Source organism: Phalacrocorax aristotelis, chromosome 2, assembly GCF_949628215.1.
Source record: "Phalacrocorax aristotelis chromosome 2, bGulAri2.1, whole genome shotgun sequence".
Classification (NCBI taxonomy): domain Eukaryota; kingdom Metazoa; phylum Chordata; class Aves; order Suliformes; family Phalacrocoracidae; genus Phalacrocorax; species Phalacrocorax aristotelis.
Window position 1 is genome coordinate 131,475,407 of NC_134277.1, and position 267,491 is coordinate 131,742,897.

Below are 267,491 nucleotides of genomic sequence, written 5' to 3' on the forward strand. Positions count from 1 at the left end.
GGTTTGAATGGCTACTAGAGCCCCAGCTGCAGTGGGGATAGATGCCCTCCACCGACCAATTCCAATGGAGGGACAGTTATTAGCTTAACACACTATTAGATGGGATCCTGAGCATGGTTACAGAGGTACATATACAGTGATCCAGCAAAAGGTGTCATCAGGCATATAAATGCAAGCCCTTTCTTTGGAAACCCAAAAATAACTGAACAAATGGGATTAGGAAAACATAGGCAGCAGGAAAAAGACAAGGACCTGGCAGAGACTAGCACACCAAAACATTCAAGAGGGAAACTTTCCTTGCTTTGGACTGAGCCAAAGAAGAAATAGTAAACAGGGTTACAAATGTGTTGATCTGCTGCTTACAACACTGAAATTTAGAATAGCTCCCTTGCACTATGATGTTCCTTTACTGCTCTTTTTCCCCATCATACACTGGGAGAAGCAATGTGCTGTAGAGCACACAAAGCAAAGGCTGGTCCCAAGCAGCCTGTAGAGCTGACATGTGCTGCGGCTCCCTTCCAGGCCATGTGCTGAGGCTCCTTGCCTTGGAGAATATGCCACAACGGGAGAAGGAGGCAAAGTTGGCCATGGAAAGTAGAAGTTTTTGTTTCACTTCCCTCTGTATAGTAATTTTTTTAAGGTCCATTAACATGGACTTGGGCTTTATTCTTGGCACCAGTCTCTGCAGCACAAGGAAAATCATTTAGCTGATCTGTGGCTCTTCTGTTTTTTTTTCCATTTGGAAAGATAAGAATTGCTATCCCCATCTGTCCCTACAAATGTCCCTAAAGAGCTAAGGACAAAAAGTGTCAACTGATATCACATCGGGACGTTAAAATATTCTTATTAGAGGACTCCCAAACTTCTGTCTGTGCATCAGCCCTGCTCCCATTTTTACTGCCTTGAGAAGACCCTCTTTCTGTGGAGAAATCACTGAGTAACAGAAGGTCACCAAAAGAGCTCCAACACCTCTCTCTGTTGCAGGCTTCCACCTTGTCCTGGCTGCTGTGACAGAGCCTTGGAGAAGGTGGCAGTCATAAGCCAGCAAGAAAGAGACCAACCTGCACCAGAGCTGCCTTACACAGCTGGGAGCCAGAGGTGCTGCCAAGACCAGCCTAGCCCGGCCAGAAACTTCGGGATTGGGGTCATTGTGCTGCAAAGGAGCCATTGTAGTGAAATCAATAGGGACATTTTAAAATACGTTTACATGTCAATTCTGGTGTCAGAACAGAGCAGGTCAAAGAGGGTTGACCCCATAGCAGGTTAAACTCCTGAGGGTGGAGATAATCTCACAGCAGGAAGGGAGGAAAGTGCTGTGCCTGCCTGGGCCAAGATGCTTTCACACTCCCCACCGCCAGCTTTAGGCTACGGAGCCGGCCATTATCAGAGTCATTGTCATCATTATCTTTAAAATCTGCTGCCTTGCATTCAGGCATCTATCAGGAAAAGGCCCAAGACCCTATTAGTGCAGGCAATAAGCCCCAAGGAGGGGAGGAAAGTTGTTCATAGGTAAATTAACGTTCCTGCTGGCTACTTTCCTATCAGCTTTGTTAATTCTGAAGTGACATTTATTGATAAATCAGATTTTACCACCCTTTCCCATCAATCAGCTGGACAAGTCTCCTACCAGGGTTGTTTTTTTATTGCCACACACAATAATTTGCCAGGCATAAACACTTACCATCTCCTGGCCCAGGGGGAGCCAAGCATCAATCCTCTGTTCTCGTATGAAAACCGTGTGCCCAAAAGGCACTGCTGCCAACGTGTCCTGGCTGGGTCTGTGATAACTGCCTTTATGCTCCCAAACTGCAGTTCAGAAAGTCAGCATTTTCTTATTAAACATATTTAGTAATTTCGTAAACATACGTCACTCCCTCCCACAATGATGTTTCTACAGAACAACATGCCTAAATAATAGAAAAATCCTTTACCTGGAGGAGAAGCTTCCATTGGAAATGCATGTTAGAGATCTGAAAACAGTCATCAGAAAAGCCTGTGTATTTTACTGATACAAAAAACATGTTAGAAAAGCCAGGAGTGTTCATCCCTCAACTCATCAAGTCCCACTGAGAATCGAATTCCTCAAGCTTCAGAAATGTTTTGCTCTGCTCTAGATAGCCAGTCACAAAAGACAATATCTGACATGTTTGCATTTTTTATAAGTTAATTTAATATTTTACCAGCAACGGCATAAAATACAAAAAGAAGTAATAGACTTCCCCCCCACCCCCACCCCCAGCTATTCTTTTTGGGAAAAATAAATATTTGGTCGTGACAGAATCTTTAAAGATCTGGGTAGAAAAACAATTAATACTGCTATCCAAGTGAATGGAAATAGGTGGAAGCTTGGAATAGTCCTATAGCTGTTTAGGAAAAAAAAAAAGGAATCTCTAAAGTAGAAGTAGGTTTAAGTAAAATAATCCAAACTCATGAAATTGAGTGTGAAGAGCATGGTCTTTAAGGTGATGAATAGTACTAAAAGACCTCTTTACCCCTCTGGAGGTAGTTAACTGAACTGACTGACTCAAGCTTTGACACCTTTAAATGTCATATTTAGCAAGGGAATGATGGACTGAATTTGTATAATCTTTGCCCTTTTTCTCCAGCCATACATTAATCCACTAAACTGCGTAATTCCTTAATTTTCTTTTATTCCATACCCTGCAAGAGATGATGAAAAGGGAGCAGTGAAGAGCCTCACGTTGAAGTAAAGCAAGTTTAGCTCTGTCCCCTGGCAGGTGGGAAGGTGGGTGGGGGGCTGCTGAGTGGCAGCCTTGCAACAGAAGAGTTACAATAGCGGGTTAAAAGCTCTTTCTTACAGCCCCCCAGGGACTGGCATGTATACAGCAACGTATCGCGCCTCTGAATTCCGCTGAAGAGCTGGCTGAGGAAGGGACCTGCCGGAAAGCAAGGAGAGGTGGATAACTGCATGGTGTTGGACTGTACATGCAGAAGGGTTGAGGAGAGGCAGGGCTGTTGGCCTGATTTGTCTAATGGCTGTGCTGACCCCGCCATGGTGCCTGGGCTCTCATGGGGCCACCTGGCCATGGTGGGACTCGACCACGCTGCAGCTACAGCACCTCAGATTAAGCTCCGGCAGGTTAAACTTCTGATGAGTTTCTAACGACTGCAAAAACTCCCCTTTGGCCTTGGGTGTTATAACTATTTATGAGGTTGACCTTTAATTACTCTCTCATGTAGAAATCTTTGATAATATGTCTTTGAAAGCTTGACAAATACGGACCTACACAGCACAGATCAATACCAATATAGTAACACTACGAAGTAGAGCAGCTTCCACAAAAGCAGATGCTAAAATGTATTACCAGCAAAGCTGCTTCAAAGGACTTAGCCTTCAGCTGGGTACTGACAGCTCTTTCATATTACAGAAGGGTCTAGGGAATGTATAAAAAAATGCAAGGGATGCCAAATATCAATGCAACATAAAGACTGGAAGGGGTATGAACAACTATCCCACTGGGGCCCAAGGGAACCATGACTGTCATCAGCAGTAGGACAAGAAGAGTGGCTGCCATCTGCCATTGCTGTAAAGTCTTCTGCTCGTCCTATGGGGCTGGGAAATAAACTGATGTTTTTGAGTACCTAGTTTGAAAGTCAGGGCATTTCTTGAAAAGAAGCTCTAGCAAATTCATTATCTTTGCAACACGAATGCCATCCAAAGTAATAATGAAGCTGAGAATGGACAGTTATTAGTTTTGTATTCAGTTTACTTGAATATTCAGTATTGCTTGATTTTTCAAAGGACATTTTTAAGAGACATTATACATATGCATGGACGTACCAACATGTACACAAACGCACATATATATGTGTATACGTACACACAAATACAAATCAAAGAGTCAGTAATATTCTGTTAAGAATGATGAATACACTTCGAAAATACGTACACAGTATAGAGGAGAGGGTTATCAATACAACCATACAGTTATATAAAACAGAAGCAAATAGAAATCTTATAATCTAGAATACTTAATTTTTATTTTAAACCACCTAGTGTAACTCTATTATTATCACACAAGTTTAATACCTTTTGTCATAAGTATTATGGAAATAAGTGGGTTTTTTCCTATGACAATGATTAAAAGCACAATATGCATCATCTTTGGCTGCTACTCTACATATACAGAACTGCCATTTGTTCTAACCTGATGAAATTCTGCTGCAAGGAGGATGAGTGGCAAAGACATAGACTGAAGAAAGAGTAAGGATAAAATTTAAGACATTTTATAATAATTCTTGTTTCCTTATTGCTGCTAGAAAAAAAAGTGATCCATCTACCAGACAGGTATAGTTAAAGAAAAGTGTGACGGATCAAAAAGTTCCATGGATATTGGGGGAAGTTTTAAATGCTACCAGTCACTTTAGTTTTCCTTCTCTTCTGAATTTCTCCAAAACAGAATTATTGTCTTTTATTTAGAGGAACAACTCTTCTCCCTTAGCACTCCCATAGAACTTTTTTGTCATAACAGCATCCCAGCCAAAATAGCTCCCACAAGACAAAATCTGTCAAAGCCATAAAAGAAGACTGGTTTTGTCATGCCAGGCCCTACTGCTCATGTCTTACAGTTACAAAATTGACAGCAACTAAACTGTGTTAGAGAGATGGTCTAAACAGGTATGGACAGTTAATCGAACCAAAATCAATGTACTTTTTAAATTTTAATATTATACAATTAAAAACCCCAACATATAGAAACGTGCTATGTTAACATGGTGATAATGGTGTCATAAAGTGGTAGAAACACAAAAGGAGCTTAAAAGCCTTTCCCACATGGAGTTAAGCTCAGAGTGGTTTTCTCTGAGGCGGCCTCCCTCCCTGCCTGCAGATCTGGCACCTGAACTCTCTCCTTGATGGAAAGAATCCCAAAAAAATAAACTACCTGAAAGACTCCTTCTCCATCCCTCCTTTCTCAAACCTCCAAAATATTAGGCTGAATGCACCCTTGGGAAAGGGTCTGGAGGGACAAGTAAAGAACCCAGATGCTTGGGCAAGTAACCAAATATCTCTTCTCCAGGAATTTTTCCCTTTTGCTGACATGTTTTTTCATGCTGAATTTTGTTCCGTATGTAGTAGAGTAACAGTGCATGAGATCCCCCTAGTTATGAAACTAAGGGAAAAAGGCTTAGAAGAGGCATGTTAAAGAGAAGCCTACTGTGACAAAGTGGAAAGATAAATATAGTAATATCCCTACAAGGTTTTATACCACCCTTGACTGTAGGTCCATCAAATTAAAGAGAAAAACTCATTTTGACTAGCAAAGGTCTGATTGGACTTGTTATGCTGTGTGGAGCAAAGACACCCAGCAGAGGCCTGTCTCAGCTGCCCTGGCTGCAGACCCATAGAGCGAAACCTTCTCTTACTGCCAGCGCGGGGAAGGAAGCCTTAGAGAAGGTGGCTCTAGACACACCAGGAAAGCAAGTTCCAAGCATTACTGCCCTCTGGCACAGGACTGTCTCTCTTTCACCACTGCTCATGGCTTATGGAGGGGAAAGCCCCCAGCTCTACCAGTGTCCTTCAGTGCTGCCACCTCCAGAACTCACTGTTTCTGTCTTGCCTGTCCCCCGTAGCTGCAAGAGCAGGATGCTGCCAGCCTGCCTTCCACTGATGGGCACATCAGTGGGAAGCAGCCACACATCACGCTGCGGGGAGGGAGGTTCAAGAAAGTGAACGGATTCCCCTTTGGTCATTTCACTGGGGTTTTCACATCCCTGAAAAAAAAATTTTGAAAAAAATACACTTTTCATTAAAAGAGTCATTTGAGGCTGTTGTTGAAACTGATACTGCAGAAATATGTGTTTCTGTGTGCTGTCTTCCTGCTCTGTAATGGCTCTTGCATTAGGGACTGGGGGGGGGGGGCTGCTGTTGTCCATTTACTTTAGTAAAGATTGCTATTGAATGAAACCTTTAATGGGACGTTTATTCTCCCACTCAGCTAAGAGCTCCGAGCTTGTGGCAGAGTAGTCTTTCCCTCCACCTTGACAGCTATTAGGGAATCAATACAGGTAATCTCGCAGCTGGCCCGGCTGTGGGGCTGCCCTGGCCACTGCAGTGGGGTCGCTTGTGGGAAAGCGAGACTTCTCTGAGGAGCAGCCTGGCACCACGTCCCCACCGCCACCGTGCCAGGCCAGCATCCTCCAAACCACACAGAACCCTGCGGCCCTGGAGGGAACGCCACCGACTTTGCTTGGATTAAGGCAAAAGATGGACTCAACTCTTTCTCCCTTGGGAGGAGAGGGCACCACAACTTGATTTCACTTCAGGGATTATCTGTCAGTTCCATCTTTTAGCCAGTATAACCCAAGAATTCATTCCTTTCCCCTTCCTTGATAGACAGAGAATGTTTTCTCTGCTACTGCGTTTCTGTTAATGACCAAGGTGTCTCCTACTGGCTCCACCCAAGTCCTTGCAGTCAAAGAGGGGAGAAATTGCATTTTCTCACTGCTACTTTGCAGACTGATAATACCATAACTGGCAGGACTCTGTGGCGTTGTCACACTAAGGCATGCAACTGTGCTCTGTACACTACTAAATTGCTGGGCTAGCCAGAGGTTAGTCCTACGAATTTAAACCTGGTTTGCCACTGCTGCAATGCAGCTAAGCTGAGGTTTGCAGGGCAGTGCCTACAGCAAAAGCTGGTACAGAGTGATCAGCTGGGGATAGAGAGAGAGTAGAATTGCTTGGGTCCTGCTGTAGGACAGGCAGAGGTGCTCTGATACTGTCCTCTGGTGCTCCTGCATACCCCGAGCTGCCAACGCCCAACTCCAGGCATCTTGAAGGGATTTGCTTTTCAGAAAAGGTATTCACTGGTGGATACCAAGCTTTATTAAAGCAAACACCCTAAACCTACAGTTGCTGATCCCACCAAAAATCTGGATGGAAGTGTTTTACATGGGGTCAAAAAAGAAGGAAAGCAGAGCACAAAGCCTAAGGCTCTTGACACCCCTCATGCCCCCAAGGCCCTGCAGTATGTGCATTAAGGAGAGCCAGAAGGGAGAAGGTGCAAGGGGACATGCGTGTGTGAGGAGAGAAAGGGAAATGAAGGTGACAGTGACTGTGTCCATAGGGGTGAAACAAACGCCAGCGCTTGCTGCAGAGGCATGTAGGAGACTGGGGACCCTGAGAAACAGCTTTCTGAAGGAGGGCACAGCCAGTGAGGGCTACCCTGGTGAATGATCTCTCTTATTTAATGGACAGTTTGGCACAAATCAATAGTTGTGGCATTATATTCAATTGACTAAGCTACTTGCTGCTTCTTGCCTTTCCCTCCGTGGTTAACCACCTCCCTCTCCCCCAAGTCCCATGTCCCCTGCCCCCAGCGAAGAGCCAAGCGGGACAGGGGCTGGGGCGGCAGGGGGATGGGGACCAGGCCTTTGAAGAGCAGGGAGATGCAGGGAGATGCCGGAGGCAGCAGATGTCTGTGGCCAGGCCTTTTGTTCCCTGCACTCACCAGCCTGAGCTCTGGGACCACCTTTTTTGTTTTTGTCTTGCCATTGTCATTCACCAAGGAGGGGCTTTTCAGGAGTTAGCCTCACACGCACTCATCCCTCTCCCTACTACCTCAACAAAACAGCCAAGATTGGCCCTATCCTCTGGTTTCTATTTAGATCACTTTCCATTTAACATGTAAAAAACCCTGACTGGATTAATGCAAAGCCCTTAAAATCAGCTAGTGCCTTACAGGGCTGGTTGGTCCCCAGCAACTTGACTCTCTGCTCCCGTTGGCAGAAGCATTTTTAATCCCAGTTAGGGGAAAGGAGACCCAGGCTGCACACATTAGGTAGTTTCTGTAATCCTTTGCCTTGCGGAATGAATGCATTGAGAGTGAGCCCCCAGCCAGGGAAGCCACTCTACTGCCACTGCTTAAGCCAAACTGAGTGAAAAACATGGGTACCTATCGCATAGTGTATTACTATAGTCACTGTCACGGAAAATTTTGCTGCCATCCTGGATTTGATGATGGCAAGGCAATGGAAGAGGCGGATCTAGTACAGCCTGCAGAGCCACAGCCCAGTCCCTCAGACAGCTGCAGGCATACCCTGCTTTCTGCAGCCTCAGCTCAGAAATGGCCAGCAGCATTGAGTACCATGGTGTCTGCTCAGGAGCGTCCTGTCCTCGCAGCTGGGGCTTCCCAGCGAAAGGATTGAGCTTGGTTACGAATATTCTCCCTTTGATTGAACTTACAGTGCAGCCTCCTTCATGCAAGTGCTTTCTGTGCTGTGCACTCATCTGGGGAACCTGCCAGATGAAAAAACAGTGTGTACACTCCCTCCCTCTCCTCCCTTCTTATCTGTGTGTATAAATACCTGAAACCCCGCTGAGCTGGCCAGAGCTGCTCATTCACTGGGCTGCTGGCAGCACGGCCACAGAAGGTGCAAGTAAATGGGCAAATCCCCAGGGAGGGAAACATTGGCTCATTGGATGCAAACAGGGCACACATACACTACACAACATAGAGGGGCATTCCCTAATCCAAATCTAATCTTTCCTAAACCCTGTCTGGCAAGGAGAGCAGTATGTTTGCACTGAGAATCACTTCATTTTCTTTGCAGAAGGCTAAAATCTGCCAGGGGCTGGCAGGGTAGCTCAGCCTGCCCCCCTCCTGCTCCCTGCGGCTTTATTTCTCCCCACCCTGCTGTGAAGTGTGCTGCTGCCCAAAAGCCACCCCCACTGCCTCCCAGCCCCAGCACAGCTGGGACTCACTATTCAGAAGGGAGAAGATGATGTTATAGGTAGTTAAATGCTATAGGGTAGATAGTTAAATGGCTTTTTTAGTGCTCAGTCCGAATCCATCATCTTGCTTGCAAGTGGGACTGAACTCAATCCAGAACTGAATGGCCCAAGCTTCCACGAGCTATTGGGACACTTAAGGCTCAATCCATCAAGACACTGGGTGCCTTTGACTTCTAATGCAGTCAGCTGCTACCCAGCAGGACAAGGACTGTAATCCCCAGTAAGAGACAGTTTGACTCTGTGATGACTTACAAATAACACAGAAAACACTCTTCATCCATTTGCCAATACTGCAAATATACAACTCAAATGCATCGGGCAGAAAACAACCTACAGCCCATTAGTGCACATTGCAGCCTCCAATAATTTATTTTCATCCTTTCTGAATTTCATTATAATAGTCTTAATAAAATTACCATCAAAATTTACATATACTGATTTAATGTGCAGGACAACCAGTACCTTCAATCACAAGCACAAGCAAAACCCTTCACATGCTCAACTCATCAAATACTGCAGAAGGGCGCAAATGTTTTAGTAGAAGATATTCAGGCATTCTTCAAGCAAAAGAAAATGTACAGAGCTAAAAGCACTAGGGAAGATGCACCACTTAAATAACCCTCATTCACAAGAGACAAGATTACCTGCATGGGAAGGTAACCATGCATTTTATAGCCCTTCAAAGCCATCCCTAGTCATAACATTTATTTTGTTACTAAGTAGTTGATGATTTAACCAAATTGTAGGTTATTTATGGGACTGAACCAGCAAAGCCTTTATAACAGAATTCACATTTCTGTGGCCTGGAGAAAAACACCTCCATACAGACAGACAGCTGGAAGTAAGATTCAGTTCCCGTACCAGTACTTCAGCATGGTTAGTAGATATACATACTGTGATAATTTTCTGCTCAGGAGTGAATTTTACCTATTTAGAGCTCACCAGCTCAGCCCTCAATATGTACAAAATTCAGAGTGCTGTCTTGTAGGAATCTTTGATGTTAAAATAAGCAAAAAAAAGAACAAAATGTGATCTTCATCCTATGCTAAAACATACATGTACGTACAATACTAATGGCTTGCTTATTTCAGATACTGCCAAGTGCCGGGCCTCAATACTTTACTTACAAGTAAGTGGTTCTATAAATATTTTTAATATTTTTACCATGAAAAATATGAGGACAGAGCAACTTAAGGCACAATAAACCATATAAAATTAGTGCAAATCAACAGATATTTAAAGACACAGTATCTCCATGGTATAATTAAATGTGCAGGTAACATTTTTTCTAGTTCTAGGCTGTATTTAAAGAGGTTATAAAGGTTGGCACAAAATAAAAGCTTTTATCTCCAATACTTATGTGCAAAGTCCTTGTTAATCCTAGTTGATCTAGGATATTAAGAGAACCTTATCACCACAACATCACCAAATCATCTGTGTTTAACAACCAGCTCCAGCAAGGTCTTCCATTATCCCTCCTGGATGCAACACACAGCCCCACCAACACGGGGCCCCCCTCTCAGATGCCCAGCCCCCTCTCCATCGTGTTGGCCACTCAGTGGTAAGTGGCTTCTGCACCAGTTAACAGCACTCTGATACTCAGTGGTCCTTCGGCACAGGCTTTTTGCGAAGCCTCCATCAAGATGAGATTTCACATTGCCAGGGAATGCTGTTCGTTAATTATTTTGAAAATACTTTGCAAAAATCAGGGTCTAATCAGCTAGGATTTTACACATAAATTCCTTTATCTGCTGTAGTATGCTCTTAAGACAGTTTTGATATGGGCCAAAGTTTGCTGGTATGAAAGGCGAGGATGTCTGAGGTGTTATTCTGAGTCCCCCTCCAAGTCAAAGTGCAAAAGAAACAAAACCAGCTTTCAAAAAAACAAGGATTCCAGAGTACATCTTACCCACAGCTAAACAAGCAGCTCTTTCTATAGAAAAAAAAAAAACAACAGCATTTTTATGAGCCTTTTGCAGAAAAGAAAATCAACAGAAAACCTGCACAAATTGCTCCTGACTTGCTTGCACGGTCAGTGAGTAGTAGTGGGTGAAACCCTCCAGGCCTCCCATTGAGGCTTAGGCATTCCTGTAGGCTGGGGAGGGAATTTAATGTGCAGAGCTTTTGGGGATAAGTCCTGGCATTATCTATCCTACCCCTCAAATCTTAAATTTATGGTAGAAGGGTTTCCCCCTTCCTAAACAGAGGTATCACAGAGCTGATTTTAAAACCTTTATGCCTCAAGAACTAGTATATGGTGCATTTTTAAAAGCATTCAGGAGTGACACTACAGCAGCCAGCTACGCAGATCCAGCAGGAGGAAGCGGAAGAGCCCAGTCTTCACATCAGGACTCACTGTGAAGGCCCACCTGGCCAGGACTCCCAGTAGTGGCAGATTTCTAGACAGGAGATGGTTACAGGACTGAAGAGCCCAGTGGTGGGATCGTGCCTGTTCCTGGCCTGCGCTGAGCCCACAGTGCAATGCCTCTACAAGGCCACTTGGCTATTAGCAAACTACCTAAGAGCTCACTGGTGCTTGGGAATGCCTTCAGGTTTGGTCCTCTAAACTGTAAGAAGGCAGAGCTCACCTCCAATATCTCTGCTAGGTCTGCAGCTTTTACATCACACCCTGCCCACCTCTCCCCCTGGGCTTTCTGTGGTCCAGCATCCTCTGGAATCCTGAGTCAGTCTCGAAGATGGAATTTAAATACCCCATGCTGATCCACGAGTCGGTATGTCTGAGGCAGTTCACATTCAAATAAAGGGTCATTAAAAGACTTGCACAATAAGGGGAAGTAGACCCCATGCCTGGCCATGCACCCAAACAAAACAAGCAGGTTAAATGGGCTTTGGGAAATGCACTTGATAAAAACGTCCCTCACTCAAGCTTTGGTATGGACAGCACCAGGCAGTCCGTAGATGTGGTGCATTAGAGGCACAGAAACACTCCTCACAGTGATATTTGTGCACAAAAGGTTCACTGCTTCTGTTTCCCTTTTGTGAAAATTAGGGTGTGGGAGGAGAGGAAAGGAAAGGTGGGGTAGCCTGTGTTGGACTTCACCCCACTTTGGCATCAGCCTACCCAGGTGAGAAACTCCTGCCCCCTGCACTCAGAAATATGCCCAGGATGTACCCAAAGAGTCGCTGCGAGGGTAAGCGTCACCTCCTGCGGCGTACACACAACCACGCACAAACACATGCACATAGACCGATACACACACGAAGCTGGTCCGGGATGTGTCCGCAGGGCTCTTGATTAATGAGCAGTGTGAATCTTCATGTGGAAGTGGTAATCCTCCTGCTCTGGGAAGTGCTGGCCACACACCGTGCAAGTGCAGCCCTTCTCCTTGCTGTGCGTGCGGCGCACGTGGCTGTCGTGGGCTGCATGAGAGGCGAAGGCTTTGCCGCAGTGCTTGCACTTGAAGGGCTTCTCCCCCGAGTGCTGGCGGATGTGAGTGCGCAGGATGCTGGATGCCGTGAATGCCTGAAAGGGCAGGGATCAGAAAGGAGGGAGGAGTTGAAAATAATCTATTTTCATATATTATCCCCAGGCTCTTCGAACTCAGACCCCATCAGAAACACTGTCTCCTGAAAGTAAGTCCTCAAATAGCTCACATCCTCAGATAAGTGGAGAAAGAACAAAACCTTCCAGCTACCAGGAACCAGAAGCCAACAGCTATCACACTCAGCTCTACAGATACGGCTGAGTCCATGGAGTTAGATGAAGCTCAGAGAAAGATTTCTGACCAGGCACCAGTAAATACCTTCTACATGTCAAAGGATAAGAAGTCATTACTGTCCTAATTAGCTTTGCAGCTCCTTTATGCCTGGGAGAGACATAATGCAAGTTTGTTTTCAGAGTGATGCCGTTTTATGTTTACATACAGCTGTCAGAATTCATCCATGCGGTCAGTCCGGCACCCATCCTTTCCAGTTTCATTTTCCCCCATCATACTCTGCTCTTCCTTCAGGCAGACATTCCAGCCTGTTTCCCCCCCTCACGAGTAGCAAAATGTGCACAATCACACTTTGTCTCCGTTCTAAAGACTCCTCCTGCATTTGGAGGGAAAACCCTCTCACCGAGACTTGAGAAGGAATGTTGCAAAGTAGCCCATGTTTTCCCTGTTTCTTTATTTTTTTCCCCAAGAAAGACACTTTCACTATTTGCAGACAAACAAAAAACCACAAACAAACAACACATCAGAGAGCCCTATACAGAAGTCCCTGGAGATGTTTATCAAAACGGCCAAAATCGTGATCTTGCCCCAACGCTTTTCCTCTAATCTCACGATGTCACCGAGATAGCGAGCAAAGGGGCAGGGAAAGCAAAGCTGCCCCGGAGCACAGCCACCGTTAGAGGTAGGAGAGGCAAAGAGGAATTGTGGCTGTGTAGGAGGAGTGGATGAGGACGCTTTAAACGAGCCCCTGTTTTCCCAGCCACAGAAATGCTGTCCCAAGACAGCTGCATCCTGCAGCCTGAGGACTAATGGTTTGGTCCGATCCAATCTGCAACAGTCCTACCAGAATGGCTGGGGCTGGTCAAGGGTCCCACACGCCCTAGAAATCTGCTCACAGAGCAACCTGTAAAGCTCTGTCACCTCTCCCTGCGATCAGAAGATTAAAGGATGACATTTCATCCTAAACTCTGCCTACAAGTGTTCAGGTTTTCTGGGAAACTAAAAAACATAATAGCCGAAAGGAGCTTCTTCTAAGGTCCTTTACTACAGGACACTTCAGCTCCGTGTTGGTCCAGCCAGCCATAAACAACACTTGTCTCGCTCCAAAATCAGGAGCACCTTACTACATGCTGGCGGTGCTTCTGCATTGCACGGACACTCCATAGCACCTGGAGCCCTACCGATGTTCATCCAGCAGCCCTCATCTGCTGGGAGAGCAGTCACTGCTCTCACTGGGAGAGCTCACCCGAATCAACCTTGCTGTGAAGGGCAGTAACAGCTGAGCACATTTTTGATCAGTGCTGTATGGCTCTAGTCACGTTCTTTTTCAGATGAAACCTCCGTGCCCAGTTGCACATTGATTGCCCCGTTACTTCAAGGTAAGCGTGCACAAAATCATATCGTGCGCGTTCAGTTTATGGGCCAAATCTGTTCACCCGCACTCCAGAAGCAGTGTCAGTAATGTCAAAAACTACCTGCCTGGTGAAAAAGGGGAATATTGGATCTAGCTGCGTGCCTTGGATGGTATTTGAAATGCTCTCAAGCTTTCCTAGACCTTAACACTGCAGCAGCTCTCTGAGCTGGGATGAGACACAAATTCCACATCAGAGACCAGACACGGTTTCTTCAGTCTCAGCCAGCCCTGTCACTTCAACCCACAACTGTGCCCAGACTATCACTTATCTCGTGATCAACTTAAATAGAAGGCAATGTATTGAAAGAAAACAGAAAAGCAATTATTAAAAAATTGAAAAAGAAAGCAGAGCATGGAAAGAGCCCCCCCCACCAAGGTGTGGTGTGATGCTGAGCGCAGCAGAGGACAGACAGAGGGACGGGACTTCACCATACCTTGTTGCAGTAGACACATTTGTAGGGGCGCTCCCCAGAGTGAACCCTCATGTGTTTGTTCAGGCTGGAGGACTGGGAAAAGCTCTTCCCACACACTGAGCACTGGGGGGGGTGAAAAAGGGATAAAGTTAAAAGGAAGTACACAACAACGTAGCTAAAAATTAAAAATAGGTATGTGGATGATGTATGCATGTGATTTCCTACATATATTTATGTTTATACATTTATTTATCTGTGTATGCATATTTATTTATTTACAAACACAGTAGTAATTTAAGCAGTAGCATTTTGAAATAGTTAGAATTTTTATTTGGTTTTAAGAACAGATTTTTTTTTTAAAGGGGAAATAATGTAAAATTTCAAAAACATTTCATTAAAAAGCATCCTTCTTCAGAACATTGGCAGGAAATACTGACTTTCAGTGATCAAAACTTGAAAATTTCTGTAAAATAATCTTTTCATCAAAATGCAAATGAAGCTCTAGTTGCTACTTTGAATTTTTGCCCAACAAGTAAGATAAACACTAAAAAAAATATTTAAGAGGACCTTTTAAAATAGTAACCATTTTTCAGAACCGGTAAGTCAGTCACAGCACTCAGCCTACAGCTCGCTCTGTCAGAAGTGCCTCTCCTTAGGACCTGCTGGTCTTTGCAGCGTGGTGTGCGCTCTGCGGCCGGCTGCGACAGGACAAAACCCACATCAGAGGGACCTGAGGTCATCCGAGAGACTTGCACTGATTCAGTGAAATCTGTATGAGCCCCAAAATAATTTCCGCCTTACGATAATTTTAAAATTATCTTTCATAAGTTCAAAATAAGCTAAACTATGACCGATTTTGAAAGAAGGCAAATTTTTTTTTACTGACACATTTTCCATCTTTGCTTTTTGGGTTGATCTGTTCTCATATAAATGTAATATGTTCAGAACAAGTATATCTTCCTGCTGTTCTAAAGGGTTTTTTTGTATGCAATCCAAAATAAATGTGGAAAAAGGAAAGGAAAGGAAAGGGAAAAGGAAAGGGGAAAAGGAAAGGGGAAAAGGCAAGGCAGAGGGGAAGAAAGACATGGTATTTAGTACCTCAGAACAGAATTATATTTTTCATCTGTTACTAAATCAATGTGATATTCTGACATTGCAATATTGCTGATTTAATTATAAAAGTTTTCCTGAAAAATTCACATTATTCCAGGACAACCTCTAAAAGAGGTATTTGGAGAATTTTCAGGACTGATTTAAAAGTGTGCCCTTTCAAGCACTGGAACTTGCCCTCCCCAAGCCTTTCGGAAAAGTCTGATTTGCCTCCCTAAGTGCACTTGGAGGAAACTGGTGCTACAGAGAGGTGTTTAGTGGAGATGAGGCAAGAATCTCAGCAAGGATTTTCTTCCATCAGCTGAAAGTCTGCTCCACATTGAACGTACAACTTTCAACTGCTGTTGTGTCTCAACAGCCACAGATGTCTGTCGGGCCTCAGACTGAAAGAGGGGAGTGAGGGCCATGGGACATCATCTCTCCAGATCCTGGACATGTGGAGCACCCTCACACACAATTTAGCCCCACACTGTTTTTTTTTTTTTTTTTAAAAAAAAAAAGCAAAACCCACATGCAAACATCCAAAAAGCCCAGGAGATTTTTTTTTTCTTTTCAAAGTCTCACTGAGACTGTGGGGTTTATTTTCCCGATAGAAAACCATTAAATTTCTTCAACTAAACCCTACTGCACAAGACAAACTCTCCCTGTACAGGCAGAGCAGTCCCACCACGGAAATGCCAGGGAAACTGGAGGAGGCGGAACATCATCACTATCCTACCTCGGCAAAAAACCCTCCTTAATCAGTCCCCTAGAAGAGGCAGTACCTGCGGAGAGACCCGGGAGCAGGCTCACCTTGTGAGGTCTGTGCTTTTCGTGAACGTGGAGAATATGGATCCTCAGCCTGTCTCTTTTTTCAAAGGATCGGTTACAAAGGTGACAAGGAAATTTGCGGTCCCCCTGGTCCACGCAGCGAGTGTACTTGAGGTGCTTGTCCCGGTAGTACTTGTAGGCAAAAACCTTGCCGCAGCGCTCACACTTAAAGCTCTCCCCGGCTTCTGTACAGCAGAAGGGACAGTGCCACCTCCCCGTTACACCGCGGCAAAAGGGGCTCGCTTCAGACCTTCTTCTTGTCGGAGCCGCTCCCCAGCCGGGAATCTGACGGCTCCGGGGGGGCAATAACGGCAAACGGATTCTGGCAATATCACTCGTGAAATACACGTTGGATTTCTTAAGCCAACACACCGCTCCACTTGCCTTTCTAACGGAGGGGAGCGAACTACCGTGCACGGCTGGATAAAATGATCGGGTTTAGCTACTGACTTCAGCGAAGACTGGATTTAATCCTCGTATCCCCATAAAATGCCAGTGGGTATGTGGGGAAAAAAAAAAAAAACAACACAGAAAAAAAAAAAACACAGAAAGAAAAACAAAAAAACAGAAACAAAAAAACCCAACGGTGAGTCCCACCTAAAATAATTTCCAGATATTTCTTGTCAATTTTGTCCGTAAATTTTACCTCCCATCCCAAAAAGGAAAATAAATAAATTTACACGTCTTTTCTACCGTTTTCAAAACCCTGTCCAACAAAACCACGTTTATTTGGTTTTCTTTTCTATTTCAAACTGTTTTTCACGGCTGAATTTAGGAACAACAGCCGAAATTCTTCAAAATTTACACACCCTTTTCTGCCATTAATAAAAGTAACTTTGACTTAACGCCTTGAAACGAAATGAACTGTTTTCCAGCCTTCTGAACCAGGCACCTTAAGACAACAGCTACAAAAATTTCCATGCCAAATTTCCACGCCAGTTCGCTTCTCTCCCTCGGTGCTGCACCCCGCCGAGCCGCCCCTCACCCGCTCCAGCTTTCCCTGCGATGGCACAAACTCGTTTTCTCCGAACATAAGTTTCGCTTCTAAGAACATCATGCTTTTTGCACATTCTAAGCAGAACTACTCCCGGAGTAAGAGCATTTGGCATTTCTTCTGCAAGCAATATCGGCATTATCGGATCGGAAGGACTTCTGCCGGCCCCGTTTACTGAGAGTGTTAATTGCACGAAAAATAGCCTTAAGTCAAGAGTGGGCAATGGTGGGATAAAACAGGACCAAACCAGGAATGCCCCTCAAAAAGCTCCTCTCCTCCGAAAACAGGACACACCCCCACACCCCCACCCTCCAACAACGGCGCTGGGGAGCAGAGGCAAGCTCAGCCCGGCCCCGCCAGATGTTTTACAATCGCCATATGAACGCTTTTAACTCCCCGAGGAAACGCGAACGAGGAGCAACTGCCGGGGCAGAAAGGGGCGCCTCTTGCTCTGAGCTGGCAGCAGCCCTCGGTGCAACCCCCGGGCTCCCGGTGCCGAGGGGAAGCTGCTCTTTGGGGTGCTGGAGGATGCAAGGGAGGGAGGGGGAGCCGGCTCCCGGGAGGGCGGGCAGACCCCCGGGACATGGGCTGCGGGGCCACCCCCACCCCAAGGCACCCCCGCGGCAGGGCCGGTCACCCCACCACCGGCTCACCACAGGGACCGCGAAGCGTTCAGAGTAAAATACAACCGGGAAAAGGTGATGCCCGAGTTCCTTTAGCTCCCTTAATTCGAACCTAATCCCGGCCAGAGACAGGTCCATGGGAATAAGGGGCAGTGCCCCTCGAGGGGTCTCTGGCAGGCTCACCTTCGGGGTGCTGCGGGGGTCTCTTCCCCTCCGGCATGCCCTTCAGGCTGATGGGGATGCCCAGGAACTGCACGTAGCAATCGCCGTACCACACCAGCAGCTCTTGCTTCGGTAAGATTTCCTTGCAGCTCTCGTAGAAGATTTGCCCCTGGCACTGGATCGCCGTCAAATTCTGCTCCTCGGGGAACCTGGCACAGTTCACCAGGGACATCCAGTTGCCAGAGGTGCCCTTCCCGTCTATGAAGTGGCTCAGGCGCCCGCAGTCGAAGATCTGGAGAGCAGGGAGAACAGGATCAGGTTCGAGGGACCCTTCCCGCCACCGTCCCCCTCGCACCAGTCCCACCACCCACACTGGGCCGAGTCCCTCTTGCAGGCTACGGGAGAGGGGCGACCGAAAGCCTCGCCCCGGCTCCGTTTAGGGGGTGCAGGGGGTAGCCCGGCCGTGCCTCCACTACCTCCCACATCAGCGAGTTGTCGTCGTAAGTCTTGATCTCGCTGGTGTTGACCACTTTGCCTTGGAAAGGGCCGAAGCGGACTCCTTTGGGGATGGGGTCCGTGCAGAAGACTCCGAGCTGAGACACGTCCCCGTAGGCCACCCGCAGCACCGAGAGCCCTGCGGGGGACAGGGCGGGCTGAGGGCTGAGCCTGCTCCGCCGCGGCTGGGCGCAGGCACCGCCGGGCCCCTACCTTCGGGCAGCTGCAGCGAGTCCCTGTCGAGGAGCGGGCCGGCGGCGGAGTCCGCAGCACCTGCAGAAGAGGGACCCCTTCTTCACCCCGCTGCGGCAGGGCAGGGGGAGCGGGCCCTGCCCTCCCCGACATCGGCCGCAGCCCGAGTTACCCCCCCGACTCTTCCCCGGGGTGGGCTCGGAACCCAAGAAAACCCCGGGGAAGGGAAACCCGACGTGCCCGCGGCGATGCCCAGCGAGCCTGGCTGCCGCGGGACGGCCTGCAGCCCTTTGGGGACAGTCCCCGAACCCCAGCAGCACACCCGGCCGCAAGGAGCGACCCTCCGCCCGGTGTTCCCCCCCACGCCGCCGGCGGCAGCCCCTTACCGGAGACCCCCTTACCCGGGCTGGCGGGAAGGACCCGGAGCCCCGAGATGGCGTGGAGGCTCCCGGCCAGCTGGCTGCTTCGGAGCGCCCCGTACAGCACCGCGTTGAGCTCCTCCTCGGTGAAGTGGTACCTGTAGCTCTGCCCCGCCACCCCGCCGGCCCCCGGGCTGCGGGCAGCCCTACGCGGGGGGCTCGGGTAGGGCGGCGGAGGGGAGCCTGGCGCTCCTGCCCCGCGGGGAGAGGCCTCCCGGGCGGGGAAGGGGGCCGGAGGCTTGGCGTAGAGGGGCAGGGGGAGGCCGGGGAAGGGCTCGGCAGGCGGGGGGGGAGGCTGGCTCAGGAAAGCGGGGACCCTGCTGAAGCTGAAGGGAGGCAGAGGCGGGGAGGCGGGGACCAGCCCGCCCAGGGGTTTCAAGGGCTGGAAGAAATCGGGGGCCGCCTCGAAGTACTGGGCGGGAGGGAGGAAAGGGGAGTAGTAGACAGCGAGGCTGACGGGGCTCATCCCGAGGGCGTCTCCGCCGTCTGCGGGGACCGACTCGCCGGCGAGGGACAGCGCCATGCCGGGCCGGGGACGGGAGGGGAGGGGACGGAGCTGCCGGGAAGCCGAGGGGCAGCACCCGGGAGCCGCCGGCGCGGGGTCCCGCTGCGGGGCGGCGGCGGGATGAGGACGCGGGGGCCGCCGCACGCTGCCTTCCGCCGCCCGGCGCCGTCGGGGCGAGCGGGCCGGCCGCCGCCGCCCCCCCGCGGCTATATGGGCCCGGGGAGGGGATGGAGGGAGGGAGGGAGGGAGGGTGGGCGGGCGGGGGCGGCCCGTCCCGGGGGTCGCGCAGCCCGGGGGGCGGGCGGGGGGGGGCTGCCCCGACGGACGCCCCTACCCCGAGGCGGAGCCGCGGCTACTCCCGGAGCGGCCGGACCGCCCCTCTCCACTTTGAGGCCCGCGGTGTCCGAGGGGGTGGCCCGGGGTGGGGGGGAGCCCCCAGCCTCCCGGACCCACCTGCCCTGCCGCCGGCCATGCCCTCCGCCTCTCCGGGCCCCGACCGACGGGCCGGTGGGCTCTGCCTCTCCCCAGACCAGGAGGCAGGGGTGGGTGCGGGAGCAATGCTCCCCATGGATGAGCACCTACTGCAGTAGGTGAGCACCCTGCCAGCAGGCCTCCGTGCTCCCCAGCAGAACCCACAACCTCCGGAGCAGTGTCTTGGGGGTTGCAGGTGTGGGTTTTGGATATAGAAAGTTAAAAAACACATGCCAAAACCCCCGGCTGAAGAGGCGGCAGCATGCTCTCAGCCACTGTAGATTTCATGGGCATTGCTGAAGTGCTTTTGCTTCAGCTTTGTGCTGCCCGTTGGATGCCTTGCAGGACACTGGGCTCCTGCTGGGTTTTCCCAGGCTCCATGACCAGGCCTATGCCAGGACCTGCCCAGAATGGGCAGAAGCAGGGATTGGGGAAAGATGTCTGGCCCTTGCCCCTTGCAGAGGTGCTGGGTGACTCACTCCTGCAGGGTTTCACCCTGTTTTTTGTGGGTTTTCTCCTTCTAATCTCCCCTTCCTCCCAGGTGGCTACGTGCTGCAATTGCTACCAAAAGGGGACCTGAGTTGCAGGATCCTAGGGGGTGCACCTTCCCATTGCAGGATGTCATCCCTGCTTGTGTACAGAGATGGAGAAATCTTTCGTCCAGGGAGAAACCCCACGGCAGGCAGGGCGTGAGCAGGATGTGTTACTGAAGAGCCCCTCCTTGGGTAGCTCATTCCCTGACAGTGCCCAGCCTGGGTGACGCTGCACATCAGGCGCGGAGGGAAGGGACAGGGTGGGCTGTGCTGCACTGCAGAGAGCTTGGGGACTTGTGCCCACGAGTCCCTCTCAGGGCAAGGCAGCTTAGGGTTTCCTGAGGCACAGAGCAGCACGAGCCAAACCGCACACAGACGCAGCTGGAGTGAAGAACAAACATAGCCAGGTCTGATTCCCGGAGGTTTAGATGCCGTTTCAGTGGTTATGGTGTGCTATAATAACTGAGTAGCATAGCTCCATGTGATCTTTTGTAAAACATTGCCTTCATCCCAAAGAAGGAATGTATCAGGAATCACCTGAAGCAGCCTCAGACAGAAAGACCTGGCTCCAGACACAGTCGCTGACTGCACTTGACCAGAGGTGAAGCCATCCTTCCAGTCCTTAGTTCTTATCTGGTCTGAGTGGAGTGCTCTGAAATAGAGACTTTGAGAAAGAATAACTGGCTGCCTGGGGGAACGAGGGTGCATAGGACCTCGGGCACTGTAATTCCTCCCTACCAAAAACTTCCATTTGGACCTTCCCCTAATTTATTTCACTCAGGACACAAACAATAAGGCAGCAAACACAAGCTCACAGCACTACCGAGGGAGACCCGAGGGAGACCCAGAATTGATCTAGGCTTTCCCAACTCCCAAGACTCTTTCCGTAGTCTGCCCAGTACGGCTTTGTCCCCACACTTGAGTTTGAACGTTTATGTACTTTGCATTAAATGTATTGGGCTAATTCTCCTACCTACAACCTCATTCTTCACCCAAAACTCCGTTTGCAAGACAAAAGTGCTGAATACACCAGCCAATATGCACATGAGCCTTAGGGAGAGGGTAGGAATGCAGCCTTCTGAAACTTGCTTGAGATAGTCCCTTAGCTTAACTAGCCTGATTTTTCTGTTATCGGTCTTTTTTTTTTTTAAACTTTCTCTGTGTTGTTCCAAATCTCTGTTATTTGTAAGACAGAATTGATGCTGTATTGCTTTAGGAAACGGTTTCAGGCAGGCAGTTTAACCTGGTCTTATTGATGCAGCATCAGTAGCATAGAAGTAGTACCAGAATTAATCAGATTTATGGGAACAAGCCTTCGAGCTCCAATTGCACAAAGAAAGTTTGAGTTACCCTTAGAAATCAAGTGTTGCCAGGTAATCTGGAATCCTCTGGCTACCCTGTGTCCAGGTATCAGAGGAGAGGAAAAGGGAAAGGGGCTTGCAGAGGAGACATGCTGACATCGGAGATTTTTGAGAAACGAAGTCAAACAAACAAAACATGAGATTGTTAAATTCTCATCATTAGTTACATTGTAGACATGCCCAGAAATAAAAATATTCCTGTTTCTAGAAGCCTGATGACACGGAGCCCAGGAGAAGAAAAGGGCTCGAGGCACCTTTGCCACTGTATAGTAGGTCATCTTTAGAGGCTTTTACTCCCTAAGAGGTTAAAGGCATTTATTGCATTCAAAAGATCCCGACCTCGGGGAGGGATGTTGGGGGGGAGCAGGAGTGCAGCCCTGCATAGCCCCCTCCAGCAGGCAGGCCAGTCCCCTCCCTGCGGCCCCTGGCTCTCCGGGGCTGCGCCTGGAGCCGCCCCCGGGGGCTGCTGGACAGGAGGGTGGCCAGCACCCACCCGGCGGCTGGGATGCTCTGGCCCTTTCTTGGGAATGACTGGGAATTTGGCTGCCAAAAACGAGCCCAGGGGGTTGGTGCCCTGGGGAACAGCTCAGTGAATAAAAAGCCAGTTTTGAGGTTCTCATCCCGACATGTCTTTTCAGCCTTGCCAGGGAAATAATAGCTCACCTTTTCTGCCTGTGAAAAAAATTGACAAACAGAAATGCCAATTCACTTTGAGGGGAAATCTCCAGCTCACGCACACTTGGTTCAGCCAGGTGCCCCTTGGTGCGGAGCATCCCTGCTGCCAGCAGCCGGGGGGACATCATGAGAAGGGAAAATTCACTTTGAAATTACGGCTACAAAAAGAAAAGCCTTAAAACAAGCCCTGGGGACTCTCTCACTGCCCGGCAGTGCTCAGGTGCTGCACCAGGAGTGGTTCCCAGGGCTGCTGGCATTTAGCACCTAGCTCAGTGGCACCTTACAGATATCCCCCAGGCCAGAGCCACCCACCTAGAGCACAGGGCTCTCAGTAGCCTCCTGCCTCCCCCCCCATCAGAGCAGGGAGCCATGACCAGCAGCGTACATCTGCATGCGGCATTTGGCTTTTTGGCTACAGAAGTGACCCTCAGGTTTTACCTTTGGGACTTTGTTTCGATTTTATGGCTTGTTACAAAGTAATCCCTGCAGTCTATCAGCCTCCCTCCCCCGCTGAAAGATTTTAGAGGGTATTCCTTCTCCACGGTGGTGTGGGAATGCCTTTTAAAGACAAGCACCAAGGGACATCCCTGCAGGCTGCCTGCATAGCATTCAGTCGCCTAAGTTGCCTTACGCAGATGCCTGGATTGATCCAGATTTCTTGACCCAAAAGTTGCATCCCAACCCCTCCCATCCTCCTCTCAGTTTGGACACAAGCTCTTCATCATCACTCTTACTCCCACTCTACATCTTCCTTACTTTACTTAAAGCACTTACACCTGTTTGTTTATCACCTCTGAAGATCGAAGTGCTGCAGCAGACCCTGATGCCCAGCTTCCCACCTGCAGGCTCCCTGTGTCCCAGCACTTACACTGACAAGCAGCTGCAGCATGGGCATGGGAATCCCAGTCATGGAAATAACACAAATTACAATTTAGATCAGGTCAGAGCAGAAGTGGTTTATTGCTATGGCTATAGGAGAAGATGGAGAGCAGCAGAGTGACAGCACCTGCTGATGCGGACTATTGAAAAAAGGAAAATCACACATTAAAGTGCTTCAACTTTCCTTTTCCAGTATTAGCTGAATCTTTAAACATAGCAGTGTTTTAATAATGTCATAATTATTATTTATTATATAATAATAATAATAATAATTATCAATGCTCAGTGACTTCACTGAAGCAGTCCATTGCTCTCCAAATACCTTGAGAATAGAAAAATAACGGAAAAATACGCACACAAAAAAAAGTTGGAGCGAGCCAATCTAAAATTTGCAGCAAACCAGTCCTGTCATATATATAGCTGCAATGCTCCCCACCTTTGCACATGAGCAAGGGCAGGAATATCTGTTATTCTTCTTGTCTCTCAGTGCTGCTTTGCCCACAGTTTGCAGGCAGCTGAGTAAATTAGTGTGGCCAGGTTCACCATGGGTCCTTCCAGCCTCCTGAGTAGTTGTAGTGCACTTCCCTGCACTGTCTTCTCAGGCACATCTGCTAGGGAGAAATCCCTGGGTGCATCGCAAAAGCTGGAGCAACTCCACCTCCCCAGCAGCTCTATGGGGCTGGGAGCGTGTCTCAGATTCCCCAGCCTTTCCCACCTCCATCCTTCAATGCCTATCTCAGTCTGTGGTGGTGAAGTAGTTCATTTAGACTGTATTCAGTATGAACTGAAATATTTAAAGCGAAGTTCCTGCTGCCCTGGTGAGTGAGCCTGACCTCTGGCTCTCCAGGGGACAGGGGGTCTGAATGTTGTCTCAGCCCCTTCCCCTGCACAGAGCCCCCTTCACCACTGAGTGCTGCTGCCTTTAGGCCTAACTTCAGGGGAGAGTGGGGAGCACCATCTTGGATAGCATTGAAACTGTCACCTGGCCTGTCCCCTGTGCCCATCTGTTGTTCTTAAAGCCAGAATCTTTTAATGATCCCCCAGAAGGGCTCCAGCTCCTTGGGGGAGGAGAAAGTACAAAACCATACATCCCATTGGATCAGGGAGTCGTCCGGGCATCCACAGACCTCTTGTGCCACTGGCAGTCGTACGGGCTGACCCTGGATTGCCCTGCCCAGCCACCCCTTGTGCACAAGCAGGATGTATGTCTTTGTCTAATGACAGCAGCCACAGGAGATTCCCATTTCCACTGGGTACATTATTTGCAGAGTTAGATGATGTTTGTTCCCCCATAATTCACTGATTTCACCTGGACTGCTCAGTTTTAGTACTCAGCTTTATCAGGTTTAAATCTCTGTAAGTTGAGGCTACTCCTTTGCAACTGTGCATTTCCCTTTCTACCCAAATCTTCACAACTTTGAAAGTTCAAATTGTAGAGAACACAGCCTTAGCCTGACTCTCTCAATTTCCCTCCTGTTTTATACCTAACACCATTTATCTATTTCGTAGTTGGAAGTGATGTTACTTAGAGGAGATCTTGTACATAGTCTGGTAAACCTCTCTTTTCATCCCCCACACAACATATTTGGATCATTAGGCCTTCAGCTTCAGCCATTTACAACTGTTATTGTTCTTCTAATGTTCTATAAACATCTTTTTTCCAATCCACTTGTTTGAATTAACCCAAGGATTTACTAGCACTGGTGTTGTTTGGGTGCCCCCACAATGCTCTGGAAGTTTGCTTACAAACTTAACGCTATGGGTACATTAGCAAAAGATTGGTCTCCCATCGCATAGGGATTATATACATGTAATCTCAGGAATACTCACCACTCAACCACATCCTGCTGGCTACAACCCTGTTAAGGGGTGTTAGGAGCAGCCACCTCCTCCAGCATCCCCAGCCCAGGACCTTCCTGCCTGGCTGCTGGAGCCCAGCCCAGTGCCTGGGGACCTGGGGTCCCTGCTCAGGCTGGGGATGCGGCTGCTGCTTTCCCATTTGCAGGTTTGCCCAGCAGCAAACTGAGCACAAATCCCAGAGATACGTAGACACAGGACACACACAGAGAGGACGCTGACACGGCTGGTCTTTGGGAGAGGACAGCACAATGAGCTGCAGCTGCCTTTGGGGGCAGTGGAGCTTCCTCTGATTGTCTGGGTCCCATTTTCACTCTCTCAGAGGAAACCAGGTCAAGTCAGAGAGAGCCTGTGTTGCCTGGATCCTTGGCCAGGGAGTACAAAGCTGAGACCTATCCATGGCAAAGGCATAGGAGAAGAGGTTCGGGCATCCCCAAGAAGACTTAATCCCTTCAAAACAATCAACTGCATGTTTTTCACCCCCAAGCAACTATCCAGAACCAGAGACTGAAGGGGAGGAGACAAGACACGAGGGGTCCCTCCTGGTCACAACATGTAGCATGAGCCTCCCATGCTGGCTGAGGCTGGGGTCATTGGCCGTACCACAGGAGGCTCAGACTGGAACAAGACAGGGAAGGGTTAATCTGGTTGGTCACACCACCCGAGCCTTTAACTGCTGGGGCAATTTCTTTTGCAGCTGATCAATGTCCCAGGAGTCTGTCCCTACGTGGCGCAGACCTCAATGCCCAGCTCTCAAGCACCACCGTCCACATAGGTTCATTCATGGTGTAATTCCAACCTGGACGTTTCCTGACCTGCCTCTCCTAAGGACTTTATCAATTTGAGATATTTCTTCCCTCTTTTAGCCAGCTGAAGAGTGGGAAGTCTTAGTGGGACTCTGGACTGACCTGCATTAAAAGCTGGGATTCAGCAGCCGCCGCACACCACGGGAGCCTACAGACCACCCTCCGCCAAAGCCCCAACAGGGACTTTTGAGCAGCGCTGGGGGTTCAGCAGGGAGCAGCCTGCGGTGATCCCATGCAAAGCAGGACATGTGAATCCCAGTCACGGCACCAGACGCTGTCGCAGAAATAACCCGAACTGCAATTTAGATCAGGTCAGAGCAGAAGCGATTTATTGCTATGGCCGTAGATGAGGACAGGGAGCAGCGGAGCGACAGCCTCTGCTGGTGCAAACTCTGCCCCTGTATAGAGGGTACGTGATGTACATGCACCTAGAAACACTATGCCAGAGACAGGTAAGAGGACATGAGTCGTATGTACCCGTTGCATGCACAAGGCCACAGAACCACTCAAGGCTGCTCTGGGTTCTGCTTTTGTCAGCACAAGAACTAATTCATCATGGTTTCACTGTTATTATTTCAGGAGACTGTGAGAATTCAGTCAAGAGGGCCACTCAGGCGGTACTTAGCATCTCTACTTCCACACCTGGGAGCCCAAGAGGCCAAGGCAGAGGGCAGATACCCCTGGCTGCTCTCATCCATCTGCCATAGCCTGACCCCAAGCACAGTGCGACACACGACCCTTCTCCCATACTGGGTCCAACACATGGAGAACCAGGATAAGCTGCAAGCAACAAGCCGGGGAATAATTCGTAGCCTCTGGGCACCCCTCTTCCGTCCCTGAGACCGGTGTTTGGCAACAAAGCCCGATCCAGAAAGTAGAAGGCAGCGCTTCTCTTTCGTAAAGCCAGTTACATCAGAGGTCATCGGTGGCTCATCACATTTAGACTGATGGCAGCAGTTTTAGCTAAAATGGTTGTCAAGAATTTTCATTTCTCTTTAGTATTAATAAATCATAAGGGGATAATCATGCCTAAAGGTGAAGTTCTGATAGGAAACGTTTTCCCTCTTAATAGACACAGATGTTTTCTCTATTCGTTTCTGAGCTTACATTGGGAAGAAACATCCTCCTTCCTGGCTTTCCTTAATGTGGCAGTGTTTTCCTTGTATCCAAGGATCACCATCATTTCCTGAAGCCAAGAGAACAGCAGGAGAAGCCTTGTTTTGGTAGGAATGGTGAAAGGGTAAGAGTATTTGGAGGTCTTAAATAAATACTCTTTGGAGTACTTTAGCTTCTAAAATTTTTAATATAAATAGCTTTTCTCCCTCACTGATTTCCCTGAGGGAGCAGCAGATCATTCTGATGAACAAGCATTCTTCTAGCTGCTTTTATGTTTGCTTTCAATTGACCAAACACTTCCAACTGTTTTAACTGAACCATTTGGCACAGCGAGGAGAACCAGCCCTTAATTCGCTCAGTCCCACTCCGTGCCATTCGAGGTCTGCCTCTGCTGAAACTGTCGTGGAAGACGCCCATTTTGTCCTGACATGTGATATAAAAGAGCACTCCTAATGAACTGTTTTCGCATTAGCTATGTGATAAACTTTTTCAATTAATACAGCACTATAAAGATGAAAGGACTTGAGAGTAACTAGTTGGAATCTATAAAAGCCTTCAACACGGAAAGCCTGCTGTCTTTTTAGAACCTGCCGATTCATCTGCCCTCTAGTGCTTTAGTACTACACCTTAGCCCCTTTTATTTTATGAATAAATGAAGACACAACAGAAACACGTTGAAATCTCTAAAGCCATGTAAAACCCGAAGGCATTAAAATTTATTAAATGATGCAATAACAACAGAATTCTTTATTTACAATAGCATTATTTAACATCAAATAAGCAAATAGCATCAGCAAAGCAATATTAACTTGCATAAATGTATTTAAAATTTCTCTGAATATATCTACCTTTGCATAAACTGCTCACACTAGAAATACAAACATCAATGCAGGTGAACAACGTGATGTTCAGAGTCAACTCCGTTTTGAAAATAAATCACAACCTGAAACACTGTAAGCTTTCTCCTGAAGAACCATAGTTTATATATTGCTTAATTTTACCCTTGTATAATCTTTTCATATACACACATCTCAGATGCAACTTCATGATGAACTGTACAAATAAAAGCCACAAATGACATAAAGGGAAAAAAATTAAATGACAGTAAATGTTTGAAGAAATGTGTCCATCATCTCTATTGAACAACATAAAGATTAAGTGATGATGCACTTGTTCCAAAATTGTACACAATTCACTATACAAATATAATACATCAGACAGCTATGTAGGAATATACAAGACTTAAAAACAGATCTAAGGCATTATGCTAGATTTTAGCATTTTGAGGTTCTTGCACATAGCTTTTACCTGTAGTAAGAAACTTAAAAGATTTTGTTTTAGTCTACAAAGAAACACCAGGGAGAAAATTCTAATTAAAATCAAAGCCACTACAGTAAATTTTCTTTTGTGCAGAGAATGCTTTTGCTCTTAGGCAGCATACTACCATACAAATACTAGAAAACTTTTAAATTCACACCAACAATTAATGGCTTAAGTTGCATTTCAAAACTGATTGTGTATCTTTGGGTTCTGCAAGTGGAGCTGTGCCACCCATTTCATCTGTTAAGCCCATATGAATTTCGCTTTTAAACAAAGATTAAAAAATGTATTGTATAAACTGCAAAAACATTGCTTTTAATTAATACAGGCCCAAAGGGATACCGGTGTGGGACAATATTTTAAAGATCGAGTACAAATTAATTCATTGTAGCAAAACAGCTCACGTCACTTTTTAAACTTACCACATTACATGAACACTTAAACAGGTCGTACGACCATGTATATATGCTTATTTTTCACATTATGCGCCTTTCACATTTAGTAATGTAAGTAGAACACTGATTAATTGTTCTGTTAAACAAAATCCAAGTACTTTCTCCGACAAATTTACTGTATACAGGATGAAAAATACTGATAATGAAGGGAATCAGTTTGGCTTTTTTGTTTCTATAGCGATCAATATGATCAGAAGATTCCTTCACTCACTTTTCTCTTTCATTAGTTAGAAGACGACTAAAGTCACGATGAACCCAAACGGAGCCAAAGTGATAGGTACAATCTCCTTTCTTTCAAAATGGCAATGGATGAAGAAGTATCATAATCACTACAGACGATAAGGGTTTGCAGGTCTGTCGTGAAACGGGACAAATTTAAACTATTTTGTCCACTGTGAAAAAGAATAATCTATCTGCAGAGGTTACGGTTAAGATCCGAAAAAGAGTGGAATAGAAACAAAATTCTTTTAAAACCCATTTACGCTTTATGGTGCCCGAAGTTCATTCCTTCAAATTTACACATTTATCGTATAAATAATTTTGTCAGATATATAATGCAAGTTTCACACAAATGTCGTTGTAGTAGTGAGGCTGTGGAGGTCAGGGCTGACAGTTATTCTGGTTTCCCATCAGCAGGCGAGAGGATGGCTCAGCTGAATAAATACTCTGAGTTTGCTAATAGAACGGTGTCAGTTGAAAAATGTTGCTTCTCCAGAACGGTGGCACTGCCCTCCTTAGGGACAAACACAGCTGCACATTTCCTGGGTTTTCACCAAAGGCCTTCTACAGAAACAGCCTATTTTGAACCACCTTTATCGTATTTCCCTCAGCCTTAATACAGAATAGCCGCTATTTTACTTTAACTCCCACCTGAACACCAAAACAAATTAAATGGTAACAGAATAAACCTTTCACTCCCAAAAGGCATGGCTGATGAGATATTAGAAAATGCATTGCATTTTACATGACATCAAAAAATTTGCGTTAAGGTTAGAAAGTGTGTGGTTTGCGGGTCAGTGTAAAGAAAACAGAGGTCAAAAACATCAATTTCTTAATATTTCAAGTCCTCAGAAACTGATGTCCGTTTTAGTAAAAGATTATTCCAACCACAGTGGGCAAGAAAAAAAAAACACCACCCCCTAACAGTGGCTTGCTTATTAACAGTTAGTTTTCCTAAGACTTGTTACGAAAGGATATAAACATACAAAAATCAAGAATTGGTTCCTACAGTGGCTGCATACAATATAGGTTAGTTAAATGACATTATGAGCAGAATCACAAGGTTTAGAAAATGAGAAGTCTCAAGCCTACAAATTAGGTCTAATCAAGGCATTGTGATCCTTTACAAAACACTTTTCCAGGAGACACACACGGCTAAGAAGATATCTAATTTAATACTGAAGTACCTCATTTGGAATCAACTTCACAACATGTATATCTCACAAAAATTATACAAGTAAAACACTTAAGTTTTCAACTTAAATTATTGCTTGTTTACATATAAACTGGATTTTATGTACCTTACAAAATGTCCTCGTAGTCCACGCTGCTTTAAAATAATCAGAAACACACGACAGTGGTGAAGTCTGTAGTGATATCTGCTATAGGTATTACAGGAATTGTTATTTTCCCAGCTAAGGAGATGGGAACCAGAAATTATCATGCTCTAAAGCAGGTATCTTGAGCTCTTTGATATTATGCACCAATTCTGCCACTACCATAATCAGTACATGCATTACCATCGAACTTTGCTGTTCGGCATCCAGTAACTGGCCGTCCAGATTGCTGGAAACGCACCTAGGGAAGTAAAGGGTTAACCTGGTTTTTTTTTTTTTTATTCATTAGAAAGAGGAGGAAGATGACAGAGGTCAGGAAAGCCAGGTAAAAGAAAATCAGGATTTGCTTATTGTTAGAATTTAATTAAATAAGAATGTAACCAACTTGTATTTTTGGATTCATGACTTGCATTATAAACATTACCACAAAACCCAACCGAAACGCCCCTTATAAACAGCCCTCTCACAGGGTAATTTTCATCCATTTTACAACTTCAGCCCCATTCAAAATTGGTCTGTAGAGTTTTCTACATTGGTTCATCTTCTCTGACTTGTTCTCAGTGGAACGCGCTCATTGGAGGTCTCTGTATGTACCAGACGTTGCTTCTACACCCTCCTCCATGCCTCCTCTCAGCCCCAAAATGCAGGCCTTAAGTCTAAAACACCAGTTTTCAGACGGAACTGAGTCCTTTGCACCAGACTGAGTAAGCCAGGGAAAACAAAGCAAAAAAAACAAGGTCTAGAACTAAACAGAAACAGAACAAGAGCATGGTTGTTTTTCCTTAAATACATACATTTAAATACATTCAATCTGACATGGTTTATGAAAATTGCCTGTCAACATTTACTTCGCAGGAGAGATCTAAGTTGCACTAAGGTGAATGCAGTGAACAGACTGAGCAACTGTCTGTACGCTAGCTTCAGACTGTCAAAGAAGAGGCTGCTCTTCGGCAAGGACTGCCCGGCTCCCCTCGGGAAGGCAGGGCTGAGTCTTGTTGGCAGCAGGCAGCCGCCACCGGCGCTAGCAGCTCAGCTGGGTCACGACAAACAGACGCCAGTAAGGATTTAGGGCTGTACGCCCAGTCAGCTGAAGAAAGGAGCAACCAAACCACCCTCAGGGTCAGCAATATTTCTGCAAAAAAAAAAAAAAAAAAAAAAAAAAAGAGAAATTGGAGAAAACCAAATTAATTCTTCCTTCTGCGACAGTGAAGATGGAGAGGTGAATGAGAGCTGGATGCTGGAGTGCAGCATCCCCCGTTGATCACACATTGGTGTCTTATTTTAAACTTGAAAATTGATTTGACTTCATAAAGCTAGGCTTTTCTTTGTGTACAAAGATACAACTGACCTGTGATTTAATGCCAGTGATATCAGTGACGGTTTAATGTCACTGCATTCTTAGGTCCTTAATTCATTCCAGTTATCATGGACATTGTAACAACTCAGGATCATCTATCTGCCCCTCGTAGACTCCAGCTAAAGGCACAGCAATATGGTTTAAGAGAATTCTCATACTTGAAGTATGTGCAAAATCTCCCTGTGTTACTGCTGTATCATTCTCAAAGGAAACAAATGCCTTGGTGCACTTTCCTCTCCATGAATTGTAATAAAAAAGGGAATGAAGATGTAAAAAAAAGCATCAGCTACCGATTCCTAGAGATGTTCTTTACATCATACTTACTACCCTTGCAGTGTCTTTACACAAATAGACAAACTGGTTTCAGCTGAGTTGATTATCTTGTACTTTCTTATTTACAGAAAACCTCAGGATGTGGTTTTCATAGCTGTCTTAAGACCGTCCCTTGCAGGGACTGCAATCTGTGCCTCTCTGCCTGCCTCCCCCTGCAAACTCCTGCTCCCACGGGGCGCTGTGGTCAGTCAGGTCAGAGAGCCAATCCAGCCAAAAACCATTTTTCTCCTCCCCTGGGGTTTCTTTCCTCTGGTATCCTGTGGCTGTGGCAGCGGAGTGGCTCTTTGATCGTAGCCTCCTGTCATGCGCAAGGAAGGCCTCGCTTGCCCAGGGACGGTGCTGGCAGTAGGCAGCTTTCTTGCTGGTCCATGTGCACGCTGTTAGGCTGCTTCTGGAAGCTTCCTACACCATACTTTGGACTTTACCACACCTTCCTCTGCAATCACAGAAGGCCTAGAAATGTATCTCTATTGTCAAATAAAGTCAGTGTCAGGAACCATCCCATGATTCAGGAAAGCAAGGCCCTATGTTTTGTACACCTGCTATTCCCAGCCCAGCTGGTGCAAGCTGGAACTCTCTGGGGTGACCACCCATGAGCATGGTCCGGAGGCCAACACTGTGAGGCCTGCTCCTGCTCCTCCTCGCTTCATCACAGCACAGACACCACACTTGCATCCCTCAAATCTTGACTAATATGGACAAGCCAAACTTTGCTCTTCCCCCTGCCACGCTGCGAGTCAGTTCAGCAACCCCATTAGCGCTTTTTGATAAAGAGCAAAACAGAAGTGAAAATCCAAAGGTGTCCTTATTTTCAGAGTGGACATTTAGCAAACTGTGCCTCTGTCTCTATGGATATGCTAAATAAATGCTTCCACTACACCAATGGCTTCAAAAAAATTCATGCACTGCAAAAGTTTTTAAAAATAATTTAACCAAGATTTGAGTCACAGGGTGATAAAGTATATAAAGAAGGCAATAAGAAAAAAGGCACAAGTGTACCTTTAGAAAAATATCCCCCCACCCCTTTTTATTTAGATATAACCAAAGCAACAGGACTTCAAAGAATGACGTCTGATTATTACTTTCAGGCTGACAGCGAATACGGGAAAAATTGCTCAGAATAATGTCCATGGCCGATGTATGCAACTTCAGAGTAGAGAAGTAATCTGAAAACCCCAAAGATCATTGACTACAAGATTGCTGCTGTACTGTATAAAGTTAAACTGGGCACCCCTCAAAAACCCCAGCTACAAACAGTATTCTTCAGACATTTACTTCTAAATAGGAGCAGGTTAAAATTTTTCTTTTACCATGTGATATTAGTTAATAAAAATTTGTTCCAATAATGGCAAAATAATATATTAAACTGTTCCAGTTGCAACTATTTTCAGCTCTACAAATGAAGGGTACTTTGTGCCTTGAAAAAGACAGAAAAGTCTCTATCCTCTAATTACTTTAAAAAAGGCTTCTCTGTTAAACACTGGTATCATACTTTCAAGTCTTAAGCTGTAGAAGTTTTATCCGTAACATGTTAAAATAAAGTGAAACAGTATTAAGCAAAAAAATTAAAACAATAAATGTCATGACATCAAATGACATCAACAGCTGTACTGATTTGAGCAATAGCATGTTGTTACCTGGTTACTCAATTCTAAACAGAACCAATCCTTTCAAATGGTACAGTTGTTCAGATCAACTTTACGAAACATTGAAGTAACCTCAGATTTGTCAGATGAGTTTCTTAGTTTCTCATTTGTCAGATGAATTTTTCATTTTTGTACGTTAAAGCCACAACTGCCAAGGGATGAAGCACATGAATCCTCTCCTCAGCTTTCTAATTACACAGCTTGAGGTTTAAAAAAAAATTATGTAGGAGTAGTTTATAGCACAAACACATGAAAATAGTAGCTACTTAACCTCTGTTACAGTTCAAAGTTCAGTAAAAGGTATTTATAGTGCATATAAACCATCTAAATTTTCCTTGATAGTCAGAGCTACATTAGTAGAATAAAAGTAAAATCACAGAGTGCAGCCCGATGCACCCTTGCAAAATAATTCAAGAGGTTTTAAGAAGTTACTTTTCTCCACATGAGACAAAACTGCTCTCATGCATGGCCACTGTCCATCTCATTGTCACAGCACTAACTCCACTATTTTAATTTTAAACCCCACAGATTCCCTGTCCAAAGTCCTGCCACTCATTTCCTTCCACCTGCACCATCTTCCCTGACTTTTCTCCACCCTCTCTAGCACCCTTTCTGTCACACCCACTCTCTTTTCCCTCTTTCTTCAACCATTCTTTAAAATCTACCTCCTCCTTCCTCTTCTTTAGTCTGCTTCCCCCTCAACAGCCTTATTCCCTTTCTTTCCTCAGTGGTACCTTGTATTTTGTTCTCTGACAGTCTGGCTTCTCTCAGCACATGAAATCTAACTGGGCAGGGAATGCACTAAGTAGGAAAGCAATGCCTTGGTACCTGACCGCTTCCGCTAAAGCGGACCACACTGCATCTTTTTATTAACCATCAAAGTGACCATGAAATGGCTGCAGAAGAGACTCCCTGTGCACAGATCCTCCACTCTCGGAGAGGGGCACTTGTATTTTGATATGAGCCAGGAAGCTGTAAAAAGAATTGACCTCCAGGAAGTTTTAAACACACGTGTGTGGGACAAAAAAAAAAAAAGAAAAAAACCGAGGGAATACCATAAAATACACGTATGGTTACTTTTCCCTCAGTACTTTCACATTCTTCATTTTCATTAATTTGATACACTTCAGTAACATTTTTAAAATTTCCCCTGCTACTCAAATTTCTTTTCTCTAACAGTAGATAACTTCCAACTTTGCTATTGGATTCATCATAAGAGGAAAATATGTTTATTTAATTCCACCTTTCTGATTTCAACATTGCGTTCGAGGAGACGACAGGAAACGATAGTTCAAGGGACAGACCTTAAGCAGGTCGTAAACCGACCCCTGTACGAATAACGGGTTTGACCTGCCCATTTCGATTACAACGAGGAGCTCCCCGTCCCAACCTGGCGACAAGGAGAGCTTTGGCGGTGGGGGGTGGGGGGTGGGCGGTGCGGGAGGAGCGGGGGCAGCGGCAGCCGCTAGATGGCGCTTCTCCCGCGCCGCCCCGGGACCCCCGCATCCCCAGGGGCCGGGTCTGCCGGAGCAGTGCGGTGGGGGGGCCCCAGGACCCCCGCATCCCCAGGGGCCGGGTCTGCCGGAGCAGTGCGGTGGGGGGGCCCCAGGACCTCCGCATCCCCAGGGGCCGGGTCTGCCGGAGCAGTACGGTGGGGGGGCCCCAGGACCTCCGCGTCCCCAGGGGCCGGGTCTGCCGGAGCAGTACGGTGGGGGGGCCCCAGGACCTCCGCATCCCCAGGGGCCGGGTCTGCCGGAGCAGTGCGGTGGGGGGGCCCCAGGACCCCCGCATCCCCAGGGGCCGGGTCTGCCGGAGCAGTGCGGTGGGGGGGGGCCCCAGGACCCGGGTCTGCCATGGTAGCAGGGCGTGGGGGACCCCAGGACCCCCGCATCCCCAGAAGGCCAGGCCTGGGTAGGCGCAGGTCCCTCGGTGAGGCGGCTTTGCCAGCTGCTTGGGTGCGGATGGGTCTGCAGACATGGGAAATATTGCGCTCTAGTTTCAAGGAACATCAGGTCTCAAAATAACCGGGTTTGTTGTAACAAACGTATCTCAAATGAAGATTGTTTCCATAAAAAAAGCCCCCAACCCCTTCCACCGAGGAAGGGCACATAAAACCCACCTCATCTACTTGGCCACACGCCAAGAACTCCACAATGTTTCTCCTTTAGTTCTGTTACTGTCTGGAATACAAATTGGTTTTGACCTAAGCAAACGCTAATTACCCTGTCAGTTGGAAATTTGTGTGAAAATTAGTTCAGTTCTACCACTCTTCTCAGAAGAAGCACTGTACAGAAAGTAATAAATTAAATAATTCATGAGATTTTTGCCCTAAGTATAATGCAATGAGAAGCGGAAAAAACACTTAGGCAGGATGAAACATGAAAGGGGTTAAGCATGCAGTAGTGCAAATGTAAATCAACAGTACATCTTTCCCATCATCAGCAAATAGTCATGTAATTGCTCTGTAGAAAGCAAATACAACTGTACATAAGTCTGCTGAATGTGACTGTTTGTTAATTCAATAATGTAATGTATTCTGTTAATGTAAATGTATTCTGTAAATATACCCACACTTCAGTAAAGCTAGTGGGATCTAAACAAGGAACTTAATATAGATGTCACCAAAAGTGGAATAAAAAAAAATTAAATGCAAAAAATTTAACTAATAGTACCCTGGGTACTTTTAACTTTGTGAGTAAAAAGATACTGTATCCACTCTATACCACAATACATTCATAGTTTCGTTGCCTCTGTATGCCTATGCATGCTGTTCCTCACCCGTGTTGCATCTCCGTCCTGCTTTATCATATCCATTCCAGGCAGCTGGTTTGGAAAAAGATTGCCTCCCCTCATAGCAGGATCATTAACCTATTGGTAACAAGATATTAAGGAAAATTAATTAAAAACCTGTTGGGAAAAGGCCTGGGAATTAAAAAGAAGCATTACAAACCACTATGCTACTTCCATATACCAACATACACTCTTGAGATGATGTTACAATCAGGGAAGTGACTATATAGCTGAGCACCCTTCTTGTGCAGCATGTGTTTGACTCATATTATTCTGCTTCACAGTCAACAACAAAGATTTCATTCCTGATACTATGACCCTTGTGCATATTTTACAAAACAGGCTCCATAAATTAGGTCAGCATTATTTGAAGAGGACAAGCCTGCTATGAAAGTCCCGAAAGCAGAAACGCGTAACTGCTTTCCTAACCTCAATAACACACAGCTTTTCAGCTTGCAAACCACCACACAATTTTTTCAGAGCCTGATGAGATAACATGTGGCCTGAGTTATACCAACTATTGACTTAGTTTTAATGACATTTATTTTTCTGCTCCTAAGCAATGGGAGAAAGACAGTATTAAACAGGAAAACCCACAGCTGCATGCATTCCTAAATGGATGCTCTCAACAATTTTCTGAGCATAGCCACGGGTAAGTACTGAAGCTGTGTGTTTCTGCACAACCAAAGGGTCTGTCATGCTTAGTTATGTGGAAAGAGTGGTTTGCCAAATTTACAGCACTGCTTTCTTAATCAAAAGATTAATCTCACTGTGTAGGAACTGGTATAAAACACAAAACACAGCCCTTCAGCACAGTTCTGAAATATCAGAAAACCCAGCTTTCCTTATAAGTTTTACAGGGAAAGAAACCTCTTCCAAGGGAATCCTTGTTGATTCAGTTCTCCGTGTTACTTCCCTCAGACTAAATGGATGTGATAATAGTGAAGATATGCCCCTCCAGATTTTGCTGGAAGGAAAAAGATGTTTTCTGTGTCACCTGCCCTTTAGGAGACTCCTGTTGCCAAGGAGAAGAGATTCTGTCACTGCACTACCTCACTTCAGCTACAGCAGCCTGCTGCAGCAAGGGGGGAAGACTGTCTCGAATTCAGCACACCAAAGTCTTCTCTTTTGAGGTCCTCTAGAATGTTGTTTCTAGTCACCTATTTTGCAAAACATCGCAAAGCTAAATGCAATCACATGCAACCACCTAAAGGGGTAGTTTCAAACTCTGCCAGATACAAGACTGCAACAGGAAAGGTTAAAAATGTAAATATTTTTGCCACAGGAATTTCAACTCTGAAGAAACTGATTGTTTAGATCTGCAAGCCTTCTAGGGATGCTTTCTGCTTCTTAGTACGTATTTTGTTCAGAAAGACAGAAAGTAGTCAGCTTCGCAGCTTTATCTACCTGCATTTGACTGAGCAACAGAATCCATGTTTGAAAAGTGTTTTCTGCTATTTATCAATGTTCACCACAACGCACAGGCACAAATGCCTTTTCTGTTTCTTCTGTAGACAAAGGAAGAAAAAAATAAAAAGCAGAAATAAAAAATTGTATCCTGAATCAACAGCAGTTTTGGAACAAAAAGATGAGTGCATGACTTGCATTGTGGCAGGGTTAGGACAGGTATGGAAAAGGAAGATGGTTCCAGGCTGCACACCACAAAAGCAGCAAAGGCACCAGTGAAGTTCCTATCACAGAATCTCTTTGCCAGCTATGACGCAAGAATCCTGACTGGCACGGTAACAGATTAAAAAAAAAAAAATCTACTGTTTTGTTATATGAATACATTTGCTTCAGAGGTCCTTGAAACAAAACACCCCACCTTCACACGTTAACTTTTCTGACTGCAGTAACAATTCAGCCAGAGAAGTATGGAGAAGGACAAAGAAATGGAAAGGTTTTTATCGTTTTCTAAAGACAGGTCAAGTGGTGTTATCAGACACAAAATCTGACTGAAACAAGACAGAAAATGTTTTACAATTCCTTTGCAATTAAGCACATTAACAGAGTCTCCTGCTAATAAAGCAGAATTATATACAAGGTGTCTTAAGTTTCCTACCACTCCAGAGCTCCTTTCATCAGTATGCTGAACAAAATCAAAATACTGTTTCAGGGTAACTCTTTGTAGATGCCATGATAATTTTGGTTTGGGGAGCACTGCCCCTGTGCAGATTAATAGACATCTACCCTGAGTGGACATCTAGAGAGCAATTTATTTCATATACTGAGAAGTCTCTTCTCTTGCATAGGTTTCAAACTGCTTCTCTGACAACTTAGTAACATGGACCTGTGATGCAAAATAAGTAACCGGCAAAAACACAGCAACAGTCCATTGTGCAAACAAGAAGATGATGATGAGAAGGAGACAGTAAGTTGTGTGAATGGTGCGGACACTGGAAAGTTTTAGACTTTCTTGATGCCTGGGGAAGCTGTTTTGGACAGAAGGAACCTGCAGACCTGGCAGCTAGCATTTCAGCATTCCTGATATTGGCCTGCTAGAAGACACACTAGTAAGAGCAGCCTAGAGAGCTTTAACATAATCATAAGGGGAAGATGATAATGAGACAAGGTCTGATCCCTCAAGTACATAAAAGTCCCTAAGCATCCTAAAGAGCAAGCCCAGGGAAAACACAACATTTTGGGCAAAATCTTTATTTTCTACTTGCTGATGCTGGAAGCCTAGGTAATAAGCAAGAGAAGCTAGAGATACACCAATACGAGCAGATAAACACCAAGCTTTTTTTTTTTTTCCTAAACTCTGTATGTGTCTATATGACACAGTGTAGTGCCACAAAGAGGCGGGAGACAGAGGCAAACCAACCTGTTTGGTACCAAAGGTAATATACTTGCTTCTTGTCACGTAAATAAGCCTGGGCACAGCTTTTTTCTAACGAGTAATACATATTACTTCCAAAACCATCCAATAACATAAGAAGTATGAAGTTTTTTTTCGTAAAAGCTGAAACACATTCATAGCGTAATCACTGTTATTCACTGTTATAACAAGATAAGCATGTGAAGTTAAAATTATATATTATGGAACAAAATATGGCAATGACTAAGTAAGTAAAAGTGTAGGTGACAGGATTAAAAAAGGCAAAAGAATGAATGAAACTGCAACAGTCAGCAGAATTAAAGAAAATATAACCATTTTAAAAACCACCAGTTAAAAGAAGTTGTTTAGCACAGCCTAGGTCAATTACTAAATAAAGATGCCAAATTGTAAAATACTATGCCCTGAACATAGAAAAAAATAAACCAATTTTAGTATTAGTATAAACGTTTTTTCTTATTCCTGTCTGTCAGAAAAGAAAACGTGAAGCAGCACAGCAAACGTTCTTGAGGACTGAAGTACTGTCTTGTGGCCCAGAAATGGCCTCTCAGCTGCCAGTTGGCCACCTCTGACCTAGATGAAACATAAAACATTTGCTTGCAGAATCTGCAGATGACACAGTGCTGGGGTAGTAAATCAGGAGGAAAACAGGTTACTGTTACAGAATAAGCCACAGGACTTAAGGAAGGTAATACATTTGGGAACAGAGAACACAGGTTTCCTCTATGTAGAACGTGCTGAGGAGGATTTGGGGATCATCTTAAGGATTTTGGTATGTGCTCTCTAGTGCAACATTGCCACCAGCAGAGCCAAGGCAACCCCTGGGTTGAAAGAGAAATTACAAGCAGAACTCGACTCTACACAGCTTTGCTGCAGTCACTGTTAAATCTCTGTCTCCGGTTACTCTGTTCATACTTCTACTAGAAGGAGGTTACAACAGTGGAGTTTAAAGTAGATCCACAAAAGGGACTGATGGGCTGAAAAACAAACGTTGAGATGGATAAAGAACCTCAGCCTATTCAGCTTACTGGAAGTTAGGTAAATGCTATCTTGAAACAAGATCTTGTAGTCTAACAGGAAGGAAAAGCAGTGCGACAACTGTGCTAATGGAAACAGCAGTCTGCATGGAAATCTCTGAAACAAAACCAGACCTCCTTCTATAATTTATGCGTCTCCATTCAGGTTCCTGGGTAAAATTATGTAGCATGGGCATGCTGAGAAATCAGACTGTGCTGTCACCTTCAAATCCCCACTCTTTTCTTTTTTGTTTTAGTACATTAAATGCATGCAACAGTATGCACTTGGGAACTAATAATAATAATAAAGTCTGCTACAGTTGGGTGTGGCAACTGGGAATATCAGAGAAGGTGACAAATTTGGGAGTATCAAAATTACTTCAGGTCACCAGTATGCAGCAGCTGTAAAAGACAAATGTGATCTAGGGCTATATCTGTCAGAGTACTCGAAGAGAAATGGGGAAGACATAGTTTTATGCACATGGATGTAGTGCTTAGGAAACACTGATTCAAACTGGAACAGGTGCAGAGAAGCAAAGGGGAATTAAAGCCTACAAGAACCGACTGAAACACTGTGGCTTGTTTAACTTATAAGAAAAATCCCAAGAAACCCAAAACAAAACAATCCAACAACCTGAAAACAACAACAAAAAATCACGTTGATAGAATAGTTCTTTCTAAAATACAAGAAAAGAGAAGAGCTATTTAAGCTAAAGGACAATATTGGAAGAGTAAATAGTCTGTTACCAAATGTAGGCTAGAAAATTGTGTATTAGGAAAAATTTCTTCACAGAAAGGTTTTTCAAGCATTGGACCAGGCTGCCCAGGGAAGGGGTTGAGTCACCAACCCTGGAGGTATTTAAAAGATGTACAGATGTGGTGCCTGGGGACATGGTTTAGTGGTGGACTTGACAGTGATGGGTTAACAGTTGGACTTGATGATCTTAAAGGTCTCTTCCAAGCTAAATGATTCTGTGACTATGATCTCAGAGGAAAGATTTACAGTATTGTCCACCATAGCAGGAGACACTGCCTGAAGACAAGGGGTACTTCCCTGCCAATATTACTAAGACAAGTCCCTAATTTCAACTCTGTGTGTTGAACAAATGTGAGTTCAGCTCTGAAACAAACACAGGAACCTGTTAATTGAGAGGACTTGTCTGTCAAATACTTATTAATGTACTGTGTTAGTTTTATTGCAGGTCGACAAACAGAAATGTTGTTTTCCTTATTTCAGATACCCTAAGTAGCAGTCTCTCATAAAAATGAGTGTGCAAACCTCCTCTCAGCAGAAAAGAACAGGCTACTTACCTATTGATTCAGCCATCTATTTTATATGCACCCCATTACAGAAAGTGTGGATTTTGTTCTTGTGAAGGTGCCAGATCGATAGTTCTTGAAGTTGACTGCCTATTGTCTGGTACTACAAACACAGTGGCAGCAGAAGCATCTTCCACACACTGCCCATGCCAGCATCTTTCACTCTCATCTCTAGGAAGCAGCTGCCTGCCATTTAGTCCTAGCCTCCACTGCTGAGAAAATTAGCAAGGACACTGGTGATCTGCAACTGTGCTACGGAAACTTACCTACCGAGAACAGGAGCTAGATCAGCATGCACTTTCCATAGAAGTCCAGGACCAACTACATGTGCTAGCTACAGCAGTGCTAGGTCACAATGGGAAATTTAGATGCAAAAGGTGCTCTCTACCTCATCAGTCACCTTGGTTATCTGAGTGCAGAGCTAAAAACAAAGCCTTTTTAACATCATCATTTCTCAAGAAAACTAGTAAAAGAAATGTAATGGCTTACAGCAGTTACAGCCCAACGCAGCGGACCTGACAAACCACTGAAAGTCAAACAAAATCCTCTAGCTGTCATCTCAAGTCCTTGAATTCTCACCTGCTCAGGACCCATGGAGGACAACCCTGATGTAGGCACAGAGGTCGCTGAGGTCATGCTGATCTGCCCTGTCATCTGGTTCATGTTGTTCATACCACTTGTGTTGGTTGCCATGGACACACTGATGTTCATGTTATTATTGTACATGCTGGTGCTTGCTTGCTGCCCAAAATGTGGTGGGGACTGTTGTGAAAACATGCTACAGCAAGGAATGGAAAAAGCAATGTGTCAGACTTAGAATGCTGAAGCCACTAAGAAACTACTCTCTCTTTAATATACCTTAAGCTAGAATTCATACATACTGTTGTTTATGCCAACTTCAAAGGAAAGACTAGCTTTCAGCTACATTAATGTCTAAGGAATAGATTTTCAAAATTTAAGGTCTCATATCTGTGCACAAAAATGCATGCCTTTGCGTGTGAAACTATGGCAGAGTGCAAATCTGTTATGCCTGTGCAATAACAGCCAATTAGCTCTCTAAACGGGTTTTGTATTTATTTTAAATATGTTTGGGAAAGTAATTTTGGAGGGAAAGGAAATAAGGAATGAGTTGATACTGGATCTGGTCTAATACATATCCTTTTTGCTAAAGAGGCTATTTGCACATATGAATACCAAATTTGCACATACAATTATGGCAAGTGGGCTCACAAATATAGACATGCAATTGTGCAGCAATTCATTTACTAAACCGTAGCATCAGGTTTTGAAAATGTGGTACTATACGAAACAACATAAAGTCTAAGAGAATTACCATCTATGTTCCTTTAAGGCCATTTCAGAGCACCTTAAGGAGTAACTGTGCAAAATCTCACCCCTGATTTTATTCAAAGTCAAGTGCAAAGTGCTTTCTGGATGGTATCTTCCCTCCCGTTTTGTTGGAAGTTGTATGAGAGACTTTTTTATATTTCCTAAAATGCACTTCACTGTTTACATATCAGTCTTGTCTACTGTTTGAGCATAATCCAACAGTCAGTGGAGGAATTATTACTGACAATGCGTCTGTTTGGAGGATCTGCACTAGACTGATATACTGTGGAAGGGCTGCTGCGTGATGGATGGCACACAGTAACCACCTCCATCTTGATGGCTGACTTTTACTTCCCTGGGAAGCGCTACTCCCACAGCTGAGGAAATCTTTCAGGGTTAATGCTCAACCTTGCACTTGGGTACTCCATTAGGCTACTGCTGCGCACTGTGAGGCTTGGTAGAGTGCAATGGCATTCTGGGCACAGGACCAAACTCGGAAAATCCCACCACTCTCCTCCTTCCAATTCCATGTCTTTTCAGGCCACCTAACCCCATTTTTAAGTTGTTATCTGGATGGCTGAAATAGCACACTACAGATCATTGTGAATACTCAGTGGCTTGTGTAAACGCATTTGACGTGTCTCCACTGTAGAGCTGCAGTTTAGCAAGCCAACCATTAGTCTTATCAAGCTGCCCCTGCTGCTGTTTCAGCAGAAGCCATGACAGTGGTAGCTATGCCTCCTGCAGATGCTTCAGGAAGACAGTGAGGAACAGGCATGGACAAGGATGAGGATAAGAGAGAAATCAATCGCTTTAAGGGCAATGTGGATCGGCCTTGTCATGGAAACACTGTTTTCTGGGTTTATTAAATCTTTGTCAACCATCCAGAAAACGATTTGTTGCTGGGCTGGGATACTAAGAGCAGCCTGAGAACTTCTGGATGACGAAAGCACTGTGCTAGAGACAACTCTGTGCACCCCAGTGTCAAGTGATACAGGCTGTACACCAACCTGATAGCTCCTCCTGTCTTCCAGTGAAAAGCACAGGTCGTTGCCATCTGGAAGCTCACTGCTGTCTACTGATAGTGTTCAATGCCCAACCCACTCCATGTGGACTGACTGATTATTAGAGCTATAGCAACTGGGGCATGGGCCTCAACCAAAAAGGTGACTGCATGCATGAGGCATGCCACGATGCTCTCAGAGAATGACAGTTATACGCTGACCCCCAGTATGTGCAAGCACTAATGGACTGAACCTGGTTGCACTCCAGCGTTTAAAGTGGGAGGTGATATCCAGTCACCGCAGTTCCAGAGCAGTAGGGAATGCATAGGCTCCAGCTCAGCTGATCCAGCCGTGTGGAAAGCAGTGTGGGAGCACATGAGAATTGTATGCAGAAGAAATGCATCCACACAAACGTAAGGGGCTGGAACTCGCTGTGCAGCAGAGGTGCTTCTTAAGGACACACAGTGTTTTATCAGTTATCACAGACAAAGCAATGCATTGTGTGGATGCAGGTCTTTTAGCTATGCACTCACTTCGCCTCGTATGAAGATAGAATTTAAACCAACTCGTCAAGCTCAATTGAAAAGAAATCTCTTTTAGGATAGATAGTTAACAACAAACAAACAATTACATATAAACAACCCCATAAGTAAGTGTAGACCATAAATGACCCCATTATTCTGTGTGTTCATGTTGGTTTTGTTCTGGATTTACCTGTTTCCACCCATATTCCCTTGTGCCCACCCGTTCATCTCCGTAGAGGACTGATAGGCAGGATTAGCCTGAGACTGCTGAATCATGGGGCTTTGAGTATGAGCCAGTCTTGGGGACATCAGTGGACTCTGAGGAGTGGTGGCTCCTGTGAAGCCTGGATCGGGCTGCTGACTAATACCTGAAGGAGAAAATGAGAAATTTAGCCACTGTACATTCAGTTAAAACAAGCCAAGAGCTCATACCTGCAGACATGTCTTTACACAGTCCTACTCATGTCATGTGGAACCTATAACCTTGTGTCTTAACGTGGGATCTAGATTAAAAGCAAGACATCATCAGCTAATACTTACATATAACCATAAAAAATTATTGTATGTTGGCTACCTGTGTGTCCCAATCACACAAGCAGTTTCTCCTCATTATAGACCAAAAAAAAACCCCACTGGTAAGTGATTTTTTTCTCAGTAACTGCATTCAAAACAGCAAATAAAACATTTTGCTTCTGTCTATAAATCCATTTTGGTGAAAGTTATTCATGACCCATTTACTGCATGGCACCACCTTTTAATATTTAAGCTATAATTTTCAACTTTTCCTGAAGTTCCTAGAACTGTAGTATCTCTAGTTCTGTGTCCCTGCAAAAACAGGCAATGACATTTTGTGCAAGCTTTGACTTTGTAAAGGCAAAAAATATCTAAATGCAAAGAAAACCTGATTTAAGCTGTTAGATGCCAATTGTGTGCAGAAATTTTATTTTAAACCAAGTTGTCTTGGTCTTGTTTAACTTTGTGACAAACAGCATACTCAACAGAAACAAGCCACCCTTAACGCTGGCGTAAGGATCAGGTGGTATGAAATATATTCCCATATTCACTGTCTGCACAACTTAACTTCTTACCTGTGTAAAGGATAACAGACCAATAAGAGTAGGTAGCAAATTTAGAATTGGATGGACATAATTTGTTATATCAGCAGAACTTAGACATTACATATTGTTTAATATACTTGTAAAAGAACTTATACAATACTTATAAATGAAGAAGCTGTAGAACAATAACTGTATGGAAGTAACTGCCCCATGCGCACCCTGAACAAAGCAGTATACAGGTTTGTAAAACATACAAACAAAATGGTATCAGCTACCATATTACACACAAGTTTAAGGACAGGGAAGGGAATACCTAATCTGAAACAAATTTTTATTATTTAAACTCAATAGTTAGCTGCTAATTTTACATTATAATGCACACACAAAGAATTATCTTTTTGGGGGAAGAATCCACCTGATACTTAAGCAATATCTCATTACCAAAATGCAAAAAACCCCCACCAATATATAAAAATTATTTAAAAGGATTATGGTACAGCTTTGCATCTGATGAAGCTTCTGGTCACCTTATGCTGTTTGCCAGCATCAATTCCTATCTTTTTCATTTGCAATTTCTACTGTATATATTGGTTTGTTAAGTGTAGCCAAAATTCAGAGTCCATCAAGCCAATACACACACATATATGTGTTCCTGTGTTCATACGCATTTGTATGTGCTTATATGCATAGATACATGCAAGCACACACATCACATTTCTGCTCAGAGAATACATGGTACTAGAGCTAGAGAAGTGGAAGGTACCATGTTGCATTTGAGGACTCCCAAGGGGCCTGAAGCTCCACATTCCTCATCGTTCCCAGGGAGCGAGGCAAGGGGCTGGGGGAGGGGGGCTCGGACCCAGCACTGGGGAGGACGCAGAGGAGTAAGGACTGACAAAATGCACGGGGGGGATGGAACCAGTACCGTAGTTTGGAGGAAATGGAAACTGCTGTGCATTTGCCTGCGGGATCCGTGGATTGCTCATGGTTGCTGGTATGCCACCGGTGGCCACCATGCTGGGGGTCATGCTCAAGCCCTGCCCTCGCATCATCAGTGTCCGCTGCTGCACCTGCTGCTGCTGCTGCTGCTGCATCTGCCGCTGCCGCAGGTGCTGGCTCAGGATCTCCCGCTGCCTCTGCGCCAGCATCTGCGCGTTGATAGGGCCCTGCAGGGAAAACCACCACCACCTATCAACAACCCCTTCTATGGCAACCTGATCTGTGGAGGCATCTCCACTGGAGCAATCTGGAAGATTCCAGGTCTTTTTTTTCCCCGACCACACAACTAACAATAATATTAAATGGGAGAAAATAATCCTATTAATACTTCTGTTGGAAAGACTTCCAACAGTGCAAGAGTCAGTAGCTGAAATAATACCAGGGTTTAATGTTGCAGCAATTTGTAATTGCAAATAGAGTAGCTCATCAAAAAAAAGAAAAGCATTTTTAGGAAATGAGAAGCTTAGTTAAAAATGCAGTTATATTGTATCTCTAGTAAACAACAATCCACCCCATGTAAATATGGGAAAGACTGTCAGAAATAAACCAGTGAAATACGTCTTACCCCTACAGACTGCATTATTTGTAGTCAAGCTTTAGAATTTACTGTATGTATTTACCACATAGCATTACCGCTGTATTTAACTGGGGGAAGAAAGAAGAAAACAACATTTTTTTTTAAAAAAAGTACTATTCCTCTCACCTGTGTTGGCACTCCAGGTCTCAAAGACAGATTCATATTGGAGACACTGCTAATCTGATTTATCAGTGGCTGCCGATTCTAAAGGAAAAAAAAACCAAACCCAACACCAAAACCCAAAAGTTTTTAGAAGGAAAACAAGAATACATACAGATGTATATACATCTACTTCCTGATCAGCTGGTTTGAGGACCTAGTTTTACATATTCAAGCAGGGACTATTTTTTCTGCTCAAGTCCTAGCATCATTCACAGAATCCTGTTTCTTAAAGAGATGCTACACCATACAAATAACGACACAGGCATTAAGCTGTTTACCAAACATGCAGCCTTTACAGTTCCTGTCCTTCTTGAGTTTTGAGACTGGACTGTTGCGGTTTACTCTGAATCAGACCCTGTCCTGTTGTTTGAAGGCTGAAATGATCTTTCCTCCTCCACTAGAAAAGCATTAATATCTTATTTATGGTACTACAAACCTATATATTTAAAAATGAACAAGAACCAACAACCTCAAATGATCCTCAAAAGTAGACCAAAGCCAAGGAAAAAAAAAAAGGATGTAGGTAACAGGCAGCAATAAAAGCACTTAGACTGCTGGAAGAGTCAAGCTATAACAAACAGAAAAATACTTACAAAACAAAAAGCACCACTGCAGCCTTGCTCAAAGGATTAGTGAGACCTAGGCTTAAATACTAGGCACATTCTTGCACAGTGTTATAGAAAGAATAATGGAAAGATGCAAAATAAGATCAAAAAGTAGAACGCACAAAGTACTGTTTTGGCAAACTCATTACAGCTAGTGTTTTTAGTATAGAAGTGGAATTAGGCTATAAGAAAACAGGGTACATGCTTAAGACCTGGTCTATTTGGAGCAAGCTGACAGTCAGTAGGCGCCGCCTCGAAGAGGTGCCTGCACTAGTGTGAAAGCGGGCAGGGAAAGGGATGTACCTGCTGTGCCTGGAGCCTGTGCTGCAGCTGGAGCCGCAGCTGGTTTGGCTGGCTCTGCACGATGCCAGTGGGCCGGAGGCTGGGCCGGGGCTGCATCCGAAGGGCTGCGTACCCTGGGCGCTGCCCCATGGGGTGGAAGCTTGGGTCTTGCATGGGCGCGTAGCTGCCCTGCGCCATCTGAGCCTGTGCCGCATACTGCTGGGAGAACACTGGAGCCTTCTGCTCCATCAGGATGCTCGACTCCTGGCTGGGGAAGGTCTCTGGGTCGACAGCTTGGCTCTGCAGAAATACGTGAACAACAGAAACAGTTGGTGGGACACGTTTTTCACAGGATTATATGAGACTAAGGCAGCCACCCTGCAAAACCAACCTTCCAGGCTGCGAATGTTTTTAAACAGAAAATTACATAAATTTTCTTTAACTAAATATAAAACCTAAAAATAAATAGAATTGTATTTTTGAGTGTCAAAACATATTCATGGAAACGAATTCCTCTTCTCTTTTCTTTTTCTTTTTTTTAAACCAAGACCCAAAATCTTTGTCATGTTCTTAACATAGCCATTGTATCATTCTGCTAACGAATAAACACCTTAAACGACAACTGCTATATGAAAATCTTTATCTAAAGTGATGCCAGCATATTTTTGCTATTGAATTTGAGATAAATTCAAAGATGTTGCAAATGAATAAAGATAAGAAAGTAGATTTTTATCAGCATCTTTAAACAAAATAATGACTTCAAATAAAGATGCCTGAAACTATTACAGAAGCTAATGTGAACAGAGTATCTAATTCTTTCAGGATACTTTCACACGAACTGATTATCCATTAGCATAAAAAAGCTAACATAATTCTAAACTCCATTCTAGATACTCCCCTAATACTTGCTCTAGCTAGAATAATTTTATAGCTTATTCCACACTGACCTGGGAAATCAAGTTAATTTAAATTTCAGCACCCTCATGAAAGAAAGACTTTAAGCTCCTATAAAATGTTTGATGGATATTTAAAAAATACATTCTAAAATGCAACAGTTCTCTTATCTGCAAAATTCTTTACCCGTTTCCACTGGGATATTAATTAAATAGGAAGATATTTACTACTTAGTTTGAAATAAAACATTATTCATATTTTTTGGTGGTATTCCAAAAGGTATGTCATATTGCATGAAAGTTTCACACTGCAAAATTGAAGTTCACCAATAAATTATATCTCCAGCTTAACACCTCACAGAGTTCTGTGTTGTACCAAATAGGCTTGGAGATAGTTTTCTCATGTCCAAAGCAGGATTTCATTGGTCCTATTTCATATTATTTCATATGTAAAATACAGAGCTAGTTCAGAAGTTATGCTCAGGATGCTGATGAGTCTATTCTAGGCTTGTCTGAGAATATTAAGTCACTATTGAGACACACAGAGCTGGTTTTGGAAATACAATTTTGATGCCAGAGACATCAAGCACTAACTTCCGCCCCCCCCTTTTTTTTTTACCACTTTTTTTTTTTTTTGCATTATAAAAGACTGACAAGAACAAGAACCAAGGGGAAGCTAATAACTAACTGTGGAGAAAAAAATGATTGAAAAAGAATATAACAAATTAATGCTGCAAGGTTTAGGAAGCATGTTCATAATTTAAAAAAAAAAAATAATTACAGTTTTAAGTGCCTGGAATGAAATCAGCTACTTCAGGTAAAACTCATCCTTTAACATACATTAATCAACTAAGTGAAAAACTACAGGTGCAACAGGTTTGCTCATCCAAGTGCTTGTTGCCCCATCACATAAACATCTTGATCTTGCTCCTCTGCTCCTAGGCTTCATATTCTTTTTCTTGCCTGTTAATTTTTCGGTTTGGGTCAGGTTAGCTGCCTAAAGCGAAGTGGCTCAGCACAGGTCAGAAGAAAGAGAGCTAGGTGAGGGTGGCAGGGAAGAGGAAGGAAGACTAAACCTGGGGCCGAAGGAAGCTTTTGAGGTGACACGGAGCCATTAGACGGACTCCCACCATCCATCCTAGGTTGCAAGAAGTGTTTTATAATTCCCTTCTTCAACACACATTTGAACATATACTTTAAATGTGATACCTAAAACATGCAATGCAATGTCCAGTGTACCTGGCTAACTAGTTCTGGTATTCCTAGAGCCCTGTCGATTTCTTCTAAACCATCAAAATTCCTTAATGCCATGTAAAGCTGATCCAGGAGAGCACCCTCGTCACTTGGTGACTCTGATGAAGGATGATTACACAAGAGATCATCTGGTGAGCTGCCAAACGGTTGCCTGTGAAAACATGAACACAGCATTGGTAAACAGCTGCTGAAAAACTAGAAATAATATCAGAGGATTAGTACTCAAATTGAACTACCAAGTGGAGGCAGAAATTATTTTAATTGCTGCCAATTTTGTTTAGAAAACTGTTCTGGATGAAAGTTATGCTACCCAAAGAAATAACTAAATAGCATGATTAATGCCTGTCAAGACCCTACAAGCACAGTGTATCCGACAAGTAAGCAAGCACAAAGGTACTCCTGAGTTCTGATTTCATATACAGGGACGACAGAGGAACAGAGAAGGCAGTATAGAATATAGTCACTGAACTCAGAAGGTTAAATCATTTTTTTTAAAACTAATTTTAACTTTGAATTTTAGAAGTTAGATTAAGTATGCTTTCACAAGCAGCCAACTCATTTCCATAGACACTCTTCTTGACTGGTTTTTCTATCAGACTAAGCAAGCTGAAGAGGTCACAGAGGGGTCCTAGGATTGTCTGAGCTCACACAAACCAAACACCTGGAAGAGCTTTCCAGAAGCATGAGGGAGCAGGGAGTAAAGGACACTCCCCCTTTTGTTTGCAACAAAACACTGCACCAGCTCAACCCATCTTATGGAACTGCACACTTGGGTACCAGTCTATGCACTTGGTTATGTGCCTCAGAAGGATGTCAGCAAGAATTTGGATGCTGTCAGGAAGAGTGTGCTGGCTCTATAAATCCTGCTTACCTCACTCCTGAATTTGTATGCAAAGCACACTCACCGTTACAAAGGCAGAATAAAGGTTTATTCCAAGCCCAAAGGACAAAACTTACTGAGAAACAAACTAAATCTGAACTAGCACCTTATCTGCAGACAAATGACATCTTTTTGTCTTGCAGTTCACACACAAGCCCAATTTCATGCACAATACTACAAGACCACAATAGAAAATACAAAGAGCAAAGCATTCTGCAAGCAAGGGCAGCTACTATATGCACATCATGGCAGAATCTCATCTGAGATAATTACTCAGAGACGACAAAAGCTGTCACACATGGAGGGAGGAAACAGCACTGTATGTGAAGCCTTTTTACATGTCTGTTTGGAAAAACAAAGAAACATGTTTGTGTATTTAGTTTCCATAATGAGATATATGGTTGCCATGGAAGTCTAATCTCTATGTCAAAGCTAAGCAGAAGGAAAGAGCTGCATCGCCAGGCTAGACACCTAAAAACCCAAGGATGGCAAGCAGGAAAATTAACAAAAACATATTCTTTTGAATTAGATCCTGGACTGTAAAAAATGAAAATAAGGATACATATAACATACCTTTAAAACATCGCAAAGTATTAATCAATGTCATATATAGGGAAGTTTCTATATCTCTTACAGATGGAATTATAAATCAGTAAAAGGGAAGAGCAGAAAAGCAATCATTTGAACCAAACTGCTTGTAAACTTTGAAGTGACTTATAAGAAGGGATCTATGATATGGAAAAATAATCGATGGGGCTAACCAAAAAAGTTCCCTCAAATTGTAAATGGGCATGAATATACACATTACAAAAAAGTCTAAAACATTTGTCAAATTCTGTATGTTAAACAATGATTTTCCCCCCATTTCTTTTATATACCACAATGGTAATGGCAATGTTTAATTTTTCTCTAAAAGAATTATTTTTACTTACAATTTAACTTTTATAAAATTTAATATAATCATAATCAGATTATAAAAATAAAAATCCCAGGATTAATAAAATAAGAAATGGCAGCACCAAACAATTCATCATCTCTGGGGGTAAATGATCAAAATATGATTACTTTCAGATGTAACACAATGGGAATTTTTTTCACCTTCTTCAGCTACAAGGAAATTATGAAAAATGCAAAGTTAACAAAGCAGAAGAATTATCTACCTGGCTTGCTGACCAAACATGGCCTTGTATTTTATTTTACAGTGTCTTTTTTTAAGTGAATAATTAAGCTATGCAAACAGTACTTTTGGCATACGGACACCCTAACTGGGGGAGAATTAGCACCAGGAAACATCTTGAAAAGCAGGATAAAGTTAGAAAAGTAACAAAGAAAAAGCCTTAAATTTACAGATAATATTTTCGGACATTCTTTCATAATGAAAATTAAGAGAATATAGTCAGAAGGTTAATCTTTCTTCAAACACACTTTTTTTTCCAACTGCTTCCTCTTCATTTTCTTTTCAGCACTCCTCCCATTTACTACTGAAAAATATCCAAACTCATACAATTAAAAATATTTCAACATTTCTCCTTTATCTGTACATTTCATATCACTTATACAGTCCACATACATAGTTCCCCTAATTCAAGCGGCACACTTTTTGGAGAAGACATGCCTTTTTTTAAAGAAGTATAAATTGCTTTTCATAGTTATGGCATTATTTAAAAGCTTTAATAATGAACAAAGTTAATATATGACTTATGAGTTAATAACTTGTGATCAAACTGTGGGTCTGGATATCTGAGAAGGAGCTAATTTCAAGGAAGAGGCAGGCTCCGTTTCACTTCATCTTTCCTTCCTCACCTTTTAGAGAATTTAGGTCAATTAAAAAACCCCAAACAAAACAGAAATTAACGATGCCCTGCACTACTTAAAATGCTACCCTGCTGCAGGAAATGGCTCTGGCATTTTTCCACATGTAATGTTAAGTATAACTGTTAACAATAAAACCAGCAAAACCAGACAGAATCATGCCCATATTAATGCTTGAGAGGTGAAAACGGTGCAGCTACCCACGGCACTGGCAGTATGCACTGTGATACAGAACTTTCAACTCTTCCAACACATTTAACGTCAAGGAGAGCATTTTTAAGTGGTACTGGAACATGTATACATTGCACGGGTATAAAATACTACAAGCATTAAATTGATATACATTTGGCGAGTATTTTACATAGAGCTTTGTTTCCATGAGGCATATAAAATACAAGCCTCTAAAATCTCTCCATGTTTTGATGCGACAGTAAGACTCACCTGTTCTGACTACCAAAAGTTGCCTGCTCTATAGGCAAGATGCTCTCTGGCCATGGTGCAGTCTGATTCGGAGGCGCCTGCTGTTGGCTGTACTGAGGTCCTCCTATGTTCATCTCCAATTCAGATGGCCCTAATCGAGGGAAAATAACCACATAACTTTTGTGAAAAGAATCTACTTCCATGTTCTTTCCATTGCATATCTATGTTACAGTAAAAGCAAACAAAAACATTAAACCTTCAGTACTATTAAACTTAAAAATGTGATTTTTTTCATTAAAATTGCTTTTAAAATTTGAGAAAATAACATAGGAACTCGAAGGTGGTTTAAAACCACAAAACAGCAAATATGCCATTGCAGATGCAAAAAAAGATAGCATATAGAGGCAATATAATAATGTACTTGCTTTAAAAGTGCTCAAGAACAATGATAATGTTCCCAGCATTTCCTCTTAAAAAACCCCACAGTCTTTAATAAACATGAGCAACTTCATATCCTCTTTCTTTGGCCACACCACTGTGGAGCTACAGAGTAGCAGAAATTGTTCATATCAATATACGTGTTAAAAGTTAGCATTTTATATGCCTGCCTTCCCACTTCCACAGGCAACTTTCACTGTGGAACATGGTTCTCATCAAATCTATAATTGATGGTTTGTTGTGTTTTGGTGTCCGTCCCCCCCCCGCTTCATCTTTGACAATCCAGCATATGCCAAAAAGCACAAGTCCACGCGCACCCTGACTTACCCATATTCATGACCTGAGATGGAAGCATCTGCCTTGGGCCAGGCTGGTTGCTGGGTCTCAAGGGGATGCTGGCCGTGGGGTTGCGGATCATGCCTGCTTGCACCGGCCTGTTCATAGCACTAGCTGTGGGCGTGCAGGTCACCCTCACAGCAGGAGCCTGGCTTCCCCAGTCTCCAGATGTCATGGCAGGACGAGGGGCATTGCCACCGATCATTCCTGCACAAAAGCCAAACAGACTTAGGTGCCGGCACATGATTTAAAACAGCTTTAGCATGACAACTGCCTGATGAGCTACATTTTTAGCAACGAAAATGCAGTAGTTTCACTCACAAGTACATTGTACCACAACTGCCCATCCAGATGTGCAAAGCTACAGAATAATGCCTTATGCTACTTAGTCAAGGGACCACAGATTATTATACATTTTACATGAGGAAGATCCTTTTATCATTTCCGAAACGCTGTTCAGAGTAAGTGTTCCCACATGTAGTCTGCAACAGGTGCCGAGGGTGTGTGGATAGCCCTAGCTTCCTTCCTCAGGAAATGAATCACGTTTGCTGATGTGTGTGTCAGTGCTTTACTTTCCAAGTGCTAAGTGAGAATGAAGACTTGAGTAACAACATGTTATCGCTACACACACAAATTAGAAGGATTAAATTAAAATTCACATTCTGCAAACATCTTTTGGCAAGCCCTTTCATTCAGAACCTAGAGCCTTCCTAGCTTCAAGGCTTACCCAGATAATTTCACACCAATATACAGTGCAGGGAAATTACTCACAGGAACTTTCCGATAGATGCTAAAGTTCATTACCGTTATTTTAGGGGAAGTCCTCCTACATCTACTGTAAACAACTGATACAGTTTATTTACACTTGGAATATATAGAGTACTATACTCTGACAGTAACCAAAAAAAGCCCAACCAAACCCCAACACAAAAATCCCCCAATCCCAAGGAGGTGCATTCACAGTATTTATATGTTTTGATTTTATACAGTCAAGAGAGCAGATAAAACAATGATTTCAGATTGGACTACTGGTCTCTCCAGCTGCCTTTTGCAACATACTTAAATGAATACTAAAAGCCACACAAATAATTATTACTTAGTCAGTTCAATTATTTGGTTATGTATAACCAAGGAGAAAAACCCTGTGAAGAGAGGGTCATTGTTTCAGCTGCTGGACAAAATCTGCTTCAGTGTTATATCCTCAGGTTTGTTCTATTTGTGTACATAGTCTATCAGCTGAAATATGTGGTATGTTAGAGCAAATGGCAGGGACACAGATAATACTCTCTAACTTGTATACATAAGATGAATAACATCCTCTAATATGTATACAGAACATGAAAGAAATAGGACACTTGAAAGACTACAAGTTGACCTCTAAACTGCTTAAATAGGATATTTCAGTGTCTGGCAGCATGTCTTTTGTAATACTGATGCAGACTACATATAAAATTTTGACAGTGAATACAGCCAGCTGAAAACCCATTTAGTTACTCAAGAGTTCTTAGCGGTTGTTGCACACTTGGACAGTCTCAGACTATGTACTAGTTGAAATAAGTCAATCAGCTAAACTTTTCTTGTGAAACCCCTATGGTATCTTTGTACAATATTAGGGCAACATGAAATAAATGCACCCCATACCAGGCATAATCCATGACAAGAGGTAATACCACTGCAATATCTGATGGTCCCCAAATAGTTTATATTTCAGAAAATTATGAAAATACTAGCATTTCTTTCACTTAAAATGAGAACTAAGGCTAATAAATAAAGGATAACCGAGGGCAAAACCAAGGTCTGTAGAGACACACGTCATAAGGGCAACAGTACTGCCCACAGTTTTGTTTTGAAAGAACTACCTCTATAGAGAAGTGATTCATTTATTTGCTTTTTTGAGGCAGAAAGGTCGGATCTTTACCAATCTAAGCCTCAACTGAACCTGGAATGTTGATGTGAACAGACTCTAACTGCCAATACAATGTGTTCATCTAGAAGTTTTCAGGTAAGTGAAAAGCAGTGTTTAAAGCGCAGGACTAAAAATATGCAGAAACAGAAGTTCAAAATAAATATGCCAATATATAACAGCCCATGACTTTTTGGAAAGTATGTATAATAACCTGTATTTGTAATAATCCCAACAAGAAGTTACACATGCTATAGTCTTGTTGCTCAAGTATATTTAAGAAACATGGAAAGTCATCTTACCTGTGCTACTGTTGCCTAAAGTTCCTTGACTTCCTATCATCCCTTCATTCCTGCCCATCAGTCCCGGCTGAGGTATCACTGAATAGGGGCTACTCGTTCTTATGGGTGGGAAAGTTCCTGCACCTGTTGGGTTCTGCAGTGTGATGTCAAGTGGTAAATTCTGGTTTGGTAACAACCTGCCCAGTTGCCCTGCTCGTGGGTTATTAAAAGCTAGACAGGAGGAGCAAAGAAAAAGGCAAAGTTACAAGAATGGAAACTTTAGTTGTTTAAAAAAAAAAAAAAAAAAAAAAAAAGAAAAGAACCCAAACATACTTTAAGCTCTTGGGCTGAGCTATTTAATGCTGCATAATTTACCCACTCCATATCTGTCTGAGAAACATCCCTTCTTGGCACTTTCATGTAAATTTCAAAATGGAAATTTCTGACACTAAAACAGATATGACATACATTTTTAGAACTTGAAATGATGCAATTTAACTGACAGAAGAGCCACTACACCAAAATATAGTACTATGTGAGGTGCATACTACTGCGAATTAATCTTATACCTCCTTATACCTAAGATACTAAGACGTACTTAGAGTAGGACTGTAATTGCATGCAGATGTCATCCTGAGGCAGACTGTTAGGAATTATCTCAGTTTTGAAAGTTCTCCAGCATAAGCTGTGCCTCTGAAGAAGTTACTAAAATTAAGGACAGATTGAGTCTATCTCGGATCCTGTAGTCCCATTTCTACATCTCCCTCAAATTTTTCTTCTTACATTTTTTGTCATTAATAAAAATAAATACTTCCATATTCAGCAACAGCAAATAAGCAGTCCAGAATTAGAGCTATGTCACCATAATATTCTGCTAAACAAAACCATGCTTGATGGTTACTGTCACCTTTATATAACTATTCTCTTCTGTTCAGGTGTTTTGTGCTCTTAAAATCAGCTTCTGCAAAGAAAACTGCAGGCTGTTTCAGAAAAGTGAGCTTCAGACCTTGACCGGCAAGCATCTGGCTCAGCTGGTGTTCGGGCAATGTTCCGATGCATGAAAGCATCCCCTATGTGCACAACTAGTTCTCAAACATGAATCAGACACTGACCTTGTGCCTCTGATTCCATTTCCAATCATACCAATAAAATACATACATACCATTTTTGTGAAATTATTATTTGCAATATTTCCTGATAGCTTCGCCTAGGAGAGTCTCTGATATAACGGCACCCTTAAACCGACTGCTGCATTTTTATATTCACCGCGTTACAAACAAGTTGAAGAACTTTTCTATTTTAGATCAAAGTCATGACACTTTTGAATTTGAGAACTTAGACGAGGTTTATTAAGCTTGCTAAAAAGTACAGAGACATCTTATTATAAAGGTCTCTGACTTTTCTTCTTATTTTATAAAACCAGACTACATGAATGCATTGCCTTTATTTTTTTAATACATGTTCTCTGCCAGGTGAATTTGCTTATATGGATGTATAGGAAATGCATCACATCACATACACCTAATTTGTAACAGTGAGATCAAAATTTTGTCTTGACTGTCTGTTCAAACAAGCAAACAAAACTTACTTATGAGACAAAAATGAACTCCTCAAGCTTAGGGGCATCATAAAGTCTAAGGATTGAATAGAAACTGAACTTCAGTGACAGTTTCAGAACAGTTTGCCCCAGAAGTCTGAAAAATCACATAAATGACTAAGTAGTTATATGGGTAGCTTTGCCAGCACTCACTGATCCTACAAAAAGGAAAGCTGGAAATGCAGCACAAAGTAACAATAGAGCTGATGAGCTGTGGTGGTGCTCAGATCGCATATTCTGCTCTTGGTCAGGATGGGACTGAAGGAGGCTCCCTATCCCACACGCAACAAACTCTAGCAATTTGGCAAATCTAGCAGCTTCATCTCTTTTATTTTTTTTTTAAACAGATAAAAAGTTTTTAAGTATTTTCATGTAAAACCTGTAAAATGAAAGCTGTTCAGAAGAATTTTCTTCAGAAAAAAAATTAAAAAACCCCACACATCCTTTCCTTCAGACTTATGTGCTGCTCCCCCTAGTACCCCCATACTTACAAAAACGAGTACATTAAATACAAGCATTTTTCTCTGAGCAACACTGATAACAAATGCTAATTTAAGGATCTGTAGTGGTTTTAAAATGAATTTAAACATTAATATTTATTAATAGTAATAATAATTTAAACACGTCTAAGTAATAATTTGAGTTCATTTGAAAGTGGCACAGTGTTATTTTAATATCATCAGAACGGCTAAAAATATTATCTAAGCCCTATGTTTTATATAAAAAAAACAGCATACATTTAAGGAAGTAAATAGATGCTGCCATCGTAGCCAACAGAAAGGAAAAAAAGAAGCAGTGGCTTTTAATGATATTTTCTTCAATATTTGTAGCTGATAAGACTCCCATCTTGCTCACTTCCCATTATTCTGTGCTGGTAGACCAACATTTCAATGCTGATTTGTAAGTTAATTAATAAAGTTAAGGAACACTGTCAGCTGGAAGTGACTCAATTAAAAACCACAATTTCAAATTAAACTTGGGCATTGCTGTTAATCATACGTCTTTCTATTAATCTTGTGGTTTTAGAAGATGACTCTCCTTCACGCTTAGAAAAGCCTCTCTTGTCCCTTTTACAGAAAGAGCTACTGGATAGGAGCGATCTGCATCAGAACAAAACGCACATGCTCTCCATGCCAAAGCCCCTGCACAGCAGCATCACCTATAGCCACAGCAGGGGACGTTTCATTTATTTTGCAGGTACCCCTTAAAACTCCTCAGAGGGCACGGATTTCCAGGGTGCTGAGTGAATGAGACAATCTCCACACGACTTTCGAAATGGGACGACCGCAGATGGCGCTATGTCATCACACAAGACCAGAGTGGGACGAGGAGCTGGATTCCTCGCCGGCCGACCCAGGGGCACCACGGCCGCCGCTTTGGGGGTCCGTTCGCAAGCTCTGCCTACACGCGCGCAGAAAGGAGACTCACTGCTCTGCGAAATCCTCATTGCTGGTTTCTGGGTGGCCACAGCCGTGCTAGGGCTGCTGTCACTGGTGAGCTGCATGAGGTCATTGATGATGGCTTGCTTGTCGACAGAGCCCGCTGGCACGCCTGGGCGGCTATCTGGGAAAAGCTGCGGTAACTGGCTGTTCTGCAGGTCATCCAGAATCTCCTCCAAGTTATCCAATTCACTGCCTGGCTGCAATAAAAAAAAACACAAACCCACAGTACACATCGCTGCTCGCCTGCTGTCGGCGTCCTGCTCGCGCCGAGCCAGGCAGCCCTCAACTGTTACGCCCGTACCGGCTTTGGATGCTTCCTGCAAGAAGCCTGATGGGGAGGAAGCTCACAAAGCTCTCGAAAAGGGACTGTGCAGGCTTCCCAGGGCTTGGCTGCCTTGCATCTGGGGAGCCCGGTGTGGCACTGGCATCCCTTCAAAATCCCAGCATCAGGACATATGAACAGCCACACAGGATCTGTACCTCGGGCAAAGGGGAGATTCTCCCTGTGCACTCTGTGACTGGTGCAGACAGCAGGGATAATTTGGCAAGGGAAGAGATCCAACAGTGATGAAGATGGGGGTTTAGGTAGGTATAACAAATATTCCTTTCAGTACAGTCGTATTTCTAGTCTCCTTATGACTTGATTGAAAGCATACAATGGAAAAGTTGCTTCATGGCTAAAACAATTCCCCATATGCATTTTCTTTGTTACATTCAAAATCTTAACACTGAATAACTCTATGTAAGTTAACTGGCAACAAACACACATTTCAATGGAGTTCTATAAATTAAAACCTGTCAACTAGCTACTAGAATTAGGAATTTGTTTTGCTTGTAACGTCCCAATTCAGTGAAAATAACTTCTCTATAGTAAGAAAAAAAAAAGAGAAATTGAGTTACATTCAGTTCAGTAGGAACTTACCATGAAATAAAGATGGGAAAAAAATTAAGTTCATCTTATACTAACTTAAAAGAGACCCACACGTTTTTCTTAAAAAGGTTGATTTTCGCCAGTATTTTTTTTCTGGTTTGCCTACAAACTCTCAGAATGAAAATCTTTTTCTGACTGAAATTTGGAAATTATTACAAGTATATTCTCCACCCCTAAACCTTTAAATAGGGCAAAACTCTTTCGGGTAATAATTACCAACAGGCAGTCCAGTCTCAATTACCACCAAGTTGCACAGGAAACATTTCATAACAGTATTTATAACAAAAACCTGCTCAAAACCTGTGCCTAATTAGGAAATACGTAATGATGGAAGAGAGGCAGAGTGAGCAGCCAGCCGTGAAGGATGGGGAACCGAGAAATAACACCACAAACATGCACACAACTGAAATACAATTCTTCCTGTTCTTTTTTGTCCTACTCTCACATTGTGAACTTGTTACTTATTAGGAGCAAGCTTATGCTGCAGACCACAGGACAATGCAGAAATACCTGAGACGGCTTTAAACTACCTATGGAGGCTCTCTCAGCCTGGCTCGGAAGCACTGCATGTTAGTCCATACTAAACTCCTGCTGCCACAGCTAATCTCCTGGGAAGCCCTGCTACTCTATTCAAAGGCAGCTAAGATGCCTCGAGGTTACATCTCTACAAACCCTTTTCAAATGATTGGCTGCAGATAAACATGGTATTACTCTTTACTCCTTCCACATCACCTCCTAGTCTTACACATTGGAATATATGGCGCAAAAGAGGAAAGAGTTTACTCCGTTAAAAGGCAGCATGTGGGTGACCTGGAGGCTGGTGTTACTGGCAAAATGGGAGGAATTCACAGAATCAGAGGACTGGAAGAAATTTAAAGCCTCAAGGCAAAAATCAGTGTATGCCATTCCCTGCAGAAGTTCCTATAGCCTCTTGTTAAAGACATCCAGTGACAGAAAAATCCACAGCTTCCCTAGGGAATTGGTTCAGCACTTTGCCGTTCTTATTACTCAAGTTTTTTTCCTCGGTGTCAGTGCCAAAGCAAGATCTCCCCCACTGAAATTTAGACCCTTCCTTCCTGTCATAATTTCTATCTAGAGAACAAATTGCATTCCCCTTTCTTTTTCTAACCTTTTCTGTATTTGAAAACATGTGCCTTTTCGGGTTTTAAGCTGAAGTTAGTAAGCAATCTCAACTTGTTTAATTTCTTTCAGCAGAGAACCTGTTTTCTAGATCTCTCATTACTCTTGCTGCTCCTGTGGACTGCCTTCAGTTGATTCACACTTTTGCTGAAGTGCCCCGTCCAGAATTGGACTTAAGATGAAGCCTTACAACCACTGAGTAAAGCAGCAAATTTACTCTACACACAGTACACTCTGATGGCCTATTCCAGAAAAGCCTGTGATTTTTTTAATTACTTGACATTACTCTCACTCATCTTGTGCTCACTATGATCCCTAGACACAGCTCTGAAAAAGTGCCACCTGGCCAGTTGTCCTTTCCTTTTTTTTAATGAAATCTGTGACATTATTCTTGACTAATTATAATAAACAGCATTTGTCCATTCTGAACGTTCTCCTAAGATTTTTTCCTCCTTATCTCCTGGTTGCAGCTGAATTTGAAGCTGTCCTCCAGTGTATTTGCAGACATTCAAGTGTCACATGCAGCTTCACCAAGCATATGTGCTATTCTCTCAGTGGGTCATTTGGGTTAACTAAAACACTGAGCAGCTCTAGGTGCTGCACGACCTCCTGCAGCACCTCCATTTTCATAGTGAATCTTTAAATAACAACTTTGTGTGTAAGGATTTCCAAACAGCTTCCTACCTTCTCACAGCAGTTTTGTACTGACCATGCACCTCTAATCTGTTTACTAGAATGCCATTCATAAGAGTGCCAAAAAGCTTTACTCAGACCAAGACACATAGCATATGCTTCTTCTCTTAGGCCAAAAAGCCCACCACCCTCTTGCAGAAGGAAAACAGGTTGGTCCAACATTATCTGCTCTTGACGCATCCCCCTGCTGACTCGCTGCCTTCCAGGCGCTTAAAAGCAGTTGGGTGGACACAGCACACCAACAGAAAAGCGAGAGCCAGGAAGAATCAAATGTGATTATAGGAAGCCTAAATCATTGTGTGGACAGGTGATAAGCAGATTCAAAAAGGTGATCTGACAGGCAGTTCTGAGCGATGTTTATAGGAGGTGCATTTTGAGCACTGGGAGACTTGGTACAAGACTGCAAAAGCCAGTAGAGGACACTGATGTAGAGTATCATAAATTATAGAAAGATGATTCAGTACTCTTTGGGGGAATTAAGACATATGGCTCTTATTAAACATATTTGAGACAACAGTGAAGGGAAGTTTTCTATGTCGCAGGGTTTTCTTTTTGTTTGGTTTTGTGCGGGACATTGTGTCTTCTTTTATCCCCCCACCTTTTTTTTTTTTTTTTTTTTAAACATTCTGGCTACTGCCATTCTTTGTTTAAACATCAGATGTAAAAAAATAACCAAACCCTAAACAAAGCCAGAGAAGAACATATTGATCCAAATGTGTCAGAAAACTGCACTCCCCCAGATGCTTTTAATTCCTCTCAGGAAGTGGCAGAGAAAGGTCTAATACAACTGATGTATTATAGCAACACAAATACATGAACTTCCTTTTTTTTTGCTTAATATAATCAATATCTAATATTTTATCTTTATTTTTTGATGAGATGAGGGCTCTCAACTGCTGCAAAAGCTCCAAAATAGATTTAGAATTAACACCAAGTTATGATGTTAGCCTAAGTCTTTCCAGACTCAGCCGCAAATGGCACCATATGCGCAGAAACTAGCATTAAAATATTTACTTGGTTAGTTTAATGGGAATTTTCTTTGATTTATATTATATATTTATTTTGTTAATGGTCTAAATTGAACCTTATGTAAACAGAAGGCACACCCTAACCCCCCCGTAAAACAATTATTTGTCATGGATTAAAAAAATATGCCTGATGAAAGTCCTAAGCATCACAAGAAAGTTCTCGTGCACCTATTTTCACTATCTCCAAGCAATGCAATTGCAACAATCTCTGCAGAACTGGGACACTAAGTGCCAGAAAACATAAGACAAATTGTGCTTAGAAATATTTTTACATTTGAAGAAGTACCTACTTTCTAAGTACTTATCACCATCATGTAGAGAAAGGCGGATTAAAGTGCTAATTGATTATTGAAAAGCGGTTACACCTCAGCATGAAGTTTGGCTTACAAAAGTTTCTATGTCATAGTCTAGCTTCCATGGATTGCAAAGGACTGGGTAAGATCCTAAACTCTCTGGAGATCACTTTTCCACAACAGCCAATGCCCACGGCTTGCACTGAGACCTTGTATTCCAACCTTCATACAGGTATACATTTCTTTTACAACCACGTATGACAGAGGCACCTGGGTCTTTTTCCTTACAACAGGATATCTTTCAGTGGGGACACAACTTGAAATTATACTTGCCTTATATAAACCCCAAGTTAGCTCATGAGCTACATCTGTAGCATGGGCAAAATTTGACCATAAAATGTAAACAAAACCAAATCCCTTATTATAAAAAGAAGAAAAAAGTAAATCAGAAGTGGAATCAATATAGTCTTTTTCTCCCTGGTAACTGCATTAAACAAACAATTGGCTAGAAATCCCATTATATTATCAGGCTAATGCATTACTAACTCCTGGAAACAGAACTCTAGTCGAAAGACATTCAGAAAATGGAATCCCCATTCCAAGGTTTTGATAGAATTTCAAGAAGAAACCAATGTCCTTAATGAATTTAATGGATTCTGGACATCAAGAAATAGGTTTTTGGAAGCTGAGGGGCATGTGTAAAGAAAATATTTTAGCATTGGGAAGATACCAGTTTCCACATAAAGCAACAGGACAGTAGAGCTGACGCAGTATGTGAGGAACACGAGAACAGTTTCTGAGTTTTAGGATGAAAAGGTACATGCTTAAGATGATTTATGGAAGATAACTGGTGGAGACTGGCATTGCAAAGTCCCTGTCAGACAAATAGGCTGTCTATATTGTCTGCTGGCTAAAAAAGAGGAGAGTACACTTACGGAGATAAGGCTTTTACTCTGCACTATGCCAAGTGCTTTCTCAGAGAATAAGCCACTTCAAATTTCTACATCTTAGTTTCTTCATCTGTAATACAAATATAACCACCCACACTGAATTTTACAGATGGGTTTTGCAGCGCAAAACAATATGGCTAAACAAAATGTTTCTTTAGCAAGGCAATACCTGACCGTGTTCAGCGCATGATGCTTCTCGGTTGTCCCCCTACACTTTCATCCTCCTTCCCCCAAGCTGTTAGCCTGTCCTTGTCAGATTTGACCATCTGCTGACCACAACACGGGCTGCTCCCGACCAGCAGCGTGTGCTGCCTGCAGCCAGAGGCACAATGCAGGTTTATTTGGGAGATAGCACAAGCAGTGGGGCACAGGGAAGGAGGGTGTGGGATAAAGTCCCACCATGGCAGCTCCACAATAGCTGGTGGGCCAGAAGGGTAACGTAGGCTTACTGCTGAGGGATGCCCTATAAAACAAATCTGTAGCAAATCAGGACTCGTGTTTCTGCTGCCTTCCCTTTTTAACAGTGGAGAATGAGACAAGCAGTGGTGGTGCTTGATCGGAACAGTCCTACTACTGTTGGTGCTGTAGGAAAAGCTCCGCTGAGCCTCCCCAGCAGGTCTCTCTTTCATCCTCTCCCCCACAGCTGTCTTAACTGGAATAGCAATCAGTCTAATAGAGTTTGATAAACATCATCCCACCAAGGAAGGGGAAAAAGGTACAGCAGCACTGGAAATACTCTCTGCCATTTGAGAAAGGCTTCCTGTCAGTTGCCACTCTGTAGCAAGTATATGTTTAAACATACTACCTAGAAGACTGTTATTTTTAGTACAGTGGTGCACTTCAAAGCATTTCCTGCTCAGAAAGTCACACCAAAAGTAAAAGGAGAAAACGTAATGGCTCTGCTGCCTCCCAACACCCTGATCCTCCTTGCAGCGGCCATCCCACTACTGCTCCACTGCCATTTCCAGAGAACCGCACACTCCAGTGACTAATTACTTAAAAATACAACATACCTCAGGGAGGAGAAGTTTTAAATAAACCTGCAAAATAGGTAACCCAAGCACACGGCTAATTTTTACATACGGGAGGAAGAAGGGGGGGGGCGGAGAAGGACGCAGGAGGATGGAAGAATTTAGCACAAGAATCTGTGTTCTAGTCTTGTACTAAATAGTTCCAGCTTTGATCTAAATTTAGGCAATGAGCACTTCCTGTGGGAGACCGTCTTCCAAAGCTGAAGAGTTTTTGATGCTAAATATTTTCGGTGATTTTATAATTGGGGTAAAGTGGTTATTTGTTTAAAGGCTTGGCCTTCAGCTAGATAAACGCTTACATTATTTTATATTCCCCACCATTTCCTCGCCTACTCCACATTGGACTTCTCCTGTTTATTCAGCTCCATGTTTCACTGCATTTTAAGTAGGTTTTAGAACTCTATTTACAACCAATGGGAGCAACAAAAGCCCTTCTGTCATTATCCAGCAGCCTTCCATCACAGCCACAGGACTGGCTTCCCCTCACCTCAGTGCTGAGGAAGCCCCAGCACTTCAGCCTTTACCACTTTATCACGATTCCTGCACTGCTTTGTGGTTTTCTGAACAGCCCCAACTCCTGGACTTCCCTGTACCTAACACTTCCCTCTCTTGTGGGATACAACCTCTGTCTTCAAATTTTAAGAAATGGCCATGCATCCATAGTCCATACCCCAATCCCCTCAAATCCCTCCCCTGACCTCAGAAACATGAAGCTTAAAATAAAAAATGAATAGACTATTCACTTTACTAAGTTCATCATATCGGGGACCTGATTTTCAAATGCTTGAGGCTGGCAGTGCTTGCAGACCCTGAAGTCTCTTTCTTTAAAGTCAGTGTTACAGTTACATGTTTCCATTTAGGGTGAGACGCAACTTAACTATCATTAGCCATGAAAAAGTAAGGCAGCTAGTTTAAACTAGCCATCTAGGCTACCACTAGTCAATGGGAACATCACCAGAGCCCAGCTTACCTTCCCTATTTTAGACACACAATAGGAGAAAAGTCCTGGAGTAGTATTCTGTTTCCTTCTATCAATGATAAAAGGAGCTCGTAGGACTACCTTGGACTGGACAGCTAACTTCTAGAGGGGACAAAACCTGCTCTTTGCAAACAGGTTTACAAGCTAAGCTGTTTCTTGTCTACTCCACAGAGAAATTTTAAATCTTTTAAAAATTTAGTTCTTGGGGAGCAAACCATCTGAAGGCTGTGATTTTGATCTACTTTGACAAATATAAATTTTTTTGTGATTACCAAATTCTATATTCTTGTCCAGTCTCAAATACTGAGGACTTAAGGATCGCTGCCTTCAATCCAGTATTAACTTCAGCATGTAGGATCTGAACTAGGAATTGAAATCTATTAGATATTTTTACAATAGTTTATTCTTGCCAGTTTAGCTGTGAATTTCTTGATATCTGTGTTTTTCTAGCCTAACAAATCATACGTTCTCGTGGAGAATCTAAGCCCTCCTTCTACAGGCACTACAAAATAGTAGCTGTATTCAGAACTAAACTAACATCCAGGTTTGAGGATTAATCCCTGTAGAAATTAGCGTAATTTGGCTCAGTTTCCTCCAAAAGCATGGAAAGGACTGAAAAACCACAGTTGCTTCTACATAACAGCAATAGCTGTCAAATTCTGTTGAAACACAAGAAGTGAAGTAATCTTAGGAGATGCTTCGATAACTGAGATTTTAACAATGCTGCATCCACAGTGTAGTGCATGTTTGGCCTCTATGCTTTGTGGTTATAAGCACTGTTGAAAGAACTGTCTGCTGCCAAAAGGAAAAAAAACAGTCCAGTGCTGTGACTTAGGGCTAAGAAAATGTTGTCTATCCCTCCTCAGCCTCAAAATACAATATAGAAAATATAAAATTGATGTATTTATATACACACAATAATAAAAATATGATTCTCAAAAATAAAAAAGCTCAAATTGAGTCCACACATTAAAAATACACAATATGTTAAAAGTGAAGGATATGGCTGTGAATGACAGTTATGAACATTTGCAGAGCGTATGATCTGATCATGATTTACAAACTAAGGCTTCATGCACAGGGGACTGCCTAGGGATTAATGACCAGCTGGGAGAATTGATAGTGTAGGACAAAGCTAAGGATCATTAACTTCAGCTAGTTATAAACTCCTCAGAAAATGCCTTATACTAAAATTGATATTGTAATTACCCATTTTATAAATAAAATAAACAGTGATTTCAAGTAGCAAATTGTTTTTTGCTGCATCCCTTTTTCCTGCAAGCTCTGAAAACTGGAGCATTCTGGGTGACGTGAACCTGGTGCTTTTTGAAAGCGAATTCTGCATGAAGGCCAGTGAAATAACGCTTGTTAGCATAGGTCCTAACAACATACAGTTTATTAGTATGTTTGGCAGCAAGGCAACAAGCAATCATGCACAGAATGCAAAGAAAGTCTGAATGCAAAATTCAATGCAGATAACCTTGCACAGGGAGACATGATCTCTGCACTTAACAATTAATCATCCATGGGAACTTGGGGTTGAATATAAAAACATTTTAAGTAAAAAACAAAACAACAACAAAAAAAACCCCAAACCAAAAACAAACCCTAAACCAAACATAACAACAAAACCCTGCTAATTGGCACAGAAACAGGGGAAGTCTATTTGCCTTGATTTTAATTTGCAGATCAAGTATAGCACAAAGACCAGTAATGCAAAGTTGGTATCAGTCCTTTCAGACAACTCCTGTCCTTGAACGTGAAATTGCTTCACACAGGAAAAGTGTAGTTGCTATGCTGGGCTAGGTCAAGAGCCCATCTAGCCCGCATCAGTTCAACAAAAGCCTATCCCAAAAACTGTCAGTAAGTTCGCATTAACCAGTTACAAGTATTTTCTCTTCACCTGACTCCTGTCTAGGAAAGGTTCCCCAGCGTTCAGTTCCTGCATTAACCATCTCCTCCCAGGCAGGGCCTATTCTTTTAGACAGAGTGATGATCACAACTTAGTAACACCAACTGGAAAATCGAGTGGGGACTGGATTTCAAAAGACATGTAACAGCCTATTGAAGTGTGAAGAAATTACTCTTAGAGGAAGCCTGGAAAAAGTTAGGGTGGCAGGAATGCAGGCCTAGAACATCTCATTCACACATAATACAAAGATTTGCTTACCTGTTCATTAGGCTCAAAGCTTATCTCTTCTTTTTCTGTCCTCATAGCTATTAACTTTGTGCTACCGGAAGGGTCTGTCTTACTGTCCAACCGCTCCAGTTTTGGGGGTATGTCTGGTAAACCAACATCTTTAGTATCATCTTTATCTAGCAAGTAGCGAAGTAGTGCATTATTATTCTTCTTAGGACTCGCTGGCTCCTGTTTAACAGTCACCTCTGAACCAGGAGCTGTGCTACTGGACTCCTGGTTCAGTTCTTTGCCTGTGGCTTCGGCTGTGAGCTTGGCCAAATCTACAGGAGAACTACTGTCCTGCAATAGTCTGTGCAAAATTTTATGCTTCTCCTTGAGCGAGGTTCCGTGTGCTGAACCAGACCCAGGCAACCCTCCTGTGGAGTCCTTGCTAACGTCTCCCATGGTACTGGACAAAGGTGAAGGCTCCATCTGATCCGATTTGGTGGTCAGCAATTGTAAGAGCTTTGTCTGGCTTTTTCCGTCATGCAGTTTATTCTGTCCATCAGGTCTCTCACCACTGCCAACTGGTGGCATGTTGCTATCACTGTTATCTTTCTGTTCTCCTGAATGGCAGCTGTTTTCTGCTTGTCCAGTTGTACCTTCTGATTGCTCCCCGTATAGTCCAAAGCAGTCTTTAGAGTCCAGGCTTCCCATCTTGCTTAGCTGGGGAGGATTCATGTTCACAGGGGAGTTTTGTAAATTTCCCATTTTTAGGTCAGGTGAAGCCAACGACGATCCTAGAGAAACGCCGTGGCCCTCGCTAAGGGCCTGAAGTGCGTTCAGGGAACTGTTGGTGTAGTTATGGCTATTTCCTGTGCTGCTGCAGACTCCCACGGGTGAATGCAAGCTTCCTGCAGGGGAGAACTGACTGGGTGGGATGCGAGGACTTCCTGCCACTCCAGGGCTCACACGATGCCTTGGGGAAAGCATAGAGTTTGGCTGCCCTGGGTTCATGCCGGGGCTGCTTTGTGAGGGGCTATTCATTTTTAGTGCATAGTTACTACCCTGAGGAGTGGATGCTTGTATGCTTGACACATGGTTCATTCCCCCTGAACCACCAAACCTGCCTGCTGGCATGCCCATTTGTTCCTTTGGGCCATTTATGGCAAAATTTATATTGCTACTGATGGTCATATCCTGACCTGGGTTCCCACTGCACATGGCCTGATGGGCAGGGCTGCTGGAGCTAATCGGGTTCAATATCTTCCCCATTCCTTGTCCAGTCAAATCCTGATTCATTCCACAGACGTTCTGCTCTCTAAGTGGCATGGGGAAGAAAACCAACCCATTAGCTAAAATGACAGTGGCCAACTTGCAATTACATTATAGGAAAAGAAGCAACCCCCCAAACCTCACTTTAAAATAACACAACCTACAATTAAAAACAGATTGACAATTTGACAGTGATATGCAACTCCCAATATGGCTGCACATTAACAGTATGGTTTTTCAGTACCTCATTAACAAATCAGTGGAAGAGAGGAAAAACAAAATTATACTTCATTTAAACGACAGTCATTAGAAATGCAGATAGGTTACAGTTTCAGACTCTCTCCCTTTAATGTATATCTTTTCCCCGCAATTCTGCAATAGCTAACTTCTAGAACTGAGAGAAATCTCATCTGTAACATACAACCCAAACAAATACATGTTTTACATGACAGCTGTGGACAGCTGTTTGCTGGAGTTTTGAATTTCTGTGAGTTAGCCCCACCACAAGCCTGGAGTGGGCTATTTGCCCACCGAGTTCACAGTGAAAGGAAAGTTGAAAAAGTCACATTTCTACACTGCCAGAGTATTTCAGTACTGCTCCAAAAAATCATGTGAGCCAAGAAAACTACTGGATACTACTTCAGCATGGGAACAGTCTGTTAGCAATCCAGTCCTGCATGGGCATTTAGGAAAAGAGGAGCAAAAAGAAAAAAACCCCCCCACACAGGAGCTGAAACTCATATTTTAGAGATGCAGGCAGAGGAAACAGAAGAGACATACACAGAGAAAAAGCTCTTGTGAAAGCACCTGGAGATCACTTCTCTTTTGCTCAGTAGATTTTAATTAGTTTATGGGAAGATGCAATATACGTTTTACTTCTGGGCTAAAACTTAAAACAGAAAAATCAGCATTCCCAAATGCTAAAAGCTATAAAACAGACAGAGTCAAGTAGATTAGGAAGAAAAAAATCAGGTTCTGAGAAAAATCAAATCAGCTCTGGACTTTCAAAAACAAATACTAATGGAACATTCCTAGTATGTATTTTCAATGAGATGAAAACCATTCCTACTTGCACAGGGTAAGTGCAGATAAACTTCACATTTTGCTAAAGCATGAGAAGTGAAAAAACTTAAGCGCACTGAGCAGTGAAGCTTGTTACTCCGTATTTGTTACCTTAGGTATAAAGGCAAAGATGTACGACTATAAAAAGAGGTGGATTTTTAAAACCTTATCACAAATACAATAGTACCAGTGTTCTGCTAAAAAAAAAAAAAAAAAGGGCAAGAATATTTTCAAGTACCATTTTTAACCTAATGGTGTTTTTTAAATTTAATATTTAGCACTTCATGAAATACCAAGTATATTCAGCAGTCCAAAGAAAACAAATTCTGGACAGCTTTTGGCCAGGTCAGTTTCCAAAGCTACAATCTCTATAAAATGGTTTCAGTTTTAATTACATTTAGAGCTGTTTTCTTCCTCTCAAAAAAGTGATACTGTGGATACATGGAAACAGCATTGTAATTACAATCAGCAAATAAAACCGGAAACAAAATCTGACACAAGTACACCAGAATATGCAATAACTTAATTCAAATTTTATGCTGAAGTTCTGAGGTCAGTGATTACTTATCCTTGACTTTAACATATTATCAACTGGCCTTTTTTCTTAAAAACTAATGGTGGTGGCGTTTCTCAGGATTGGACATATCAAAGTCACTACTCCAAGCACCATGGAAGACAATGATTCAAGAGAGACAAGAAGTTAAAATATGCAGTTTGTCTAAAATGCAGTTCTAATGATCATAACATATCCTTTAAAGAAGACTCAGGCCCAACATATGACTGACTGTATGTGAACTACAAGGAATTTAATCCTTCAAAGTTTTCTAGGTTTAATTACATTTGGAAAGTTTTTTGTGTCTACTATGTAAAATACAGGAAATTAAAATACTGAAATTAAGAACATGAGATTATAGGAGATTTCGGATGTTTAATGGAGTATCTTGATGTGAAAATCCAGCATGTCATTTGTAAGTTCTGAAATAATCTTACAGCCTTTTCCTGCTGTAAGCATTGAATTCAAAAACTTATTTTGTTTGCATGCGATCAGTTCTGGGTCAACTGCACATCTATCAGCCTTAAAAACAACGTATTTGCTTTGGCAACTTTCTATTTTCCCTGTCTCTGCAGAGTGTGGATGCAATAAACCGGTGAGTATTACCTGTGAAGCATATGCAAGGAGATTACAAGCTGAGGTTCACTAGTTGTCTGAGAACGGATGAGTTTGCTCTTCGTTTGGGCAGAAACAATAGTGCCGTCAGACAAGGAAAACCGATAAACAGGACTAAACGCTAGTCCCTGCCTCAGCACTGCAAGCAAGCGAAATAACAGAATTAAGTTAATGAGAAACTATACTATAGGTAGCTTAGTTGCTCAAAATTGTTGTTCTAAACCCATCAGCACTGATAACACAGACACTGCATTAATTTCTAAAAAAACCCAACCAACCACCACCACCAAAAAACCAGAAGAAAAACTTTGAAAATAAATAGGTGGGATGCATATAAAATAAAGAATCTCACATACTGTAGGGTGATCAAAAGAAAACCTATAAGGAGAAACAGCAACAACAGGACAGATACTATGAAATGCAGAATATTTCAGGTGTGGACCAAGAAGTCCTCAATGTCCATTTCACTTTTCATCAAATATGTGTCTAACTCCTTTTGTTCGTCATACATATTTTCATCTGTATCATCTACATCACGATGATTAATACAAATGCCTTTCATTTCTAGATAATTTGTTTCCATTAGTCCGTATCTTTTCCTCCTTATTCCCTCCTTAAATTATCTTGTAACAGTTACTCTCACTACTTATTTAATTTAAAAAGTACACAAATTTCTTATGTAAGAAGAATGAGAAACAAGAACTGGAACAAGAAGTTATTACTTTTTAAAGAACAAATACAAAAATATACAGCTCAAACAAATTACAAATACAGTTAGCTAAACCAAAATCGGGGCTGTGCGATCCTTCCCCGGTGTTAGATATGACTGCATTTCAGGTTTTGGATTTCCTTCAATGCACATGTTCTGCAGCCCTTAAGTTTTCAGTGTAAATCTGAACTTCAACAAATTCAGTTCTCTAACTTCTGTAGACCCCTGTGACATTTCTTTAATTAAAAATGAAAATCATGTTATGGAAAAGCAAATCTCCAAGTATTTATTCTACTGTTCACTCTCTGTCATCAATGAAACAAGTCTGATCATTCGCATTTATTTCCTAGTCCAAAAGCTACTACATTAGGATTGCAGATATGGCAGGAAGGAAATACTTAACTTCAGAATTTTCATATAATTTTGTAGGGAGAAAAACAGGAATGAAGCACTACAAATACTTCTAATTTCTTTTTTTTTTTTTTCATATATACATATTTCCTGTGGTTTTTTTTTTTAATTAATAGTATAATCTGATCTCCATTTCATTGCTTGTCTTTTAATATTTCCTGTTGTAATGAAATGACATGGTTTTCCGAGTGTGGCTTTATTAAATAGTCTCCTCAACAGAGCTACCACATTTTCAGCCTTGCAGGACTGGTTATGATTGCTTTCTTTCCTTGTCCCCTGCACTGTTATATATTGTTCTGCAAGGTTTTAAAGTATTATTTAGTCAGTGAGAAAACAGGAAGTACAATTTAAACAACCAGAAGGGGTTTTTAGGGTAAAAATGTAAAGAAAAACAAAAACCTACAACTGTGAAACAATACAAAGCAAAATTTCACTGTTAGGTATGTCATTGTTTCAGTTTAACCTCTGGGCACCAGAAGGTCCAAAGCTCTTAACTTTAGCATATACCACATCAGGAAATTCCAGTACTCAATGCCAACAGGATACAAGTGAAATCTCTACTTAAATCATTTTCCAAACTAATTCTTTAAGCAAACAAGAATGTTTCCGTATTCCTCTTGAGGAAATGCTATTTTTCTGACTGTGGCCAATAAAAACTTACCATATATTTTGCACTTTATACTGAGAGTTAATTTGAAAGCTTTGTGGTGTTTATTATTTATCAAACTAATGCTGATTTTTTTTCTGCACTGAATTACATGTAGGAGACTTACTTTGCTTCTATTCTCAAACCATAATGACTTAAAAAATGCAAGGCATTCTGCAGTCAAGTGCAAAGATGCTACTGCCCAAGTCATGCCTTGTTTTTCTTCTCCATGCTACCGAGCAGGGGAAGGAAACATTTCAGCCATTATTCTTCTGCCGTGCTGGATCCTTTGCAGAAAACAATTCCAGAGGTTTTTCCTCCTCCTCTTATCACTCACCCTCTTCTCTTCCACAAGAAGTAAAGAGCCCCCTCACTTAGACTAATTCTACAGTTTATACGATGATCCTAAGCCTCTCCTGCAGAATGATACAGTGTAAACCCCAAAACATGTATATTTTTATCACTTCACAGATAGCTTAGAGAGGACCCACTCAAACCTCAGCTCTGGATGTAGGAGCTGCTAATTTGCTCAGGAATCATATGAAGGGGATTGAAACAACAAGTGGCTGGATGCCATAACAGAAATTCCTCAATCGCCTTTGGCACAGACAGGTCCTTACCTGAAACTGTTCTCCAAACCTCAGCTGTAACTTTTATTACATACTACCTTCTTCAGCTCTGTCTGAAATCACAGCATAAGGCTGTGAATATCACAGTATTTCTGTGCCTCCACATTCCCAACATGAAACCTGGAGGTTTCATGAAAGCAGAACATATTAAAGGATATTTAACTAACAACGCATGACTAAAGCTTTTTTTTGTGTGTGTGCGCGCACGTGTGTGTGTATTTGGCGGAATAATTTGAGATTCCAGTTACAATTTGGTTTCCAACACAGCGTGCCAGTTGTTTAATGACCATGGCAACTATTTGTTACAGGCCAGCTGTAAACCCTGCTCTACAAACACGAACCCAAAGAATGATGCTCCTGCACTGGAAATGTTCCAGTGCTTCCCCATTGGTTTTGAAAGGACTTTCCTGTGGACTGTAAAGGGTTATTTGCCTTTAGTAATTTGGATCTGTGTTACTAGAATTAGCAGTATTAGGGTTTTAGGAAAAGAAAATTCCCCATCTAGTCACTACCACGGAAACCTCACACGGAACCTTTCACAACGCAGTACTCTCCTACTTCTTACATACCGTAATCTTGACTGAGTAGATGTGCTTGTGGTGTATCCCATAGCACTTATCAGCTACATACAGTACAACAGTGTAGGTTTCCAGATAGCACAAGTGCTGCATCTTCGATAATTCACACCGAGCGTTTCCCACAGGAAACATGACAGCAAAAGTCCATTTTTGTAGAGAAAAGGAATAGAGGTCAATGAACTGCAATGCGTGAGCTGAGGTTCTGAAGAATAACGGGTAGTGAATGTTTTGGTGGGCAACACACAAGGGTCTGTCTTTCTAAAATAATTGTGACAATCTGAAGATTTAACGCACCTGCCAATATGGCACAGTTCTAACAAACAGGCTAAAACAAACTGGAAGAAAGGTGCAAAACCTCTCTAGAGCAAGCCGTGTGTGTCAGGCAAATCAGCTTGAAAAAAGGACTCTCAGTAGCCCTTAATTGTTCCATGTAAACATAACAAAGAGAACACAACCAAGAGGTACAAATGACAAACAGTTTAAATATAGGAAGTGCTAAAAATATGAAACCTAACCTTCCTGGTGATGCCTCTTGGCAAAAGATATTTCTCCCTCGTGCTGCGAATGGAACCTCTGAATGCATCTTCTCACCAAATCCTCCCAGCCAGGTTTCATAGCTGCTCGCATGGTACTTGTATCCAGTGAAGTTATTTTGCCTGATATTAGATTAAAACATTTGTTACAGCAATTTCCCCTTTGGTGGGGGGGGAAGTTTAAAAGTCCTACTTCACAATACCTTGTAGATCCTGGCGAGTAGTAAAGCTCTCTGATGAAGGAAGAAGTGGTCTTTCCTTCATTGGAGCCCTTCTTGCAACACAAATCAAGCAAGACTGCAAATCTTAAAGAGAAATGTTACTTCAGTAATTCGTACAGAAGAGGAAGATTTTGTTTCCACAAAGAATTAAGAAGTATTTTTAAAAAGTTCTTTATATCTTTTTGAACCAGAAGAATAGATTTTGTATCAATAAAATGATAGATAGAACTCAGTGGTTTTACATATTCATTATTTCCTACAATATTAAACAACACAGGGGAGGTACGTTTTTTTTTTTCATTTTTAGAAGAAAAATTGTCAAGGACTCCACCACAGTCCATAATTATTGGCATGTGTTTATGTATATACCTGTAGCAGCTCAACCACTCAGGAGATAACTCATAAAAAAGGATATACTGCACGCATGGAGAGCACATTTCTTCATTACTTGCCATTTCGTACCTTCTAAGCCACATTTCTTAAACACGCCCCAAATGCTCACCATCCCTGAGAGAGCAGCTTCATAATAAGCCATTTTTACTTATCTGAATACTTAAAATCTGAGAAAATTTACCTGCCGAAGTAGCAAATGGTGAACCACAACTGTTTCAAATTCTAAGAACTCAAAACCTTGAAACTTTCCTCTCAGTCAGCGACATTCTTCTTGCAATTGCAGTGATATAAAACTAGGATCTCTCTTTAATGGAATCAGAATTTCTCTTAGTTTCAATTATATTGGTTTAACAAATAGGTGCATACGAGTGCGTACACTCATAATCCAAGATGCAAGTACACTGCTCCAGTTAAATGAAAAAAATTTACAATTTTTCCCTTTTTCAGGATTCAGAAGCCACTTCATCAGCTTCACCTCACTTTATCAACCGCTGAAACTGCTGTCCCGCAATAGCATGGAAAGAGAAAATACTAACACAAACTGAAAACAGTAATTACCTTCACCGTCCTCCTTGAAGGAATTTGGTTGAGAAACAGCAAAGCACTGCATAGTTTCGTATTTCTGATGTGCTTCCTGGTTATCATGGCCTTCTTCAGAATCAGCAAGAGGTTTTACCAGCATCCGACAATTAAACGTATGGCTATTACGCCTAGGAGTGTCACCAGACCAAGATCCCCCATTCACTGGAGCAAAGCAAAGATCATATAGTGAGATAAATCCAGCAGCAGTCATTTCTGCTGCTTATCCACAGGAAATTAATCAAGGTGCTTTGCAAACTGGTTAGGAAAAAAGCTTGTTTAACAACAACAACCTATTTTTAATATTAAAGCCAAAGCCAGCACGTAACAAGGTAATTTATAAAATTCTCATATTTTAAGATCACGGCTAATTTGTTCAGCTATCATGTTTTCTTCAAATAACTCATAACAGCATAGTAGATAAGCAGGATAAAAGTCTAAATATTGGTGCATGTAAAAGTTATACAGCACAGTGAAAAGCCTGCTGGGTAGATCAAGTTAATTTATATGCCTGGAAGAAATAAGGCAGTATGTAGGATCTGTCCATTGAATTTAACAGTGATTAATACAAAAGAGACAGCAGCATTGTATAAAAATCTGGGTCCAGATTAGGAAGAGAAAAAAACCAATCCAATAGGTATTTATAAAAACAGGAAGCAATGCAACTGGGAATATATTGAAACACCTACTCTCAGCTACAACGGGAAAGACTGAAGGGAAGAGAGTGACCTGGATGCAGCAATGGATAAAACTAAAGCCCAACACAGTGCTTAGGACAAGTAAAAAAGGAAACAAAATCCCGAGATGCACAAATATAGGTACTGGACATCAGTCAGAGTGAATTAATGTAACACCACATAAGGAAATAGCAGGGTCATATTTAAAATACTGTTCACTTGCCCTCTTCAGTCATAAAATGCAATAAAGGCAGTAATTTATGGGGTTTAGCCATTAAAAGTGTTACATTTTTGATTCTTCAGGGGTTTACAAATAAAGTAATAAAATGTGAAAGTCAATTGCATAATAGTTTTAAAACTGCTGTGAGCAAACGAGGAGCCTAGTATTGACTTTCTCTTTCTTTTCACCTCCTCCAAAAAATAATGATATTAAAACTGCTATTAATATGAATGTAAAAATTGGCTGCAAATAACTAAAACATTTTTGAAAGATAAGGGCAAATATTGGTGAGACTAAAGACATTGAAATAAAAATTCCAGCATGAGGAGTTTTCTGATTTTTTTCTATATTGCCCCTTTCTTTGGCCATTCTTAGAATAGCCACCCTAGACAGGGAACTAACAGAGAGTTCACATAGCTAATGCTGTCTTTTAGTGATTCACTCTGGAGATTCATTAAAAATACCAGTTAACATGAGTTACTAAGAGTAATTTTAACAAAGGAGAACTGGAAAGAGTAGAAGATGCTTTTGAGAATAATATTAATCATTCATACAGCCTATATAGACATTAAAAATAAATAGAGTGTATATGATGAAACTGTAAATAGTGGAAGGACATTAACTTAAGCTACTGAAATGCTGATTTATGAAACCAAGGTTAAATAAGTAAAGGTATGATATGAGGAAAAGGTATATACCTAAAGATTTTGGCAGCAGGATTTTGACAAATTCGTTGTGGTCCCCTACATGTAGGATGCTATATATGCTTGTGTTCATCAGCTCTTCTTGGTTGTACCTTAAGTACTGCGTCACATTCTCAGAAACAAACACAACATTACCTTCTGGGTTCACTACAAAGAAGAACCCATCTAGGGCCTAAAGGGGGAAAAAAAAAAGCAGAGGGAAAGAGAAACACAATGCCAAACAACCAGATTAGCGACAAGATATCCAGAAAATAAATATTTCCTTCAGATGACATAGCTAAACCTTTCTGCATCCACCCCAGCTTTTATATTCTTGCCTGTAACAGCAAAGGAGGCATTTCAGATTGAGCATCTAATCTTACTTACAGCAAGCCAGAGTAAAAGCACAGAAAGGTGTGCCCCATACAAAATAATGGAACCTACACATGAAAACAAACCACCATCACCCCATCCCAAACAAACAAACACACATACATAAAATGGAAGAGGTTGTTGCTACCTATCTATCTGCCTATCAAGTTCAAAACTTGGACCAGAAGCTGGTTCTGCTAAATCTTGAGCCTGTTCACTCTATGCAGCACAGGGAGACTGAGCCCAGGAAAATGTCATAAGATGGGCTGACATAAGGCAAGTATAACACTGGCAGAAAGAATGAAAAGGCTCTGTGGACATCCCCAGCCATGCACCTTCATAGAAGTGAGGCCGCACGCAGCCAGGAGCATGAGGGATTAAAAGCAGAGAAGGGCAAAGGGAGCTGAGAGCAGGCAGTGAGCATCCAGGATGGTGCAGCTCTAGTCTCTACTCCCAGGACTGCTTTAATATTTTTTTTGTTTTGTTTTGTTTTCAATCTGACACCAGTTTAATTCAGTCCACACATGATCCAGGGAACAGGAACCAGACTTTCACCTCTTCAACTCAGCTCCATGGTATTCCAAAGGACTTAAAGTTTCTGTGAGGAAGTGACTAAATTAGTTATTTCTGCTGATTAGTTCCCCCCCTTATCTCTTGTGACAGTGACAACCTAGCTGAAGCATTCTTTCCAAGATATCTACTGCATGTTATCTGAAGTCTAAACCAAATACTACATCGCTTCTACCTGATGACAATAAAGTAAAAACTGAGTATCAGTAAGACCTTCTCATGCAAGCTTTCTTCTCCTTAAGACGCAAACATGACTGTGGATAGGTAGAAATATTTCAGAACGCATCCCTCTAACTTTATGTCATTATGAGCAGAAAAAAGGGGATACATTTAAACTTAAAGCACCAAAGCTTTTGGTCTGAGCATTCGGATAACAATTAACCCATACAGACTTCTGCAGCTTTGCCTGATTTATTCACCTCTTTAAGGATTAGTGGGAAATCACTATAAGACTTGTTAGTTATTACATCTCCAGGGACAGAAACAAGTCAGAAAAACAGGCAACGCATGATTCATTATGGGTTAATTAAAAGTGAGTGGATCCATACTAAACCTGAACTCACTCTCTGCAACACAGTCTAACAAGGAGTATCTGCCTTAGCAAGCGTATATAGGCATGTGGCATCTTTGATATGACCAAACTTGTACACTGTACAACTTGCACGTTGGTCTTAGCAGGCAGTTCTCAAGTACACAGGTTACAGATTCATATTAAAAATATTATATACTACTGAGCAGTTAGTAAATCCAGAGAGTAAAAAAGAGAAAGCTAAGGAGGGATCTTATTTCTGTCTTCAGCCACCTAGCAGAAGGCTAAGGAGTAGACAGAGCCAGGCTCTATTCAGAGATTCACAAGAGAAGGACAACACGTAACAGACATGGGTTGCAACACAGGACACTTCATGGAGATACAAAAAAAAAAAAAAATCACCATAAAGGTGCCTTGATATGGGAAGAGACTGCCCAAAGAGGCTGTGAAATCTTCCCCAGAGATATTAAAACCTCAGCTGGACTTGGACCCGAGCCACTTGCTTTAGTTGGACCTGCTCACAGTGTGAGGTGGGACTACACAAGCTCCAGAGGTCCTCCCCAACCTAAGTTAATGATTCTGCTAAAAAGGAGGGACCGTGAAAGTACAACACACAAGCAGAGTGGCTGAGCTAATGGTTGCCAAGTGCTTTGTTTGTTCTAATTTTTAAATTACAAAGTAATAAACCCCTCAAATAAATGTACGAGTACATACTTTTCCTGACTGCCTCTAAATGAAGATAAACTAGGTCTTTTTTTTTCTCCTGTTAATTGTCACAAATTCTAATCTCTGACTTTGTTTTTTATCATTGCTGCCTTTTTCTTTCTGATCATTCTTGGTTCCTCCTGTTAATTCACTTTCTTTGGAGAGCTTCCTCCTTTCCATGTGCTTTCATAACATTCATGACATTTTCCTGCTGACCAGTATTTAGTTTAGCTAACAATGATTTACAAGATTTAATTAATTGAGGCTCTAATACAATTTTCTATCAGCATCTCTGCTATGAATTAGTGTCTTAGACTGCGTTTCATCACTGCTTGAAGCCAATGTTAAGCATGACCTCTTTGGTTTAGTCATCTCCACATCAGGACAGGTCCCTGTACTGTCTGAGGATATGAAGAGGTGGACCAGAGAACTGAGTTGGCTGAAACCTAATGCAAGAAAAAAAAACCATAGGTGCCAGCCACATCAGTCCCCTGAACTGGCCCACCATGAGACCACATGGCATTTATAGCTGGCAGAAGGGTGTGGGTTTGGCTGAACCATTCTGCTTGGCAGCAGTCCACGCTTACATCAGTTCAAAGGGACTGCAAAACCAAAGCCAATGCAGATGTTTATCAGAGTCCTAAAGAGAAAACTTCCAAAGGCAGACGGCAAGCAAGAGATTATGAGAGTTACTGGCATCCCGCAATAATCTTCGGTTTTCCTTACTACTTTCCTGCTACAGCGACTTCTTTGGCAAGGAAGTGCCCTGTGCTGTTACCTCACAGCTGCTTCGTGGGTTGGCCACAGAAGTGGTCATCTGAGCCTAGAGTAACACAGGACCTTATCTGCCAGTCTCCCATTTCTTTCTATTCTATTAATAAAAAAAAGTCCTGTAGGTAAGCAGCGGCAGGGCTTTTGAGCAAGTTAATGCACCGAGCCACTTAAATCTTTTAGAAGCTTCCACTTCTGCAATAATTTCTTAATTCTGCCCCCAGATGCATGTGACCACATAAACAAGTTTTCTTCAGAGCTACTGGTACAATGGGGGAACAAATAATGGGCAACATGCTGGAAGAGAAAATAAGAGAACAGATATTATTTTAGATGATATACCGGAAAACACATTTGTGTTCTTTGAGCTGTTGTCAGCTCTCTTCACTATTTTTTCACCTTCTCTTCCCATCTACTTTCTGCTTTAACCAAGAAATATGTTAAAATATTCCTCAGAGGCAGCTGCATGATGAATTTTACTCACTCCCTTCAGCTGGAAACAATCACTATTTTGAGGATTCTTCAGTTTTGTTCTTTAATAAAAACAGACAATTACATTTCTAAACCAAATCAACTAATAAACTGTTCATCAGCATTGCCATTTTTTTTATTATTTGGCAATGGAAAGGGGTAGGTTTTTGAAGAGGTTGTATAAAGGGGTTCTGTAAAGATGAAATAACTTAATTGCATTTCCTTAAGGAGATAAAGACACAAAGAAAGTATCTATAGTCTTTTCACAGTAAACGTATACCAATTTTCAGTCCTTTTAAGTTTCTTCGTGCAAAAGGACCAGTTTATTCATTTAGTTCCACAATCTTTCATTGTTAATATGCAATGGTTTTACTGTGAAGGAAAACTAAATTAAATGGAATAATGGAACAGACGGCTGATTTTACATGTCATGTTTGCTGCAGTAGCCAATCATGTAAGGTAAGTCGGGGGGGCGGGGAAATTTTATCCTTATTTTCCTTACAATTAAATTAATAGGAAGTGAAAGATAAATTTTAGCATAGCAATGTAAGAGATGGATGTTTAACCTTGTTTGATAGCAAAACCAACATTCAATTCAGTGAGCATGTATAATAAATACTAAATGAAATCAATTAATTTGTTACCCCTGCTTTTCAAAGAAGAATGTTTTCACTCCAACCTGTCTAATCTTATGTTTAGTACTGTGATTTTGGAGCCTTTATTTTGTACATAGTACAGAAAAGTATGTTTTCATCTAACAAATAATGAAAAATAATGCAAATTCTTAAAACTTATAACGTGCATCTTGCTCCTGCAACATTCAGAAATGACAGAATAATTAGCTTCTGCCAAAGTTGGTTCCTTTAGCTTAATTCAGAGTTTGTGTTTTGTTTTATCTAAAGTAACATTTATTCATCCATACAGAGAAAGCCCACAGTCAGAACAGGAATAAACAGTTTGCAAGTAAGCTTAAGCAGATAAAGTAGCAGGGCCAAAGGACAGTAGCATATGATATTAGGATCCCAAATAACATACCTAGCCAACATTACTATTAATACATTTGGAAGTTAGGTTTTAACCATGCAGCCTTTTGGGATATCAAAATAACAGACAAAATCAGACAGAAATCTTAACTGAATAAATTGAAATACCCAGCTTGAAAAGCTCCCCTAGATAACTTTCATATTCTAGAGGGAAGAGTCATGCTGTAAGTGCTGAAATGATAAACCATTAACGCAGTATAGCAATGACACGCAATTTTAGAGGAAGCATTATTCACGTGTATACTACTGCATATGTAAGTCAACGTTTAGGTAGAACAGGTCTTTCAAAGCTCTCGTGGTTTAGAACAAATAAAACATACACATGCAGACACCCCAGACTTGCAACCAACTGAAGCCCTTCAAGCTGTCTGTGTTACAAAGCATCTGAATTATCTTTCTCTGCTTCTCCCCACACCAAGTTAAAGAGAGTTTCATCACTGAATCCAACAGAAATATGCTGCCTGCTCTTAAATGACATATTCCTAAGTAGCCAGGATGGTTTGTCTCTCTCGACCATTCTTTTACAGTGACCTCCAGCTGCACTTTTTCATTTCATTATACTGCTCTTCATCCTAGGGGGAGCAGAACTGGCTTAAATAAAGGAATTTTGTGCTCTTCACCTCAAGCATCATTGGTCCAAGTGCATCCTTGTCGATGACACTCTGACCCGTAGATGATACATCTGCTTTTTGCACTTCATCTTCATTAGCTGCTGCTGCTTTTTCTGCAATAAAGAAAACTATAGATTAAATGACAGAACTGTGCTCTTTAAGTGATACAGTAAGAGCCCAGAGAGTATTGAGGCCAGCTATGAAACGGTTACGGTGCAACAATACTGAAAATGAGATTAAATAGTCTCCCATAATGATTCAACAAAAGCGTAACTAGTGTATTTGCTTCTCAGTTTTGAAGTTTTGTGACACAAATGAAGTTGTTTCTCTGCTAGGTATTTTACTAAACTACAAAACAAAACACTGGGCAAAAGCAAGGGCTCCTCATGAAGGGGCAATGAGCAAAAGCCAAGATCAAGGTGTATTAAGAGACTGATCTAAAAGAGCATGCAAAGCTCACAGCTGCACAACTTTTCCACGATCACTATGTTTAGAAGGAAAAACGTAAGTCCACAATCTACTGTTTCAGTACTGAGAAACAGCAGCCTCATTTCTGTTCCCATGCCTCCACCCACATTTTTGCTATCACATAATTTTCATACTGCCTTCTTTACCAATATGTTATTACAACTACATACAATTTCAAGCGCTGTATTTGAAAATTGCAGGCAAGAAAATAATGATTTAAGGGTTTTGGAGCATAGTAACACATATTACAATATGTTACATACAGTATCACAGATCATACTCAACTTCAAATGTAAGGGATATTCATAAATACTTGAACTTTCGAATCAAGATGGCTTATAATTCATATCAAGTAATGGACTGCATTAATTTTTCTAATCCAAGAATTATATTGATGTGTAAGGGAGAAGTAATAAAAGTAATAAAAACACCACACAAAATACATATTTTACATTATAAGTGAATGAAACGAGTAATTTTTTGTTGCTAGTTCTATACTCAAAGCATTCTTTTATTATTTTCCAAGCAATTATGTAAAAGGTAGGGTTATACTGCAATCTAGAATATTAAAAATCATTAAAGATTTTTTCTTTTTAATATTATGCAATAGATTATTTTAATAAACATGAAAGCACATTGAAATTATGATAACAAGAATTTATGCCTTCTACCACAATAAACCAGAAGAAGATTCATTGTAGGAGTTACTGAAAGTACCATGTGCAGATGGAGCAAAGGGCCTTTGGAAAATCACCCTTAGTGAAAATTAAAGCATCAGTCATACAAATTAAAATGTATCCAAATGTACAGTATTTTACAGTATCTGTAGATCTGCAATACCATAGCCAAAGTTCTTCTGAACTCTTTCCTTGGCAGAGGTTATAAGGTCAGTGTGAATATACGCTACTTAGACATACAGTAAAGGAACTGCTTCTGAGAACCCCTGGGTGCTCTCCTATCAGCGATCACCTGCTGGCAATAAGGCTTTGGTCACTCGGGCTGTCTCATCCTAGATTTCTATGATTTCTTGCTTTCATGAAAAAAGAGTCACGAAAATCTTAGCTGTCTTCATAGGGTATGTTAATACACAATGTAACACCATTGTGAATAATGATGAAACAAAACTGTTCCTGGACCCTTGCAATTAATGGAATAATTTTAGAGCACTGATTAGCATAAATTGATAGAAATAAATACACTAGAAATAACTATTAATCCTTCCTCTGCCACTTAAACTCACGAGGATACAAAATTAGTATTTCTCGTTTGGACTGAGGACTGCAGTGGGATTTTCTTTGCTTTTTCTTTTCTTTTGTCTTCTTTTGGCCAAAAGCAGAGATTGGGTGTAACAAATTGAACAATCCTTCCCATACTACAATATAGCAGAGTTGGCACCATTTGATGATACAATACTGAAAACATGTTCTAAAAATTGTGAAAGAATTCTAAAAATAAGGTTGAGCTTTTAATAAAGTTGGTGATGGTATTTGTTTCCCATCTGTTCCTGGCAGCATGAAGTGATCCCTGGTTTCACACTGCAAAATACTATAATACTACACCAGCTTCCTGCTTTCATCCTCTCACTGCTTCAGCCACTGGACACTGGAGAGTGTTCACATTTGATTGGAGAACAAGGGATTATACTTCATGTGCTAGAAATGGAGGGGCTGCAGATACGGTACAGCAATGGTGTGCAAGCATATTCACTGCATGGTATTTCCTGGTTTCACCAATTCACAAAGACTACTTTTACTGATTATTTTTCATGTAATACAAAACATTTCCTGAACATTTTTTTCACTCTTACAACCCAGGAGTTTATATAAACCACCAACAAAATATCTATAAAAATAATTGTTCTCTTTTATGCACACAGGTGAGGTTTTATGGAGAAAAAGGAGAATGTTTGTAATTACTGCAATTGTAATCAACATGTAAGCTGCAACACCAGGCCAGACCAAGCACCTCTCAAGCCTTACATCCAGTCTCTGCATGGGGAAAGTCTGTGGAAAGGAAAGGCTGCTTTCCCCTCAGTGCATGAAAATGCTATTTAGACCTAAAAGTTGCTGACCTGCTGCTCCCAGTGATGATGACAACACGCTACACTACTCATGATGTTTGGTTAGGCATTCCAAAAAGCATTATACATCACAAGCGCTCCCGAATGGTGCACTTCATAATTAGATCTGTAACTTAACTGTGTAAGAAGTGGCCGGAGAGATTAGAAGAAGCTACATGTTCAGGCCAGAGGTCCCTATACATTTATTTAAGTGGCATTGTATAGGAAACCATGGCCTCAGACAGCCTCTGAGTAGGACCAGCAGTAACTTATGTTGATGTTATAAACTGCAGCTACCGTGCAGTAAATTATCCATTTTTGACCGATCAACAAAACCCTCATGAAGACTCTATCAGGACATACAGGAAAAGTAAGTGCAAACTCTGTCAGCAGTGTTGTCCTGAGAGACAGGCCTGGGGAACGTCTTGAAATGCAAATCTTTTCTTCCGTGATACACCACGTGGGCTAATTGAGAACAAAAATTTGTTGCAGGAAGGCTGGAAAAACCCAACAACTGATAGATGAATTTCTAGTGCCGACAACACTCATGCATTTATCACGACTTGGTATTTTTTGTTTTTCTTAACAGTTCCACCTTCTAGTGTTAAGTTGTGGTGCAAAAGTGTGAAGTTTACTTTTCCTTTTACTTCTCTCTTTTTTAGGTTCACTGGGAGCCCTACAAACAAATCAAATGCACAGAGAGTTTATTATTCTATACTAGATTAATGATTTTTGAACGCTAGGGGTTAGGAAAATAGCAGCAGAGGCCAAACCTTGCAAAGCCTCTCCAAAACCTTTTTTCCTGCCCCATGGGAATTGCTGGTACTACCCTGTGACTAACCACAGCTATATTTTTCCACTGCGGCCACTAACACCGAGAGCAGGAGCCAGTTCCCTGATCTTACACCTACCAGCAACGCTGCCTCCTAGAACAGCGATGCCCCTGTTCAAATATAAAATGCCAGGAAAGCATCACCAGGCATCCTACAGGCAGGGCAGATAAAGCAGAGCAGAGGTTTCATATGGAAAGAGAAATGCAGCCTTGTGCCGGTGGAGGAAGTGAGCAGGGAGGAAAGGGGCTTCCCATGGCTTCACCTCCACACAGGGAATTCGCCACTGGCAAGGGAGCGTTAAATTAGAAACCGGTCCCAGCGTTATGAATATGGCTACCAGGGATCAAGCACATTTTATCTAAATTACAGCAGAATAAACTTCACACACATGAAATAATCATTGGCTCCGCTCAATTAAGAGTTTAGCCTACAGAGAGAAAAAAATTTAAATAAAATAGAAGTACTCCTGAGAGAGATACTACAAAGAATAAATACATCCAATTAGGTAGCATTTTAGTGATGTGTGTAATTTAGACTTTAAACTGTGGGTATGTTTACAATTGTATACTCAGTAATATACTAAAATACATATTAGTATTTTCAATTGGGCATCTTCCTAGTGATCATAAACTGTATTTACTTCTCTACGTTAATATACAGAAGAAGGAAAAAAAAGCCCTCACAAATATTTTCTGACAAATTTATCAGTGGGAAAGCCTCAAGCTTTATTTGAAGCTCATTCAAGATTCTGAAAGCAAACCTTTGTGAAATCACATTAGTTTAACTGAAATTCCTAAGTCAGAGAAAGAGAAGCCAAAAGCAATAGTTCAAAGTCTCCTGCTATGTTTTAACTTAGGAAGCCTTCCTGGTTTTCCATCCTCCCAACTCAAGCTATGTCGGTTCTCTCTGGATTTCTGACAGCAAGCTCAGAAGTGCTACTGATGGGCATCGCCTTCTTTTGGTTGTGTTTCAACCCCCTCCTTCCTACAGGTGGGCAGGCAGGACCAGCTGAACCACCTGAAAAGCTCTCTTTGTGTGTATCCAAGCTCTACTCCAACTTCCTTGATCAAACTGGCTACAGAAATAGTTCCCCCTTGATGCTCTCTGCAAAACCAAAATGCATTTTCAAAGTAAGGAACAAAACTGTAGCTCTGTAGCAATTGCAAAAAGATGAAGCATAATCTGAAAGAGAAAGTTTGCACTGACACACATTTAGTTTATTTTTCACAGGGGAAACACTTAAGGTTCTTCATAGAACAAGGGGAGCAAAAAAGAAAAGGTTACCGGTGAAATGCTGGACTGGGCAGGACTTGTGATCTACAAACTGCTGAAGAAAAATGTCAAGAGGAAAAAAAACTGTAACAGTAGAATCAAATTTATTATCCAATACTGTTTAAAACAAGTTTTCTCAGGTGCCCCAAGTAATTCCTGTTGTTCTTAATTTTCTGGAATTACAATTGAAATGTCACACCCATCTCAAATAATATACCTTCATTTATATAATAATAGGTAAAAAATATAAGCAAAGAGATTTATTATAAGGAACACTAGAAAGCTCAACTGCACATTAGAAAAATCACATCAATCAAGAAAGATCCTTACAACAGTAACAGCAACAGCACCTGAAATTGGTTGTAAACACTATTTAATGTTTAAACATGCAAATTTTACACTACAACTGTCCTGAAAACAACTTATATTTTCCATTTTTTGTATGCATTAGCCAACTACATTGGCCTTGCCTCATTCATATTTGTGAGTAAATTTACCCTGTGTGGTCCTTCTGATCGCTCCTGAATTGCCGTTGAAAAATAAATTCCAAACAACCAACCAAGGAAACAGTAAAAGTATGTAACTGGCCAGAGATAAGGGTAGATATAGTATTAAAAACTAATGTTAACATTTGATAGTTAAAACATGAAAGTACAGCTATCAAACTGTTAAATTAGTTGACATTACAGTTTAAGTATTTGAAATATTAGATTTAATAACATCTGTGTATGACTACTGGTAAGTAATGATATTGACTGTGGTCATGGACAGGAGGTTTTTAACATCAATAAGGCTATACAAAAAGTACCTTCAAATGTATTGACTTGAATAAAAAATAGAAAAAAAACCACTAAAAAAAAGAGAAAGCTTGTATTTGGTAACATGAGTAGTTTTGGATCACTACACATGATGTAGCAAAGCAGTGAAGAATGTGTAAGTTATTTTGATGCTTGGTTAACCACAGGGAAAGCAGCTCTGCCTTGTAGCTGTGTAATTCCAAGCACTACAATCCATGGCTCACACGGAACTTGATATCCACATGCACGTTTCTTGCCCAGTTCCCATTGCCTCAACACAAATTGTTTTTACTCCCTGAAAGCAAGTAATTTTTTCAGAAGACCGGTGCCTAAGAAACAGCAACTATTTCAGCAATCAATTTCAAGACCAGCTTATCCCATCCCTGTGAATAAAGTTAGCTACTATTTTAGGGAAGTGATTATGTAGTGAGGTTGCTCTTTCATCATACAGCGTACATCTGTCCAGAGCAAAGAAGCTATTACACTCTTGAATACATCTTTTCCCTCAGAAACTATAGATCAAGTCTTACAGGAAAAACTATGCAACATCTCAGGAAGGTTTTAGGAGGTAAAACAAGGGAGAATTATGCATCTGCACTGAACTAAAATTAGAAAAGCTGCCATATGGCTCTCTGAAGCCAGCAGCACGTTCTTATTCATTAGGAAGCATTCTGCTAACATAAAAACACAAGGCCTTCCTGTGCTCTCCAAATGTGTTTATCTTTTCAGCATTAATGCACGATATATCATCAGGCTGCTGAAATCTCCTCCAGTGCATATTAAAAAAGCACAGCTGCACTTTTTCTCAGCACGTTTATTCACTGTGAGCAATCTAAGAGCACAGCTTTGCCCACCTCCCTGACACACAGCCCTCTTGTTAGCACTGCTTGGCTCCCCTTTGGTTGGAAAGGGCCACACGCCCACCCGCCTGCTGCTCGCCAGCCCAGCCACATCCCACACCTCCCCATGCCCCACTCCACTCATCACACCCACATGGTTTAGCTTCGTATTTACTACCGCTGGTGGAAGAGCACTTAAATGGTAAACGACCCCAGGGCTTAAGCTAAAAGCCCTCAGAAAGCTGCAAGCTCAATTACTTGCTGAGGAGTAACAGCGCTTACAACATCGGGATTGCTTCTTTGCAGTGTTTTCAACTTCTAATTGGTGCAGCTGCTCTGCCGTCCCACACATACCTGCCCCACCTTCCCACTGTAAAGCAGCACCGGTGAGACACCGGCTGTACAAAAAGCTTTGCATTCTCACAAAACCACCAAATATAGGTAAACTTTCATGGAGCTTTTCAAGCTTTGAGTGATGTGTCCTCTTCTAAAATTCAGTAACGGTAACCAGCGTATAGAATCTTCATGGACACTGAAAGTAAAATAAGCACTGAAAAGCCATGATGGATTTAGAAATAGCAACAAATGGAAGTAATAATACATAAAATTAGTTTAATTTCTCTTAGTAATTTTGACATTTCCCCATCATTCTTTTTTTGTACAACTCAGCATTTTTGTCACCCAATACAACTTCTGTAAGAAGTACTGCATAAGAAATAATTGTCCCAGCTCAGTTAAACTGGAACAAGGACAAAAATCATAAAACTCAACTCACCAAAAATATTATTTAACTGCTGGACAGAAAGAAGTCTAGTATCTCTGCATGTATTTTTTGCTAAGTACTTTAATATGCATTTTACTACTGTTTCCTTGGTTTCTTCTGTTCCCCATTCTCATTTTGCCTGTCTTTTCTGTTGTCAATCTACGATCCCTTTTAACTCTCATTATTACGAAACTCAATGGTCTACTTCTTGAAGTGAGGAAGAGAACAGGCGGCACTACTGGAAGTGCTCCCTCCTTCCTCCCCTCGCACCAGGAGTGGGTCGGCTCCAAGCGCCATGAGCTGGGGTATTAGACCACTGTGCCCCCAGCACATGGCTCCATTCAGAGCACTGAGGCTGAGTCTCACCCTCTGTAAATACATTTAAATAGCTTCTCTAAAGATTGCTAACTCTTGGATTTAACAGAGGCAACTAAAAGTGACATTATTTACAGAAATAGCATTATTTGCAGAAATATGTACCTACTATTCCCAGATTTATCTACTTAAAGCAGTGAGAGATTATTCACACCTGAGATGACCTCAGAAGGTCAGTAGTTTCTGGTAAGATAAGGACTGGGGACTGAAGTAAAACCCAGAATTACAATCCACTTGCTGCTGCTTAGCTGCTGAATTAAGTGTCCTATCTGGGACCCCAAATCCTCAACAGCTTGATCCATCCCCAGCATGCAATAAAAATACAAAACAGCACTGCAAGTAAAATAATTTCCCTGCTGAGACTATTTCTAGCATTTTTATTTAGCAGTAAAGACACAGAAGGACAACTGTCATCCTACCATTTCAGTGAAATCTAAACTAAGACTAAAAGCAACCCTGGATCCAGAAACTATTTCTCACCCCATGCCTCATTTTAAACTCTGAGGATATGTCAAACTACCACATCATGAGTGGAAAGTTATTTTTCATGAAGATCTCTTTAACACGGAATTAAGTTTCCATCACAACCTTTACCTGTTGACCCCCTGGACATGCTGCAACATTGACCTTTCCCACTACATTTTCAAAAAAAGTGGAAAGGAATATAAGTGGGTAGTTTTACTCCTGCAGAATTTTTAGACAGGTCTTAGCTTATTAAAATATTTAAGTGTGTTCAGCATACGCTTTTGTATAAAACGAAAGCGTGTATTTTAACTTGCAAACTGATAAATCAAATGGGTGTGTACACGTGTATATTCCTATGTTTGTAAGCTATATTCCTTCTCTTTTCTCCAAAAAGACCACTATCTTTCCAGTGTACACAGACTGGCTAGAGAAAGCAGAAATAAATTAATCAAAGGTGCTGCCTGCCCAGCATACTTCCCTACCAAAAGGCCAAAGTCCAGGATGGTACCGAGAAGTTATTTTCACTGGTTTAAAATGTTTGTTTGTTTAAATGCTGGGGTTTTGGGTTTGTTTTTTTGTGGTGGTTTTTGTGTGGGTGTGGGGTTTTGTGTGGGTGGTTTTTTTTTTTTGCATTTACACTCCCTAGGAACAAGTAGTAACTGGTATAATTTCTGATTGGTTATGGTGTAATTTAGAATATTTTATAAGTGCCTAAAATACAGTACTTGGACAACAAAGGAGTACACATGGTAGATCAAGTACATTGGCTATCAACACCTTACCCAAAAACACCCTCAGTTTAATCAGTCACTTCTTATTCTATTCTGGAATCAGATAAGCAGATTCAAATACATGTTTCTGTAGCTGTATACAAAAACACATATCCAGGAAACAGTTTTCCTTCTGTTGATATTTAGATGACTTCAAAACACTCACATAAACTACTGAAGTGTACATGATAACAAATGCCATGCATCCATCAGCATCGACTTAAAGTCTGTTACGTTAATACGATGAATTTCAAAAGAAAGAGTCAAGCTAACTGACCTCTGCACTGAAATATTAGATACAAATATTTGGCATCACTCAGTTTAACAAAGTAATTATTTTCTTTGGTATGTACTGAATCAGAACAGAAAATTTTACTGTATTTTTTGGCATTTATGATTTTATAAGTGTTAGATATTTACTTAATGAGTAACCTCATCTTGTTTTGATAATTCATCTCTAAAAACAGCATTAATAGGAATGTCTAAATGGTGGGAGCCTGATGGTCTTTAACATTTTGGCTGAGCTGATGTTTTCAAAGACAAGAAATGTGGCAGGATCTGATAATTTCGTTCAAAACAGGGATCCATCACTGTCTCAGAAATAATATATTGCTTTCACAAAAGTTAACAGCTCTCCAGTTGGTTCTCTGACATGTAAAAACACAGGCAAGATTTTGAAAATAAAGATACATGGGTTAACACTCTTTAGACTAGAATCTGCAGATGCAAATGCCAAGCTAATTAAACCTATAGGTTTCCAAAACTTAGGCCAAAATAACATACTGCAAAGGAGTATTAATCTAGCCAGACTCTGTTTCTTGAGGCCTCACTCCTATATACTCAACCGCCTGTTAAAAGGAAACAGATGACTCCCTTTCTTCGAATGCCACATTTCCATGATTACAAAAAATCTACTTTATTTTAGGATGCACAAAGATAAATCTTTGTGACACACCAGATCATTTACAACAACAGGCAAAGATCTTTTTGCTTTTATAAATTGCCATCGATGACTGCAGAAGTTTTCAAGAGACCTAATATGGCGTACCAAAAATAAGTATCATGGATCATGGGCTCCCCATGAGCCCATGAAAGAAAAAAGTTTCCATAATAAAGCATAGGCCAAAATGGAGTATAGATAACTGAAGACAGCTAAGGAAGAACAGAAACAAATTTAATTCAGTGTGTCCATACTAACATAGATAACATGGCTCCTACTGCTTCTAATACTCCAGATTATAGTAGATAAATCTTTCAAGAAAAAGCTCTAAATCATTAAGGACATGTAAAGTTTTCTTCCTATAATAGCCCAGTGTTCAGAAATAGAAGCTGAGGCCCCTCTTCTTGCTTGTCTAATCCACCATGACAGGCTTCAGCAAAACATTTAAATCAATTTAGAAACAGAAATGTTCCTATTATGTCAAGAAAAGCAGCAGGAAAAACAAAAGCTTCCTAAAAAATCTGTTTACTTCTGCATGTCAGGTACTTAAAAGAAATTTTTAATCCAAATTCTTTACTAAACTGTGTTTAAGATTCATTTCATATAATTCAACAGTGGCTACATTACTTCAGGTATGTTATGAATACAGCATGGCTGTTAGAAGGATGGTAATGACTATTAACATGTTTAAGATATTCCCTAAAATTAAAAAGATCTTGTCTCATTACCCTAGAAAAGTTTGGCTTATCTTGTTGATAAGATTTACATCCAGACAAAATCACTTTTAATTTCAATTACATTCATTTGTTTAAATTTGTTTAAAATGTCTGATAATAGAACTGAAATGTGCAACCGGGCTCCCTTCAATAGACTGAACCATACTTGCAACTTAATTAGGCGTTATCGTTTCTTGTTCTCTATTTTCAGAGTCATGAAGTAGGGATCAGCACCTAGTCTTAAATAAATCAGTATAATCCATAAATAGAAAAATAATTAAACACAAACAGTATTGCTTTCTCTGTTTTCTCAGTGAGCTTTATCAGTTCTCCACCGAGAAGAAACTTTGACCTGCCTTAAAAACTGTTCCCTTAACGACGGGCGGCTAGCAGCTCATTGGAAAGGGTGCTCCATGCCGTGGTGGGGGTGCTGACACAGCCAGCTCTGTAGCCTTGCTGCTCTTCCACAGGCCCAAGGTCCTGACACAGCGCAGCAGGCTGGGAGCGAGGTGTCCCCATTTGGCAATCGCCCCATTGAGTGTGCTGAACAAATGTGGCTTTAACCAGGAAATGTTGAAGATTAAGGTCTGACTCCAGTCATGTACCTCCTTGGCATGAAGGCTGGTAATGCAGGTCTGCAGTCAAGCCCATGTGTCAGTTCAGAAGTGACAATCCAGAACCTTTTCCCCAGTCTGCAACTGACTGACTGGCTTGCAAAAAGGAACATGACCGCCTGCTGCTCACCTCATCAACAGGTGGGACCTTCGGAATAATAGTTGTTGCTTCCACAGGATTATGGGTCTGCCTCAGCCTAAACATTTAAGGATACGGGGTTTTGAGCTAAATATCTAAATCCTAAGCCATCTGTAGATCTGGGCAAAAGTCCTTATTTAAAAAAACACAACAAAACCCCACTAAAACAAACAGAAAAAAAAACCAGAAGAAACCCAACCCCCACCCTTGGAAAGGGTTTAAGCTGTTGAGATGAAGGATATATATTCCTTGTCTGGGCTTCACAGAAAGAAAGAATGGCAACACCCACAACTATCACAGAGCTCAGGGAAAGGAAGAGTATCGCTACACATTAACTCACAATGACCCTGAGAAAGCCAATATCCTCCCTCAGTTATATTTAATAAAGGTTTTACAGACTGGCTTCTCTGTCTGTATCACTGATACAAAAACACACACACACACACACGCGCACACACAAAAGCTTACTGAGCATCTTTACATTTTAGGTTGCCAACTGCAAACATAATTATATTTTGAACATTAAGTACAACGGCCTGACAAGCTGTATTATAATGTCTAGTTAAAATCAGCATCTCTAGCAGTTAGAAAGATGGTGACTCTACTTCCAAGCTTAACGGTAATCACAAAAATCCTTGATATTGATCCGATCAGTGTAACACTCAACTATTTATTAGTAAGTTTTTTCACATTCCCTAAAACAATTTGATGATTTCTTACTACAGCACTAAGAAAAAATAGTTTCAGAGAGACAACAGTGAATGGAATAAAACTGTCACAGGTACTGTGATGCTCGTCACAAAACTATGGCTAAAGCTGCACTGAAGCAAGAGAGAACATAACTGGGGAAGAAGTGGAAAACAAAACATAGGACAATTACTGAAAAGGTGAGAAAAGAAAATGGGAAAGACTGAAATACAAAGCAAATCCATTCTACATAAAATACCACTTTTGACAGCCAGTGACAGGGAGTATTGTATTCAGAAAAGTCAAGGGGTATATTAAGAAATAACTAAAGATAGAAAAATACATGTTCAAATATTTCCTCCAAGCTAAGGAGGTAAAAGGTTTTGTAGAAAAGAAGGAAGACAGGAAGAATTTTGCGTTATTGGCACAAAATACCTTGATTTTTTTCCACCCAACATCAAAACAAACAAACCAAGAAAAATCTAAATGAGGGTCCCTCTGACTTTTCCGATCTATATTTAGAATTTACAACCTTGACATCTCTTCCTCCTCTTTTTTTCCATTTCCAAGTGAATCAATTGTTACATTTAAGCACGCTTCCTCTTCAATGTTGAGCATAGGTCCAGACCTAATTTGACACAGAATAACCTGACTCTGGAAGACATCTCCCTCAGAAGGATCATGGGAACTGCAGGTTGTTCTAATTCTTTCTAGGAAATTGTGCCTCAGAAAAACAAAGTAACAGTAAAAGGCCAGTGCTCTTCATGCTCACACATCACCACTCTGTCTAGCTGGATCTCTGTAACACATCCCAAAATGTTTCACTAAGTGACATCACGCCAAAAGCCTCCCCTGAATTACAATATATATTTTGAAGGACACTCAAATCTGTTCAGGAGGGCTGACAGAACCTACCAATTTCTTTATTAAGTTGCTTGAAATTTCAATTAACTTTCCACTAAGAACCCGCACCTTACATATGAGTTGGATTTGGCCAGAGATGCCAGGCGTTAGGCTGCATCCTGCCTTTGCCTGTTAAAGAGCCCTCTGTGGCAGGCACATCACATAGCTCCATTTTGCTTTGCGTCTCTAAGCAAAGCAAGGTTTGCAGGGACATGCCTTTCTGGTTCAAGATGAATAAAGCCTCAGCGAACAGAGGTACCATACTGCTGCTTCTTCCAAAGGGGCATGCAAATACTATTTCAGATAACATGGCAATATCTGGAGCATCTCCAGTTATGGAGTATCTATTTTAAAAGTTTTCTACTTTAGCAGAACTTAAATTTATGTACTTTTCTGTCTCTACCTCCTGTCATTTGCTTGGATCTTGTGCAAGCTAAAGAAAAGCTGTTTGCCTTCAGAGGGAAGAGGGAGAGTATGTGTGTATATGTGTAGTACACACACAAGAGTACCCACTGTCTTGTAAAATACATACAGACGTGCCAACGCACTTTAACGATGAAAGGAAACAGAAGGCATCAATGTCTTGGTTCTCTAACCACCTGTCTGAGGACATTCACTAGAAGCTCAACAGTGTATGTGACAGAGCAAGCAGCTGACCATTTGGCACGTCATCCTTCAAAATTCAGTCTGGTTTTTTTCCCCAGTTGCACACTGTGGGTTTTCATAAAAGACACTGAAAGCTGAAGTAGTAATTGTGTTTCATATCCTCAGTCATTTCACATTCAAGGACCCCTATTTCTAACTAACTGTGCAGTTGTCCATACGTAGAATCTTTTACAGAAATAACAAAATGCGTGACTTAGAAGAGATGCAATTATCTTGGTTCTAGTTTGAACACAGAGGAGCCTTTGATCAATACCTCTTTAATGTGCTGTGAATCCACAGGTTTTCAGGATTCAAACAAGGTATGAAAGGCACTGCACCCTATTGTGAGTAAATATTATATTACCACTTTTCAGGCTGCAGTCTTTAAAAAGAAAAGATAAAAGCTGTGTAACAAAAGCTAGGTTCCTTATAATAGATGATCTTATTTTGACTGAAGTATCATCACTACTCTTAGTAAATTAATTTGCTAGTCCATAAATTAAACTCCACAGAAATGGTCAAGGTAACATAAAGTCTCCTTCTTCATCTACTTGCTTTACACGTTGCTGAGATTAGTACATTGCATTCACTAATCTAAAATACACAGCAAGCCCTGGGTGTTCTACAGTCAGCACCTTTTACAGTGCATACCTTCCAGCAATAAGAGACTACTGACACAAACATTAAGAGTTGAATCAGCAGCCCCCAATTGCTCTTTAGCACCCAAACTCAGTATTTCTTATTGACCAGACACCTCTGAAGACAGAGCAGCTGGTGAGAAACATTACACTTGAGCTTAGTTCATACAGGCTGGATGTCAGCCTGTATTTCTGTATTTTTTTTTTCTCCAAATTTAAAATGCTAAATGCATTCGTGGTGTTTACAGTTCGTAAGAGATTACACGATAAACTGCAAAAGGAAAACGGTAAAGTTTTGAGGTTTCAAGCGCTCAGTGACAGTTTAAATGCAGCCTGCGAACAATACACTATCTGCAAGGAGGTAGCCTCCAAAATCCTAATTTCAGAAAAAGATGTCTCCATCTTATACAAGACATTTTTACTACACTCCCAGAAGTAAAATGTACATAGACCATTCTGTGATTGTTAAATATTAAAGTAACAAAACAAAAATTTTAATGAAAATATTTCTGCAAAGAACAAAGAGGGAACACTGGAGACATATCCCCCAAAGTATGTTAAATATAGGAGAAGCAGCTCAATCCTTTATAGCATTCTCCAACATTGGTATTATAGATCTCTCAGATCACCAGCATCTTTGCAGCTACAAAACATAAAACCAACCAACCATTCTCCACTAGTTTGAATTATTTTATCTCTTGGTCAAACAGAAGTTAGAAAAGATATAAAAAGATCAAAGAAAAGCAAAATACAAGTAGGATGCAAAACGAACAATCAAGCTTTCCTGTAACACCTGCCAGTAATTAATATTGCTACCTGAAAAAGACCACTATCTTAACAGTTAGGAGTGAACATTTAGTTTCTCTTCAACTTTGAGGCACAACTTGAAGTCAAAGCTTAGATTTCTGGTCTAAAATTTCAAGGAAATTATCTTTAGAACTGAAGTAATCCATCACTGATAATATTGAAGCCCAGGTACAAGAGACACATCTTGTTAAGAGACAGCCATCACCCCACACCCTGCAATGTCCAACAGTGCCAAGACAGCTGTGGGTGTTAGTCCATGGCTCAGTCGTTGCTGGCATCCTTGGACCCGTGTTGGAGGGGGACCCACTAAGGACCCATGGGGAAATTGATCCTCTCCTCCTGGTCAAATAAAAATTGCTGCTTGTGCTCACCACACAACTGCATAAATGCTACTGCTAGGGTAAGGGAGGGAATGGAAACTGCTGGCCAGGAGGAGGGCAGGGATGGTGGAACTGGGGGTTTCAACAGCTGCCCCATTTCCTACAGGTTAGCCTGCAGCCTGCACATCAACATCTTTAGGTCCACTCTATTATTGATCTTAGTCAAAATAAAGAAAAACAAAATTGACCTAAATCTTCTGATCAGATGACAAGTAAACAGTCTCATTAACTTTGGGGAACAAGGCTACATTTATTCTAAAACAGCAGATAGGACTTTAACCATGATTAGGAAGCAAAAACCACAACAATCCACTAAATCCTATTAAGTGCATAGATTTTACACGTTTCACAATTTTGATTACCAGTTTGATGATGATTTTTGTCTGTTTTCTTGAAGCAAGAGAATCACAGAATCACAGACTGGTTTGGGTTGGAAAGGAGCTTTAAAGATAATTTAGTCCACCCCCCCGCCACAGGCAGGGGCATATTTCAATAGATAGGTTGCTCAAAGCTCTGTCCAACCTGACCTTGAACAGTTCTCTGGGCAACCTGTTCCAGTGTCTCATCATAAAACAATTTCTTCCTTATGTCCAATCTAAGTCTGCCCTCTTTCAGTTGAAAACCACTGCCCCTTGTCCTGTTACTACAGGCCTCAGTAAAAAAGTCCCTGTCATTCTTCAAAGCCCCCTTTAAATATTGAAAGGCTGGAATAAGGTCTCCACAGAGCCTTCTCCTCTCCAGGCTGAGCAATCCCAACTCTCTCAAGAGTTTGAGCCCAGTGTGGACACAACTGTAGGTCATAAAGGCAGCTTCAGCTACTCTTCTCATAAGTCACATTAATTAAATTATAACACTGCTTCCACAGAATACTACTATAGTTAAAGTGCCACAACTTATGTGTAGATAAGGCCTAAGCCAACTAGTCTGCATGATACACAACTCCAGTAAAATAAGCAAACCTCGCGCAATTTCCTACTTGATGGGTCTGCTGGCTAATAACTACTTTTCATCAGAGCCAGAAAAGAAACTTACGTTCTGCATTACCTAAAACCAGTTTAAACTCTTCAGTGAATCAGTAGTATTCTGCAGGCATGCAAGTAGTAAAGTCAGCATAACTGGATATTTAGCCAAAAAGCTTTACAATGTACAGAGGATGATCAAAGCTGGTTTCAGTGTACCACTCTCAGCTGTAGGTAGAGAAGACAGCAAAGCAAATTCAGTAATAGGTGTACCTGCTCAAGCAGGGGGGTTGGACGAGATGATCTACAGAAGTCCCTTCCAACCTCTACCATTCTGTGATTTTTAATTTTTTTTTTAATATTCTGCATAAATTGTTCTACTTCACAGCACAAATTCCTCTGACAATTAATTCAGTCTCAAAATCCCACCAGGCTGAAAGTACAGCACATACAGATAATAACAACTACAGAGAACTCCTTCAAAACAAAAGGTTCAAAAATTCGCATTTTAAATCTTCTCCCATCTCAGCTACGATTAACATTAAAAAATATAATTACAGTAAAATTGACCAACTGAAATATTTGCAAAACAAAAAACAACAAACAAAAAACAAGTCTACATACGCTCTCTTGTCTTAATATTCTGATTTGGTAAGATATTTATGCACATAACTAAGCCTTTGAGTAGTTCCACTGACTTAACAGGGATTACTCATCTGCTTAAAGTTAGGCAGTTGCTTAAATACCTTGTGAAATATGAATCTAAATTCAGATCTGATAAATTCAAAGTAGTAGCAGACAAAGTAGCACCTAATTACAGTTTTAAGACCATGCTGTTTTCCTTTAGCGAGCGATTTTACTTGCATACAGGCGCTGGAGGCAGTAATAGACTGTCTGCTGGAATGACCCTGTGATTACAAAGTAGTACTGCTTACAGGGAAGCAAAAACCGTTTTGCTATCAAATGTGAAACCAGAAAACGAAGATATATATTATTGACAACAGGCCTTCTTTTTTAATTCATACAGGTTCCATAGCCCTTGCACGTCTCTCTTCACCAAGTACTACTTCTCCTAACATTGTTTAGCGTTCACATGGTGATTCATTCTGTCCAAGGTCTGTCTTGTAAGGCTATTGTGAAAACATGATCTGACAACCCAAAAGTGTACATTAACAGCTACACCAATAGTCACCACCCTGATATCCCTTCCCTGTATTACTGGAAAGCTGATCTACAGAACACAAAACCTCTTCAGAAACTGGTGACACATGAAAGCTGGACTCTGCAGGAGAACGGAACTGAGACGTAAAATTGGATTTGGGGATACTTTGGCACAGTAGGTTATATCCCACCATATGTGAATCTAAATAAGACAGGTTGATGCCATCCCAAAAAAAAGGCTGCAGAAAACAAAGGCATGCAGAGTAAAAGGAGAAAAATAAGAGACACAGACCTGGAGTTTAATAAAAGGTACTCAGGGGACCTGAGGAAAAAAAAAAATCCAAATGTCCGGACACATTCTTCAGCACTCCTACCAAAGGGGTCAGAGGAGACTGCTTAGCTAGGGAAACTGCTGAAGAAGCTGAAGGTGATCTTGACGATTCTCTGTACCTACTGCATTGCTGATATCCAGAGAAGAGGGTAAAAGCACAACTAGATAATGAAGAAAAGGAGGTTTCAAAGCCTGAACCAGGAGACGTTCAAGCAGTGAAATGTAACAAAGAGTCTCTGCTTTAAAATGAGAGCTATTTACCTGCTGAGACTGAGGTTAGCATGATGGATAAAACGAGCCTTAAAATAAGGGCAAATGTTTAATTTTTATGTCCTGCTTAATACCTAGAAGGAAAAAAAAACAGCTAAAGGGGGACAGAACATCCAAAAACAATAATGAGAAAGAAAAAAAATGCTAACATAATGAGAGAAGTCAGGCAGATGACAAGAGTCAAGGAAAAGGACTACTGTAGGTATGAAATCAAATGAGATTGATGTGACAGTTCAACTGACTGTAAACTAAGGAAGAAGAGAATCCAGGCTCCTTTTATTTGCTGTCAGGATTTTGTCTTCAGATATGAGAAAACATTTTCAGCAGTACTTACACAACTGAAATGAATCTGTCTTAAGTGCTGAAGATGTTTCTTAAAAATAAGTTAAGATCCTAAAATCAGTCAGACATTATTTTACTAAGTATATTTCTTAAGAACAATCAAATGGCTTAATAGCTTCCTGACTGTGTAGCATATAAAGGAACATTTATCTCCAGTGCTCTTTACACTTGCCCAAATCAAGTTTTTTTAATTAAGCACATGCAAATTGGAACTTACTGTGCTTGTACACATCTGCAACATATATGACTGTTACTCTTTCAGAGTAACTTAACATAGACTGCAAATAACGGGAGAGCTTACACTTTCATGACATATAACATAACCGTAAAGCTGCCATTTCATATAACTTTTATGCTATAAATAAAAAACCAAATGAATTTTTTCCCAAGTGCTTGAAACACAAGTCTCAAATCCCCAGTAGAAATACCCACTTATGATTTACAGGAAAACAATTTCTGTTTCATCTCCATGCTAAAACCACAGTTTTTCATCTCCTTCGGACATCCACAAATCTCTATCCAATCACCATAAGAGAATATGATAGAAGTCCTCAGTAGAAAAATTAAGCTTTTGTAAAGAAACTTGTCTTCTTTTTCCCAAGTACTAAAAACATTTCAAAACCCAGATTAAAACTACACACAATGCTTATATCTTCCCCAAATATCTTTAATTCTTCTAATTAATTCAGTTACACGCATAGGTTTATAACTTGCTTTCAAATTGTAATAAACCAAATCTCTAACATACCACAACTAAAAAATCTTTGAAGTATATACTGTGAGAAATGATATAAAGATAACAGATATAGTATTGCAAATATATATTTGCATATAAAATAGATCAGGATAACATTATACTAAATTATATAGTATTACTACAGGAAAAAAAAAATCTATTACTTATTTCAGCTACTAGCCCAGCAAGCTTGACATGGGAAATGAATATCAGTCTGTATTTCTCCCTTCCTTGTTTTCATTCCTAGAATCTAGAATAAAGTCTCCTTGTCTAATCTCAGTAGCAGCTATAAAACTTGTTGCTTTCAGTGGCTTTACAGGGTATTTATAACTGACTGCACTTTTATATGTAATTAGACCTTAATGTGCAATTCTATTTCTAGACGAAGAAGAAAATTTGTGAAGGACTTTTAGTATTTCTTTCAAAAACCCAACCTCTTTACTAAAATTTCTTAATAATAAAACTGTAAAATAAATTTTTGCTAATTTAATCTAATCTGTCTTTGAAAAAATGCAGAGCAGACCCGCTGCACAAAAACTGAGGCATCTTAATTTGTCCATGTTGTCATAGAATCACTCAGAAATTCCAGGACATTAGTTTTCTCCTACAGGTGTTCAGTGTAAAACTAAAAATCAGTAACACATCTTAACTGTAAGAAAATACAATTTTTAACCTGAGTTACATGGCACATTTTGCAAGTGTAGTATTATTTTAATGGCTTTGTTTTAGAAATAAATACTGTTAAGGTAATGAAAGTGTTTCACCATTGTGAAGCTCTTCTAGCACACCTTGGCAGTGGCAAAGCAATCAGAAAGATTTGGAACAACTTAAAAATTCATGTATTTAAATGAAAAATATATATAAGCACAGGATTCCCAATGTGAGGCGATAAACTACCTAAAAACCACGAGACAGCAATAGTCATAGCCTCATTAGCTCTCGAATCTGTTTGACTTGCTTAGGTCAGTTTTTTTCTGGCACTCAGCAGAAGTACTGTACTGTTTGTGCCGTTTGAGTGCTTGCTATAGGTGAGTGATATTTGTTAATGAAATGCCTGTTACAAAACAATGTTGTGTTTCAGAATATGCTGTAATTTGAAGTTTTTCTTAAAAGGAAAAGCCTTTTAAATATGCTATAACAGAGATGTAACTTTTGTGTAGAAATTCATATCAAACTTTTTAATTAGGTTAAAGGAATAATTTTGAATATTCTAATCTTTGTTACTACATCCTGAGATGCTATTAATGACCACCTAGAAGGTCTCAGTGTTTTGCAATGCCCCTTAGAGAGGCTTAAAGTCTAGTCTGTACGAGCTATGAGTTTTATGTAAAGAGCCAAACAGTTATCAGACAGTCTAATAGTTCTCAGCTGAAGAACCTTGTGCAACAAGTCATCATAAAGAGTCATTTAGTATCCTTATTGCTCAAGGGTTGCAAACTACTTCTACTTGTTGAAATAAAAAGTATTCAGAGCATTTTAGTCTGTCTTTAGAATTGTATTTTCAGTTGTTTTTGCAATAAAACTTTATGAGCTTAGGAAATGAAGTGCACATTCGGCTCTGGTACAATTCTGGCCCACAACGACTTAATTTACATGTAACCTGGTCTAATGAGTGTGAACATTTTATAACAATATGAAAACTGTTTTTATGGTATTAGTCCTGAACTACAAAACCCTGAATTTGCCGAAGTTGCCATTAGTTAGAGCCAGATTTTCAGATGAGATGTCCTAGAACTGCTGAGATAATTTCCAAGTGGACTAACAGATTTTTCTCTGTGCACCCACTCCCAGGAAAAAACAATTTTTTTCCTTATCCCTTCTCAGGTAAGGATAAGGAGAATGTGCCTCTTGGTGAGAGCAAAACAAAAAAACCTGAAACTGAACGTGAGAAAAGGAAGAAAAAAATAAGGAAAAAAATTAAATCTCAAAAGCCAGCAAGGTGCAAGTGATGATGGACACTGTGCCAGGTTAAGAGATATACTTCTAAAATGGGGCACAGCAACTTCACTAGCATATCCATTAAAAAAATTATGGCAACCTAGTAGCAATGAGAAGAGAACAAGCTGAGAAACAGGAACATTCACAAAGGTTAATCAATTAGAGCCACTTTGGAGGCAGCTGGCACATAATTTGACACTTCCCACTCTCCATTTAGCTTGGAATAGGCTGATGTCTGAAACTACAGCTCCACTTACCTACTTGCTTTAGAAAGAAATCTGTATCTAAATTATGCAACATGGAATCTCCACTTTTATAACTTCACACATACAGTACAGAAAAGGAAGCATTATTTTCCCACATAAATCACAGAATACCAAAAATGTGAAAAACGTTAGTGTTTGAAAACGAAAGGAATTGCTTTAAACACAGACTTATAAAGAGATTACAATCTTCTAAATAGAAGAAAAATCATATGCACCTACTTTACGAATGCGAATCTGCCCCAAAACACCTGTAGTGCTATTCATGCCTGTCAGATAACCCCTGTGCCACAAAACCCACTTTCAAAAATTTGAAATTTCTAGAAGATTTTTTTTTTCTTTAAATAGGAAATATATCAAAAGAAAAGAAATTCAAAACTAATCTTCTAGACAAAGAACAGGAAGAAAACTGTCACGCTCTCTGGTTTACATTTATAACAGGACCCTATCTAGAGATTAGAATAGTTTCAAATCTATTGTAGTTGAGGATATGATGTCATCATTTAAGGGACGTAGATAATTTAGTCCACAATATCTATTCATACCAACAAAAGAAAGGAAAAGGGGCACGCAGAATACTTTCACCCCCCAATCTCCTGAAGTCCTCCTATTTTACATGGCTTCATCATCCATGTAAGAGTATATAAGTAGTCTTTTTATTTTTCCCCCAAACCATCTGCTGGTTTAACTTTTGTAAAATCACAGCCAATTTCAGTTGCATGAGATGCACACGTTGGACTGACCGATTTTCTCTCTGCAATTTCTGAATTTTCCATGAAGCTTATTTTTAAAATACTGAATATGGTACTTAACACACTCCATTCACAGGTCATTACAGCATTTTTCATTACTGATTAATGAAAAACTTGGGAATTTGCTATGGAAAAGCTGAAGACACTATTCGGTTTGCCAAAAATAAAGTAATAATCAACACAGAAAATATTCAAAGTCAATTAATTAGTCTTCTTACCTTGTTCTTTTATCTGACGAATTTGCTTCACAGTTTCTTTCAAGATTGCACATTTGTCAGGTTTAAAGTTAAAGTTGTCTATATCATTAAAATTTGCAAAAATCAGCTCTGCAAGTTCTTCTATGTATTTATTCTCTTGCTCACGATTGCGTTTCTCAGTGCTTCTTTTAGGACTGAAAGAGGAGTTTATAAAATTGTCTATTTAATGTCAGTTTGCTTGCCTTCTGGCCAGCTCAAAGATTATTTCAAATGGTTTGAGAGTAGTTCAACAAAAGAGAGAACTGCCCCTGTCTTGCTGCAAATAATATAAATTACAAGTTTCTCAAGCATAAAGGTTTCCTCTGGAACAAGGAAAGGAGCACTACAAAAGACGTTACTTATTTTTTTCCCAACAATCATTTTTTTTGTTTCAAAAGATGTTTGGGACTTGAACTTCAAGAGTGTTAATTGGGGGCGTGGGATTTGAACATTTACAAGTATCCCTCCACATGACGTTGAGAATCCAAGGAGTATCATATAGTGACAGTGTATGAGAAAATAAAACAACTTAAAAAGTGAAACCAAACAATCCTTGTGAAATTACAACAGACAGTAGTAAGAAAAAATACTGAATGAGTGGTTATTCTTTAAAATTGATTTGTGTTGTTATTGCAAACGATAAAGAACTGAAAAATATTTTTAAAGCCCCTGATTATGACATACATGAGAGGTGGTAAAAATCTTAGATTGCCAGATGAGTGACTGAGGACTCCTTACAGTAATTAGCCAAAAAACATTTTTTTTTACACAGCTCCTATATTGTCACCAAAATTCTGTATTTTGGCACTATACTGGATTTAAACCAACCAACCAAATAATAATAAAAGACAATACCCCCCACCCCTCATCCCAAACCCACAACAACAGAGAATTACTGAATCAGAGTAGTTTGGTACTGACTTCTCTTTGTGAGGATGGTAAATTTGTAATTTTCTAACTGAAAAATATGTGCACATGTAACAGGTTTTGGTTTTTTTTTAAGTCTTTCATTTTCAATGTCTTCAATCATAAATGGTCTAACCTGGGTCCAAGCTGATCCGGATCCTTGCGCTTTCTTGACTCTGCCCTGGATGGGTCAGAGGTATTTTCTCCCATCCCACTCATCTTGAACACATATCAGCAACTAAAAGGAAAAAAGTGCAAGAAAGGGTTATGGTGGAAAAATCATGAGTTCTTTGTTCATATTTCTAAGTTTCTTGTCCCATGCTCAACTCAGTTTTCACTTGGCAGATCTATCATTTGAAATAGAGTTTGTTTGAAAGGTACCAACAAAAATACTGTGTTTATGACCACACAAAACGCTATAAAAAACTCCTTCAGAAGAAAATTTGTGGTGGGCAAGCAAAGCATCGTCATCTCTTTGATTTTTAACAGTTATGTAAGAACAGATAAGTACGTTTTGTGCCTGGGTTGCTGAATTTTCATGGCAATTTTGCAAGGTTGAATGAGGAAAGACAAAGGGAAAGCCATAGTGCCATACAACAAGAAAAACACAACAGAATTGAAATACATGAAATGAAACATGTATCCCAGCTACATGAAAAGGTAGCACATGTAGCTTCAGTTAAAAACAGATGATAATGCTTGCAACAAGTACACGTACAATATCAGAGAAACAGAACACCAGAGATCACTGAGGAACTGATAAATATTTTGTACCTATGATGTACATCATAAGGAAAATAACTTGTCAAGCTACCATGTGTTGAAACAACACAAGCTTATTATAATTGGTGCAATAAACAGCCCATGGAAATCCTGCCCCACTCCTGGCCATCTCTTGTCCTATGCACCGTAGGAGCACATGAAACTTGCCTGCCCCAGATTACATACCCCTCAATAAGTACAAATATTCTAGAAGCAGAAAACAGTATTACAAAGGGCATAGGGAGACGATGTAAATAATCAAAAAGCTCATGCAATATAGGGCAGTCCTAGCTCACCATCTGCCTAGTTGCTGCCACTTTTGTAAGGATGATGGCAGAGAGACTTTGCCAGACATTTCAGGGAGCTCCTGTATTGTTTGGGATTAGCAGAAGAATAAACACGAGGGCCATGAAGGAAGCAGGTATCTCCAGGTGGTGATTCATACCATGCTAAAATAAGAGCTCCACAAATAAAATGTGGAGCCAGTAATTCCACAATCACTTCACACCGGCATAAAATAGAAATCTTTATCTGATATTTAAATAAGGGGGTCCACCACATCCTCCAAGCCCTTAATTTCTGCCCCACCAGTTTCCTTCCCTCTGCTAGCCCAGTCAGCCATGCACTGAACTCCATGAGGGAACTGTTGTGGGTTGAAACTGAGGTCCCCTTTCTCATCTACTTTTTAGTTTTGACACTGGGTCAAGTCTAGCAGCCAGAGCTTCTGTTGGTAATGAGATGTTCACACTGGCAATCTTAGTTTTCCCGGTGAACCAGCTGAATGAAGACATGGGCAGAAACAGCCTGGAGACTGAGATCTAAGCAGTTCTGCAGGGATGCTGAGAAAGGCTACTTATTGAAACTTGAGCAAGCAAATGAAGTCTGAGCTGTCTCAGACTCAGAACTGAACATCATCTAACATTTTTCTGAATACAAAACCCCCAAAACCCCAGGAATAAAAATTTCTCTTTTTTTGTATTCAAAGATTTTTCTTTTTAACCAGTTTGAAGAGAAAGTGGAGTAATTTCCTTTTTTGACATACTGCTCAAGTTTCACGAAAAACACTAGATCATCCCTGAAATACGTAGCTCCCAGCTGGTCTTTGACACGCATGATTATCAGATCCTATTTGAAAAATACCTGGATTATCTTTTTATCAATTGTGTCTATACATGCATCTACATGTACATATTTACTGCCAATGCTTTCAGAGCAACCCACTTGAGCAAGAAGGCCCTGGTTCTGCAGTAGAACAGAGTTGAATTTTCAAAGGCAAGATGTACTGCCACAAATGCCATCATTCTGTACTTGCTGGGGAACTCCCAGTGACTCCAGTCAGGGCATTCACAGTGCCACACCAAAGCTGACACTGCTGAAGACCATGAAACATCTACTACAGCCTCCAGTGTAGACTGTGACACTGGCTGTTCCTTAAGAACTACATATCTTCACTGACTTCTAGCCCTGGCAGTCGTTCACATCCTAATTTATCTAAATACACAAGTAGAAATATGCATTTGTCTAACTGGTTAGGAGCTAAGCATTTTCTTGAAAATATGCAATGTCACAAGTATCCCAAGTAGAGCTCCAAGGAAGAAACAAGATACCGTTAAGAAAACTGTGACGATAATTAAAAAGAAGTTGTGAGAAGACAGCAGTTCCACATCTCTGTCAGTGGAGAGCTGGAACTGCCCTTGGGGCTCTGTTCCAATGACTAAATTTTTCACTGCCTGGGGTGAGAAAAAATCATCAGCGTGACGAAAGCTGTACATTCCTGAGATCCTCTGATATCCAAGTCAGACTCGGATGGTGACCTAAAGTTCAGAAGCAAAATTAGGCTGGGGAATCCCTTTGTTCCTTATGCTTCCCAAGTAATACTTGAGAAATGTGAATTGGTTAACTATTTTTCTTGAGAAAAACAAGCACAACAATTCATGAAAACCTGTCAAACACTCAACAGTCGTCATCTCCCCCCAAAATAGTAAGAATTAAAGTCAGAGGTAAGCATTTAGGGGGAACACCCCCCTCCACTCCCCCTTCCTCCCCAAGAAAGCAAATAGGAACAGTTATTGATGGTTTTCCTACCTACTCTGTCAGGCTTACTTCAAAGGGAAGTTTATTTTTGCAGGAACCTAAGTTTCACCAATAGCTCCACTAATGCATAGCTCGATTCTTCTTGCACTCACACTTATGCTATTCTGTAGGAATTTCACTAGATCTACAGTATCAGCCTTCAGAGGACACATTAAAACTAACCTTCCACAATAAACATCTAAACTTCATCCTTCTGTATTTAAGGGAACCAAAGTGGTATCATTATTATGAAACTAGTGCCTTCTTTGCTTCTTATTAAACATAGTAAATGGTTCTAAAGAAATTATTTATTTATTTCTTTTGTTTGTACTCACAGGGCATTAGGTCTTTTTCTCAGCAGCATTATCAGTTTGTTCCTTGAATGAGTTACCCACTTCTTTTTACTCATAATAAAGTTTTTCTGGAAATCTACCACCTACAACCATGTTTGCTTTCTGCTCTCCCCAACATCATTAAAAATCATGTTCTATACCTCAAAGATCTGTATCACTCTGCAGCTCCTGTGTTGTCGCTGCCTGTGCTCCAGAGCAGAATGCAAAATCCAGATTAGGTGCCTTGGAAAGTGGAGAGCTAGACAGACGATACTAAGGGAATCTAAAAAATCTCACAGGTCAAAATGAAAGTCACTCATCAGTATCTAGTACACAGTACTAAAATCAAAAGGATGCGCCCCCCGCCCCCCAGCCCTCTCTCCCAAGGGATTTCAGGGCTGACTGTGATAGGTAATGTTCTGCTATTCTTTTGGGATTCAGAAACTAAAATCCTCTCCCAGTTTAGGAGAAATGAGGACGAATTACCTTTTAGAAGCTGTGGATAGATAAACTGCTGCCCTGCTCTTCCGTAATACTACAATCTAACTAAACCAGTCAGAAACTGGGCAGTGGAGATTCAGTACGCGCTTCGCAGAGGTGTTTCAAGCCTGTATTTTTCAACACACAGGACAGCCTCCTAGGTGGTAGGCTATCCGCTTGCCAAAATTGGACATTTATGAGGCAAAGAGGGCAAGGTTAATTAACTCTTGCAGTACAGTAGGAATCTTGAGGTGTGTAGCCTATACCACTCAACTCACAGGTAAGTAGTTCAAACACTGCCTTAAAGACACAAGACTGAGGTTTGAATCCCTTTAGGCTGAGGAAGGTAGCAAACCTGTATCTCCCATTTGTCAGCATTGACTCTAACAAGTTAAGCAGAGTCTAAGAGGCAAGCATCCTCCCAGTTTCCTCATGTCTTTTAAAAAGAAAACAGCTATTTCAATTTTTTTCCATGAGATAATTCACATTTAAGACCTACGCATTCCATGAGATGAAGATCTCTGGAGAGCCTTAGGTACCCCTACAAATTTAGTGTGGCATAATCAAGGAACTACACAGACATTTTTCACAAGAAAGTACTTCTAGGCACATTTTGTACCAAAGAGCAGGCACTTAGGAAACTTTCAAGTGAGAAGGGGAAAACCTCATGAATTTAGAATGAATTGATAGATGAATTTTAGACATACTAACAAACATCTGTGGGTCAGGAGCAGCTAAACTGCATATAGTGCTTTTTAGGTTCTGCCCTAACTCCCTCCAAAGACATCCATTTATCCATCTCAAAATTTCTTGGTTATTCATTACTACTAATAGTTTTATAATACAGAAAAATTCATAACGTTAAAGAAATTAGTGTTTTTAACAAGATAATTTAGGAACTTTGAAAGTTGTTCTAAATATTGTTAGGCTCCTGAACCACACGGCTAGCTTCTCGGATCAGAAAATAAAACTCCCAAACTCGAAGTCTGAATATTTCCAGAAAACATGACAATTCAAAACTGAAGCCACTGCAAGTAGAAAGACAAGTCAGAGGCTCAAAGTTTTACTCCAATAAACCTCCTCTATAGGGAACTACCTTAGATTAGAAAGCAGCATTTATTCTGCTCCTCTGATCTTTTTATACACCTCTGCAGGAATTTCCAGAAAGAATAAAGATAAAGAAATTGAACAGTTCAGTTCATTTAGTGCTTTAGAAGAAATGGAAATGTAGTATCAGCTCTACCATATGTCTTCTGAAACAAAAAAAATCAAGAAAATGTTGGTAAGGCTTATTTAGTGTAGTATAGAATAGGAAAAGGATTAACCAAATTGGGAATTTGTAAAAACAAAACCAGCAGAAATCACTGCATTGAAGAGAGAAAGGAGGAGACATATGTTTGTTAATGAAAAAAATACCATCATGATACATCAGATGCTGAACTAAACCAATTTTTATTTGAAAGAAAATGCCTTACAAAGCTGAATCTCAATGCGTGTCTTGCAGAATGAACTATCATGCAAGACCAGGCACTCCCTTTTTTATTGTGCAAGTTGTCTGTGAGCTGTACTATACTCCAAAATACAAACATAACATCCCACGTTGGGATTAGTATTTTGCCTCCAGTGCTGGTAGCAGATTTTTCTTCTCAGTATGTATTAAGGGCTTTCCCATTTGTTCTACAAAAAACCCCTATAACAATAATTAAGAGCTGAACTTCTAATGCTGACTCAGATGCCCCTCAAGCTTCAATTCCACTGGGCATCAATGAGGAGCAACGGAGCAATGGAAACAAATACACTCACCGCAGAATTTTCATACAAGGAAGGAGATAATGAAAGAAGCAGAATTATTATTACTGAAAATAACAAAAGAACTAATTTTAGGCTCCAACAGATGACCTGTATAATCAGGACATCTCAGGAGAGTAAATACTTTCTTTGTACTTACATTTAACACCATAAGTGTATTTTCCTGCTCTCTCCATTTCACTACCACAGGCCTAAGCATCCAAAATACTTGTGGACAAAAATCACTGTCTCATTTTTCCAATTATTAAATGTAAATCACAAACACTGAAAAATTAAATTAATAAACTCTTGGACAGTATATGTTAGTAATTACAGTCATTGAGACCTAACCAGTTTCTACCAGATGGTGGGAGATTGAAAGTGATAGAACCTGAAAGAGGCTTCAATTTATTTTATTTTTTCTTGGTATCAGTAATAAAACAATGGTTTCTGCTCTCATCCTAACAGCACATCCTCCTTCACATCCTCCACCAGCAACTGCCCTAAGTTAGAGTACACAGGGAGACTTAACCTAATTATAAAGCAATAGTAAACATACTTTTACAAGACGGTCACCTTTCAAAGGGGAAAAAATAAACCAATGTAAACCCAAAAATAAAATACATGGGAGAAAAAAAAAGAAAAACAGAGGCTCCATGAAAGAGGAGATAGAAAAAAATCTAGCACAAATCAGTTGCATGAATTTATAACATCTCCTCCACTCCTCAAATGCCATGGAGGAACATGGCATGAAGAGTAAACCTTCCAGCACTGATCCTCAGCATCAGTGAATCCAGTTAATCATCCAGAGTCAATGCAGAAGAAGATGATGTGCATTTTATCTCTTATCAAGGCAGGCCATCTTCCAAACAAGGCCTGTTAAACTGTCAGATTTATTATAAGCCTAACAAATGCAGTTAAAGAATAAATGAGGATTACACCTTCAAAGCTGCTATTTCAATCTGAAAAGTAGCAAACAAAAGGTAAAGCACCATATAGCAGACAATCAGGTAGCAGTACTATAATACCACCCTTCCAGCATACCAATACATCAATTTAGTGTAGATACAACTGATAAATATGATGTGATTTATTAAAGCCACTGTTCCATTGAGTAACAAACAGCAAAAATACTGTTTACTGACCAAAAATATTACCAAGGTAGTGAAAAGTTGGGCAAAAATTTTGGCTTAACAGCCCAATTTAAAAATATAACCAGCTCATATTCCTGTGGTTAATTATAAACTCAAACACAGATCCATTATAATTCACACTTTTTTCCTGTGAAGTTCTCATGACTAGAAGCTTTAAGTCTCGGTTTCAAAATTACTGGTGTACTCCGTGTAGCATTAATTCTGGTAGAAGCCAGAGGAAAGCTGGAAGTCACATGCAACTTCTGATTCTTCATATTTTTTCCTACTTATGAACTCTTTTTTCACTGGCTCCATTTCTGAATCGGAAAATATTTAATATTGATACACAGTGCAATCTTCAATTCTTTTGACAAAGGCAACACTTGTTAGCGACTTCCCCAGGCCTCAAAAGGAAATCACTATCAGAGTCAGGATAAGATGCTAGATCAGAGACTGGAGTCACTAGAACCTAAGGCCAACCTTTTATTGGTGAGCCACCGGCAGTTCATAAGGAAGGTTGCTTTGACTCCCAGCACTTTTCATTGTGGCACCCATCAGAATCCCAATCAGCTAATTGAACCCACCCACCCCACACACTGCACTGTGCTCGGAAAAGCTCATCTGCCTCATGTGCAAACGTTCTCTTGCACGGGTATTTTGACAAATCCAGAGACACGGTTACGGGTTTGGAAATGAGTAAAAAATAGAGATGAAAATCAAAGGAAATAAAAGGAGCAGAAAAAAAACCCAACTGTATTGTCTGATTAAATTAAAGCAAGAAATCCACTACTATAAAGTTTGACAGAAAAGAAAGTTAAAGATACATCAAACCATCCTCCTGCATCCCTGGTATACATAAGCCACATGGTCTACAACCAACCACTATACCCACCCTTCAACACCAAACCCCTGGAATTCAGATATACCCCAAACAAAACAATGCCAGCCTGCCAAAATAAGCAAAGCATCCAATACCTTGGTTGGTGATGGTAACCTCACATTAAAAATCCAAATTAACTTATTCAAGGGTATGCTTTTTTCCTGAAGCAGCACTACCACTTTCACTATAGATGAAACCGCCTAAGGTCTTTGCCACCCTACAACAGTCACGCAGTACAAAGCGAAACAGAGTTTCTATGAGGAAGGTGGTAGCAGCAAGCTGAAAAACTCTAGTCACCTTTAAAGGACTTGCACTAAAATCTGACATGCACCTGTAGTCTTTTCTAGCTGAAAATAACACTTGTTACTTAGAAGACACAATTTCATTTGAAAGGGAGCCTATTGCAGGTAACATTAAAACAAGATTTATGGTAATATTTACTAACTTCTACTTTATTCTTGAACTCCACAAACTCAAACTAAGAAAAGGAACATAATTTACTACCAAATGCCATTGAGCCCGAGCATAAAAGAACAGAAAACTGGCTCCAACACCTACTACTCACATTTTTGCTCAGTCTACCAAAAGCTGTAACAGACTATAAACAAATGTTTAAGCCAAAGGCTCCTTCCTCAACAATATCTTTTCCCTTACTCCTGTGTAATGGCTTTAGAGTGGTGTATTAGACAGTAAGAAGAAGACATATTCCATTTGCAGCCTGAAAGCCAATAATGCTCATGAATTTTTTAGCTGAAAGACACTTCAAGATGCCACTGGGAAGACCATCTAGTAAACACATTAGGCTGTAAATGGGCGGCAGCAGCTCTTTAACACATGCTCTAACAATCAAATAAATGGCTAACATTAATGTTCAGTGTTACAGACTGGTATTTAATAGGACTTTCTCCTTCAAGATTTTGGTGGATTTTAAAGAAAGAGGTTTCTCTCAGTTACTCAAAACCATAGGTTTGAGAAAGCCCTGGTTCTGCTTGATACTTTGCAAAAACCCCTCCAGGCTGACCCTAGCACTATAAAATGGCTCCTACCTTCTGTATTCCCATAGGCTAAGGCTCTTAACAGAGCCACTCACTCAGCTGCTTATGGATTAGCCTACGTCAGCCACCTCTAATATGCCCAGGAATAGTAAGACTAGGCTTTAATAAGACAACAGAGAAAAAATATCAGAGGAAGAAAGCACCATTTTCTATATAACATACCAGAGGTTTGCTTCGTTTCTACTTTTAAAGAGGAAGAGGTCTGTTTTCATCAAAACATAGTCAAAGAGGAGGCAGTTGGTACTCTTGCAAAAAACTGTTCTAGACTGTCTATTGTAATTTCAGGTTTGGGATTCTACCTCTTTCGTTATGAAGAATTGTTTCTGATTCTTAATACTCATCGACAAAAGAAATGCAGCTTAATACCACTAAAGTTTCCCTTAAAACACCTGAATGAAAACCAGAATGCAATGCCAGAACATTATTTGTATATATGCCAGTCACTCTTGCATCCTTTAGTTTGTGGTGGTAGCCAAGTTACAAGAAGAGAAAGAGGAAAGAAAGAGAAAGAGGAAAGAAAGAGAAAGAGGAAAGAAAGAGAAAGAGGAAAGAAAGAGACCCAAAAGTAATTCTAAAACCATTTAACCTTCTAGGTTGCATTTGATAAGTATCAAACTATGGCTGCAAAAAATATTAAGCCTGCCATCATCTTCACTGGAAAAGGATTCCAAATTCCCACACAAGAAAAATTTCTAGATTAAGTAAACATCTTAGAGTTCACAATTAAGAACTATACTTATGAGACTGATTTAGAAGCATAGTATTTCAAATATACTGTGATTTAAAGTAAAACTTTGAACAGCATAGCTGAGAAATGAAGCAAATCTAACAACATAGAAAAGGATAATACTGTAGGAAACTTTGTATTTAAAGAGTTTTAATTTCCAGTTGCTAGTACTTCTGGAACAATGAGTTAAGCATATTTTAACTCCTACTGAACCCTCTTCTGCCAATCTCAGTTTCAAAAGTGTTATCTGTCCACCTAAATTCCCATGCCAACTTTCCCTGCCCAAAACCACCAAAGAGCAAGGGGAAAACCAGACCAGAGAGAAGGGAAAAGTAAAAGAACAGCTCACACAAGTGTAAGGTGCTGTGGAAAACTCAAATCCAGGAACATTTTCTAATCTCATAAATATAACTGATACAAACGTATACATTACAATGCCAGCAAGCTTATACAGATATTCAAGATGCCTATCTTAGCAGTGAGGAAAATACGACCGATCACAACAGACAAATGCATTTACGCATCTCTGTGGCTTAGGTATGTCTACGTTAGGATTTAACTCCACTTAAATGTCTGTCAAGTACAGTCTTTTTACTTTAGATAAAATATATTCCATTAATAAAAAGCTCAGGAAACTCGGTTCTGTAAGTGTAAAAAGTAAAAAAGCAGAGGGCAAGTCAGATAGCACAGCATTGTTTCCCCATCAGTTGCATACAATAATAGAGTTATCGAACTTATACACGGAGGTATCAAACCTATCATATTTGAATTTGAGTTCCATCAATTATCAATCTCAGTTTCAATGACTGCACACAGCTAGAAAGTCGTCGATCCTCCTGGGCACTAGGAATAACTTAGCATCTCTACACACGCAGGTGCTATGTGATGTGCAACCCAAGCTTGCACTAGAGCCTCAGCAAGAGATGCTTATGTTGCATGCCACCTTTCATAGCTGTAACCTGGGCATCAAAATAATGTTCCTTCAGTCCTGGCATAGAAACCGTTACTGAAAATGCATGACCTTACTGAAATTTTTGCTGCACTTCAGAAAGCCCAGCTTTACGTGTCTTCTCTCTGGTGCCTAATCAAAAATTGAACTCATGCTTCTGATTTTCACATAGCTGCAGCACTAAGAGGGTTTGTTTTTCACTTCTACCCAACCACCTATTACTAGGAAACATGTTGAAACTTCAGGCCATTCTTTCGAATGCCAAGCACTTAAAACACTGATTTGCAGAAGTGTACCTAAACATTATCTAAAGCATTTCTGTACCTTTTGACATTGTTATCATGGAGAATGAACAACCTATTCAACACATATCTACAAGATACACTTATATACTCAACACTTCCTTCTAAAATATTGAGATGGTCTCATAAGCACGCATTTAGTTTAACAGTGTATAATATTAAACCTTCAAGTTTATTTATTTAAATCAAGGATCAAGAATTCAAGCTGCTTTGTTCCAGAAAGTTGCAAGATAACAAAAGGCAAGAGTCAAACATACTTATATTCATGTTATATGAACGCTAGTACTCGGCTCTAGAAACGGCCACGGCCTTAGTAATGTTAACAGCTGGCTATGAGCAGAATTCAATGTCATGTTGATGTCCTCTCTCAGTCTGGGATGTGGTAGGTACCCACACAAGGTTCAGAACTCTGCACTGCTTCTTGAAGTTGTATACCCAAGTCATCCTCTTCAGTACGGTGCCTGGCTTACCCATCCTCTCTGCCTCTGAACTGCATTTAGAGCATCCCCGCTGGAAAACTCAGCATCATCCTCAGCCTATAAGGCAGCTTGCTTCAGCCCTGGTCCCAGAGGGTGGTAACGAGGGCATAGTCCCAGATGTTACGAGAGAGACCAGATGGGGTTTGGCCCCTATTCCTATCTCGTATTTGCATGAGCAGGTAAGTACCCCTCAGCAGGTGCTTCCTGCTGATACTGGTACCCATGGCAGTTTCATCCATTTATACTGGAGCAGCAGTGTAAGAGTTGGGAATAGAAAAAATTTTATTACTCTTTTCTTATTAAAGTTTGAAGAACAACCAAATTAATACATGCTTTTTGAGAGAATACAGCTATATGCATAAAAGATTATACTCATATCATCTGCCCATATGCAGAATTACAGTTTTGTACTTAATACAGATGTGTGTTAGATGTATGTTAAACCCTTGGCAAAAGCATTGAAAGTACTAACTACACACTTTGTTATTAACCACAAAAATCAAAACTAATAGAATAAATTACGTCAGAGCCACACACAAGTGTCATACAAACACTTCTGAAGTTCGATTAATGATAAAAATTAAATGCCCAGAGTAGCCCGTAAACCCTAACCAAATATGTTCTTAATATATCCATTAGTTTAAAAACTGATCTAAGAACGTTACTAAGAACAATAACAATTACTAATGACTTCAAATTTCATGTTGGTCTTTGTTCATACTCTTCTATTTGCTTTAGTAAAATTCTGCAACCAGCAATAACAAAAGAAGATGAAAGTTTAATTGTCATTTTAAAGCATTTAAAAGGAAAAGACAACTCAAAAATATTGTTGCTTTACGTAGTCAACTGTCAAGGAATAAAACCTTGTGGACACAAGCTTTGTACTCACAGGTGCGCGCACATGCACATATCTATGTACACATATGCACATATATATATATATATATCTTTTCACCCATGTATATATGAATACAGACTATGACCAAAGAAAACATACACAGGAGTAGCTGTATGAGTCAAATGAAGGAGACATTTGGTTAGTGGCTAGTCTGTCATGGAAGCTAATAGCAGGTGCCTCAGGGAAAAAGTACAAGGCAGCTGCAGAAGGATCCTTTCCCTGATATCTCCTCTCTCTGTCTCTGACAATCAGTGGTTCAAGCTTAGCTGTGGTGTTGCTGTCCCTCCTCCTCCCTCTGAACCTATCTTCAGTTGTGCCTAATTCCTTCTTAAATCCATATATACCTTTGGCCTCCAGAATGCTTACAGGGAACACCTCATAAGCCTTACTACAGCTCCCTTAACAGCAGAAATGACATTCTGGAAAAAACTGAAATAAATCTGAATTTTATCACTGACTTCACTGAAGCTTGGATTTTCCTCTGAGTCTACTAGAGGAAGATGTCAAACTGTTATTTCTCTCTTTTGCAGGACATAAATCACTCCACGGATCTGGCAGAACTATGCTTGTATCCTGCAGCCCAAGGAAAACAAGGTTACTCTACTATTAAAGCTGCATGTTCATTATCACCCTTTTTTTCCTTTTTGTAAAAATGAACAGAAATTAATTTGTGTTAATAATGAAACCATTTATGGTAAAAAAGAATCACAACTGCTAAGAAAGAATTAGCACTTAGAATTATTAATTTTGGAATATAACTAAATATAATTACTAAAGGGGAAAAACACCCGCTACATTCATAGAAGGAGTTGACCAGAAGCCTGCAATACACTGCCCCAAAGTAAAAAATAACACACATTTAAAACTAGTTGAACTGAACACCTGGAAAAACTTCAAGAAAAGCAACAAACCACCTTTTATTACCAGGCAGTTCTAACAAAAGTTTCTTCACAAGAATCTTGTGTTAGATGGTTGCTCAACCACAATAGCCTATGCTACCAGGAATGGAAAATCAGAGCACGGCAGTATCCTGATGAAGTTTCTTTGGGGACAGTGTGCATAACGAGAAAATGAAATGGGAAGGGCAAAGAGGAGATTCAGGGATAACACACACTGCAAATTATTAAGGTCACTCATCATAAACTTTTGGCAAGTTTCTTCATTTAGGACCTTCATTAAATTCCTGCTGTCTTCCTTATGCTCACTATCCTCCCACCCCAGCCACCCCTTCCCAATCCCCCAACTCCAGCTATCAGGGAAACTACCCACAGGGTCAGCCACAGACTCCCCACTATTGAGAGAAGTCTCCTTCTGAAAGACACAGGCTTTCAAATCTTACCCTTCACCTTCACAGACTAAAGCTTTACCTGATAATAATAATTTTCTATCCTGTTCATGCATCCTTCTAGGCCTGCCACAGATGAACATGTATGAGTAAGAAAAGCTAACGAGGAATGCAGGCAGTAAGATGACCCCATCAGGATTTCCTTGCAGGTACAGTGATTATCAACTTACAAACACTCTTTTTCACTCAGCTCAGACAGCTTGGCTTGTAGACCCAGTCCTCAGATTTAACTTTCTTGTTGCAATTATGGGGCTATTCTACAGTAGTGTGCTAACAAATATATTCAATTTATTAATGAAGAAGATTCTGAGAATCAAGGTTGTTTTCAGACCCTTCTTCCTTTTTTTCCCTGCTACTAGTCTACATAAATAAATAAAACGGTGCTGCAAAATCTAACCAGCCAGTTGAGTTCCTAATGGCATTTTTTAAATGTTATACTTAGAACTCTGAAGTGACACGTAATTTTCAGTGTAGTCCTCTACCTCAGACTTTCCATTAAGGGTTTTTCCTTATTACAAAGTATGTTTTGCAATGTAGTCATGCCTCCCCTCCTTCCTTGCACAAGCAATTTACCTTACAGAGATAACAACAACAAAAAAGAAAAGAGCAACACCGTTTGAACTTTACCTGTGTAACCTGTTGACTAAAGTAGCATACAGGATTTTGAAGTGTGGACAAAAACTACTCTGGTCAAAGCTAATGCTTGAAATTTTATATATGCTGCATACCATACTTCTGTAAGAAATTGCTTATGAAAGAAAAATACACCAGTTTGAGTTTAGTGCTAACAAGGAGCCATTTGAAAAACACAGTCTACACAAAAGGTTGATTTTGTTCAAATTTCCCTGCTTAATACATCCTAAAAGGCATCAGGCAAATCAAAATGACTGTAAAAGCAACAAAAATCTATTTTTCTACAAAACATAGGTGCCAACACTTTAGTAAACACTAGTCGGCCCCCACTATCTTGTTAGATCTTCCATAATGAAATAAAGGAAGAAAACACAAGAAGCAGAGAGGAAGTTTCATTGTTCTTGTGGCTTTGACATTTGGTGCCGCGAACGTGACGGGCTCTCAAGACTCTACTCAATGGCACCGCCTGCCCCGGGCCTCCGTATCAAAATGTAGGTATACTGCAATTAAAATAATCAAACCGAAACAAAAGAGAACAAGCAAATAAACAGCACTAACCTGTTTACATTTCTGGCTCTGCCCTCACAGTGTGAAATAAAGTGTCTTCAAACACATACTACATTAATTTGAAAAACAATAATACTTTCCTTCCCCCCTCCTATCTCAAAGTAGCATGAGTTTTTCAAAGTCCTAAATAAAATCAGCTAAGGCATTTCCTGTATGTATTTAGTTAATTATTAAACGGATTCTAAGCATGATAGTCACCACCACTACTTCAGTATGAATCCAGGAAAACACACTTTTAGCAAAATGCCAGTCCACTGCAGTAATGACCTGTTATGTGCATCTTTGCAAGCCTGCCCTTAACTTTGAAGACAAAATTTTAGAGAAGTGACAATCAGCACTCCCACGCAAATCCAAACACTTAATTTTATCCTTTTTTGTGGTTCAGCATTAGTATTACTGCTGTGAGGTAAAGAGCAATGCTGAGCTTACTGCTGTACACGACAGGAAAACAAAGCCAACAAGATTGCAAGAACTTTCTGAGCAGGGGAGACAACATACTATCTCCATTTACTACAAGTAACCACCTATAACCTTTTTCAGGCGATATTATCATTTAATTAATCTGCAACATTAAATGTTGCCCTCCCAAGGTTAAAAGAAAGGTAAATAGTGACAAGATATTTACTGACATCAGCATGCATAACCATGAGATAAATATGAAGTCTGAAGATTAACTGAATGTCATTCTGTTTACAGGATCACGTACTTGTACAGAAAACTATGAAGATTAGAGAATAGAGAAAACATATAACTACAAACATTTCTGTGTGTTTTGTCTACTTAAGCTCATGGTCAGAAAGAGAAAAAGCTTTATTGCAAAAACATCTCAGTCTGACTTACTCTGTACTTTTTCATGTGCATAGAAATTACTGAATAGTAATTACTGCAATGAAAAAGACACTCCCAGGCTCCACCTCCTCTTGACAGTGGGAAAATATAGATGGGTTTGTATATTATTCTGGATGCCAGAAAACTTGCTTACAAAAATATTTCCTGTGCACTAAGATATATTTAGCCTCATAAACCCATAAAACCGTCACAGGCAACCACAAGTACACCTGTAGCCATTAAAAAGGGCGGAAACTACAGAAACAGGAGAATCAAAATTTACATTATTTCTTTGTATTTGTTATTTAGAAATATGATCTTTAAACTCTCTTGCTCAAAAAGAAATTAGCTCTTCTTCCCACTCCCCCAAACTGACACACACCCCTTTTACCCCCCCGCCCTGCAACATCCAGATACCTACGAGGCACACACGGGAGCACACATACGTGCAAAAAGAGAGTGCTAACAATTAAGTCACAGCACTTCAGAAACACACCTTGTCGTCTTCCAGCCTTTGCAGTTGAAGGCAGATCTCACTAGTTTCTTCTCTGTGTCTTCAGATCAAGATGTAGATAAATTCCCCATCCATCACACTGGCTTTTTATTAAAAACAGGAGGGAAAAAAAAAAGGAAAAAAAAAAAAAAGGAGACCATTACCAGTAAATTTACAGCCTTAAAAATATCAGCTCTCCATTATCCCAAAACAGTGTTATGACTTGATGTAAACCAAAGCACATGCTGAGTGAGGACGTGCGCACACAGCAGCTTATCATCTCTGTCATCTGCTTCTAATGACAGCTGACAAACTGGCCACGCTAATCCTTCCCTAACTGCTGATCAGAGAGATCCCCCTTTGACAATCCAGCATGGTGGAGTACTCGAAAATTCCTCCTGCTTCTGTTCTGTTGCTGCTCTAAAAAGCAGTTTCCTTTTCATTGAGATAATAGCCTTTTCTGCAGTCACGTGGCACCCGGGCTACATTAGCAGAGCTTGATGATAATAGACAGAGTAACTCCCCTCCCTCCCTTCTGCTGATTTTAAGGGTACGACTCCAGGAGAAACCCAAACCTGGCACACTTGAAATCATTTTGCATCTTCCTTTATCAAAAAGCAAACTGTGTTGTCAGTGGAGAAGAGGAATACGTGTGCGCTCTCTCTACTTCTTGCACCAAAACTAATTAACGAATACATTTTTAGGCAGTGCCTTCGCTGAGGCACACACGCTGGTCATAAACATGTCATACGAGACTAAACTGAATATTAAGCACGCTTAATACTGAATAGCTAGCATGCTAGAATTACTCTTTTTTCCCCCTAGAGTACATTAATTTTTCGCCTGTAATTTTAGTTCTGCTGCAATAAATTCTTTTCTCTCAGCAACATCCTATGGTTCAACTCCTCCCAGCACCCAACTCTCCTGCAAATGCAAAAAAGCACAAATAACAAGTGATTCGCACTAGAACCTCCAGTGTAGGTGCTTCCCTTTTTTTCTTTTTTTTTTTTTTTTTAAAGTAACATCATTTATCTTGCTTTAACTCAAAACCCTGACAAACATCTTACGCATTTTTAAATACACTGCCCAGTGGGGAAACCTACCTAAGCTTCAGCTTCAGAGCTCCCATCCCTCCTGAGTGCCAAGCCCTGGACAGGTTTGCATCCCACCACTCAGAAGGTTTCTTGCTTGTAAAAGGTGAAGTATACACGCAAACATACTGCTCTGTCCTACCTTCACTTAACTAAAGTTCCTCTCTGCACTGGCACACCGTTTCACTGTTATCTTGGCACACAGCATAAAGACATCCAATTTCCTCAGCCTGGGTCCGTCCACCTCAGACAGGAGGGCACAGACCAGCATAGCCCTTCACCTGACATTTCAGTGTTGGGGTTTGCAAACTGTTTAAGCAAGCTGTAGATCAAGCATCTTAAAGTAATTTTCAAGCCTGCAAAACAACTTTTGCAGCTTTGTACCTACTCTTTTCCAACCTGATTAGGAAACAGAATTATGTCCTTTTCTCATTCTATTTCCATGTTTTCCCATTACACCAGATCATTCTCCTTAAAGATAACATTGATCATAAACTTACGGTTTCTCCAGAAACTGAAAAGGTTAGTGCTAGAGACTGTGGTTGTACTTATAGGAAAATAAGGTGGAAATTGTGAGGGAATAGTGGCTACCCTGTACACACCATCTTTGCCAACGTTGCTCTGTCACCTGTTCTGTTTACTCCTCTCCCTAAGGGCAGCCTTAATCTGGAAGTGGCCCTGCCCAAAGCTCTGGGGGATCCCTGCTCCAAGGCTACAATAAAAGCTGAGGCCCAGCCTTTCTGTGGCGGAGGAGCTGGAAATGGAATAGGAAAACAGAAAAAAATGGGAGCATACCAGTCAGATACCATAGCTAGAACTGTACTGCTGATATTGACAGGAATCAAAAGATGTGAAATTCAAAGACAACACAATATGGTGAGCACAATCACAATAATTACAGTGTTAGGGAAGGAATTACATGTAAATATAAATGAGGTAACAGAACAGGGTCGTTGTAGCAATAAAATATTAATTGAAGACTGAAAGGAGTGAAAGTATTCAGATGTTAAAAAGATCGCTTAGTGAAGAACAGAGTACACATTAAGTGAATGGAGAAGAGGGAACATACCACTACAGTGCACAGACTGATTCTAGACAAAATGGGAAAGAAGAAATGAGTGAAAAATATTCCTGTTAGAAAACACTGGTCTGAATATAAATAACAAAACATGCAACTGCAGAAGAGGAAAGGCTTTTTGGTTTTATCAGGCAATGAATACATGCTTCCAATGGAAACAACAGAATTGTTGCTTCCTTTTAAATAGTTTCACAGAAGTCGTATGCATAATTTGGGGATAAGCAGGTGACCTTTAAAACTAATACTGGCACTATAGATTTTTTCATATTAGGATAAGACAAACATCTTACACAGGAGAAGAGGTTCATCTAAGTTTTCTCTAAGAAATATGTATCATTAATATTTCATTTTGTTTGCCCAGCCACAGGTGGCTTTGCAGTAGACATAGGGAAGCCATAACTTCACTAAAACATTTGCTATTTATGTTTTAACATGATCAAATACTTGAAATTAATAAATGGAAAACTGCTTTCATTGAATCCATTTCACAGCTGTCTTGAGTTTGTGTTTTCTTTTTCTTCCTTTACTTTCTCTTAAGCAGAAAGAGTGCATTGGGCAGAGACAAGGACATACCACAACAGTCTGGCATTATTTGCCCTTCTAACATACCTGCACCTGAGGCAAGGACTGGTAAAGCAATCCCAAAACATCTTTGTAGCCCCAAACCATGATTTTTCAGTCCTTTCTCTCACCTTCTATACCATATCCAGGAGAATCCAATTCCACCTTCATAATCACTTCAGTCGTCTCAGTTTGGAGTACCCAAGGGGGTACTATAATTGCCAGCTATAGTGACAGCCTTTGTTTACCCTGCAGAATAGTAAGACACTTCAAGATGTGCTTGGAAGATTACAAAGTTGACTCATTAGGCTTCATTCAAGGCAAGAGGCCACTGACTTTTAGGAAAGCTGACAAGGCAGCATTAAGTACTTCTTGTGAGAAAGACTGGAAGGGCAAAGCCCCCCACCAGCACAGAGAACAAGCAGAAACTACTAGGACTGACTTCCAAAAAGCACAATAAGCATATTACTGCTCAGGTCAGGAAATAAGACAGTACCATGATTTTTCATGTCTTACATTTCAATATATGTAGAAGCAAGCATACAGCTTTCAAATATTGGGTCAATTTTTTAAATTCCTCTGTGTGAACACTAACAAATACATTAGGATTTCCAAGTCAAACCTGGAAAGCTGTTGACTTATATGTCAATCATATTAACATTTCACCAGTTCAGGAACTCCTAATGCACCACTACTTGAAAACTAAATAGATTTTTCTTTTTCCTTTTACCAGCTGAGGAAAAATAAATAGGATACTGGAAATAAATCTAGTTTTTCTGACCTTTGCATCTCCTTTTGATGGACACAAGAATCGTATCAAATGTACTTCCACTGGTATTTGGAGTACTTGGCATTCCTCACAGTCAGTCTTTGTATTAGCAGTACATACACCTACAGTGCTAAGTACCTTGTGACTTCTGTCCATACGAGGGCAATGATAAGACACTCCCTCTTCTCTCAATCTCTAAGATTTTACTGTTGACTTATCTTCGTAGTATGAAAATGTCTGTGCTTCCTGAACACAGCTTACCAAGGCTCTCATAACTTCCTAAATGTGCACCCAGCCACCCACTCAGAGCATGCTGCGTGCAAGTTTCTGCAATATCTAACTGCAGAATTCAATACTGCGGTGTGTGCTATATATAGCAATTAAGTTCTGTATGGGCGTGTCCATTGACAATCGTGCGGCTTTTTTTTTTTAAATACAGGTTTGATGACTCCTGCTTACTGAGATTTCTGAGTAATGGTTGGGAATTTTTTAAATGTTATTTTATTTTTTAAATTTTAGATCTCTTCTGCTTCACTCCGTTACCTTTAATTAAGAAAGCATATGAGAGGAGGAAAAGGGGTTCTTTCAGAGTGATCTCGAAATGGCCATCTCCTGGCTCAGCTCTTTCTCCTCTTGCAAACTAAAAACGGGTCAGAGCCTTTCCTCAGAGCCTCTGCTTTGGGATACTTGCTGGTGTACTCTGCAGGTTGTATGCAGTGAGGTGCTCTCTGGTGGAGATGGGCCTCAACCCACAAAGAGACAAGTTCAAGACAGCGGGTTGCTTCCATCCACGCGGACAACACACAAGAGGAACTCAGCACAGGAAGTTGAGCAAGCAGAGAAAACCAGAACCAGAATGGAAATACTACAGAACAGAAATAAAAATTGTATTAACACGATACGTTACATAAATGTAATAACATCTAGTGCTATCATCCGTTTTTAAGAGAATGCAGCTAAATTATGAAGAATTCAGGATTTTTTTAAAAAAAGAGAAATTACTTTTAGCTCTACAGAATGTGCCTTTCAGTGGATTTATTTTTAAATGAAGTTCAAACTCTTTATTTCAACTCATCCCAGAACAGAAGTACTTATATGGGAAAAGACTTCTGATAATAAAAGGTTTCTGAAACCTCCGGCCCAACAGCTGGCAAGATTCAATGGCTGAGATTTAAATTAGACTAAAGTTTAAACTAGACAAAACTCAGACTAGAAAATGTTTATTATTAATAGTGGAACAAAATCATAGTAATTCATCCAAGCATAAGGTAGGGTTTCTTTCATGTAGTCTTGGCTAGAAACAAATATATTTCTAAATGACATCATATGGCTCAATCGAGGTAGAGGGTTAAGGAAATTTGGTGAAATTTCATGCTCTCCGATAACCAGGCAGGGCAGCACAGCGTAACATTCCATCTGGCCATAACAGCAACGCTGTGTGAACTCTGCAAGATTTGATACATTGCCTGTGGTTTTCCTTGAAACAGAGAGTTTCTGTTGTGTTTAATGCAAGTGGGACCTCTACCTTTAATCCAGGATACAGCAAATTACTCTACCATACCTGGTGATGAATACATGGGTCTCTGAACCTAGACTCTCTCTGAAGAGAAAGTTAACATTACCCAGTAAGTCATAAAAGTCTCATGTCTCGTCAACATTCAGGAGTTGTCTTGTAACTGCTAGTGGCTTGCAAACATTGCCATGCATTTGAAAAGCCAGTTCCTGTGAGCAGCAAGGAGGAAATGCAGAGACTGTATCTTGCAGACCCTGAAATTCTGGGCTTTCACATCCCTCTGAGAGACCTCACTGAAGAAGGGAGACACTACCAATTACAACTAGCTTCACTGAGAAACTGAAACACAGGGACAGTTGCTCTTTATAAATTTGAGGATAAATTATAAGCTAATTTAATGCTGCATAATCCACCCTAGTCAAATCTTACAAACACATCAAACAGCACTAAGTCAGTGTAAATGCTGAACGGTAAGCAGTGATGAATAGTAAGCACTGAGGACTGAACTCTTGCCGTAACTGTTAGGAATTTAGTGCATAGTAAAGCAGGGTCATGCCCCAAATTTTGGTATTATTAAACATCCAGAATATCAGCAGATGATACGAGGTACAGAAGAGAAACTAAAGAAAGTTAGCTTTTCTAGTAAGAGTTTTAAAGTATTCTGGTGATAATTTCTATCAGTATCAGACAGAATCATGAAAAGAAAACCCTGTTTAACTGAGCCCAAGCACAAATATTGCTGAAAACTACAAGGGCTGTCAGAGATTACACTATTTGATAAGAAAACCAAGAGCCAGAGACTGCAGTCTACCAAAGAGAACAAAGAAATGAAAGGAAAACTAGTAGCAGGTGAAATTAATTTGATTTACAAGAAAATAATTAAATACTCTGCTATGACATGAAAATCAACTTTAGGACAACTGGTCTGTGTTCCTTTTTATAATGAGATTGATGGAACAAAATTGAGATTTAACTGATGTATTGCAAAAATTCAAGAACTTCAAATTTTACTTGGTGAGGGTGAAAGGTAAAAAACCCTCTTGTGCTAATACAACAATCACTGAATGTATGGTATTAAGGAATATTTAAAACAATGACAGTTATGTATTCAACAGAAACCAGACTTGTTCACTTCTCATCTGACAAAAGTGCAGGTTTGCTACTAGTGCCAGTAATAACACATGGCAGCATTACAACATAGAAGACAATACTTATTTCACCTACATAAAGTATCAGCAAAATTTAGGCATGCAGGTAATTATCTGCAGTAGAAACGAGATGTAACATTCTAACAGAGACCTAATTCTGAGCAGAAATGGTACACAATCTCAAATAACCCCCAGTGCAGTTAACACTGAATATTTCAGTCTGTGATAAGAGAGGAAACATGTCAGGACTTGGGTCTATCACTAATTCTTAAGAGAAAAGTTCAACACAGTGAATTTGAAAACAGAAATTTATTTTTCAACTTCAGTTTAAGTTTTCCCTAAAATGAACTGCAAAGTAGGTGCGTATGTACGGCTGAAGGGAAAGGCTCGGGAACACCATACAGCTCAATCATTTTAATCTGAAATATTTAGAACATGTAGCAAATCCTGTCCCATCCTGAGAACTCCTACTACACACACATATTGATGTTATATTGTCCATCAATATGAAAAGTTAAAGTCAGACACAATCTTTGAAAATAGATGGCAGGCACATTACAACTGCTAGCACTGCAAACAGCAGGGAGATCTTCCTTCAGTGTAAAATTAGTGGCCCCTACCATGTTGACACAGTTTAAATTTTCCATGAAAGCAATCTCAAAAGCATTACCTTACCCTAATCTAACAAAAACATCAACAATATGGATGGTGCATTTCATTTTCTTAAAGACTGCGCTTGAGCATGTTGCACTGAAGCACAACATGATACAAGGTCAGTGAAATGCTGAGAAGAGTCAAGTTTGGAAGAATACATGGCTATTTCATTGCTTTCCTTTTGGCAAAGAGACTCCCATCTTTATTTTTCAAACACACAGTTGTCAGGAATCTTTCATCTTGAAACTGCAGTACTTCACAGTTCACAGGACTATGTCTTAAAACCCTTAGCAAATCACCCTTAATATGAGATTTGTAAGTTATTTAGATTTTTACAAATTCCTGTCCCAGGTTCTTAAGAACCCACATTTTCTAAGCTTAAAGTTAGTAACGTAATAATAAATAAAATTGTATAAGCCATTTACCTTGAGTGAAGAGGGTATCCTTCTGAGAAGAGATCAGCCAAGTCCCTGAAATTAACTGTCCTTTCTCCCGCACAATTTCTTTTCCAAAACTACAGAGAAAATAGGCAGGGCATCAACACATCAAGACAAAAAGGCCTGACAGAGAACATTTTGCTGGCAGGTTTAACAGCAGTATGGCAAAAGAAGACAGCGATGATCTGTGAAATAATCTGTACGTAAAGTCATATATGGCTTTCAAAAGTCAGAAATTCAACCACAAGCCAACAGACAACCAAAGCAACCATGAGAGAACTGATGTGCTCTGTGCTTCCAAACTATGCCTTCACCTGAGAAGCAAGATGTCCTGGCGGGGCCACCTTCCACACCAAGTGTATGGCGACTGCCACCCTCTAAGGACAATCTGGCCTGCCTCACTTGCTAAGCAACATTTCAAGACCATCTTGCGGTTTTGTTCTATGACGTGCATTTGTATCAACTGATATACAGATGATGCTGTGGTGTTCGTTTTGACTGATACGGCCATGTAGGGTCCTGGACATTGGAAGGTTGATTTTTTTTCTGTACTGCATATGATGGGAGTTGTGGTTTTGGAATGCTGTTGTTTTGGAACATGTACACAGACACACTGATAGCCACTCAGACTTTGGAAATTGCTTCTAACATAGCTCAGCAGAGCCAAGGGTTCAGGGACAATCACTTGTTCTCCCAGACAACAGCCTAACAGGGGTGCATACAATGTAACTTAAGTGAACTAAGACCATTAATATTAAAGCGAGTTTTGCTCTCAAACTGGAGCAATTCTCTTGATAAGCGTGTTTGACACAATGTGTTTGCTGATATTACTGTTCAAAGAAAGTTAACGTATTATAGGGGGCGGCTGAAGGATTTTTTTCTTGAAAGGCCTCTGAAAAAAAACCTTTTTCATTTTTTTCCTCTTACATGAGAGTGGGTGCAGCATACAGTGATGACTGCCCCTTACAGATCCATAGGCAGAGATATCTAAAGTAAAACAAATTTTGAAAAACAGAAAGAAGCCAGTAAAAATGGCAAATCTATGTCCCTATTAGCCAAGAGAGATGCAATTTCTTAAATTACCTGCTGTCTGGAGACTTTGGGTTTAACACAATTTTGAATATGCTAGCTGTACATACTATATATAGGCATATGCTAGTTGGTACTGAGGAGGGGTATACATGAGAACACTTTTTGAGAGGAGCAACAGGGGAGATCCCCCGGTGGAAGTAAGGAATGACTGGGAATTAAGTAACAGGGTCAATTAAAATGCCTCAATTTTAGAAAACCTGGCAATATGAGATTACAGCTTCTGGCTGTAATGTCGTTCTTCTCTAATGAAGTACTATTGTGGTGGCAATATTTTAGGAGTTTAAATATATTGTAATACAAGGGGGAAAAACAGTAAAGGGAATATTGCGCTGGGTATACTCCTACATAACACTGACACTAGCATTTGTATTTGCAATGGAGATTAGTGAGAAGGATAAGAAGAAAGAAGAGGAAGTGATAAAATACCCATTCAGGTTTTAGGTACTTAGGAAGCTTCCATGACACAGGTTCCCTGCAATCTTTAATACATCATACTCATTTAATATCTATGTTATAAGTGAATTTATGTATATTAATTACCTTTATTAATATATAGCCTGCAGTACCTCAGCCACTCTCAAAGTCAGAGCAGTGGGCAGATAAGAAAAATCAGACTAGCAAAGTCCTTAGACTCTACAGCTGTGAAGAGGGCTAGATGAAACTATCAAATAAATACAAAGAACAAGCAAAATGATGCCTAAAGCATAATGGAAGAGAACCAAGATGGAAGACAACATGAAGGGAAATATTTCTGAGCAGATAGCTCCTTTTAACCAGATAATTTACTATGGCCTAAAAGTACAGTCTTCTAAACCATGTATTAAAACATGTAGAAATAATTTTTCTTTGAACAGTTTTCTCAAAAATCTCTTACTTGGGCATAGCACTGCTTCCCTTCTCCATCAAAATTTTCTTTCTAGTAACATCCCTCCAATCTTTCCAACTGGACGTGACTTCAGCTGCAAAACTGCACTTCATCCAATAGTGCAGCAGAGAACCAAAGTTATCCAGGAGTCTGTTATCCCCAGGGGAGTTTTAAAACCTGTGCAAGAACCCTCTTGCCTCTGTTGTCAGTATCAGAAAGTCTGGGCCTGTCCCAAGTAGTTAAAGACTCTTTTGAATTTAGCTGGATACAATTCTGACCTAATATTTGGACTTGGATTAAAGGCCACGCACTTTAAGTTTATGCTAATGTCATGGATCTCAATGCTAGATAATTTAGGAGTGCTCTGCTGAAGACCATTCCTTAAACTCTTTCAGAGGCCAAAACCAATATAGAGAAACCCAATTATTAAAGTAGCATATCTCAGCAGGAACTTGTATACCAGTTTTTCAAAATCTGCACACTAGCTGCCTACTGATTTCCAAGTACAGTTGAAGATGTTCACATTGAAGTATAAAGCCCTAACTGGCTTGCAACATGCCTATACTTGCTTACACAGAATCACAGAATGGTAGGGGTTGGAAGGGACCTCTGGAGATCATCTTGTCCAACCCCCCTGCTTGAGCAGGCACACCCAAGGCAGGGGGCACAGGAACGCATCCGGGCAGGTTTTGAATGTCTCCAGGGAAGGAGACTCCACAGCCTCCCTGGGCAGCCTGTTCCACTGCTCTGGCACCCTCACAGGAAAGAAGTTTTTTCTCATATTGAGGTGGAACTTCCTGTGTTCCAACTTTGCCCATTTCCCCTGGTCCTGTCATTGGGCACTAATGCAAAGAGCCTAGTCCCATCGTCCTGACACCCACCCTTCAGATATTTATAGGTATTGATGAAATCCCCCCTCAGTCTTCTCTCCTCCAGGCTTAGCAAACCCAAGCCTCTCAGCCTTTCCTTGTAAAGGAGATGCTCCAGCCTCCTGATCATCTTGGTAGCTCTCTGCTGGACTTGCTCAAGCAGTTCCACATCCTTCTTGAACTGGGGGGCCCAAAACTGGACACAGTACTCCAAATGTGGTTTCAGCAGGGCAGAGTAGAAGGGGAGGATAACCTCTCTCAACCTGCTGGCCACACTCCTTTTAATGCAGCCCAGGATACCGTTGGCCTTCTTGGCCACAAGGGCACATTGTTGGCTCATGGTCAGCTTGCTGTCCACCAGCACCGCCAGGTCCTTCTCAGCTTTCCATGTTTTGTATCTAGATCTACCTATATATATATGTGTGTGAGTGTGTGCACAGCTTATCTTGAACAACACATGCCTAAATACCTAAAATAATGTAGTAAGCAGAGAACACTTTTTTCCCCCTTCTATACTTTGATGACAAGTAGGGCCTACAAGAAGCCCTAGGAAACATACTAAAAGAAAAATCAGTTTCTTTCAAAGCATACTGCTGGCATTTCAAATATTATGAAATGGATAATGGGTATGAATATTAGTAATCACCTGGAAGTCAAGTGATCTGTTACCCTTTAGTAACCCTACCACAATTTTGATGCCATGAAATTATAATTCCATTACTTCAAAACCCAATCTTCCCCCACGTCTATCTTCCCAATCTTCTCATATTCATTATTTTTAAAATGTTTATCATTTTGAAAACTGCATTTGCACTTGTCAGAGGAAGCTGGGTGTTAAGCCTTGAAACCAATTCCTTGGAGATACCAAAGTTTCAATATTATCACATACTCATACACATAAAGATTATATTAGATTTCATATTATGAATACTTCTCTAAGTAAAACTCTGAAGGTATAACTTCTACTCTCAGGGGAAAAAGGAACAGACAGGATTTCTATAACCCTACAGTCTGCTTGCTGTGCATGTCATGTAGCAATAAATAATTCATATTTTGACCTTATGGGATACCTTTTACTCATGGATTTCAAAGATCTTTTGCAAAGGTGGATATGTTTTATTATCTGCAGTTTATAGATCTCAGGATGAACAGAGAAATAAAACGACCTATTCAAGCTCATTCAGTAAGCCAGGTGTGTATTTAAGTGGGTAATACCAGGCACGCTGCCTTTTTACTCAGGTTGCAACTTTGAGTGACGCTATGAAAACAGTCCGATACCACCTTGAACTTCAATGATACTCATGAGAAAGCACAATGGATGTTAGCTCTTTTACAGCTAATGAAGTCTAAACATATTCATGAAGGAAAAGGAGAAAAAATTACTAACTCTAGTAATGTGATACCAGGACAGTAGATAAATGCCCCAGAATCATCTTGTGCCAACATGCTGGAAAGGGCACTGGCTTCACAGGCAGGGTTGTCAGGATCTGCTGAACCGGGATCAACAAAGCTGTCTTCTTCCACATCAAGAACTTCTTGGGGACCATATCAGAAACCAGACTGAACTTGAAAAAAGTAATAGTTGCTGTTGTATACTAATGCATGACTTGTACAGACAGGTACTTCAGCAGATTATTTTCTGATATTGATTTTGACACCTTGTGAACAGTCCAATCAGAAAATAATTCATTTTAGAAAGACCGAATCTACTTACAGTAACATTACCAGAAGAAGGTGCCCTACTAGGACTTAAGTTATGTAGAACAGAACTGAAGCACATTTAAAATTCTAGGAAATCTAAGATACTCTCTTATATTTTCATGAGCTAAGAAGTGGCTGGGTTTTTTTTCCCCTGGTGTTAATATTTCATTTTAACTTCTGAAGAAGACTTTAAATATGAAATACACATGCAAAAAGCTTCATATAGAAAACTGTTTAATTGCAACCCCAAACTGATACATAAATATGATAATATTTATGAGAAAGTACCACCGTGGGAAGACAGTTTATTCGTTAGTTAACACCACAGTATTAATGCTTTGGATTAAATACTTAATCTTGTAGTTCTCTAAACTGTTTTACCTAACGTTAAGTCCAAGGCTCCATTCATGTCCTTAACTGTAAAGATTATGTGTAAATGCTTTCTTGGAGTAAGATCAGAATGTTCTTTACTTTTCAGGATGGAGTCCTTATGTTATCTCAGACTGCTGAGGACGTAGAAGCATATAACATGCATAAATTATCTGTTCAGCTGCCCTCTGAAGTGCAGCAGTAGTAGGGCCCAAGGTCCTTATGTGTTAGCCAAGAAAGATAACAAAGAAATAAGCCTTGGGTTGTTTCTTTGTTTTGCTTGTGTTTATTTCTTTTTGTTCTTCCCCAAAGACAGAACATACAATAATCTGACACAGAGGGAGCTTACTCTGTTCAAATAACATGATGTTTAAACCAACCAAAGATTTGTATTTTACAGGGGAAAAAAAATTATCACCCCTGTTATCGTCACTGACATATAACAATTGGTAGCAAAACACTATTTCACAAAAGGTCAACACTTCAAAGCTAGATTTAACTAACACCACCATTAGAATGTTTCCTTTACAGAAAACAAGCTTTTAAAAAGAAAAAAAAAAATCACAAACCACACACACACTCCTTATTCTACATGTGCTAAAATGAGGTAAACCCAAAACCTGGCTACTGACAAACCAAAGTATCATTGCTTGGGGCGGGGGGGGAGAAAACCTGCTTTTTGTCGATGCAATCAGAATCAAATGGAGTTAAAAGACATACAGCATGCATTAAGGTACGACAGATTTGCCAGAATTTTCCTGGGATTAATTAAAGGGGAGTAATTTTAAATCCCTCCCTTTCTCCCAAGCCCCTCCAAGCTGAATTTATTGTATTACAAAACAAATGCAAAGTAGGCAGGGAGGCATGTGCTATTTTTCCAATCAAGTCATCCACAGCAAAGCAATCTGGTTTAAAGAAAATAATTTTTTAAGAGTTCAAAATATAAAGTTATTCAGAAGACCAAATGAAATATGGTCCCCTGTGAAAATTAGAGTCCTTCAGACAGTAAAATGAAATGCGCATATCATAGAATCATTTAGGTTGGAAAAGACCTTTAAGATCATCAAATCCAACCATTAATCTAGTACTGCCAAGTCCACTACTAAACCATGTCCCCCAGCACCACATCTACACATCTTTTAAATAACCTACAGAGATGGTGAACCCACCACTTCCCTGGGCAGCCTGGTCCAATGCTTGACAATGCTTGTGGTGAAGAAATTTTTCCTAACACCCAATCTAAACCTCCCCTGGTGCAACTTAAGGCTGTTTCTTCTCATCCTGTCACTTGTTAACTGGGAGGAGAGACTGACTCCCACCTCACTACTACCTCCTTTCAGGTAGTTGTAGAAAGCAAGGAGGTCTCCCCTCAGCCCCCTTTTCTCCAGGCTAGACAACCCCCATTCCCCTCAGCTGTTCCTCATAAGACCTGTCCTCTAGACCCTTCACCACCTTTCTTGCCCTTCTCTGGACATGCTCCAGTACCTCTATGTCTTCCTTTTGGTGAGGGGCTCAAAACTGAACATGGTATTCGAGGTGTGACCTCACCAGTGCCAAGTACAGAGGGACAATCACTTCCCTACTCCTGCTGGCCACGCTATTTCTGATGCAAGCCAGGATGCTGTTGGACTTCTTGGCCACCCAGGCATGCTGTCGAACAACACCCCCAGGTCCTTTTCTGCCAGGCAGCTTTCCAGACACGCTTCCCCAAGCTTGTAGCATTACATGGGGTTGTTGTGACCAAAGTGCAGGACCCAGCACCTGGCCTTGTTAAACATCATACAATTGGCCTTGGCCCATCAATCCGGCCTGTCCAGATCCCTCTTTAGAGCCTTCCTACCCTCCAGCAGACCAACACTCCCACCCAACTTGGTGGTGTTTACAAACTTACTGAGGGTGCACTCGATCCCTTCATTCAGAGCACTGAGAAAGATATTAAACAAGACTGGCCCCAATACTGAGTCCTGGGGAACATCACTTGTGACAGCTGCCAACTGGATTTAGCTCCACTCACCACAACTCTTTGGGCCAGGCCATCCAGACAGTTTTTCACCCAGCAAAGAGTATACTTGTCTAAGCCATGAGAAGCCAGTTTCTCCAGAATCCTGTAGGAAATATTATGAAACACTTTACTAGAGACCAGGTAGACAACAACCACAGCCTTTCCCTCATCCACTAAGCAATCTACTTTGTCACAGAAGGAGATCAGGTTAGTCCAGCAAGACCAGCCTTTCATAAACCCATGCTGTCTGGACTTGATCCCCTGGTTGTCCTGTACATGCCGTGTGATGGCACTCAAGATGATCTGCTCCACAACCTTCCCTGGCACTGAGGTCACTCTGACAGGCTTGTATTTCCCCAGATCCTCCTTCTGGCCCTTTCTTGTAGACGGGCGTCACATTTGCTAACCTGCGGTCAACTGGGACCTCCCCGGTTAGCCAGGACTGCTGATAAAGGATTGAAAGTGGCTTGGTGAGGACTTCTGCCAGCTCCCTCAGTACTCTTGGGTGAAACCCATCTGGCCACATAGACTTGTGCATGTCTAGGTAGTGTAGCAGGTTGCTGACCGTTTCCCCTTGGATTATGAGGGCTCCATTCTGCTCCCCGTCCTTGTCTTCCAGCTCAGGGGACTGGGCACCCAGAGAACAACTGGTGTTACTATTAAAGACTGAGGCAAAAAAGGCATTAAGTATCTCAGACTTTTCCTCATCCTTTGTCACTGTTTCCCCTCACATCCAATAAAGGACAGAGATTCTCCTTAGCCCTCCTTGTGTTGCTGATGTATTTATAGAAACGTTTTTTGTTGTCTTTTATGGCAGTAGCCAGATTAAGTTCTAGCTGGGCTTTGGCCCTTCTAATTTTCTCCCTGCACAGACTCATCACATTCTTTTAGTCTTTGAGTTGCCTGCCCCTTCTTCTGAAGATAAGCTCTCCTTTTTCTCTTGAGTTCCAGCCAAAGCTCTCTGTTCAGCCAAGCAGTCTTCTTCCCCACCAGCTCATCTTTCAGCTCATCTTTCTTTTCTTCATGAAAAATGTCCAGCCTTCCTGGACTCCTTTGCCCTTCAGGACTGCCTCCCAAGGGACTCTGTCAACCAGGCTCCTAAACAGGCCAAAATCTGCCCTCTGAAAGTCCAAGGCAGCAGTTTTGCTGACCCCCCTCCTTCCTTCTCCAAGAATCAAAAACTCTATAATTTTGTGATCGCTATGCCCAAGATGGCCTCCAACTGTCACATCACCCACAAGTCCTCCTCTGTTCGCAAACAATAGGTCCAGTGGGGTGCCTTCCCTAGTTGGCTCACTCACCAGCTGTGTCATCAAAAAACTCCTGCGCAGGATTTACAAGAAGCCTTTGAAAGCCTTGATATTTATGCCCAACTGCAAAAATATTTTAATGTCATGAAGACATAAGTAAATCTTCTTGGTGGAGTTCAGTCTCCAATTCCCCTACAGCTGATGTGTAAACAGGAATATCAGCATCGAGGACCAGGATGAACACAAGCCCCATGTGAAAGGAGCCTGACAATTACGATTACCACACACAACACGTTTCACCACAGTACATCCCATACCTTCCCCGTATTTAAGCTTCTTACTTTTTTTCGCTACTACTTTCACCACCTGTGCTTAAGCAGAAATTATTATAAGCTTATTAGCTGTAAGTAGTGACGTCTACAAACATGGGAAGGGCTGGTGCTTGAAGCCAATCAGCCTTCACTAATCCGCACCTACCAGCGCTCCCTCTGTGCCTTGAGATTGACTGTCAGGAGGTCAAAACCATCCCCTGAGCCAACAAGGGGCACGAAAATCATGCTCCCATCTCCCTCTCTTCTGCTAAAGGTCAATATCAAACTATTAATTCCTACATCTATGGAAAATGCATATGTCAAGTTACTTCCCCCCCCCCCCTTCATTTTCAAGGTATTTGTTATGTCATGTATGTTGTGCAAAGTCAGTGATCTCCACAGCTTACACGGGGAGTTGTTTTAAGTGAAAATCTCTCTCAGAAGATCACACACCTCAGGAGTGGGGATCTTCTTGAGGTCTTAACTCATTTCCAAATGAGCAGAGCCAAATTCAACACTTCCTTGTAATAAATATTTCACCTTAATTTCTGTGCTTTATTAAAGAAAAAAAGAGAAGTCTAAATTTGCACCTTGACTACTATTCCAGTAACAAAATAAATGTATCAGGAAAAAACAGTTCTTTTAGCTAGATCTATATGGGCAAATTACTGCTTTTATTCTCCAGTTACACAGCCAGCACTTAGCTTGGTGAGTAGTATGCAAATAACTGTGTGTTACACTATATACTTTAACTACAATCTATGTATTAATTTATCTGTAATTATTATAGAATGGTTTAATGACAGGTTAAAAATAACTCGATATCCAGAATATTTCTGTGACAATAATTCACCTGTAGTAAGCTACATATTACTGGTATGGCAATGATGGTGCCGTTTTGCCACACTAATTTCAAATCTGAGTTAGACCAGATAAGTATGGACACAGGTGAGTAATGCTTTGATATGGGATGACATGGAAAGATTCCACCAGGTTTGGAAAGTTGTCTTCTGGGAGCAGAAAAAGCCTGTCATGCTTTACTTGTATCTGTATGTGAGATGCAGTCTAAGAAATGATAGCTTTTGTCAGTTACTCTTTCAGAACACATACAAAGGAAAACTGAATTAGATATTTAGATAACACTGAAAGGAAACTAAGCTTACACGTATTGCACACAGGCGTTTCACCTACTTACCAAAGAGTAGATAAGAACTTTTTGTGCAACTCATAATGGAAACCTTCATACTTAGCTCTGAGTGATACCAGAAGAGTCATTTTAACTATTTTATTTCCAGCAACAACTAGGAAATATGAGCGTCTCTGTTATACTGTGGCAAGAAATAATGATCAGAATTTAAAAGAAGAAAATGCAGGCACTATAAAGAATGTGTCACTGGCAGTATATACTAATACTATATATAGTATGTAGGTATGTAGTGTGTTATACATTTAATATATCCCTCAGTTTGGTTGGTGTGTTAACATGTTTTACATTTTATAAAAACATACAGCATATTTATTAAGTAGAAGTAACTGTTGGAGAAATTTCAGCTACTGCAATACAAAACTAGTTAGTCTATGATTTACAAAATATCTGTGAAAAGTACAAGTCCTTCAATTAGATTTCTATTTTAATCAGTGAAGCTATAGGAATAATCCCATTATATTTTATTAACGTTTCAATAATAACATTTCAGTAATAACATTTCAGTAATAACATTTCAATACCTTTTTCTACTTCAAAAAGAACATAAAAGAACAAACTAGATAAAATCGCTTCCCTTCTCAAGTATGAAACCCATCTCTAATTCATTTTCCTTTCTACTCCATATATTAAGAACATTTTTTCTCTACCAAATTGCTTTTGGTTTTTGCATCTCCCGAGTACAACAAATCCAGCATATCTCTGTGAAGTTGGTACTTATGAGCCAGAAAGCTGGCAACAATTGCCCCTGTTTTCAGGAGGAATAGCTGCCATGCAAACAGCCCTAATTCATACAAGTCATTAACACAACAGAGGCAACCACCTCATGTTGAAGAATTACGCTACTGCCTTTAGATCAAGATTACTCAATTATGTTTTAACAAGGTCAGTAACTCTGCCAACCCACTATCACTGGCAGAGACCAGCTGCAACCCCCACAGCCCAGCCTTGGCAAGGAGCACAGGGCAACGCCGTGGTTCATAAGCCTCCTCTGAAAAGCTGGGGCTTCAACAGGTCCAGGCAAATTTCAAATGCAGCTCAGACCTGGATATCTGAAGGCTGCTCATCAGTAAAAGCGAGGAATGCATGGGTGGTGTTTTTAATTGAGTTAAAGTTTGTTTTGGTGGTGGGTTTTTTTTGTGGTGTGAGGGGTGTTAGAAAACTCGAGAAGGAATTAGTCTATGACAGTGCATGCTGCTTGGCATTTGAGAAGAGTAGTTGTCATTTCACTGTATTTTAGTAACCAGAAAAGTTTCAAAATCTTGTGCGACTGGATCAGACTCACACAGTAGCAGTCACTGAGCCGTTTAAGTGCCTTAAAGCTTCCATCAGCAGCTATTTGCTGCAGGTACAGGCATGGCTAAAATGAATACAATTTGTCTCCAAAAAGAAATGGAATTAAACCCAGCAGTCTATGTACAGTGCAAGCTTCAGCATGATTTCAGAAGAAAAAAAACCCAACCAACCACTCTTTATCAGTATTTGAAAATTCTCCCTTCCTCCAAAAAGCATTTTTCAGTATCTTATTTAGCTTATTACCATATGCTTGCAATTTCTACTCTCCGTAGAAGTCATTCTGGAAAACCAAATGCAAATTTTTGTGAACCACAGATATAATAAAATAACCCCCTCCATGAAATGGTCTAAAAGCTTGGATTGCTTCTGCTCCACCTCCCCACATCTGGCACACGCATCAGATTACAGGCCAGAAGGCAAAGTGAAGAGACAGAAAGGGAGATAGTGGCTGGATCACAACTAGGAGGAAGCACACGTTCTACGATTCAGACTTCGTTGCCGGAATGCCGATACGTCAAAGCATGATAAATAAAACATGGGAGAACTCCACACACTTGCTCACACAGACACACAAATGTCCCCCCGCTTCAATCAGTTCCCTGAACGGCAGTGAATTACATGAAATATGCTTGGATGACTTCAGAACTATCACTCTGAGCCAAAAGTGCAACTGGGCTTCTGATTTTGTTAACCAACCAGTTCACAGGAAAATGGCTATCATTCATCTCTAATTCACAATACACTTTCACTTTTTCTGATTTGTGAAGTATTTCATAGGTACAAACAAAACCGAAAGCCACTGAATTGCCTGAATGCCACAATATTGTCAAATAAACACAGTTAATCAGTTTGTCTTTTTGCTGTTCAAGTTTTACAAACTTCAAACTCAACCAGGAAGATCTACACAAGTATGTGATGAGCTGGCTTGGGAGCGCTGCTTCCCAGACTTCTCTCTGAAGCCACATTCTCCTGTCCCTTCAACTTCACATCAGCAGCACAACGGCATAAAACTTTCACCGAGTCTTTCAAGCTTAGCAATAAATCCACTGCAGTCTGAATTATCAAAATTATTCAGACCGTTCAAATGATTTTTTTGTTCCAAATGGACTTGGCATGCTGGTCAGGAACTCGTTGAGTCAAACACAGGCAACAAAAGTGGAATTCTTCTTGCTAAGCTAATTGATGGTCCTACAAAAACGAAACACGCAACTGCATATTCAAAACTTTCAAAGACGCACTGTATTACAGTTACGGAGCGCCTTCCCCTCTGTGCCTGGTGTAATATGATCGTAATTGCTGTGAAAGGGCAAGAGACCAACTATATGTTAAATCCTGCCATCTGTAGGTGCTTTACACAGTTCCATTTGCTGCTGCTGGGTCAAAAGTTTACCCTATTTTCGCTTGTTCATAACCAATCACACAAGTCTCTGCTCTGTGTAATCTTTGACCCACTCTCAAAGCAATTTTTGTATTATACAGTCATATGACTACACTGAAAAAACCCACACGTTTTATTAAGAATACACTTCTGTTGGTTAGCTTAATTATTATTATTATTATTATTTCCATATTCAGTAAGCATACTGTACCAACCTTGTTCTTCCCAGTTAACTCTCTTGGAGCACAACCATAGTGCCACGAATTCTCCCCACAAAACACTCCAGAATTTCTGGCTAGTTGCAGTCCAGAACCACATGCAAAACAGGACTGGAAAGCATTCACAGTACCTGTCATTTTAAAAGTGGGGGGAAGCAACTGCTCAGTTTGCCCTAATAGGGAGAAAAGATGCTCTGTAGACATTTAAATTAATATTCACAGTGAAAACAAAAGTAATCGGTGAAAATTAGGATTGTCATAAGAATATCCCTATGTATCTACCTTAAAAATTAAATATGCAAAAATATATTGCATGGAAACATTTATGCTACTGATATTATTATTAAAATATCTAAGGAACAAGTAGTCCCATGAACAACAGAATTAATTAAGCCTCATCTCCCACAGATCTGCACCTCCTGGTTGGTTGACTTTGGTGTTTAGAAAGGTGAAAGCTTTGAATGAAGCTTTTCCCACAGTTATGACATTTGTTTAAAGTGTCTCTTTTCCCATCACTAGGATTCCCAGGCAACTAATAAGATTATTTCATGCTGTAACCTTTTCCTCTGTCAGGGCACCTTTAGGTGCTTCCACCTATGCTCAGCTACTTACTTTCACAAAACTCGTGGGATCTGAATTTTGAGACCTCCACTGTACCAAAAAATGTGATTGAAATCACCAGTAGGTTCAAAAGCTACCGAGGGGAGATGTGTGTGCATGTACACAAGTGCATCGTGTAACCTCATGAGCCTTGTTTCCATAGGAAATGAGGCTAAAAATAAAGCAGACTATTCAACCTTATTATAATTTCACAGAAAGCTAATTTAGGTGGGCCAAACTAAACAGCTGGCTATACTAACAGAGATCACCTAAATGTAGTATCACAATATTTAAATCCATCTTGTAGATTTCGCTAGACAGTTTTCAAAGGAAAATAGACACACAGGACACATTTATCTTCCAATAGGAGACACAGATGAAGAGATACTTTTCCATAGACATGTATTTTACTGTAATCTATGAATTGTGATAGATTGTGATCCTTTCATTTTTTTTAATCTAGCATTTATGCAAGCGTGTTCTGTCTCCAAGGATATAAACACAAGTCAGCACTCAAATGAATAGTTGCAGTGCTCCATTTCACGTTTGACTCTTAGATGCTAAACCCTTCATAAATGTAACAGAGGACAAAAGCAAGCCCGTGCCACTAAGATCAGTTAAGTAATATATACCAGAGAATAATCAAATAACAGCAATAAACTATTTCTAAGCAGGTCATAAATTATGTTCACATACGAAATTCAAATACTTGGGAAATCCCAATCATTTACTAAAAGACAGAGTAAAAACTACCGAAAATAAATAAATCAAAATATAGATTCTAAGGTCAACAGTCCATTATCTCACCTCTTGTACAACAAAGGCCATAGGATTTTACTTAACAGCTCCTAAAGCAAGCATCTGCCAGCGATGTTTATTGGATTTGTGTGTTGTTACCAGAAACCTACCCAGTTCAGACCTGACTATGTCTGGACATACATATATTGTGAAAAGCAGAAAAAACAAAATATGCACTTCTAAACTGGCACCTGTGCTTGGAGATACTTCCACGTCTCTGTTCCGCAAATACGGTTAGAAAAATAACATTCCAGTCTCAAAGGGCCATCGTTCATGTCTAAAAGCTTTAACAACTTCCAGACAAGGTAGAACTTTGATCTATATGCCTACTTAACACGCATCATTCTCCACGTGCCCATAAAGATGCTGAATTTTTTCTTATTTTTCTGTCCCTTATTAACAACAGTGACAGAAAATTAATTTGAAATCTTGCAGAAACAAACAGAATTTTGAAGTGTCACAACTTCATTGAACCCTGTAATTTTCTTTGCTGAAGGACAATATAAGAACTCTATCTGAAATGGAAACCATACTTGAAAGCACAAACAACAAACAAAAGTTGGGGGAAACCCTGAGACCACCTTTTAATTATTAAGGTAAGAACCGGAACCTTACAGTAAAAACATATCGAAATAATCTAAATGAGAATACTGCTAGGTAGGAGTCCCACCCTAATAAAAATAGACAGGAACTGAACCCAAGCTGTTACACACTCTTCAATGAGGCACATCTCCTTAGACTGCTATCCATCAAGTCATATACCACTTACATCAAACACTACTTCCATTCACTGATCAGTCTCAGTCAAGGCCTGATATTTAGAAAAGAGAAAAAGCTTCTGGTAATGTTGTATTTCTCCTAAACAAAAAAACCCAAAAGTAAAATAGAAATAAACATTTTAAAGCAACAAAACAGATTTCTCCAACTGGAAAACATGTTGACACATGTCACTTTAACTATAAAATAGCAAATTATAAAATTATTAATACTAACAATCATATACCAGACTATATGAAATCCAATACAACATAGATGTCTATTTTATATGTTATATACATAAATATAAAAAATAAAATGTGTGCACATATACACACAGCATTCAGACATCTGCTAACAGGAGTGGTGTCACTTATGATCCAGGCCAGGAACGAGCGAATAGCCCTTCAGCCAGGGAAAAGCAAGATGGATGATGTTTGGTGGAAACCCACTCCACTCAGCTTATCGGCAGCAGAATGGGCAAAGAACAGTGGAAAAAGCCTGGTATAAAAGAAGAAACAAAGAAAACAAGGCAACAGAACTGACTCTTAAGAACACAAACTTGAAGGCTGAAGGTACCCAGACGTGTCTGCATGTCTGAACACAGGGAAATTTTTCACCTTGGCAGAAAAGTTTGATCAACAGCAGAGCTCAAACAATTGCAAGAGGCAACAAGACCGAAGGAGTGAAGCTGAGAACTCAGGAAACCTCACTCAAGCCCCAGCGTGATCCTGTCGCATGGAAATGCTATAAAGGCATTTGCTATTTTGTCTGAGTTTGTCCATCTCTTCTCATTTTTCTACAGTGCAAAAATTTATTTTAGAAAGTTTGCAACTGAGCATGAATTTATACTATTCTTTATCTTACGGAAGCAATTTGGAGAGTTCAATGCTGATCTTAGCAATCTGGTCAGCTGCCTTGTGTGGGCCCCATTCCTGATAAGGAGAAACAAACTGTGCCCAACAAACAGGTCCTTCATGCCAGAGCCAGAAACCTTACAGGAGTCTGATGAGGCTCAGGGGAATTTACAAGTACCTGGATTTCATGTAGGTCCACAGAGCAATGACACAAGGGAACTGCAATGCAGGAGAATTGCATTCATTCAGTTTTACTTAAGAACAACAATTCTGCCATATATACTGGAGGCCAGGCTAATTGCAACGACCCTTTACAACAATGCACGTATTTCTCTATCTGACTGTATTTTAATTAAGTAATCCAGATTATTTGTATAAATGGACATACACAAAAGTAACTTAAAGGTTTTTTTCTGCCATCAGGTGAAAGAGGGAAATATAATAAGTAGTGATCTTAAAGCTAGCGTCCTCTTTGTACGTTTTTTCTATTATTTCATTTTCACCTGAACCATCTTCATTATTGCAAGAGTTTAATGGTTTCCTAAGTGATAAAATTCTTAAAACAGTGAATCTGAAAAAATGCAAAAGTTAAAAAAGATAAATCATATAAATATCTAAATCTTCATTTAGTATTTAACCTTATGATGATCAAAATACACAACCAAGTGTGGAGATAATTGTTAAAGGCATTTCTTTCGGATGAACCTGCATAGATTAAAAAGGTGTTCAGTGCTCTCATGTAGTGGGTATGTGTATTATCTCAGGATAATAAAAACTTTATAGACTATCAGTGCATGCCAATGAAGAGTACACATACTATTTTATTATATATATAAACACATATACACAGAGCTTTCCAGCTTCCCATGCTCTTTTCAGGTTTAATACTTACGGTCTCAAAATAACTTCTAAATTATCCTAAAAGGCAATATAAAACTATAGTATCAAAATCCACTCAAAAATTAGTATTTGACTTCTCAAATAACAACTAGAAGTTTGAATCGGAATTACTTCATATGCAAATAAGATGCTTTTTATATTACATGGTAGCCTGTAATTGATAAGGACATTTTTAAGGAACTATTTTAAAGGATGTGGTTTATATTAAAAGAGGTCACTTATTACAAGGGGTTTGCAATTATATTTTGATGGTTGGATGCAAATCCTCCCACCAGCTAACTCTCACAGTCCTCACTTCCTAGTCCTCAGGGTAGTCACCAACCTGACCAGCCTGCGCATGTCACAAGTAGCTATCCTAGAAATTTTGTCAAGATGTCATCATGGAAATAAGACCGCGAGAGAAGGCAGGCTTTTCTACCTGGCCCCTTCCACTCCACCTTCTTCCACTCCCCTGGAGGCAGCCCTCTAAAATGGACTGCGGCAAGCCTCCAACTGCACAGTTGCTGGGCAACATTTGCTGCTGCAAAGCTGCTCTCTATCTCCTTTGGTAAAAAGCAGAGCAGATGGAAATTTCCTGTAGGCTGGTCTTGGCCCACAGACCACTGTTTGGGCCATACTCCTCTACGAATAAGAGCAATCTATTCATTGCATCAAACTGACTGGCTCTACTGTCCTCTTTCACAACACAACTCCATCCAGTCCCTTAACTCAGTGACAAAACACAGTGCAATGTGAGCACATTTCATCGCCTGTGCTTGGGCCAGGAACTAAGCCATGAAGGAAAATATGGCCATGTCACGCTAAGCAAAGAAACACATGAGTAACTCTGGCAAGCATCTAAGATAAGGTTCTTCTGAATGACTGCTGTTAATGTTATATTGATGTTGTAACATTATTACCTACACACACACACACAGAGTAAGCAGAAGCAGCAGCAAAAGCTGTGCGAACATCATCGTCAGAGTGGCAGCTGTATGTTCTCTTAAAACATTGGAAGACAAGAATAGGAAGGAATCCTTTACACAATTAAAAATGTTATAAACCTTGCTGTGTCCTGAAAGTTTTCATATGTTATTTAGAATGTAAGAAACACCTCAATGTATCTAACAACCATAGTTTTTCACAGGACACAAATGAGTTCTTACCTTCATTGGTCTTCCCTTGACTCCCCTGCTAAATCACAGCTAAAAACACTAGGGAGTTCAAAGCAGAACTCTGTCCTGATTTCTTTTCCCTTCGCTGTCAGATACATCTTGGTTTTCACATGGAGGCTGTTAAGACTGCTTTTGCTTTGAAAACATCACTCTGAGTCAAGGTTCTGGTCATCGATGTAGCTCTTCTCATTGTTCCAGAGACAACAAAATGGGCTAGCCAGCTTTTCCTGAAGAAGGGAAAACCTTGGGTAGCACAGGATGAAACAATCCTTTTAATGACTACTAGCTTTCTTGCATAAAGTCAAAAGATGGTCACTATGAATGTATGATACTTCATAAGGTCTTGAGTAAGTAGTCTCCGCTATTTATCTGACAGTTGAAGAGGAAAGTTAGGAAAGGGAAGGGAAATGTTTTCTATTATGTGTAGGACAGCATAACGTTTGTCGAGCTCTGCCTAGAGGTTTCTTACGGGGCTTTGCAAAAAAAAAAGCTACCTCTCACATGAAGAAGAGCCTCTCTCCAAGAATCTGTCACACACAAAAAAAGAAAAAAAGGTCCACTGTTGATTCCTGTATGCAGTAAGAGCTGCAACTTCAGTAACCAAGCAGAGTTTCCCTGGAGAAACTCTCCTTGGAGAGCTCCCTTTCCCTGGAAAGGCACCTCACTGGCTCTCCCCAGCAAGCAGAGTACGTGGGGAATAGTCAGTAGGTATTTGCTGCTCAAGTGCCTGATATCAGCAGAGACAGAGAAGTGATGACAGGCCTTTTCTGGATGAAAAGTTAGGGCTCTCCTCAAAGGCCCCAAGCAGCCTAAAACATATTTGAACCAACGCAAGAGGGTACGGAAGCAGAGAAGAAACTCTTTCTTATCCTTTTGTACTCATGCTTGTCTGCCATACCGAGTGCATGAGCAGAGTCAAAGGCAGGATGGATGAATTAACTCAGAAAAAAGCTGTCCAAAAAAGCTGAGCAATCAGTCTTCAAAAAATTAATGATAAAAGACTTTGAATAAAGCCAATTTGTAATGGAATGTAAGAAGGGAAGTCCCTAAAGAGAAAAACTGTCTACCAGCTCTGCAGCAGGTTTTGCTGCCCCATGCAGTTTACCATGGCAAGAAGCCAACTTGGCAAGGCTTGCTCTTCTCCAAGGAGCCTGGCAGCACGCCAGCCACACTCACAGGTCTCATTTCTGCTGCCAAACTTGAGGGGCAATCGAAGATCCTGTTTTGTGAATCTGCAGACCTGGTTATGACCAAGAATATTTGTGTTTTAAAATGTTCTTAAGCAAGTCGAGTTCCCTCTCTTTATACAGCGACTGAACAGGCGAAACAGAATACTTAACCCAGCTAGAGAAAATGAGCCACAGATTGTTAATTATATGGCTATTTGCACTTTGCCTGGAAGAGGAAGTAAGCTGGTTATAACTACTTTGGGCTTTACTCCTGCAACTGCATTGAAACCACATTTATGACAGCTGAAACTATGCAATTTTATATAAATGTGGGTACTTCCTGTTTTTGAAGCAAGTCCTCGGCTGCTCACCCTTACCTCATGGTAATGTTGCTGGAACCAGAATGTATTAGAAGTGCTCAGTTTTGAGGATTGACCTTAAGATCTTATTTTACTAGCTATTTTTAAACATGTAGATAAAATGCATATATTGGACTACTGCTGTCAAGCATCTCTATTTCTAGGACCTAAACGTACCCTTTAGGCATTAGGAAACACATATGTTTTCCACGTGTGAGACTGAAACACCCAGCTGTCACCCAGGGCGTGCTCAGTCCCCAACAACATGGTCACGGTCACTCTTGGACAGGGAAGCGGGTGCACCACGTCCCCCGAGCAGGCAGGCTGCGCTCTGAATTACACATACCAGCAGATCTATCTTTTTCCCCTCAGTATGCAGTATTTCACGTAATCTGTAATAGCAGCTTTGTTATTTTGCATGGTATGGCATTAATTGTTCATTGTGGCAAGTCAATTTTATAGACACTGAGTACAGGGAGTAACAGTCCTCCCGGCATAAATCAAAGAAAATCATTATTTGACTAGAAGATAATTTTGAAAATACCATTTAACAACGCTAACAAGCAGCACTGAGTTTCCTGTGCCTTTTCTCTTACTTTGCTTATTTATGTTAATTGGACCTCACAAACCAAACTTCTGTAATGAGTACAATTACAAAAATCAGCACTCTGCTTGTCCATTGACTGATGTTTTCCTAAGAGATTACAGCAGGAAGGGTGATCATATTGTTCAACTGAAAAGCAAATGTATATCCAGTAATTCCTGATGATCAAATGTGATAATTCTTACTTATAAAATTTCCCACCCACGTTTTATTTAGAATGTATTCCTCCAGATTTAGTTTGTGACATACTGCATGAGTCAAATACCCTTTATAAATGCAAGATAGTTACAGTTAAGATCACCAAAATCCTGAACATAGACAAGTGTCAGCATTTCTACTACCTCTGTTTTGCTCTCCAAGACCCACAACTTCTTATTTCTGACCATTTAGATCCCACCCTTTAACTATGATAAGTTGCCAGCTTTGCAGTGCTAACAGAGTGAACAATTACAGATCTCTCCATCTCAAATTGGAAGGAGATTAAAGATTCAGTTTAGAAGTCCTGATGCAAAAAACCTCCAACTAAAAAAAGACCACTAAAGCTAAAATTTCAAATTCAATTACACCTGATCTATTGATTTCAATTTACTTTCAAAATAAATATGGTATACAGTCTAACTGATGCACTTTAAATACGCTTCCCTTGATTGCCTTCTTCCTGCCTCAAGTCAAGGCACAGCTTTGAAGCATCAGACAACAGATTTGCAACTAGAAGAGGCTGGTCCTGCCATCCCTCTTCCAGGTCACCTCCAGTGCAGATATCTGTCCAACTCTGCAGTTAGCAAGTTGAAAGAGTTAAAGAGCCAGCCAAGTAACCCAACCAAGAATGCGGTTAGCTGACCACTGGTTTGGCTCCCTGAACCAACACACCCCAGAGTTGTGGCAGCAGCAGTGCTGGCACGAGGGAGACAGGGTAATACCTCAGCAGGGAGGGTGCAAGCCACACTTCTGGAATCTGTGAGACCAAGGTTAGCTGCAGTGATGCTGCATTTGTGACATCTCCACAAAAACTGGCCCCGTGCTCAACCCCTGACCTCCAAACAAGGGAGGACATTGAAAAATCCAATCCAAAGCTGCCCGATTACCTTCAGAGCCTCACTGAGCTACAGACTCAAAGTCTCAGCTCCACTTTTGACTTTTTTTTTTTTTTTTTTTAACTGAAGCCTACTGTTTCTACACAGAAGCAGTCAAGTCCAGATCTTTGCAAACTTATTCCCAAAAGTAATGCAGGCATTTCTAATACGGGAAAGAAAAAAAAAAATACTTAATGAAGGCAACCCGGATTAGCTAAACGATACATCATAGTGGAGTAATTCTGCTGTTAAAGATCATGCAGATGTTACGATGGAGGCAAAGAAAGCCTTTCTTTAGCTACAGCACAGCTGCTGCATACAACTTCAAAAAGACTTGGCACAGGGCTTTAGCCACAAAACTTCCCCCTTGCTTCATTTCATGCACGTCATCTGAAACTTCAGCAAGCTGCACCAAGGACAAAACTGACATGGGCTGTTTGGAACATCTTATCAACAGTGGGGCACCTCCTTGAGCTGCCAATGCTCACATGCACCTTCACAAAACTAGACAATACATCTCCACTCCTCCTCAACCCAGCAATCTCTCAAAAGCAATGATATCCCACCCTGCTGTCCCTCTTATTTATACTTGCGTTATCCTCTACTTTAAAGAAGAAAACCAAATTACCACATAGTTAACATATATTAAAACTTCAAAAATAGCCATAACAAAAAGTAAAGGAAACTATCTGTTAAAGTAACATTAGAAACAACTTCCGTTCACATATTTCATTACCTATTCACTGAGCTACTCTGAACAGAGTCTCTGACCGCAGAGCTGAAAATGCCATAACTTACAATCATATTGAGTGTACATGCTTAATGCCAGTCTTGTTATTTTCCACATAATGTATGCACTACAAAATACATATTCATTGTCTAAATTCAAAGTTCAGCTTTTCCCTTTAAATCTGTCAAAGTATTACAGCTAGTTATGTGTAGTACAGAAGAAAACTTGCATTGATTTTATATATGTAGCAGTAAAGCACACAGAACTTAATTTGATCTGCATTCTAACATCACATTTCCTTGTGATTTCCTTTCAGTGATGGTATGATAGGAGATGTACTTGAGAAACCTGAACTGCTTTAAGATGCATGTATGTGTATGAGACTAAATTAGAGCATTCCTGATGCATGGGAACAGAATCTTCGAAACTGTTTTTAATTTCTCCCTTTTTCTTCTTTCATTAATTCATATGACATCAGCTCATTGAGTCTTATGACATTCTTAGCTTCCACCATGTGAAGCCATAAACCAATTTTTCACCTACAATACTCTTCCCACAACTGTGAAGTTACAAATAATTAGTCCAAACAAGAAAACAGCAGGAGCAACTATAATTCTATTAACGTTCAAACTACTTAAGTAAAACAGTAAAAAAAACCTGCAGAAACAAGGAAATACAAGTAGAAATGCACCAAAAGAGGTTCTGCTTCTTTTTTTTTTTTTTTTTTTTAAATTACTCAATTACTTCATTACTAAGAACCTGATAAAAAGCTGGAAACCTACAACTTTAATCAACATTACTAATATTCTTTAAAAACAGTGAAGAAAACTCATTAAAGCAAAGGTAAAGTTTGAAATACTAGAAATATTAACTACAGTATTACTGTATTCATGAAAACATAACACTTCAAAATGACCTACTTTAATAATAGTTAAAAAAGAAAAAAAGAAAGAATATGGGCACTAACCCCCTGACTCTACTGGTTTTATAAAACACCATCTAACTTCTCAGAATTAGTAACAGACTCATGAAACTGAACCAATTTGTTCAACAGATGTTTCAGTTAACCCAAAGGAATTTTACTTTTCTATTGTAGAAATAGAGTGCACTGAATAAAATTCCACTATTATTAGAAGCTTTCAAACTATATTAGCTCAAAATTAGCTTCCATTTCCATTCTTTCCTTCTTTCATGTATCAGAAAACATTTTCCATACCAGATTAGACATGCCACCAAAATAAAGTAGGCACGTTAATAAAACAAGTCACCCTCCTCACCGCCGCCACCCCCACCTCCCCCTTTATGGGATATGCAGGAATGACAGTTTTTATTTTTCTGGGCGTTCCTCTCTCCACATTAGCCGATAATCTTCCCTGCGTAGCTCTGCCAGCGCACTGCCCTGCAGACCCACAACACCCCTGCTGTTCCAGTCCCGTGCTTTTCTCCAGCAGGCTCTGCGAATTGTCTGATCCTTTCGTAATGTGTGCTATTGCATCAGTCTAATTGCAACATAATTTTCAATGCTCTAGGTAAAGCAAATAATTTTATTTTTAACTTATAAAATACAGATTGTTTCCCCTGCCCTCCCCCCCGCCTTTTTTGTTTATGTTTAAAGATTTAAAGAGCAACTCTCACTGCACAGCAGCAGTCAAACAAACATACCTCAGGTTTTCCTAGAAAGCAGCACTTAAAAGTATTGCTTAGTGCCTAAAGCATTACTGCAGCCTCTCACAGAGCCATATGTAGTAGAACCCCCACGAGCAGGCCAGAAGGGGGAACGTGCATTCTTACTCTGTGTATTTAATATAATATTTATCCATTATCAAAGCTTCGTAGCTTTTACTGTGTCTCTCTCTCTTTTGCAATAGAGAGTAACAGCTTATCTGGCAAACACACTCACTATGTTTCTAGGCACCGAAGACACTCTGTTGGTTAATTCATAAAATCTGATCTAATGTTAGCTATTTTGCATTCAGGTTAGCTAAGTTAAAACAATATTTAGCTTAACCATGCCTTAGCCAAAAAATTCTCTGTTATCTACTGATTACAACAGCATTGTAGTTAGCTATGGACATCACGCTGGGAAAATACAAATCCTGAGCCTGAAGAAATGCTGATGAAATTCTGACCTCAAGCCATTCTGATAGTGGGCATTACAAACACTGCCTACCTTGTATCTGATACAATAACCAGGCACAAAAGGCATGTGCCTGCAACAAATGATGAATTTACATGTCATTTTGGGTTTACATACATATATTATCTGAGTTGACAGCATAAAAAAATGCTGTGCTTCTTGCACCCCAAATCATATTACCTGACACAAACATCTACACTAAAACCAATCTGCAGAGGCAAGCACTCGCAGGAGGAAATGTCAGGAGTAAGTTTTAGAGAAACTTAAACTTTGCCTTTGTATCCTTCTGTGGCATGGTATACACCGCAGTTATGTCAAAGCATTTCCATAGCACCTCTACTTCATTCAGCGTACAGAATTACCACTAATCAAAACAGGAATCTGTTTTACTCTTAGTATTTGGCATATGGTCTGATACCTTATTTACTGCATGCTACTCAAATTTTTTTTGGAAGACTGAACAAGTCATTTCTTTGTGAATTCAATGGTGCAGCTGAGTGCTTCATCAACATAATGGTTAGTCCTACCGTTACTCTGTTACTCCTAACTTAGAATAACTGTTATTCCTGATGTCCTAGCTAAAGCAGTGACAGCTTTAAGATCAAAACAAGTCTCCAGTTTGGCATAACTCAGACCCAATTTCTTCACAGCACTTAGCATTACATTGTGCTTTATATAGCACTTTCAGCCCCCACTACCTCACTTGCAGTTATCACTGCTCAGCACTTTTCCAAATCAGATCCAAAGACCTCGAGTCATCGGCAAGAAACCAAGACACATACAGTTAGCAAATACATGAGAAAAGCCAGTATTGAGCAACTTACCTAGCATCACCTAGGAAGTCTGCAGCACAGGCAGGAAGAGAGTCCCGTTCGCCAGGGCAGCATGCAGCTGCGCAGAGCACCAGAATGGCTTCTGCCTCTTGTTATCCCCTGCCTCGCCCACCACGCACGTCCCAACTTCTGCTGGAAGTGAGGCAGGGGTACTACAGAGAACAGTCTTCTCCACCGCATCAACCAGATTCATTCCTGGAGCAAATCCATCCTGTGCACAGAACGAAGCAGGGGTCCTGTGGAAAAAAAAAATAGTACATCAATGCATGGTTAAATACCATTAAATTGTATGGCTTCCTCACAAGGGCCCAAATGAAAGAGCTTTGCAAAGACAAGCTCAGTTTTGACATTCCTTGACTTGGACACTGCCACGCTGCAAAAATGTTTGCATTCACCACTTCTAGAAAAAAAGAAATTGAGACATCAGACCTTGTACAATGGGGTCACACTGACACCTACAAAAAACAGCAGTTGAACAGGGGTTGAAATCTTTAGATATACTATGCAGCTCTTGTGGCAAAGGAGTAAACTGGTTGCAAACCCAAAACAATTCTCTGCATAAGGATTAGCCACAGTCGATGGCTAAAAACATATTCTCAAGGAGCTTCTACTGAAATCAAAGAGTGTTTATTTATATTCAAAGATCTCTACAGAAAACGACCTTCCAGAACAAACTCCTCTGCTTGTTTTCCTCAATCCATATCCTCTGGCCCATGTTGATTCAAGCCCTTGTCCTTCTTCATTCCTACCTTCAGTGCCCTGCCCAAGTCTCTCCTTAACCTCACACTCCCCAAGGCTTTTCATCTCTCCCAGCTCAGCCACTTCCAGGCTTGGCTGGCAGTGCCACACTCTCCCCTTGACTCCCTCTCCTTCATTCCCCAACACACCTTCATATTAACTTTCACCCCAGGTCTGTCTCCCCTGTTCACAGTCTATGGTATTTGGGGGCTGGGACCACTCCAGGGCCCTGAGCATGCCAGTGCCCCGTGGGTCCACTTCTGTCGCTCAGTTGCTGGGGTACAAGGCATTGGTTTCATCCTCCAGCTCAGCCTCCCCCTCCCCTTCCAGGCCATACTGCTCTCACATGCTCGAGACAGCGTGTGAGAACTGTGATTTCCTTAAAAGATTACAGTTTGGTTAGATCTGAGATTTTCACAGTGCTGACAAAGGCAAAGCCGTGACTCACGAGCCGCTCTTCTTCCCCAGCGCCTATCACCAGCGCTTCCCACGCTGCCATCTAACTCCTAAGTCTCTGCTTCAAAGGCAGGGACACGGAGCATTTCCAAAAAAAGGATTGGTTTGGTTTTGGGGTTTTTGGTAGTGTGTTTTGGTTTGGGGGTTGGTTCTTTTTTTTTAAATCTACAATGAGAAATAACTAAATAATTTTGGCTGAAAAAAATTCAAGCTAAAGGCAACTTCCTAGCCCAGCCCCAAAGACTAATGCTTTGCAAAGTTATAAAAACTTCAACCAGCATCCTATACTGGGAAGCGCCAGGCCGCCTTCCTTACTTCAATTCCTGGCACTCCCCTTTCAGCCCTTAACAGCCCAAGTCATTCAGTTTGCTGAAACAAGGACTGTGCAAATATTAACACCTGAGACCAGCGGTCAGACTGAGCAATAGTGGCAGCAGGTGGACAGTGCTGAAGCGAACACCACGCAAGCCGCCTTTGCCTTCACCACCAGTTTTGTTGCGTGCCTACAAGCAATGTTTGAACAGCATCACCAGATGACAGCATGCGGTCCAGCTAACATTTCTTCAGATGCCACCATTTTTATCCTAGAGGTAGCAATGCTTGCCTGAAAAGCTACAGCTGCTCATGAAATACTTCTAGGCCACGAAAACCTGAAGTAAAATGGGTTAGCTTCATTCCTGATGAAGGTGACACACAGCTAACAGATAATTTAAGCGAATCCATTTTACTTCACATTTGCACTAAATTAGGGACAGTCATGTATCAGTTACAAAGAGTAAGGGTAACTTTGTACAATACTGTTGCTTATGATCATCTGCCCCTGCCTGGAGGGGAAATAACCTTCTTGTATGAAGCTCTGGGAAACTTTTTCTTTCCATTTCTCTATTTAGCAGTTATTTATCTCAGCATGAAAAACAAATGCAGCACGCTGTCAAGTAATATACGGAAAGAGGAAAACCCCTCAAAACAGACAATGGATTCTTTGAGAACAAAAGCCAGCTTACAGATTATTTTATATATATATATATACACATATATACTGAGCTTTTAATAGCAAACAAGCAAACAATTTCTCAACGGCTCTTGTAAATACTTCTGTACAAACATCGTCCAGAGGAGCAGACCAAGAAAACAAAGAAGTGTCACTTGCTCATGGATGGATGCAAATTAGAGTATGGATTAAATGCACTATGACATTTATTTTTCAGGAAGAAGTAATTATTTCCAAGGAATAACTAACTATTCCTGTGAGATCATATTTATTCTAGAGACATCTGATGTGCCTAATTTTCAAAAAGCACGTATTAACCATGGCAAAAAGAGTATGTGACCCACATGCACACTCCTAGAACATCCATGTTTATTCTTACGAAAATAAACTGAGAAGCTTCAACATCAGTGTGTAAAACATAATGAAGCATTACAAGCACATTTCCATTTCCAAAAATTGATAATGAATAATTTTATTATATCTTGAATTCAGTTTAAGTAATGAAACTGGCTACAAGCATCTATAATAGCTAGATTATTTTGTTTTTACAGTCAGAATAATTATCTGATCACTAGTTACAGTTAAGATGAAAAATATAATTAGGTTCAATGAAACTTCAATACTTCAATGTACAATCATGGAAAGTACACGAAACTTCTTCCTTAAAAAAGGAGAGCAGAATTTCATGCACTATTTCATTTGGCAGAGTAGAACATATTTGCTGTCAGCAAAGGACTTTTTTCAATGAAGAAAAAGGAAAAGAAAGTATTTCCATTCATACAGCGTTGCCCAACTGATTACAGTATCAGGGACTGGTAGTTGTCTCTCAACTATAAGCAACTGTAATAGATTTAGTTCCCATAGACCACTATATAGTGTTCCAAAAACTCATTTGGAATCCAGCAGACCTCCAAAAATACTGTTTGTTTAACATAAACTAACCTAATTATTTTGTCATCAAAATCAATATTTATGGGCTAAAACACTACACCAAGTAGGAAAGCTTTAATGTAAAACAAATCATAAAACACTGATAATGGAAATGCTTGAAAAGGCTCTAGGACTGCATATATTTATATAAGATTTGTGAATATATAAACACTTGGTTATATACGTCAAAGGTGAGGCTCAGTGCAGTGAACTAATAATCAAAAAGACTAATCTTCCTTAGGACAAGTGTATTCTTACAAGGACTTAAGCCAGCTGGCTGAAGTGATCAAATATCTTACCCAACAGCAAAGATTCATCCAAGACCATTAATTCATTGTAAGGTAAGATTCCCTTTTTCTATTTTTTAAATAGTTTCCGGCCTTTTTGAAATACAAGTTATTCCCTGAAACCTTCAGGGCTTTTTGTTACTAATACAATTATCACAAAAGCCACACTACAATGCAAATAGCACATTTGCTATAGCAACATACTGGCATCATTTAAGAGGTATTTCTCTATGTGGTAAAATTAATTCTGTTATTCAGTTTGTTTAGGGAAGATGTTCTTTAAACATCATAAGGAACATAATTTCCTACAAGAACTTTCAATCATCAAAAATCCCGAAATCATGCTTCCCTTTTTAATTTCAAGAAATATCTCAAAGAATTGTAATATCAGATAAATTACTGCTACACTAGCACCAACACAAAAACCTACTTCATGCATTGATCAACATGTATAGTGTAGTTTACTCTCCTATTTCAATCTGTTCAAATAATGTGACACAATGAGTTCAGTATAAAACATTATGGTTCTAATGCAAATAAACAGACTCCCACGTTAAGGTTACTGCTCCACAATACGTTGCACACAGCTGCTCACAGCTTGTCCTCACACTGAAAAGTAGATTAAAATGGAATAGCAACCTTATACCTGTATTCCATTGATTTTATTGACTTTGGGCATATTATTAAAAAAAATTAAAATGAAATAAACCTGAGTTACCAATACTGACAACAGCACCTACAACTTCCCACTGCTGTGGCACAGCATATCCTTAATTTTGTGGCTCATTGTCATATGAAAAGAAGCCCGTGTCTTGGAAGCCAAGTTTGACACAAGAAGTACCCACAACACTAACCCTCTACTGCTAACCCTGTCCCCATCCCCTTCCCCATCAGAAGCTCGATGGAATTTAGCTTCAGTTAAATATTTTTAAGGTTGAATGCCTCTTCCACTCTTTTCCAAACATCTAGGGAAACACTGGGTGCAACACGACTCAAAGCATTATGGACATCAACTCATGTGCCCCATTGATGATCTTGGTGTCTACGACAATTTCCAGCCCCTCAAGCACTGTTCTGACTAATGGTTTTAGATGGTCATTTCATAAGTGCTTATTTTAGACCAATATTTAAGCTCACCTCACTTCATGTACTCTACAAGAGAATTTGTTTCTCTTCGTCTATAATAGCTACAGAACAAATAGTAGAGGGTATAGAGATACCATATGGATAACATACTACAACTAAAATAAATTTACTTATAGTCTGTTAAGTTTTCAAAATAATGCACTTGAGTCTCATATTTGTGAAAACTGGAAGTTATATACTTATGTGTAAAGTTACTCTTTCCCCCTCCCTTCCCCCGCCCCCCAAAATCAGAGAGTTATAAAAGCAAAACTGAGTAACAGCACAGATATAAGGATATCTTGCAGGGAAAGCTAACAGAAAGTCCTTAGAATAAATGCAAATATACCAGTAGCAGTCCCCGGCCACTGGGCTGGCTCTTAGGACACATCTCAGTGTGAAGATGACTCCTGGAACACATTTGGCAGTACCAAAGCAAACTTTTTAAAGTTATACCCCTCTCATTTTTGTGGCTTAGAACAGGAATCATAGAATCATTAAGGTTGGAAAAGACCCCCAGGATACAAGTTTTTTGAACAGCTCTGGGGATGGTGACTCCACTACCTCTCTGGGCAGCTTGTTCCAATGCCTGACCACTCTTTCAGTAAGGAAATTGTTCCTAATATCCAAACTAAACTTCCCCTGACGCAACCTGAGGTCATTTCCTCTCATCCTATCACTAGCGACTTCGGAGAAGAGATCAACACCCACCTCACTACAGCCTCCTTTCAGGTAGGACCATTTATTTTTGTGAGAAAAACACCCCTTTTTGCTACAGAGTTTTAGGACTATTTTTAAACTATGCCTTAGTTTTCACCTAGGTAGCTTTCATAAATTCAAAAATACGTGATAAAATTCATACACTTGCCAAAGACACAAGAAAGTTCTCTGTAAAGCATAGAATAAAAAAAATAAGAGAACTGAGACATTTTGTTGCTCCTAAACATACAAAAATGCATGTCACATGGGTTCCTTAATAAAACAATGATCATTAAATCCTATTATATTGTTTGTGCCTAATAATATGAGATACTTTGAGTAAAATGTCCTTTTTTTAAACCATCTTCCTATTCCAGTAGTGTGCTTAGCTCCAGAAACTGTAGGTTTTGAGCCTGAAACCCATGATGAGGAGGAGCAGAGAATATTTTCTAACAGATACTCTGTGAGCAAACGTGGTTTTGGTGCCTCAAAGCTTGACAGCTGGTCTAATACGCTGATTTCTCCTCTACCCCCGGCTACATTTGTAAAACTTAATCTCCTTTTTGAGATCTCTTATTTGAACCCACAAATCCTTCCTCTCATAAAAATACCGCAAACACCACCACATTAATCTGGACAGAAACGTTCAAAGTGTGCTGTTACACCAGGGTGCTGAGCCAACCTAACAGCTAACTACTATTAAAGAGTCCCTTCCCTTCCATTCATCCTATCCTTTAGTAAACCTGTTCAGCTCACTAATCTGGCATAAAACTATTAGCCGTTTTGTGTGGTGTTTTGTTCTGTTTTGTTTTCTTGAAGAATATAGAATGTCCCGAGTTGGAAGGGATCCACGAGAATCGTTGAGTCCAACTCCTGTCCCTGCACAGGACAGCCCTAAAATTCACACCATATGTCTGAGGGCGCTGTCCAAGTGCTTTGTCAGGCTTGGTGCCATGACTGCCTCCCTGGGGAGCCTGTTCCAGTGTTCCACCATCCTCTGGGTGAAGAACCGTTTCCTAATACCCAACCAAAAGCTCCCCTGGCACATCTTCCTGCCATTCCCTCAGGTCCTATCGTTGGTCACCAGAGAGAAGAGATCAGTGCCTGCCCATCCTCCTCGCCTTGTGAGGAAGCTGCAGACCATGATGAGGTCTGCCCTCAGTCTCCTCTTCTCTAGGCTGAAGAAACCAAGTGACTTTAGCCGCTCCTCACACAGTTTCTCCTCTAAACCCTTCACCAGCTTTGTGGCCCTCCTCTGGACACTCTCTAGTAGCTTTATATCCTTGTACTGTGGTGCCCAAAACTGCACACAGCACTCGAGGTGAGGACACACCAGCGCAGAGCACAGCGGGACAATCCCCTCCCTCGACCAGCTGCAATGCAGGGCTTGATGCACTCCAGGGCACAGTTGGCCTCTTGGCTGCCAGGGCACAGAGTTGGCTCATGTTCAACTTGCCGTTGACCAGAACCCCCCCCCAAGGTCCCTCTCTGCAGAGCTGCTCTGCAGCCTCTCATTCCCCAGTCTGTATGTGCATCCAGGGTTGCCGTGCCCCAGGTGCAAAATCCAGCACTTGCCCTTGTTAAACTTCATATGGTTTTATAGCTTAGCAAACTGAATCAGTTCACCAAGGGCTCAGAGAAGTTTTACAGTCAGCAAGACAGGGGGACAACACGACAAAGTAGCCAAGGCTGTACAGAACACTACAGGGAAAAGGAAAAAGGACTTTCATTTCCAAAGTCACTAGTTTTTCTGCCCCTATCAGGTTAGCTCAACTTATTTTGCCATACCAAAACCTTCTCACTCACCTGTTGATAGTTCTCTACTTTGCACAGATAGCGTAACACTTGTCAGCCCAAAGACCAGAAATCCAGCAATGTTTGTTGTCAGGTGAGTGCATTTGTCTAAGCTAGAAAACCCCTCTGAACTACATACCCTCTACCTGTGCAGCCTGAAGAGCATTGCCATCTCCCATCTCTCTCTTACTGGGGGTGAAGAATCTCTGAATACCAAATACCCCAAACAGCAGTTTCCAAGCTATAACACACGGTCGACAGCCATGGTAAGTCGAATAGCTAGTTGGGCAGAACTGTATTGTATAACATAATAAGTGCCTAAATTTCACAGGGTTACCAGGGTTACAGCAGTAGACAGTGAAAACATGATGGGGGGGGGGGGGGGGGGGGGGGGGCGGGAGGCGGCGGAAGAAACATGCTCAAAAACTTAGGAAAGCACCTAGTGCTAAAGCTTGCCTGGCCTGAGTCCTTACCCGAGAATTGAAGAAAGCCCCCAGCAGAGTCAATGGCCAGAGCAAGCCCCATTCCTTAATCTATCGTCTCAGTGGTACTTCTCTCATCTTCAGCCAGTGTGGCTGGACACCATGAACACCACACACTTAATACACTTCAAACTGAACAGTGCAGCAGTTATGGAAGTTTTGTAAGTCTTTCAGCTACGGGGGAAAAAAAAACCAACAACAGCAACCTCAGTATTTTGGTTCAAATTGAGCTGCCTGGTTTCTATTATTTTTGGATTTCTTGCCAAGCATCCTTTCCCCCCCCAAGCCATCAACCAGCAATTCACTAAGGAACCTGGATGAAGAAACAGCTCCTTTATCATATAATCTCCTCAAATGTGAAATGGTTTTAATAATTACCTCCAGTGGCAGTTACGACACAGAAACAAAGAATTATTATATATTAATCCCACGAATTTCTAAGTCAAAAAGACTATACAGCATTTAAATACAAGTTTAAAATGAGGTGATTCTACTCAATTTACTAAAAAACCAGGTAGCATACACTATGCATATATATTTATACAGATATACACACATGTATATATAAAACTATAAAACATATCTAATATAATTTCTATTGCTGGCTAAGAAAACCTGCCCCAAAAATGCTACTCAGTTCTTCTAAAAGTCAAAACAGTGCCAGTTTTATGACTAAATTTGATGACTCATTTTCTTTTTTGGTTCCAGGATCTTTCTGCAGACACCCCTAAAAATGAGGAAACTGCTTTTGTTTCTGCTGTACACAAATGGAATAAGTTGCATCTCTCACAAGAGAGGAAATATTTTAATTGTTTCAAGTGTTCCTGAAGTGCAAGTGGAAGCAAATGGAAAAGCTGCCATATCCACAGCTCACTGCAACTGCAGTCCACAGTTTTCACCAAGTTAAGTAATGCTCTGGTGCAAGGTAGGGTGCAAAGAAATTCAGACTACATATAAATTAAAGGAGGTAAAGAGAGCTTCACACTTGGCTACAACTGTCAGTCACACTAACTGCACCTCTTTGGAGCTCCCTGAACACCCCCATGCCACATTTCCATCCTCCTCTATTTCACAGACTACTGACCCACCTCATCTGCTCCTCGAGTCACATGAGCACTACTCCCATCAGCCACTTTTGGGGAAGCTAAGGGCCTTTTATATGATTGCTACCTGACTGGTTTCCAACCAGGCAGGCCAGTTTTACTGCTGTCTTAATGACTGCAAACGAGACGACTGAATTTTCCAGTTTTCTGAGCAGCTACTCCACGGGGGGAATGTGTGGAAATGCTGGTGCACACCCCTGGCCATGGCCCTGCAGATTCCCAGCTCTGTGAATTCCCATCTGTGCCATATCCTTGGCATGGCTGCACTGCACATGCACAGGGCATCTGAGCAACCAAACCTATCATCTTTAAATGCTTTTTTTAAAAAGAAAAAAAAAAAAAAAGCTGGTCAGCTGGCATGCCTAACTCTATTTTTCTCCTCTCACATGTCAGCAGGACCATCGGCCTCCCAGTTCCTATCAATAGTCTGCAAAAGGTTTTGTAAATCACCCTTTGGTAACACTGGGGCTTCCCACCTCACATTTCTTCTACCTCCTCCTTCACCCCACTTCCTATGCACCCCAAATACTCATTCCCATTGATCTTCTTTCTGTTCAGGAGATAGCTCTTTCAGAGTGCCAACTTTCTGAGCTGCACTAGGATGGGCAGAGAGGGAGCTGGGGATATTATGCTGGAAGGTGTTAACGGCCACCATCAAATGGTTCTTTGATCTCCAGACAATTACAGAGCTGGGCCTGCTAACCAGATGCAAGGGGCTCCCTCTTTCCCCCATTTCTTCCTTCTGCATCCCAGACGGACAAAAATAACATCAGCTTGAGTGCAAGGCCCTATAAACCAATTACAGGTTTATTTTGAATTTAAAAAGAAAAGGACTATTTTACTTCCATAGGAGATGTCAGAAAAAGTTTGCAAGCCAACAGTTTAACTCTGAAAGAGACTCTTGTAACAAAACTCCTGTCTGCTGAAGAGCTGTCTGAAAATATGCAATTTGATTGCTGAAGTTTAACAACACTTAAAGTTCTCAAAAGTTCTTATCTCAACCATACATAAAAGAAATTTTTTTAAAGCTTCAAAGACTAGATGAAAAGCATATGAGATTGTTTTAGTACTCTCTACTAATTAGTACTGCTTTTATTATACAGGGCAAGAAAATGACAATTTTTCCCCTAAACTGGCAGTGAACAGCCAATTCAGTAAGCTGTGTTTTTGTTTTCTGTGACAGGGCAGTGGAAAAATCTCTTTCATTTATTAGGTCTACAGAGACCAAAACTGGCCGGGTGTCAAACCTGCTTCGTAAAAGCCCAGATCCATTCAGCCGTGTGTAGGTCCCATAATTCTTTACAACCTGTTACCAGTATCAACTTCACAAAAGTTGAAGACACCTTTGGTGTCTTCCAACAAGTGTTACTGCAACCCTTTATGAAAGAGAGCAAAAACCTGAACTGACAGTTCAACACAGAAAGAAAAAACCCTTAACGGCAGTGCCATATTATATTCTTCTTAAAATCCAAGATACTTTTTTTTTTTCTTTTTTTTTTCCTAGATGAGCTTTGCATAAAGATACAAAATAAGATCTACAATGGTGGATAAGCAAGCTGGATAACTATTTAAATTTTAGTAGCTCTGATTGCTCCAAGCCCCACTGCGTGCACCTATGCTACTTAAAGTGCCAGTTTCATCACCTCACTCATGGATTGCAGGGTAGCCAGAACTTGTCATGGGGACAGACAGGGCAAGGCCTTAAGCTGAAAGGGTGCTGATGGCAACCTGAGATAAAAAAAATAAACTTTCATTTAGAATGATGGGGCTTTCAGGAAGGAAGAAAACCACCAGGGTGGAGTGATTAATTTGCTTTTAACTACAACAAAGATAGATTCCTAGATGGCTTTGATGAACTGATTAAAATGTGCTGCCTTGTTTAAAAGGTACCTCTCACATAGAATCAGGTGCACACTGTACTACATCCAGTGAAAAATATTAAACTTCAATTTCCAGTAAACACACCCAACACCACATTCTTACATTTTCTATAGCAGAAACTTTTATCTTCTATAGCAGATGTTAACAAATAACAGCACCCAGAAGACTTTTTAATCTCAGACTTTGAAAGTACTAATTAATCATTTTATTCAACTGAACTACTCTTGCTATGCTGAGACTGCTCTGTCTATACTGACAGTATTCGCTTGAATTGTCCCATTTTTTAGCAATGGATTCTATTGCATTCTTTAAGATAAAAAGAACTGCAAAGTAACTCATAAATTTTCCCACATTATTAAGTACAATAAATAATTATTTTAGCATCAAAACAAGTAATTCTTGTGAAACTTTCTGTATGCTTCATGCAAACTAAAAGTGCAGCGTCCTCATTCGATACTAGGTTTGCAATGCTGCAAATTTGCATCTGATGCAAGTGTGAACATTAGCAGCCTTAACAATACCCTTCCAGGCAAGTTACATATATTTATCAATACCAATAAACACGAAACATGCACATGATTTTCATCGAAGTTTAATAAAATCTGCAGGGTCTTTAGGTCTCCTGAAAGTACGTGTGATTTTTATCACCACCACGTAAACAGTCCCCTTTAATACTCCTCTCCTCACTATGCAGTCTGCACATCACAGGAGCGCAGAGACTCTGAACTTAGTTTTATTTGCACAAGAGCGCAGGGAATGTTACACAGCACCATTTCTCATATGGAGAACGAGCAAATCTGTACTCTTCACACACAGATTTGCTACAATTCAAACTTCAGCCATAATTTGCTGATAGCTTGAGGGTAAGAAGTAAATATCTTAGAAGTAAACAAACCCAGCATTCATGAATACAACTCAAACAATTTAGCACCGTTTTAGGAGTACAATATACAAATGTGGCTCATCTACTTTTTAGAAATCTGCTGCAAAACATTAAAACTCTCCTAATCTTTGTCCCTCAAGAAGCAAAACAGCTTTGTGCTGCCTCTAAAAATATGGAGGGGGGGTGGGGGGGTGGGAAGGGGAGAGAGAATAATAGGATAAGGGGGAGTGAGAACTGATACACCATACTGGCATTAATTTATAAAAAGACCAGTGAATCGTATTCTTAGACCATGGCTTTCCTAACAAAGTCAGGCACATTCTCAATTATCAAATAAAAAAGGTCATCCTGTACTTTTTATTTTGTACATGCACATGCAAAGGAAAAAAGGAAAAGTTTTGTTTCATCTGTTACCAAAACCATCATTCTGCAGTCAACACTTTTAATGAAATACAGGCCAAAGGATTAGTCAGAGCAGATTCATGGAAAAACAAAGGAAATCTGTATGCAAATACAAGCCTACCACATAACTAAACCCAAGAATGAATCCTACTCAAGTACCTCCAAATACTGTCCTACAAGGCTCCCTGCAACAGCTTCCACTCACCCCAGCTCCACATCAATTAGCAGCAACTTTGGTTGCCACTGCCCTGAAGAAGACATATTATATCATCATTAAAGCATTAACTTAAGTATTCTAAAGAACAAATGTGTCAGAAATACAGTCCATATGTGTAGAGTCTTAAGAAGATTCTGTTAATTTCTTTAGGAAAGGAGCAGACAGGGATCTAGTGGGGAAGGCTACAGGGAAAGCTATAAAGGAGACCACAGGGCTATAGGGAAGGCTGCTGCAGAGCTAGTGCTGAGCTGGGAAAGCAAGTTATTTGAAGGCTATGGTGTTACAAATAAGCAAAGAAAAGTTGACTGATCATGCTTGTCACAGGAAAACTCAGCTGTCATGATGAGCCAGAGAGCGGCTGACGGACAGGCATGAGCACAGAGCATCACCAATGCAGCATCACAGGCCTGGCCCCGGAGAGGTGGAAGGAGCAACCCAGTGCTTTCTATGGCTTAACATTAGGCCAATCTCAGCTGAGGCTTTGTGTGAGTAAATATGACTCTAGGAGTTTTTCTCAGAGGGTTATTTTTAAATACCTGACCATATGAGCTTCCTTGGAATAGGAAAAAAGAGGAGGCAAAACTAAACAGTCATTACATATATGTTTAAATATAACATTAAATAACCCACAAGATATTTAAACTGACTAGAAACATTCACTTTCATTTTAATTTTAAAGTTGGCCGTGGACCTGGACCAAAAAAAGGTTACATTCTGACCAAGATGCAACAGCGCGGAATTTCTAAAACCAGCCTTTAGAACGGGGGGGAGCGGGGGAAGCTTGCTCAAAATCTCTCACTTAGAAAAGCAGCAATTTGAGTTTGAGTCTTTATTCAGAGATGTGCTAACGTCACTCAGAGATGGAAGAGAAAGCTCAAGTAGGAAAGGCAATAGCAATAACTGCACAACAGGAATGTGCGGCTGTAGAGAGTTCAATTAACAGCAGCATCAACAAGTAAGTTCGGGAGGTTTGACCCTGAGTTTTCTCAATACTGTTTTCCCTGCAAGAAGCATCTGTACTAATGCCAGAGAGGCACTTGTAAGTCTTTATCTACTTCTGTTTCAAAATATAGACATAAACACATCTAGGTCTATGTAAATCATCTCAAAAAATGCAGTGGGATGCTCAGAGAAAACATGGTCACAAGCATCAAACGTTATCAAGAGAAAAAGCTGAGACCCAGAAAGAAAGCACACCTAATGGAACATTTTGAGAATACTGATACTGTTTGCCTGCTGGGAATCTAACAACTATATTTTTCCAGCAGCACCTCTTAACATAGAATCAAATTCCATAACATACCTAAAATTACAAAGCAAGCAACTGCATAAAAACATGCTTTCAGTATAAGAACCAAATTTTTGTTTATAGATAAAAATATCTGTATATCAATTAATCTCAAATCAACTGTCTCTCCAGTTTACTTGGGATTTTTTTGGCTGTCGCTATCAATAATGCATGCAAAAATTTGCATAGCTCTGCCATAGTACCGGTTAATTATCCAACTGCTGAAGTTATTCTGAGCAAAAATTTTTATTTGTCAAAGTTCTTTTTAATAGACTGTTTTGACAATGGAACAGCAAAATTTAAATATTAACATTACATTATACAGTCTCAATATATAACAATATTAGCCATTGAAAGAACAGCACTTCTACCAGTGTGCACATTACCTTTCGTGGTTACTATAATTGCTCACACCCTCATCTTCTCTTGGCTTTCTAACTTTGGACTTTCATACCATTAGAAGAAGCTGATTTTTTGGTTTTGAGAAAAATACACTTGCCCCATGTCTCGGAGTGGAAAACATAGAGATAGAAAGCCTTCTTCAAGTAATAACCCCCTTAAAAAAAACCAAACCAAACCCAAACCAAAAACAAAACAAAAACACCAACCCCCCCTTCCCCCAAAACCACCAACAGAAGACAAACACCAGAAAGACGCAACCCCAAGAGATACTAGTTAATACTTACAGATTTACTCATTTTAATGTTTGGATATTCAATACACTTTAATTTACTGTGTATACGTCTGCATTTCTGGAACTGTAGAGCTTCCCTTCACATGGCAGAGCACAAAAAGTATTCTGAGCTGTCTGTCCCAGGCTGGTTTCCTTTCTGCTACATACACACCATATATTTGAGATCATCTGATAACTCACTTCTGGTTGTGCACAACTACTGCAACTAATGAAGTTTTTGGTTGTTTGTTAGAGGGGGAAGGAAGAGGTACATCAACTTTTAACCAAACTCTGTGACGCTGTACGAATCTTTCCTACAGTGTCCCTTCTTAAATGTTCATTTCGGTTGCAAAGCAGCAATTTTCTTTCTGAGCTTATAGACTATTTCTCTCAAAGTATCCAACTTTAAAAAACAAATTAAAAAAATAAAGGCACAAAAAAAAAAGAAAGAGCATGAGCATTCACACCACACGTGCCATGTGTGCACTAGGCATCCACAGAGACAGAATAAACCCCTCTACTACGTATGCTTTTGAGTACCAGCAATCAGTACTTACTTGTATTTGCAACACACCTACGGGTCCTAGTCACAACCCAGAACCCTTCATCTCAGGGAGTACATTTTGGGTTCCTTCACCCCAAAGAGCTGACAGAAGGCTGACGGCACTGCACTGAGACTGACAGGGGAATGAAATGAAACACTTAATATTTACAAGAGAAGATCTGGAGTTTTAACAGTAAGTTGGCTTCTTTAGAGTTGTGTTATCCCTCAGTATTTATAACCAGTTCCAAGAAAACAGTTAATTTGGTGTGAGTGCAACTGAGTATATGCAGAAGACTAAACCCATTAAAACCATCTGCAGACAGCAAGTGGAAGTATGTGATCCTAAGGCTACTTTCTGCTGTTACCTTTGTATCTTGAAGAGACACTGCTTCCTTCCCATCCATATATAGCTTTTCGGGAGACTATTTTAAAACTGCAAACCTTGCCCTGTTCCATTCTCACCATCCATTTTCTCCTACCAGTAACCCAGCAATCCAACAGCAGCACCCTGTGAAGAATGAGTCCACCATGCATACTAAATAAAACAGGGGTCCGGTAGTAAAATTATATGAAGTGGCAAAGCCAAAGCCTGTGGCATGATGCATACGCAGCCAGGGAACTGAGCTATGCTTGCACAAATAACCTGAATTTTGGCATTTATAACTTCTGTGCCATAGCTTTTGCACCTTTAATATTCTTTCACTATTTTTGGTATGTTACTTATTGTGTTTTGGAAAAAGCAGGAGCAACAATAATAAACCATCACTTGGCATCATGACTGCAAGGATGACGAAGACAGGGCAAACAAATACCTTGCAGTCCTAGAACAGATCTCCAGCACCTTGAGCTCGCAGGGCAAGGTAAAGCAAGGAAGACAGCCGCCATTTCACAGACATTATGAAGAACAGAAAGACAGTAATTCTCTAATCTTGTTTTCATTCCTAAATAAGACTGTCTTCTGAAGCTATACGGCCCCTGTCTCCTCTTCAGTAGGCAGTACTTCCAGCTGCAGCACCAGCATAGTCTCCTGGGCATAATGCCTCTCCAGCTGCTCCACCTAACATGGTTCTCCCTCTGTTCTCAGCCCCAGACCCAGCCACTGGCCTCCTGGCCAAGTGGCACATCCCCACCTGGAATAAGAAATGTAAAGAAAAAAGGGCAGAGCTAGTCCATGCAAAGAATGCATTTGTTTCGCAGAAGCTGAGCAAAGCACAGGTATACTTGGTAAGGACATCATCTTCTGATATTTCATCTACTGGCATCAAAGTATCTTAAAGCTTACAGGCTGGCCAAGTCTGCTTGTTTTTTTCATTGGGACAGGGAAAAAAATGCATTACAAAATGCTTTTTTTCCTCCTCTTAAAAAAAAATCTTCACTCCAAAGCATACAGTCTATAGAACTATTAAAAAAAGGACACAATACAGTTTTAACCAGTCTCATTCACAAAAACAGCTGGAAATTTTCCACTGAAAAATAAAGGACAAGTATTTATTAATTCAGCTTTAGGTAGACACCTACCACAAAAACTTGGTAAAGATGGAAGCAACTGAAAATCAGATCTCATATTCATGTTGAGATCTGTCAGCATAAGTTATAGATATTATACTCATGGTTTGGCTTAAAATACTACCTTCTCCAAGTCTTTGCCCCTTTTATGTGGGCTGTCAGCTTTACAGGCCACAGGTTTTTTTTATGCATTGAGTTTTATTTTTATATATAAGTATATGTTTCTACGTGTTTGTATATCTTATCTATAAATAGGTTTCTATGGTTTATATATATAAAAGACTACAGCCAATATTTTATTTAAATATTAATAAATCAGACTTTGGGGAGGTGGATAGGGAAGACAATGTTTTATAATTTAAGTAAATGAAGTGTGAACGAATAAAGCATCTGTTCTGGAAAATAGGCATTTGATTGAAAACTTCTCAACTAAATGTGAAATACATTAGAAATACACTGCAAAGGGAGCTCTGGTTCTTTGGCATCATATTTGTTGCCAAACTGTTCATTTACGGACTACTAGCACAAGTTTGAATACAAATGTAATGTGTAAATTACACAGCCCCAATTCAAGTTGTCTGTGAACTAAAAATAATAAACTAATTCAAGCCTCATATGAAGAGCCAGATGTTTATCATGCTGGGGAACTGGAGATTTCATATGATGATGTTTTCCACCTTCCCTTTTGGGTTCCCTTAGAAGGAAACTCATGCTATTAATGCATGTAGTAAGCAAATACCTGATCGTGTTACAGAGTACAGATAAATAAACCAGATCTATTGTGATCCAACAATCTCACTACAGGCAATAAAACTAAATTAATTTTTTAATTACTCTTTGAAGTAGTGCTTTTCTTTATAGAAAGACAGCTGATCTTGATTAAAAATGGCTGTGAAATCCACTCCCGTATATGGCAATGTAATGTTCTGCTGCTGTTATCCTTCCTGTAAGAACTTGCACCTTTAGTTTTGAATTAAACTTACCTAGCCTTCCTGCCCCTGGATCCGCTTATAGATTTGTTTGCTTAACTTATGGGCCTGCTCTCACAGAACTGTTCGTTATGTAGGAACACAGAGGCAGGCAAAGGTCATCTCTTCCAACTTTAGCCATGTCTTTTTGAAGGGAAGCACACCCAGATTCTCAGCTCTTTCAAGCTCTTTTCTGATTCCTTAATCAAATGACCTGACTTGAAGCATTCGCAATTTAGGAACCCAATTTGTGGGTGCCAGGAAACTAAATAATTGCTGTAGCTTAATACAGAAGTTATACAACATCCTGACTACTGCAACACATCTTTCCTCTGCTCTATGCTTTCTGTTTTCACATCCACATTTGTATTAGTCCTTTTTAGTAGGATTATCTGGGAACTCCTGGTTTCAGCTTATTATTCACCATCACCCATCCAACAGCCACTTTTGTTAGTTTCTGGATGTAGGACTCCATATTTGACTGTATTCAAATGAACATTTTTATTAGCTCGCTACCACTCATCAAATGATCCGTATGGCTCTGTAGCAGTTGCTTGCTCTCTTCACTGTTCATTTCAAACATGTATCATTTGCAGACTTTTTCATATACAAAGTTCTATTTCGTATCACAAATATCAAAGGGCATATAACCAAATAAGTCACTGTTTTCTGATAAACTCATTGCACAATGATTCCCCAGTTAGATCATATTAGACAGTGTTAATGTAGCAGGTATGTATCATTTTGAGTTTGCCTTGTTCTAATTTCTTAAAATTCTGTGCAACATCAACTCAAACTGTGTGGTCCACAGGGCCATCCAAAAATTTATCCAGAATGAATGGCAGCCATGGTTATAATTAGCCCTTGAATCCCTGCAGTATCCAAATCCTCATCATTTGCTCACTCTCTCTGTGTATTTCACTGTGCAGAAGGACTGGAAGAAGCATGGATAAAATGTGATAGCGAATGTGTTCTGTGTTTTGTTTTGGTTTTTTTTTTTTTTTAAAAAAAAAAAAAAAAGACTAGAGCTAGGGAGGTCTTTTGAGGAAGAGAAACTCATGACTCCTACTCCTTGTTCCCAGGTCGGTTTCTGTTTTGTTTGTCAATGGGTCTGGATTAAAAGAACAAAACAATAAATGTTTTTAAAAACACATAAGGGAACATTGTACTTACTGTCCTTGCACAGCTACTGCTGGGGAGGGGAAGGAGCTGGACAGCAAGCAGCCTCTGCACTTAGTCACTTGAAGTTTATCTGAGCTCTGTTTCTGGAACATACCGTAGCTTAGCATATTACATGAAAACTACTAATTGTTCCTCCAGACAATGATCAGAGACTATCTTGTCAAATAAACTATATTGGCTAGCATAAATTATATCGCTCTGTTTTAATTCCTGGTTAATCAGGTCCTTGGTCAGCCTTTTCATGATCTTATCCAAGGTTGGAGTCAGGCTGTTGAGTCTAGCATAGGCCGCTCATCCTGCCCAAGACAATATTAAACTTCTTCCAAGTGTATCTAAATTTTTCACATGCGACAAGTTGGGGGGTGAGGGGGTGGAATAAAAAAGAAGAATCAACATTATCAGTACAGGTAGCTCTACAGATCCCACGAAGCTATGGACAGAAGTTGGCAAACTAAATCAGTATGCCCAACTACTCTGCTGTTTCAGCCAGTACAGGAAACGCCAGTGTTTCATCATCAGCTCATGATATCAAGACATAGTGAGGCTTGGGTTTGGTTTTGGGGTGCTGTATTTTGTTTTGGTTTTGTTTTGTTTGTTGTTTTTTTTTTTTTTATTTTAACCAAAATACAAGAGAAATACATTCTTCATTTTCTGTATTGTTAATAGCTAAGTCACACGTTTCTCCTTGGGTTGCTTTGCTTTTTCTTTTGTTACCTCCTACAGTCACAAACTTCTGACTTGGATTGTCTTCTCCCCCGCTCCCACTTCAATTTGTTACACACCATTCTCAAACTGCCTCAATTCTCTTCATAATATTGAAGGCTTTTAAACCATCATTTTTCATCCACAGAGTACTGGTTTGTTGCTGTGTTTTTTTTAAAGCAATTATTTTTCAAATCATGTGGCTTATATTTGTGTATTTCACACTTTAAGTGTAAAATACACAAATATACACAAATTTATATGCACCTAGCTTTAGAGGTATACTTTATTTATTTCTTTCCCTAACTGGTTTAGACTTGATCGTTCTTTCACACAATGGAATGTAAAGCCTTTTTTCAGAGGAGGGTGCAAAATGTCTTCCGTAACGAAACTGCCATCCCTATATTCAGAACACACAAAGTTACAGTACTACTAGAGGGAGACTTAGTATGTACTCCTCAGCTTAAAATCTCTCACAATACCCTCCTGCCTTCTCATCCTCGTCATCTCTTGGAGGGTCAACTGTTCTCATCTGTAGCATGACTTAAACAGACCTTCATCTTATGCTCTTTCATAAACATTTAAAATCATTTCCCTCAGGGTTGTCTGAAAAAATCACAGATAATTAATGACACCATTTCTAACAAAGTCAGATGTCCTCAATACGCTTAGGTCTGTTTCAGTTTTCCAATCATAAATCTGCATGTGAGGCAGGTCTTTTTTGTTGGCAGTGGTGTTTTGGGGTTTTTGTTGTCTTATTGGTTTTTCAAATATTTCCTTATGGAAGCAAATGCTCCTCAAAGTAAACTTTTGGGTCAAGCATTATTTTATTTTTGCTCACATTTTACACAAAAAAAGTATTCACCAAATTTGCAGTACTGCTCTTCCTTAGCACACTACCTTCCAATTTCCTTACAACAAGAGGTGATCCTTAGAAGTCTCCTTTCACCAAGGAACTGGAAAGAATAAGATAAAAATCTCTATATGGTCATGTTTTTTCTAACTACTATAGCTTCCCCACCTAAAAGAGTACCAGTCAATAATCTAGGAAGTTAAAACAAACAAAACAAAGTAAAGAGAAAATTCAAATCAATGCCTTCAAAGATCAAAAAGCACTTGATTTTTTTTGTGTGTTATATAAATTGTTCACTTTTCTAACACAGGAAAAGTCCCAGTGTTCGTATACATACTTTTTTCTTCTTTGCTATATATTCATAACCTGGATCAGATGTCTGTATACCGGAAACAGCACTCTAAAAAGTCCACAATGATTTCCCAAGAGATGACTTAACTTGATCCTTGGCTTATTTCCATCTAGCTGCCTTTTGGGAATGAAAGTTCACTTCCTTCACCACCATCTTCATTTTATTGGAATGGAAAGCGAACCGAATGGAAACAGGAAGATTCTAACCACAACACAAAGGAAAAAAAAAGTCATCTTCAAATAAGAAGCAGAAAGTGGCAAAGCTGGGGACTACTACATTTTTTTGCAGCGCAAGTTAATCACAGCTGCACGCAAATTAGCACAGCTACAGAACTGCCATCTGCATACCAGCACACAGGGCATGAGAACTCCATCACTTTGCTCAAATTAAAGGCCAGCATTGCTAAAGCTCTCCAAAATAATTTTGCTTTGTTTTTGAAGACACATTAAATCCCTAAATTTTGTCAACATTCTCTGTGGAATATGGTCATAAATATGTGGCTGGTTTGGTTTGCTGATGGCATCAGTTAGGAACAAAAGTGCTTAGGCTTGGAATGGCTGGCACCCTGCACCTCTGCTCATTGACTCCAATGTATCTTACCCACCCCAGTCTGTTTCCAGTATTACTCCTCATGTGCAAAAAGATCTGCCATGCATAAAAAGGACATTATTACATTAGTATCATAATCTTTCTGACCCACATAACAAAAAAAACCAAACCCAACTTTAATTTCCTTATTAATAAAGTGAATAAAACAGCAAAGCAAGACAACAAAATAATCTCAGTCAACAGAGATATAAACAACAGGAACCATACTGGTCCCTTTCATTAATTAAGCAGAGAGGAGAAACAAGGAAAAATGAAGCTATGCTCTCAAAGCAGAAAAAGACCAATCTAAAAAAATGTTTTATTATAGCAGTTCTAAAACATTTTATACATTTTTATTAAAATTTTAACAAAACTGTAACTAAAAGCAATAAACATCAGTTTATCACTTTCACATTTCTAACACAAGAAATGCTTTAAATTAAAACCTTTCTACAGCAGTGACAATGCTAGAGCCAGATATCAGATAGTTCCGAGATGCGCCAAAGAGGCTTCATCCCATCACACAATAAATGAGCTTCTGAATTAACAGAAAAGACAACACATTTGCAGGCAAAGAAAATTCCACTTCTTCCCGATTATCTAAACAAACAGATAACATTACAAGTATGAAGCAGTAGTCTTATGGGAAAAAGAAAACAAACTCCTCATTAAAAATGCCCTTTGCTAAGCACTTCCATGCACATCAGAAAAGTGACCAGCCTACTGATGCCATTATGCAACCCCTATGAACATGCTGATTTTCATACACAGTGAAGAGCGATAAGATATAATCAATGATCTAATTGGTGTCAAGACTCAAAGAAAAGTTTTATGTGTACCCAAATAGAGACAATGAAGACATCAAGTCACTCTGCAAAACAATAGGGATCTGAAAGATTTAGATTAGCCTACCTTCACATACCATCTCTGTTATGACAGACTGATGCTTCCCAAAAGCTGAAGCTTTAGATGGTCATTAAATCCTATGAGAAGGGTATCTTGGTATATAGGGAAAGCGTAGCACCTTTCATCACAATTCTGTTGTACTACCTGCAGCTCTTGAAAGCTGATGAGAGCTGAGAAACTACACTGAATCACAGAAAGCCTGAAATTCTGGAAGTGCACATCTAAGGAGCTACCTTGCCTGGAAATTAGGAGTGATACTGGATCTGTTACCTGCTTTGACCTAATTAACTCCTTACCAAAACTCTAGTTAAGACAAAATAATTGTTCTTCAAAAAGTGCTAAACCTCACAAGTTAATGCTTAAGCTTCTCTCTAGGTTTTAACTCCATTAACTAGAGGTGTTAATTAGATCAAGCTAGGTAAATCAATCAGGATCACACCTTTAATGCCTGGACTAGACAAGATCTAACCCCAATATATTATTGAGTGGATAGATTTATTAGTATACTTATTAGCATAACTGCCTAGCAAATATCCCACTAGGCTTGTAAGCATCAATGCCTATAAGGGGCAATAATATAAGCAGATTAAAAGGTTTACTGTAACAAAGAAAAGTGGTGACACGTTGGGCTAAGTGAATGCACACCAGTTAAACTCAACATACCCTTTCCTTTAATTGGATACAGTCTACCATCTTCCAGCGTTATTTAACCAATAGGGGTCTAGTTCTAATATCTCTAGACAAAACCTTCAGCAAAATATTATCTGTAACTGGGTTTGGTTCTGAACTCACGATGACTATTCTGTAGTGGATATAAGGTCCCTGTGGCCAGCACGAACACAATCCTGGTGTACGGTACTAGACCCACGGCATCTTGCATTCACTGTAAAATACTCTAGCTTTTTACTGAGTGATAATCTATGCTGTACAGTTACCGCAAATAATTGCGAAGGAGAATACATATAACAGGGTAAGAGTATGCACAGAAAAATGAGGTTTAACTGAAACAGTGACTTGCTCACACTGGGCCAACATAAGTTACTCTAGGCTAAGTGGTGCTTTAAAACTAATTCTGATGAAAAAAGGGCAGCTCACTACTCCTTGGACATTTTAGTAACATGAGTAAATAGTCTGGACAGGGGAAGAGTGTGTGCCATGCAGGTATAACCTGTATTTTCTTTTTACTATGGCTTCAGGTGCAAAGATCCCAGAACAGCAGGATGTAAGAGCATCCACAGTGTATAGGCTACTTCAGAGATTATTATAAGAGGGATTTATTAACTTCGTATTTCTATTTTTAAAAAAAGCTAGACAGATGAATTCCAGATTAATTTCTGCACCAGGAGTTCTCTAGCTTTTTTAAGTAGAGCAGTTTTATTTGAGGTTATCACATAAGTGGGAAATCTTGCTGCCCAAAACTCTGAGCAGATTAAAATGCTGTGATTTTTCTAGAGCTATCTTGCTAGAAACAGTCCTTACATTCATACCCCTCTGAAGATGTTAAATATGTGCCAAGTCTCCTATTTTAGGCTCATCTTCCATCCATCTCCCTTATAAGGGCAAAGTTTTCCAAATCTGAATGAATCCAAAGCACTGATAATATATTTAAAGTGTCATGCTAAAATCCAGATTAAATTATGGAACAATTATTCAATTATTTTCCCTTAGCTTTTCCAAAATAATGTAGATTTAAAGAAAAGGCAACAATTTTAGTCTCTCTCAACCAGCACTACCACCTTTCAGGGTGTGAACAAAGGACTAAATGCAAAAACCACACTACACAGAGCTTATACAAATGCATACTTGAATAGTTTTGTACTTTTTCTCCTCATCGAACAAGTAGTCCAAATACACTAGCTTTTTATAGGAGAATTTTCAACAGACTATGGTAAAATTCTGTCCTGATAGTTCTAAACTATATTTCAGAACAATCAGTATATATGCTAATTTTCCTTCAAATTTGCTTCAGCACTGCACAAACTAAACAGAAAAGACATGGCATCATTCTAGACAAAAAAAGAGTATTTCTACAGACTGGCCTTCTCTTAGGAGAGTTAAGGCAAGATGCATTGTATGCATGTAGCTCCTCACAAATGATGTACCCAACAGCAGAATTCCAGTCTTAGAGATTTGAATGCTTTTCTGACGGCAATGTACTCAGTTTTTTTATTACTGAACCTTTCTTGCCTTGGTAAGTCATGAAACTTTGGCTCCAACCTCCTGAATGCCTCAATTTGATTTGATAATATTTGAAAATAGTCATGAAGCAAAAAAAAAAACCACCAAGATAAAAGGTAATGCAAAAAAGTGGAAAACAAAACATTTAAAAGCCACTGTGTTCACCAACTTGTTATTTCTTCGCAGATTTAATATCATTGTAGAAAACTTCAGAGATGCTAGATTCACGTATCTCATTCTATTAGCAGAAGGCACCTATTTATAACTCTAATCTGTATCTGAGGACTAGCAGGGTTTTGGGTTTGGGGCAAGTGGGTGTTGGTATTTTGGTTTGGTTTTTAATATATTGGCCTACAAAGTAAAAAACAAACCAAAACACCACCACACCAACCCCAAAAAAACCAAACTCAAGATCCTGAAACAGTAACCATTTTCCATCCCTGCCCAGAGCCGAAATAGCCCACCCTTCTCCCCTCCTTCTCTTCAACATACAGAAACTGCAGTAGTAGCTAAAAAATGCTTTAGTCAACTGAAAACAAAAGCCACATTCTGCTGTATTTTTAATTTGGCCGTATCTTTAAGGCCAAACATTGCTTACAACCTTTACAAGTCAATTGTGTAAAGCAGATGGGAAACCAACATGGTATTCAGTAGAAGGCAAAAAATTGTTTTTAAGGCAATGAAATAAAGAAAGCATTACTCTACTGAATCACAATTACGTTAGCGAGCACTTTCTAAAGATCATATCGGAGATAACAAAGACTTAAAACCTGAGTAAACAAATATAGACAAGACTAGAACGATAGGCATCTTGCCACTTTGTAGAACAATTAGGAATATTAATTTTCCAACCTACTTCCAAGAATCCAACTGTCATATTCTTACCCATTTTTCCAGTTTTTATCTGTGATGATTTCAACATTTGTAGTCTTCTCGCCAAATAATAAGCCTACTTAACTATTTAATGTTGTTATATGTTTTATAGAAGAAAAAATTTGAGTTAGGATACTGGGAGTTTCACTCCCTCTGCAGGTGGAACGTAACTGGGAGAGCTATAAACCCTAGGATTTTTGCATCATTCTACAGGATCATGGGGGTAGGAAGGGTGGGGGGAGAGATACTAAAGGAATTCTAGAACCATTATATAAATCCTCAAACCTCAGTATTGTCTAGTAAACCTGTAGGAAGTGATAAAATTCCGCCATATATCACAAAAGTCAACAAGTAGACATTTCTGGTCTGTTCTCAGTTCTTTGCAGGACAATCCTACCTCGAGGAAGGCCTGAGAGGATAGGCACATTACAAGCAGATGTCATTGCTCATCACTACTCCTTAGTACATTCTCTTTATGCTTCAGTCTTCATGAAAACTAAAATCACCAGGCTTTCTCAATAGCATTAATACTACTAAAAGTAGATTACTTTCTCTAGTAAAGAAATGAGGAACGCACAATGGGCACGCCATAGAATTGACTGCGCACACACCATAACAACAATAATCTGTTCGGGCATGCTTGAAAACCTACAAGTTTTGATCTTTCCATTTACATTTTTGCACCAAAGGACATGGCTTAGCATGTGGAAGTGCCTGGTAACTACTTAAGAGTCAACAATGGGAGGTAGGAGTTAAACTGCAACATCTATCATGTGAACAACTACCGTGTCCTCGATAAGATTAAATTCATTTCCACAGAACTGAATTATCCGTGTTATCCTCTGTGATCATGATTGAGGAGCTGGTCCCTAATGTAGCTAGATATAACAGGTCAGTAATAGTAGGGAGACGAGATGATGTAAAGGAGACTAAGTTATGATCTCAGCCCAAGCAGCGGCCCCAAGAGATACTTCGGCAGGGGCTGTATTTTCATAGATGATTTTTCCCTCTCAACAGAGAACGAGTATTCTAGGATAAATCTTCCACAAACATCCAGCATACTACCCAGGTATATAATTTAGGAAGACACGTCAATATCACTTCCATAAAATAATCTTGTTTTTCATTAAACGTAGTCAAAATGACATTTTTAAGAAACACAAGGATCCTAATATTTCAGTTAAATTAATCCTAAACCCAGAAATCTTTCTCTAGTCTCTAATGCCAAATCTGCCCCGCCTACACTGCACTGAAAACTTAGAAAAACAAGCCAAACAGGCAAGAAAGTCTCACAGCAAGAACATTCGAGTTTGGCATACATTAACTGCACTTTATGGCAAACATTCTATTATATAAACATGTATGAATAATTTCTTTGTATTTAAATTAAAAATTCAAATGGAAATATAAGGCTGCATACCACAAGGGTTGTTTTAATTAGTATAATGAAATTAATTCATGTTAAATATCAGACCATTTAACCAACCAGAACCTGTGTGTCCAATAGGTTTTGAATAAAAATGCCACCAGACAGTACTGGTGACAGAAGCCAGATGCCCATACCAAGCACCTTAAGAAATACAGGGCAGTCTTATTACAAAAAGACCTTTTTTTATTTTAGTAGTAGTATTTTGGCATGGGTGGAAGTGAAGTCTCTAGCAAGTAAGTTAATCTGAAAAGCAAAAACTACAGACCTATATTATTAGCTATGTTACATATTACATACCAAGTTGTTCCAGCAAGACCTTGCCATTTAGGACATGATATTTTCATACTCCAGCCACACAGATCCCAGAAGCTCAACCCACATTTCCTGCTTTCTACAACAAAGAGTGTCATTAGCTACCAGCATCATCAGGAATGCAGTACTACAGTAACCATACTTAAAGGAACCTTTCATCTAGTTTGAGAAAAACAAAGGTATGGTGAGACTGGTATGACAAGTTAATCAACTTTTAAGCTATTCACCATAAGCTTCAAACAAGACAGCTCAACTAGTAAGCACACAGTCTTACACATACAGAACCTGTGCTGAACTCAAGTTAATACAAGTATTAAATGTTCAGTTTAGTCTGCTTATTCCAATTCTTGACTTCAGTTTAGTCTGCTTATTCTAATTCTCTACTTCCTCTTGTTTACATTTGATTCATGTATCAAGTAATGTATAATTTTATAAGATTTAGCTGCTAAACCAAAGTCTCAGAGGAGGTTGTCCTTGCTATACAACTCTACCACTGGATTCTTATTAAAAGCAGGTATTCAAAATTTACTAATATGCTGCTGCCACTCAAAAATTTTGTGCTATTGGGTTGGGGTTTTGACTTTTCTAGGTCTTTTTTTCTGCAAGTTGTGTTTAACTGTTGATTTTTAATAAAGCACTAGAGCGTTCTCCTATACTTAGACTCAGTTGAGTCTTGTAATTCCTGGTAATCTTATGACTTTTAATTCCTTACATTCCTGTATGTAATTTTGCTATGCCACAGCCAGTCTAGCTGCAGTGGGAGCCAAGACCTCTGTATACAGACCCTCTGACTATGCCTCTAATTGTTACATCCTTTGCCATCTTAATATGTTCTACTGAAACAATGCTACTGTTTATATTTTTACTTTACCTTGTCCTTATATTGACTTTTTCATAAGGTGTATACACCTTGAACAATGTGCACAGGTGAGGAACACACTGATAATTTATAAAGATAAACTTAATTAATAATTAATTTCTTAATAAGATAGGGAGTAAAGTCCTTTAAGCTCCTTGTGTAAAACACAAAAACTGTACATTATTAAAAAAATGGGGAAAAACATCCCAACATACAGCTGCTGAAGAATATCATTCCTACTTCACCTGACTAGACAAAACATAAGCTGGAGGATTCAAGAAATGTCTTCCAGGAACTTCACAGTCAACTTGCCTGGAACAAACCCTGACTTCCAACTCTGCTCAGGCAACTAACACTTCTCATTATGTACCAGGGCTGGCTTTAGTACTGCCATTGATTTCTTCACAACATGCGTGCACTGAGCTTCTAGAGATCACAGGTCAAATATTAGAGATAATCCTGTTGCAGTTATCTGTAATTTGTTCACATAAATGTTGATTATATTGCCCAGGCTGGTGGAATAAAACTACTTGCTATTCCACTGCGCGGCTGCAGAGCCCTGTGTGCAGTTCAGCTAATAAAAAAAAAATTTGAAGCCGCAATGAAGATGGTTTTGCTGGTAAAGAACTCCATTTTCTTTACCTAAAATTCCTTCTGTATTTTGTTTGCCAGTGGCATTGATATGAATGGCTACATCAGCGAAATCCACAGCCTTTAGGAATATTACATGCTGAAGAGCTTTTTTTTTTTTTAAGTAGTTATGGTTGATTACAAGTATTTGTATCTCCGCTTATTTACCTTCAGAGAAATAGAAAAGAAAAAAATTACCTGATAGTTTATCTGTACTATAATTTTCAGAAATCTGATTTTTTTCAAAAAATATACTTTTAAATGAGAACTGGAAAACTCCTCAGTCTTCAACAGCACTCTTCTCATCGCATTGCTTTTCATTAACTGTTTGATTTTTAGATCTCTGAACAGCAGCTCCAGAAGTGAAGATACAATTAGTCACTGAAGGTACTTGGCTAGATGACATTAAGAAAGTTCCAGTCATATCCTGATTAAATCTACATACACCAAACAAATTTATTTTTATTATTAAGTATCAACTGTATTTGCCTTTCACAATTTTAATGAACTTTTGGGTTTTCAGTATGGATACCTAGGGAAGCAACACATTCAAAATTGCAACATGCCTGCCAGTTCTCCCTAACGAGTTTTGACCAATTGGCCAATATCCATCAAGGCTCAAAAGGGAGAGAAGAACAACCCAGACATTTGATAAGTTTAATGAAAATGGAGAGCTGGTAAATCAGCCATCCTCAAACTCCCCCCCTAGTTTTTTTTAAGCAAATATTTCAATTGCTCTCAAAGATCCTATTTAAAATTAAAGCCTCACTGTTCTGTGAGCTGCACAAACTTAAGGTGACAGCCTCTGTCTTGCAAGGTTGACTAGAAAAGTTAAAGGCACCACGCAGGGATTTCCTATTATTCTCAAGACTGCTATTTGCAGGGCAGTATAACCTGGTTAGAATTTCTGTAGATTTGGAAAATACTATAATCTTCTAGTACACATCATAATAATTCTTTGTCCAACAGTTTTAAGTACATAATACACAGGCATTAGAATGAATACATCTAACTACCAATAAATGCATTGTGCCTAAAAACTCCAAAAACGGTGATATGCAAACTCCTGCAATTTTAAGACTTGCTTTTAGAAGAATAAAATTTCTAGTAATTTCAGGACATTTGTTTGCCAAAGTTGAATTTGGCCCAGTATGAGCCAGGCCACTGAGATGAAAATGCCAGGCATACCCAAAAACATCAAATCATAGTATCTTCTCAACACAGTTTCAACGCTGAACAGCAACAATGAAAAAAGAACTAAAAGACCTACTGAGGTCAATGGGGCATTTCAAATAACACTGCTATGTACTTTCTAATGAGACTTGTTAGTAACCCTTATACTTCAACTGCCTAACTACTTTCATCATAAAGGATCTTGCAACCTTTTAAAGCAGAAGTGCCTACACCTCAATGGTTTACAGTATACCTTTGATATTCAGCAGAGGAAATCCCCATGGGCTATGTAACTGTTTTCATTTTGTCCCATGAAATTCCATTCACTTCTGGATGATGTATAAGCTGTTAAAGTCCAAATTTTTCTCCCCTCTCACATTCCTGCAAAATTTTTGGCAGCATACCATAGTCATAACCAGCGGTTGTAAAGCTGGGCTCACTTCACCACCAAAGCAGCAATGGAATTGCCAGAATCACTTTAACTGGTCAGCAGAAAACTCCTTCCTTTTGTGTCCCCTCAATTTGCCTTCCAAAACTCACCATGCAGGTCAGAAAATCCTTTACCTCTAACCGTGACAGTGAACCAGCAAAACAAAACAACAAAACCACCCATTCAGCATGCAGCTACAGTGGCTGATATTCCACAAGCAGGTAAGGAAGAGAACCATTTTCTTAACCCTTAGACAAGGAAAATACTGCATGACCCACCATGACCAGACTTTTTCTTGCCCATCCAAACTTCTTAAAAGCTAAATCGAACTATCCATCCTACCAAAGAGTGATGGCAGACAATTTTGTAGTTCAGTCGAATACTCTAAGACATCAGTGCTGCAGTTCAAATTACAACCTTATTGTTTCCCACTAATTAAACCCAGGAATGTTCCTGCAAAAATTATTAGAGAATGTAATTTAGGTTATGCACTCAACACTTTGAAACACGGGAAATGGTAGCTTGACAGTCATCAGTGCTGCTTTAGATATTCTACAGTGTCATGCAAATGCATTATGATTGAGGTTTTGACTTACGTAATACCATTCTTTCATTAACTTTATCTTCTTTACTGTGAAGAAAAACAATATACAAATGTCTGAAGAAGGCAAATGAGTACAGCAACCAAGTACAAGTAGACCAGGACCCTCCCATTGTAGCAACTTCCACATGAAGAACATGCTCTTATTCACATACTCTCAATTCATTGCCACAGATTTCTTCTGGTAATACATTATTATTATTCAAGATGCCAAATATTTTTTCAGCATTAATGAGGAAAAAGTGGCTTTGGTCTAGGGAGCCTTGAACTTTGAATTCCCTTTTACTTTGTTTCTTCCCCTCCCCCTTCAGAATAAAGAAGTGCAGAGCAAAGGTTTACACTACAAGAGAGTTCACAAATGATGGTACCACCAGAGCAGTATGCAAACTACAACCCTCCACTTCAAAAGGAAGTACTTACATAGCTTCACCACACTTCAAATTAGGAACCATTGCTAATTTTATTTAGTCTTGAACCGGGGGCAGGGCACGTAGGTAGTGGGGGGAAATCAATGGAAAATCGAGCCCCTTTGATCTCTCTATGTCATTCATGATCTTATCCTTTCTGGCCACAGGCCAGACAACTATTTCTTCTCCAGACAGAAAAAGTCTATTTTCAGAACAGCTAATCACACTGAGTGAAATAAGGGTATGTGGTGGTAAATAGCCACAGCCCTCACCCGCAGCTGCAGGTTGCAACGGATCCTATGTCAGGAAGGCTCAGAGCTGCAGATGTTACCCAACCTGAGAGATAACCTCAAAGAAGGGTACTGCCTGAAACCCTCCTGTTGCTTTGAATTGCATGGAGTTACCCGTCATCCTTCCGTCATCCCCAAACTGGGGAAAATTTACACTGGAATCACTGTGACACTATCACAGAAACACTATATTTGGGCATTCCTGCCCTGATGCACTTCAGAACACGAGATATTCATCCAACTTTGGGATTATATATGCCTCAGAGCCACTTGAAAGAAACGGACTTTCCTGAGCACTGTCACAAGACTCTCCGAGCAAAACTTCTTCCCAACTCTATTTATATTCAGACAACCTATCCACAGGCTACAGCTCAGTGGTGCTGTACAGTTTGATGTTCAAAGAATTGGTTACGCCTCTTAAAGAAAAACTGATAACTTATCTGCCCTGCTATGCAATTCTAGATTGGAGACAGAGACCTGCTACAGTTCATAGTATGTACATTAATGAGAATAGCTGAACAAGACTTGAGTACCTTGGTAGCTCACTTGTGGAATATCAAAGAAAACTGAGATCTTCCCATATGATATCCATGATATCTCAACAAGAATTTCCAGAAAGCTTCAGGAACTCATGGCTACAGCAATCAGAGACACAGCCTCAGCAAACAAGATGCTGGAATCTTCCTAGACCTTTCAGAGATGACTGATTTTGCTTTGGACAGAACTGATCAAGCAGCCAAGGAGAAAGGCTCGTTATTTTGCAAGGCAAACAAATTCAGTCCTGTGTTCCACCAGCACTTCTATGCAGTAAGAGAGGATAGCGAGAAGACTTCTCAAAGAATCTTTAACAAGATTTCCTTGAGGGATGCCTAAGTGAAGGAAGAAATCTGCTAAGAGGAAAAAGCAGCCTTTTTTTATTATTACAGAGACTAGAAATACCTGAAGAGCAAGACTACCTTGGTGGAAGATTTTTCAGACCTCCATCAGACACCAAGCAGTCTTGGTAGAAGAAAACAACATATTTACCAAAAAGTACCAGTACATCAACATTAACACTGCAGAAACAACCATGCTTTGATTCAAACATGAAGGATGCAGTACTGACTCCAAGGTATGTAATCCTCCAGCCTTAACACCTCACAGAACTGACATAATTTTGTCACAGGAGGTGTCCCTGCTTAGAGAAACCCTCAGGAAAACTCTAATCCCCCTGTTTAGCCAGCTCTGTGAAAGCAAATAATGCTGGGCCACACCTGAGAAAATTTGATTTCTTCTGCTTCAGGGAAAAGGAGTAACCGCCGGCCCAGACAGATGGATGGAGTCGATCAGGTCATTTCTTCACGGTATGAAGTATCTTCCAATCAACAGATCTCCTGTCTCCTAGAGCTGGATCTTGCAGCAGAACACGTGACAGAGCCAACTTCAAAGCAGGACTCTGCTATTGAGACAGCATCTCAGAGACACACCAGCTCTTCATGAGCTTTTCCATTAAGAATTATTTTAGACAGGTATCAGACTTCTCAGAAAGCACCACAGACTTCCCACAAAGTCTCCACTGAGAGTTTAGAAAAGAAGAGAGGTGGAATACTAGAAAACAGGCCCTCTGAATGACTGCCATACATACAGCAAGAGGCATTTCAAAGACCACATACTTTGGTTCTAACTACGCTGCTTCTTTAGGGCTGCCCCAAGGCCACCAACACGACTGGACCTGCTCGCTCTGCTGGTAATGAGATATGAAAACCAAGTGCAGTCGGAGAGCACCCTCCAGCACACAGCCAGCCTCAAACACCTCGGCAGTCTAGTGCTTGATTGGCACAGCAAGACATACAGCCTGGGCAGCTCACAAGACAGCGGTGAGCTCGAAAAAGGGAGTCTGCAGGGCAAACTGTACATATGGACATTCTCAGGCTAAGCACCTACTTATTGCCATCAGACAGACATTGGTACCAAGAAACAGAATAAAACCCAAATATTTATGCCTTACATAATGGTAAAAGCCAAAGAGTTTAACTAGAACTTCCCTGGCAAAAGTAAAAAAGAAATTTCTAGTTACCTTCAGGTAAAGAAAGAAGAGAGCACAGCTATCTGACAGACAGACAGCTGATGCCGCTTCATCTGCAATGCCTTCAGTGAAAAGGCAAAGCACAGGCACCAGCCCTGGGCCGCAGTGCACATCTGGTATTCTGGATGTATGGCTACCATGGGCAATCTAGGCATGCACCTTATGTGCCAAGTTCCAACTCAGTGCGAACACAATGCAAAAATTATGTTACAAGAAATCACCTTTAAAATTGAAAGCCAAAAGCCACTACGTTCAAGAGGTCTGCTAGTGTCACAGAAACAGCACTATGGTTAGACTGAAAAAAACCTCCTTAATTAATCGCTGCTATTTTCAAGATTTTATAGTTTTCTCGATAAAATATGTGCAAGAAACCATCAACCAAAACCTGAGAGCTTTCAGTACAAAAGCAACTCAGATTTCATTCAACCCCTTTTCAGCCTGGACATGAGAATAAATTTAACCATATTAACTTTTCAGTTACTGTTTGCGATTCTGCTATTGTACTTCGATAATATCCAAATGGCTACGTCCATAATAACCAGTTACAAAAGCTGGGCTTGCTCACATTTCATAAAGACTGAATCTAAAACAAAATTTTAGTAAGATTAATTTCCAGCTCAGGAGATACCCCTCTTCAACAAAGCGTATGTTACTCAGTTAAATGTTATGTAAATGTTTTCATTTTTTAAAGAATCACTGTTCTGAAAATCGGGACCCATGAAAAGTCCATACATGGAGATATATTTATTGTTATTTTTAAGTGATTCCACATGCAAAGCTACTCAAGTGTAAAAACTTACATTTTCCAATGCAGCAAATCAAATATGAAAAAGCTGGAAAAATGCAGTAATGGTGGAAGATTTATCTAAGAAGAAAATCATGACAGTCAGTGTTATGATTTTTACAGTACTAACGCTATTAAAACATATGTTCATACTGTGGCCAAAAAAGTTATACTATAGGCTTACAAATAAATATTAAAAAGCAGCAGTTTCCAAATGGTGGTCCAAAAGGCCATGGTCAGCACATGGTCCTATTTAGAGTACTTTCCCCTGTAAGTTTCTAATAGAAGTGCATGGTGGTCGTGAATATATTTAAGGAGGAGAGCTGTTCCATTGGTAAAAAATTCTGAGAAACCCTGGCTCAGTTTAAGTTAAAAAAAAAAAAAGAAGAAAGTATGTTTAAGAAGTCAAACAGTTAACATTTCCTTTCATACCTATTCAATACCCATTAGAGGTTCTATAGAAAGAGTCCCTAAGTCAAAACTAGTAATTTATTAAATGTTTTCAAACATATCCAAGCTATTTTGGCAAATTGGTGTCTTTGGAGCTACATTCCTTATTTATTAATCTGAAAGGCTGAGGCTGCTTATAACTAATCAATTATATAACCCTTTTTCACATCTGAAAAGCAAATACAAACTCTCAGGGTTTTTCAAGACCTGAAGGCCCTCTCATTAATTAGCTTTCTAAGCCAATTAAAAGATGTTTTTTGAACATCACTCAGACAATGTTTTGTTTAAATAACTGCTTAGGAAACTCAATTCTATCCAATATTTAAATTTATAGTTTCAACAACTCACTGGAATTTTGCAGCAAAATTTACTATCCCTGGCAAACAAATCAGAAGCATCATTTTGTTCCTTAAGTCACCCTTAAACTCTACACTGAAGTAATGTAAACTAAGTGATTTGTCAGAAATGGACTGGATTGTATTTACCAGAAGTCAAACATGAGACAAGGGCAGGAACCAAGCAGGAAGTTATCCCTTAGGTTGAGCCAAGCCCAAGTACAAGGGTAATTTCTGGCCACTGCAAAAACTGAGGAAACACCTAAATCTGTGCCATAACATGTATTTTTAAGCTAATGTGGCACACCAGCCTTTCAGGTAGACACAACACTCATTTGAAGTGGCATGGATCTGTATATGCTCTAGAGTGCGTAGTGAATGCATGGCTGACAAATACTCATGTTGAAGGGTCCCTCTTCAGAAACAGCAAATCAAAAATACCCAGAAGACAACATGCTCCACAAGTATTTCACATTCAAAAAACTTATCAATGGCTGAAGCCAACCCAGTCACACTTAAGACAAGCTTGTGGCAAAGATACAGAGCTATAAGGAAAGAAAACGATGCTGTTTGTATAGTCTCACCCACCTCCAGATGGGCTTAAGGGAATTCAAACTGCTAACAATTTCACTATTATTATTGTGAAATTATGGCCTTACTATGGCCTCATAATAACTACATGATGGCAATAATATATTGCTGCAGAACTCAGCTTCTAGTCTTCCTGATACCTACTAAGTTTACTTTCTACTTTGTCCACCTGATAAAAAGCCAATGCACTTTGCCAAGACACACACGTAAGACTGGAAATAAATAGGTATGTACATTCCAGACTGTATTTTGTATAGACTAGTCATATTTACATCATACCATCAAAATCTGATTTTAGTTCCTAATTCAGTTGTACTTTCAGCTAACTTTTTTGCTCTTTATAACTCAATTGGAATTTACGTAGTTGTATGACATACAAAATGCTGCTGGTACCAACAGCCCTGTATGGCCAAGATGATGAACTATTATACTAGAGGAGGCAAAACTTTTGCACCTGTGCACAGTCTACCCAAAAACAAAACTAAAAATAAAAATAAAACTGTATTATTTCTCTAACAAGTTTCAGAAAGTGTTTATTTAAGGTTAAATGATTATTTTCTTCCTGTAATAGCAACTTCTTCAAAGTTGGTTCAAATGTTTGCTGTTATAATCTCTACAGGTTGCTAAACACTTTCAGGGTACAAAGTCACAAGTTCTGTGGAAAGCTGCTCTGTGTACTCTGTCACCACCAGCACAAACTTCCCTAGGTAACATATACACCATACAAACACCAGCTACAGCTGGAGAGTTCGATGTCTGTGCTTTTAAGTTTCATTAACAACAGAAGACACAGCAGGTTCCACTTTACCATGCAAAGCATCTTCTTCTGGGTTTTCTGTGACCACAGCACAGGCCAAGTCAGTGTGTCCTTTCCATGCAGGCAAAAAGGTTTGGAAGATAAGCCGGGAAAGTCAAGAAATCACAGGATTTGTGCAGAATGTAGTAAACCACACAGAACAGGGTTTCCCTACCCTGTGATACAGCGAAAAAGTGCGTCAGCAATCCCTCGGTTTTGGAATTCATGATTTTTTAAAAAAATTATAAAGAAGATTTTGTTTTCTCCAAATGTTCTTGCAAGTAGTATCATTCTACATAAATACTGTGCTTCCATCATTTTACACTATTAGTAAACAAGCATATACAGTAGCTTATTCACTAATATACAGTAGAAATAAATATATTTCTGTTCCTTGTCACACAAATATAATACATTTCAGTTCTTGAAACAGGTGTCCTTTTGAACTAGGATTTCAGGTAACAGCCGGAAACATTCAGGTTCATCTTTTGTGTTAAGAAGCTAATACGACATATGTCAAAACTTAGACAACTGAGATTACTGGCTAAGCATTCCTGCAAAATTTAAATTGTGCTTCATAACATTTGGAAAAGCCCCAAATGGGAGAACATGCAGCCTCCTGACAAGCGAGCCCTCTTCCAGGGCATCAGATCCGATGTCTGACAAATTCTGCAACGTACACAGGGGCAATTCACAAAGATTGCAAAACACCCTAAAGATCAATACCTTTGCACAGGCAGTACAACCTGGGGAACTAAGTGTGGAACTGGTATCCAGCGTCTCTTCAGTTCAATGTTGGTGCAGAAACAAATATATCTTCCTGGCTGCTTAAATTAAAAACTGATGGTACTTAGTGATGCACAGTTATAGTTACAGAGTGTTGTAAAGTTCTCTGAAGATATATGTGTCCCAGTAGAGCATGAAAGTTTCTCAAGTAACAAACCATTACTGCCTCCATTTTTAGGAACCTTGGCAGTAAAAAAAAAATAAAGAATTAAAATGTGACACTATCTCTTTCAAAAAAAGAAAGCATTTCTCTAGCGCTCAGCAAAGAGAACCCATCTCCAAAGATAAATTCTTCAAAGAAAAAAAATATGCATAAATGAGTATGCCAAAATAAATTAAAACCTCATAAAAAAACAGATAGCATGACAGGGGCATTAGAAACCTGGACAACTGAAGCAACTGCTCCAACCGTTGAATGTACCATTCTTATTTTTAAAATGGCATGATTTTGTTTTGCTTCTGTGAAACAACAGCATGAAATATATACGGAGTCCTCTAACGGCTAACTCCATAAAGCAAGATTTAAGAAGTTAGAGATCCTTATCAGATTTTTTTCCTCTGACTTATCTTAAAACAGTTAATTAGAGGTGTTGGGAAACACTATGTACAAACATCATGAGAGAAGAACTATACAAACAAAATTTTAAAGAATATTTCTCCTTGCAGTCATTCAGACTATAAAAATCGCAGACTACTTTATTAAATCAGGCCTGAAAAGGTCTTGCACACATACTAGAGGTGCTCTTGGAATTCATTATTCCTTCTAATTTCCTCATTAATTTCAACAGGATTGAAAAAACCTTGACTGGCTGGTAAGTTTTAGTTTTTGTTTTCGAGCCATAGTACAATAATTTAGTGTCACAAAAATTTCAACTAATGCTTTTAAAAAAAAAAAACTCAAGCATATCCTTATGTCAGTAGATCTGTTCAAAATGTCACTAGAAAAACACACCATCACACCCACAATTTATAACTAAAGAAAACACTCTTCATATCTAATTCACATAAAACCTAAAATACAGTTCTGCTGCAAAGCTGAGGAGTACCCTGATCCCTCATCTCTAGAAGCCTCATTCATTAAGGTTTTCTACATGAACATACAAAAATGATAGTAATTTTTAAAAAGGGGGAAGGGGAAGGAAAATAAATTTTTAAAAAAGAGCAAGTATTCAAGGCTGTAGCCTTGAACCTAGTCTTAATGGGAAAACAAGGTAATATATTTCTAAAGTACCTCTGACAGTAAGCAGAAAATGTTAGCCACCCCCATCAGTTGGAATATACACCTGGTTTGGCTGAGCTCTTTCCCTCTCAGTATTGTTGACTTCTGCCCAAGAGTTAATTACAATAAGCAGGTCATGTCTGTCAAAAGTACAAAAATAATGTCACAACTACAGCTTAGGCTGAAGACAGGTAAATTTGTATTGATTTGGAGAGGCAGGTCTTCTTTTTAACCCTGCAAAGAAATTAAATGTTCTAATCAGCAGGTGAAGGTAGATAATTCTCAAGCCTGCATGTACCCAAACACACAAACGGAAAGAAAGGAGATGCAGTAAAACCTGTTCCAACATGCTGTATGTTAGAAATCTGACTCTCATATTTCGTAGGAGCCAAACTGAAAGAAAGATGCCACGAAAAGCAGGTTAAGAACAAGGTAGAACAAAAACCGTACAAAGCTTCCACACATCACAGTATTGAGGGAACCCATTAAAACACATTTCTGTAGTTTAAAGAGGTCGAAAAGAAAAAACCCAGAGGATTTATTCTTAATTCTGTCTTTGAACACATGCACACAAGCCCTTCACAAGTGTCCTTGGATCTTAAATTAAACATACCTTCCCCATAGATCATTAAATTGGCAGTATCAGACAAAAATGTTTGGCTAAAGCAAGATAACTAAACCAAACATCCATAGCTCAGCAGAAAACATTGAAATATTAGAAAACAAATGGACCTAAGAGTACTAATAGTTTACCATAACGATTTGACCTTTATGTATGGTAGTCTTCTGAAATTACAGAGCCGAGGAACAGCACAATGAAGAACTCCAGCAAAAAGTAATTTCAAATACATCCAAACGTGCAGAAGAACTACTTGCCCTTTTGTGTGCAGCCCATTCAAAGCTGGCTTTGCAATCGCAGCTCTGTTGGGCTATTTGTAGGATGACAGGTAATTATTGACACATAACTTTGAGGAGCAAATATGGACACGACATACAGTTAAGGCAGGCAAATGAAAAGGCAGCTGAAGCCTGTGCTGATACTGTCCAAAGCACTCACAATGTGGAAAGCTTCTTTCATAAGAATTCCCACTAATTTACAACAGCAGAGGAATCATCCCCGGACAGCTGGGCTGAGATTTTACTCTGCTATTGGTTATATTACATTCCTGGTGACAAAAGTTGTTGACTTTAAGGTTGAATAGAGGAACTGGCAAAAGAATTAAAAAACATCTCGCATATCCTTCCAACCTTTCTTCATTACTGACAGCACTTGAACAGCCCAAGAACTTTGTTTAAAAATTTAAGTACAAGACAAATTTCATAAAATGCGATCAAGGAAATATGTCTATACTCTGCCTTACAAAAGGCTGACATTTTATTTGCTTTCCATTGGCACAGGCCAGTGCTACTTTGTCATTGTCTCTGAAATGGTCCACTCATCTCTACTTTCCAGTTCCTAGGAAATGTATAAACTTCAGGCCCAAATGTCCCAGGACTCATTTCCCCAAAGGCTGTTCCTTAACAGGACGAGCTCATACACGTGAGCAACTGCTGTATTAAGGAACAGGATTAGTATCTGAAAACCGATCAAAATCCACATCGCCATTGAATGGAATAATTGAAATTACTGCACCATCATTCATCAATAGGCCTGTGATCAGCTCTGAGTGCCGCTAACATGGTGCATGAGAACAAGAACGGGGCTTTAAAAACTCAGTTGTTTTCCTAACAGGGTTGTCACTGTTGCAAGACGTGACTTGGAAAGCTTATGAGGTGCAACTGAGTACTTACTCAGCTGGAAGTAATAGAGCGATACTTTCACAAGAGCATTTTAAAAACCAAGCGTGCAAGTGATGTAACACCAGCAGATAGAAAAAGGACAGGAAAACAATGCGTAGAGGAGAGGAATAAAACGCATTTATGCGAAAAGTAAAATTGTTACTCTAAAGGGTTTATCTCAAACTCTTTTGCCTGATAACAACAGTGCATATTTTAGTAATATCCATTTGTGTATTACTCTTGGGAGACAGCTAAACACTCATTTAATTTGTAGAACAGCACTGGATGCAATAGCCCAGTCTTTCCGCTTCTGCCAGAGTTTATGACAATTTATTTATTTACTTGGTTATTTGAATCACAAGTGACTGGACTTTTAATTTCTTCTATTGACCAGATCCCGAGATGTACAGAAAGTATATAAACACTTATTCACATAATTGTGTTGAAACGATGCCATACATGTTGTCCATACTAAAACGAACACAGAAATTCATGACTGCTGAAGTAACCATTTTAGCTCTCGATTTAGGAGAATTGGGACAAGAAACCATGGAATATACTTGTGCATGAGAAATAAGAGTATGTCCTAATTTAGAATTTCCTGGCTATTACTGACAGTGTAACAGAAATTTATGTACTTTTTTGAGACTAATATTTTAAAATAACATATGTTCTTAAAGGATGGTTATAAAAATATCCATCGTAGTATTTGTAGTCAAATATACAAATTAATATATTTACAACTGAACTAACATCGTAACAGTTTCTTTGCCAAAAACATTTGTCACTTGAGTAGAATAAACAAGTATCTGAAGTTTTTAAAGCCTTCTGCAGTTCAAATTTCTCATTTTATTGCCCTTCCACATCCACATGCTTCTTTTCATTTATCTGCATGACTTTGTTCTATTAAAATGCACATAAAGTCTGCATTTGGTAGAGGGAGACGAGAGAAGATTCTTCATAGAACTAAAATTCTGAATGGTGTTCAAACGTATGCACATAACATTACTGGTTTTGTGATGCCAGCACAAATTAGGTCCTATTCATTTTTATGGTTTCTGTTACCGAAAGGAAAACAAAGAATGAGAACACTCCATTCGTTTTCTTAAATGCAGAAAAATGAGAAGTATCAGAAGTACAATTCAAAGTGGTGCTCATTTGAAAGCTGAGGAAAAATATTTTCAAAAAAGAGAAGTGTTAACATTTCAAACGATTATTTGAAAGCTCTTGAGAGAGAAGCTGAGAGAGGAAGGACAGAATTACAGCAATGATATTACACACAAACACAGAGAGTCTTGTAAAGTACAGTGGAGCAAAACAAGTGTGTGTGTGTAGGGGGGTGGGACCATTATGTAAAAGGAAATACATAAATGAGTCAACAATTATATTTATTGTTTTAAAAATACCCATGAAATTTTGTTCCATCATGTTCAGCAGACTTTACTGGATTCCCTCACCATCTCATTGCCATAACTACGGGTCTTTTTCCCACCACTTTGTTTTCTCCAGAATCAAATCTCATTTGGAAGAAGATCATAAACTTGTTAGGGCACAAGCAAAGGCACCCGGTTTCTCCTCCCCTTCCACTTAACTTCCCACTGTGAGGGAGTGAGGAGAAGGGGGCATTGCTGCAACTGCAGACTGCTGAACTTCAGATTAGCAGCACTCAGATTTTCTAAAAGACAGTGTTCATCAAAAAATTACTAACTTAGCTAAACCAGTTCCTCTGCAAAAACATTCCAGTTTTAAGAGAGTCCTGTTATAAGAAGATTCAGGATGAACCTTGGGGTGATACACTCATCCTCACTCAAAGACAAAACCCACCAAACAATCCTGGTGCTTACTACAGATGTTTAAAACCCTAACTTGAATCGGTCGAGTTGGCAGTTTTACAACTTGAATCCCTGTCATCACAGGAAAATGCCGTAGCTCTGGCTATAAGTTATTTCAGAATCTCTCTTTCATCCACATGGTCGGTGAAAAATTTCTGAAACCATAATCTCATCCTCACATATAACAATCATATATTAGACATCTCACTATTTTGGGGAAAAGTAAAATAAAAATCTGGCTTAGCCCCACCCTGCTTAAATTCTGACGCTTGTTAAAGCCTTAAAGCATGTTTCTTACCCTTCACTCCCATTTCCTAAGGCACTCTCATGAAAAGGGGTTGACAGCTGGTGCAAATGTATAGCAGGAGCTATGGGACCGTAGAAGGACTCCGTTGTGTTTAGTTCCTCCTTGGGAGACGCTTCCCAGGTGCATCAGGAAACCAACTGACAGAAGGACCAAACCCAAGAGACAAGTCAAGCTTCAGTAGTACTTCACTTGTTTGTCAAGGATTCAGAGACTGCCATAAAATAAACATGTACCATCAGAATCTAGCTAAGTCCGTGCAAAAATTTAAATTATACACTTGATTATGGATAATAGAGCTCTGTCTGCTCCTTAAAGCAGCATCACAAGAGTTTCTGAAGGGCCACCATAAGGCAATGAAAGGAAAAATACAGCGCTAAGCTCCTCAGGTGGTCAAAAACTTCTCTATCAGAATAAGATGCTTCTTCTCCTTCTAAAGCCTGAAGAATGGTCAAACCTTTTCAGGTCAGCTTTTCTGTAAACTTACTTTCTGCACAGCAATTTAAATTACAAGTACATTTTGTGGTAAAATTTTAATCTACTAAAATATAAATGTGCATAAAAGACAATTAAGCTTCATCTGCAAAAAAATATTAAAGCTGCCAATATAAAGTGCACAAATGAAAAATTAAGCCTATAAAAATATATAATGAAAGACATCTGGCACAAATGTCAGCCTTCGCATGCTTGTTTTGTCAGCTGTCAAATCATGGTAATATACAATGCTAAAAGGCACGCTGACAGCAACATTCCTGGTATTTCATAAAATACACGCAGCTATAAGAAAATACCTGCATTGTTACCAAAGTAACCAGACAGAGCTGGTGGTCTTTAGAAAAATATTAATTCTTAATGCTTCTGACTCTGAAATGGAAGTCTGCGCAGGACAGGTCCCAGATTATTTCTTTCCCCCACAAATCTTTTTGGAAAAGTTACCTGGAGCCCAGAGCAATTACAGATGCAATCCTCTATAGAGTTATTGTAGGTAAATGCTGTTCCTATGCAGCAAATGACATAGGGTTGAGAAATGCGATTTATTATATACTTACCTTTGTCAATACAAAGAAAAGCCTTTTAAATATACATGTAAGAGGGGAAAGTCTTCCCAATAACCCCCTGTCTCATTTAATCTCAAAAAGTCAATTATTTTGCTATGTTTTACTGATTTAAAAAGCCGATGTTTTTCCTCCATGTAAAACACAAGTTCCAGATACACTTTGTACTGGTGCATATGAAGCACTAAAAAAACAGAAAAACCTCAGTATATGGTCCTATGGTCCACCCAGACCAACAAGGACTTAGAAGGAAAATGAAAATATTAATACAGGTTTTGAATTTAATACCTTTCTTTACAAAATAATGGTTGAGCAATAATACCATGGGACAAAAAAGAAAACTGGCTGAGATGATGCTGCATACCTGAAGATTTTATATAGCATTATAGTCATCATCTCCTGGAAACCAAGGGAGCAGTAGTAATAAGAGTTAGTCATAAAGACTGCAACCTAGTTTCCTGTTAAATATATAATCATGCTGCAACAAAAACGCATTACTTTTAAATAACCATTCCCTAAAAAGCATGCCTGAATATTTTTCTGGTGTAGTCAGAAAGCTAAATCAGGCTTGCATTTATTCACATACCAGGCACATTGTGCCATTTTACTTTTAATGCTGAGAACGGTGAATGAAGAAGTTTTCACTAGAAAGGAAGTATACTTACAGTTTGATTGGGGTTTTTTCCCTTTGTAAAGTTAATTTCTGCCTTGATGTTATGAAGTAGAAAAGTTTTAGTCTTTCTTATACTGACTCTGCAGTGAGAAAGGGAAGGAAGACAGGCGAGATCGAGGCCGCACCTCGAGTTCTGTGTTCAGTTTTGGGCCCCTCACTACGAGGAGGACATCGAGGTGCTGGAGCATGTCCAGAGAAGGGCAACAAAGTTGGTAAAGGGTCTAGAGAACAAGTCTTATGAGGAGTGGCTGAGGGAGCTGCGGTTGTTTAGCCCGGAGAAGAGGAGGCTGAGGGGAGACCTTATCGCTCTCTACAACTACCTGAGAGGAGGTTCTAGCAAGGCGGGGGTCGGTCTCTTCTCCCTAGTAACAAGCGATAGGATGAGAGGAACTGGCCTCAAGCTGCGCCCGGGGAAGTTTAGGTTGGATATTAGGAAAAACTTCTTCACTGAAAGGGTTGTCAGGCATTGGAACAGGCTGCCCAGGGAGGTGGTCGAGTCTCCATCCCTGGAGGTATTTAAAAGAAGGGCAGACGTGGTGCTTGAGGATATGGTTTCGTGGTGGACTTGGCAGTGATAGGTTAGCAGTTGGACTCAATCTTAAGGGTCTTTTCCAACCTTAACGATTCTATGATTCTGTGAGATGAAAGGGATGAAACTAAGACTCCTGGCTAGCAGAGATACTGCAGTGGGCACTGGACTTTGTGAGTCCTAGTGGAAGCTGGCAGATGATGGGCTTTTCTGGGGAAACCCCAGTAGAAAAAAAATAATTAGGTGTCATTTTGCAAGATAAACTGAAGCAAAACCATCCAACCACTGAATATAGGAATTAATGAAGCCTAGGTTAAAGCTGGCTTGCAATCATGCTGAAGAACCTCTTTTTGGGGCAGGTAAGAAGACACTGCATTTTCCAGTTTTCCTGAAGTACAGCTGGCCTCATCAGGGGCATCAGACCTGACCAAGGGCATCTTCTACCTCACAGAAATCTCTGATGAACATGAAGCTGACCAGTAACAGCTTGAGTTCATGACACTTGTCTATACCATGTTACCATTCAGAGAATTTTTCCTCAACCTTTTTATTGAGTAACACTTAATGTAGACTAACTACATAAAGCTCACTGCTTTCACTCATTCAAATAGGAACTAAGTACACAAGAAAAAGTTCTCATAGTGGTTTATGTCTACAATCACTCATGCTAAAAGATATATATGTACATATATACACAAATATCTATATTCACCTCACTATTTTCAGTAAGTTTTTGTCGTCACCAAGACTATTAGGATGAAGCTTTCCACACAAGTAGTAGCTCAGTGAAATATCACCACCATTTCAACTGCTTTCTGTATAGTATCAAATACTGCCAAGATACTTAATCAGATTGATTATCTGAGGCTGAAACAAACAACTTGCAGCACTGACAGCCAAAATCATTATGTTAGACGTGGGGAAGGACAAATGAAGGCCTGCACTGCCCCACTGCCAAAGAACCCTGTATATTTTCCTCCTGCCTGTATCTTGAAAATCAACAGAGACTTATAAAAAAAATAGTGGATGTTAAGATGTGGCATTATGGCTAGCCCATAGACAAAAAAATAAGACTACAAGCATCAGCAATAACTTTACCTTAGTACAATGGAAGAATCCATACACTGCATAGTCATCCTGAATTTCTACGTGTATGTAAAGCTTCTCACAGTTTTCTTTAAAGAAAGGTCGTTCCAAATTTTTAATTACCCGTGTGTATATAGATATCACAGAAGATTACATTAATATTGTACATGACATCTATCAATAGATTTTGGAAGCACATAAGACAGTATCTTGACCTAACTTCTGGTTTTTAATAAAAAAATAAGTCTTAAACCTCACAATTCCTCTGCATCAAAAGATGTTTCAATCTCCAGCTGACAAGCAGAAAGAGTAAGGTGCATGGAAATTTAGTTTGACAAACACGCCAACACCCCTGCACTTGACCAACTTTGTGCTCTCAGTCATCCATAATTTTGCTTTCCCATAATGATTTTCTGATGCCAAATCAGGGCTGTCTACAGGTAAGGGCCTTCTTTCACCAACAGGACGGCAGTCATCTATCTGACCACGTATTTTCTTGCAACCTGTAGAAGTGCAGAGTCTTTGGGGCAGAGGAAGGAAACGGCACACACACACTACCCCACAAACGCACATAAACATGTTTTGTCTCAGTCATGATCACATGAGTTTCATTTCCTTTAGAAACTAGACTGAAAATGAGGAGGGTAGGGAAGATGAATAAATACGTAGTTATAGTATTCATTTATTCTCACACCTTTTTATCTCTCTCCTACTCACTTCCTCAGTAACTTTTGGTCAGCCTTCTTCGTTACATTGTACTGATCAAAGTGAAAATGGGAAACATTTCGGCAGCCATGTAATTCTTGTAAAAACACCAGGAAGTGTAATCCTCGCAAAACAAGGATCCTGGGGAACTAGGGAAGCAGTATTTTGGCTTTTTACCAACCATTTTACAGCAAAGGTAATTAGTAAGTTACATATCATTGTAAGCAACACCAGCACAAATCCAGCTTCCCTCACCACTTGCTCCCTTTTCTAACGATGCCAAGATCACGACAGGCTTACTTAGCGTGGGTTTTGTTTCCAATTTCAAACCCTTATACTTAATTAAGTTTCAGCTCTAGATGATCTATCTTAAACAGCCAAACAAACCAAAACACTCCAACCCCATTACTTCACCTTTTCCCCCTCTCTATAGCAACAATGCATTGGAAACACTTCAGGAGGATTTTGTTTGCATTGAGTGGCTATGATCTGGTAAATGCATGTGACAAACTACTTTTAAAATAAATTACACAGAATAACATATATTTCAGTAACAGTAAGTATCCAGATCCTGGTCAGCCTTTTCATACCAAGTGAGAATTCCATATATCAGGAGCAAAAGTCTGTGACAGAAGTCATATAAAAAAATAAAGAGATGACTAATCAGTTGCATTTCACGCATATTAGGTACAGTCTTCCATGGCCTAACAAACTGGAAGAGCTGCTCCCCTGTCTCTGGTACAGAAACCTACTGCCTTTTTGGATCAAAAAGTATCAGGCATTTGCAACTGCTTTTCAAGTTTTATGTAATACATAATTACACATGCATGCACAACACACATATCCCCCACAATGGAATTCCAAGGTTTTCATTCAAATGTGGAAAGAAGAGCTAAAAAGATTGGGACAGTGATCAGCATCGCAATACTCCTTTCAAGAACCAAGAGGAAATTATAACTAATGAAAAATTCCAAATATTATTAATACAGGAAAATATGTCCAGCTTTGACAACCAATGCAGTCATGGAATAAACACTTCCATCTTCAGTAGCTGCTAAAACAAACACTCTTTTAGAGGCTTTGACAGAGAACAGAATTCATTTCCCCTTTACAGCTGCACTGCTTCAAAGTCAGTTAAACATCAATGTGACAGCCTTACTTGCAAGAGCTCGGACATTTACTGTATTATCTTAGCCAGACATGAGCAGAAAGCAGACACTGAAGGAAAAGAAGTAGGGGCGGAGAGAGGGAAATCAAGATTGTTTTTCTTAAACACCTTATGAAGTGTTTGTCTTAGTTGTTGCCAGAGAGTTATTTTTCTTGTTCATTTATTCTGTATTTAAAGACCCAGCTAATACAAACATCACACAGGTCTGAAAGCAAAAAGTTCACTAGGAGAGAGTTTATTGACACAGATACTACTTGGTTACCAGCTTCTCACTCTGTGATGCAGTGTGCTTCTACAAACAAAACTCAGTTGACTGAGTTACTATCAACGCTTACAAATTAGACTCTCTTATTCGCAACTAGCCACCACCCTATTGATTTTCTCATTAATATCTAGAAAACACAGTTTAGGTTCTCTCCCTAATTTCTGCCACCAACTTTCCTGTACAACCCCTGCCTCACCAGACCATCGTGAAGCTTTATATATATAAATTTCACACAGAGCAACAAGCATGACAATAAGTAATTAATAGTAAGCAGGAAGGAATATTGGCCAGATGTCAAACCACCCCTAACAATATGTACAGGCCACTAAATTGAGTATCTTCAGCAAAAAATAGACACCAGATAACGGTAGCAGCCATTTGCAAAAAGCAGTCAAGAGTATTTCCTGAGATTCTGTAGAAAGCTGGCTGCTCACATGATGACGGCTCTGCTTACTTCCAGATGTTTAACTGCATTAAAGAAAACTAAGAATACATCAATTCATGTTCTTATTACTGGCTTCCACTGAAAGCAGTTGCTGCCATTAGGGGAAATGGTGTGATCACAAAGAGAGGATGTCTTATGAATTACCTACCAAAGCACAACCCAAACTACTAGCGGAAGATTTGCTGAGTGACCAGCTCTTTCATGCCAAATGATCCCTCAAAAACCGTGATTGAGAAAAAAAATCCCTACAATACTGGAGTTTTCCATTACGACTTTGAACACATTTATCACTTCTCTACGCATGCTAAAAGCATGCTTGAAAAAATCTGTATCCCTTTATTCTTAATACTATTTTGTACATAAATACAGAAGACATATCTGAAAATACAGCTTAAACCACCAATTACTATTAAAAAAGAGAAAACAGTAGCTAATAAAAGCAAAATGTTGTCACACAAAAGTGTGTAAATTACATTATTAAGTGCTATTCTTTTTTTCTTACTTGAATCCCAGCTTTGGGCCAAGTTTAAATTCTAGAGAAAGCTGGATGATTTGTGGCCATGCAACTTGGCAAAACACGTAAGTTTATATTCAGGAAATCTCCAGATCTCGACTAGTAAGAGTTTGAACCACCTTTCACCTTCTGAAGGGTCACCTCAGGGTTAAGGGAATGACAAATTAAGGTGAACTTCATCTACCAATAATAAAATCACTCCTCTTTGCACTTGATAGCAGCCCCAGTATAAAGATTTCTGATTATTTCACAATAATATTTTGTATTTGAGGTTTCTGTCTGGAAGTTGTCTGTGTGAACTCCCATACTCTCCTACTACAGCTGGAGTCAGAAGAGACTTCAGTTTGTATTTCCCCTCTAGGAAAAAGAAGAGAAGCAAACCAAGTATTCCCTACAAAAGCTTTTTTACCTCTGCATCTTGAATCCATCCTCTTTCCAAATACCTCAAACGAATGACCTTCAGGGCATGCTGCAGAAGCTGGCCAGTCAGCCAAACTCAGGGATGAGCTGGCCTGCAACTCTGCCTACCATGGGCAATGGTGCGTTGTGTTTAAGCATTTACTTGTTAGAAGTCTTAGTGTTTTGAGGGTTAGGGAGGTTTTTTGGTACTGTGCTGCTGTACACACTCCTTACTCCAGCACCACTATTTTTAGTAACTGACGAATGGGTAGCTGTAGGACATCTCCTATCACCAGAAAGCTATCCAGCTTGAAGTGGCAAAGCAGCCCAACTCGTGCATGCTAGCAATTCTTCAGATAGAGGCTTGCGAGCCCAGCCCTGCTTGCTTCTGTTGCAACTAGCACTTAGTTATATGCACTGTAATGCAGTAGACAGAAGAGCGGCTTTTTTTGGCTTTGTAAACAAGCCTCTGATTGAAATATTGTAAAATCAATCTGCATATTTTTTATTTTTTATAATCCTCATTGCACTATGTCATTTACATCTCTGTCAGCTCCTAGAAAGCACAGAAAAACTTTTCATATCCTAAAAAATTTCCCTCCCCTACATGTGTACAAAACTGAAGGCTATGCTGTTTTACCCAATAGCTCCTCCCAAAAGCGCAAGCCCTCAGACCTGGTCAAGACATTTCCATAGCCATTACCAACTTCAAAGACATGCTGCAATGTGTTGATATACAAATTAAAAATTGATTACAAATTGATGTACATGGAACTGTACAAGAATAAATTTACTCATGATCTTAAAGGAACAAAAAGTACTCAGAAGCAACAATAAGTAAATTCTGTTAAATATGCAATTCAAACAATGTATGGTCACAATCACTCAAATCAGAAGTCTTAAGTGAAATACAGGCACGTGGTATGCAACAGACTGGCAATGGAAAGTTCTGCAGGACAGGCTATGCTCAGAGCAGCACTGGAGCTGAGCCCACGACTCATTTCAAAACTGATGTCAAAAAGTCTTGTGAAATTTCTCAGTATATGCAATGCACACTGCACAGCTTGTCTCCATTCAGTACTCCTGAGGAGACACTAAGTGCTCTTAAAATGATGTATTATGCTAAGCTTTTCAGTGTATTAATTTATACCCTATGACATCACAAACCATAGATGTTTAAAAATTCAATTCAATTTGTAAGACAGAAGTGTGTAGCCTGCTAAAATATGACTAGGTATGTTACGTTGCTTCTAAAGGTGAATTGCAGCTAAAAAAGTAACAGCAATATGCACAGAACATCCAACATAAAATGGAGCAAAAGTAAAATGTTGGAAAGAATTTATTATTAACCAAAATTCTGCCTTTAATCCCCCAAATTCAAGGTACTAATTGCAAAATACTCCCTTTATGTATGACACAGCATAAAACATTTGAGTACTTGTATTTCAATACTTTGCAAATTAATTTTAAATGTTCTGCCAGAATACACATTACATGCATAAACTTGCAAAATATTCATGCCGTTTCTTTGTCTGCTTATAAAAAGCAGAACTTCTCCCTTCAGTTCAACAGTCGTGTCAATGTCATTTAATACTCAATTTTATTCTGAAAGAAATAAAGAATCTTCTTGTTGGAGCACAAAACATTTATATAAATAAAAGAAACACAAAAGAAAAACTTATTCATGCATAAATAATACTGAAGACAAAAAAACTACTAAAACCCTAACCCCAACCCCCCCTCAGGTATAGAAGACATTTTCCCCTTATCCCTCAATTATATCAGTCTTCAATTATACAGTTGATGGTAAGTATAAGAAGAAAAAAAATTGCAACTTTCAACCTCAAGATAGATCTTAAAAATAAAACCCATTCATATAATCCCTTAGTCATCAGGTGACAATCCTAATTCTAAACAACAAATTCTCCTGTGTGGTCCCATTATAAGGTGATAGCTAGCACCTCTAGTAATTTAAAGACATCCCATTTTCCTTGAGGTTAACCAGACAGCAAATCAAATAATCCCACAGAGGATTCAGAGCAGGCTTGACCCATTACTGAAGTGTTAAATTAGAATTTCAAAGAGTAACTCCATAGTCACCCTTCACAGAGATAATTTTTAATTCTTCCTCTGTGAAATGTGAAGTTAAGTCAATACGTGATGTTTTATCTCATAACAGAAGCAGACAAAAATACTGCTAACTCAAAACAATCTAGGTTGATTCTTGTTTAATAAAATAGCAAAAGGCCATTGCTTCAGCATCTTAATAGGCGAATTCTCTCTAGCAGTTTTTACCATTTCAGTATTAATTTACAACATAGGTAGACAGAACCAGGCATTTTATTTACTTTTGAGGAAATTAAATACATAAATGTTTTTATTTGTTTTCCCTACACAATCCAGAAACATCAATGAACCTGAATTCTGCATATGGAGAAAATAACAAGGGTTGACCCCACTTTACAATTACAAAAGTGACAGACTCACAGCTCAAGTGACTTGTTTAGTACACCTCTGGCAAACCTGGCACTGAAGAGCTCCTGGCTCTCTAGCACAAGGTTTTGCTCCATCCCTGTCATCACCCATGTACCACCATTCCCATGGGCGTACTTATAGGGAAATTTCCATCACATGCAGGGGCGAACATTTTAAGTCCCCAAGTTCTACAAATGGTTTCTGCCACCTTATCTAAATCATTTGCTGATTAAACAAAATTGTCCAAGGTAACAGTATGTCCAATTCTTGTAGCTGACCCTCAGCCACCCTGAATAAATCGTTGAAAGCACCTGTTCAAGACAGCACAAGAACAGCAGAAGCTTGGCACAATACGAGCCACAGAGCCCATCACCAACGTGGCATAAAAACAGCTGATATTACCCTGTACCCTGAACAAAGCAAGAGGACAGAACTAAAAAATGATAATACGATCAGTGCAAATTACAACATAGAAACAAACATACATACTGAAAAGAATGACACATTTAAATTATTAAAACATTAATTAAAAATTCTCATATTGTTGCAAGTATGCACCCTCACAGAAAACCACGTTGCATTTATTTATTCTGCCCCTCAAGACACTGTCTGTGTAAGAAAATACCAGTTCCCTCTTACTAACTTCCTTCCTTGCCAGTGATAAGCAAAATCAGTTAAAAACAGTAAAAGCCCAGTTTCATCTTTACTTTCAGCTAATGCAAGTGAGAAATATTTTCAGTTAGCAGAAGATTTGGCCCAATATTGGATTTTACATTTTCATCTTTCCTGTATTGCTAGTTAGCTCAACCTTTCTGCAAGAAACCCTCACATTTCCCTTCTCAGAATCTCGTCTTTCTAAAAAAGTCCCTCCTCCCCCAAGGAAATTCTAAGTGCAGGCTTTCTCAGCTTCTACAATACAACTGGAGTAAAAATTATTTACACAAACATAACAGAACAGAGTACAGGTCATTATGAGAAAGTTACTACTATGTTTGTACAATGATATTTCCACAAAATCAGAACAGTAAGAACAGTCCCCAAATCATGTCAACGGCAAGAAGAGTTATGGCATATGGCCCTTCCCACCGTAACACAAACACTAATTAGTGGATTTAGATTTTTTTAAGGGTTTATTTCTACCTTTGCCAGACACATTATACACTGTTCTCATTTTTACTTCTCATTTTCTCTGAGAGATCTAAATGCGTCTCATTTTGATCTTTTCAGATTTTCAAGAATTCATCATTTACATGGTAAAATACTTCACACTGACCTTATTAAAGGATTTGGAAAGAAAGATGGCATACATAGTGGCAACCATGTGAAACTTTAATTTGTATTATATCTTTGTAGTCAAATGTATCCGTTTAATTACGGACAATGATACCTCTGATACGAGGAACAGAGCTATGCCTACAATGGATTTTTCATTTCAGCTACTGAACAGGAAAAAACATGTATTTTAAAACTGTTTCAAGTTGCGCAAATACTCAATTCACCAGGAAAAATGCCCTTGTTTCGGATAGCTTACCCTACTTTGACATGAAGTAAGTTATCTCAAAGCATTACAAGCATCCACAAGGGGATTTAATTGCTAAATATATCTGTGAATGTATACCTTAGCTTCCTTTGCAGTACCTCGTCTAAGAAGACAACCTTATGCGTAGCAGATAAATAAACTAAATCTATAAAAGTAGGCAAGTGAAGAAACTACTGTCCTTTACTGTAGGGCGCACACACCAGATAGCACACTCACCACCAACGCAGGAAATTCAGTTCTCTGACAAAGTATTTTGCACCAGAATATATAAAGGTATTTATTTATACAATACATATAAAATATTTACACACCGCTAAAAAGCAGAGCTGTTTCAGAGGCTGCAAGCTCCACTCAAACACATTTGGCTGCCCAGAGACAGCAGCAATCAGCTAAGAGGCAGAAGACCCAAATGCAAACCTCTGCTCCAAATCAGAAGCACCATGACTCCCTCCATCTTGTTGCACCCACGTCTGATGTTCAGGAGGCAGCGTGCAGATATCTGCTTAACCACCTCTCCCTGCTTCGACAGCTCAAGGCAGGCATACCCCCATTTCCCTGCGTGCTGATGCCCACGTGCGTACAGGAAAGGGCTCCCCAGCCCCTGCAGTCATCCCAGGTGAAGCAAGTGACATTGGGAGCTGCTCTCTGCCACAACTGTAAAACGTTGCACCAGGCGGGTTGCCAGTGGAGAAAGGCAGGGCCGCCCTGGACTCGGGAGCAGCAGGGTAAACTGCAGCTCCCAGGGAGCACAAGCAGACAAACTATCCAACCTGTTGTGAGCTATCCCTCCAACCAGGGCACAGGCTGTGCCAACTGAAACCATAGTCCAGTGAAAACCCTCACCTTGCACACATGCAGTGGCTCCTCACTCAGAGCCCTACCCTGTAGCTGGGCTGCTTCCCCAGGGCTTACTCATCATCAAGTCTTCCTGTGACTCTAGCCTCAAAATTCAAGACTTAATTTCAGAATTTCCTAAGTAACCCATTAGAGCATTTCTGATTAGTAGGGAATTTTCCCCCTTCCTTAACGAAGCTACTTAGGAAATTCAAGCCAACTCATTAGTACCTTCAAGCTAGCCAAAAGTACGTTTTCAGTAAGCAATTCCCCCTCAAAATACACACATACACACAAATACATCCAACATTTATTAGAGTGTCACAGCCATGGATCAAGCTGTCCTGACCCAAAATACTGCTCCTCCTACATTGCTGCCTGGGGGCTTTGACTGATGGCAAAGGTGGAGGAGAATGGACTATCCCAAAGCTTTATCAGATTGCATCAAAAGACCACAACACACAAAACACTTCTGGAAGCTGGGGGCGGAAGGAAATAGCTCAGAAATGGAGTGATGAAGCAATTAAGAGGAAGACTAAGTAGGAGGCAACTTTGATAACTACTGTTACTGGAATCAAGTTCAGCAGCAGCAGGCTGGTACTTTTTTCTTTTTCTTTTTAAGAAGTGCCCACAGTACTTAGAACAGAACCCAAGCACCATATTCATGGTTCCATGCTAATATTCAAAAGTAAGTACATACTAGTGTGAATCGGATGCGCTACACACACAGTATATTTGACACTAACCAACAAAAGCAGAAAACTAATAGAACAAATCCATTTAACCCTTCTGGTTGTGGCACATAGCTTGTGGTGTACAGTAGCAGTGTTAATGTGCTTGGAGTGCGATAGCAGTAGAATAGCATGTGAGATGTCACAAAATGGCTGAATTTGGTGTGTTTTGGGGGTTTTTTGGCTTCTGTGGATTTGTGTCGAGTATGTTTAAAGTGTGGCAACCATAGTGTTATACAACAGGCTTACATTTATTGATTCCTCAAATATTTCAGTGTTGATCAAGAGGCTACAACTTGGATAATGGCAGAAGAGTGAGCTCATGAGGAAGGCAAGATTAAAATCACAGTCAGGAACAAGGAATATTTTAAATATCAGTAGTCATTCATCAAGCTTCACGTATCATCAGCTGCACATAAACCCTATTCCATTGCAGGATACATTCAGGAAGTTACATACAGTAACTCCAAATGGAAAAAGTTTTACATGATCCTGTTCAGCAGGACTGAGCAATAAAAACACAGTTAACCAGGATTTGTGAAGAGAAGCCAAGCAAAAAACCACAACTGAAAACTGAAAGGCCATAAAAATTAGCCCAAGTGAAATTTCATATGTGTTGGCCACCTATTTTTAGAGAAACGTAGATGTTTTTATCCCATTTTAAAATACTACTAAACTGTGGCACACAGTAGAGTTTCAAGGTTACAACCTGAACAAAGAAACATAGCAGACATCTCACTCTTTTATAGTTGTAAAACAGGTATCTAGAGACAGAAGGACAAAGGAATCCAATGCAAAAAAGGGATCTTCAGTTCCATGTATTACTTGTAAGGATGATGATTCCAAGTTTAAGCGAGAATATCCCAATACAAGCAAAATAAAAAAAAAAAACACACTGAAAAAACATGAATGGAAACATTTTAACTCCCTCTCTGACACTACTACAGCTTCCCTCAAGGATGAGCTGATTTGCAGTACCTACTATAAAACAAATTCTTGTCTCAATTCTAATTTTAAATATTCCTAGATCGCCTATTGCTGTCATTTTGAAAGATACAGAGTTTGGTGCATACAGAATATTGTAGTTTACTGAACTGGGATTACTGAAGGAACTAAAGTACTGAGAGTGAAAGCAGGGAAGAATCCAGACCATAAAAACAGAGACGTCGGAACAGAAGAGAGCATATTCTTTATTTATCATGGCCACAGTTGTAACAAGAGTTTTACCAACACATTTACACACTGACAGGTATTGTGTACACAGGCGTGCCAACACCTCTTTTTGCCTGTGGTGAGATGACTAGAGAAGACTTTTACAAAACGTTTTTAATCATTAGAGCCCTTCACAATGATACTGTAAAACTCACCAATATTTCTAAATCATTATAATACTTAACATCTGTAACTTATCCAAGACCATTCCTCTGAATTTTTCAACATCCAAAGCTTGTTTTAAGAAAACCTGTAATTTCTTCCCAGTCCAGTTAATATAAAGGTAAATTGATGATGGAAACAAACTCTGCCACACTTCATATTAACCAGCTGCAAATTCACTTACTATTCCAGTCACATAAGTCTTCTAAGCCTAACATCCCAGCATTGTGGCATAATAAAAATTTACCCACTTTAATGCACAGAAATATCCATGAACCTCAAATTATTGTACTATAATGCTGTCAAATAAACAGACTACTGGAATTCAATTTCCAGAAAGCCAAGGCAAAATCTACTGGCCTTAATCTGAAATACCAGTGTCATTTTCAAGACCTGTATTTAATTAATACTATTTACTGTCAAGAGCCGAGCCGGGTAAATATTTCACTCATCCCAATTCAGGGGCTAAAGGCAGGCCCAGAGGAAAATCTGCCCAAGTAAATGCATCTCATCTTCTTTGATGATGCAAGTGCTCGGTTGTCCTGTTCTTGACCCCTCTAGAATTCCCAGGCTCCAATACTGGTGGTAAAATGTCATCAATCTATATTTAAAATATACATTGATTTTCCACAGATGATAATGACAGTTATTTCTTCTGCAAATGTGTATATGCTATACCTTTGCCCATATAAAAAGGTTCCTATCAAGGTAAGAAATGAAAAAATCCTAGCAAAGCCCATTACTTAGTCAAACCCAATATTTAAGAAGTGAATAAAATCAAGTTAGCAATCTCATTTCCTAAATATTTTTTATTTATCTCACTGAAACTGAAATGTTAAAAATAATCTTCCAGGATATAGCTACAGACAGAAGGTAAGCTTCAATCAATGGAATGACTGTTTTCAACAGTCCTGGAGATATATAGATACAGATATATGAAGTTTGGTTCCATCAATTCTGGAAAAAGTTCATTGACAGAGCACTCCATTTAAATCCATTCACAGTAATTAATGAGTTTTACATATTTAAGAATGGTTTACTCCAGATTTATAACAAATTTGAAGATTGTGGCCTCAAAACCATGAAAGTACTTTAAAACTGCTTTCATGATTAATGTGCTTTCATTATTAACATGATTAACAAATCTAGTTCTGCTAGTTGCAAGCATGATGGGACTTCTCTCTACAATAGACTCAATTTTCATCAATTTTAAAGGAAATGCAATATACTACTATAGTGTAAATTTCAGCTTTTCCACGAAATAAAACACAAAGATTTCCATAAACTCCCATTTCCAATTTCAGGAAAAAAAAGATCTGTGGGGTACAATTGTATAAGTCTTAATAGATGCTCATTTCTCAATACTTCTGTTCACATTGTACCACCCACACAGAACTTCACTCTCAGATTAGAAGTATCATTTTAACATTGACTGCATTAAATTCACTATAATCAAGCATCCACTTTTACAAGCATCTTTACAGGCAATTTGTGTTAACTAATGTCGCTGCTGAACAGGAGGGACTGAAAACAGAAAAATCTGATGATATTTCCTGCAAAACACAACTCCTCAATTTCAACGTCTAGCAATGGGAACACATTCCTGTTATTTATCACAAACCAATGCAATGTAGATCAAATATCCCTCACAGATCCCTCTGCAAATGAGAAGACCGGATTCAGTAAAGACTATTGATAGCTGTATTTTACTTTATGTATTCCAGAAACACAGCTTCTGTGGGAATTAAGGTGCTCTGAACTCACTCAGAGCTCTAGGTAGGCAGCATCCCAGCCTGGCTTTGCATGCTGATAGAAATGAGCTCTCTTATTCAGATTTGATACTTGGGACCTACTGTAGGTTCCTCACTTGCATCCTTAAAATAATACTGAAAGCTCTTAAAACTTGTTTCAATATAAGGCACTCTATTTTCAGTGTTGCACTTATTTTCTGACAATATTCCCTTTACACACACATGTATTAGGAGAATACAGTCAAAAATGAGACGTCTGTCAGAATTTTCTTTATCTACTACTGCTGTAAACAACAGTAAGGAATACTGTAACTCAGAACAAACAGACACAGAAATATTTTCTATCACACTTGACACTAACTACAACACAAAATGTCAATGAAATAATTACAAAGTTAGACTGAAACAGACTCCAGATCGAGAGTGACAGAAAACAGATTTCTCTAATCTACATTCTTTTTTTTTGCTGAGAAATGTTCCTTTCAAAGCAAACCATTTCATGCAAAAAGAAAAGGAGAGGGGGAAAAAATGTTTTCTGACTGAAAACTTCAAGAGTAGGAACTCAAGTGTATATTTTCATCTGTTTTAAGTCTAAACTTCTCACCATCCTAACTGCATGGCTTTTGGGTAGCACATAGCAGCTACTTCCTACCACCCCAACTAACAACATTCCAGGGGAATGTCATTTACATTATTTCGTATCAGCTCATACACATATATTATAAAGCCATTTAACCAGTCTAAGATTCACACTCTTATATCACATAGAAACACATCCAGTAAGCATGAAGCAGTAGTTTCACCTTCCAAAAAACTTCATACAGCGATAGACAGGATGAACATGCACAATTTCAGTCACAGTGGCGGTACAATCTCACAACAGAGTCAAGCCCAACACCTATTCCACAAGCAACTCCAGTCAAAAGCTGAGGCCAGGATTTTTTAAATGAAACTCCAGCTGATATATCCTTCAGACACTAGTATAATTTCAGATGGGTGTACTGGTTAAAATGAACAGCTACAGCTCTCTGATCTTGTGATGGAGAAGGTGAACATCTGAGTATGTCTGTCCTGGTTTCGGCTAGGGAAGAATTACTTTTCTTACTAATAGTTGGTAGAGTGCTGTGTTTGGGATTTAGCATGAGAACAATGCTTGGGAACTGGCTGGGCATGGTGGGCAGGTGGTGAGCAATTGCATCACTGATCTATTTTCTTTTATCCTTATTATTATTTTCCCTTCCTTTTCTGTCCTATTAAACTGTCTTTCTCTCAACCCACGAATTTTCCTTCCCCCCCCTCAAGATTCTCTTCCCCATCCCACGGGGGGGGGGTGGGGGGTGGGGGGGTGGCAGGGGGACATGGAAGTGGGATGGTAAGCAAACAGCTGTGTGGTGTTTAGCTGCCTGCTGGGTTAAACCACAACAATTTGGAAGATAGGACTGAAATCCTGGACATTCAGAAATCAATGGAAGAATTTCCAAAGATTCAGAGGAACCATAATTTGAAAGTATTCCTTGTCTTTCTATGTGTTCATGTGATAACGACCCACTTGAGAGCAAAAGGATATTCTGAGAGGAGACTACCTCTCTACTACATCCTTGCCCCTTAAATCCTTTCATAACATCTATTTTTCACAGTGGTTTCTTCTTCACTGTCTTCACCATAGACTTCATATACAAATATTTATCTCCTGTTTGCTCTTATTAAAGGTTTTGAACTTTTCAAACACAGCAACTCTGTTTTAGTCTGTATCTTTAAACGTACCAGATTACTTCCTGGCAGGCTAACAACCAAATCTATAATTTTGGTGCAGAATGTGGCAACACTAAGGGCGGGGGGAGGGTTGCCTGCATATATTCATTAGGAAAAGCAGCAATCCTATGCAAATTGGTTTTTATTTGAATATGTACCTTTTTCAGACATTACCTAATATATTCCTTTAATGGAAAATTACAATTGAGATAATGGAAAACAAACATTCTATCAACTTGACAACAAAATTTCATGTTCTCTTTGGAGAATTTTGGCAGCGACATTTTTGTCTTTCTTTATTACAAATACCCAACTCATTCTATTATGAGTCCTATTCACTAGGAAAAAAAATTTTAGACTCTTACTACTTCCTTCTTTTGCTTAAATGATCCAAAAGCAGCTTATTATTGCTAAGACCTGCACATGCATATTATGATCATTATGCAGCCCAGATAAGTAGTGTAAATAAATAACAAGTAATACAGGGTAAGTAATAAGTGTAAATAAGTAATAACATCTATGTGGCTGAGCATTTTCAAGTTAATATAATACATAAACAAACTATTAACCAGTATTATCAACTTCATTGAACGCAATGAACTACAAATTGTTTCATCAGAACAGCCAAGGGAAAAGGCAGAAAAAACAGAAGCATTGGAAATCTTCTTAATCTGTATTCAATTCACTGATGCTAGAAAATTCAGTAAGTTTAAAGAAAAGCATTGCTATTTGCAAAAATTGCTCAACATAATTAACAAAAGAGGAAATGATACTTGATGTGGACATACATAATTTTACCCATAAATGGTTGCCATTTTATAAACAGTTATCCCCGAAACAACTAAAAACCCTTTTCAGCAGGATCATTTCCCACCTCTATATTTAGCGTGCAAGCCTCAAAAATACATATTTCTGACCTTAATAAGTCACTCTACATGTTAAAAGACAACATTTATTCATGAGTACCCTGAAAAGGTTCTCACATAAAATCTCAAATGCATATTTGTAAAAGATTTATACCAAGCGAGTATATTGATATATTAAATATACCTAAAATAAAAACACAGCATTTATATTCTACTTTATTTCACTGTAGTACCAAACTATTATTAGCCTGCATTTAAACAATCCGCAGGGGTCCCTTTTTCTAATTCTCAGTGGTATTCTCCCTTCTTGTGAGTGGAGTTAAACAGGCACAGCACTGCCTGATGGAGTCATCAGACAGTAATTCTTGAGCAACAAGCATTTTAAGTCATCAGTGTCATTATACCAATTTCAACCCTCAATTTAAGTAATTTATTAGTGCAGATAGCTGAATGGAAAAGCTTGTATTACTTCATGCTCAACCTTTGCCGTAAGACAGACTATAATCAGCACATGTGAAAAATGTCAATTCCTTAGTTACAGTATAAAATATCAAACAAACTTAATATGAACGAACATCACATGCTGTTCCTTTCAGTCCTTCTCAGCAGGGGGTCCCATTCCTGGTCCTGGCACTAAAGGAAAGCCCCTGCTTCCATACCAGTCTGGGCATTATTTTTGAAAGTCTCTAAAATGTTTGTATTTCAACTCACTCTATAATATCATACACAACTTAAAACCAAGGCTTGTTCTGCTGTATCCACACAATCAATTTAAGACATCTCACATCAAGTTCCCCAGCAAAGAAGATAAAACTGTAACAGTCCAATTAAATGCAATAGGATATAGACAACTCACCAATACTCAGTGAGGCAGTCAGTGATTTCTAGGGGCTGTGTCGGGGGGGGGGGCCTCAGCACTCAGATACATCTCAAGCATGCTAGGAACGAAGTTGAGAGAAAAACATTAGTCTTTTGTTTTGAGACAAGCATAGAAAAATCTAAGCATGATGCTTAGTACATCATGTTTTTAAGTACAACACAATGAGGGAAAAACTCTGCAGAGCATTATCTGCTTTTCCAGACATAACTACAACCCCCTTCCAGTTGCACAATCATTCCAGGCACACAACTTCCTCCCTACCTGCTGCCTACTGCAAATTCACAGTGATAGCAACTAAGATGTTTACATTAACTTACATGGTACACAGCCTTTATTTTCACAAAAGAATCTGTGGGAACTCTCTGTGAAAGTGGCTGGTTCCTTTTTTGGTTGACTGCTTGGCTGGTTGACTTATAACACACTAGTTTCAAATCTCTAAAAAGGAGAAACTGGTCATCTTATAAAATGTCTTTCAACCATTATTAAACATTGTACGTACAGAAGCATGTTTCTTCTCTGAATCTCCACTTACAATACTGCTGACCGGAGTAACAACTGTCAGTGGACAAATAAACAGAAGGCTCTTAATTAGCATAAAGCTTAAGAATCCAGTGGAACAGAGGACATACGTTGCACAGCAATACACATGTCTTCAGACAAAAGAGGAGCATGACACTACCCACAGAAATATTATACCTGCATTTCAGTTTGAAGGTCAAATAGTACTACTAAAGGAGAGTTTTATGCCTCCTTATTCTGACAAACAAAAAGGCCTCAAGAATGCCTAAAAGCACACAAGCTCTACAGATCACAGACATGGGGCTTCGAGTGTCTCCTCGTTGACAGAAAACAACATATTGTCTTAGAATAAAATTTTAAGTAAAACACTACTAGGTCTTTTGGTGATTTAGTGAGGTTTACAGTGTCTGTTAGACATCTGCAGTTCAGTGAGACACGCCAAAGGGAAGCCACTGTCTCACCTGCAGCCCCAGCCCATGTTGGGGAGACCTCTTCCACAGAGGAGCAATAGTGAGTGATGAGAGTGCCTGTGTAGACAGAAGTGCTTCCCACTCACCTCCTGTCTTTCAGCTGTTGCATGCCAGCAAAATGAAAATGACTGCTCTACTACCATTTTGTTTCTTGACAACTAGCATGGCTGCTGACTGGTAATTTCCTACTGCTGATTTATTTTTGGGTCCCACCTCCTGATCTATGTGGTAGTCTATCTCCAGTACTGCAGCTCAAAGAGTCTGCACACAAGTAACGTGACTCCTAACCCCACAGGGCTCTGCATAGTAACAGTGGAAATTACAAGTTTTGCCAATTTGTATTTGTTCTATTCACAAAACATTTAATAATAATACCGTCTGAAAACCAAGACGATACATGATAGTTTAACAGCAAAAGCACAATCTTTGAAACCACTGCTAACGAGATCTTTCTTCCCAAGTAAAAGTCTTGAATTATACAGAAACTAGTGACAAGGTTATGTACCCAACAGACGTATAATCTGGTATATTCCAGAATTATTCCTCTAACTACACTAGATGGTCAGTGAAGAACAGCGATGAACAATGAAATTACCTATTTTAGCCCTTGCATTCCCTTCTCAAACTCTTTCTGAAGCTTGAAACAAAGGAAAACCAACACTGCAGCAAAACACAGTGCTAGTACCTATTCCCATGCAAACTCCCACAAGAACCAGGAGGTTCTTGGGATACCCCTCAAAACTCAAGAGAAACCACTCTCGCATAAAGCCAGCTTTCACAGTAACACAGTGCTGTTAATGGTGGTGCTCAAAGGCCTGGAGGTAGGCCTCACACAAAGGCCTCCATGAAGAACGATGTCTGCCTCAAACAGTACACAATTATCGGGGTTAGCTACGATATGAAAACAGAATACACCACGGGCATCATTGTCCACACTTGCCAATTTTCATCACCACCATTCAATCCTCCAACCCCCAAACAGTAAAAGAAAATTTTTAAAGGTCAACATAATAGTTAAACGTAACTGATATGGCCCAGAATAACACACCGTCCTCTGACTTCAGACCACTTTACACCTTTATTTTCCATTCATGCACAGTCATTTCTTTCTTTTCCAGTGCAAAGGGACATCTGTATTCCAGGTACCTAAGTTGTGTCACCTCCTCGCCCCATAAAAACTCTAAGTTGTGAACAAAACACACAATATCAACTCTACAATTTAGCTAAAAGGGAGTGAATGACTACCACTTTCAGACATACTTAAAAGAGACCATCATCTACAGCGTGCAAGCTTAGTGAACAGATTTTTTCATCTACATACACTCTTCAGGTTCCCTCATTCTTACACAAACAAGAAAAGGTGCCACAAATGATCTCACCATTGTGCAGTTAACACTAATTTCACACAGACCTGTAGCAAGAAAATAGTTTGAGGCCTCACTAAAAATTCAATACCTTGGTATCAAAGTAAGCCATGACTCAAAAAAAAAAAAAACAAAACAGCAAAACAAGCAAAAGTTTACACTGCAGATGCCAACATAAATTGGCAAACAAGTACAAAAAGCTTTAAACTATGTTATTAGAGCTACCTTTTATAACTAGTAAAGTATCAACAGGTTGACCTTTTCTTTTAAGATAAAGGTAACAAGTATTCTAGCCACATTGGAACAAAACAGTATATTTCTGGTTGCAAATTTTTATTTTGCAAAAAATCTGATGGTTTAGACTTGAAGAGCTTTTCTCCTTGAGAATATAATTGAAATCTGCTAAAATCATGTATTTTTTCTGTATACACACATAATCTTCCTCCACAAAGAATCTATTTTAGCAAATGGATAGAAAAGGAGGAAGAGATTGCTCGTATCTCTGGAGACCAAGGTACAAATTTGTGTAAGGGTAGCAAGGGAAATTAGTTGACAATAATTGCTTTCATTTCTGGGAATAACATAAGTGATTGGTCAGCAGGTCCTGACATTAATTTTGAGATAGTAAAGAATAAGGACTGAAGAGCTACCTTGTGAACATAAAGCTAGTAGAAGCAGCATGGAGACAAGTAATCTCCACTTTAGACCGGGTGACAGCTGAACTCTCACTTGCCCAAGTATTAGAACATATGACCTTGGGTTTTGGATTTGTTTTATTTTTGGTTTTGTTTTTTTAAATTTGATCCCATCACACAGGCATATCATGAACTTGTAAGTTCATAGAAATACCTGTAATTAAATTTGATAGTAAATACTGACACTTTTTTCATACGCAGACTTTCTTCCATCCCCATAAAGTTCTCTTTTTAAATGCAGTTTAGTACCTCCTACATAATCTGTGAGGTACAAACAGGTGACATACTATACTGTTTTTAATTGGAGTGATTTTCTTCAAAATCCATGGGGCAAGGCTCATTAGAGATCAATACTGACAGCAATGAAAAACTAAATCCCTTCATACACAGAAGAATTACAGCATGAGCAGAGTAAGAGTAGAATTCCATAATAATTCTGACCTAACAAGTAAAATGTTACTTCACTTTCCATGCCCATTCTTCAATCCCAGACTTCTCCACTGAGGCAGCCAATAAAGCAGCCAATTGTGATATGCCCACTATAAATCCTACTAAAGAGCAACAATATGTCTTACATAGCTCACTAAGAAAGCATCAAAATAGCAACTCTCAGTCATCACTACATCAGATATATGTTCTCACTATGTCCCAGGATCCCCCCCATAGAAGCTCATGTGATCCATAATGTCTAAGATTTATGGATAAATCATCACATTCAGTACATATTTTAATGAATTAGTCACCTATACTCTCTGCTCTTATTAATATATTAATGGTTTCCATACAACGTGGGCTATTTCAGCAAAATACAAGTTACTTGCTGGTTGGAAAGGGTAACTTCTTGAAGTTTAAAAAAACAAACCACAGAAATATGTAATTGGGCTTTACAGAGGGCATTGCATCTTAGCTGTAAAAAGCAAATGCATATTACGAAGATGCTTCTAAATATCTAAGTAATAGGAGCACATTCACAGAAAGAGTGAGATATACTATCAGTTATAACTGCTAAAATGAGAGCAAAGCAAGAATAATATCTGCCAGTAACTGTATTAATGGGAGACTGTTATGGAGCCATTTAAGGAAATACAAGACTGGGAATGGTATAATGATGCAGCTGCCGAAGGAAAAAAAAATGTATGTATTGTTAATATGCTGTTGTATAGTTTCAGACATTTAAATTAATGAAGTAATTTCAAACTTCAGAATGCCAAGCACCCCAGTGACCATGCACTTTCCATAGGAATTGTGCCTATTTTATTTCCATAGAACTCTTAAGATTTCCATTAGTCTTCAACCTGAATAACATGCAATTTCCGTAGAACAAGATTGAAAAAAATCATAAACAGTAACAAAACATAATGCAGTAAATCCACCACGTTCAAGATATATTTTTCAAACTATTCATCAACTCAAAATAATTGTATAAAATCAGCATAAGTATTCCAAATGCTCAGGAGAAGAAACACTGTTCTAGGTAATAGGTAAATGCAGGACTGAATAAAGCAAATTGATTTCTTCCAGTTTTTTCACCATGTAAATACTATTTCTAAATACTCACGATGCTGCCAAAATAACTTTGTTTTAAAACCCTGTTTAAAAAATTCCCCAATTTTTTTTCTGTATCCTAAATTGATTAAACTATACATGCTGTCGTTTTTCATGTCACATTTCTACTTGGTATGTTTTGAAAAGGCTAAGCTACTGAATCATTAAAAATAGAGAATGTTTATATAATGTAAATACTGCTGACAAACTACTAACCGTAGAACTGGTAAGATGCCTTAGTAATATGTAACCACTGATGTAATTTACAAATTATTTTTACTACTCAAAGTTGCCATTCCCCCAATATGTATGCCTGTTCCAAATGTTATTCCAACACAGAGCAGGCATCCTGGCAACTGTATTTATTCCCTGAAATCTTAAAATATTATCAAAATATTATCTATAATAAATCTGTGAAATATATGTTATCTAAGCTCGATTATCGTGATGGGTAAAAGCCAAAGAATACTTCTGTAAGGCTTAAATTCCCAAGAGAAGAAGAGCTCAGATCCCGTCTGCAAGCACACAATGGAATCACAGCTGACGATGCACATCTTTTTCTGTATGTCTCCATATGCTCAGGAGGTTCCCCCCCCCCCCCCCATTTCTCCCTCTCCGCCTCCCTTGCTCCCAGCATTACATTGAAGGATTTGTCATTATCTGCCGCCAGGAGTATAAGAATGTTTTAACAACTAACAAAAATAGTGCGGTGAACTTCATCTCATTTAAAAATAAAAAGAAGGGATCCTGCCAGAGTAGCCATCTGTAACTAAATTAGTAGTAGAAAACGGGTGGATGAATGGATGCTGTAATATACCTTCTATGAAGTGAATATCAGTGTTACTCTGTTCTTAGGTAAAACGTTGTGTCACACAGAAGAGTATATACTGTACCACCACATCTAACCTTCGACCTCCAAAGCCAAACATAGAAATAATTGAACACTGAGCATTTTAACGTCTATAAGAATACTGAAGAAACATGTGGGGTTTGTTTAATACTTTATACCTATTTGCATATGAACTGCATTGTTTAGAGAGGACAACCATAGCAAACATACCTAAAAAAAAATCAACGCAGCAAGAACAGTTTTAGTTTGGCGTTCCCTTTCTCCAATACACTATTAGCACTCAGCAGACAAAGACAGTTCCGTTTATACTTGCATTTGGTACTGGTCTTTAGTTCAGCTTTTGCTTTTAAACGACCTGACAGCATCCTCGAGGCTTAGACCTCATAAGCCTCTGCAGTTTCTCAGTTCTGGTGTAAGGTGCTGGAGAAACTCCGGCTGAGCGCAGAAGCCCAGATTTTGCCAATGAGACAGTGACATCAGCAACAAAGGCAAGGAGCAGAAGACAGTGGGCATTGTAGCAGCAGCTGGCTCGCTCACTGACTTTATTCGTCCTGCTGCAAAACCTGGGCTCCCTGCAGATGGACAAGCTCTTACTGGGTTTTTTTTGAGGATGGAAGGAAAAGTTGGGAATGTCAACACTACAGACTGCTTACATGCCTCTTTCGACAGAGCCTTTCAGCCTTGTAGTGAGCAAGCGGCGACCTAAATGATGACAAGAACATAAACATTACTCTGAAATAATTAATTTTTACATCGGACCTTCAGTTTAATGCAATACACTACACTGTATGGGAGTAAATGCCTACTATTTCCTCATTTTTCCACCAGGAATAATCTGTGACTATCTTCTCTCTCAAATAACGTAGTTCCAGTTTAAAAACTTAACTTGAACTGTCTTATTCTTGATAGCAATGAAGTATTCCCTCCTTAAATACCTTGAGTTTCAAACATAGCACTGACAGCACCAGGATGCACAACAAGGAACACAATATCTACACGTTTAGTAAAGAAGTGTCTTCAGGCATTGCAGAGATACTGATGAAGCACGTCATACATGGATCCTCTCCCTAGTAAAGGCCACACGCTGCAGAAAATACAAAGTTGAGAAATCTTAAGTTTCTATGCGAAATTAAAGAGTACAGTGGCTGAAAAAAAAATGGGATGATTACACCACTTTTGTCAGGCGTTTATTGCCTAATGCTCATCAAAACAAGATACAAGACTATTAAAAATTATGTTATTCTTCAAATATTTGTATGATGATTTGATGTTAAAAAGATCGGCCTTTCTTTTTAAAGTTAGCAATATTTCTGAAGATTGAGTCCATGACAAAGTATTTTGTTCAAGACCATAGATGACCAAGACTAGCTATGAACATTAAGCTTATCACAGCGCTTTCCTAAATTTAGGGATTAACCCTTCAGGGACAATTTACATCTTTATCTCATGTGACACAGTGGAGCCGACTTCTGTGTTCCAAACTCCAAGGAGCTGTATCCCAAATGCCAAAATAGGGGATAAAAATGCATGAGCATCCATACATGCCTGCATACACGCCTGTACGTGCAAATATGCACAAGCCTGGTATATCCTATCTGTGACACTACCACTGACGTAAACAATTAAACGTCCTGAAAACTACGTAGGAGGCGCAGTACCGACACCAACTGTGATAAAACGGCCGGTTTCCATTCACAGTGGTCTTAAGCTGCATGTAAGCAAACAAGAGCCCTGCTTTGGGGAATAACAGTTTCGGTATGACATTAACAACGGCGCGCAACGTTGTCATTGCTCTGAGAGCATCCAATGCAGCAGACCTGCAGCTCCCTTCTTTGAGGCACTCGCAGAGGATTCCCCCATGAGAGGAGCCCACCAGGTGGCCCAATGCCGCTATCGGCTTGTAAAGAGCCAGGAAATTAACTGGCTAGAGTTGATTTTATAGTTCAGTACATAAAAACCCAAAGGGATAAAAAAAACAAATGACTGCCTTCAGCCACAATGGCAGCAGACTAAGAACAACAAAAAAAAATGCTTTAAGTAAAAAGACTGGCAGTCTTAAACTGCTTACTTATTTACAGCAGCAATAGAGCTCTGCTGTAACTGTCACGGCCAGACACTATATGCTTAGCTCAAACTATACTTAAATACCATAAAAATATTACCGGTTCAATTCTAAAGCCTATTCACCTGCTTCCTACTACTCTGAAAGGGGGGGGGGGGGGGGGGGGAAGGAAATACAAAAACGATTATTACTGAAGAAGCAGTCTCCGCTCCTTTCACAAGGAGACTCTTTCCTGGCTAAATTACAAATGTATTCAGACAGTGGGCTCCCACATAGGCACACTTCAGGCAGAGTATCCAGGCTAACACAAACTAAGATTCAGATATCATTATTCCCGGTGACTACCAGCAACTCCCCTGCCCCCCACCCCCCGGCCTCGCAAAATGTTGGGTTTTTTTTTTTTTTGCCAGGCTCCCAGGCAGGTTTCCTGCAGCCGAACTCCACGGCCGGAATGCCCCTCTCTGGAAGGAGAGGCATGTGATTCCGCGGGCCGGGGGGGGAAACGCTCAGGCCCGAGCGGAGCCGAGGGAGCGCGGGGCAGCGAGGGAGAGGGACGAGGCTCCAGTTACACCTCGCCCAGGAGCCTCCGAGGAGCGCGGCGGCAGCGCGGTCCCCGCCGCGGCGGGGAGGGGCCGAGCACCCGCCCTCCGCGGAGGCGGTGGGCATCTCCCCACCCGCGTGGAGGGGGGGGGAAGGCCCCGCTGCCTGCCCGCAGCCGCCGACCTTGCACGCAGCCCCGCGGCGGGGGAAGCCGGAGCGAGCGGCGCCGCCCCGCCCCGCCAGCGGCACCCGCCCAGGGACCCCGGCCCCGCGCCCAGCCGGCTGCCATCCCCTCCTCCTCCTCCTCCTCCTCCTGCTGCTGCTGCTGCTCCCCGCCCCGCGCACACACACCACACACACACACGCAGACACACGGCACTGCGGCGGCCGGGCCCCCACCCCCTCCCCGGGCCGCGGGGAGGCGGCGGCCGGGCGCCCCGGGTTGCGCTCGCACGCAGCTGTGCCACCGGGGCCTGGCTGCGCGGCTGCAGCGCCCCGCCGCCCGCCCCCGCGGCTCGGCGCGGCTCGGCCCGGCGCTGCGCGGCGCGCACACGCAGGCGCAACCCCCGCGCAGAAAGTTAGAGAAGTTGCCCGCTTTGCCCCTTCCCTCCTTCCCTCCCCGCGCGTCTCCTGCGGGCGCGGAGCGGCGGCGGGACGCCCCGGCCCCAGCACAGGGGGAAGGGAAGAGGGTACCGGTAGCGGTGGCCCCTGCCCGGTGTGGGGAAGGGGGCGGCCGGCTCAGCCCCGCCGAGGGAAAACGGAGCGGCCCGCACCCTTGCGCACCAAGTCGTTGTCAGCCGGTGAAGGGGAGGGGGTGAACACCGCCCTGCTCCCCAAAACACCCCTTTTGTCACCGAGGAGAGACCCTCCCTCCAAGTTTCCGCGTCGCTGTGTGCTTGGGGGCAGGGAGGGAAACGTCCTAAACAATCCTTCAAAATCGCCCTCCGCACCCCCGCTGCCCCATCCTCCCCCGGCACGAGCATGGCAGCCTCCACCCCCCGGATCAGCCGCAGCACCCCTCACCTCCCCGGCTCCTCGTACTTTCTCCCCTGCCGCCCCCAGCGAGGGGCGCGGAGAGGCGGCACCCGACCTCCGCCTGGCCTGGGAGCAGGAAACCAACCCCCTCGGCCCGGCTGGGTGGGGTGCCCTATTCCGCCCCCCCAATCACCCCCCCGCCGAAACAGGGGACGTCCCGGGGAAGTAACCCCGTGCTCCCCCCCGTCCCCCCGCCGGGCCCCGGGGCTGCGAGCATGATGCCCCGGCGAGGGGCGGCCCCGCGGTCCCCTGCCCCCGGCTCCCCTCCGCTCCCCCACGGAGGGGGCCGCGGCCCCCCGCCCCGCTCCCCTCCGCCGCCGCCGCCGCGGGGGAAGCCGCCGCGCCGCGGTGCCGCCCGCCTACGCCGCCCCTCCGCGCACCGGCGTGGCCCCGGGCGTCCCCCCGGCGTTGCCGAAGGTGGCCGGGGAGGCGCGGGGGGCTCGGGCACACCCCCGCCGCGGCGGGGCCGAGGGGGCGTGCGGGAGCCGTTACCGGGTCAGCGCCGTCTCCCGCCGCGGCTGCCGCCGGCGCTGACCTTCGCTTTGTAAGATGAAGCTGAAGCTGGGGCTGCGGCCGCCATGTTCCCGTTTTAATAACTGCCTGCTTGTTTATTTCAATGGAGACCCTCCCACCACTCGCCCTCCCTCCTCCTCCTCCTCCTCCCCTTCTACCCAGAGGAGGGCCGGACGGGAGGGAGGAGTCGGGGGGAGGTACAAGTCCCTCCCCCCTGCCCCCCGGGCACGGCGGGTAGCGGCCGGGCCCCGCGCTGGGGGAGGTCGGCCGGGGCGGCACCGCCCCGCACCGCCCCGCACCGCCGCCGCCGGAGCGCGGGGCTGCCCCGCTCCCCGCCCGCAGGGACAATGGCAGCCGCCCCGCTCGCTCGTCCCCTCGCTCGCAGCCCTCCCGGGAGCCTCCTCCTCGGCACCCGAACGCGAACCGGGGAGAAAAAGGGGAAGGAAGGGGAAAAATAAAGTCCTTCGCCCTCGGAGGGAGAGACTTTGAATGTGGCCCTTCGCGGTCCGCCCTCGGAGGATCCTCGCTCTCCAGCGGACCGGAGCGATCAGCCCTGACGAGGCTTGCAGCGGCCCGTATTCACAAAAACAGGGGGACGGGGGGAAGGGTCTTATTGCCTTTCTTTGCCCCGGGGGAAGAAAAAAAAAAAAAGGAAAAACGCACACATGCTGAAAATTGTGTCACAAATACACAGCATCAAACTGTATCGTGCTCACAGGAATGAGGGGATGAAGATGGAGGGTTTTCCTAGGTTGGAGGAGCGCTTACATGAGTTAAAAATTATTAAGGGCTGGAGGATGACTGTTAAACGTTGCCCTTTAGTTCAAGAAAGCAGTCACGACACAGAAGTTCTGTCTTAAAAGAAAAGCTTTGCATTTTCACAAGTGTTGATAATGGCGAGCCTATACCCTACGCACTGTTAACTATTGTTATTTTTGACATTTTCTGGCATGGGTGTGCAGCCCCAAGTTTTTCTGCAGCTATCCACAGATTATACATTGCTACTGGTGGCATGGCTAACTCTGCTTGCAGTTAGTCTTGTCCAATACTGTTTTGATCATAACCCGTATTTTTCTTACTTGTGTCTGACTCAATTTTTTTAAGCTTTTTTTTTCTTTCACTGGGCAAAAATAGTTCAATTGTTTCTCTGAACAAATTAAAGAAAAACTGTCTTTCCCACTTTCCTCCCCCATGTTAAAGAAGGTCTTTGCAACCAAGGCACTGAAAATTTGTCCTGGAGAAAGAGCTTGGGTACAGGAGGGACAGCCATCAGAAACCTATTTGAATTTAGTCCCATTAGGAAATGGGGGTGGAGGGATTGTAGTTTGTATGTGCTCAATTAGGGCTTTGATGCTAAATTAGCCAGAGACCCTACCTACCTTAAATGCCACTGTTTTAGGGGGAGTACTTTTGGCATCATCTCCAGATGGCAAGTGAGCACACTCCAGTGCTGGGCTGCAGCAGCTGGAGAGGACAACCTTCCTCAGTGTCCCTCCCCATCAGTCGTACTCAGCAGAGAAATTACTCTGTCTTCAGGAAGCTCTTCCACCCTGCCCATACACAGGCAAGCAGCAAAGAGATTGAAGGTTTATTTTGTCTGGAGTTCAGAAAAATCAGAATATTACCTTGAAATAACATGGCAAATTAGAGTAGCTTGTATGGGGAAAAAACCTGGGGCAAAGAGTTCTGGAGAGACAGAGCTTTTCTTCTGGCCTCATTTGTTATATCTGTGCAAATCTCTGTAGCAAATAAGCTAACAGTTATACAGGCAATAATCTCATTTACCTCACAGTCGTGATTCATTCATTCTCCTATTCTAAGTGAAACAGTGGTCTGCTGGAAAAAAAAAAAAAGTGCCTTTAATTATCTAGAATTGCACAGGTAATTTTAATTCCAGCTTTTCTCATTTATGAAAGCTTGATTTTTTTTCCCAGCTTCACACTTCCTTTAACGTAACCAAAAGTCTTTATTAAACTAGTGCCTAAATCCACCAGGAAGAGCAAGGGAGGCCTTTTACCTTACTGCAGTACAAACATAAAAGATAGCTCATGCAACACAAAGTTTATGGTCTCAACATTGACAAAACCCCCCAAGTCTGATGTGGCTGAGTGTCCTTGTCAAACTGGGTGAGGGAGGGGATTTAACTACACACACATGCTCAGATCCACTGAAATTTGTTACAAACTTCTAACGCAGGAGCAAATGCGTTTTTTCATCTAAGGCCAAAACCCAAAACCCGGGTTACAAATGTCACTGTGTGCAAAGCCCAGTAATTTTGTTATTCCTAACTGCTAGTCTTTAAAGGGAAAGCACCATCTTCCAGATTTGATAAATGCATTTGAGTGCCGGCCTTATTCAGCATTACAGCTCTTCTCTGAACCTTTTCCAGTGTCACCATTGCTGCGCTGTGCTGACTAGAGCTGGCCTTAATTTTTCAATAGAAGCTCCATCTGTTCTAAACAAGAGTAATATAAACTTTCTGTCATCCTCTCATATTCGTTCTCCCCCCATTTCTAATCATGCTGGCTATTCTGTTCACAGCATCACTTTATACATTCACTTCATTATTCACTGTGATCTGCAAACCTTTCTTGCTGTGAAATTTAACACAGAGAGGAGTTTTTAATTAATACTGAATTTTCAGTGAAGTTTGGTTAAATTTCATCTCATAATTTTTTTTTCCTAAATCAACAGGAAAAATATCAGAATCTGAACTCAGCCATGTTTTTCTGATCAGTACAATGATATATTGTAAATGTTCTTTCATTATTACTTATCTTTCTACATAACATATTTCTTAAAAAATTGGTACATGGTGTACTGTGAGTAAAACTAGCATTTGCAGGTGTGTTTCTAACTGATTTTCAACTAAGTGAAAGTTATTCTTCCATAAGGTGAAAGGTTATGAAGAAATTGTTGAATGCTTTTGGACTTGGTGGGCTACTCAGGTATGGCTGCTGTCTCATAAAGCTCTATCTGCAGCTTTAACATGTAGCGAAGAAGGGTTTACGTGCACCTGCTGACACCAGAGCTATATGTAATGCAGCTGCTGGTGCAGAAAGCCCTTTTTCATGAGCAGCTGCATTTACCCTGTAGAATCACTCTGCGCACCTTTATGGGGAATTAAGTCCCCACTTACTCATTAACCTTCCCAAGTGGATTTAAATACGGTCTTTATGAAACCAATAAGATTTTTGTTGACATAGTATATACCTAACTCAAATCCACAAAGAAAACAAAATGAAAGTTAAAACCGTTTAAACCTACTATGTCATCTTGATCCTCTTTGTGGTGGGGGGGACCCATCAAGGTCTTCTGTCTGAACCCTCAGCTCCAAGTAGGGCCAATTTTGAAGTTATGCCTGGTTTCCCAGGGTCATATTCAGCTGAGCTCTTACTGTCTCCAGCGATGGAGATTCCACAACCTCTCTGGGCAACTCATTCCAGTGTTTGACCCTATTTGTGACACCACCACCCCCCAATATCTAATAGGTCTGTTCCAGCTTGTGCCTGTTGCCTCTCACAGTGAAAAGGCCACTGTGGACCTCCAAGAAGGCTCCATCTTCTCTATACCTACCCATTAGGTAGCTGAAGAGAATAACATTCCCATCAGCCTTCTCTAAGACTGAACAGCCTGACCTTCTCAGCCTCCTTTCAGCCTCTTCTCGTACATCGTGTGCTCCAGCCCCTTCAACATCGTGGCAGCCCTCCTCTGGATTTGCTTTTTTATGTCCATGTCCATGTCAGGTACTGGGTAGATCAAAACTGCATGCAGCAGTCCAGATGCGATCTCACAAATACTCTGTAGATGGGAATAACTGCTTTTCTCAACCTGCTGGCTATTCCCTTGCTATTATGGCCCAGGAGGCCCTTGGCCTTGGCATGCTGTTGTTTATGTGTGCTCATCGGGACCCCCAAATCCTTTTTTTGCAAAGCTGTTTTCTATCTACTAGGCCCCCAGCTCATAAAGTGGTTGGCTATTCTGTCCCAGATGCAGGATGCTGCACTGGCATTTGTTGAACTTCATGAGATTCTTGCCAGCCCATTTCTCTAGCCTGCTGAGGTTCCTTCGGCGCACTGACCACTCCTTACCAACCTGCGGTCTTCTGCACTTCATCTTATCACCAAGGTCTCTGACAAAGGTGTTACACAGTATCAGCCTCAATATCCACCCTTGAAGCATACCCGCCACCAGCTGGATCTGCTACTGCTGCTCACAGCCCTTGAGCCCAATGCCCCAGCAAATTTTCCACCCAGCTTACCTTCCACTTACCTATTTCATACCTCCCTGATGTGGTTAAAGGAGGTCTATGGGTGATTTGTGTCAAAAGCTTTGCTAAAGTCAAGGGAAATAACTTCCACTGCTCTCCCCTTCTCCACACACTCAGTTATCTCATTATAAAAGCAGTCAGGTTTGTCAGGCAGAATTTGCCCTTTGTAAACCCTTACTGCCTGCCCCAGTCACCTTCTTGTCTTTCAAATGCCTGGACGTGGTATCCAGGAGGATTTACTTCTTAATCCTCCCACAGACTGAGGTCAGGCCGGCTGGCCTGTAGTGCCATGGATCTCCCTCCTTGAAGGGGGACACGTTTGTCTTTTTCCAGCCACTAAGCGCTTCCCCCAGTCACCACCGCCTTTACACAACACATGCACACACCTGTCATGATACACATACCCTATTGTTACTACAGTTACTGTGCCCCTGTGACCTCGCATCGCATCCCCAAACTACCGCTGATTATCCTCCTTCCATTAGCCCTTTACCAGGTTCTGCCCTCTCAAAATAACACATTGACTTGCATGGCACTATATTCTTTTAAAGCGTCTAGGATCTGGCTCAGATCCTTCAATAGCACTTTGGCTTTATTTTCATTTGATACAGTGATACAATAGACTCACTAAGAGCTTGCAGTGAAGAATATACCCTAGATGTATAGTGTTTATGTGCTAAAACTATAAAGAAGACTTTTTATTTTGTCCTAGAAAAACTTCAAACATTAAAAAATACTTTTTGCACCTCGAATAACAAAATTGTAAATTAAAAAAGTGGCTAACCAAACATCTTATTATATGGATTTCTTATTAATTCAACAATTTGCTTAATATTAATTTTTTAAAATCAGATAACCTTTAAAAGCTCCATACTTTTTAATACAAGAAATCAGGCAAGATCAATTTCACCTTATAACATGTTTTGAAGAAAGTTACAAATGTGTAGGGTAAGAATTAGAATTTTAATCAATATCTGTGCAAATATTTTTATACTAGAATACATTACTCATTTTACTCATGCTACTTCGGTAGCAGTTCATGCTAAGACAAAATAATGTTCAGCTGAGGAAGATACACCTGTACAGCTAAAGCACAACTGCTATACTAGTACCAGAAGTGTGTATTTTTCTTGTATTGTAATATCACAGAATCACAGAATCACAGGTTGGAAGGGACCTCAGGGATCATCTAGTCCAACCTTTCTAGGAAGAGCACAGTCTAGGCAAGATGGCCCAGCACCCTGTCATCCACAAAACCTTGCATTTTTACCTTGCTGGACCTGCACCTCCATTTACCCAGCCCACTTATTTCTGCCACTTTCCTTCAGCTACGTGTAGCGATTGTGACCACATGCATTGCTGAATCAGACAAACAAAATCTGCCTTCAAAGCTCTTCTTGCGCACTGGGGTGGGACTGCTGAGCAGGTGGAACCAAATTCTACCCATGAGAAAAGGGGTAGTGCCTGCTGGGCACTCCTGGGCAGCCTGCTGGAAATGACCCTCCTTGAGCAGAGGCGTTGCACCAGATGACCTTCAGAGGTTCCTTCCAGCCTCAGGAATTCTGTGGCTCTGTGATACTTTTTGTGGAAAACAAAATTCTTTCTGCTACCCTGCTTTATTTCACAGTGCTCTCCCAACTTCTCCAATTGTTCTTCTTTCTAACCATCTTTTTTTTCCCCTTTTGCCCTTATTTCCCCTTTTATCTTTATTTTTGCTAGTCTTTTATTCTCAGTCTCTCCTGTATTCTCATCCTGCAGCAGGTGCTCAACAATAGTTATGCTGTGACATACTCTGTATATTCATGCAGCCTATTCAAAAAGACATTGTCATTCCTTCTACTGAGGATGAAAAAAGCCCAGCTCACCCCTATACTCTGACGTTAACCAGAAATGTGAACAGCCCTCAGGCATACACATGAAGGGTTATAACCGAGCTACATATAAGAAATAGAGCTAGAAGTGTTCCATTATGGTTTTGCTGTTTAAAGAAAGAGTGTCGTTCTCTTCTCCTTGTAATTACATGGTTAAATATGTTAACTTACCTTTCGTTTAAAATTGTGCAACACTGCCTTCTTCCCTTGATTTCCTGCCCTTGAATGCATAATTTTTTGTACCTTTGCAAGAATTTGATAGTAAAAAGCATTGCTGAGGAAGGGCAGAATTAAAAGCCATCCCACCATTAGCAAGTGGAGTGTTAAGTACACATTAACAAGCCCCTTAGACACACCCTTTGTGCTGCTTTCTTTGGGATGTCCTCCCAAAAATTATTCTAAGGCAGATTTATTAATTCGTATTTAATAATTAGCTCTCAGCACTGACCACATACATTAGTATGCTTTCCTCCTAAATCATAACGATTGTGCAACCCTCAGCCTAAGGGGCTCTACATCTTTTATGTTGAAGGAACTTTCCAAATTCACTGTTAAGCTGATTACACCTTGAGGATGATCAGTCTATGTTCTCCATTGGCTGCTTACTCTGAAAACCTAGAGATATGTACACATGTAAATTTACTAGCTCATGTAATTAGAGCACAGAATATATATATAAAAAAAAATCAGAGTGGTGGTGAAGCATGTTTTTAACGGGCAAAAACTCAGCATGTCTATACAAGTAGCACATTTCACGCAGCAGACTTACGATCTGCCCTCTGTGTTGAAGTTCTTAATACCATTATGAAAGAGATGAAATCAAGATGGAAGGATGACAGTGATTTAGTCACAGAACCAGTTAAATGGCTTTCCAAACTTGAGGCCATAGATAGCTTTTTGATTTACAGATAGCACAGAAGCTTGATCCTTTAACTGAAGTAAATAAAGTCCAGAAAGTATGAAGAAGGAAATATAAGGAGACGGGCAACACTTCAGGATAGAGTCAAGAGGTTTAAGCTCTGAAAATTCAGGCATTCAGCTGCTTGCTGGCTTTTTTAATCTATTATTTTAATTTAATTTACTTTTATTATTAAAACAATTACATTTTCATTAGAGCTCATGTTTTTGGTTCAGCTGCCAATCCTAAACTTCGGAATAACCAAATTTTTGTGCAGAATTATTTTAATCTAACAAATATTAGAAAAAATTGTTGTCCCTGAGCTTTTCAGACTATGTAGTAGGACAGAGGCTTTCCAACCCTGAGACTACCTCCATTTCACCCTAATGGCATGCTCTCTGAAAGCACCTTAGCATCAGCTTCCTCTGACTCACCAAACGAAGGCATCAGGGATGGGGAACAGTCATTCTTAAAGGCTGAGCCAGAGAGTGCAGAGCAACCAGCAGAGCTGAAGATTTCCCTGATCAGTTGTGGACTTCTGTCCTTTTCTTCCGCAAGCAGGTCCTTGGATTTGCAGGCTCTGGCGGTCTCCTTCAACTGGTTTCCCCCACTTTGGGGCTTTAGTAGCAGACCCTATCGCCACATGATTCCTCCACGTGTAGGATCAAGATCACACATTGCTCACAATACAGCAAGCAATTCCATGGTTTTCTTTCTCCTTTCTTCTATCAGGAAGGAAAGGTAATGGTGTTGACTTTTAAATAATCACTAGGCATCAGAATTAGCACCTCACCAAAATGAGTCTCAGCTCCAGCCTCCTTGCATACTCAAGTAGACAGCTCTGTATCAGTAAAAGATAGTTCACGTTTCTGAAGTTGTGATACTATCATAGTACGTTCTCACATCTCTGGTTTTTGTAGACAGAGATTTTGCTTTTGTTCTTACTACCTGTGCCTGTTATATACGTCCTTTAAATATGGCTCATCAGGAAACAGTAAAGTTAGCAAAGGCTGAAGGTGGAAGAGGCTACGATTGTAGTATGTTTTGATATTTTTTTCCTTTAGCATACCACTCCAGCCATTCCACTTTTAAGCTCTCAAATACATTTTCAGTAAATATCATAAGGATTGTGAAACCAAATACTAAAAAGTAAAGCTCTTTCAAAAAAAAAAAAAACCAACAAAAAAAAAGATAAAAGGAACTAAGAGAGAAATGGCTAAGCTACCTTAGTGCTTGTATTTGCAGTAAGACGATACATGCTTGAATAGGTGCTTGAAAGACGATGCAAATACACTGAATGGTTCAGGAAAGCACAACTTGTAACCATGTGTGTACTTACACATAACTTAACCAACTCAGCCTCACCATTGTCTGGTGACTCCAACGTGATGGCTAAGGTAATGGGCTCTGTCAGTAGTCCTGCTTGCACTGTTTAAATCAACCAGTGTTTTGCAAGAGCCACTGTAGCCCTAATGGTTGGAAGACAAGTGGCATAAAGCTATCCCTTCCTGCCCCTGCACCTTTGCAGTCCTTCCTATGCTGCTCCCTCTTGGAAGTCAAGTTGCAGCCTAAGCTTCCCCCTCCCCATTTTGACTCTTATAGTTAAGAAAGATCCTGCATTAGACAATTCAAGTATGTTTGATGAGATGGTTACAGATACTGTGCTTGCTGGGATGCAGGCTTCCAAAACCAGTCGTCCTTTGTATACTCCTCTATCCACAGTCTCAGCCTTATGCTTGCCAAAGGGGAAAAAAAAAGTCCTCTGAATGACAGACTGAGCTGAGACAAAGGTGTCCATTTTTTCCATCAGAGAGTGCCAAAGTATGAGGAGGAATTTAATTTCTATATAGAAAACTATCACATTCCCTCTTAGTTTAAATACAGCTGTGTTGGTTAAATATATACCCTGAATCCAGAAAAAAAGAAACAACAAGATCACGAGGCTGAAAGAGGTCAAGAGGCCATCTATGTCCACCCCCCTCCTTTAAGGCAGGATGATCAGCACCTTCCTCACTCCTAATGCATTGGTCTAACCTGTTTGTAATGACTTGTGATGAAGACATCTCAGCCTCCCAGCCTACCGCATTGCTCTACTCTTGCCACCATTAGTTTTTCTAATGCTTTAACATGGTTTATTTTGCTGCATTTTAGGCCTTTATCTTCTCCTTAAATCTACCATACATATGGAGATATTTTTTTTTCCCTCTCACTTTGCCAGTTCTCACCCTTATGCAGAGCTACTGCAGTGTTTCTCCTCAGCTTTTTTCTACCCTGAGCAACCCCAGTTTCTGCCAGCTCTCCTTTTAAGGCACGTTATGCCGGTCCCTGCTCATTCAAGCTGCTATGGACTTTTTCCCGGTGGTGCAGAGAAAAGGGTGCATTTTTGATACTGAGCGTACTGCTTAGTTTGAAGCCTTACTGATGCTGGAAGCATGACTTCATTTGACACACAGGCTGTATGTCCTTTCCCACATCCCAGTAAGCATCTTATTCCTCCCCCACCCCTCCAACAACAGGGAATCACTCACTGTTATTCAGAGATCTGGTCTACCATCCTGACCTACCATCCCCAAATTTAAAAATGCAGTTTAATAAATTACTACAGACATTATATTGATGTATAGACATACATCTCTTCAACTGAAGACCTCACCCAGTCATTATTTTTTAAAAAATGAAAGAAAGAAATCTACAGAGGTGTTTAGAGCACTAATGTTTGTACATTTTTGGTAAAATCAAAACTTTACATCAGAGTATAATAAACAAAGAATACTGCTACTGCTTGTGTGTAGATCTGCCTGAGTTTTTTAAAGACAATGGCACATGCATTATTTCCTGTACTGATCTTATTTCTGCAAGTCAGGATCAGGAATATCAGAGAACCACTCTTTAAACTACAGGAGAGTCTTAACATCTCGTTATAGTCTTAAGCCAAACACTCTGATTTGTAGGAAAAAACCTCCAAGGATGAAGGAAGATACTGTTTATGTCTATGAAACTGAGACGGTCACATTTGCTCAGCTATTTTATTCCTACCTTTACATTTTTTGAAACAGGTCGCATAACTATAGGTTCAAACAGGGAACAACACTTCTGCAGTTGCAGTGAATAGTTGTTGAACGGGATCCCATTTTGCTAAGGACTGTACAAGTTTATTGCAAAAAGATTTTCCCTGGCCAAACATTACAAGCTAAATATCAGATAAGGAATGGGTGAACTGAAAAAAAACCAAAACCAAAACCCAAACCAAAACAAAAACCCAAACCAAAAACCCCCAATCTACAACCCCCACCCCCGCCCCGCACCTAGGGGCTAGAGTTAAAAGGAACAATTTAAAATTGGCCAAGTACAGGGTTTGGTATAATAGAGAGATGTCCTACTCCAGCAGCTGCTTAACTGTTATTGAGTCACTCTTGGTAGAAACTAGAGCAGGGTAAACAATGCAACAATTCAAAAAATTCAGGAGACACCCTTAGGTAAGTGATTTGGCAAATATATTTAGCTTTGCTGGGGATACTCACCGAGGCTACTTACATGCCTAAGTACCTTGCTAATCAGGAGGCTATTTAAGTTATTTGGAGTCAGAAATTGAAATGTCTTTGTGTGAAGTTGGTGGGCCTGGTTTTAGGAAGGTCTTGCAAGACAGGATCATGCATAATACAATATGCCTTCCAAACATGCCTTTAGTTTAATTCATTTGCTACCTATATATTTTTTAAAGATCATTTTTTCATACTCATTATTGTAGATCCAGGTATTCCTTTTTTGCTGTTAAAATGAAATCGATGAAAGAAATGTGTCAATCCAACTCTTCAGTATTCATAAAATACTTATCATTTTGAGGCAAGGCATGTATGCAAACAAAAAAATCTTTTTAAGAAATTGCTTAAACCTCATCCCCTACTGCTCTGATAAAATCTTTCATTTTCTTTTAATAACACCGATAAAGAAGGAACCCTGGATTGTGACATGTAGAACGGGTACTATTCAAGGAAAGCAATGTATAACTTGTGTATAATTTTGAACGTGCTGATATTCATAAATATAATAAATTTTGTTTTGTTGTATAACAAAACACATAGTTTGGTTTTCCATGCTGACTGTCTTACACGCAGTTTTATGACAAAGTGCATTTTAGTTTGTTATCTCCCCCTAAGAACCAAGTAAAGCATTACATATTCCTTTTAAATGGATTACATCCCTTTTCTCTGGAGGAGCTGCTCATGATATTATTCAAGAATTCTATTTGATTCATTACTTTAAAGTGTGTTAAATTCTTCAGTGCCCGTTTCTTTGCATCCTCTTCACTTTCACATTGTCTGTGAATACTTGCAAGTTTTGGTGGAGTAAGAAAATATGTTGGTTAGAGAAGTCTTGTATTGTATTTCTGTTTAACCATCAGATGGCCTATGCAACTGTGTAGTAATAAACCACAATTTACTCACTTTGTGAGTTTATCTCCCAAGTACTTTCTCACCATTCTGTCAAAAAGTAGAAAAAGTAAGTGATAACTACGGATATGAGGGAGAGCAGGAGCAAGGAGTAGCAGGCTTGTGTACATAGAGTAAGCCCTTCTAATTCACATGACTCAAACAAGAAAATCAAGTGAGCTGGCAAACCCCAAACAATGGAATGAAGAAGTAATGCAAGAGTAATTCCTAATTAATGCTGTTTATTTGGTAGAAGCAGAGTATTTAAAATTTTTGGAATATAATCTGAACACCACCATTCAGCATATGTTCGTTTTAAAACCTATATTTATCATTTGTAATATAATGTGTTATATCTCAAAATGCGCCTGTATATACATTATAGGCATAAAATGCCATCTATAAAATCACCAGCTGTAGTTATTCATACTCATTGTAATTAAACATGCTGAAGTCAAAGCAAAGAGACAAAGTAATAGAAGCTAAAAGAGGAAAAGATAAAACTATGCATATTTCTGGGCAGATAAAATTCTAATAAACAAGAATACTTTCAAGAGATAATTTCTTCTCTTTACATGCAAAATGCCAGTTTGGTGACTGGAGTAAGAAATTCTGGAAATTAAATGCAAATGAAGGTGAAAATGAAAATTAAGTTGTTTCTTAAACAAGGAAATGTACACACATATTAGATATCCCATAATCCATAACCAAATCATGACTGAATTGCTACTTCAGAGCAAGTGAAAAGGTTTATTGAAAAAAAAAATAAAATAAAAAATGTTCCTGAATAGTCAAGGTATGGAAATGCCTCTTTACTTATACCTGCAGCAATGGGATCTCAAACTTCAGATGTTCCTCTAAGACCTACCTACCCCTAATCCAGATAGGAAAAACATGTAAAAATACTGTACAGTTTGCAATAAGGATGGAATCTACCTTGAAATACGACATGATTTTCCTGAAAAAAAGCTGCTAAGAGAAACAATGTGAAGATTCAACCCTATACGATGTTTTGTAAATGCAAGTATTATTCTAAATAGGAGCAGAAAGAAACCTCGCCCTACCTCAAATCATAGTGTCTGCAACTGCCACTTACTTTAAAAAAAAAAAAAGGAGTGCTTTGTAGTTCTTGTGTAACTGGTTCACACACAGGTAGGTAGAAATCTGCATCAGAGCCCTGTGTCAGCTCTTTTTCATATGAATGTCTTGCGTTACCCTTACCTTGCCCCATGCACTGGGATGGAACTGCAGCACTGACATCACCACTTACATAAAGCAAAATAAGTTGTACAGCATAAAAACCAGACCACAGAATACCTTTCTCTGGCTATACCCTCTGCTTTTTCCCAGGCAGTAGCAGTCCCCCCTCTGCACTGTAAGGTCTTCCTATCGATACTGCTACTTATTGCCTGTTTTAAGTATAAATAATACTCCGGAGAAAATGCTCCTACGAGCAGGGCAATGGAAGTCAAACAGCTGGCAGTGTATCAGCTCCGAACTGAAGGCTTAAAACTCCCTAAACATACTATGTTTTTAACTCTGTTAAAAAGCATGGTACATCTGTGCTATTTCACAGTCGACTGCATAGTTAAGCCCTACCCTGACATCCAAACCCCTCTGTGTTTGGGGGTTCCAGATGCAGGAGGTGCTCAGGCGCTGTGAGTCAGGCAAGCCTTTAGGCACTGAAGAATGTACTCATAAAACTTCTCAACAAAACCACTATGGAAGCCAGACTTTCAAAGCTGACATAAACTAGCAATCCCAGCACAGTTTTAATGGTGAAAAAAAGTGAAAAAAAGCGATGCAAGAATTCGACTTTTAGAGAACAATCAACTACTTTGAACTTCTTGGCCAGAGTAATGAGATATTATTCACCACTCAGGTGAAGGGGCCCATTTTGGTACAAACCAGGACTAAGGCACAAATTTACACCTCTTGGATTTGCACCCGTGCAGTTTCTAGCAGTGTGCTCCTTTTGCCCCAGCTGCGTTCCTTTAAAACAACCCTTGCCTCCATCATGTCTTCTCTTGGTTTTATTTCCTTTTTTACTGGGATTGTTAAAAAATCCTCAGGCTCCCTTTTCCACAGAGAAGTTGCTCTCTCTCCCATCTTGAGAAAGCATGGCCAGAGGGGAGGCGATGGGGGGGGGAGGCTCCTGCCTCCACTGGGCACTGGCAAGTGCAACGTGGTCCCCCAGCCCTCCCAAGCCAGCGCTCAACCTCAACGGTCCCTCACAGGCACCAGGAAAAAAATAATCATTGCCTCACTGGCAATTCGAAGCAATAGCTGGGTGAAGAAACAATACAAAAATAATAAAAAAATTTTGAGCTTTGTTCCTTTCTTGTTTAAAAAATAAAGTTGCTTTTCAGTGGAACTTCTTTGCTTGAAACCTGGGCATCAGGCTGATGTAGGGAACATAATAAAATAAAATAAAATAAAATAAAATAAAATAAAATAAAATAAAATAAAATAAAAGCCTGACATGACGGTAACAAAAGGACAACTGCCCACCCCACTTCCCATAGGCAGTGCATCTCATCAGAAGCCTCATGGCTCTGGGTACGAGGCAGCACACCTGGGAAGAGCGGCCTCAGGAGTCAGTACCAACAGGCCCCCGCTTTGACTTTTCATACAGAAAGAGAACAGGCCTAAAATAAGCATAAGGAAAACAGGTCTGCTGCCGACGGGCCTGAGGCACAGGGATGGGGCTCGCAGCAGCAAAGCCCATTTTGTAATTTCCTTATATCTCAATAGAATAGCTTCCGTAAGCAATTAATTCACTTACAAACTAATTAGAAGAGGTTCAGCACCTTTAAAAATTAGTCTCTCATTGTTCTAAAAAAACTAACAAAGTACTAATTCTGTTTGTACAAGTGAATTTTCCACAAAGTAATAACTGTTTTCTCCGGACTTCAATTCCTCAGCTAATTTGATTGCATGAATTAAGGCATAGAAGCTTCACCAAGATTATAGTCAGGTTTTTTAAGGGACACAAAAATTTGTGTTTATGTAGCTTCACTCGGGAACCAAACATTTACTAAGATAAATGGTAAGGTAATTATATTCACTGTTACTGAATGAAAATGACAGAGAACCTTATGTAATCATTCTATTTCTGCAAATCCATGTTTTTTAGCTGCTAGCCTGCAATCTGTATTTTACCCAGTCATATCCCAATTTCCTCCCTAAGACAAGCTGCAAATTGAGTTTATAGTTTATTTTAATATTTCCTGCCATCAAATTATATGCATAAGAAAACCTGTATACTCGTGCCATAATCCCATTTCTGATGAAGAAAAGAATATAAAGGCCTGTAGTATAATATTGTCATGCGAATGGATTTGTGTCTCCGTATCTTAGCTTGCCCAGACTTTGAAATCTTTTAAAGTAAACAACATATTTTTCTTAGGTTGGCTGGAGAAGGAACATAGAAACTTCACATGGAAAACTGAGATATCATCTTTCAAAATTAACAAAATAATGGACAGTAAAAAAAAACCCGTGTAACATGGGGTTTGCTTAGAGTTCCATTAAGAAACGAGGAATAGTTCTCCAGGCCCTTCACTGAAACAGTGCAATATAACTTGAGACACAAACCAGATCTTTGTATTTTACAGAGTGCAAGTTTTGTGACATGAATGTTTAATTTCAGTAGAAATTAAACAAGAAGCCACATCTCTGAGGGTGAAAGTCAAAGAAAGAATTATACCTGCATTAAATAAATTTCAAAAGGAAAATAAACCCCAAACAAATACTTTCTGTGCAGAAAGCAAAGTATATAGGAGAGCAAGGTATCATTAGGAGATCAGTGAAACTACTTTGATTTCCTAAAGAAAAAAAAGTTGATGTGAACAAATGAACGTAAGGGGAAACATAGGGAGACCATCATAACTCCAGTTATTCCACAGGAATACAGAGCAAATTATGAGAACGAAGTGAAAAACACTTGATTATACAATAAATAGGCAAGATAAAATCAGTTGAGGGAGGGAATTAAAATTGGTATTTGCATATTTTTAACACGGTTGAAATTCTTATTATAAATCCAGTAAAGCACAGGAATTATACATCGGCTGAAAATTAAATTAGACGCTTTCTACAGCAAATATATAGCAAGACAAAATGCTCGTAATTTTTATGCTAAATGATATGCAAAGTACAGAGTACAATCTGGGGAAATGAATGTAGTAATGGCCAAGATTTGAGAGTTGGAATTTCAGGGTACTTGAAACTTTAATGTGGTCTGTTCTGTCCTCAATGCTTTCTGAAAATCAGGTCCCCTCTGATGTTTCTACAAAAACTGGGGCACACAGAATAACTAGCAATTTGTTAAAACTGTGGTCTGAAAGTGCCTTCAGGAAATAGATAACCTTACAAGGTTTGATAAATATTTTGACTGACCTCAGAGAAAATTTTGGGCAAACAGAATATAGTGAATGTCCAAAAATTAGTATTAACACGTAATTCACACCTTCTTAAAAGAAAAACTAAGATGAAGCATGCTATCTGATAAAGTTATGAAGAAAAAAAAATCCAACTTATTTATGAGAAGGAGAAACAACCTCCCCCGTGCATCATGTGGCTGAATAATCACTGACAAGCACACAATTGTCAGAGGTATTCAATGTTTTGGGAAAGTACCAAACTAAAAGGCAGGAATGTACTTCTCAGACCGACAACCTAACCACACCGCTGTGTGATGCTGAGGAAGTTCTCTCTTACCACATCACCATGATAAGGTGGTGTGATTAATACTAATAGCACGGGATACAGTGGTGCTTTAATTTCTGTAGAACACTATAAAACTATATAGTGGTACCGTTATATTTTCATGACTACTCTTACAGCGCTATTTATTTTTCAGCTAGACAACTGTAGGTAAGTCTTTGAGAAGGTTTTAACACACTTGAAGGTACAGGACATGCACAATAAGAAAACAGTTCAAGCATGAGAGTACAACAAAAAATACTAATGCATTTCAAGACTGTTGTCCAGGAAAAGTAAGATACAACTGTTCAAAGGTTTTTCAGTATGTACTGGAGAAAGTTAAGATCAGACAGAAAAATATATAAGGCCATATATTTGGGCCTGCTTAAAATCTTCCTTTTCCCTCATCCTTGCATCAAGCGTATTCTACAGCCCACAGTCTTGACCTGTAGTCACCTGGGTGCCTACTTTCTAAATTAAAAGTCAGGAATTACTGAAGAGTATGCTGGAGAACATCTACCCTTTGGCGTACCTTTTTGATACTTGTCATGAATAAGCTCACGAAGGAAATGCTCGACTGCTTTGATTTTCATTGCAAGGCAGCAGATCAGAAAAGAGGTGCAGCAAGGAGCCTGATACACTTGAAAAAAATTAACTGCTTAAGCAAAATCGATGATACCATCTCATGTAAAATGCTTTAAAAATTGAAGTAACACCTGTAGTCCCCAGCCAGGTTGTCCTCATGAAATAGCAGGGCCTGTTTCACAGGTTTGCATGAGGGTTGGTGATGTGTCTTGTTAATCTTCCATAAACAGTGACTTCAAGCTGACTTATATGGCTTGAAAGACTTTCAAAGCCATCTTTAAAAACCAGAAAGGTAAGCAGTGAGTATTTGAGTTTATTTAGCTCTCTATAAGCTTAAGGAGGTTTATAAATTTGTTTCATCTCATTTAGCAACTTCATTAATAAAATGGCAGAGCGTGTTGCAAACAACATGCTAATCACATCACGTAATGGTAAAACAAGAGGTTCTGATGGTATTAGTGAGAATGGAGATGATACAAAAACCAGAGAGGATGAAAACACTGTAAGAAAATACGATAGCAAGCTTTGAAAATTACTACAGGGAGAGCACAGGCAAAGTCCGTGAAGGGAAGGCTGAGAGCTGGTGACAGCAGGCATGCCAGAGCAGCCCTGCAGGTGACACTAGACAGCAATTTGGAGGAGGTTTCGCAATCTGACATAGTAGCACAAAAATATGTAAAAATCCGGCTGCTCCTGTGGCATTTCTTTTCTAACAGGGCAGAGAAAGCCACTTTCACTAGCTAAATCTGGTTCAGTTTTCACTCCCAGAAGACAGCAGCACAATGGCATGCATTGGAATGAACCAAAATGAAGGGTAGAGAGAGATAAAAGGTCTTAAAAGTTGCAAGGAAAACATTAAACTATTAAGAGGTTTTGAATTTTCGCTTTCACAAATGTTATGAGAGAAAGAGTTTGGAAACATCAAATAAAACATGATGGAGAAAAATGAAGAAGACTTGGCAATGGGTATATTTCTTGACTGAGTCAATTCATTCCATCCAGAAACCATTCAAATCTCTTGCTGAAGAATGGTGGCAAATTAGAAATGAGCTGTGGTTCTCTCCACTAGTCCCAGGGAGAAGGGCTTCCTGTTCCAAAGGCCTCCTGCCAAATGTTATCTCCATCAGTCACAACAAAGGAGTCAAGGTCTGAAAGAAGACGGGCAGCTTCCTTTCAGAAGTACATACTCTCAGTAATTATCAAATTATTTCATGAATGGTATTCATCACAAGGACTGGGGGCTTATCATCTACATTTTTCACATAAATTCTGACCAACATTTTAAAAATGTGTCAGTCTGAAAGTTGACAAATCATGTTAAATCATCTGAAGTGGAAAGCCACAAACTTCACTGTTTAGCAGAAAGCACCGATACCATTAGACTTTGATACTTCCTCATCACGCCAAAGCTTCCTTTAAATCATGTTGTCCCTGTCTCTATTTTAGGGCTTTCCAGCTCTTCTCTCTTAACCGGAGCTTAAGGTAATGGCTTCTGCTGACAACTGCCTTGATCACGGACAATTTCTGGCCTAGTTTCTAATAAGTATAACAACAACTGTCATAGCCCCAGCAGGGTCTGTGTTCACTGTTTCTCACTGCTTCTCTTATTCTCTAAAACTCTGGAGTAGTCAATGTTGTAATATGAACCACTCTGCTTTACGCAGAGGGAGAAATATAAAACTTCATCAATAACTGATCTTTTTTTTTCCTTTCTGAAGTGCTAAAACCAAAACAACACACTTCTCATCCTTAATTTTATGCACTCGTTTTTGAAAACAGTGAATCACAAGAATTAAAAGGCAATGCAGTTCTGTCTTTTGGGCCAAGACAGAAAGCACTCTATGCTCCAAAAATCTTGGGATCCAACTAGAAAACGAAGTAAATGTGGGACTGGCTGTGCTTATTTCAGCCGGCACACAAAACAGAATCGGAGAAGGTTCACCATCACATATCCAGGATCCCCTATTCCTTAAAGCCTCTTCCTCTGCCAGTTACCCATGATATTAGAAATAAGCACATGTACTTGGCTCATCCCTGCGCTGCGACCAGACTGCCTCTTGCACGGCACCTCCAGCTGCTGCTCAGCGCTGCGGAGCACCTCCATGACTGCAACCTGCCAGGCTGTAGCCAGCAAGATTTCTCCTGTGCTCTCTTTTTGGACTGTATCGAATGGGTACAGCCCAAATACAGCAGTAGAATAACCAGAGTTCTGGTACTGTGGGCAACGGTGTGGTCCTCTGGGTCTGAAAGAGCGAGAAGGCAACGAGCCATCCCACCTTTGGTTGACTTCCTGATATCTGAGCACGCACCCATGCGTTCACATATCTGCATGCATGCACACACAGTATGACAGCCGTTCAAAGCCACAAAAAAAGGTGACGGATGTGTTTTCTTGGTTCTGATCACTTTAATCTGAAAAAAAGGACCATTTTGTGCACTATTATATGTACTACAGCAATAGAATCAATGGTAAGTTTCATCCTGTCTGTAAATCAAACCAAGATTGTTTTCCTAATTACATTTATAGCACTTTGTTTTTTAAATGGTCATCACAAACCAGGCACATATTCTGGAATGACATCAAGGATTCTCTGATGACATAGAAAATAGGCAGATATCTTTGCAGCAACATATTGACTTTTGTTGCTGGTGTGCAATAAAAAAAAAAAAGAAAGCTTTTTTCATCAGGACTCTGAACACAGGAGATTCCAAAACACCATGGGAAGCAACAAGAAAGTGTTTATGAACTATAATTGTATATTCATAATGAGAAAAACCAGGCAGAAAAGTAAATAAAATCCATTTTTAATTAATGATCTTTACTTTTCTTCTAAGCTTTCCTGACGCTGGCTCAGCCTCCCCCACTCTGCCTCTCCTTGCGCTGAATGCTGCCTGATCACATGGCCACAAGTCAAAATGAGACCAAATGACGCAGAAAACTAAAATTGAACTTTAACCCCACCTCCTCCCCTCAGTTATTCCCCCCTGCACCAGCAGGAGAAAAAAAAAATTAAAAATCCAAATATGAAGCAAAAATCATTCCCCCACAAATGCTGAAGTCAAACACCACCCCCCCCCCACCCCCACCCCCCCCCAAAAAAAGAAAAAAGGGAAAAAAAGCACGTTTAATTTGACACAAAGACTTTTCTTTTTGCACAGTTCTGCCAGGCAGATTATCTGCAACTAGAAGTAGAGCATTTAGAATGAAGAGCAGAAATAGAAATGTAGGGGTGGGGACTGCTAGCTCAGAAGAGCCTTTTGTCTGGCGATACTGTGACTAAAGATAATCTTTGTTTATCTTGTATGTTTAACTTGTGCCTTGTATATCCAAAGTGTTGGAAAAAAATGTGGAATTACAAGTGAGTAACAGAACAAACCCATAACACAGGGTATAATTTCTAGGCATGGCGAAGGCAGGAAAAACAAACTCAGCAGTTATTATACCATATTTTTTTTTTCTTCATAATCTCTCCCAGACTTGTGGTACAATAATGTTACAATTAAAGGATACTTTGACTAACAATTTTACAGCAGAATGAAACAAAATTATGTCACATTACTAATACAGAAAAGCAGAGCGGCGATGCACCCTGGCTACACAAGTACAGCTTAAAGATAAAACTTTACGGAGAAGAAGGGGTAAGCTCAAGGCTGCTGAAAACTGAATAGGATTTAAGTATTTAGTGTCACCCAATCATCGAAATATGATTAATGAGTCTGGAGGAGTACACTGCTTTTTAGTCTCCAAAGCAAGGCGGACATGGGGGGAAATGTATTTGAGCTTTTCAGTGATAAAAGCTGCAGCAAAATTCTGCACAGCTAAACTACACGTTCAATTCCAGCTGCTTATTTCTCCTCTGTGTGATTAGAGCCTCCCATTTCCCTCATTACAGGCTTGATATTATTGAAGCAAAGCCAACAGCAAGTTAGCAAGCCAGCAGGGGAGCAAATTGATTATACAGTTAGCTGTGGAAAAACTGAAATTCTTTATTAAGGGGAAATGAAATACAGTTAATTTATGCTTCATCTGAACCCCTCCCACACTACACTTACTCTGCTGGTACTCTGAATTTTCTCTGAAGCTACAAGACAGCCAAGAAATTACAGAAGCTTTATTGATAGAAAAATAAGTCAGCGCTTCAGGATTTTTTAAAGGATTTTTCTATTACTAATTACCATAACTCACTCACTATGTAGGACAACATAGCATTAAAGCTGAAAAGAAACAAAGACACAAAGCATTCAGTTTTATGTAGAATTGAAGACTTTGCTGTCTGTCTTTAACTAGTTTTACCACGGCAGTCCACAAATAAATGTAAATATCACATTATCTGTAAAGCAACAACTCAATTTTTGTGGTATTTCAATTATAAATGTCTTTCCCAAAATGGTCTTCAGGAGCAGAAGTCATTTTTGGAGAATAACAGCAGGTCTGTTACTTTATTTCTGAGAAGTGTAGGTTAAGCAGACCACAAGATAAAGTTTTTTTCTAAAATGAGACCTTGCAGAAGACACCACCCGCCATCACACTTGCCCCATCCCGAGCGATTATATCCGAGCAGTTCAGATCTTTCCGACAGAGTGACAAAGCACCAAAAGCTCACAAGCAGAAAATTCCTTGTGCCTCCAGCCCTTTGCTCTCCAGCCCCAAACGCTTGCTCTTGGCGGAGCCCAGGGCTCTGGATAGGACCCTGCTGAGGAACGTCTCCTCTCCAAATGGCTGTCACCTCCCATTGCTCTCAGCAGGTCCCAGGCCACCGGCGACCCTTCCCAAAGGCAGTCACTACTTCTTTTAATCTATTTTTCACTGTCCCTTTCCATCCCAGGCAGGACAAGGGATAGATCCTCTTCAGATGGCACCTTCGCTCTGTCCCATGAGGCATGAAGGATGCAGTAACTTCAGGTAAGATGTTAAACTTCCACAAGAGATTCCATGCAAGAGTTCCACTGAGGGAAATGCTTAATGAGACCACTCCACAGGTAGGCAGGGACAATACTGTACAACGCATCTTTAATAAAAACTGTGACTTAGGATTCACAACCTTAATCAAACGCCAAGGAGGAGCAGCCCTGTAATTGCTGGTGTGCTTCAGGTAGATGGTCCTGTGTTTCATTAGCCTTTCTTCTGCCTCCTCTGCATTTCTGAGGCTTTGTTCATGGTGCAACATCCCTGTAACATATTTTTCCTCCCAATTAATGATGTGTGCTTTGAGATTTCCCCCTGGTTTTCAGACAAAACTGCTACCAATTTTCTATACCTGTCAGTGTCTTTTTGGTGTCATTAGAATAAAAGCAATCACGCTTGATTTGCACTACCCACTTTAGCAATATTAATACTAAAAGAGAAGTAAAAGTACACGTTATGCTTTTATTTCCTGTTACCCTCCTCCCTCAAGAACTGGAGAAAATAAACGTCATCTTTTTCACTTGCTGCTGTAATATCCACTGACTAATCCAAGGAATTGATAATAAATGCAACTAAAAGTTTGCACAGAACTTAAAATGCAGAAGAGCTTATTTCTCTGAAGACTGGATGTTTACCAGGAAATGAGATGGGCTCAAATTGCCCTTGTGACTGCTCGAGATGTATACTCATTAAAGATACCACTGAAGTAATATGGAGGAGGAAATAAATTGTTTAGAAGGATAGTGCCAAGACTGGCAAATCTAAAATTTACTATACAGTCATACTGCAGCTATTTTGGGAGCCACAATCACCTCTTGGAAAAGTAAACACCTTTCCACAGAACAGCAATTCTGTGTGTTGCGATTGGCCATCTTGACTGAAGCCAATGGGGTAATGACTTTACAAGTGGCAAAAACCAGGCCCTTGGCAAAAATTATCCCTAGCTTCATGAAATACGGAACTATTTTGTTAAAGGAAAAAACCAAGTTATTGAAATGTTTTACCTAAATCTATACCTAAACATCTATACATGCCCCCATTGCTTATAAGAAAGTTTCTACATGGAGAAAGACAGTAAATCTACAATACACGAACTCTGACATAATCATTGACATAAACCCACTGCTTTTGGGCTAACAAGTGGTTTTCAAAAAGAAACCCAACCTTACAGCTTCATGAAAAATTAACAGAGATATATGCCAAAAAATTCTCAGTGTCATTCTGAACAAATTCTTTCCTGACTCATAGCAGCTACATATTGTAAACAGTACTATTCATACATGATGCAAAACCACCATAAAGAAACCAACCAACCTAAACACAGAGAATACATTGTAGCTGCGACTGGGTTGTATCCAGAAACTGTGTGTGCGTGGCTATACACTCATATATACACACATACGTATATGTACACACATAGTCTTTTGATAGGCTTTCCTCCTACATTTTTTATCTTTAATTCTACTTTTCATTTGTTATGTGGCTGTTTTTTAATTTATTTATGAATATAAATTAAATTATATATATATATAAAAATCACAAAAGCTCTCCATTTTGCAATGGGAGCATGGCAAAAGACTGTAGAAGAGCTATGGCTTTCCTCAGTAACCTGAGGTAAGGGCCATGGAAAATTTCTGTTGTGAAAGTTAGCCCTCACATGGCTATGTAGGCTCTTTAGCTAAGCAGTGCCATCTTAAGGAGAGGGCTTGGTGGAATCTAGAGCCTAAGCACGGATTTGGAGAACCCTCTGCGATTTGCAATAGAGCTGCCAGACATAGCAAATACTACATGATTTCATAGTATATGACTAAAAAAGCTCCATGGCACACCAAAGGCCCAGGGGACAGAGCTTTTCTGTTAGGAACAGGTTGTTTTTCTGGGGATTGGTCTGGATACATGTAAGCAAATTGCCTTACTAAATGGATCTGTCCACGTGCAACAAATCTGACACCAGACTCCCTGTGAACAGTGTAAACCTTCGTCGTTGATGTGATGAAGCCAACCTGATGCATTCATGATCCGTGTGCCATTTAACCATCTGGGGTCTTAGACACCTCTAGGCTGCAGTCAAGAATTTGAGGTCCAAAGTCTCTAAAGTCCTTTGGATGACCCTGTAACTGCTCCTAAATATGAAAAAAAATACAATTCTTATACCTTAAAGGTGGGAAAAGTCTCTTTTGTACGGCAGGCAAAGAAAGGTGGCTGACAGCATATGCCGAGCGAATAGCACAGCTGGACTCCCTGTCCTAGCCAAATGCTTTGTGTGTTACACAATATTGTTTCCTAATACCTTCACAGTTGCTTCTAATGCTTTCCTGCTCATGAACTCCAAATGCTTCACACAAAGATTCAGACATTTCAAAAAATCATTACTGTTTTGAATGTATTTCTGTTAACCCAAGCTGGTTGCCTAAAAGAAGCATGTAAGAAGTTGGCCTGCCAGTTAGTGCAACAGACAGGCATCTCGAAGGTAGCTGGCATCAAGAAGAGCGATGAAAATGAAGGCATTCAAAAGTCTTCAGCAAGTTTCAGGAATCTGTGGCCTGTGAGTCCCATTTCCTGAATCTTTAAGACAGAACATGTCATCATTCCATATCAGAAAGCATCTGACTACAGCTGGGAGCAACAGGCATCACTGACGCCAACCACTGTTTCGCCAGGGGTATGAATCTGCAGTTAAATAATTTTATCCCTATGTCATTCTTTGGGTCAGTTGCAGTGCAGAGGAGAGGTGCCTTTCTACCACCTTGCTGACAGCTAGACCCTCAACAGATAAAAAGCACTCATCTTTACCAAAAGTGAAAACACTACTTAACATGGAATTTCTCTGCTGTGACAAAATGGAATCTTTTTTTTTCCAGTTTACTATAGTTTGAAAGGTCCTATCAGTCTCCTTTAATGAATATTCTTAATATAATCTGAGCTGCAAGTTGATCCACACAAAATAAAAAGACTCTAAAATGAGAGAGAGGTGGAGAATAATGCTGTACCATTGTAACAATATTTTATTAACATCACCTCTTCAGTGAGGCTGATGCACTGCACAGGAATCTGGGCTGTTTTGCTATAAGTGGAAAGTTACCTAAGTAGGGTGTCTTTGCAGAGATGAAGGATGCAGTGAAGAGGTGGAGATTTAAAAAGACAGATATGGTTCTCAGAAAGGATACAGCAATGTAAGGACAGGTATAGGAATTTGGAGACCTTTTTTTTTTTTTTAGCTTCACACTAAATGCTTTGAACTGCTACATTTTTTGTGGCTTTTATACCCTGTATAGAATTAACTCTTCAACATTTAGAGCACTAGAAGACCTGGGAAACCCTAGACAACTGGAAAACTTAAAAAACCCCCAAGAAACCAAAAACCCAAACAAAACCAACCCCAAACCATCTGAAGCGGTGAAGCCATGTTGATTCACTTGGAATCCTAGGTAATAAATCCTACCAAATCTAAGATCTTATATGGGGACCCAAACTGGGACACAACAGGGAAGCAAAGAATGGTAAAAGGGAAAACAAGGGAAAGAAGGCAGTTTGATGTGGGGATAAAACGTAGGTCTTTGTTAAATTCCCAGATCTTCTCGGGGCAAGTTGTATTTTGAGGTACTATAGGTTCCCCTTGTGTGGAAGAGGTGTAATCTCCAAGCCAATGGGGACATTATGAGGCTTAACACCAGCTGTTTGTTCCAATGGTGTAAACGTACAAAGTAAGATTATATACATGGAAACACAGAAGATTGGAACACAAAGAAAACAGGCAAAACTATCTAATATTAATACAATTTCTATAAGCTTTTGCTCATCTAGGACTAGAGCAGAGGGCAACTCTGTTCAGTGTGCTTTTGAACAGCAAGTAGGGATCAGCTAAGATAGTCACAGTATTAAAGCAGATAAATAACGAAGTAGGCAAAGCATCCAGCTGACGCTCGAACAACACGTCTAAAATGAGTATATCCAGAAGCACCTAGTGGCTGGGGAAAAAAATTTCCCTGCTTTTGCATTACAATTCCTATTTTTAGAGCACTGGTATTTTAAAAAGGTTTTCAAGAAGAGCATTTCTTAAAAAAGAGTCAGAATTTACAGAGCAAGACCAAAATGTAAGATGATTTTGGGTGAAGGGAAGGGCTTTGGCACAGGCATCTTGGCAAGACAGCCTAGCCCAGACTCCTGGTCAGGCTCCAGCTTTGGAGGCTGTCCTCAGCCTCCTCCGAGGTGACTATCGGCTCCTCTTCCTGCTCAAAGCTGTTGAGCAATAAAGCTCTGAGCTGTCAAACTGATACTGCTCTTTCAAGCAGAAGTGGCTGTGATTCAGTCATCAGTGAAATAACAGTCCTGATACTAAAACTCCCTGAGCTCTACTGGAATAAATACGGCAGTTATAAATACAAAGAATTTGTTTTTCTAAGCTTTTCAGTGAATATTGGTTTGTTATTCTCTTTACGTTTCTGATGTCTCATTAGCAATGACTGACCACACGCCACTGGAAATCTTCCACTACAAACAGGAATAAGGTCGTGCGCTTCCCACCTGCATTTTAGTAGCATGAGCAACATTATGAAATATGCTTTTATTCCTTCATCATGTCGTCTCGCTACAACAAGAAAAAAGAGGACGTCTGAGCACACCAGAAGCACTTAAAATCATAGGACTGGCAAAGCTGAACTTGAAAGATCCCTCCTCCCCCCACAGAAGCACCACTCTCATGCTAACGCTTCTTCAGCATCCCTAAAAGTGAACTGGGATTTTCTTTGAGCACTGAAACTAACTCTCTCTTGCCTGTCACCCATTGTTTTTGTTTGTTTGTTTTAGGATGGTTTTTTTGTGGTTGTTTTGTTTTTCTTTTTTAAAATTTGTTTGTTTTCCAGTGGGACCAAAATGTTGCATCTGTAATGTTTTATTTTCCAAACCAAATTCACACTTCTGGTCATCAGCACCTGTACCTCAGCACCAATTTCCTCCATTTCTCTCTCGACTATTCCACTAGAAGGAGTTTCCCCCCCATAACATTTCCTAAACCGCTAAAACTTTTCTGGAACAACATTAATCCTTTCCACATTCTCTAAATGATGCTGTCAGAAACCTTCTAGTGGTGTGTTCGTGAATCAGAGCTAGTATTTCTTAGTGAACAACAAGCAGTAAAGGTCTAGCTTGCCTCTATCTTTTAGAAACTAGTATAATCATACAATGAACAATGATAATAGTTAACCAGGAGATCTGCTCCTATTCTCTTTTTCTCCCTCCCGCCACTGCCTTTGCTATGAGAATGAAAGCCACATTATGATGCCTGTAACAATATCAAAGTGATCAAGGACACAATTTCCCTGGTTCAGTGGTGCTGGAGGGGATTTGTGTTTTCAGAAAAATCTCCGAGACAAGCCACCACAATAATTTAGTTTCCTACAAATAGATTGTAAAAGAAAGAACAGCAACTGAAGTAACCACTTATCTCTGAAGCAACCAAGCTTCCATGAGGAATGATATAGGGAAAAATAATTAATCAGCAAAACAGTTAGCAAGAGGCATAAAGCTAGCTTTTGTACAACGGATTTTCTGAAAAAGGCCAAGTTTCTCTACTCTACCTAAAGGAAAACAGATCAAGACTGCCTGTTCTTTCTGATTTAAAGCATATTTCTGGTTGTATTACAAAAAAGCCTTCTTCAGGATACACCCATTGGGAAGTTCCAACATTTTTGGTCACGTTGGCTGTCAAGTACGCACGCAGAGCTTTGTTCATGGGAAGGACCATTTTCTGTTTCCAGGCTCAGGCTCTTATTACAGCTTAGATCAAACCCTGTAGTAAAACCCTCTAACAGCTGCCAATTCTATCATACACAAATACTTAAACTTCTACTGAATCCTCTAACCTAATTGACCACCTACAGCCTTCCTTACCCTGAGAATATTGCCAAAGGTGCATTTGTTCCTCATCATTTTATATTCCAGGCATGGCTGAAGTGTAAGATTCAGTCATCATGTTCATCTCATAGCAGGAAAATAACTGCCTTAAAATCACAAGCAACATGTCCAGATATATTGTTATTGTATGAAAACTGAGTTTTAAACTAACAGACCCTCATGGTTTTATTAGACAACCCCTGTGAAACCTTGGAAAGAGCATGGAACGCTACTAGGTGCACTTGTAAGATCCCAGAAAATGAAACCCCCTAGACCAAGCTGCCCCTGGCTCTTCCCCTTACCCCCAAAAAAAGACACAAGCTCCTCAGAAGGAAAAGGACACTGTTGGGTGTCCAGAGGCTGCACTAGGGTAGTAGAGGCTGCTGTAGCCATGCTACTGCAAATACCTGTAGTTTCTCATTTTTGCTGGAGAAGAGAACTCATGAACAGTAACAAGGCTCAGTACTGGGACCAGTTCTGTTTAATAGCTTTCTCAATGATCTGGACAATGGGACCAAGTGCACCCTCAGTAAGTTTGCAGACAACACCAAGTTGCGTGGGAGTGTTGATCTGCTGGAGGGTAGGAAGTTTCTATGGGGGCACCTGGACAGGCTGGATCAATGGGCCAAGGCCAATTGTATGAGGTTCAACAAGGCCAAGTGCCAGGTCCTGCACTTGGGTCACAACACCCCCATGCAATGGTACAGGCTTGGGGAAGAGTGGCTGGAAAGCTGCCCAGTGGAGAAGGCCCTGGGGGTGCTGGCTGACACCTGGCTGACCATGAGCCAGCAGTGTGCCCAGGTGGCCAACAGCATCCTGGCTTGTATCAGAAATAGTGTGGCCAGCAGGAGTAAGGCAGTGATCATGCCCCTGTACTTGGCACTGGTGAGGCTGCACCTTGAATGTTGTGTTCAGTTTTGGGCCCCTCAGTACAAGGAAGACATTGTGGTGTTGGAGAGTGACCAGAGAAGGGCAACAAAGCTGGTGAAGGGTCTTGAGCAAAAGTCTTATGAGGGGTGGCTGAGGGAAGGGGGGTTGTTTAGCCCGGAGAAAAGGCAGGGAGGACCTTCTTGCTCTCTACAACTACCTGAAAGGAGGTTGTAGTGAGGTGGGGGTCGGTCTCTTCTCCCAAGTAATGAGTGATAGGACAAGAGGAAATGGCCTCAAGTTGTGCCAGGGGAGGTTTAGATTGGGTATTAGGAAAAACTTCTTCACTGAAAGGGTTGTGAAGCATTGGACCAGGCTGCCCAGGGAAGGGGTTGAGTCACCAGCCCTGGAGCTATTTAGAAGATATGTAGATGTGGTGCCTGAGGACATGGTTTAGTGGTGGAGTTGACAGTGCTAGGTTAACTGTTGGACTTGATGATCCTAAGGGTCTTTTTCAACCTGAATAATTTTATGATTTATAAGGCTGCTATTAAGAGAGCAATGTTTAAGTATTACAGAAGCTCTCTAGCCTGCAATCAACAGATATATACATAAGAAAAACCCACCTAAGGAAGAGCCATTGCATGAAAACAAAATGCAAAAAGGCATGTAAAGAAACATGAAACACAAGAATGGCAGTGTAACTCATTTGTACCCTCATCTTTAAAATTTACTTAAGCCTTATTCATTTGATAAGTCAAGAAAGTGCACACAAACTCTTTATGTGGAGCTGGGATGAGTATATAATGATAGTAAGAGGTTTCTGTTAAACCATATTACTATCTGCTGCCAGATCACTGAGATTTTTTTAATTAAGGGGCTAGATAAGGAGGCAGCAGGTGGTCATCTGTCATGGTTTAACCCCAGCCAGCAACTAAGCACCACACAGCCCCTCGCTCACCCTCCCCCCACCCCCGGTGGGATGGGGGAGAGAATTGGGGGGTAAAAAAAAAAAAGTAAAACCCATGGGTTGAGATAAAGACAATTTAATAGGACAGCAGAAGAAGAGAAAATAATGATAAATAATAATAAAAAAAAAAATAGAAAACAAGTGATGCAAAATGCAACTGCTCACTACCCACCAACTGATGCCCAGCCTATCCTCAGGCAGTGATTGCTGGTCCCCAGCCAGCTTTTCCCCTAGTTTATATACTGAGCACAACATTATATGGTATGGAATATGCCTTTGAGCAGTTTGGGTCTGCTGTCCTGGCTGTGCTCCCTCCCAGCTTCTTGTGCACCTGGCAGAGCATGGGAAACTAAAAAGACCTTGACCAGTGTAAGCACTACTTAGCCAGAATTGAAACATCAGTGTGTGATCAACATTATTCTCATGCTAAATCCAAAACACAGCACTCTACCAGCTACTAGGAAGGAAATTAATTCAACCCCAGCTGAAACCAAGACACTAATCCAGACCTATATCCATCGTGTGGATACATATAGCAGCCATTTGGTCGTACCTACAAGATCCGAGGATTTTTAGGACTGGCATGAGGCCACTTCCCGGTCTCAGGCTCACCAGACCTTATATGTCTCCCCCAAGAGCCACTTCCTTCCCTGCAGCAGCCAGGGATGCCAGCCCTCCCTTCCAGCTTCTCACCACAGCCCTCGAGCTGAACAGCAGAACACTTCTCCTTCCCACCCCTTAGCAGTTCCCTGATCAGCTGCCGAACCTCCTTGCTCCTCACCCCTCCTTTCCACACTGCTCTTGCTTTTTCTCTTTTAGGCTTTATTTCTCCCCACAGCAACTAGCCACTTGCCACCTGCTGCTCTCATTTTGCTTTGTTTTATGACTGCTATTGCACAACTGGATGTATGTTCATTAGCCTGTAGCTGGTGGAGGTAACCAGACCCCCTTCTTAGCCCTTTCGGCATCCCCTCTGCAGGTGTTTGTAGCCCGGCTCAGGAATCACCTAATAAGGTGGCCAGTGTCCAGGGCTTAAACTTTTAAATGGATTAACTAGAATATTTTAGAGGTGAAAAAAAAGCATGGAAAAAAAATGGACCTGCAGCCTGCAGCAGCAAAAGACAGTAATTTGCTTTCTGAGCTCATTTGCTGTTGAGTAAATTATGAAATAAAATTATATTTCCAATTGCTGCCTCCAAGGGAGCAGAAGGGAACTGGAAAGAAAAGCATAGCTCTGGAGAATCAGATGTGCCCACAGTTTTCTACTCTGCTAGAGAAACCCTCTGACATAAGTGATATCTCATCCAGGCTGTAGGCTCGGCATTAATTAACCAGGGTACAGTGGATACACTGTTCAAAACCACTTTACAATTTTCAGGTGAAAGTTGATGTAGTTGGAGGTTCGTAATGGACTATGTTGGGCTTCATACTTTTTACTTAACATTCTCTTTATCAAGCGCTTCGCCAAGAGACATAGAAAACCGAAGACAGAACAGCGATAAGAACGGAAAATAAAAAGACTCTCAACCTTGTAAATAGTGCTAAGCCTTTCTAGTGACGGGTATGTTCCCAGTGACGATAAACACTGCTCCCTCTTGTGGCTAAAACTATCGCTAGCTTAGCGGTACTTCTAACTCTCTTCATGAAAATTCATTGAGGAAAGTATTATTCGCCTAAATCTGCATCTCAACGCGCAGTCACATGCGTGTTCACACATGCAAAAGTATGAGTAGAATAATACACCATGCACAGAGGTCATATAGGATGTACAATTTCACCTAGTATCTCTGTGTTAAAAGGCTACCCCCCCAAAAAACCTATCATCTCCCTCAAAAGGCTGATAAAACCAAAAAATGAAAACTTACCAGGGATCTGATATGCAGAAATCTACAGCTCCATACAGAAGAGGCAGTAAGTGATCGGGTTTTTCATATCCAAACACTGACTGAACTGTTGCCCCCCTAGATAATGAAGAGTTAAACCCACAGACTAGCTTGGAAATTAAAGATGTGAAACTACTGGACTCCTTCACAGCATTCACACACACCCTTACATCTCCTCTCAGGGGGCTCAGAATCCTACAGAAGACTTTCTGTGAGCATTTCAAGGCTTCGGTGGGTCCAGAGACCTCAACAATTTGTTTTTTAATTCACCTGAATGGCCATTTTAAGTCCAAAATACATTGTAATGATGTTATTAATGCTGGTTAGTAGAGCTGTACTACCAATGCACTCTAATAGTTTGAGGCCCCCTCCCTCACCATGGTTTCCAACTTGGTAGCAAGACAGAGGATGCCTCTCGTTTTGTCTTAATGCACTGGACCCTTCTTTATGCAGATTTGCATAATAAACTTGCATAAACAGGTCCCCAAAGACAAAAGCTAAAATAAACAGTACTACTTCCAGTCAAGCTGCAATTTAATCAACAGAACAATGAATTATTTTCCATGCTTTCATCACTAACAAGTCACAATTCATGTAAAAAGCCAAGTATACTAGAATTTTTATATGAAATATCATTGTACAACAAATTCCTCCCCAAAAATACTGCAGTGTGAAGATGGGAATAGAAGACTATGGAATTACTGAAGTTTGTGTTCTCTTTTAACTCACTAGCAAGTTATTTGAACAAGAAAGCATTATTTCATTATATAGTATGAGTAATAGGCTTATTCACAGGAATAACAGCTAACTCTGGTATTTCCAGCTGATATCAGGAAACATTCAAATTTATCTAAAATACACAGCTAGTGTTATTTGTTGCAAAGAATGGTTGGAGACCAAGAATTAAGATACCTTGAACGTAGGACATACAATGTCATTTAATCCCAGACAAAAAAAGCAAATGTGCGCGCTGGGATTTTTCCACCCCACCTTCTGTAAAGGTCTTTCAAAATGTTTGTTGCGTTCAAGGCGCAAATGTCCTTGAAAGAGAAAAATAAAGGGAGCGTAAAGGTGGTATTTTGGGAGCAAACTGCAACTACGTATGTCCATGCTTTCCAGGAACTTGCAGCTTCTTTTTTTCCTCAGTAGTGTTTGCAGCTGATGGCGTTCTTTTAAGAAAACTAGACCCATCCTTACAGGAGTTTCCCCTCGAACAGCCTCCCCACCCTTCCCCATCATCAGGGAACCATAATTCAAGCTTAAATACTTTGGAAAGAAATTCATTTTCCTGCAGCAAAGGAAGACTGATGCGCAAACATTAGAGCAATCTAATTCTAGCTCATTCAGACAATACGCTGGATCCTTACGCGCATTTATTTAAGGCTATTTATAGTTCTCCAGACGCTGCTGGAAGTATAGTCACCCATTGTGGAGTTACTGTGCTGTACTCCAGTTTGGGAGGGAGGGAGGGAGGGAGGAGGCAATCAAGAGTGTGATTGTTCTGGGGAACACAGGTATGGAGGTGTTAGATGAAATGTTCATTTGCAGTCTGAACGGAGATCAAAAGGTTCAGCCGCTTAGCAACTCTGCTGCTGCCAAAAACCATAGGGGCACTGTAGAACTTGGAAGTCCCAAACCGCACCAAATTACAGGCCCAGATAAAAACGCTGCTCATAGCTGCAGGCATGGAAAAGGGACCGTGTGCCAGAGTGGGGAAAAAAGCCCTGAAAAGGTCTTAATCCTCTGGGGATACTTCTGGAGCCGTATAAATGGCTATACTGTACCTCAGAGCCTGAGTGTCAAAGTCAGCATCTCCCTTGTAGGCGTGTGACTTCCAGAACAAAGTTCTTCTTTTTGTTGTAGGCACTTGCAAGCTCATCTAAACGTTGGCACTCCACAGTCTCTAGGGCTGGGTTATCAGAAGGCCTCTCAGGCCCCAGGCTTTCTTCAGTTCTTCTTTTTAGTTAGTTTAAAAAATAATAATAAAAATACAAAATCAACCTATCTTCTGGCTTCAGATGAATTTTAACAATGCATCTAAGGCAACATTTCTAATGTACACATACAGTGGCTGAACTGTAATTCAGGCTCGGTTCCCCGTGGTACCACAGAAGCCTTTGGACCATCAGCTCCAGTTCTTCTGCTCTAAGATGAGTACACGTCGCTTCTCCAGTTCTCCTTGTCTAACGCACAGATCATCTTTTATCGTGCTTAGATGCAAGTGCTCGGGCCGTTAGCTATTCTAGAGCGAACATGATATTTTTAAATCATAGTGTCATCCAGATATCCAGGTCAAAGGACTGAGTTGAAAGTACAAAAAAGTCCAAAGTGCTACCAGCCCAGCATCTTGTTTTCATCACAGTGTGTCTTGAGCAGGAAAATCTGCTTTTGAAGTTACTGGTGATTTTTGACAACCTTCCCCATGAAGCTGCATCACCTGGCCATGCAGAACGCAGCTCATTACCACTTTCCTTTAAAGCAGCAACCGCAAGGCACAGCAGACAAAACTTATTTGTAGGTCACCGGTCCTTAAGTCAGTGCCCTAGTATCTATGTGAGCTAAACATGATCCACTATTTAAAAAGAATTAGGTGGAAAGTTTAAAATAACTAATCCAAGGTTCACAAAAAGTCTGAGATAGATTCAAAAACAGAACTTTACTCATCATGGTTTTCAAGTTAATTTGTTAACCATACTATGCAGCAACCCAGTTTTATATCAGATCTAAGTCCGCCCTTGGAATTATTAGCGGGCTGATGTTGGGATGATCAAACCATACTGCTCTAAACGGCAAGACATAGCTCCTCACTGGAAGACAACTTTGCATTTGAGGAAGTTACCATGGACAACAATAAGTAACTAATAAAATGGGAAAAGGACAAACCAAACTGACATAACTAATAAGGTAGCTCTATCTTGAGGATATTTTTTTTTTTCTAAAAATTATGCCTTGTTATTAGTTATGATCCTTTAAGAACTAGCTGATCTCCAGTGAAAGAAATCCAAGCTACTCCCAGAAATGAGGGCAGGCCAGCGGCACTCCTGCCAAAAGGGGTTAATTTGTTACGCTGCCTCTTTTCAAGACCTCATGATCTCAGAACCTTTGAAACGTCCAGCGTTTGCTATTGAAACGTTGCAGAACTAAGGTATTACGTCCAGTTTAGGCCATACTCTTGCATGCAAATGCTACTGTTGAAAACCATTTTCCTGAATCATTTGAAAAATGTTTTAATAGCATCAACAAGAACAACAACAGATAACAACCACTGCACGGGTGCTACGCTACAAACAAAACCAACAGGCCACTAAAGAATGAGCGCAGCCAAGGAAGACCAGGCTGTGTTCAGAACAAAAGCCTTTCGCTTCTGTGTTGGCAAGTTACTGTTTATTTTCCTTGTGAGGAACTATTGTATCACTGATCAGTGTCCTAAAACGAGTATCTCAATATCTCACTGTTCTAGGAATATAGTTATACAACTCAACTAACATGTAAATACATGCAGCAAAACCAGCTAAGACGGTGTGAAACGCATATCAGAAAAATGCGGTTTAAGATAGAAAAAAAAATCAGACCTAGAAGTGAATGAACTGCTAGGAGCTACTTCCCAATAAACTTAAAATAACAAATAAGCCCAAAGATGAAGCATTTAGGTGAGCTAGAAAAGGTACATAAAAGGTAGCACAGAGAGTCAGATGTACAGAACAGTTGCTGCATGAGAAAATACTAAGTAAACTGGGAACCGTCAGGCTTGAAATGGAGAGGTCTATAAAATCATGCGTAGTATGAGAGATGAAGAGGGAACGATTATTCACTACTTGAGACACACAAGGAAATCATCAGGTTTAAAACACAAGCCAAAGGAAATACTTTTTCCAAACAAGGCATAGTGAAATTGTGTAACTTATTGAGTGTTGTGGATGCCAAGTATTTAAATGGGTTCAAGAGGGATTATACAAATGCATGTAGAATACTTCCAGTGATGGCTATAAAAAAAATAAAAAACAACAGAAGTTTTGATGCAACCAGATGCTTCAGAAGTCTCTAAGCTGATGACTGCCAGAAACTGGGTGGATGAAAAGGATGACACTTCTCTCAGTCTCGCGTCCCTTCCCTAAAGAGCCAGGAAAGCAAGCCGCTGGAGCACGTGGTCTCCTGGGTTTGTTCAGGACAGCAGCACTTTGCAAAGGAGCCTTACAGCTGTGGAGACAAGAAGTCTGCTGGGCTCCCCTTTAAGAGGAACCTCCACAGTTAACCACAGTTTCTCTCAGCCTTCACTGCAGCTTATTCTCATGACTTTACTGGCTTGTGGGGCAGAGAAGAGGAAGAGGAGAGAGTGAGAGAGCAGGAGCAGAGAGGGTCAAGAGAACTATGGCACCTTTCATGCCGCATCTAGAAACTACACCAATATTTCCTTTGCCTTCTAAAAAATTTTCCTCTAAAAAGCTTCTGGGAGTTTTCCTGACAGCACAGACAGTTTACAATGTCTGAAAGTTTTTTTTATAGCATGCTATGAGCAAAATTTAAATACCAGTGCCAAGAATTAGAATGATTTACATCACTCTCTCCAGGGTGGGGCATACTCTATCCTCTATTCAGTTAGAGGCTCATAATGTCCCCCATGCTGCTGAGCTGCGTTTATCGCCATAAATGAAAAAGATTTCATTTCAAATCTCTTTTAAGTTCTTGAAGCAGAGCAGGCTTGGTGGTGGGGAAATGGGAGTACATATTCAAGTCCTGAGGGAATCGACTGCTTCCAGCACAACCACAGCTCCTGGCTCCTGCTGCATTCCTGCAGGTTTCAGTGCAGCCGCTCACTTCAAAAGCGATAGCCAGAGCAAGAGGAAAGTGCCTTCTCAGTGTAAGCACTGCAAGCCCCGTGACCCGTTTTCAAATGCGTTTCCACAGATGCAGAGCCATGCAAATTGACTTTTTGCACGTCTGCCTCGGAGGTCAGCGTAGCCGTACTGAGCTGGTGATCGGGCCAGACACCCAACCTGTCGCCGGCTATTCCATGCGTTACAAATCAAAGCACATTCACAGCTCGTAACATGATTCAGCTCGTTTGCCACCTCTTACCAGGACTACCCGAAGCCAGATGTGCAGGAATATCCTGCCCAGACTCCACCGAAGTCCCAAGACATTCCTGAAGGAGAGCCATATTTCTTATTATTCTTCCAGGGCTCGATTACCCTGCGCTGCAATGCTTTCCAGTGGCAAGAGCAATCCTCCTGCAGCTCAGAAGGGCTAAAGCCAGTGAACAACTTCTGTTTTCCTTTTTTTTGCTACGCAGACTAGGGTAAAATTACCCCAAAGACAACAACAAAAATCAGTGTATCACACACTGTCTTCCAGTGTCACCCCTAAACTCTTTCTTCTATATAAAAGAGGGCATATGCTAAAGGAACATTTCCTTATTATTGAAGACAAAAAATCCCCAAAACTATAAGCTGCAAATTTTAATTTATATTTTCTGAGAAGTTGCTTTAACAGCTGCAGGCAAAGCTGTCATATGGCTCCTGCAGCATCTGAAGGGAGATGTCCACAAGCAACACTCCCACAAAATAAGGGTCTCCTATTGGCAGATAAAAGCTGAACTTTGAGTGCAGGAAACAATTTTATTAGCTCCTCTAACAATAACTCGTTTTGAAAGCATCAAAAATTGGTGGAAATAGAGAGCAGGTTTTCTGTACTTCCCCCCCCCCCCAAGGATTAAGCAAGGAAATCAGCATCTGCCACAGCACTGCGTACTTGCCTACAAAACCAAACGCAGCCAGTAGATGTAATCTGGGGCTTACTTTGCATTCTCAACACTGCTTTTAATCTAAGATGTTGCACTTTTGGGTTAAGATAAAGCTTTAATACTAGAGGTCTACATCCTGTTCTCTCAACCAGCTGCGAGGAAGTAGCTTCTGGCCAAATAAGGACATCTTCCAAGGCCTGCAGGGTATAATGTGGGTCTTACTACAATGTCACCATCAAGATCCAAGCCCACAATGAGTTGTGTCTAATTTAATTCAATGCTCGGTTTTCTGAGTTACAGCAGAGATGCTACGTAAAAGGAAACAAGTAATCGTTGCTTAAAGTGCAGCAAAAACATGGGCATCTGGGTATATTTTTGCTGGCTACCAGGCACCCAAATTCAGAGCTGGCAAAGGCTGGGGTGGCCTCTAGTGGCTGCTTTGCCCACATCCCAAACTCCTCACACAATTTGGCTCTTAAGACTGCAGCTGTTCTGCTTCCCATCACTATTTGCTAGATCCTTCTGAAAGAGGCAGCAGTGCGAGGTGATGATTTTGAGAGGTGTAGCAGGGGAAGGGTAAGGCAGGACTTGTTACATTCGTCCTAGATGCTATTCATGTATCAGTACCTGCCTGTCCTCACCAGCTATGGTTGAGTTAGTCACCTGACAGGGATAACCAGAGCTACTTTACCAGTGGGTATTAAAACTATGAGTTTTCCACTGAGTTTTTTCTAACACAATTTCTTTTTAAGCTACAGTTTACAGTACATTGTCTAACACCAAAGCCAAGAACCAGGTGCGTGCTCATGGAAGACTGATCTTCACTTAACATTTTCTTTCGATTAAGGATTTACAAGTCACAAATGCAGGTTTCAAGAGTGATTTAAGAAGTTCAGTAGTCTTCAAAAGCAACAATCTGATGTATCTTGAGGTGAACTGAGTACAGAGATCCTGGGATCTGTACTCAGCCCCCACCATGTAGCAAATCAAACCCACGGGAAGGTAACATTCATGGCAAAAGTTTCCCAAAAACAGTCCTCAGGTAACGGTCCTCAGTTCCCTGCCATATTGCCTAGATCACCAATGGATCAGCGTAGAGGCTCAATTTCAGATTGGATGAAGTTTTACTGTGCTGTATCAGTGAAACTGAAGTCTATGAAGGCTTTAAAGGTTGCTTAGCTGTAGAGTGGAGACACTGGAATGGTAAGCCAGGCCACACCAGACACTACCCAGGGCACTTTCTGGTATTCCCCAAGTTTGTGGTTACCCTCTCAAGCTTGAAAGTGCTACTCAAAGGATACAAAACACTGCACAAGCATTACAGCAAACAAGCCCCACCTTCCTGATAGGGATGACCAATGCAGTTTCTCAAGCTGACAGAAGGTGGGAAACTCTTATCTTGAATTCCTGGTAATTTTGTGCAAGCTCCAGCTCCAGCCTGAGGTACAAGCCATTTCTCTTCAGCCAAAGAAGATTCCCTGGCTCCGTGTTCAGTGATTCAAGAGAATACCCCCAAACAGAACACTGTATTTGTCTTTGACCAGTATCTCCCTGCTACTGATGCTTCTGGACCGTAAGCAAGGCCAGGTGCAATTCACGTGCCTCCATTTCTGTAACAGACTATTCAAGCACAGTTTTGGTTCCATACTCTTTATTATGATATCCAGGAAAACAATAACAAGGTGATTGCTTAGTACAGCTTCCACAGACTGGGACTCCAGGCCTTATTGTCCTGGGTACGCACACGCGCGCGCGCACACATGCACACACACACACAAAAGACAACCCTTTCCACAAAGAACTTACAATCCAAATAAACAAAAGATAATGATTAATCGAGAAACAAAGAGGAGGAATCACCTGCATGAGAACACAAGACAGTTTTGGCTTGGCTTCTAGTCTGGAGTTCAAGAGTTGAAATTCCTACCCTGTTACACAGCATTCTTACCACCATGGGCTGAATTTTTATGTGTTAGTTACAATGCAAGATACATTCTTCAACATTTATAACCAATATAAGGAGACACAAAGCTCAAGTTCTAGACCATAATTTGTCAAGTTGTCTATAGCAAAACTACAGTCTAGAGATTCAGAGATCTTAAGTGCCCAGTTTCCTAAATCAGAAAGGCAATAATAGTGAACTGCAATATGGAAAACAAAACCATCCAGGAATACCAATTTCTGCTAAACCAGTCGAGACTTACTAATACATTTTTTTTCACTTCGGTATATCAAATTGCCTAACACTTTCATGTGTGGAATGAAGAAGTAAAAACTGTGTTGTGCTGCATGACAATGCCTGACCTTTAATGTTAACCACAATAAATAAGGACAAAGAATGAATAATGAAAAGCTATCAAATTATAAAGAGCACTTTAGCTGCTCTGATTCTGCAAAAAGTTTCAAACACAGAGAAGAAAAAGGAGTTGTCATTTCTGGCACTCATATCACGTATTTGCCATCCTTGCGCTGGATAAAAATAGAGTATTTGTGGAAACCTGAAAGAAGAGCGACAGGACACACAGAAAGAGATTAAGAGCAAGTGTACTGGATTCAAAACTAGGTAGCATTTTTTTTTAAACCTGAAACAAGAGTTGTTGCCTTTTGTCTTGATAACATCAAAAGAACCTCTGTGAAGGCAGAAAGAAGCCTACTGCAGCTGCAACCCAGCGCTCCTCACCCATCATTCACAGAAGGGGAACCGACAGTTGTAGACACTAATAGCAGTTCCGTTTCGCCCACAAAGGCACTTGCTATCTGGCTGTGAGCTATACCCAAACGCTACACTGCAGTACAAGTTCTTTTGTAAATGTATTCATCCTAAAGAGTTTCAGTTCCCATTAAGTGGGTTCTGATGACACCCGACGTATTGATATGCTTGTTTCTTGCACATTTGACCCAGAAACACTCCAGCACTGCCACTATTTCAGTTCTGAAGAACACACCAAATTCCTTAATGTGTACAGAACTAGGCTAATCAGATCCTAAACTGAGTAGTTCAGGGAGCAATGAGAAGAGGGGATACGCACCAGACATCAACGACAGCAACCTACAGTATGAACAAAAAACCCCAAACCAAGCATGGGCTAATCCAGTGCTCTAGAGATAATCCACAACTAATAGTGTGAGAAATTACAATATGACAAACAGGTAATAACTGACATCAGCCCTTTGAAGAGTCTTGTTCTTTTTAAAGGATCTCCTAAAAGTTTTCCCCAAGCCTTAATTTTGTAGGGCATTCTTATACCCTGTGCAAGAAGTATCCCAAGTATTTGCATAACAAGATGACTATTACTACAGCGTCCGGGTACCGAACGACAGTCCCCTGGAATGCAGTATCGCTGTACGCAGGCTTTCACCAGCCTCTAAATGTTACCAATATCACGACTGTCTCTACCAGTGTTCAAGTCCCTTCAGTACTGACATTTTCCACAGAGAACAATTAGGACAGCAATGACCAGCGCTGCACAGGGAGCCTATTGAAGCTGCCAGTCTCCATCTTCTACAACGCAGGCCCAAAGGGCTGAGTCACTAACGGAACCAAACCCAAGTGTGACCTAGGAATCAGCTGGTGAACTTCTTTAAAACAGGAGAACAAAGTAGGAGAAAGCAAACAACCCTCCCCTCTACATACCTAGACAGGCATACAGTGCAATTCTTGCAAAGCTCTCTGGAAGATAATACATAAAGGTTTCCTATGGAGAGAAAAAAAAAATCCCACACCAAAAAAGCAAAAAATAGTTGTAGTTTCCTGGCTCTTATGGAAAGTAATCTTGGTTTTTTTAATCCAAGAGAAGCTACATTTTCAGAATTCCTATTTCTACACCACCAGTATTGTCTTGCACTGCTTGGAAGCCTCCAATCTATGACAGATAAAAGGTATCTCAGTACAGTACAACATACTGAGTATTTCCTCTTCCCCTACAATATCTGACAAAAATCCATTAACACAGTTTGGCATCTAGGAGCCACCAGAGAGACCAGCTCCCTTCTGGTATTGACAACAAAGCCCTTCAGTGAGGTCTCCCAACTCAAACTGTAAACTAATATAATTTTCAACCGAACGCGCAGTTGAAAGGGAGGCTGCCTTAGAGCTTGACTCACTTTTTCTCTGCATCTTTTATTCTTGCTTTCTTGCTTATACGTAAACACTTGTGTACCTCCACCAGAATTACTATCAGGCAACTAATCCGGTTGAAAAGCAACTAAGCAAACAAGCTAGTTTTCAGCTGCACCAGCTCCCTCATTGAGCTCACCATGCAACTAGAAAGCCTTGTGCTCGACAAGGCAAGGGACAGAATTTTATTGCTGCAATCTTGGCAGCAACCTACATTACTTCCAGCTTAGCACAACCATGAAAATGCTCCCTTCCCTTTACTGTCAAGTTTTGCCCCCAACATAATGACCCCAGGTGCAGTTAGTGAGGAATCTGCAAAGAGCACCAGGACTGCAGATGTGTATTAACCCTTTTTACGGAAGCCTGATTGCTTGTACCAAAATACCACACTGCTTATTACAATTCTGGGTAATATAACTCCATAAACACAACTGAAATTTTCAAAGAAAAAAGTATTTAGGAAAAATATCAAATGCTTACCAATCACTACTGATTTACTAAGTGCATTATCCCAATGTATTTAATTTACTTTCAGAGTACCCTAACATCAGCAAAAATAGCCTATGCATCTTCTCTGCATGGCAAATCCCTTGGCCATTCCTAAGTCTGGGCATGGGATCACCCAAAAAGCAGTATTTCCAAAGAGCCACATTCATTAATAATTCACACAGGAGAAATCAATCTTTGCAAGTAGTCAAGGGGAGAAAGTGTCCAGATAAAAACAAGAACTCTGAAAATTAATTTCAGCTGCTCTGCATTCCTTGTTTGTACTTTGAAGTTACATATAATTACTTAGTAAAAGGAAAATACTGGTTTTGATAGTAGATTCTGGCACATAAACCAAACATACATTTGAGGGGGAGAAAGGCTTGAAATCATCTGTTTTAAGTCTTGAAAAGTTCTGACAAGATGAGGCAGGGAGGAGGAGGTTTAAGAAAACCCAAACAACCCTATCCACAGCCTGTATGAATTACTCAATTCAAATCCATCTACATGGACAAAGCCTTCTTTTTGTGGGACCTGGTAATTGACCAGGATAAATTACTACAGCCTAAGCAAAAATTATTTTATAAGGCATAGGAATAGAATAATGAGCTCTTCAGTCATTTCCATTTCTAATTTTCCTGATTCCATAATTAAGAAAACATGATTAGACAACTAATCTTCTTCCAGCTTACTGAATCCCGGATTACAAACAAAGAGCCAAAATGCAATAACACTTGAAAATCAGTTTTAAGCAATTCAAAAGAAGTTATCCAGGCAAGCAATAATCCTATGCCAAAACAAGCGATATCAAACTGGAAATAGAAGTCTCAACATCTTCTAAATTCATGGGGGTTTCCATCCCCAGGTAGAAAATTAAGAATTACTGCTCTTGCCTCATCCAGAACAATAAATACGTATTTTCAGTTATGACACAAGAGACACAAGATACTGGCTTTCAACACCCTATCCAAATTTTAGAACAACTGAAATTATTCTCTATTACTTGGCAGAAAGCAACAACCCCTATAAGGCAAGGATGAAGATTAAGCCATTGTAGAAACAAAAGTGATTTTTTTTAAAAGTCCAGAGGCCAAGAATGTCCATAAGGCCAAAAGGAGGCAAAAAGCAATGCCAGTATTAATAGGCAAGAACATACGCTTCTGAAGTTTTTGGAAGTAAACCTGAAGTTTACATTTCAAGACAACTGTGCCAAAGAACGAGGTTTACAAGAAACAGTTTGCCTTTGGGAAACAACTATTACAACCTTCAGACTCCAATAAGCCTTAAAGATCAAGAAGTACCTTAAATGCTCCCTTCATAAACTTGTTCCTCCACCCTTCATGATTTT

At 40.4% G+C, this 267,491-nt stretch overlaps 2 protein-coding genes across 6 annotated transcripts; both read right to left on the reverse strand.

The window, feature by feature from the left end:
• Positions 1 to 12,011: 12,011 nt before the first annotated feature.
• Positions 12,012 to 19,587, reverse strand: PRDM14 (PR/SET domain 14). Its single transcript, XM_075086177.1, is given in 7 exon segments — positions 12,012 to 12,239; positions 14,281 to 14,382; positions 16,162 to 16,364; positions 17,980 to 18,250; positions 18,435 to 18,825; positions 19,025 to 19,244; positions 19,344 to 19,587. Coding segments are annotated over 7 exon segments (1,659 nt in total).
• Positions 19,588 to 27,945: 8,358 nt separating this feature from the next.
• NCOA2 (nuclear receptor coactivator 2) lies at positions 27,946 to 224,677 on the reverse strand. 5 transcript variants are annotated; one of them, XM_075085210.1, is made up of 25 exons: positions 224,544 to 224,630; positions 214,905 to 214,986; positions 154,208 to 154,452; positions 122,444 to 122,544; positions 106,853 to 106,954; positions 105,793 to 105,965; positions 83,722 to 83,825; positions 78,656 to 78,833; positions 77,040 to 77,225; positions 76,071 to 76,172; positions 75,850 to 75,990; positions 72,353 to 72,500; positions 68,908 to 70,177; positions 59,679 to 59,889; positions 56,675 to 56,884; positions 54,461 to 54,676; positions 53,717 to 53,846; positions 50,569 to 50,734; positions 48,458 to 48,736; positions 47,514 to 47,591; positions 46,737 to 46,977; positions 44,944 to 45,121; positions 42,476 to 42,674; positions 36,713 to 36,802; positions 27,946 to 31,730 (listed from the first exon to the last, which is right to left on the reverse strand). In XM_075085210.1, exons 5-25 carry the CDS (start codon positions 106,933 to 106,935, stop codon positions 31,719 to 31,721), a joined length of 4,395 nt encoding a protein of 1,464 aa, XP_074941311.1. In that variant the 5' UTR covers positions 106,936 to 106,954; positions 122,444 to 122,544; positions 154,208 to 154,452; positions 214,905 to 214,986; positions 224,544 to 224,630; the 3' UTR covers positions 27,946 to 31,718. The 5 variants fall into 5 exon arrangements, with proteins under 5 accessions (XP_074941311.1, XP_074941309.1, XP_074941310.1 ...); XM_075085208.1 differs by lacking the exon at positions 122,444 to 122,544 and having other exon boundaries at positions 224,544 to 224,677; XM_075085209.1 differs by lacking the exons at positions 122,444 to 122,544; positions 224,544 to 224,630 and adding an exon at positions 223,997 to 224,019.
• Between the last annotated feature and the right edge of the window lie 42,814 nt (positions 224,678 to 267,491).

Coding starts and splice junctions, on each gene's coding strand:
- NCOA2 (XM_075085208.1), bottom strand. CDS start 106,935: ATGAGTGGGATGGGAGAAAATACCTCTGACCCATCCAGGGCAGAGTCA. Junction 77,226..78,655: donor CCTGCTGCCAAAATCTTTAG/GTATATACCTTT, acceptor GCTTTGCTCCAG/TGAATGGGGGATCTTGGTCT. Junction 75,991..76,070: donor TACTCGCCAGGATCTACAAG/GTATTGTGAAGT, acceptor ATCTAATATCAG/GCAAAATAACTTCACTGGAT.